Source organism: Pinus tabuliformis, chromosome Q (assembly GCF_031772625.1).
Source record: "Pinus tabuliformis cultivar Carrire ecotype Pingquan chromosome Q, CPIR1, whole genome shotgun sequence".
In the NCBI taxonomy this organism is placed as follows: Eukaryota; Viridiplantae; Streptophyta; class Pinopsida; order Pinales; family Pinaceae; genus Pinus; species Pinus tabuliformis.
Genome location: NC_142296.1, coordinates 1333313135 through 1333601492, shown reverse-complemented (window position 1 = coordinate 1333601492; position 288358 = coordinate 1333313135). Strand labels below are relative to the sequence as shown.

Below are 288358 nucleotides of genomic sequence, written 5' to 3'. Positions count from 1 at the left end.
TTTATCAATTTCCAAAAACAATTAATGTTATTATGAAATCAAGTTCAATATCATTTATTAATACATGTACTGTTATGAAACCAACTCACAAAATAGAGGAAGAGATGGATCAACGACTTCAAAATAAGCCTCTTCAAGGGGGAAACCTCCTTTACATTACATAAATGAACAATTCTTGGATGATACAAATGAAAAGACCTCCTTTATATATATAAGAGTCTAAGGGGTCATAATATAATTAGAGCTGACATAACAATAATAATGTAAGGGCACAACAATAACAATAGTGGGATTCTATGGGGCACAATAATAACAATATGGGGACTACCTGGGCACAACAATACAATAAGGGGATTGTAATAATAACAATAAGGGACTACACTATTAGTATAGGGACCTAACATTCCCCTCTCCTTCAAAAAGTATTTTCCTCAACGCTTGAGTAGTTATGGATGCTTCTGTATAAAATTCTTATCTTCCAGTGTGGAATCTTCAGTGGTTAAGTTCTTCCACTTGATAAGATACTCTAAAATTGATCGATTTCGTAGCTGTCGGGTTCTTATTTCCATGACTGCTTCAATTTCCAATATGATCTTTCCTTCCTCGTCAATTTCTGGCAATGTTGTTTGAATTCGGAGCTTGTCACCTATAACCTTCTTTAAGCATGAAACATGGAAAACTAGGTGCACTCGGGAAAATGTAGGAAGCTCCAATTTGTATGCCATAGTACCAATATTTTGCAACACCTTGTAAGGACCATAGTACTTTGGTGATAATTTATTATCCTTCTTAACTTGCTTCAGGGACATTTGTTTGTATGGTTGTAGCTGTAAAAATACCCAGTCACCTACATCAAAAATTCTTTCGTTATGATGTTGATCTGCCTGTTGTTTCATTTGATTCTATGCCAAAGTGAGGTTATCCTTTAAGAGTTGGAGAACTTATTGTTGATTCTTGATGTGATCTTCCATTTCTTTAACCTTATAATTTTCTCTTAAAGATGATGTGATGGATGGTGTATGATATCCATAAAGTGCCATAAATGGGGTCATTTTTGCTGAAGCATTATACCACCATTCAACCAAAGGTAACCACTTGACCCATTATGTTTGGTTATAAGATACAACGCAATGAATATATCATTCCAACTATTTGTTCAATACCTTCGTTTTTCCATCTATCTTGAGAGTTTGAGGAGTGGTAATTCCTGCCAATGCACTGCAAGATATGGTCGGATTCATTTCTTCTTTCTCTGGGGTTGGTTCCTAGTGTATATCCTCTTCTTTGGACATTTCTTGATCCTTTTCTTCCTCCTATTCACAATCTATGTAAAATATTTTCTTCTCAGCACACCTATGACCTTTAGTGTATTTGTAATCACAACTATAACAAAAACCTTTTTCTCTTTTTTCTTCCAATTGTTGTGGTGTCAACCTTGTAGGTTGTGGAAGTCTAGGAGCAATAAAACTCCCATATTTATAGTTGTGAGTAGCAAGATTCTTTGTTTCCATAATTTTTCTTTCAATTTTTCCTGCCAATCTGAATGCCTTCTCCCATGAATCAGGTTCCCAAAAATGAACTTCATGTTGAATGTTATCCTTTAAAGTCCCTATGAAGACATCAATCTTCTACTTCTCTGTAATATCATTTACCCTTATATTCAATTTTTGGAAGTCCTCAATGTGCTCTGCCATTGAACCCTTTTGTTTGAGATTTATCAATTGGCTAAAGAATGTGTTTCTCTTTGTATCCTCATAATGTGCTATCATTTCCTCCATGAAAATTGACCAGATGACAAGTGGTTTACGAGAACAAAACCCTTTATGCCATACAATCTAATTTAGTTCTAAATATAAATATGCAATACGTACCTTTTGTAACAGTTGCACATCATGTAGATCAAAATATTGCTCCATTTGTACTATCCAAGTTACCAGATCCTTGTCATCAAACATCCTCATATCTTTTTTTCTTGTTTTTAGGAGCTCGATCTTGAAACTAATGTAACTCTATAATTTCAGATCTCCAAGTTCTAAAATTTCATACTGTAGTAGCCATCTGAGTCCTCTTTCCAACCCCATAGGCCTATTCAATATTGGATTCTTCAAGAAAGAGTTATGCCCAATTTCCTACAATGACCTGATTATAAACGGGTTCAGTAGAGAAAAATTGTGCTAAGTGCCACGTATCACTGTTTCGACGTTCGACCCTGAAAACGATACTAAAAAAACTAAGGTTTGTCCTATTTCTATCACATTTTACGAAATTTGAATCTGATACTCAGAGAGAAAGTTATGATGATTTTCCCAAGGTCACCTATTTGAGATGGAATTCGGGAGCCTCCAAAAACCCTAACTTCCTCAGCTCATATCTCTAAAAATATAGCGATAAAATATCTGAAATTTGGATACAAGGTTCAGAAAGATTTACGCTCAAATGAGTTTTAATTTCAGCTTCTGAATATTCGTAGAAAAAAAATTTATAGTGAAAATTCCACAATGGCCCATTTGAAGTAGCGAAACCCTAGAATCCAAAGCTTTGATACCAAATGTTACGAAACCAGCTCACAAAATAGAAGAAGAGATAGATCAACGACTTAAAAATAAGTCTCTTCAAGGGGGGAACCTCCTTTACATTACACAAAAGAATCATTCTTGGGTGATACAAATGAAACTACCTCCTTTCTATATATAGGAATCAAAGGGGTCACAATATAATCAGAGCCGACATAACAATACTAATGTAAGGGCACAATAATAACAATAGTGGGCTTCTATGGGGCACAATAATAACAATATGGGGACTACATGGGCACAACAATACAATAAGGGGATTGCAATAATAATAATAATGGGCTACACTGGTAGTATAGGGACCTAACATGTAGGGAAGCCAGAGTTGCAGGGATCAATGTGTCATTGTGTGGAGCTTCCTTATGCAGAGCTTTCATTGTGTAGAGCTTACAACGAAATTTTTCATTGTGCAAAGGAAGTTTCCTCCACACATCGAAAGATCCACACAATGACACAACGAACATAACAAACTTCTTTATTGTACGAATAAAATTGACAATCTTTGTCCTCATATTGTAACAATGTAAAATTGGCCTGATTGGCCCATCATTATAAAGCCACTTTTCTCGCACTCAGAAACTGGTCAAAATTCCTGTGGGTCCAAATGTAAGCAAGACACTAGTTTTTCTCTTTCAAAACTGACAAACCTTGCCAAGGTCCACACCCAAGTAGAAACTAAAATCCACACATCACATGAAGCCTTGTATCAAACAATGATTAATCATGCTCATTTGCCCAACTATACTGACCAGTTCACAACCCAACCAAATTGGAAAGGTCCACTCTCATAGTCCAGGGTCGGCTAGTCAGGGATATACTGGAGTCAGGGTCTGAGTCCCATGCTCTTACCCATCAATGCATCAATGACCCGACTATGCTTTGTTGACCCACTTAAAATTTACTCTTGACTACTGGAGTTCAGTTGGATTGTACCCAGATGAATTGCAGAAATTCCCTGCATTGCGACCATACCCTCAATTTAGTCAAAGATCAAAAATATTCCAAGTAATATCAATTATGCCTACTTGTATATCAACGCCAAACCTCTATATGTCAGAATCAAATCAGTTTGAACACTAGTACTCTTTTTTGGTTGGAACTAATGGACCACACCTGGAGAATAATGTGCATCAATTCCTTTCTTCAAAGCCAACCTCCAAAATTGGAATCGACTCATCCTTTCAATTTTTTGAATGATGTTGAACCCTCGTCTAGAGGGGCATTCAACCATACTTTTACCAATCAAACCCACTATTTGATACGCCCAGCAAGCTTTAAAACCTCTCCACAAGACTCCTGGATTCTCATCCCTATATGAATCCTCTACGAATCATAACATGTATAACCCATAGGTTCTCATCACAACATTTAGCCCATAGACAATACATTAAACAAAAGAAACACACCCAAAGTCAATAAAATGTAATACAGGGGAACTCACCCATTTGCATAGAACATCAATCTATATATTCAAATAAAGGAATTAAACACAAAGAATCATTTGGAAGCCTCATATTCTATTAAATTCATGAAAGAGTTATTTACAGAGAAATATTATAGACCTCTCTGCACACTATAGAGTTCTTGGCTCCTCCACGAGTGGATTTTCCTTTCGATGCCTCTCTATCCTACTATATATATATATATATATATATATATATATATATATATATAATATATCTTAATATAATAGAGACAATCTTGAAACTTGTTCTAACAACCTAACACTTGGTTGATTTACAAAGGCCCACTTGGCCAAAAAACACCAAATCATCAAAGAAACTAGATTCCTCTAGAGTATAGACACATGGATTTACATAAAAATCCTTCAAAATTCTAATTTATACATACTAAAATGAGGGAAAACAATTTTTTCTTCAAAATTTACACACAGCCCCTTTGGGATTCAAACAAAATGATAAGCCTAGTGTTGATGCTCTTGCATCACACTCCCCATGTGAAAAAAAATTGACATCTTGGTCAAATGTCTTCAATGTACTAAAACCTTCAGGATCCCAAACAAAATGTTGTTGCTATGCATATGCTTGATTGTCTTGTTTTTCCAATTCTAGCTTCAATCCGCCAGGATCCCACACTTGATTCTGTTGTATCTCACTTGCTTTGTTGAGGCAATCTTGCACAGTCAATTGCACCTTACTGCTAGCTATCCTTCTCTTCTAATTGTGCACCATTGTGGACACTTTTTGCATGAACATCCTTATTTCCTCAACTTCCATGTCCACTCTGCCTTCTCGTTGGTACATGTTGTTTCTTCTTTGCTAGCTCAAACTGTTGGCACCAATGTCCCTCAAGAATGTCCTCAAATAATGCATGGCTTCATTCTCTACTTCATTATATTCTTTATTTTAAAAATTTAATAGTCTTTCCCATGGATGTTCTATGGAAAATAGATTTCCATCTTCCATACATTAAATAAATTCATAGCAGAAAGATTTCTTCTTATTTCTGCCCCCAACAAAGTATACCATTACAAACTGTTGGCCATTTTCTTGAACAGGTTCCAATACCATATTCTTTGTTTGAAAATGAAATAATTATTCATGAGACATAATGGTCTCAGGCCTCTTATCCTTTTCTTCAACTGACAATATATGTTGTCTTTCCCCTTTTTTCACAATTATACTCTCAACAACCAATTCACCATGCAAATATTATGATGCCTTGAGCACCTTAGCCTCTACTGACTCCTTAGTTTCCATCTTCAAGTAGTCTTCTTCAACAATGCGATTGTCAAACCAATCCTCTAGAAATCTTAATTCCTTTTCATAATATGACAACAAAATAGTTGTGTGTTGCCCTTCCTCTTCATTGCAGGTACCTTCACAATTTTGTTGCTTGTCTTCACTCCTCTTATGCCTTCTTATTCTCATTTTCCCCTTGGGAAATATTTCCATGTTCTTGACTTTTATGATACAATGGTGCATCATCCCTTTCTTCTATAGAAATTTTCTAGTTCTTTTCTTCACCCACAATTCGTATTACAACTTTAAAGGGTTGCCCATTATCTACAAAGCTTAATGGTGGCTCATATGATCTCCCTTCAATCTGTTTGTCACAGTCCTCAATTTCTTCTCTTATGTTTCCTCTTAAGGAAAATTTTACCGTCTCCTCATCCTTCAACTTCATTTTGGTTGCAAGCACAATTTATTTTGTTTTATGGGAGAACTCCTTCTGATTTCTTTTAAAATACAAGTGTATTTCTTCATGCTCTTGCTTCTGTGAAGCCATCTCGACATCTTCTTCCTTCTTTCAGACAATCTACCCAAGCCCAGTTTCTACCAATGAACCCTTACATTCATTCAACAAAATTTTATCATCTAAAGGTAAATACATTACCTTAGCATCTATATCTTCTTTCATCAAATGTTCACCAGGAATTTCACTCTCCTTCATCATCACAAATTCATTGACCTTCTTTTCATTGGCTAAAAATTTCATTGTCTTTGTCTCTTGGAGCCATTTTCATGAAAAAATTTATTTGTTTCCCACCTTCATTACCCGCAAATCCTGCAGTCACACACAATTTGTCAGTTTAAAAAATCCAAGGCTCTTTAGCCTCCTCCTCCTCTATCAACAAATTATCTTGTTGTTTTGGAATATTTGCATAGCCCTGAGACTTTCAAGCAATCTCCTCTCATAATCATTATCATCATCTTCACCAAGGATTTGGCCTTGTTCTAGTTTATGAAAGTGAATATTCTTACTTTCATAATCGAAATTCCTAATTTTTCTCCTTTTTATCAAAGAACTTAAGTTGTGCTTTACCTCCTTTATAGTAGAGGCCACTTCATCTTCTTCCTCCTCAACATCCAACCACCTCTCTGGTCATATTCCACTTATTGCAACAACTTGCTTATTATACTGAGTCTTTCTTTTAACTTAGTCATTTCCCTATCATACTCCTCTTAGGTCATCTTCCTCACGCCATTCTCTTTTGACAATATTCCTCTCCTTTGTTGTGGCTTATACTTAGACCTCTCTTATGACTAACGATGGTCATTTCCTTCTCCTTCAACATGAGATTCTACATGCCCATCGTGAGCTACAATCTAGAACTATAACAAGTCCTACCTCACTTGTTACTAAAACACCTCACCTCAACTTGGCTATTGGTATTCCTTTGGTTCCCTCCTCTAGAACCTCTTAAGATATCCTTGCTCCTCTTTGGTTGTTTCACCCTCTACTCACCTCCTGAGAATTTCCCTCGTTCTCTTCTCCTCTCTCTTCAAACTCCCTCTGTCATCTTCTTTTTCTAACCTTAGCTGGAAAATTCAAGTGCAACCTTGCTGCTGGAAGGGTCCCTCTACCATAGTTATTTCCTGTAGTATTTTCTCTACAAATCAGCTAGCTCACTGATATCATGTAGAAATTTCACCTGCAGATCAAACTGATATATGCAATGTACTAAAGCATAATACTAGATCTACATCTACCATAAACTTAGCGGAAGCTTAATTGAACATGAGCAACATCAAGCATGAACAAATATAACTGAGAATGAGAATTAATCAACCATAACACAGAAGATATAACCTAGGGAAAGCACCAGCCTAAAACCTCATCTCTGTATTATCAATCAAGTGGAAATCCTCAACAACATACAAAAAGAATCAGCTCAAAAGCTATCATGCTCTCTCTGTACTCTGATGATGTAGCTCATGGACTATCTAGGCCTAAATATATAGGCTCCACAAGTCCTCCAAGCCCCTATTTCCTTGCGCAGTTTTGATTGGGGTCCAATTACATAACATGTGTGAATTGGCCAAATCATACCTGTTATCAGCTCAGGTCCAACTACACAGTACTAGAAGGAATGATATTCCTTCCTCATGCAAGGAATATTCACTAGGAATATCCTAGCAACTGATAGTATATTTTCCCTCATCTGATCTCAACTAGGTCTCTGTCTGAACTGACATGCATCAGTTATCCATGAGTGAATACTCAGTTATCTGAAAATACCATTTGTCACATGCATGCAAGCATCAACAAACTGAATCTCATTAATTTAACAACTTGTTAAATTAATCTAACTGGACTTGACTAAGTTAAACTAAATCAATTGATCCTCTCAGTATAGAGCTCATCCTTAATTCCTCAATCAATGGAGCAAATCAATGACGCATTCCCCAATCAGTGGAGAAATTATTGCATGTTATCACAAAGACTTCAAGTTTGATTTTCCTTAACTAATTAACTCACGGAGAATTAATTAATTAATATTCAAACCGCCGGTAAGACCGAATTCGAATTTTACTTCCTATTTTAGACCAGGGACTGTCTAAAAATAGGAATCCAACTTGAAATGCTAAAAATAGAACTTCTATTTTTAACACTTCCATTTTTCATTCCTTGTTTCCCAATCTAGCACTGATGCCCAAATTGCTACTTTTAGCAGTGCTATTTTTAACACTTCTATTTTTAGCAATTTCTTGTTTCTAATTTTCAACATTTCCTTCCCTTTTGATTCTACCTACACTCATTATATGGTTTGTTAAAATTTAAACAGATTCAATTCCCAATTACCTGCCAGTGTTTCTCCACTTTTGAGATCTCTATACTTCATATCTCTTTATGTTCTTCACTTGTTTGGGATTTCTACCTATCCCTCTAGCTCTGCTTCTTGCTAGAATGTCTCCCTCTGTGCCACTTCCTCTTTTGAGCAGTCCTCTTAATTTCTACTCCTACAATCATTCCCTCTCAGAGTCTTGCACTATGCTCCTTGTCTCTACACTTGTTAGACTCCTCTTGCTTGCTCTAACATCTTTCACTACAACCCTCTAACTCTCTACAGCCCTCTCTCACTCCTCAAATTTTTAAAGCTTTTAGGTTGCTGCTCACTTCTCTATTTCTCCTTTGAGTACTTATGTTGTCCTCTTCTGCTTCAAACATATTAATTCGTTGATAGGTTTCTATCACAAATTCCTTATTCTGAAAGTTCCCTCTAAACTATTGAAATGGTTTTTCCCAATCTTCTCCTCTGTCACCTGAAATCAACTAGTTACTTCACACATTATTTCAAAACATAAAAGACCATTTACCTCACTTGAATAGGTGTTGTTACTTTTTCTGACTCTGGTACTCTTTGTCTGCTTTTGGTCTTCTCCTCTGCTCTAACTTCACGAACAATCTTCTTCAGTCTCCTCTATCTCTACCCTGGATTCTGGTTTACCTTGCGTTATGCTTCACCTCCTACATTAACATCCTATGTCCAATGGTATTTAAAATATCCCTTTTGCTACTCTTCAAACAAATCTTTTTCAGGCTTTGTTCTCCAATGAGTGTACACATGCTTTGATACCAAAAATGATGCAGCGAATATGACAAACTTCTTTGTTGTCGGAATAAAATTGACAATCCTCGTCCTCTTAACATAACAACAAAAAATTGGCTTGATTGGCTCATCATTACAAAGCCAATTTTCTCACGCTCAAAAAATGGTCAGAATGCCTATGGGTCCAAATGAAAGTGAGACATTGGCTTTTCTCTTTTAAAACTGACACACCTTGCCAAGGTCCACACCCTAACAGAAATTGAAATCCACACATAACACAGAGCCTTGTATCGAACAACGATAATTTTGGGGTTGGGATGCTCATTTTCCTGACTACACTGACCATTTCACAGTCTAACCAAACTGGCGGGGTCCACTCTCTGAGCCCAGGGTTGACTAGTCAGGCATATAATGGAGTCAGGGTATTAGTCCCATGCTCCTACCCATTAATGCATCTCCAACTTGACTATGATTTTTGACCCAATTAAAATTTACTCTTGAATCCTCGATAAATGTGGAATTTCCCTCATTCTTTATTGGTGGGTAGTTTATCAAAGGGTCGAACACTGGAGTTTGGTTGGATTGTACCCAAATGAATTTGCAGAAATTCCCTGTGCTAGGACTAGACCATAAATTCAATCTGAGAATGAAATTCTTCAAAGTAATATTAATTATGTCTGCATGTAGATCGACACTAGACCTTTATATTTCATAATCAAATTGATTTGAAAACCAATACTCTCTTTCGATTGGACCTAATGGAACTATTGACATTGCGACATACACCCTCCAAAAATTTTCTTCCACTTGAATTTTGGAGCCTCCTTGTGATCCTACGACTTGTTGTTCCAATTTGATCTTAGTCATTTCATGGTTGGTTGATGTTTTCAAAGATTATAACCATTGAAACCACTTTCTTACACATTCTTAGCTTTTGATGCATTCATAAGCGCAACCTTTTCTAGCAAACCTAACAGTCAATGTGCACCCTAGAAAGTCAAGCAATGTGCAATCCTTGATGATAGTCTTTACATAAATCTTGATAACATTGACTTCGCAGTGCCCAAGGAGAATGATTACATAGTTCCTTGTGGATGATGATTGCGTAGTCCTGAAAGGAAATCCTTACACAGTCTCTAGTGACAGTGATTGCACAGTTTTTAGAGACAGACACTGCACAATACCTATGGACAATCAGTGCGCATCTCTAGTTTACAGTATCTCCCATTGTTAGTTGCAAGTGTACCATATGTTGAGGTATAAAAGGTGTCTTTTTAACTCCTAATTATCTTCACATTATTTTATCAATCCGGGCAAGATTTTCTATTTCAAGAGTGTACACAGTTTGTGGCAGCTATATACTCAAGAGCAATGTTTCTAAATTGCAGTATAGTGCTATCAAATACAAGAGTAAATGGATGCCTTAAATAAAACTCACTTGCAATTAAAGGAAACTCAATGCTCTGAAACTAAATCATTTACTTGACAAAGTAGCAGCAATTATCAGTCAAGGATATAGTAGCAATAACTCATTCCTTGTTTAACTGATGTAAACTAAATCAAGCATAAATAAGATCCTCAATTTGAGATCTTTGACACTAATAGCCAATGTTCTTTATAGTTGTTGATCTCACACACACCACACTAAAGAACGAATTGGAAATGACAATAAATTAAATCAATAATGCTACTTCAACTTATTGAAATGAGATAATGATGCTATCTTGTAAGAATGCTAAAAGGAAAAACTAAATGATTGCAGAAAGTAAATGAGCAACAACGCTTTATAATGGAAATGAACAACAAAACTTATGTAACTGCAATGAACAACAAAGCTAAGTTACTGAAATGAATATCAAAGCTCTATAAGTAAAATTAACAGCACAACAATATACTTGCGAAAAGCAGTGATCTTGTTATGAGGGAATGAACAACAACGCAATTCAATTACAACATATAAAACAGATCAATTCATTAAGTTTGGAAATATGAAACAGTAAAGAAATGCGACTACAATAGATAGAAATGAAACCAAACCATCACACAGCGGAAATCGTAAAGGAATGATACAAGAACAACAAGTGAATCCACCAGACCCGGGCCCTTAGCCGCTAGTGAACACCGCCAGATTACTTCAGTATGAAAGAAGGAACAACAACTGTATTATATATTAATCATATGCAAAATAGTTATAGCCAGTTCGTGCTCTATTTCACCAGCGAGAGTCGATGATCAAAGTAAAAATAAAAAAGTAATTTTTGAATAATCTCCCCCTGTTCTTCACAATCGTTGTCCCTTTTATAATGGCCAGGCAGATAAAATAGGAACAACGGATAGAACAGTAACAGCGATCCCTCAGGATCAAGAGATCCTGATAAATCTGCTCAATCTCCCATCTTCAGTTAACTCTTTGTCTTTTGCGCTGATGCTGTGATCTTCTCTGTCCTTATCCCTAACTGTGCGCTCCATCCTTGGCTTGCTACCTGTACGCTACCTCCTGGTGAAGGAACAACAATTACTCCACTTTGTCTTTTTCCTTCTCTGGGGTAAGGAACATTAGTTTTCCCATTCCATCTTTTTCCTACATGAGAAAAGACAATAATTAGCTAAACTGTAATAATAAATAGTTCCTTAGTTTTTACTATAATCCCTTGATATATGAATATCATTAGAATATAAAGAGAATATAATTAAAGGAAAATATGATGAAACAAATGGCAAATTCATACCTTTTCCATAGCTCAACACACTCCTCTGCTTACCCTTTTTAATGCCCTCATGAAAACCATGTAGTTTGAATGCAAATCAGTCAAAGAATAGGTTGGACGAGGGATGTCATGAGGTGGTATAAAACCATGATTTTTAGCCAAAATTTCAAAGATGGGCCTTGTCTGTCCTTCAGGTAATTCGTATATGGCTTTATACTCTTTTGCAGGATACCAGATAATAGGACAACGAAATCGACAGCATAGCCAATATGGCCCTTCCCTCAAGATAAGGTTGCTATAAGTAACCACGCGATCTACAACTAATTTAAAGTGTTTATAGTTAAATAGTTATCTATCATATACATTACGATTGCAAGTTTTCCATCTGAATTTAGCTGCTGCCAAAGAATTGTCTTTGATAGAGAGAAAATACTCTACCCCTTGCTGGACAATTTCTTTGTGGATGGGTCCCAAGGTTTGGATGACTCCTTCCTTTTTCATTAGACTCTTATGTTTGGTCAGCAGTTGTAATGGGTTTTTTGGTTCACCCCTGACCCAAAGGTCCAACCCATTTTCTTGTCTTTGGAAAGTATTATGGGCTTTGAACCACTTCAACTGGTTAACAGCAAATGAAATGAATGCTTGAAACTATACATCACCCACAAAAGGGTTGGGGTTCTTCTCCATTTCTTCTTCCAATATAAAATTATGCAAATAAAACTCACAGAGTAATCATTGAACTTTTACTCCATGGTGTTTACAGCAGTTTATAAAATCCTCAACAGTTTTTAATTCTATGGGTTTCCCTACCCTAACAACCTTAATTTTTAACTGTAAATACCTTTCTAATAAAAATAAAGCATAATTCTTGGCAGGGGACCTGCATGCTAAAACATCTGTGTAAAGGGAACAGAGAGTATCCATCTGACACATGACTATTTCCAGTCTGTTCTTTATCTTTTCAGTTCTTTCTTCTACCCTCTGACACTTCTCGAAGGCCTCACTTTCTGACGCGTTGATATTCCGCAATTGCCTATATAATTCCTGGTACCTTTGTTGAGGAACAGTCTCTTCCTCAAGCTTCTCTATAGTCAGCTGAGCCTGTGCCAACTTCTCTTGAAGACTTGTTATACCAGGATCACTACTTATTAAAACATCTCTGGCTTGGATGTCTGTCTGGGTGTCCACACTGTTGGAGGGTATTGCCTCCGTTTGAACAGCCGTATTGCAGAAATGTGCAGTCTCTGTTTGGGCAGTCACTTCTGTAACAGTTGCATGTTGTTCCTTATCGTTTTGAATGAGAATGGGCTCAATTTGAGTCTCTGTAGCCCTTGTATCATGGAATTCAGTTTGAATGGCTGCATTCACCATTTTCGGGGTTCTATTTGCAATTTTTCTCCTTTTTAATATTCTTATCTCTTTTCTAAGTCTTTTCACTAAGCTCTGCAACTTTTGTTGTTCCTTTCACAGCCTCTTAATTCCGCTTTTCTTCTTCTTGGGAGGAACAACTATTTCACTACCCGTTTCTGCTCTTACTGAGCTTGGTTGCTCAGTTGGGTTTTGTTCTCCGAGGGCTGTGTCTTTGCCCTGACTAGTTTCCATTTCCTCTGTTTGGTCCTCATCTTCTATGTTTACATCGACCTGACTAGGTTCTTTTGGAGAGGTAACCCTAGTTTGGTTTGCCTTTTCCTGAGTGGTTTCTGCCCCTGCTTCTACTTCACCAACTATTTCTTCTAATATGTTCCTATTATGGGCAGAGTCCCCTTATGATTGTGTTGCTTCCACATTGAGTTTGAGAGGACTTTCGGGCTAAATATATTCACTCATATTGGCCAAAATCTGGGCCAATTCCTCCTCATATAATGGGTCTTGTGTTGGACTTGTGCCGGGAGTTAGGGGAAGTTCTGCTTCATCCCTCTCTTCTTCACTAGTATGCTCTGTTTCTTCCTCAAATTCTGATTCTTGGTTGTCTCTTCCTTCCAATTGTAAGGGTTGCTCATTTTCAGGGCTAGATAATTCTAAGGGTTGGCTGCTGCTACCATGGAGGTTATCATATGTTCCCATGCTTGTTCTTAATCTAGAAGAGTGTCTACGTTTTTGCGGTCTACTTGTTGTGCTGGTGGTTCTTTTTCTTCTTAGGGCAAGTAAGGCTAATCCCCCATCTATAGAAAACACTAATTCTTCCCAACTGGTTTGCTATTGGACAAGATTGTAGCTCACTATCAACTAAATTAGACAATGATGACTTACAACCGTATCTATATGCCGAGATTTCTTTATGCTTTGAGCAGCATCATGCAAAAAAAAATTCAAATATGCAAGCAGGTTTAGAGAACATTTCTGTTTTAAAACTGCTAGTAATTTACGATGGCATGGTCTTACCACATCCTTTCTTCTGTTGCATGTAATGTAGGAACTAGTTTAGCCAGCTCTGTCCATGGTTCTCCAAGAGATGAAGGTTGGACTCCTTTACCTTTGACAATCAGGTTCTATCCCTCGTCCCGAAAGACGACCATGGCGTCTTGAAGTCTCAATTTTTTATGTGTCCATATGGGTCCGACTGCTGGTAGTCCAGATACCTTAGCTATTATTTTATCCATCACTATTATTCATCTTCCTCTTACCATAGAATGATCATCCTGCAAATTCTGCAAAAATTCGATAGCCACAGTTTCATGGGGTTGCTGCAGTCATGTAAAATATGCGACCCATCCAACCCTTACTAAAATTTCTCATGTGGTATTAGAAACTGCTAGTGTCTGTGTCTCGCTGCGTACTGATCGTCCTCCCATTTTGTCTAGGTTCTGCTCACTGTTATTTTTTTACACAGCAATGTACATAGCCAACAATGGAACAACAAATTGTAAATATAGAATAACACCTTTTCTTTAACATAAATACCGTTAAAACTTGCTATTATGGGATATTATCCAGCCTAGTACAACCAAATGAAAGACTGACACATAAGCAAAAGTGTTTTGGAAGTCACCCACGCCCCCCTGAAAAATGATAGGTCGCCTTCGACCAGTTAAATGTAGGCACGACGTATTGACGGCAATCATACAGTAGTAAAAATGGTAAGCTTTACATATTTATGACAAGATCACAAAAAATATCGAGTTGCTGAAATCGATGCATTATAATGGAAATTATGAATAAATATGGAGATGCTCTGGAGTGATGCGAAAAAGGGGAAAGGACAGCTGACGTAGGTAAGATGCTATGCGGTCATTATTCCACTCAAACCATTATGATTGACTTTTTAAACGATATTTCATGCATAAAAGGTTCAAAAGGAATTGGGAACATAATCTCTTTTGAAATAAAGATAAAGAAATAAGAAAAGGGTTTATATTTACTATTGATGTTTGAAATATATGACTCCAATACCATCAGCAGAGCTCTGTTGTCCACAGGTGTTTATAACCTTGACAAAGTTTCTTTTTCACCCTTTGGAACCATAATCCTTTATGTATGCCTAGGAAAGTGCCTTGTGATGTCAGAATGGAAGCCATTGTGCTAGCTTGGTAACCAGATGGATCACAATGCCATTCACTGGGAAGGAGTGAAAGGTGGATAGGTTGGCTCATGATGAGACCTCCTATTCCAAGGACTTCTATTTTTCTGAAGTCTGAACATATCAATAGTAGAAAATATGCCCTTATTCTTATTTACTAATTAATAATCAAAGAGAATTGTGAGAATTAGGGAAGAACCAACATGATAAAAGTAATCAATAAATTTGAGTTCTAGTGAAGATAAGGACAACAAAGTAATATAGATAGTTGTGTCCTTCCCTTTTTCTAATCAATACAAAGAAATCTCATTAAAGATGATAATTTTTCTTCTTTTTTTTTTATTTGCTTATTCTAGCAACCTCTAATTTTGTATCCTTGCATAAATTTGTATTCTTGCTTCCAAAGGATCATGAAGAGTGAAACATTATTCACAAAAAAATGCACTAAAAAAAAAGGGTGATGTTCCTTAAATGGAACGGCTGTTGTTCCTTAAGAGGAACAACAAAAAGACAACTGCACGCAAAACTGTTGTTCCTTAAGAGGAACGACAGAAATATAAAAAATTGCACACGAAACTGATGTTCCTCTTAAGGAACAGTAGTTGTTCCTTAAGAGGAACAGTAAGTAAAACAGACGCAAATAAAAGTGTTGATCCTTCGGTGGAATAGCATAAAAGAAAAACGAAGTGAAACTGTTGTTCCTTAAAAGGAACAACAACAAGCAAAAAAAATGACAAACTGCTATTCCTTAGAATGAACGACAGTTGTTCCTTAGGAGGAACAACAACTGTTCCTTAAATGGAACAACATAAACATGCGGATACCAGACTATTGTTCCTTAGATGGAACGATTGTTGTTCCTTTTAAATGGAATAGCAACTGTTCCTTAAACGGAATAGCATAAACAAATGTAAACGGGACTGATGTTCCTTAAGAGGAACAACAACATACAAAAACGCAGAACTGTTGTTCCTTAAATGGAACGGTAGGAATAGTAGTTGTTCCTTAAGAGGAACAACAAACATTCAAAAATGCAAAATTGTTGTTCCTTAAATGGAACGGCTACTGTTCGTTAAGAGGAACAATAGCTGTTCCTTAAGAGGAACAACAAAATTACAAACACGCAAAACTGTTGTTCCTTAAGAGGAATGGAGCTGTTCCTTTAAGAGGAACACCAAAAATACAAACACGCAAAACTGTTGTTCCTTAATAGGAACAACAAAAATACAAATAGGTGAGATTGTTGTTCCTTAAATGGAATGGCTACTGTCCCTTAAGAGGAACAACAGTTGTCCCTTAAATGGAACAGAAAAAATAGACCACACGCGGCACTGTTGTTCCTTAAATCGAACGGATGTTGTTCCTTAAGAGGAACAACAACTGTTCCTTAAGAGGAACAACATAAATATAAGCACGTGAAAAACTGTTGTTCCTTAAATGGAACAGCTACTGTTCCTTAAGAGGAACATCAAAAAGAAAACACACGCAAAAATTGTTGTTCCTTAATGGAACGGCTGCTATTCCTTAAGAGGAACAACACGAAAATTAAATAAACAGAAAAGTGTTGTTTCTTAAATGGAACGGTTGTTGTTCCTTAAGAGGAACAATAGCTGTTCCTTAAGAGGAACAATAGCTGTTCCTTAAGAGGAACAATAGCTGTTCCTTAAGAGGAACAATAGCTGTTCCTTAAATGGAACAACACTAAAATCTGTACAAAAACAGTTTATACAAGCAAATTTTTAAAAAAAGAAAATTTTATATACAAAATTCAAAAACAAATGAGTTGTTCACTGGATTGATGTTGAGGATGGGTTAACCTCCTCAGCGAGAATTTGCATGGTGGAATCTTCCCGTAACTGTTGGTAAAAGGATTCCCTGGTAAGCGGTTTGTGATAAAGTCACACTCGATGACCATTCGCTTTGAAAGAATATCCAGATCCATCAATGGTTGTCAATGTAATGGTGCCATTATCATGCACTTTTTGTATCTCATAAGGTCCAAGCCATCGGGTCTGGAGTTTTCCGGGGAAATCCTGGAACCTTGAATCGTATAGGAGTGCCCAGTCTCCTTCGTGGAAGATCTTCTTTTTAATAAGGACATCGTGCCATTTCGCCCTCTGCTGTTGAATTAATGCAACGTGTTGAAGAGACGACAGCCTGATTTCATCTAATTCATTGATTTATTGTAATCTATTGGTTTGATCTTCATTTAAATTCAAACCCACCTCCTGTGCTGTTCTTAATGTTTGAATCTCAAATTCGATTGGGAAGATGGGTTCCTTACCAAATGCCAATTGATATGGTGAATATCCCGTGGTGTTTCTCCATGTTGTGCGGTATGCCCACAAGGCTTCTGGCAATCTTGAAGCCCAATCACGTCTATGTAATGCCACTGTTTTTGTAAGTATTGCCTCAATCACCTTATTAGTACTTTCTACTTGGCCATTTTCCTGTGGGTTGTATGGAGTTGTAATTTTGTGCTGAATATGGTAATTTCTCAATGTTGCGGAAATCTTGTTACCTATGAATTGCGGTCCTCCATCTGTAATTATGTCTCTAGGCAGGCCATATCGCACAAATAATTGGAAAAGAAAATGTATTACTGAATCCTCTGTAGCTCTTGGAAGTGCCTCTACTTCAACCCATTTAGTAACATACTCTGTTGCAACCAATATGTATGATTTTTTATTGGATGATGGGTTAATAGGACCAACAAAATCTAGCGCCCACCGCTCAAAAGGTTCGATTACTATTTGCGGGTTCAGAGGCATCTCATCAGATTGTCCAGGGCATCCCGCCCTCTGGCAGCGATCACAAGCTTGAACAAACTTTTTAGCATCTTTAAAGATAGTGGGCTAGTAATAGCCTGTTTGTAATACTTTGTGACTGGTTCTACGGTCTGCAAAATGTCTGCCACACAGCCCATCGTGGCATGATTTTAGAATGTCAAACACTTCATCTTCCCAGATGCATCTTCTGATGTGCATATATGCCCCTGTATGGAATAAGTACCCCCCAATCCAAGAGAATTGGGTACTGCGCTGCACTATTTGTTTCTGTTCATTAGGCGTTAATGTTTGGGTAATTTGCCCACTACCAAGTAATTTGCAACGTCGGCATACCATGGTGTTCTGACAGTAACAGAAAATAATTGTTCATCAAGAAATTGATCCTCAACTGCTGCTGTGTCCACTGGCTTTGGCCTTCGTGAGAGAAAATCAGCTGCAGGGTTTTCTTTTCTAGGTCGATCCTTAATTGTGATGTCAAATTCCTGCAATAGAATCAACCATCTTGTCACTCTTCCATTTGTAACAGGTTTATTTTCTAAATACTTAATGGCAGAGTGATCTGTATATAAAACTACATGATATCTATTTATATAATGTCTAAATTTATTTATAGCATATATTACAGCTAAAAATTCTTTTTTCAGTCACAATATAGTTTAATTCAGTAGGAGATAGATTTTTTCTGATATAATATATTGCATATGGCTTTTTATCTTCTTCTTTTCCAAGAATTGCTCCGATTGTTGTGTCTGAAGCATCAGATGAAATTTGGAATGGCAAATCCCAATTTGGGCCCCTTAGCACTGGGGTCGTTGATACAAGATTTTTCAGATCCTCAAAAGCACGGTCACACTTATCTGTCCAAATAAAATCAATATTTCCTGTTAGTGCGTATGAAGGTGCAGCAATCTGAGAAAAATGCTTTATAAATCTTTTATAATAACCAGAAAATCCCAAAAAATTGTGTACCTCTGTTTGTGTGGTAGGGGTAGGTATTAACAAAATTATCTGAATTTTAGCCGGATCTACCTGTATTCTAGCTACTGAGATATAATGACCTAAGATGAGTCCCTCGGTCATCATCATATGACACTTTTCATGGCTCAAACAGAGCCTGGTGGCAATGCATCTTTGCAGCACTTTTTCTAATGTTTGTAATGCTGGCTCAAAGTCATCCCCATAAGGTGTGAAGTCATCCATATATACTTCGAGCCCTTCATTTATTAAATCTGAAAAAATGCTGAGTACAACCCTCTGAAATGTGGCAGGGGCATTGCATAGCCCAAAGGGTAAGACCCTGTAAGCAAATGTTCCCCAAGGACAGGTAAAGGTAGTTTTATCCTGATCTTCAGGGGCAATCTGGATCTGATTGTATCCACTGAAGCCATCTAGGAAAGAAAATAATTTCTTTCCTGCTAAAGTGTCCAAGACCTGATCAATGAATGGAAGGGGGAAGTGGTCTTTCTGGGTTGCTTTATTTAGTTCTCTATAGTCAACACATATCCGCCACTTTCCATTCTTTTTCGGCACCACTACTAATGGAGAGACCCACTTGTTGTCAGATATTGGGTAGATAAAGTTTACATCTAAAAGTTTTTGCAATTCAGCTTTCACAATATCCTTAAGATGAGGATTTAATCTCCGTTGGGGTTGGTGAATGGGTCTAGCATCCTTTTCTGTATAGATGTGGTGCGTACACAACTGGGGATCAATTCCTTTCATGTCTGGGTAATCCCATGCAAAGGCTTCTTTATATTTTCTTAGGAGTTGAACCAGCTTTTCTTCTTGTTCAGCAGTCAGGTTTTTGTTAATGTTCAAAGTTTTTCTTGGCTCAATTTCTATGGTTTTTCTGTTATAAACAGAGGTGGTTGGTATTGATTGATCATGAGTATCTTTCAAGGGATCTTCTTCTACTTCATTATCGAATGTTGTTTCGATCATGTGACATTTTAGATGGGATTTGGTTTCTGGTTGGTTAATGAAGTTGTTAATGATGTCATCCTCTGTTTGGTCTTTAAATTCGAGGGCATCTTCTATGGTTAGTGGTGATCTAATGTTTTCAGTTAGGTATGACACATGTTGTTTTTTGTTTTGTTTATTGTTAAACTAGGTTGGGCTGGAGGATATAAGGCTAAATGCTTTACATTACTTCCTCTTGCTATAGTCATGCTGCCTTGTCGACAGCCAATGTAAGTGTCAGCAGTTCCTAGCCAAGGTCTACCTAGAATTAAGGGGTGTCCATCCAGTCGGTTTTTAGGATTGATAATCAGAAAGTCTGCAGGGTACTCCCAAGAGTCTCCAAACACCATTACATCATGTAATGTGCCTTCTATTCTGACTACCGATCGGTCAGCCAACTCCAATAAGGTTGTGGTTGGGTCTAATGATGTAATGCCAAGTTTTTGACAAGTGGTGGTTGTAAGAATATTGATTGCAGCTCCTAAATCAACTAAGGCATTGGGGAAGGAGCATCCATTGATTTGCACCGTGACTATAGGATTTCCTGGGTCCTCATATTTTACAGGTGCTTCTCTTCCTGATAGTAGGTCAGATAGGGTACCGACTACATGGACAGTTGGATTAGCTGTTATTTTCCTCTTTGTCTTTTTCATACATAATTCTTTGATAGTTTTTGCATAAATCATGATGTCTTGAATAGCCTGGAGGAGTGGAATTTTTATACACAAATTTTTTAGTTCTCCCAAAATATCAAAATCAGGATGTTCTATTGGGCGAGGTATGAACCGCCGTTCTGGGAATGGTGGAGAAGAGGTGGTTGCTTGTTCATGAGTTTTCTATCTAAGAAAATTCTCTTCTTGTAATGTTTGTTCTATGGGTAATGGATTTTCAGTTTGAACATTTTTATCTCCCTCTGATTCTATTATACGCCCAAATCTTAATTGAAGGTCATTTCACTCCCTTAACTTGGTTTTTGGTTCTGGTCCTTCAATTATTTGCATGGATTGAACCGGTCTGTTGTTGGGGTTCGGGTTGGGTTGGGTTGGGAGCTGTGGTCTTAAGTTGGTCTAGGGGTTTTGTTGCAATGTATAAGGTGCTGGCAGTGTGGGTTGAGGGAGAGGAATCGTTTCAGCTCGTTGATTTATAGGTCTTTTCTAGTTCGACTACCATTTTTTACTCTGCGAGGTGGAGGGTGACCATTGCGTTGAATATGCATTATTTTGCCAAAATGGTGGACAGTAAGGAAAGTTCATCCAATTGGTTTGATTTGTTTGATTTGGCCATGGTGATATGGGGAATGGCTGTTGTGACCAGCTGGAGAAAGGTGGTTGATTCTACCACATTCCATTATATTGTTGAGCATTATATTAAGGAGGCTGAAAAGAAGAGGATGGATCAACGGGCATACCTGTTTGTCGCGACTGCCACTGGCGGCGCTGATTTAGTAGGTAAACCAGTTTTGTTTCTTCTTCTGCTTCTTTGTAGATTGCTTTCAGTCCTGGGAGTGATGGGCAGCTTTCTGTGGCGTGATCTTTCATACAAATAGTGCAGATTTTGACCATATCCAATGGGCACTCTTTGTGGCTATGTTTCTTTCTGCATCTAGGGCATAATATTGCCAAATTTTTTTATGCTTCTTCTTGCTTTTGTTTAGCTTGCATAATGTCCAACTGCGTTGTCAGAGTCCCTAGAATATCAGTTTTGAAATCTTCTAGTATATTTTCGATTTCTGCGTAGGTTATACCTCCACTGGAAATATTCTTATCCCTTGTGATCATGTCACGTTCTGCTGGCTTCAGTCTTGTGCTGCCTCTTGAACTCCTGATACACAAATAAATAATGTCAGCAAAATTTTCTTGATATATGTCACCTTTACCCATCATGTTTAATGTTTCAACCCATTGTTCTTTCATCCCTTTAATTAGTTTAGTTCTTAACACGTTGTCAGGCAAGGGTAAAGATGCATAAGGAGATCTCTGGAGATTGTATTGAAAGCATTCTACATATTCCTCCAGTGTTTCACTTGGTCTTGTTGTCATTTGAAATATTTCATCCTTTAATTCTCTGGATCTACAATACTCCTGATATTTCTTTAGAAAATCAGTTTTCATCTGATCCCAGTCGTTTATAACGCCCCCACCTAACCCTATAAACCATCGTAAAGCTGCTCCTTTTAATGTGGAGGGAAATAATTTTAGTTTTTTGGGATCGGTGGTATAGTCATATCCCCGGCATAATACATGAAACTCAAACATAAATGCATCTAGATCCTCTGATGTTAGGCCATGGAATGTAGGAATATTCTGGAGAGGAATGGCCTTCATAGGTGCATTAACTGCGGTGTCCACGATGGGATACTGCAGTGTGGAGGTTTGAGGTGTTTGTTGGTTCTGGGCCATTTGATCAAATATGTGCCAATACCCTTCTAGGATTTCCAGAGAGTTATTCCTAGGATGACTAGAAGGAATAGGAATGAGCTTAATAGCACTTCCCTGGTCTGGGATGATGAGTGTTCCTTGCTGAACTACTATCTGGGGGGATCTTGGCTCCTCAGGTTCTTCTGCTGTGTTTTGGATAAACTTGACAGCACTCCCCTTATCTGGGCTGCTGAGTGTTTGAACTATTTCGAGAGGGGATCTTGGCTCTTTTGTTTCCCCTGTTTCTCCTCCTCCTTCACAGAGATTACTAGAATTCCCTTCTTGTAAAGAAATTGGGCGAGAATTCTCAATTTCTTGAAAATCTTTCTCATTTTCTTCTGTTTTGTTGTGCACCTCAGCAAAGGCTATAGATGGTGAGTTTGTGGCCCGAAGGGAGCCAGTAGGTTGTCTAGAAGCAACTTTTCTAGGGCCTACTGAGGGCTGAGATTCGACTTTCTTAATGATATCATCTATGAAGGTTGATCGACCAAGGGTCACCGGTCCCTTAGCTTTGTCGGGTTTGGGTAGTGGTTTTGGATTATTTTCAAAGTTTTTCTTCTTAGTCATACACACAACTCAAATATTTATTTCTACCCTCAGTTCTTTAACAATCCTACTGTAAAGCAGGCGGGGGAGCAGGGCTTTTACATGCTCCGTACGTAGGTTCTTACCTTCCATTTTTAATACCCAACTTTTTCCTAACAGGCACCCATAAATTGCATACTACTCCTTAGAGATGGCTACACTCTCCCTGGCAACGGCGCCAAAATGTTGAGGTATAAAAGGTGTCTTTTTAACTTTTAATTATCTTCACATTAGTTTATCAATCCAAGCAAGATTTTCTATTTCAAGAGTGTATACAGTTTGTTGCTGATATTTACTCAAGAGTAATGTTTCTAAATTGTAGTACAGTGCTATCAAATACAAGAGTAAATGGATGCTTTAAATAAAACTCACTTGCAATTAAAGGAAACTCAATGCTCTGAAACTAAATCATTTACTCGACAAAGTAGCAGCAATTATCAGTCAAGGATACAGTAGCAATAACTCATTCCTTGTTTAACTAATGTAAACTAAATCAAGCATAAATAAGATCCTCAATCTAAGATCTTTGACAGTAATAGCCAATGTTCTTTATAGTTGTTGATCTCACACACACCACACTAAATAACCAATTGGAAATGACAATGAATTAAATCAATAATGCTACTGCAACTTATTGAAATGAGATAATGATGCTATCTGTAAGAATGCTAAAAGGCAAAACTAAATGATTGCAGAAAGTAAATGAGCAGCAACGCTTTATAATGGAAATGAATAGCAAAACTTATGTAACTGCAATGAACACCAAAGCTAAGTTACTGAAATGAATAGCAAAGCTCTATAAGTAAAATGAACAGCACAACAATATACTTGCAAAAAGCAGTGATCTTGTTATGAGGGAATGAACAACAATGCAATTCAATTATAGCATATAAAACAGATCAATTCATTAAGTCTGGAAATACGAAATAGTAAAGCAATGCGACTACAATAGATAGAAATGAAACCAAACCATCACACGGCAGAAATCGTAAAGGAATGATACAAGAACAACAAGTGAATCCACCAGGGCCAGGCCCTTAGCCGCTAGTGAACACTGCTAGATTACTTTAGTATGAAAGAAGGAACAGCAACTGTATTATATATTAATCATATGCAAAATAGTTACAACCAGTTCATGCTCTGTTTCAACAACGAGAGTCGATGATCAAAGTAAAAATACAAAAGTAATTTCTGAATAATCTCCCCCTGTTCTTCACAATCGTTGTCCCTTTTATAATGGCCAGGTGGATAAAATAGGAACAGCGGATATAACAGTAACAACGATCCCTCAGGCTCAAGAGATCCTGGGAGATTCGCTCAATCTCCCATCTTCAATTATCTCTTTGTCTTTTGCGCTGATGTTGTGATCTTCTATGTCCTTATCCATAACTGTGTGTTCCATCCTTGTCTTGCTACTTGTATGCTGCCTCCTGGTCTTTGTCTTTTTCCTTCTCTCGAGTAGGGAACGGTAGTTTTCCCATTTCATCTTTTTCCTACATGAGAAAAGACAATAATTAGCTAAACTGTAATAATAAATAGTTCCCTAGTTTTTATTATAATCCCTTGATATATGAATATCTTTAGAATATAAAGGGAATATAATTAAAGGAAAGGATGATGAAACAAATGGAAAATTCATACCTTTTCCATAGCTCAACACCATCATCAAAGTGATTTTTCCCAATTGTCACTTTTTCATGCTTTTGTTTTCATAAGGGTAGTTCTCACTTTCATGATTATCGTTTTTACTTGCTTTTACTTTCACAAGTGTCGCTTGCGCTTCCTATGTGCTTTAGCATGTGTCACTTTTACTTTATTTATATTTTGAAAGTGTCATTTTCACTTTTTATTATTGTCGCAAGTGTCTCATTTAGCTATGTGTACTCCTACATGTGTTGCACCTTGGCACACTACTAGAGGCATCCCTAGCACATTTTCTAGTTGCAATCGACACTTGTGTCATAACTTGTATTCTAAGTGTCGCAAAGCTACTTTTCAATTGTTTCATTTAGAAATGGCTTTTTCTTTGCTATCACTTCAATGTATGTGTTAGGTTCCTATACCAATGGGATTCATAATTTTTGAATGGCTGAGATTAAACCTGTAATATGTACATACCTTTGCTTTCTGCAAATGTTTTCCATATTCAAAAAATTTAAAAATGTAAAGAGGGTATGTCCTAAAAGAAAAATCAAAGGACAAAAAAGAATAAAAAGGTCAAAAAAGATGAAAAATGGACCCCAAGAAAGAAAATACCATGAAAGTGTGCAAGTCAAAATGCCACTACTATTTACTTTTTGTACAAAATAAATGATTGTGTGCAGTTTGTAACCTATGCCACAATCCATGATAGTCAAAATGTTTAAACTTGGCTATTTCATGTTTTCAATTTCATGCTTATAGTTAGAGAATGAAAATCTGACCAAACTGTTTAATCTTGGCAGATAAGTAGATAGGTAGAGTGAATAAAAGGAGCTCAACTTTTTAATCTGAACCCTTGGATGTAATAAGGTTAGACTTAGTTAGATTACTATTGTAAAATAAAAGAAAATGTTTTGATAAGGGTTTGCCAGCTTAAGTGCACCCTAATAAAGAGAAGTTAAAATGGTAGGATGAGTAGGTGGGTAAGTAGAAGAAAGGTTGCAGAATTGTGATGATTGTTAGATAAAAGCATATTGATCACCTTCATCATCAAGATTCTAAGTATGGATGAAAATTGGACATGCATCAAGTCCACAAAGTCAAATTGATTAACTTCCCTCACTGATTACACCTTTCACTTAACTAATTTCCAACAAAAAGTCTTAAGTACCCAAAATCTTAAGTCAAAGGGGCTCAATGCATTTCTCTAACTTTTGGAGGGACCGGACCCTCAGCCCAATGACTTACAGGTCCTAAGTACTAAAAACCCCCTCATAAACATTCACCCCCTTCAATTCACTCATATTCCCAAACAAATCCCTTTTCCTAACAAAAACACCATTTTCCTAAGGAAAAGTCATTTTCCCCTAATAAACCCCTTTTTCTAAGGATAAAATCTTGTTATCCTAGGAAAAGTGATCACCACCATGAAAAAGACCCCTTTTCTCAAAAAACCCAAAAATACTTTTAGCCTAAGTGATAACATATGTGTGCTAAAAGCAAACAAAGGTAATAGATACATTATTCTTAGCGCTTTTTCGTTCTCAACCATTATCATATTAATTTCTAACGTTTATATGTATAATAATTCCCGGGAAAAAAAAAAAACCCCTTCCCTTATAGTTATAAATAAATCATTTTTATTAATACCCCGTCCCCTAAAGTTTGAAACATAAACTTTATTAATACCGCAATCCAACTAATGAGTTAATTAATCGCTCAACGATTAATTAATAATCAAAATCCTCTGCCAATGAAATCACCCCCGATGCCCTAAACCCGCCTTAAACCATCATTTGACTAAAACCCGCCATGCTTAAATATTATTCGGGGCCATCCATTACCCTTCGTACAAACTCCCTGTTATCTCCTAGATTGAACCTTAGGCTGAAGGAGGGCAATGCCAAGGTAACCACAAACCATGCTTAGCCAAGTAACTAGCCCTACTAGGCCGGGAGAGGGCTCTCTCTGTAAGGATCTCAGTCAAGATGAATGGATCAGGTAAAGGATATTAGGCTAGGTATAGTAGCATGAAAGGTTTTGATTGGATTTTGAAGGGGTTTTGTTGGATCAGGAGGAGCTAGACAGTTTAGGTCTAGGGAACTAGGTCAGAATTGCAGGGTGTTCAATGGGGCAAGGTAGGCATAGGCTTTAGCACTTTAGGGCTTGATGGGGTGAGATGTTTTAGACTGGTGAGAAGCTAAGAAGGGCATGTGACAATCATGGATCCTTCCTGGACTGTAGAAAACATGAAATGGTGAATGGTTTCCCAAGGCAGAGCACTGATGCAATGAATTCTGCCTATCAAACTTGAAAACATTCAACTAGAAGCAATGAAATGATTAATGGCATACATAAAAAATATAAACATATAATCACATAAGAAGAAACTGTACTAAAACTCCATACCACAGGGATCCCATAAAAATAGTTGCAATTCTTATTAATCTCCTGCCAAACTACTTACAAAGGTGTACAATCAAGGTCTGAGCATCCAACTGAGTCCAACCCTCAACAAAGAGAAAGAAGAAGAAGATATAGACAAGTATTCAACCTCCTCCCATCCTCAGGGGTCGAATCCCTAAGATGAGGAGCTAATCTAACTAATACTGAACAAGAAACAAGAATATAGGCATCATTAACAACTTGCCTCTAAAAGTGAAAAACTGATTCATTTGAGCTCAAACTAACTCCTAAAGCAATGAATCTACCCTCTATCACTATTTTTCCATCATAATTACATGCCAAGTTAATATTTACAATGTTAAATCATCCACCATGAGAGAGAATCCATGATTACAGTCAAAAACTAGAAAAATAGCAACCCTCAGCAAAATTGCCAAAAGTGTAGCGCCACTGGCCAAAAGCGCAGCGCCATTTTCATGTCCCTTTTGGAGGCCTTCCCGGAATCCAAATTGGGCCCATGATAGCTCATTGGAAAATTCTTCAAGTCTACTTTCCAAAACATTTAGAATTTCTACATTTGAAGCTCATTTGACCCCTCAAAACTTGATTCTAGCAAGACTATTTCTGTGTGTCCAAAAAGTGGCAGAAAGGTCATTTTAGGGTGTTTTTTGACCTTTTGGTGGACCAGTTCTACCCAAAAAACTTTGAAACTTGCTAGGGTGCATGTCCTCATCACTCTGAATCCAAAATGAAAACCATTTGTTCATTGGGTGCCCCTAGGAAAAGCGCAGCGCCGGTGGCGCTGCACTTATAGGCAGTTTTTCTATGTATTAAATTCCAAAATTTGCAAATGACACAATTTGCTCCAAATTTGCCCAAAATTCGTGAGAAGCACCATCATCAAGAGCTCTAATGAGCCAAGGAAGATTCATCCAGCATCCTAAGCCTATCTTCCTCCGTTTTGCCTTTCAAAGCCTACCTTAGCCTAGCTTTCATCTGCTAAGGTGTCACTGCCTGTGTTCTCTTCCTCACAGTCTCGATCCTCTTGGTCCATGTTTGCAAGGTTGAGGTATATGAAGGGAATGAGTGAAAGTGTTTTTAGGAATGAGGGGATGGGAGATGAGCTTTTAACTAGGAAAGGAATGGAGGAGTAGGAAATTAGAGGGAGGGCTTGTTTTCTTGATAATTTGCTCTTAGGGAAGAGGGATAAAGGGAATGGGAGTGATATGGAATAAGGGTAAAGGGAAAAAGGGACAAAGTGATAGGGGAATAGGGATATGTGAATTTAGAGCTGTAGGGATAGGTCATAGGAGAGATTTTAGGGTTTCATATTAAACATGGAAAATTATGGTTATAGATTGGAATTGCAAATCAAAACTAAAGTGAGGGATGGCCACTTACTTGTAATGATGGAAGGAGAGAGAAATTTAGAGTTTCCTTGAAAGTTTGAGGGTTTTTAAGATTTCTTGCCAAAAGCACAGTGCCACTACCAAAAGCGCAGTGCCACTTCAAACCCACTTTTGACTGCCTTCCCGATGTCCAAATTGGGCGTGGGATAACTCATTGGAAATATTCTCAATTTGGAGTTCATTTATCCTGTCAAAATCCCAATCTCTCAAGCCTAGTCAAAATGTGCAAAATGAGGCTGCCAAAATGCAGAGTGATGTTGCAGTCAATGTTTGAAGGTCTTTATAAACTCGAAATTGAGCTCATGATAGCTCATTGGAAAGAAATTTGTGTCTAGTTATGATTTCACTCATCAAGAAAATAATTTGGTAACTCAATCTAGGAGAAATATTGATTTTCCCAAGGTCACTCCAGAAGTGCATCAACTCTCTTGAGGCAGCTGTATTTTTGACATTTCTATAAAACCATGATACCTGTGTAAAAAGTGAAGGAGGTTTTTATTCCTTGTTATATTGTGGAAAAAAACCTCTCTCACTTTTTCCAAATTCATCCCTGTTTGGTCTAAAACATAGTTTGAAGAAAAAACGGCCCTATGTGTGGCAAATGACTTGTCCCTTGGAATGACTTATTGAAAAATGTTGGAAGCATGATGTGTATGAGTTGGAATGGCCTCATATTCACTTAAATGACCTCCATTATGCCTCATATACTTAGATGTCTTTGATTTCGTAGCCAACCCTAGCTCAATGGGTGAGGAAATTAGGGTTTAGTGCTTGTGGAAAATGATGATTTGGACACCCTTGGGAAAAAACAACTCCCTTTGGCATGCACTTAACCCTTTGAAACTTTACCCTTTCACTTGACTATTTCCTTTGAAAAATTGATCTTTTGATGTTCTGGTATCTTTGGAACACTAAGTTAACAACTTGGGATGGTGAAATTATTACATTTGAAAGACATAAAATTACATAATGAAATAAGCATTTCTCTTTACAAATCATCTTCACATGGTGAAGGGATGTTATTTGATCACCCTTTACTTGCTGGCCTTGTCGGCCGGATAAATCGTTCTTGCGGACAAGACCGATCTCCCTAGTATCAACTGATATCTAGCGACGAACAGAACAAGCAAATCTACCTTTCTCTAAATATATTGTGATTTATAAATAAAAACCAAGAGGTGTTTTAGACCCTACCTTAAGTCCAACGCTAGTTTGTGGCAGCCACGCTTCGACCGTCCGAACAAGTTTCCTTTTAAGAACCTTCAAACACAAACAAGTACATATCAAATAACACTTGCATAGCCAATATAATAAATCATATTCATCATGATGATCAAGGAGTTCATGAAATAAACCATAAGAGACAACTTATTGAAAAAAATAAACTTGATTGTATTATCTTTGAAAATAAGAAGAACTTTACAATCTAGGTGCCTTGATGTTGTACAAGCTCCTCCCAGGATCCAGACAAGAATCACCTCTACTTTGACAAGCTTCACTCTCTTCCCAATAGGATCAAAAGGTATGTAATATCTTCTCTCAAGCTCAATTAGGAAGTCTAAATTCCAACAGCATTTACCCTCAAAAATATTCAGCTTTCAACCTCCCCAGCAACCAGCCCAATGCCTTAATTTATAGTGCAATGGAGGGAAGTTACTAGGTCCACCTTCAAAGGGATAAGCTCCTCTCATCAAGGGATTAGCTCCTTTAGTTTTGGGATGCATGAACCACCTAGGAGCGAACCATCCACGTCAAGATTCCTTCTAGAATCATCCAGAATTAGCCCAAAGTGAGTTTTTAAGAATAAACTTGCGCCTTTTTTACTTTCACAGGGGTCCGCACCCACTCCTTTAGAGACAGAGCGGGCAGGTCCGCAGGTAACATGAACAAGGGGTGCGGGACCACAGGTAACAGTAAGAGAAAGTGTGGAACCAGAGCTTTATTGATTTTCAAAGTCTTTCTCATGAAGAGCTGAGGTTTGAGACTTGCTAAGGAGGAAAGTATGAATGATGATAGACCCATACTGACTGCAAATAGTCATGGTGACAATATTTTGTGTAACAGATTGCCCCCTAAAGTGCGAAGTTTGTAGTAGATGAGGATTTCATTTATCATCTAAGAAGAGTGAAGTACTTTATCATTTCGAGGATCATCTTGTGGAGAGCCCAGTTGGAACCTGTAAAAACATTCAATGCAAAATATATATATGAGATCATATCATCACTGAGGTAGGCATTCCCATACTCAGATCAAAACTGACTAGAAAACTAACTACTGCTCTGATATAGGAATGATCTTGTAATACATCACAAGTATAGACACATGTAGACACAGTATGGATGCAGCCATCTGTTTATGAATAGTCCACTGTATAATGAATACAAAATTCCTCGCAGCCTGGATGGTGGAAACTAGATCCAGGGTATTGATTTCTACTTCCCGAAATAGTACGATTATATCCATGTGAATGAATGTGTCGAAGTCGAACATGGTAGAAACCACTTGATTATTAGTCAATGATGTAAACTGTTAACAAGTGTGAGAGAAACCACCATTAATGTCAATGGCTCTCCAAGTACTCAATACAATCCATGAGATGTGAATAGATGTGTTGATGTCGAACATGTCACGGAATCCTTTGATCGAAGGTCAATGATGCAACCTATCGTCGAAGGCGAGAAACCTGCCATTGAGGCAGTACTGACTAGATCATATTTCTAGATAATGAGTTAAAGTTGATAGAAAGCGATCCGTCGTAGGCAAGCCCACAACACGAAATCATAGATCAAGTTTGAAGAAATATAGTTGCAAGGACTGACTCAGGGATGGTCAAGATGGATGACAGATATTTTGTAGATGAATGGTTTATTTGCACTGACCTCTTGAACACATAACGACATAGCAAATGGTTTGGTGACAATTGACCCAAAGTTAATAACCAGAAACCGGCTAAGACTTTCAATATGGTTTGATCAACTGTTAGGCAAAGGATTTCCTAACCCAGGTGAATAAAAAGTGTCGTGTTCAAGAGTGGTTAAACATTTTTCTGAGACACAAAGTATAACAAACAAGTTCATTTTTCTCTCTTTTCCCCCACCATTTCTGGCAAGTACCTCTTTATTTTTTAACAAGCTTGAGGAGGATAACATTTTCTTGATTATAAGCTCATCCTTCGAATGAGTCCAACTTAGTTTAAATTCGAACCCTAAGAAGGAGTGGTTCGTTCCTGTTTGTAATTGAACAGGTCATTTACTGTTAAATTTTAACGAGTCCAGTATAGGAGAAACTCGACATTTTTCAATTTTAGGGAGTCAGAAGAAAAACTTAAGAAAACTCCATGGTTGTCCTTTTTCGTAAATTTGTGTCCCCCAAGCCCGAAAAAGTATAAAATAATACTTGAGAGAACCGCTTGACCATTACAATCAAGGAGTACTTTTCATAATTAGTGTCTCTGATCTGAAAAAGTAAAAAAGTGATCAATGACACGTCGTTTTATAACCAGTATCGAATTTGAAACGACAAAAATCCGGCAATCTTTTCATGTTTATACGGTCAGAAAAGAGTTGTAAGTGGACCATATTTTTAATTCCGTTTTAACGAGCTTAAAAGAAAACTCGGCAATCTTTTCATATTTTAGGAGTCAGAAAAGAGCTTAAATATGACTCTTCCTAGAGGAACGAGTGGTATAAAGGGTAGCAACTGGTTCTAGCAATCGAGGAACTGCTCAAAACATGTAATGGTTAAGAGGCTAGCTAACAAAACCACTCATAACTATGGTCCCTCAGGAAAGGTAAAACAACCAAGTGAAAGCATATGATCAACTAAAGAGATGGAGGCGATGGAATGAAAACAACCAAGGCTCATCTAACAGAATTTAGCAGATAAAAAAAAAGGCAATCACGAGATGTAAAACGGGTATGGGTTCATTTTTACACAAGCTTGAACCATAGAGAACTTTGCTTGGATTCAGTTTCATGTTTACTTAAGCTTGAAACGAAAAACTATGCTTGTTATAAGTTCGCATGCCCCCAGCATAATGACGCAAATCGAGATACATGCCCCCCAAGCTTCATTGCATTCAACTAGGTGGATGGAATGAAGGTTTACTTTCAAGATCTTGAAAAGACTCGAGGGAGTTGTTTCATTTTTTAATGAGGTTGACACAGGAAAAGAACTATCCTCAAAACCCTTGTTTCATTTTTTAAACGAGCTTGACACAAGATAAGGAACTATGCTCATACCTCCTTGTTTCATTTTTTAACGAGCTTGACACAAGACAAGGAACTATGCTCATAAAATCCTTGATTCATTTTTTAACGAGCTTGACACAAGACAAGGAACTATGCTCTAAAACCCTTGATTCATTTTTTAATGAGCTTGACACAAGACAAGGAACTATGCTCAAGTCTACTCTCTACAATCTACCTATATAACCTACTGATTCATCTACCTATAAAACCTACTGATTCATTTTTTAACGAGGTTGACACAGGAAAAGAACTGTCCTCATACCTGATTCATTTTTTAACGAGGTTGACTCAGTAACAGGAACTATCCTCTGACCAACTGATTCATTTTTTAACGAGGTTGACACAGGAAAAGAACTGTCCTCATACCTGATTCATTTTTTAGCGAGGTTGACTCAGTAACAGGAACTATCCTCTGACCAACTGATTCATTTTTTAACAAGGTTGACAAAGTAAAAGGAACTTTCCTCGAAACCCTTGTTTCATTTTTTAACGAGGTCAACACAGTAAAAGGAACTTTCCTCGAACAAACTGATTCATTTTTTAATGAGGTTGACACAGGAAAAGAACTGTCCTCATACCTGATTCATTTTTAACGAGGTTGACTCAGTAACAGGAACTTTCCTCGAACAAACTGATTCATTTTTTAATGAGGTTGACACAGGAAAAGAACTGTCCTCATACCTGATTCATTTTTTAACGAGGTTGACTCAGTAACAGGAACTTTCCTCGAACCAACTGATTCATTTTTTAACGAGGTTGACACAGGAAAAGAACTGTCCTCATACCTGATTCATTTTTTAACGAGGTTGACTCAGTAACAGGAACTTTCCTCGATCTCACTGATCATGGCTTCCAACTAGAAGAAAGACATGTCAATGGACATACCTTGATCATGGCTTCCAAGAGGTCTTCATCCAAAGGAAGAATAGTTCTCTGGAAGGAACACATGTCAAGGGACTCAAAAGGGATAAGAACATCGCGTTCAAGTAATCCCATAGAGTTTTCCATGTCAATTACTGGATCTAAATCAAAGGAAGATGAGCAAACAGTGAGAGGCTCACTTACATTGGTAACTAAAAACATGGGACCAGTTGCCACATAATTAACCCGTGGCGGGGTAGATACCACTTTAGAATCAGGAACATTTAGGGGTGTCATATTATTTGTAGTTGAAACAAGACTAGGGAACAAAAGCTAGTCTACAATCACAATATTTCCATTGTGAGGGAAAGACATCAGGCGAAAGAGTGTCGATACGACAGCTTTCATTGCATAAACATAGTCTCGCCCAAGGAGTAAATTTAAATCCAAGGGACCTCGAACTACCATAAGATCAATACAGACAGTTTTACCTTCCAAGGTAATAGAAAACTTAGGAAGGATCCCTAAAGGTTCACTAATGGTTCTGTTAAAAGCTTTCAGATTCTGCGTAATAGGCGCAAGCTGAGGGGAACCCAAAGCTTTCCAAGCAGTTGAGGATAAAATAATAACAGAAGCACCTTCATCTACCTGTGTGCGATGTATGTCCCTACCACCAGCCTTGACAATGATTTGGAAAGGGATGGAGGAAGGAAGATGAGGTTCTGTCAGTCTATTCCAATCAAAGGAAAAGACCTCATTACTTGGAGGGGGTTCTGTAGAAACAGGTGAAATGCCCCCCGGCGTAGAAGAATCTGATGTAATAAGAAGAACCTGAGCGGTATGAAGTTCACTCTCTAAAGGGAGAGTGGGATCGACCAAATGTGAAATTGAATCGACCACTTGATCAACTAATGGATCATCAACCTGAGCGATATGAGTTTCACTCTCCAATGGAAGAGTGGGATCGATTGTACTTGAAAATAGATCAATCACTCCGTCAGTTGACGGTAGGTTGGGAGAAAGTTTACGGTAACCAGTTGGAAATTCTTGCTATGGAACAGTAAGTTTTTCCAACAATTTTGAGGCTTCATCCATGTGAGGGAAAATGTGAGTTTGATGACTCCCTTTGCATAACTTACAAGGAAACATAACTTTACCCTTTTTCCCAGGAACCTGACTATCACTGGTTGATGGATCAATGGAAAGTTGATGAGATTTTTCTGACCATACTTCCAAGACCTTTGGAATACCAGGACAATTGATAAGGAAGTGGTCACCCTTACAAAGCCTGCAAGGGTATTTTGGTTTACGATGCATGTTGGAAGTTTCCTCAACACAACTAACACTTACAGCCATGGTTGGTTGGTTGAATTCTTTCTTATCTTGCTTCTTCTTCTTCTTCTTCTTCCCTTTCTTCTTCTTCTTAGCCACTTGGTTACTAGCGTCAAGGCTTTTACCAAGCAAAAAGGAAGAAATGGAGGAAAAAATATTAGGCGAAAAAGGTAAAGGGTCAACAGAAGGTTGGTGATGTTGAGATGGTGAACTCTGTTGAGGTGAAGCATTCGGTTGAGGTGGAACAATTGGAGTATTTGGGGCCAAAGAAGTTGAAAATAACCATATTGGTAAACCTATTGTAAATCCAGGTAATGACAAAGTAGCCATATAAGGAGGACCAACATTTCCAAAGCAAGGAAAAGTACTAGGATCCTCGTTAAGAGGGGTTCCTTGGTTGGTAAATTCCAGAACAGTTGCCATTATATTCAACTTCAGTGAATTTTATTAACAATTTAAAACTAAAATTCACAATTCACAATTCACACCTAACAATTAAAATTCACAATTCACACATATGGTCTCTAAAAGTAAAAACAAACAAATTAACACGCGCTATCAAATCTAGAAGTCAAACCACACACAAACAGTAACTTTCCGTATTGAAAACACTAGTTGGTGATGAAATCCAACGTCGCAGAATTCAATACAGAAATGGTGGTTGGAATAGTTACCCCGACAACCTGCTTAATAAAACAAACTGGCATAAGTTTCTTCACAAAACCATCTCGAGTGAAGAGAACCCCCCAGAGAGTCCAAGTGAGTCTAGTCGACGTCCGCTCCAGGTACAGTGGGATCTTCCCTCCACCGTCACCTTAGGAAAGAATCCTATAGATTATGGCCACTAAGGTTACCAATAGAAACAAATATACCTGGGGGAACAGTCTACGATCCGATACACACGCAAGGGCAGAGTAACAAAGCTCAATCCCCTTGAAGGCTCCTTGACACAATCCAAGGTTTACCAACAAGTGACCCCAGGCTCCTCGACAATGGTCAATCCGAGGTTTACCGTTTTTAATACGTGTATATCTGCTATCATTCCCAATGAGGAAGGATTGATTACCCCACTGGTTCATATATGATCTCGTGCTTAACTCCTTTAAGAGGAGCTTCCCAGAGCATAGATGTAACAATTGGAATTTATCCTACCGCAAGATCGACTACTTGTTTGTTTTACTGTCTTGGAGAGTTAACTAAAACCTATTCCAAGACACTAGCCTAAGCTAGATTGGTGGAAAGAGCCCTAAAAATGTAAAAATTACTAAATGAATTTTAATTAAGTGCTGTGTTATTTAGGCTGTTATTACTCAAAAGGGTAAATGGATATGAAACCAATGGTGTTATGACCCGACCCAAAAATGAATGCAATCGAATATGATAATGTAATATTTTCAATTCGATGAATCCTAACTAAAGTAAGGAGAGAGTTTCCATTCACCTCCAACAATGCAAAAAATTGATCACTAAGAGAAAATATAACAAATTCTCTAATGCACTAATTTCATCAAGAAAAACTAATGCAAATCAATTCCAAAATAGTTTTTATTTTTATTTTTGTGTGTTAAAAACAAGAATAAAAATATGTAAATTCAAATCAAAGAAAACTGATCTAAATCTACGAGTGACTTTTCAGAATGTAAACTATGCAATTGTAATCTATGCACAATTCACTTGAAAAGTATAATGTAATCTATGCACATTTTTCATTCATATTCTGAAAATGAGAATTCTAATTATGCAAATGTGATCTATGCAAGAGAATTCTCAAACACAAGATGATTCTAATGTAATCTAAGAACCAATCAAGTGCAAGTCAAGAAAATTGGGTGAGAGTTCCAAAGATCAAAAAATAAAAACACTCAAAGGCGATTAACACTCATACACAATTTAGCCCCCCCCCAGCAAATGAGGGGGAATTTTTTTTGCAGAAACAAAAGCAAAAAGATGCAAAATTGTGAAAAGACTGAGACAAACCTCCAAGTAATGACCAAAGGAAATCAAATTAAGAATTTCTCAAAAAAGAGACTCAAAACACCCAATTAACTTAATGGAGATTGATGAGATGAATAATTCACTAAAAGAAACTCATAAACAAGGATTTTTGACAGAACACATGCAGATCTGGGTAGACTAAAAACCGTAAATAAAACCTAAACCTAACTGGACAAAAACATTTTAAGTTTTTCAAAAATTTGACAGGGTCCGCAGGCCCTCGGTATAACCAGGTGCGGTACCGCATTGTGTAGTAAATAAACAGTGCGGGGATGTCCGCACTGTGTTACAAACAGCACGTGCGGTCCTCTCTCAAAAACGTGAAAAAACAAAAAACAATTCAAAATCTAAAAACCTACCCAATCCCACACACATCAAGCAAAAACAAGAAACAAAGAAACAGTTTCTCAAGTCAAAGTAAAAGTAAAGGCAAAAAACCAAAATTCAAGTCCCCAGAGGAGTCGCCATTTTGTCGGCCGGATAAGTCGTTCTTGCGGACAAGACCGACCTCCCTAGTATCTAATGATATCTAGCAACAAGCAAACCAAACAAATTCTATCTTTCTCTAAATATGCAATTTATAGATAAAGGCAAACAAGTGTTTTAGGCCTACCTTGGGTCCAGTGCAAGTTTGTGGAAGCCACGCTCCGTTGATCCAAATGAGCTCCCTTGTAAAGAATCTGCAAACACAAACAAGCGCACACATTAAATAGCACCTTCAAAGCCAATATAATAAAGCATATTTATCATGATGATCAAGGAATTCATGAAACAAATCACATAAGACAATTTGTTGAGAAAAATGAATCTGATTGTATTAACTTTAATCAAGAAGAACTTTACAACCTTGGTGCCTTGATGTTGTACAAGCTCCTCCCAGGGTCCAACAAGAATCTCCTCTACTTTGACAAGTTTCACTCTCTTCCCAATGAAGCCAAAAGGTATGTAATCTCTCCTCTCAAGCTTAACTAGGAAGTCTAAATTCCAACAGCATTTACCCTCAAAAATATTCAGCTTTCAACCTCCCTAGTAACCAGCCCAATGCCTCATTTTATAGTGCAGTGGAAGGAAGTTACAAGGGCCACCAATGAAGGGATAGAGTCCTCCTCCAAAGGGATAAGCTCCTCACATCAAGGGGTTAGCTCCTTTCATAATGGGATGCATGAACCACCAAGGAGCGAACTTTCCACCGCAATATTCCCTCTAGAAGCTTCCAGAATTTACCCAAAGTGAGTTTTTAAGAATAAACTTCCACCTTTTTGACTTCTACAGGGGTCCGCACCCATTCCTTTAGAGACAGAGCGGGCAGGTCCGCAGGTAACATGACCAGTGGGTGCGGTACCGCAGGCAAGGCTAAGAGAAAGTGCGGGCCCAGAGTTTTAGAGCTTTTTAAGGGCTTTTTCTCATTTTCAAGGCTTGACATGAAGAACTGAGGCTTAAGACTTGCAAAGGAGGTAAGTATGAGTGGTGATAGACTCACACAGATTGCAGAAAGTCATGGTGACAATTTTTTGTGCAACAGGCCTTATGCAATGGAATGGAACCTTGGAAACCCTAATGACCTAATGAAACCTTGAAAAACCCTAAAGACCTAATGAGACCTTGAAGGACTGAGGTTTCAACATGACATAATGACCTCATGACTCATAGAAATGGCATGATAAAGATAACCTGATGGATGATGTACAGTCAATAAGATATGAAACTATGCATGCAAGTAATCACATTTGGGGAAGAATGATGTTTTTGGACTAGGACTACCATCAGTGACTAATTTTTTGCATGACCTAGTGGAATGAAAAAAAAATTATGAATCGAACACTTAAAATGATATGAAAAGAGGATTTTTTATCACTGATGGCAGGAACAAATACTGACAGTAACACTCCCCACCCCGATCACCGTGCAATCACCTCCCCTTTAATCTGATGGTTGTCAAACATATCGGGCGACCTCCAACACCTGAACTTTACCCGCCCAATATCAGTTGTTTTCATTTGGGCGTCGATGCTACATGGTGCCCATTGAGTGGGATCGGGCGGCCTCCCCCCAAAACCATCCAGTCCACAAAAGCGGTGTGAACAAAACGCTTACTGCCTCCCGCTAAATGACAAAGCATCACGTCATCCCGCTAAAAGCCAAAAGTACCACTATTCCCATACGCCCGCCAAATCATTGACTTTGTTAATAAAACCAAAAAACCTCATTATTTTTGTTTTATCATGGAAACAAATGTCCCAGACCTCCATGCATGCGACTGACGATGTCCAACTACCAACCTACGTCCAACCACCAACCTGCAAAAGCTACTGAACTCCCAGTCCACCCTCTAGTTCACGTAGACCTTCTACAATTGTGCTCAGATGCCTGTTGACCCATTCAGAGCCAAAATTCCCAAAAATTCCAGGTATTTATCCAAATTCACCAGAAACCCTGTCTCATTTCAAAACCAGTTACTCTATTGCTTGGAATTGATAAGAAATTAAGTGAAAGAACTCCACTGCGGCCCAAGACTACTATGAATTGGAACCCAGTTGCCCTAATTGGCTTAAAAACCGCATTACCCTCAAGAAACTGTAATTTCTGTCCCTCATTCTTAAATCCACAAGAACTAAGAATGTCTACCCCTATTGCCACGGATATCAGGCCAATTACCACTCCTCACCTAGACCTGGGCCACCTTCCCCTTGCTAATAAAGACTTCCAAATCAAGGACACCTTTATCCCTGAATCCCCTATTAAACTCTACTGCTGGTACAGGGACCAATACCTAAACCAAGCTAATAAAATAGGTCTTTGGGAGTCTAGTTTTCCCAAGTATCAATTCCCTGAGGTGCACATTTTCCCTAAAATCATTCATTATTAACATGCAAACTACATTCCTAGTAAAAGAGCAGTGATGTCCCCTGACCAAACCATAATTTTTACCATCACTATCGAGTCAATCAATGAAATGTTGCAGTTGCAACCAGAGCAGAGCTTAATCCCTATTTTAATTGGAGACTTGCTAGACAAATTCCCCAAGATTACCCCTGCCATACTTGCTAAAATATTCCAGACCTTTATTGTGGAAGAGAAACATATTCCAAATGGTCCTCCCCCATACATGTGGACCATATTTTCTAAACTTGGTCAGGACATTGGGTCAATGATATCTAGTGTCTTAGGCTATACTACTAGTGAGTATATTGATGAAATCATTCTAGCCTTCATGTCCATCTTCACTCCAGGACAACCCCCTACCATCATGTATGATTATGCCAAATTCATAGCAGATAAAATGCATGATCAATTCTTAAGAATGAACAATGAAAGAGTATTCAAGTATTCCTCAGTTTTGTACCACCTTTTCTTATATTATCAAGCTGATAAATTCCCATTTACTCTTTAAAAGCTTGATACCAGAGGCCACCCTAGGTCAGTAGTCTTTTGGACTCCTTTGATCCACAAATATGAATCACCATATCCATACACAGACTTCATAGATCTTTTTGTATATCCTGTAGTGACCATGCTGCTAGGAAGTCCTCCTCCAAGGATCAATTCAAATATCAGGAGGATCCTACAACTTTCAAAACAATACAAAATGGGAGATTGGTACTTGTACCAAAATCACACTAAAATTAGGATCTATGGATGTGAGTTAGCACCATACAAGTTACCCAGATACCTCCCAATGAGGTTATTTTCTCTGGAGTACTACAGGAAAATAATCAATTCAGATGAGGTACATTTTGTTAAAGCCAAAAAGAAGGCTCAACTCAGAATCAAAGATCAACTAGGCCCCTTTGTGTGCAATAGTCGAGAAGCTGGAAGAGAAGCAGAAGAAATCTTTCAAAGGCTCAAACTGAAACAAAGCTTCATATGGAGATATGATCCCTTTGATTTCATCTGCAATAGAAGATAGAAAAACAAAATGTCTCCCTATATCCACCACAGAATCCTTGAGATAGAAAAATATGCAAATCAATTGGAATGGGTGGAGAATACTCTAGTGGACAGAGATAGCACTAAAGTTGTTGTTGAAAATGCATTAATTGATCTAGAGAGGATGCTTGATGAAGGTTCTTTCGTATAGGTACCAGGAGAATCCCAAGCCCAAAGGGAATCATAGGCACACAAAGAACAACAAGCAGAAGAAAGACCCCAGATGCAAGAAGAGTCAGAACAACCAGATTTATCAGAAGAACTGACTCAGAGAAGACTACCAGAGCCCATTATGAGTACCCCCCCTACCTTGCAAACTCCTCTAAATGAGGAGAAGAACCCCAAAAGAGACAAGGAGGAGGCCACTCCTTTAGGCAAAGCCATTTCACAAACATATGTCAAAAGGAAAAGGTTAAATCCTTTCTCCGAGCAAGAATTCACAGAAGAAACAGTTGGAACCACAAGCACAGAAAGAGAAGGGAGAAGGCATGCTACTCCCTCTGGAGGAACACAAGAACCTTCCACAACACCTACTCAGATGTTGGAAAGACAGCAAAGTGTGGAAGTGTCCTCATTAAGGATTCCAGCTAACCAAGACCAGGATATCAGAGAAAAGTACAAGGAAATAAAGGCCAGGAATGAAAGGCTAAAAGCCCAAAGCTATGCACAGTACCTCAAAATGGCTCCCACCAACCAAACAAGGCTTATGTCAACCTTTGATGTGAAAGAAAGCAAAATGCAGATGACTTCCCTAAAACCAACCACTCAGCATCCTAGATCAGTAGCTGACTACCAAAAGACATATTTTGAAGTACTGGCAAAGGACATACATCCTATTGACCAGATTGAATTGCATAAATAGACAGGAGTGATGGTATATTCCACTTTGACAAGCAAATCCATTGCAGCCCACCAATTGCAGAACTCTCTGAATAATATATCAGTACAGTTCCAATTGGAAAAGGCCTCTTCACAGGCAAAAGACACTAGAATCAAGTCCTTGGAGGACTTAATCATTGAGTTGGGACATGATCCCAAAGATGTGAAGACTGCAGAAAGGTAATTAAAAAGAAGAATGATGACATAGCTGCTTTGAAAAAGCAGCGCAAAATTCCACATCTTCATCATCCACAAACAGCAGAAGTCTTAGAGACTCAGAAGGAACAAGAAGAGCTTATGGACTTAGTCCTCAAGCTAAATAACTAGTTGAAAGAAACAGAGAAAGAATTGGACATAATGATTCAGTCCAAACGGAATGAATTTCCCACTACCTCCACAGCTGCCATTCCCACAATAACAACTGCAGTCCCTTCAACATTGGTAGCCTCTTTAGCACCAACAACTCCACCTGCTACATCACTTCCAGTCACAACAGAGTTTACAATTACAGGTACTTCAATAGAGAAAACAACAGAGCTAGTGAAATCCATGGAGGAAATGTCCATCCAAGCAACAGAGCTTAAGAGACTTAAGGAAAAAGTGGCAGACTTAGAAACTGACTGTAAGATTTCCCAAATACAGCATAAAGAAGAAGCACAGAAAGCCCTCGGGATGGGTGATAAGATTAAGGTCCTAGAGAAGGATCTAACATTGCAAAAGCCACTAGGACAAACTAAGGAGATGCTCTGGAACTAGTGAAAGTGGCCACCGAAGCAATACAAAAGGTAAAGGAAGACCTAGGAGACCAGCCTGAGGAAACTAATCAACTCATCCTTTTATTGAATAACAAGAACGGGCATGAACTAGATGAGCTTGGTGTAGAGGACAGAACAGAAGCCATCATTAAAATCAAAAAGGTTCTTTCTAAAAGAAACCTCATGCTTGACCTGGAGAAAAAATGTCATAACATGAACGTTGGCATTGATAGATTCATGGCAAAGCTTCAAATTTTGATCAGTAAAGACCTTCCAAGTCCCATGGTAATCAATGAAAAACTTATGACCCAAGTGGACTATGTTGACAGATTAGAGAAATTGTCCAGAGAATAGGCAAGCACTCCAGGAGTCAAAGCATTGCCAAGAGGGAATGTATTATATGATACTTTAGAAAATTTATTCTTCCTAGAGCATGAAGTGAAGCATCTATTTGTCACCAAGCTAAATTTCGCCAAATACACTGAGGCAAATGAGATATATAGAAGGATTCTCAAGGTAAAGTTACCTAAATATAAATGGTGGGTAAAAATGACAGATTTACTATAAGTTACCGCAGTAAATCTGAAGGCAGGTGAAAGAACAGATAAACAGGGTCAAAGAGTAACAGGTTAAAGAGTATCAGTCAAAGGTTAAAGACAAAGGTGATTCTAACATACAACTATCAGCCAGCTTAAAGAACTTAAATTCTAACTGCAAACAGCCAGCATAATCACAATAAAAGGGACAGCATGATGCAGTTTTCCATCTGTCTCTATCTTCATGCTTGAAAATATTTTGATTTCCTAGATTAATTCTCAAACTGTTATGAGATATTTCGTAAATATTTTTTGTATAAATACTTCACCTTTTGAAGTATTTAGGGTGGATTCAAAGACATTTCTATAGACATTTTCCTCTCAAGTTAAAGTGTTATTGTATCAAGACTCGTGTTATGAAACCAGCTCACAAAAAGATAGAAAAGATAGATCAACGCTTTATAATTCAGCCTCTTCGTGGGGGCAACCTCCTTTACATTACACAAATGAATGATTCTTTTACTATTCAAATGACAAAACCTCCTTTCTATATATAGGAGTCTAAGGAGTCACAATATAACCCAACCGACCTAACAATAATAATATAAAGGCACAAAAATAACAATAGAGGGATTCTATGGGGCACAGTAATAACAATATGGGGACAATAGGGGCACAACAATATTAATAAGGGATACAACTACAATAGTAATGGGGTAATCACTAGTATTATAGGGACCTAACATGCCCCTCTCCTTCAAAAAAGTGTTGTCCTCAACGCTTGAGTAGTTCTAGATGCTTTTGTATAAAATTCTCATCCTCCCATGTGGAATATTCAGCGGATAAGTTCTTCCACTTGATGAGATACTCCGAAATTGATCAATTTCGTAGCTATCGAGTTCTTGTTTCTGTGACTGCTTCTGGTTCCAATATAATTTTTCCTTCCTCGTCAAGTTCTGGCAATATTGTTTGAACTGGGAGCTTGTCCCCTCTAACCTTCTTTAAACATGAAACATGGAAAACTAGGTGCACTAGAGAAGCTGCAGGAAGCTCCAATTTGTATGCCATAGTACCAATCTTTTGCAACACCTTGTACGGACCATAACACTTTGGTGATAATTTATTATCCTTCTTAGCTTGCTTTAGGGACATTTGTTTATATGGTTGTAGCCGTAGGAATACCCAATCACCTACATCAAAACTTCTTTTGCTATGATGTTGATCTGCCTGTTGTTTCATTCTACTCTGTGCCAACACGAGGTTATCCTTTAAGAGTTGGAGGACTTGTTGTTGATGCTCGATGTGATGTTCCACTGCTTGAACCTTAGAATTTTCTCTTAAATATGATGTGATGGATGGTGGCTGATATCCATAAAGTGCCATAAATGGGGTCATTTTTGTTGTTGTATGGAAGGAAGTGTTATACCACCATTCAGCCAGAGGCAACCATTTGACCCATTGTGTCTGTTTATCAGATACAAAGCAACGAAGATATCCTTCCAAACATTTGTTTACTATCTTAGTTTGCCCATCAGATTGAGGATGATAAGATGAGCTATGAGCTAACTGAGTACTGAGACAAGAAAATAATTCTGTCCAAAAATTTCCAGTGAAAATGGGATCTCTGTCACTTACAATAATCTTTGGGTTTCCATGTAGCTTTTGAATTGTTTCCATAAATACAGTAGAAACTGTACTAGCTTTAAATGGATGTGATAATGCACAAAAGTGTGCATACTTGGTAAGTTTGTCAACTACCACCATGATGACACTCTTTCCCTCAGACTTAGGTAAACCTGTGATAAAATCCATTGAAACCTCTTCCCAACGTTGGCTTGGAATGGATAAAGGTTGTAATAGACCCAGGGTCTTAATTGTTTCAACTTTATTTTGTTGGCAAACCAAACATTCCGCCACAAACTTTTGAATATCTGATTTAAGGCCATCCCAAAAAAATTCCTTCTTAACCCTGTGGTAAGTTTTTAAAAATCCTGAGTGCCCTCCTAAGGGAGAAGTGTGCAATTCCATAAGAATCTTTTGTTTGAGTTGGGAATTCTTATAGAGGTATAAGCAATCTTTGTACCATAACGAATCATTTTTCCAGCTAAATGTATCAGATGTACTAGAATCTTGTTGTAACTTTTGAATAAGTGCCCACACTTCTTCATCATTCTTCCATTCCTCCCTTGCTTCGTTTATCCAATCTGGTTGGATAATAGAAATCGCGCACAACAATGCTTCCACATCCTCATCCTTTCTTGAGAGTGCATCTGCCACCACATTTTGCTTCCCTTTTTTGTAGATGATTTCAAAGTCATAACCCAACATCTTTGTGACCCACTTTTGTTGCTCTTCAGAGGATAATCCTTGTTCTAAAAAGTATTTAAGGCTATCATGATCCGTTTTTACCTTGAAGTGTCTTCCCATTAGGTAGGGTCGCCATTTCTTAAGTGCATGTAGTATTGCCAACATTTCCTTCTCATAAATAGCTTTGTGTAAAAACTTTCCCTTGATTGGATGACTTTCAAAAGCAATGGGTCTTTCATCTTGCATTAAAACAGCACCAATTCCATTTCCTGAAGCATCACATTCCACAATAAAGGTTTTTGTGAAGTCCGGTGTAGCTAAGATCGGTGCTTGGCACATTGCCTCTTTAACATGTTCGAAGGCCTTTGTTGCTTCTGGAGTCCATGAAAATGCATCTTTCTTCAATAATGTTGTTAGAGGTGCTGCTATTCTCCCATAATTCTTAACAATCTTGCGATAATACCCTGTCAACCCGAGAAATCCTCGCAGATGCTTTATGGATGTGGGGATTTTCCATTCCTTAATGGCTTTAATTTTGCTAGGGTCTACCTTAACTCCTTCATGAGATACAATATGACCCAGATATTCCACCTCTTGTACTCCAAAGAAACATTTGGATATTTTTGCATATAATTGTTTGTCCTCCAATAGTTGTAGCACCCTGTCAACATGTTCAACATGATCCTTCCAAGACTTGCTGTAGATTAGTATATCATCAAAAAATACTAACACAAATTTTCCAAGGAAGGGTTTGAAAATGGAATTCATCAAACCTTGAAATGTGGAAGGTACATTGGTAAGGCCAAAAGGCATGACCAAAAATTCATAATGACCCTCATGAGTTCTAAATGCTGTTTTCGGAATGTCTTCAATCTTCATTCTGATTTGATGATATCCTGAACGAAGATCCAACTTGGTGAAGTAAATTGATCCATGCAATTCATCCAGTAATTCATCAATGACGGGAATGGGAAACTTATCTTTAATAGTGAGCTTGTTGAGCTCCCTATAATCCGGACACATGCGCCATGATCCATCCTTCTTGTGCACCAATACTACTGGAGCAAAGAAAAAACTTTGACTAGGTTGAATTATACCAGCCTCTAGCATTTCTGCAACCATACATTCAATTTCACTCTTTTGGGCATAGGGATATTTGTACGGCCTGATGTTTGGAGGAACACTTCCTGGAATCAGATGAATAGCATGATCATGATCACAAATAGGTGGGAGACCTTTTCGAGTCTCAAATACCTTGGAATGATTGTCCAAGACTTTTTGGAGATCTGGAGAAATAGATGATTTCGATGTGGAAACATCTAGCGAACATAATTGTGCAATTACACCTCTTTGTTCCTTTTTTAGAAGCTTTGTCATACTGTTAGAGCTGATTATCTTTCCCGGTTTCCCTGCAATACCCCTTAATTCAACTTCCTTTCCTTCCACAGAAAATTTCATGAAAAGTTCTTGAAAATTAAAAGCTATTGTACCCAAGGATTGTAGCCATTGGACTCCTAGTACAACATCAGCACCCCCTATTGGAATGGAAAGCATTGGGCTAGTCAATACATATTCTCCCATGGATAGCTTTATATTATGGCACTTTCCAGAGCAAATTATCGTTCCTCCATTTGCAACCATCACTTGACACTCTGGTGCTGGATATAGGAAGCAATTCAATTCTTTTGCTATCTTACAATGAATAAAATTGTGGGTACTTCCTGAATCAATCAACACTATTACCTTTTTCTTCTTGATTTGTCCTTCTATCTTGATGGTTTGAGGAGTGGTAATTCTAGCCAATGCATTACAAGATATGGCCAGATTCATTTCTTCTTTATCTAGGCTTTGTTCTTGGAGTATATCCTCTTCTTTTGACCTTTCTTGCTCATTTTCTTCTTCTTCTTCACAATCTATGTAGAATAATTTCTTCTCAGCACACTTATGACCTTTAGTGTATTTTCTATCACAACTGTAACAAAGCCCTTTTGCTCTTTTTTCTTTGAATTGTTGTGGTGTCAATCTTATAGGTTGTGGAAGACTAGGGGCAACAACACTTCCATCTTTATAGTTGTGAGTGGTATGCTTCCTGGTTGCCATAATTTTGCTTTCCATTTTTCTTGCTAACCTAAATGCCTTCTCTAATGAATAAGGTTCCCAAAGGTGAACATCATGTTGGATATTATCCTTTAAAGTCCCTATGAACACATCAATCCTATGTTCCTCTGGAATATTTTTTACCCTTATGTTCAATTTTTGGAACTCCTCAATGTGCTCCATTATTGAACCCTTTTGTTTGAGACTTATCAATTGGCTAAAAAAAGTGTTGCTTTTTGTATCCACATAATGTGCTGTCAATTCTTCCGTAAAAATTGCCCAAGTGATAATTTGTTTACGAGATCAAAGCCATTGATACCATACAAACTGATTTGGTTCCAAATATAAATTTGCAATACGTACCTTTTGTGTGTTTTGCACATTATTGAGATCGAAAAATTGCTCCATCTGTAATATCCATGTTGCGGGATCCTTGCCATCAAACTTCCTCATATCGATTTTTGGAATATGGTGGGTCTTCGATCCAACATTAGAGTCTATGAAATCATGATTAACATTTCTTTTGTTCGCATCATGAGTTTCCTTTACTACCCTTTCACCATTAGTCAGTATTTCTTGTAGAAAATTTGTCAAATATGTCTTCAAATCTGCCATGCCTATCTTCAAATCTATCTTCAAATCGTCAATCTTAGCTTCCACGCCCTTTATCTTATATTCCACACCATTTATCTTAACTTCTGTTAGCTTTTGTGAGAGTGACATTTGTTGCACTTGGTCTTGTAATTTTGATATATCATGTAGCATTTCTTCCTCTTCTTCATGAGTCATGCTAGAGATTTCAGGTTGCTTACTAGGTGTTTGAATTTTCTTTCCTCGAGGCATCAGTTACCGATAATAATGCTCTACTATGCCCTTTGAATTCCTTCAAAATAATTTTTCAAACCAAGCTTAAGAAAAAATTTAAAAAAATCTACACACATTTTTTCACTTTGTAGGAGCTCGATATTGACTCGGATGTATCTCTGTAATTTTGGATCATCCAGTTTTGAAATTGTGACCTAGCACTCTGTGTCCTCTTTCCAATGCCACCAATCTGATCCAAATTGGATTCTCCAAGGAAGAGTTATGCCAAATCTCCCACAGTGACCTGATTATAGACTAGTTTAGTAGAGCGAACTTGTATGACGTGCCATGTGTCCCTGTTTCGACCTTTGGCTCTGAAAAATGTATACAAGAAACTAAAATCTATCCTCTTTCTGTACCTTCTTACGAAATTTCAATCCAATTCTCAGAGAGAAAGTTATCATGATTTTCCCCAGGTCACCTGTTTGGAATGTAATTCAAGAGTCTGCAAAAAGACCAACTTCCTCATATCATATCTTCACAAATATAGCACGAAAAGCTCTAAAATTTGGACCCAGGTTTAGTGCAATTTCATCTCAAATGGGTTTTTATTTTCACTTCTGAAACATCGTATAAATAAAGTTATAGCGAAAATTCCACGATGACCTATTTGGAGCAACGAAACCCTAGAATCCAAAGCTCTGATTCCAAATGTTATGAAACCAGCTCACAAAAAGATAGAAAAGATAGATAAACGCCTTAGAATTCAGCCTCTTCGAGGGGGTAACCTACTTTACATTACACAAATGAATGATTCTTTTATTATTCAAATGACAAAACCTCTTTTCGATATATAAGAGTCTAAGGAGTCACAATATAACCCAGCCGACCTAACAATAATAATATAAAGGCACAAAAATAACAATAGAGGGATTCTATGGGGCACAGTAATAACAATATGGGGACAATAGGGGCACAACAATATTAATAAGGGATACAACTACAATAGTAATGGGGTAATCACTAGTATTATAGGGACCTAACAACTAGATTGGCTTGCTGGATCAAGGAATAAAGTAAAGACTTTTCACAGGATTCTTGTGTAAAGCAGAAACCAAATAAGTATTCTCTCTCATGTGTATTATTGTTTCTCTTCATGTTTATTAATAATCATATGTGTTTCTATGAACTCTGAATGGTAAACTAGGAATGATATTTCAGAACTGGCTTTAATGCTCTTTGTCTTGACTGTTTACATTCTTAATGTTTTCTGCTAAACTATCTTAGTTAGGGAATTCTTAACTGCCCTTACTTCCGTAGTTTCCCCCTTAGTCTATAGTAAAGGATTCTTAGTTGCCCTTTGCTCATGATCACCTCCTACTCTTCATCTTGATCCCGGTCTAAGGATTCTTCATTGCCCTTTCACCTTGGTTAGGACTATCTCATCCATTGAACCTAAAGATTTTCCTTTTGCTTTGCTAGCATGCCCTGTGAACACTCCCTTTAGTGATCTAGTCCAGTTAAGCCATCCTTTGATTGACTCCATAGCCCAATGGCTTGAAGGCTTTGTTCCATCCATCTGTTCCTAGAATTCCACCACCCAACCAAATTCAACACCTTATGAACACTAAGAACTAGCCTAAAATCCCACCCAAAACAAAGTTAAATTATAAAGAGAGAGCCCTCTCTAGACTTAGGTTGGCTAGAACCCGAGTCTAAAATATTAGGTTTGTGGTTACCTCGAATTATTCCTTCTTTTGATAACTTCTAGGGAAGACTTCTGAGTGATAACATAGTGGCAACCATACTGGGGATTCAAACCCTCAGTCTTAATAAACCTTTGAGAAATTTCAAATTTTTATTTCAAGCCTCTTGAAGGGTTTATTAGAAGTTATTTATAAAATTTCACAAAAAGAAATAATTAGAAAAAGCTTGAAATCTGGCTTCAAGGAGAACTCACTATACTAGGGCCAACCCTAATCCAAACCCTCCCCCAGTATTTGACAATCCTAATCTGATTTCAAGAATATCCAGAAGACAAGAAAGTTCAGTCAGTCCTACGCCTTCAATTAAAGCAGATTCCTGCTCGGATGAGTGGTTGTTTTTAGAAGACCTCCCCTTTGACGAGTATTTTGACCTTTCCCTATTTAGAACCAGGTCTGAAAGTGCACTTGATGACATAGTTCTAGATCCAGAATTTACAGCAGAACTTGAAGTCCAAAGGGAAAACTTGTCAATTGATCAGTACATTCTAAATTCCCCTCAGTCATCCCTCACTACTGTTAAGATCCCTAAACTTTCTGAAATAGCTTCAACTTCCTTTAGTTCACCATTATTCCCTTCCATCTCTAAAGTTCATTCCTCACCTCCATTTATACCTTCACTTCCCCACCAACCTATCATTACCCATCAAACACCTATCACTCCTAGTTCCTCATCAACCTCTATATTACCCCCTAGTACCCCAACTCCAGTTCTCATTCCTACCCAACTTAGAGCCATGGAAAACAGATATGCCCCTCTTGTGTTACCTGCTCCACGAGGTGCCATGCCACAAGACTACCAGAACAAAATTGTCCTATTTGATGGCACGGGATCCTACACAGCATAGCAACATACAAGAAAGATGACAGATCATTTTGAATTGCATGAAATTGATATTGGAGATGTCCAAATGAGAATTTTTGCCCAGACTCTAGTTGGCGATGTGAGAACATGGTTTAGATATTTACCTAACAATAGTATAGATACTTTAGAAGTATTTTACCATCAATTTTTAAATAGATGGGAAAAGAAAAAGAATCCTCCGCAGATTTCAAAATATGAATACATCAAGAGAGGACCAAATGAAACAGTTCAGGACCATTGTACTAGATTTAACAGTGTATATAATGCAATACCAATTGACCTTAAACCCCCTCCTATCTTAGCTCTAATAAAGTTTCCAAACGGGTTTGACACTGATATGGCATTTCAACTTAGAGAAAGAAATCCACCAACTCTAGAAGATATGCAGAGTGTAGCAGTTAGTGTAGAAGCTAATTTTCTAGCAAAAAGAGCTAGGGTTAGGAACGAAAGGAGAGCACCCTTGAAAGATGAAGCCTCACCCTTTGACCTTAAAATGGATGCCCTAGCCAAAGGAATGGAAAAAATAATGGATAGGATGGAGAACATTGAAAGAAAGCCTCAATGGGATAATCAACAGGCACCTCCAGTGAGAAATCCAAACTTCCGAAAGAATCCAAATCAGAACACTGGAAAAAATGGGCCTGATCAGAATATTAGGCCTCCTTTTCAAGAAAACCATGCCGAAACTTCCCATTCAGAAGACCCTGAACAAGACACTCAAATTAATTTAATGGGATTAGATGATGAGGAAACTGTCTTTTTGACTCAAGATGATCAGGAATTACACATGCTCCAGCAGTTGCAGACCTAATCCGGAGAATCATTCGATTACAAGCAAGGGTATGATTCTGCTATCTTCAAAGTGCATAAACAGTACAATTTGAGGAGCAAAAAGAAAACTGATGCTCTGGACCAAAACAAGAAAGTAGTACCAAATCAGCCTAAGAAAATTAAAGCAGTTCCAGTTACAAAAACTCTCCAAATCCTCTCTAGATCAAATCAGAATCCTTCTGGTCCCACCATTGTGGATGTAACCAATGACCAACCCCTTGATAATCAACCTTCCACCTCAATCCCCTCCAAGGAGACAGCAGAAGAAACTCCAAACATTATATTAGAAAATCCACAGAAAAATACTTCAAACACATAAAAAGAAGAACAAACTATTCCAAACCGTGTTGTTAAAATTCCAAACATTCAAACAGAGAAATCCCCTTTGCCTTTCAATTTGGGGGCAGAGGTAGCCAAATTGAAAATCTCAGTTCCCTTAACAGAACTGATTGAACATGAAAATTACAAATCTCAAATAAGCAAATCCTTGAACTTCGTTGAGAATGAAGACTTTGTTAACCTATTTGATGATCAGCCTGAGCTTATTTTTGGTCCTGATGTTAATGGAAAACCAGTGGAGGGAGGGATACCACCCTTCTACTTTAGCCTTAACATTCACTATAAAATCCTACACAATGCTATGCTAGAATCTAGGCTTCACGCAATCTAATGCCTAAATCTGTTACGGAGAAATTGAACTTGGATATCACTAGGCCTTACAAGGACCTGTTTTTGTTTGATTCAAGTCAAGTGCCTAGGAATAATAAAAGACCTGTGTGTTTCCCTAGTGCAATACCCTGCTAAGACCATTCTTATGGACATAGTTGTTGTTGATATACCACCTAAATATGGCATGTTGTTGTCTAGATCTTGGGGAGCCAAAATCCAAGGATCTTTGCAGCTTGACATGTCATATGCCACAATTTCAGTCTTTGGACATCCTAAAAAACTGTACAGAGAGACCCTGATGAAGTATGTAGTGAGTAGCCAAGAGAGGCCTCAAAACTTTCCTATATATTCCATGCATTCTGATATCGATTCTTTCATTCTTTACAATGTTGAACCGAACCAAGAAGATAGTTCAAACAGAATTACTTCAGAACCAAAAGAAATTGCAATTACAGTAGAAAATCAAATGGTCCGAATTCAAGAGCTTTCAGATTCAAAAGATGATCAAGATACCTTAGTCAAAGAAGATTTTGTTCCCCCGGACAGTAAGAATTATGAACAAGAAATACTATGGCATATTGAATTTGATGGGTCAGTGAATAAACTAGGTGCAGGAGCAGGAGTGTGGATTTACAATTTAGAAAATGATCACTTAGAGGGCCATGATTATAGGTTAAACTTCAAATGCGCTAACAACATGGCTGAGTATGAAGCACTTATTTTAGGTCTCAAATTGGTTAAAAGGTTAGGAGCCATAAGAGTTTCTATTATGGGAGATTCTGAATTGGTCATAAAACAAATCAACGATGTATATATGACTAGAGATCCTAGGTTACGCTTTTATAGAGGAGCAGTTGTAGAAATATTGAATACATTTCTAGAAACTAAGCTTGCAGTCATTCTAAGAAAACACAATATGCATGCTCATAGTTTAGCGATGTTTGCTAGCACTTGTAAGTTACCATTTCAACCTAACCATCAATACACTACTGAGGTTAGGCATAGACCTGCTATCCCAGACAACTTGAAAAACTAGCAAGTATTCACTAATGACCAACAAATAAACAATTTTTTAACTTTAGATGAGGAATTTGTAAATAGCAACATAGACACTGACATAACATTAGATCTTGATTTTGCAAATAAAATAGAAATTAGCAAATTAGAAAATGAAGAGATAGATAGATTCCATCCCACAAAGTTTACAAAATCATATATTCAAAACCTAAAGCAAGTTGAAATTGATGAGATAATTGACGAAGACTCTGAAATCATCAATCTCAAAGACAATTTTTTTCCCAAAGGATTAACTCCTTTGGAATATTTTTTTGATTCAAACAATGTCCCTAGAAAGCCGAAAATGGAACCCTTAAAGTCAGACATAGAGGAGTGTAACATAGGCTCTGAGGAAGATCCTAAATTGACAAAACTTTCAAAGTATTTACCTCCTAATGAAAAGGTGAAATACATAGAACTGCTAGAGGAATTCCAAGATGTTTTTTCTTGGAGTTGTGAGGACCTTAAGTCCTATGACACCAGCATAATACAACATACCATCCCCTTAAAAGAAAACCAGAAACCTTTTAGACAAAATCTTAGAAGGATTAATCCCATTATATTGCCTTCTATCGAAAAGGAAATCAAAAGAATGTACGAAGCCAAGATCATAGCACCAATTAGATTCTCTGATTGGGTTTCTAATTTGGTACCCACAAGAAAGAAAACTGGTGAAATTAAACTGTGTTGACCTTAGGAATCTCAATAAAGTTTCACTCAAGGATAACTACCCTCTTCCCAAAATGGATCACATATTACAGAGGGTAGTAGGTTCAACCAAAATCTCATTGTTAGATGGGTTTTCTGGTTATAACTAGATTTTAGTCCACCCAGATGACCAGGGTAAAACTGCATTCACTACTCCTTGGGGCACTTTCATGTATGTGAAGATGCCTTTTGGGTTAAATAATGCAGGGGCCACCTTTCAAAGAGCTATGGATATAGCTTTTGCTAAGGAAATCCATGACTTCCTTGTAATATACTTAGATGATATCACAGTATTCTCTAAATCTGATGAACAACACCTAGATCATCTAAGGCAAGTCTTTATCAAGTGTAGAAATTATGGAATTTCTTTGAATCCTAAAAAATATTTATTTGGGTTGGAAGAGGGAAACTTGTTAGGCCACATAATCTCTAAAGATGGTATCCGAATAGATCCTGCAAGAATTGAGCCATCTTACAGATACAGCACCCTAGGAGCATCAGAGAACTACAAGCCTTTTTAGGTAAAATAAACTTTCTTAGAAGATTTATTTCTAACTTAGAAGAAATAATTAGATTATTAAATAACATGTTGAAGAAAGATTCGACTATTAAGTGGACAGTTGAGGCTAAAAGGTCTTTTGAAGATATTAAGCTAGCCTTAACACAAACACCAGTTTTGATCAGTCCAAAGTTTGATAGGGATTTCATTATATTTTCTTTTGCCTCAGAACACACAATTGCTGCAGTCTTACTGTAGAAGAATGATGAGGGTTTTGAACAACCTATTGCCTTCTTCAGCAAATCCCTGAGGGATGCCCCTTTAAAGTATAATATAATGGAAAAACAGCTTTTGCTTTAGTCAAAGCTATCAAAGATTTCAGAGTTTACATCCTCTATTCTCATGTAATAGCTTATGTTCCCAATGCTATGGTCAAAGACATCCTAACTCAGGATGGTCCAGATGGAAAGAGAGGGAAGTGGATAGCTACTATATTAGAATATGACCTAGAAATCAAACCTACAAAGTTCATCAAAGGCCAAGGTTTAGCCAAGTTCATGGCTGAATCGAACTGTTAGGCCTTAGACATAAATTTTATTGCAGAAATGGATAATGGAGAGGAGATGGCGACTCCACCGATCAGCCAGGCCTTTATTGAATCACCATGGTATGTTGACATTATATGTGTTTTACAAAATTTACAAGCTCCTCTAGAATTATCTGGGACTAAAAGTAGGTTCTTAAAAATGAAATCTTTAAAGTTTTGCATAATTGATAATGCTCTATTTTGGAGGAATCATGAAGGTATCCTTCTTAACTGTTTATTAAAAGAAGAATCTGACAAGGTGTTACAAGAGTTTCATGCAGGTGACTGTGGGGGACATATTTACTGGAAAACCACTAGTGACAAGATTCTAAGAGCCGGTTTTTATTGGCCCACTATGTTTTCTGATGTAAAGAAATTTGTAACCTCATGTCATAAATGTCAGATTTTTGAAGGAAAGAAAAAACTTTTGCCCTTACCCTTGAAACCAATATCTGCCGAAGCACCATTTTAACAGTGGGGTCTTGACTTCATTGGTGAAATTCATCCACCTTCCTCTGCCCAGCATAAATGGATCCTAACTGCTACAGATTATTTCACAAAGTGGATAGAAGCCATACCCTCAAGACAAGCCACTGACACTGTCATAAAAAACTTCCTTGAGGCCAACATCCTATCCAGATTCGGATGCCCCACCAAAATCATCACTGACAATGCAGCAGTGTTCAAATCCAGAAGAATGATTGATTTCTATAATAAGTATCATGTAACCCTGGGTCACTCCACAACTTATTATCCCCAAGGAAATGGACTAGCAGAGTCCTCCAACAAAAGTTTATTGAATATCATCAAAAAATTGTTGGAAGATAACAAGAAAACCTGGAACAAGAAGCTAATAAATGCCTTGTGGGTAGATAGGCTAACCACAAAGAAATCTATTGGTACCAATCCTTATCAATTAGTTTATGGAATGGAGGTTGTTTTCCCATCTTCCTTGGGAACACCAATGATGAAATTACTCCAAGAGGTGTAGGTTGAGCCAAATGACATTCAAAGGAGAATCAACTAGACAATTCACTTACAGCAGACCAGGGAAGAAGTGTACATCAGATCACAAGTTGTGCAGGAAAGGATCAAAAAAGCTTTTGACAAAAGGACCAAGGCAGAAGATTTCTACCTAGGGGACAAAGTTTTGAAATGGGATTCAAGAAGAGAGGATAAAGGTAAACATGGGAAGTTTGACTTCCTATGGAAAGGCCCTTATATCATTTATGCTTTTAGAGGCAATAATGCTTTTTTCCTCAAAGAATTGGATGGCACAGAAGCAGAAGGAGGACTAGTTAATGGTCGAATGCTTAAACACTACATATATCCTAGTTACTGATTTCACTAATCACTTGTACATATTCTATTTTTCAAAAGTTTAGAGTTGATTGGATGGTAATTTTTGGAGTTGAAGCCCGAAGAAAAGGCCCTAAGCTTCAAAAGTTTTACTATCATAAATAGCAATAAGGCAGAAAAGGGAAAGGAAAAGTTGCAGAGTAACATCACAGCAATTTAGAAGGTCATTAATCTACAAGTTCTTGACATTTCACCAGGAAATGCCATCCCCAAGTGGAGCCATTGTTAGGTTCCTATACCAATAGGATTCATAATTTTTGAATGGTTGAGATTAAACCTGTAATATGTACATATCTTTTCTTTCTGCAAATGTTTTCCATATTCAAAAGATTAAAAAATGTAAAGAGGGTATGTCCTAAAATAAAATCAAAGGACAAAAAAGAATAAAAAGGTAAAAAATGATGAAAAATGAACCCCAAGCAAAAAAAGACTATGAAAGTGTGCAAGTCAAAATGCCACTACCATTTACCTTTTGTACAAAATAAGTTATTGTGTGCAGTTTGTAACCTATGCCACAATCCATGATAGTCAAAATGTTTAAACTTGGCTATTTCATGTTTTCAATTTCATGCTTATAGTTAGAGAATGAAAATCTGACCAAACTGTTTAATCTTGGCAGCTAAGTAGATAGGTAGAGTGAATAAAAGGAGCTCAACTTTTTAATCTAAGCCCTTGGATGTAATAAGGTTAGACTTAGTTATATTACTATTTTAAAAGAAAAGAAAATGTTTTGATAAGGGTTTGCCAGCTTAAGTGCACCCTAATAAAGAGAAGTAAAAATGGTAGGATGAGTAGGTGGGTAAGTAGAAGAAAGGTTGCAAAATTGTGAAGATTGTTAGATAAAAGTATATTGATCACCTTCATCATCAAAGTTCTTAGTATGGATGAAAATTGGACATGCATCAAGTCCACAAAGTCAAATTGATTAACTTCCCTCAATCATTACACCTTTCACTTAACTAATTTCCAATAAAAAGTCTTAAGTACCCAAAATCTTAAGTCAAAGGGGCTCAGAGCATTTCTATAACTTTTGGAGGGACCAGACCCTCAACCCAATGAATTACAAGTCCTAAGTACTAAAAACCCCCTCATAAACATTCACCCCCTTCAATTCACTCATATTCCCAAACAAATCCCTTTTCCTAAGAAAAACACCATTTTCCTAAGGAAAAGTCATTTTACCCTAATAAACCCCTTTTTTCGAAGGATAAAATCTTGTTATCCTAGGAGAAGTGATCACCCCCATGAAAAATACCCCTTTTCTCAAAAAACCCAAAAATACTTTTAGCCTAAGTCATAATATATGTGTGCTAAAAGCAAACAAAGGCAATAGATACATTATACTTAGCACTTTTTCATTCTCAACCATTATCATATTAATTTCTAACGTTTATATGTATAATAATTCCCAAAAAAAAAAAAAACCCTTCCCTTATATTTATAAATAAATCCTTTTTATTAATACCACGTCCCCTAAATTTTGAAACATAAACTTTATTAATAACGCAACCTGACTAATGAGTTAATTAATCGATCAGCGATTAATTAATAATCAAAACCCTCCGCCAATGAAATCGCCCTTGATGCCCTAAACCCGCCTTAAACCATCATTTGACTAAAACCCGCCATGCTTAAATATTAGTCGAGCCCATCCATTACCCTTCGTACAAACTCCCCACCCCGATCACTATGCGATCGCCTCCCCTTTAATTCGACGGTTGTCAAACATATCGGGTGGCCTCCAACACCCGAACTTTACCCGCCTGATATGGGATGTTTTCATTTGGGCCCCAATGCTACGTGGCACCCACTGAGTGGGATCGGGTGACCTCCCCCCAAAACCATTCAATCCACAAAAGCGGTGCAAGCAAAACTACTTACCGCCTCTCGCTAAATGACAAAGCATCACGCCATCCCACTAAAATCCAAAAGTACTACTATTCCCATATGCCCGCAAAATCATTGACCTTCTTAATAAAACCAAAAAACCTCATTATTTTTGTTTTATCATGGAAACAAACGTCCCAGAACTCCATGCACGCGACTGACGACGTCCAACCGCCAACCTGCAAAAGCCACTGAACTCCCAGTCCACCCTCCAGTTCACATAGACCTTCTGCAATCATGCTCAGTCGTCTGTCGACCCATTCAGAGCCAAAATTCCCAAAAATTCTAGGTATTTATCCAAATTCACCAGAAACCCTATCTCATTTCTAAACCAGTTACTCTATTGCTTGGAATTGATAAGAAATTAAGTGAAAGAACTCCACTGCGACCCAAGACTACTCTGAATTGGAACCCAGTTTCCCTAATTGACTGAAAAACCCCATTACCCTCAAGAAACTATAATTTATGTCCCTCATTCTTAAATCCACAAGAACTAAGAATCTTTGCCCCTATTGCCATGGATATCAGGCCAATTACCACTCCTCACCTAGACCTGGACCACCTTCCCCTTGCTGATAAAGACTTCCAAATCAAGGACACCTCTGTCCCTGAATCCCCTATTAAACTGTACTACCGGTACAGGGACCAATACCTAAACCAAGATAATAAAATAGGTATTTGGGAGTCTAGTTTTCCCAAGTATCAATTCCCTGACGTGCACATTTTCCCTGAAATCATTCATTATTGGCATGCAAACTACATTCCCAGTCAAAGAGTAGTGATGTACCCTGACCAAACCATACTTTTTACCATCACTGTCGAGTCAATCAATGAAATGTTGCAGTTGCAACCAGAGCAGAGCTTAACCCCTATTTTAATTGGAGACCTGCTAGACAAATTCCCCAAGATTACCCCTGCCAGACTTGCTGAAATATTCCAGACCTTTATTATGGAAGAGAAACGTATTCCAAATGATCCTCCCCCATACATGTGAACCATATTTTCTAAACTTGGCCAGGACATTGGGTCAATGATATCTAGTGTCTTAGAGTATACTACCAGTGAGTACATTGATGAAATCATTCTAGCCTTCATGTCCATCTTCACTCTAGGAAAGCCCCTACCATCATGTATGATTATGCCAAATTCATAGCAGATAAAATGCATGATCAATTCTTAAGAATGAACAATGAAAGAGTATTCAAGTATTCCTCAGTTTTGTACCACCTTTTCTTATATTATCAAGCTGATAAATTCCCATTTACTCTTCAAAAGCTTGATACCAGAGGCCACCCTAGGTTAGTAGTCTTTTGGACTCCTTTAATCCACAAATATGAATCACCATATCCATACACAGACTTCATAGATCTTTTTGTATATCTTGTAGTGACCATGCTGCTAGGAAGTCCTCCTCCAAGGATCAGTTTAGATATCAGGAGGATCCTACAACTTTCAAAACAACACAAAGTGGGAGATTGGTACTTGTACCAAAATCACACTAAAATTAGGATCTATGGCTATGAGTTAGCACCATACAAGTTACCCAGATACCTCCCAATGAGGTTATTTTCTCTAGACTACTACAGGAAAATAATCAATTCAGATGAGGTACATTTTGTTAAAGCCAAAAAGAAGGCTCAACTCATAATCAAAGATCAACTAGGCCCCTTTATGTGCAATAGTCGAGAAGCTGGAAGAGAAGCAGAAGATATCCTTCAAAGGCTCAAACTGAAACAAAGCTTCATATGGAGATATGACCTCTTTGATTTCATCTGCAATAGAAGATAGAAAAACAAAATGTCTCCCAATATCCACCACAGAATCCCTGAGATAGAAAAATATGCAAATAAATTGGAATGGGTGGTGAATACTCTAGTGGACAGAGATAGCACTGAAGTTGCTATTGAAAATGCATTAATTGATCTAGAGAGGAGGCTTGATGAAGGTTCTTTCATACAGGTACCAGGAGAATCCCAAGCCCAAAGGGAATCACAGGCACATAGTGAACAACAAGCAGAAGAAAGACCCCAGGTGCAAGAAGAGTTAAAACAACCAGATTTATCAGAAGAACTGACTCAGAGAAGACTACCAAAGCCCATTATGAGTACCCCCTTACCTTGAAGACTCCTCTAAATGAGGATAAGAACCCCAAAAGAGACAAGGAGGAGGCCACTCCTTTAGGCAGAGCCATTTAACAAACATATGTCAAAAGGAAAAGATTAAATCCTTTCTCCGAGCAAGAATTCACAGAAGAAACAGTTGGAACCACAAGCACAGAAAGAGAAGGAAGCATGCATGCTACTCCCTCTGGAGGAACACAAGAACCTTCCACAACACCTACTCAGATGTTGGAAAGATAGCAAAGTGTGGAAGTGTCCTCATTAAGGATTCCAGCTAACCAAGACTAGCATATCAGAGAAAAGTACAAGGAAATAAAGGCCAGGAATGAAAGGCTAAAAGCCCAAAGCTATGCACAGTACCTCAAAATGACTCCCACCAACCAAACAAGGCTTATGTCAGCCTTTGATGTGAAAGAAAGCAAAATGCATATGACTTTCCTGAAACCCACCACTCAACGTCCCAGATCAGTAGCTAGCTACCAGAAGACAGGTTTTGAAGTACTGGCAAAGGAAATTCATCCTATTGACCAGCTTGAATTGCATAAATAGACAGGAGAGATGGTATATTCCACTTTGACAATCAAAGCCATTGCAGCCCACCAATTGCAGAACTCTCTGAATAATATAGCAGCTCAGTTCCAATTGGAAAAGGCCTCTTCACAGGCAAAAGACACCAGAATCAAGTCCTTGGAGGACTTAATCATTGAGTTGGGATACGATCCCAAAGATGTGAAGGCTGCAAAAAGGTTAATTAAAAAGAAGAATGATGACATAGCTGCTTTGAAAAAACAGCTCAAAATTCCACATCTTCATCATCCACAAACAACAGAAGTCTTAGAGACTCAGAAGGAAGAAGAAGAGCTTATGGACTTAGTCCTCAAGCTAAATAACCAGTTGAAAGAAACAGAGAAAGAATTGGACATAATGATTCAGTCCAAACAGAGTGAATTTCCCACTACCTCCACAGCTGCCATTCCCACAGTAACAATTGCAGTCCCTTCAACATTGGCATCCTCTTTAGCACCAACAGCTCCACCTGCTACATCACTTCCAATCACAACATAGTTTACAACTAGAGGTACTTCAACAGAGAAAACGACAGAGCTAGTGAAATCCATGGAGGAAATGTACATCCAGGCAACAGAGCTTAAGAGACTTAAGGAAAAAGTGGCAGACTTAGAAACTGGTTGCAAGCTTGCCCAAATATAGCATAAAGAAGAAGCACAGAAAGCCCTCAAGATGGGTGATAAGATTAAGGTCCTAGAGAAGGATCTAACATTGCAAAAGCCACTATGACAAACTAAGGAGATGCTCTGGGCCAATATCATTGACTTTGTCAATGATATTTGGCCATCAATTCAAGTAATATTCGACCAAACAGAACTGGCGAAAGTGGCCATCGAAGCAATACGAAAGGTAAAGGAAGACCTAGGAGACCAGCCCGAGGAAGCTAATCAACTCATCCATTTCTTGAATAGCAAGAATAGGCATGAACTAGATGAGCTTGGTGTAGAGGACAGAATAGAAGCCATCATTAAAATCAAAAAGGTTCTTTCTAAAGGAAACCTCATGCTTGACCTGGAGAAAAAATGCCATAACATGAAGGTTGGCATTAACAAATTCATGGCAAAGCTTCAAATTTTGATCAGTAAAGGCCTTCCAAGTCCCATGGTAATCAACGACAAACTTATGACCCAAGTGGACTATGTTGACAGATTAGAGAAATTGTCCAGAGAACAGGCAAGCACTTCAGGAGTCAAAGCATTGCCAACAGGGAAAGTATTATATGATACTTTAGAAAATTTATTCTTCCTAGAGCATGAAGTGAAGCATCTATTTGTCACCAAGCCAAATTTCACCAAATACACTGGGGCATACGAGATATATAGAAGGATTCTCAAGGTAAAGTTATTTGAAGATAAATGGTGGGTAACAATGATAGATTTACTATAAGTTACCACAGTAAATTTGAAGGCAGGTGAAATGACAGATAAACAGCGTCAAAGAGTAATAGGTTAAAGAGTATTAGTCAAAGGTTAAAGACAAAGGTGATTCCAGTGTACAACTATCAGCCAGCTTAAAGAGCTTAAATTCGAACTGCAAACAACCAGCACAATCACAATAAAAGGGACAGCATGATGCAATTTTCCATCTGTCTCTATCTTCATGCTTGAAGATATTTTTATTTCCTAGATTAATTCTCAAACTGTTATGAGATATTTTTTGTATAAATACTTCACCTTTCGAAGTATTTAGGGTGGATTCAAAGACATTTCTATAGACATTTTCCTCTCAAGTTAAAGTGCTATTGTATCAAGACTAGATTGGTTTGCTAGATGAAGGAATAAAGTAAAGACATTTCGCAGGATTCTTGTGTAAAGCGGAAACCAAATAAGCATTCTCTCTCATGTGTATTATTGTTTCTCTTTATGTTTCTTAATAATCATATGTGTTTCTATGAACTCTGAATGGTAAACTAGGAATGATATTTCAGAACTGGCTTTAATGCTCTCTGTCTTGATTGTTTACATTCTTAATGTTTTTTGCTAAACTATCTTAATTAGGGAATTCTTAACTACTCCCTTACTTGCGTAGTTTCCCCCTCGGTCTATAGTAAAGGATTCTTAGTTTCCCTTTGCTCATGATCACCTCCTGCTCTTCATCTTGATCCCGGTCTAAGGATTCTTCATTGCCCTTTCACCCTGGTTAGGACTATCTCATCCATTGAACCTGAAGATTTGCCTTTTGCTTTGCTAGCCTGCCCTGTGAACACTCCCTTTAGTGATCTGGTCCAGTTAAGCCATCCTTTGATTGACTCCATAGCCCAATGTCTTGAAGGCCTTGCTCCATCCATCTGTTCCTAGAATTCCACCACCCAACCAAATTCAACATCTTATGAACACTAAGAACTAGCCTAAAATCCCACCCAAAACAAAGTTAAATTATAAAGAGAGAACCCTCTCTGGACTTAGGCTAGCTAGAACCCAAGTCTAAATGATTAGGTTTGTGGTTACCTTGGATTATTCCTTCTTTTGATAACTTCTAGGGAAGACTTCTCAGTGATAAAAATATGCATTTTGATTTTGGGTACTGTTCATTCTATTGGCTTGTGTTGATGTTAGACGAGTGTGACATCACTATTCCAAGACTTGTTTACATGTCTTTCTCTCTCTCTTGTCTCATTGATCCCACACTTAGTCATTTTTTGGAGCTTGTTCACTGTTGGTGCAACTTGCCAAAAATATTATCCCTCCTGGAACTATGAACTGCATAGTCTTAAGTCAAAATGAAGCATCTTTGCCTCATAGAACTACACACTGCATAGTCTCTACCTCCAAGAACTATGCATTGTGAAATTCCAATGCTTAGTCCCTGCCTCAAGCATCTGCAATTGCACAATCATTGCTCAGTTAGGCCTGTATTGTGCACTCTACAATCTCAGTCAACAGTCAAGCCCATCTCAAACCTTGACTTTCTCAACTGCCCAATCTCCCAAGCCTCCTCTTCAGCTACTGTGCATTGCATTATTACAATGTGCAACCTTTCCTCCCTTCCTCCCTAACTTTCCCAATTGTGCAATCACTTCATCTAGTGGGTATCCTACTATGCATGGTGTAGTTATAGGAAGTAGTAGGTCACTTCTAGGTCACTGAGCCCCTCAACTACATAATTCACTAATTTTGTCCCTCAATCACTTCACATTGTGCAGTTATATTGGCTAGTCTTTCACACCTGCTAGCTGAAACCCCCCACTCCACAATTCATTGTCCTATCTTGCCTCCTACTACACATTGCGTTGTTCCAGTGGATAGTGGGGTCATCCCTTAGTCCCTATGATGCTCAATTGTACAATTTTAAGCTTCGTGCTCTCAAAACCCTTGCTTGTTGCCTCATCACAATTAACATCTTCCATGAGTAAGAAAAGATAGAATATGTCATTTCCAGACTGATGTTGGCTTGTCATGAGTGGACTTCATCTACAAGTGCTATCATTTCAACATGGAAAGGTGATCATCAAGGGAGGTCATCAAGGAGAGGTTACAAGAGAGAACTTGCGAAGAAGGAGTTGAAGAAAGAACCATCACAGAGGACATGAAAGAATATTGGACCAAGGTAAAGACATGGAAACTCGTGCTGACTTGGAAGGTTCTGACACTCATATAGACCCTTTGGAGGGTGAAGATGCAGAACAAGAAAAGATCCATCATGAAGAAATCAAATTCATAGCAGCAAAGAGAAGAGCTTGGCATTGATGAAATGAAGTCTTATGTGATTGTCGCCAATTCATGGCTTCTCAAAGTGTCATTACAAAATTCATATGAGCCAATATATTTTTCCACATCACATGTGGAATGTAATTATGTAATTTTAAAAAAATGAGAAAATGTAAAATTTGTGGAAGCCCAAGGGTCCCACATGGAATGTGAAAAGTGAGTACAAATTTCTAAAGTCATGTAGAAGCTCAAAGGTCACATAGGAATTTGAAAATTCATAGTAGGAGCTCAAGAGTCATGAGGGAGTTCACGCATCACATGTGAGGTGAAGAGAGAAGATATTTATTTGGAGGAGCAAGTAGTCACTTAATTTTCCACTATTGGGACTATTTTGGTAGTGTTTCAATTATATATCTTCAAACTTTCACTTAATATATGAAACTCTCAGAGCCATCACACTTTCATGCACATGTTGTGAATTATTGTGAGAGAATTATTTCATTGTTTGCAATGTATGTTTATGTTAACACATACTAATGAAAATGAACTATTTCATTGGATTTAGTATGAATCTTGTTGATTGTGCATTGCCACTTTCTTTTATGATCATTGTTATATTGTGAACTACTTTGCAGGTTTATCAATGATTCTCCTTTCATGCTTGTGTGCATCTCGTTTAGGATAGTACTATTACTTTTCTTCTAAAGGCTCAATATTTATTTCCTTCTCATTAAATCACCTTATATGCATTGTGATTGTATGCCTCACAGTGGCAACTTACTTGCTTGATTTAAAGATTGTTTGTATAATCTCTTATGTTTATAATTGTAGCCAAGGAAAATTCCTAAGAATAATGACAATCGACCTTATTTCTCTGTTGGGTCTCCTACTCAAAAGGGTGTAAGGTCTTGAGATTTCATACCAGGAGACCCACTTAGTTGATGGATTTCCAACACCATCAATAATTGGTGCTAAAAGGAGGGCCAAATAACAAGTTGGGTATATTGAGTCTGTTTTTGAATCTCTTATATTGAATGGCTCATCCCCAAATCATCCTCCCTGGATGTTTTCTAATAGATCCATTCTTAAGATTTCAATCCCCATGGAACGTTTTTACAACTTGTCTCAATTAAGGTTTGATGGCGAGGGTGAAATATCCATAGCCGAACATACATCTCATTTTCTCAAGTTTTGTGAATCTCATGAAATCAATTGTGAATATGTTTCTTGTAAATTATTCACCCTCACACTTGAAGGTCGAGTTAAAATATGGTGTCATACCTTACCATCTTCTTCTATTCATTCATTTGAACAAAATTTCAAGGTGCTTCATCAAGCCTTTGACATGTCTAATTACAAATATGTTTATAAAAGGATTAATCAACTTAGAATAAAATATGATGAATAAATAGAGGATTTTTTTAATATATTTCATCACTTTTGTTATGAGTTTCTTGAATAATATATGGATTGGTTTTCTTCAGATAATTGTTTTAGGATTTGGCTCAAATCTCCTTGAAACATTCTGAATCTGAATCCTTGGTTGATTGTGCTCTCCCAACTTTCATCAATCATGAGACACCTATAATTCCAAAGGAGGAAACTACTTCCCTTTTTGTCCCTTGTCCTCCTCCCTTTTCATTATCAAACACGACAGTCTCTAGAGTTATCATTGAACTTGGAAAATTTGAAAATCAAATTGATGATCCATATATTCCATCTACATTTTATCTTCATGATAAACGCTATACATTGGAAAACTTAGAATGTCCTAATCAATACAAGCCACCTAAGGTGAAGATTTGTCCCTTGACTCACCCAGATCACATTGATGTACATAAACAAAATCTTGAATCTAACATCATTAAAAGTGTTTTTTATTTTAGGGACCCCTATCATCCTCTATCATATACATGTCATGACCCTTTGTACCTTTATTTTCTTGATTAATCTGCTCCACCAACTAGTTCTTTAAATACTCTCAATTCTCAATTCGCTGGTCCAAGTGGTGATCAAGTACAAGTTGGTCACATTTCACGGGTAAAGGAGAAGAAAGGGGAAGATACTTTTTATCTCTCTTCTCTCTTTCAAAATACTCCATGTCAATATGATGTTCCTTCATTCTTGGATGATTTAGAAGATGTTTTATCAATCTAAATCCTTGGGCAACTATCATCTAGATAACAATGATCTTGCTACTGTGCATGTTGATGAATTCCCAATTACATTGGGTGATCTCTTGTTTTCACAAGAAGACCTTGATTTGAAAAGCTTTGATCTAGAATCTAATTCAATCATATAATAATTTCTCATAGGAATTTCGTCCTTAGCTCACAAACCCTTATGTGGAGATGTGTGTATTGAATTAGTTGATATATCATGTTCTTCTAATTCACATTCTGATGAATTGAATTTGAAATCCACACAAGGTGATAAGTTTTCCCATGATGAAGAAGATGACGTGGTAATTTTTGAACATATCTCTTACAATTTGGGTAATCTATTTGGTGATGTTAACACATTCAGTGAGACTGATCCCAATAGTTGTCATCTGATTCATAATGTTCCCTCTGAAATAATTGATGATTGTTGTCTTCACACAAATGTTGATTTGACCATGCTTTCAAAATTCAGTCATTCAATATTTGAAAGTTCAAGAACTTGTCAAAGAGTCGAGGCACTTCAACTTCAGTTGATGGTTATGTCAAGATCTCGCAATCTTGATGAGATCTCTGAACTAGGCCACATTAGAATTATCTCATATAATTATTTTCTTAGCATTTTTTAATTGGATGTAAGCTCTTTCTTGAAGGATTTTTATCATTTTCAAGTTAATTCTATGAATCCCCAAGATAGAATCTCTCATCAGATAGAAGATTCTTGTTTGGATAATTATTATTTATGAAAATCCCTTATATCAAATCCAAGATTGGAGCACTTACCTTTCATAGATGTACATAGCTTTCAAATCTACCATCCGGATTATTGTGACAAATATCATCATTCCCCAAAAGATTCATCCCTATCAACTTCTTCCATAAGAAATCAACTCCTCATCCTTCTTGCCTGTGTTTTGGATCTAATCATTTTTCTGGCACAACCAATCCTTTTGAGTATCATTCAATGCTTGAGTCATTTGACAGATCAAAACCCTCATGCTAATATGGATGCTAGATTTGATTTGACACATATTTCTAACCCTTGGTCACCATGTTATTCTAAATTGGTAGCGAGAAAAGAAATCAAAAAGCACAAAAGTTAGAGAAAGAGGGTGATTGTTGGTTCTAGGGAAAGGCATCAAACTGGATGAGGTTATGGACACAGCAGATCATGTTCTAGTAGGGAGGGTTCGTGGGAGAAATTACTCTATGGCGTGACTGAATAAATGGGTCACAGAGGATTGGGGTCAAATTTTGGAAGTACTGTCGACTGTGGTGACAATGAACATGGGATGGTTTTCTCTACATTTCATGAGGGCTGAACATGCATCATGGGTACTGAAGAAATTTTGGCACATTGAAATGGCCCCTATCATGAAGAGATGGTCACCTCTATTTGATCTTGAGAGAGAACAATTGGGGGTGGATTTAATTTGGGTAAGGCTGTCAAGTTTACCCCTTCAATTTTGGACTAAAGGTGTTTTCAGACGTATTGGGGATGATTTGGGGGTTTTATTATATTATGATAAAAAGTTTGTAGAGACAAACAAGATGGATTTTGCTCATATTTTCGTTCATCTGTACACTAGGGAGGGACTAGTGGAAATATTGAGGTGTTGGCTTGTTGGGGCCTGACCCAGGTTCAGAGGTGATTCAGCCAAACAAATCTCGGTACTACTGGCCCTTTCAGCAACAGTCCGTAGAGCGTGGACTGAGGTCTCACCCAAAGTAGTATGGGAGGGTGCTAGAACCAGGTTTCTGCACCCTGGAGATGTCTGATGGTTTCAATTGGTCCGCGGTTTGACCTTGCGTACACGCCGCTATGTGCACTTATTAGTACCTCGCAGCCTGTGATGTTGTCTTCGCACAGCCCTACTCAGGGGCCAAACAGTGTTATTGCCCAAGTCTTTACTAGTAGCCCGATATTAGTTGATTAACTTAGCTTATTTGTACGCTTTCAGTTATACTCAACCATATTCATAAGTCATACAAGTGCACGCAGTAAATAAAAAATATAATTGCAAATGAGATCAAACATGTAATAACTTAGTATAGATGCACAAAATTCAAATAAAACTTATCTTTATTATTCTCTTCCTTTGGTTACAGACCCTATCCTGCCCTGCGCACTCAGTTGCGGACAACTAGGCCTCTGTGCACTCAGCTGCAAAGCCTTTTCCTACTCTACAACCCAAGATACACTTAGACACTTGCTCTGTACTTATATCTCATGCTTCGCTCTAATTTTCTTACTTAACTATCTTTTACACTTAGGGTGAACATTACATTCAAACTTAGGGCAGACAGCCCTATGACTGTAGCATACATTTCACACCCGCAATTCGTGGAGCTATACAATAATATCACTCAAAACTTGGGCTTTGAGCCCCAAAACATGTTGTGGGGGGATTCCATGCCCAACAGGCCCCTGACATAAACATTGTGACTTGCCCTCGAGTCACTCTGTCGGCGCGGTGATCTTGGTGCGGAGTCCCTCCAACTGTTCTCAAATGGTGTTGATGTCTGCAGCACACTGAGTTGCTTCTTGCTGAACCTACTGCATCCTTTTTTCTAAGACCTCCGTGTTTAAATTATTTCCTGACATTTGTACCGGCATCTGTTGGGTATGTTTATAGTCCCGTGCCCTTGTCTGGCTCCTCAGGTCGTGAAGACTGTGCTTCGGCTAGCTAGTCAGATAACCGACCCACCCGTGTAGGGCTTCAACTAGCGGCCATTCACTTTGCCTTGGAAGTTTTCTCCATTTAGTTTGACTAGTTGGACCACACCTCCATCTGTGACCTCCTTAACCATGTATGGTCCCAGCAAATGCATTCTAAATTTTCCCGAAAATTTTTCAAACTTACTGTCATATAACAGCACTAAGTCATTTACCTTGAAGGTGTGCAACTTGATATGGAAGTCATGCCAGGATTTTGCACGCTTCTTTTGTACCTGCTGATGAAATCTAGCCAAAAACCGTTCTTCCTTGAGTTCTTCCAATTGCGCGAGCCTTTCATCCAGAGCTTCGTGGTTCTTCATCCCTGTGAGCGCTGTTATTCACAGACTAGGTACGATATATTCCATCAGCATGACAACTTCCACGCCATAAACTAACCGAAGAGGTGTTTGTCCCATCAGTTTCTTACATGTTGTCCTGTAAGCCCATAGCATGGCAGGTACGCACAGGTCCCAATCATTTCGTTGCACGTTGCACACTTTGGCCAGCGCAGTCTCCATTATTTTGTTGAATGCCTCTATTGTCCCATTCACTTTTGGGTGGTACAGTGTACTTTTATGATGATAAACTCGGAACTCTTTTGTGAGCGCACTGATGGTTTCATTCAGGAAAGTTGTTCCGCGATCACTCATTAAGATTTTTGGACAGCGAAATCGGGTCAACACGTTTTCGAACAAAAACTTCGCAGTCGTAGCAGCTGTGCAGTCTTTGACCAGCTACGCTTCTACCCATCGTGTCAGGTATTCCGTCACAGTGATGATGTAGTGCGCACCTGTCTTTCCCTGAGGTTTGATCAGTCCCACAAAGTTGATTGCCCATTTTTCGAATGGCTGCAGTGTCATTTGTGGATTTAACGGCATCTCGTCCCTCCACAATGGTTTTCCAGTCCTTTGACATATATCGCAGGCCTTATAGTGCGCTTTCAAATCCTAGTGTAGGGTTTGCCACCATAACCTTACGCGAAGAATCTTCTATGCAGTCCCGCGTCTAGCATAGTGTCCTCGTACAACACCCCCATGTGCTTCCGCGAGGATCTAACTTCATTCAAATTCAGGTACGTATCTTCACAATATCTCATCATTTCCAATTTTGTATAGGTGCCCCACGATGACAGAAAACTCTACCGTGCACACCACCAATTCCTTCTTCTGTTGGATGGAGTATTCCTTTGGCGCAGTCCCTGTTGTCAGAAAATGGATTATATCTTCGAAGTGCTTGTCCACGACGTGCACCGCAAAGAGCTATGCATCATGTAGTCCCTACTCCAAATTAGTGGGTTCCTCACCCATCTCAATTTGTGACAAGTGATCTGATCCTGCGTTCTGGCGTCCCGGCTTTACTACGACCTCAAAATCATATTCCTGGAACAATAAGAGCCACCTGCATATGCGCCTCCCCCAACACAGGGTTATTGACCAGGTATTTCAGCACGGAATGGTCGGTATACATCTTGAAATGTCCTCCAAGTAAATAGTGTTGGTATTTTTGGAGTGCGTACACCATTGCCAACCCCTCGCACTCGGTGGTGGAATAGTTCTTCTCTGCTTTGGACAACCTCCAACTTGCAAATGTGATAGGGTGATCCAAGCCTTCCCTGCCCTCCTATGTGAGCACTACTCCCAACGCGATACACAACGCATCAACATGGACATGAAACTCCACATCCCATTTTGGAAAGACCAAGATTGGGGCAGAGGCCAATTTCCCCTTCAGGATGTCCAAACTTTGCATACAATCGTCATTCCAGCAAAATGTAACATCCTTTTTCAATCATTTTTCCATCGGCGCGGTGATTTGGGCATATCTTTTGATAAATTTTCGGTAGTATCCGATGTGTCCCAAGGTAGCACGTAACTGTTTAACACTTTGCAGTGCTTCCAAATTTAGAATTACTGCAATCTTCGAAGGGTCCACCATCAGTCCCTGTTTGCAGACCAAATGTCCCTACAGGTTTCCAAAGGGAATGATCAAAGTGCACTTCTTAAGGTTCATCACAATCTAGTGTTGTCGGCAAGTATCCAGCATCAAGCGTAGGCTTGCTACATGGTGCTTAACTAATCCGAATATAGTCCAATCATCTAGATAGATCTCCAAGAACTTATGGATGTATTCTTTGACTGCAGCAACAATGATGCGCGAAAAGATGGCTGGCGCGTTCTTTAATCCAAACGGCATAACGGTGTATTGGAAGCAGCCCCATTCTGTTGCGAAGGTCTTTTTGCTCCTATCTTCCGGTGCGATCTTGATATGATGGTACCCTGAGAATGCATCCGTGAATGAGTATGCTTCCTGGCTGCCAACATTTTCCAATACTTCATCTGTGAACGGTGTCGGGAATGGGTTGTGTACATAGGCGTCGTTTAGCTTCTTGAGGTCCACGCATATTCTTATTTCGCCCTTCTGCTTCTTCTCCTGCACTACCATAGGACTCACCCAGTCGAATTCTTCCACTGGCTCAATAATTCTAGCTGCGAGCATTTTGTCTAATTCTACACGGACCTTTTCCTTGTATTTCAGATTCAAGTGGTATGGCCTCTGCTTAACTGGCTTCGCATCAGGTTTTAGGGTGATCTTCATCATCCCTAAGTTGCCAATGATCCCTTTTAAATTCGTAATTTTGGTCAGGAATAAGTCTTCGTATTCACGGAGTAACTCAGCGACCTTATCCACCGTGGCATCATCCCAATAGTCTCCAAGCGTTGCATATTTTGGTTCCACCTCCATTCCAATGTTTACCTGCTTTGTTTTTAGCGGCGCGGTGATGTCGGGATCCTCAATCAGTGGTCCTCGAACCTCGCAACAGCCTTCCATTTCTGGAATGTTAATATTTTGTGGGTCCTCATCATCCTCCTCAACATTTACATTGTCACACTCCAGTGCACAGCTCAGCTATGTCACCCATTTCGGCTGAAGCACTTCTATTGGATCCTGGAGTATTTTGAAGATAGCTGCTTTTACTGCTTTTAGCACATCGTCAACAGTATCCCACCAACGATCTTCAAACATGAAAGTTAATAGAAATCCCTCGCGCAAGATATCCCATTTGCTCGTACCATGGTGGAGCTCCGTCTCAGTATACCAATTCATGGGTATGATATCCATGGTATGATAGAACAAATGCACCCATTCAGACTATGGCTCTTCCCCATAGGCCTTGGTCCATTTCGCGAGGTGTGTACGTGGATCATCCCATCTGTCAAACTTGTCTGCTAGCCGCATCTGTGGTTTCCCAAATTGTAGGCACATCATCCTTCTACATCCGTGCCAGTCCTCAAAGCTTCTCTGATGCGTACCCCACCACCTTGTGGGTGTAGCTCGCAGTGCCCATTTAAGAGCATCAAACTGTTGCTATTCTGGCACTACGCTTTCAAATTTTTTCAGGAATTCATCCACCGCTATCAACCCGTCATACATTGGCAGATCCCTTACCTCTGTTGTCACGCAACACAGTGATCTTACCATCATGTTGCAATTGAGCATGGTTACCTCGTGTAACAGATTCGGCCATCATTCTGTTTCTTCATCCGAATCTGATGTGCAGGAGCTTTCGCGTTCCCACGAAAGCCTACCATCGGCTGTAGGATTTACCCAATCCTGTTCCCAAGCGGTTATCTTATAGATACAATCTAGCTCGTCGTCGCGCACTGGCTCTGTGTAGCGCGATCCTTCTGCAAGGTCTAAAGGTACCACTACGCGCAATGACGTTTTCTCAAAGATCATTTTGCGCTTCCTTAGATTTATCACTTCATTCATATCAGTGGCCCAATCTATTCCCAATAGCATGGGATAGGGATTGTTTTCATCGACAATCTCTATCACTTCGAAATCTGCCAGCGCGCTCGCACCTTCGATGTCTACTATTATCCCCTGCAATCTTCCCATTGGTAGGATCTTCTGCTGGATTTCCATTCGTAATTGAATAGGAGAACATTGTAACGTGGGCCTGCCCATGCGTTCCCATGTTTTCTTTAGCAGTACATTCGCGTCTGATCCGAGATCTAGAATTACTTGATCCATTTTATATTCTCCGATTTGCACAGTTAATCTCAATTCCCTTCCTATTCGTAATGCATGCTTCCCAAGTTTCCAGACTACGTGCGGTTCTCCGGACTCAGCGCACCTAGTGATAAGTTCCCACAATCCTTTTACAGCCTTGCTGTCACGCAGCAGTTTCATGCATGTCTCCAAAAAGGTAGTGAGCATTTAAGGATCCATCCCCGGTTCTATTTGATCCTTACTACCTGGAGAGGAGGCCTCCGTGAAGCTCTTCTTAGTTTCCATGAATGTATCCTTCACGCGCTTCAAATCAAATTTAGGTTCCTTTGTAGGAGCCTTGCGAACCCACGCACTTTCTTCTGGCTACTTACCTTTGTCATCTCCTGTCGTGATACCACTTCGAAGCACTATGTTTATATTTGGGTCCTCTTCGAGCGGCTCAAACCTCATCATTTGTAGTTCCTGAGTCGGGGGAGGCTAGAGTACTCCTTTATCGTGCAACCTCGCTATCAATGTAGGGAATTCCTCCGTCTCATGATCAAATTGGGTACAGTATAAACTTGATGCTCTCGTCGGATTTGTACAATCGTGGGCATAGTACCCTGGCCCTCCGCAATTGTAACAAATTAGTTGTCTGTGACCCCTTCCTGGTCCCATTCCACCTCAACCTTGTACGCACCTCTGAAATCCAATGCCCGCCATCCCTGCATTTGGATCGAGGGCTCGTGTTTCGGTCTGTACTCTATAGGCAGGGGTCTAATCCATCATTAGTTCATAGCTTCTGCAGGTGTGCTCATCATGGCCTACCAACTTGTAGAAATTACAAAACAATTGCTGGGACGTCTGCATATACTTCTGTAATAGATGACAATTATATGTAGCATGTTTTCCTCCTATCTGACAAATCGCGCACCATAATGCAGGTGCCGCGCTCGGTCCTTCTTGTGCCTCTGGTCTTAATGGGATTGGCCCTCCTCCCGCCAAGTAGTTCGCGAAGACTGGATAGTGGTCCTTGTCATTCCCCTAGCCTTTGCATTTTATGCACCATACCTCCTCGTGCACCTCTGGCTGAGTTGTCCTGTCCTATTTCAAAATTTGCATTTCCAGACACAAATTTTGCAATTACGCATGGATTTGTTGGACCCCTAGACCAGGATCTTGTATTAGGGTCCTTTTTAGTCTCATTGCAATCTCCAAAGCTTCGGCCTGGGTGGATAGCTTCTGCTATGACAGCGTCATCCTTAAATGCAGTGTTAGTGACACTACAAACCATGTGTGGTGTTGTCCATCTGTCAAGGTCATGTTGGCTTCATGGATCATACTCTTTAGTCTCTGGTCCAGATCCCATGGGGTCTCGCCTGGAAGCATCGGGATTTCCTTAAACCCGATAATCGATTATGTCTCTGATTTTGGCCTGCTAAATTGCCTGTTCAGCGCGGCCTAGATATCTATGATCCCCATGTTCGGATGGTCAGTAGAATGCTTAATGTACCATGTTAGTGTGCAATCCTGTAGTGCGATTACCAGCATTTCCTTCTTTATATTGTCACCCACGACTCCTTGTGCTTCCCATACAACTTTTACCATGAACCACAATTGGTCCGGATCTTCGTTCCCTACTCCTCTGAATACCAACAATTTTATCGTGTTCACCATACTGAACTGTGGTGGTGGCGGAGGTGGTGTGGGCGGAGATGGAGGTGATGATGGTGAAACCGGTGGTGGTGTAGGTGGGGGTGGTATGCATGGAATTCGCTACCTTATCAAACTGATCGTGCTCCTCGGAGAAACTTTCGCGAGCTCTTCCTCACTTTCCCGTCGGGGTGAAATCAAGGGGCTATTTTCTATCTCTACGCTACCTTTGTTTCTATAGATCCTCCTACTTCGCGTAGTCCCAAACATTAATTTATTCGGATAATCCACTTTTCACACAATAGCATCTTAATCCAAGTGTTCAAAGATTTAATGTACTTACCTCGTGGTCCTTTGAGGAAGCGTCGTTCCTTCTCACTATAGCTGACAGTCGTATCTACCGCGAACTTAGCAATAAACCCTCCTATAATTCGATCGAGCCAATGGTGCACAGTGTAAGGGATCTTATCTTCCGATGCTTCTAGTCTGTGCACCAATTCCAGAGTCCACACAATTGGTTTATCAAGCCTACACCTTCCCTGACTGTCTGCTAGCTTCGCGATCCACTCATACAACTCGGAGGGGAAGGATGCAAAGAAAATTTCGTGGATTTCCATATATAAGTAGCACTCTAACCATTGTTCCTTTGATACTCGCAGATTCTTGTTTTCCTGTGCCACGAACTCATGAATCTTTCTGCCCAACCACCCTTCAATTTCTTTCTTCATTGGATTCCAGTGACACGACATCAGACATCCCTTATGCAAATCCTGAGCCCGGCAAGGGAACCATTTGTTGGCTTGTTGGGGCTCAACCTAGGTTCAAAGGTGATTTAGCCAAACAAATCCTGGTACTACTGGCCCTTTTGGCAATAGTCCGCGGAGCGCAGACTGAGGTCTCACCCGGAGTAGTATGGGAGGGTGCTAGAACCAGGTTTCCGTACCCTAGAGATGTCTGATGGTTTCAAGTGGTCCGCGGTTTGACCCTACGCAGACGTCGCTACGCACACTTATCGGTACCTCGCAGCATGTGATATTGTCTTCGCGCAGCCCTACTCGGGGGCCAAATAGTGTTATTACCCAAGTCCTTACTAGTAGCCCGATCTTAGTTGATTAACTTAGCTTATTTGTACACTTTCAGTTATACTCAACCATATTCATAAGTCATACAAGTGTGCGCAGTAAATAAACAATATAATTTCAAATGAGATCAAACATGTAATAACTCAGTACAAATGCACATAATTCAGATAAAACTTCTCTTTATTATTCTCTTCCTTCGGTTATAGACTCTATCCTGCCCTGCGCACTCAGCTGTAGGGGTTTGCGCACTCAACTGTGTACAACTAGGCCTTTGCGCACTTAGCTACAGAGCCTTTTCCTACTCTATGACCCAAGATACACTTAGACACTTGTTGTGTACTTCTATCTCATGCTTCGCTCTAATTTTCTTACTTAACTATCTTTTACACTTAGAGCTTCGCTCTATTTATACAATCCCATGGTCTGTGAACCATGGGTAGGCCGACATTACATTCAAACTTAGGGCAGACAGCCCTATGACTCTAACATACATTTCGCACCCGCAATTCGCGGAGCTATACAATAATATCACTCAAAACTTGGGCTTTGAGCCCCAAAACATGCTGGGGGGCATTCCATGCCCAACATGAGGCTACAATGGAGGGGACTCTTGATAAAGCAGAAGTTGGAATATGAGGGGTTACCGTTTAGATGCAGGAGGTGTCATGAAGTTGGACACCTTTTCAAAGAATGCCCATTGATCGCAAAAGAAAATATAGTAGCGAATCATTTGGATGGGAATGAAGGCACACTTAGGAATGGAGAAGGCCAAAATTCTATGATCCAGACACCTCAAAAAAGTTTGGTTCAACAACAAAAGGGGATGGATAAGAATGATGGGAAACAAGCTTCATCCTCTCGACCAACATCTCCAAGAGTTTCTCGTGCACGATCTTATTAAATAGGCCCCTATCTGGGTACCGATCTCTCTATCCCATCCTTGGAACCTAATAATTCATTTAATCTATCTTTATTCTCTTCTGCATCTTTTCTTGCAAAGAATGTTGGGGTGGTTTTATCTTTATGTGATTTAAGTGTGATTTCTTGTCCCACAGTCTCGGTTCCTGTATGTTGCCCGACTCCTTTCCCTGTCATCCCTGTATTATCCCAGGTATCGATGCCCAAGAGGGCGAATAATTCGTCTGATTCTAATATGAGCCATAGATATAACCTGAGATCTTTGTCCAAACAACCTATAGTTGTTGGGCAAGGTATAGGTATCTCATCTACACCGAAGTTTCCCAAATCCTCTAGAGGCAGGAAATCCTATATATTGAAATCCATACATAAGGCAAGTATGGATGTAGCAGAAGGTAGACAATTATCTCTTAATTAGGTTCTTAGAGCAAAAGGAAACCCGAAAATGGTTTCACGATAAAGTGGTTATCGTTTAACTATAGAGGGTTGGCTAGCTCTGGATGTGATTTTCCTTCAAGAGAAATTAGGGGATAGTTCTCAAATTGCATCACTTTTAGAAGCTATGATATCGAGATGCACTTTACATGCTTTAGACATGAGAGGTAGATATGTGTTGGAAATAATACTGAGAGGGGGGGGGGGGGGGGGGGTGGTGAATCAGTATTAGTCAAGTCAATAATCTTTTACTTTTCTTACTCAATTTCATATACACTACTTCAATGAAGGCAACCCGCGTGTGTACGCAATTGTGTTTAAGCGTATATCCAGCAAACTAATGATTATGTTAATTCATCATATGTTGATCTTTAATCTAAGTATCAATACTTTATTAAACATTAAACAGTTACCATGTGCAGTTAATAACAAAAAGAACCATCACACATAAGCATCACACATGAACACCAAGATGTAAGGTGGAAACCCAATGTGGGTAAAAACCACCTGCTGCTGTCATCTCTGTCTTCTTTTAATAATAAGAAAATCTGTTTACAACAATGTACTGGTGCAGACTCATACTAGTACGCAGGCTTCTACCTGCAGAAGGCTACAACCTTCTTTTGTTCTCCAGATTCTACTGGAAGGGAGATACAACCCCTTAGCTCTTGTACTAGCCGATATATTTACTAGTACATAGGTGCTGACCTACAGAAGGCTATGACCTTCTTTCTTCCTCCAGATACCACGTTTCATAAATTTTCAGACTGGATGCTCTTGGAACACAACACCATAATCTGAAGGCCACTTTTCATCCAATTTTCATAATGGACCCATCAACAACATTGAAGCTCAAAATCAATCACCGTGGTAATACAACTATTGCATTACCCATTCATTGAATACTCAATCATTACTCTCTGAATCACCCAACAACTTAATCACTGAAACCCTGTCATCAAAACACAGTCACCAGAACACAGAGCAAAACCTAGAACTCTGCAACAATATTCAGAGCCAACTGTATCATCAAAAACCATGCATCAGAGTGCATACGCTACTTGGAAGAGCCAAACCAACGTGTATACGCAACTTCACCAAAGCGAACCAGCGTATATGTCATCAAATACTTACTTATAACTTCGCTGCACTTCCCAACTTCAGACATACCCAGATCATTACATACAAAAGGATAATATGTGTGTTAGCAACCAGATCTAGTCCATCAGATCACATAAAGATAAGTCATTATGATCCTGATCCATTATTAGATCTCATCCATCAACACTGAAGCTAATCACAATCAACCAATCTGAATATGCAGAATACTGTCACCAGTAAACAGTCACCAGAACTCAGAACTTTGCATCAACAACCAGAACCACCTATAACTTCAAACATCATAGTTCATATGGTATACGCTACTTAGACATGTCTAACCTGCATGTATACATGCTTTTATCAAAGTCAACCAACGTATACATCTGTAAATATTCATTCATAATTTTGCAGCTATTCCAGACTTCAGTTATCCCCAGATCATAATATTTACAGAACATCACAAGCATCAGTATACAGATCTAGAAAAAGCATGATCAAACCATATAGAGATGATTCATTCCAAGCCATAAGATCCTGATTCATCATTAGATCTTGTCCTCCATCAACCGCTAAGATTCCTCCTTGGCTCAGATCAAGCAAAGCATCATAAACCCATAACCTGCATACTGGATCTCTCACTACATCAGATATTCAAGACTTGCTGAATGCCTTTGCCTAATGATCTTCTCCTCCTTTTATAATCTTAGGCCTTACTCAATACCATGGTCCAAAACCACTTAGAATCAACACCTTGGACCAAATACCTGGGGTCAATTCCTCGAACCAAATACCATGGACCAATACCAAAATACCATGGACCAATACCAAAATACCATGGACCAAATACCACGGACCAAAACTTAGTTTTCCAACATGTATGTGCCTTTCCTTCTGTGAAAGTGTGTGTGTATGATATACGCGCCTTTGTATCTAGTGAACCTGCGTGTATACGCGGCTTGGTATGTAGTGAACCTGCGTATACCTTTCTTTCTTCATTCTTGTTGCTTACCTGCTATACTGTGATCTTTCATCTGAGAGAGTTGCCTTCTGAACTGATTCCTTGAAGTTGCCCTGCGTTTCATCACATCTATAAATACTACTTTCATGCATTTTGTCACATCTGATATCTCTTCTGTAGATTCATCTAGTTACCATGTACAAGTGAGTTGTTCTGCTACAAGTGGGTTGCCATCAAGTACAACACATTTATCATAATTCCAACAATATGGTGGAATTGCAGTAGGCATAAATTACAGATCGTTGAAGTTAGTAATATTTGGGGGAGGGAAGGAGTACTAATGGCAGCTGTTTTTTCTAATTAATTTGGTCTTGACATTAGGATTTTTAATATATATGTACCATGTCACAATAGTATGTAATTCTTGGAAGCTCTTATGGGATCATCAGTTATGCAGGCTGACAATATAATTTTTGTGGTGGGGGGGGATTTAAATTTTTCGGTGGGGCATGCAAACTCCTTGGGAAGCCATGCACATGTAGATTCACTCACATATTTTTTTGAACAACTACTTGAGAATAACAAATTTATTGATATAGAAATAGCACTTATTCAACTTACGTGGAGAAATCAAAGATTTGGGGATGCTATGTTAGCAAGGCACCTTGATAGATTCCTAATTAAGGAACCACTGATGGATAAGATAGAAATGGTTAGGTAATGCCAAGTTGGTTCGGGAGGAATATCAGATCACTCACCTATTTTTTATAAGTAGAAGGTATTTCTCCAAAACCATGGGAACCTTTCAAAATTTAGTTCGACATGGTTAAAGGATGAGGAATTTCAAAGAATTGTTAAACAGGTATGGCAGGATAGATCAGAGATTGAAATAAGGTCATCGACAGAGCACCTGGATGGAAACCTTATTTACCTTAAGCAGAGGATGATAGAATGGGAAAAGGAAAAGAAAAAAAAAAGAGGAGTCCCTCAACAATATCGAATTTGAATTAGCCAGGTTAGAAGACCCTCACAGTGGTGGGTATGATTCTCTTTAATCAAAGCTATATATCACGAACTAGAAGTAGAGAAAATCAAGATATTAAAGGAAAAGGAAGAAACATGGAGACTTAAGATTAGAGCTCTCTAGCTCCAAGAGGGAGATGATATTACCAAAATTTCCCAACAACACACAAGAGTTCGGAAGGCTTTTGACACTATATGGTTCTTAGAGCATGAGGAGGGATCCTCATTGCATACTTTCAGGAGCTTAGCGAATCTAGGCATACAACACTTTGGAAATATGTTCAAAGCACCACAGGAGGTGTCTCTGGCGGAGATTATAAAGGTAGTTATCCTCTTTCCATGATTTGTGAATGAGGAAGTAAAGGAAGATCTAAATATTCCAGTGACTATGGGGGAAGTAGAGGTTGTTCTGAAGTGGTTTAAAAAATACAAGAGTCATGGTCCGAATGGATGGCCTATGGAATTTTACCTTGCTTTCTTTGACCTTATTGGTTAATACCTATTAAGGGTGATCGAGGACTGTAGGAAGAACGGAAGAATGTACAATGCATTCAATGCTACGTTCATAGCCTTAATTCCCAAATTTGATAAGCCTAGAACCTTTAATGATTTTAGGCCTATTTCTCTGTGTAATTGCATCTATGAAATCATTGCGAAGATCATTGCAAACCTAGTTAAGCCTATTTTATCCCAGCATATTTCTAAGGAAAAATTTTCTTTCTTGGAAAATCGTCAGATACATGAAGCAATTGGTATTGCACAAGAAGGCCTACACTACTTAAAAGTTAATAATCTGAAAGGAATGATCCTAAAAATAGACCTCTCCAAATCATATGATAGGACTAGTTGGTTGTACATCTAGATGTTGTTGACTCACTTAGGTTTTCAATATGATTTCATTAACTGGATAATGTGTTGTATTACCTTTGTTTCATACAACATTCTCATCAATGGATCTACAACAAAGTTTTTCCATGCAGAACGTGGACTCAGGCAGAGATGCCCCTTATTACCTTTGTTATTCCTATTGGTCATGGAGGGACTAAGTATATTGATATTTGAAGAAAGGAACCAGGGGAGATTCAAAGGTGTGAAAATTGTTGCAAATGTTATCTTGACTCATATACTCTTTGTAGATGATGTCCTCATATTTATGAATGGGGCTATCAGTGATACCACTATACTCAACTTTAATCTCAAAATATTTTGTAAGGGTACAGGGATGGAGACTAATCAGGAAAAATCCACCTTATCTTCTATGGGGCACACACAATACAAACTAATCTACGCAAAGCATAGATTTCCATATAGGCATTTGGTTTTTGAAGATGGTGTCAAGTATTTGGGATATCAGCTCAAACCGAATAATTATGAAGTTGCGGACTGGATGTGGTTAGTAGGCAAGATTGAGAGCAGAATAAATGTTTGGAATCACTATTGGTTATCTAGGGCAGGTTGACTAGTTCTCATCAAATTTGTGTTGGAGGCCATCCCTGTATACTGGATGTCTTTGTCATGGATCCCAAAGGGAATTATTCACAAAATACAACAAATTTGTTGTAGATTTCTATGGAGAGGGAAAAACGAAGGAATAATTTTTGCTTGGGTAATTTGGGATCTCATCGCCATTCCCAAAAAATGGGGAGGGTGGGGGATGAAGAACCTTACCTGTTTTTCCAAAGCACTTGCGGCCAAAATGGGATGGGAACTGATCAATTCACACAGTTTATGGTCATAGGTCGTAACTAGGAAATATATATTGAGGACTGGATCAAAATGCCCAGATGGAACACGTCGGATGTCTCTACAATTTGGCGATTTGTCTTAAATTCATTTGAATATATCAGAGCAGGATTGGCGTGGAGAGTAGGATCTGGTGAGAGGGTTTGTATTGGTGTAGATGCATGGTCAGGAAGTGGTAATTTGCACGTCCTCGCCCCAGGTCTTATACAATTCCTGGAGGTATCTTGTATAAGGGCTTTAGATCAAACTACAAACCCAAAAAATTCTTTTATATCTGGTCAAAATTGGAAATCTGCACAGGAACTTCAAAAACCGGTTCAATGGCATCAGAATTGGGATATCTACATAAACGCTCTCTCAGAGGCACATGTGAGAATACAAGATCGGGAGGACGAATTAATTTGGGCTTTGTCTCCTCATGGAAGATACACTCCAAAAGAAGGTTACTCCTTCATTTTTGTTGATCATGAACCTGTCAACAATGTCTAGTGGTGGCATTCGCTTTGGAAACTAAAAGGCCTGGCAAAAGCAAATCTTTTTATGTGGTGTTTGTTGCGTAATAAAGCTCCCACAGGAGACAATATTCAACGAAGATATTTTCAGGGACCAACATGGTGTATATTATGCAAGAATAATGTAGAATCAATCAATCATTTGTTCCTACATTGTTCTACAACAATCCAAATTTGGAATCAGGTATATCAATCATTGGAAATCAATATTAGGTGGTAGGAAGAAATTATTCAAGTAGCTTGGGAATCATGGTGGAATAGAGCTCATCCTACAAAGCTTTGAAATCTGCCCCTTTTGGTCTGTTGGGGTATTTGGTTAGGAAGAAACCAAAATATTTTTCAAGATAAGGCCCCAAACTGGACTTTCACTTGTTCCCACATAGTGGCACTATATAACATGATCCTGGAAGATGAAAAAAAACAAAATCACAGGAACATTTCTGCAAAAATCATTGACAAGACTTTTCCTTGGGCATATTTTGATGGATCGGCACAGCAAGATGGTTGTGGTGGAGGAGCATTTTTGTATTTAAATGAAGATCATTATTACAAGATGAATATGGGTTTAGGGAGAGGCACAAATAACTATGCATAACTTAATAGCCTTAGACTACTCCTTATTTTTTCCCTTGAGAAAGGATGTCGACAACTACAGATTTTTGGCAACTCTAAACTTGTCATAAATTGGTTCAATCAATAGTCATAATGTCACATGCACACAATCAGGAATTTTTTGGAAGAAATTATTACTTTAAAATCACATTTTAAATATATAATTGTCATCATATCTACAGGGAAAGGAACCAGATTTCCGACAGTCTATCCAAGGAAGCAACGCAGCAACATTTTGGTACTTGGATGATATAGGAACATATAGGACAAGAGTTCTATTAGTATTTTCACAGGCCATTCATTGATCATTAGCCACAGGTGGCAGCATCTACCTGATTCTACACAGCACATAGACGAACCTCGTGTTTTCTTATTCTCTCTATTATTAGAACTATGGAATTGTATATATTTATTATGTTTATGTTTCCAGTTACAGTTATGCATCAGTCACTTTTTGGACTTTATACAGTAAGTGGTAGTAATGGCCACTATTTTTGATATATGCTCCTATTGCAGCATCTACAACATGTAATTTTCAATATTTTATATAATGAAAGTTATGATTTTTCCCTGGGAAAAAAAATGCTATTCTAATTGGTTTCCTAGATTTACAAGGCCAACAATTGTTTTTAATTCCCCAACCTTTCATATTATTGGTTGGGTATGGAGTAGGTTACAAAAAGAACTAATCAAGAATTTAGAGTCATGTATGCCAACTCATCAATCTGATCATAATACTGGTTCTAACAACTATCACTGGATTAATAATTTTCCCACCAGTATATCTGATGATAGTTGTTTTACATTGATTGATCTTGTTGAATCCATTAATCTTTATGATTTATCATTTCATTGTTCTAATAATTTTCAAATAGTTGAGGCTCTTTAGCCTCTGCTGATGGTTATGTTAGGTCTTCACTATCTTGACAAAGTTTCTAAACGAGATCAAGTTATCTTTTCTTTGCAAGATTCTACCCATGATTCAAATATGCTTCTTGAAAGTTCATTCTCCCAAGAATTTTGGGGTTTTCATTTCAAAAATTCCATGATTGAATCTATGATTGGATGAAAACATCTTACTTAGAAAGCTTTGTCGCTAATAATAATTTTTTATATTTCATGATGTTTTCTAAGGATGAGAATACAATCGAAGGTACATTCATAAGAAGTTTTCGATTTTTGTATCCTTGTTGTTCTGATTAGAAAGAAAAGGTTGCAGATTGGTTAAAATTAGCTATTATGGCACATATTTTTCATAATATGAAAGACCTTCATTTTATTGTGCAAGGTATTCAAGTTGTCATCTTTACTTCGGTGGTTACATTAGAATTTCACTACACTTAACCCTAGACTTCTAGTCAGTTAGATTAGGCATAGGTTTGGTTGCATTTTCATTTTCTTTTGTATTGCATTGACCTTGCATTTAGCTCTGCAACTAGTTTTTGCATTTTCTTTGTCTCTTGTTTCATTGACCTTGCATTTTCTTTGCATCTAGTTTTTGCATTTACTTTGTCTCTTATTTCCCATCTTGCATGTTGATTTTATTTTAAGTCTTACATTTTCTTTATTCTTTTGCATTTTCCTTTCTTGTTTTTCTATGCCTTTTATTTTGGGTTTTGTTTAAGACCATACATGAAAAATACTCTCATTTGGCTCAAAAGACAATGTGGAAAATTTTTGAAAAGACAATTATGATGATGAGCAACTCTTCACTAATCTCTCTTCCTCTTCTTTGTTAGGGCCTATACATCTTTTAAAGTCAAAGATGTCTAAATGGAAAATATGATCCATTCGAATAGAAATCCTTAAGCAGAACCATGATGCCCATATCTATTTTAGGATCTTCATTCCTTGACTTAAAGTGGTAATTAAATGGTGTTTTTCTTTCCAATGCAATCAAGTAGAGAAGGGAAAGGAAAAAATTAAGAGCACACATATTAATTTCAGAAGTATATAATAGTCTCTTAAGGAATAACCACTCTTTCTCTCAATAAGTCAGGATCCCTCTTTTGTGTTGGCGATATAAATACCAATAAAATGCTAATGAGCATATCGAAAATAAAATAATGGGTGAAAGAAGATAAAGGCTTCTTATGCAAAGAGGTAAAGCCAGCAACCTCACCAGTGTACTGTACAGGCTCACTGGCAACGAAGTAATGCTTGTGTTCCTATAGTGACTCTGCCGGGGTACTAAACATGCCTACTGGTAGCAGAGCAACATCGAAGATGGAAATAAAAATATGATCATCTTAAAATTGTGAATATATACTATCTTTCCCCCGGATCGAAACAATTGAGATATGGTAAGCCCTGTAAATGTGTTTAGCCAAGAAAGGGGATAAGAGAGACTATACTTATAACTGAGATAAATGAGGAAGCTAAGGTAGTCCACATGGTGAATCAATACTTCCTGAAAGACTAGACTTTGTGCCTAAAGCTAGACCTAAACAGAGAATTTGGAGCTCTTCTAGTGTGTCGCTGCGACAAACACCCTCCAAAATTTTGCCTCCACTTGAACGTTGGACCCTGCTTGTGATCATATGATCTTTGTTCCAAGTTCAGCTTATTCATTTCATGGTTAGTTGATATTTTATGAGATTCTAACCATTGAAACCACTTTCTTACACATGCTTAGCCTTTCATGCATTCATAAGCACACCCTTATCTAGCAAGACTAGCAGTCAATGTGCACCCTAAAAAGTCAAGCATTGTGTAATCCTTGATGATAGTCATAGCACAAATCCTGATAACAGTGGCTGTGAAGTTTCCAAGGACAATGATTGAGCACTTCCTTGTGGATGATGACCGCGCAATCCTAAAAGATAGTCCTTGCATAGTCTCTAGTGATAGTGATTGTGTAGTTCTTAGAGAGATACACTGCGCAATCCCTATGGACAATCAGTGCACATCTCCAGTTGATAGTCACTCCAACTGTTAGTTGTAAGTGTACCATCATCCCAATGAATTTTCTCAATTATAGCTTTTTTGTGCTTTTTATTTCATAAGGGTTGTTCTCACTTTCGTGACTGTCATTTTTGCTTGCTTTCGCTTTCACAAGTGTCTCTTATGCTTCCTCTACACTTTAGCATGTGTAGATTTTACTTTCTTTAGCTTTTGTAAGTGTCATTTTCAATTTTTCTTACTATCACTAGTGTCACTTTTAATTGCTTGTACTCCTGCATATGTTGCACCTTAGCACACTAATAGAGGTAGCCCTAATGAACTCTTCTACATTAATTGATCATATATATCATAAGAATATGCGCTAGACACTCTCCCACATCTTAGCACACTTTCTGGTTGCAGTCGACACTTGTGTCATAATTTGTATTCTAAGTGTCACAAAGCTATGTTTCAATTGTCACAATTAGAAATAAATGTCACTTTATTGTCACTTCAAGGTATGCATGTTGATTTTGGGTATTGTGCATTCTATTGGCTTTTGTTTATGTTATATTAGAGTGAGATCACTATTCAAGGACTTGTTTGCATATATTGCTTTCTCTTGTCTCACTAATTGCAACTTGCCAACTTTTCTCCCTCGTCAAATTGCGCATTGCATAGTCTTTAAGTCATAGTGAAGCATATTTTCCTCATACAAATGTGCATAACATAGTCTCTACCTCCAAGAACTGTACATTGCACAATTCCAATGCTCAGTCCTTGTCTCCTGCATCTACAAACTGCATAATCACTGATCATTCCATCTTCCACTACACACTACACAATCTTAGTCAATAGTCAAGCCCATCTCAATCCTTGACTTGCTCAACTATGTAATCTCCCAAGCCTCCTCTTCAGCTACTGCGCATTGCGTAGTTACAGTGTGCAACCTTGCGTCCCTGCCTCCCTAACTTGCCCAATTATGCATTCCCTTCATTTGGTGGGCCTCCTACTACACATTGTGCAGTTCTAGTGAGAATTAGGTCACTTCTGGTCACTGAGCCCTTCAACTGCACAATTCATTGTCTGCCCCTCAATCATTGTGCATTGCATGGTTATGGTGGCTAGTCTTTTGACACCTGTTGACTTAAACCCCTCATTGTGCAATACCTTGTCCTATCATACCTCCTATCTTACCTCATCTGTGCAATTTTTAGCCCCCTTCTCTAAAAACCCTTACATGTTGCCTCATCACAATCAACATCTTACATGAGTAAGAAAATATAGAATAGGTGGTTTATGGATTGATTTTGGCTTGTCATGAGTGGACTTCATCTACAGGTGTTATCATTTCAACATGGCAAGGTGATCCTCAAGAGAAGTCATCAAGGAGAGGCTACAAGAGAGCACTTGTGAAGAAGAAGCAGAATAAAGAACCATCATTGAGGACATGAAAGAATCTTGGACCAAGGAAAAGACATGTCAACTCATGTTGAATTGAAACATTCTGACACTGATCTAGACCCTTTAGAGGGTGAAGATGAAGAACAAGTAAATATCCATCATTAAGAAATCAAATTCATAGTATCAAGGAGAAGAGCTTGACATTGATGAAATGAAGTCTTATGTGACCATCACCATGTCATGGCTTCTCAAAGTGTGATTACAAAATTCATATGAGCCAATATATTTTTCCACATCACAATAGATCGCGAAGCTAAGACACCAATGTCCCAAGAACCAGAAGAGATGAAGGAGATGCAAGATAAAGGAAGTTGGAAGACCGTAGAGAAAAAAAGAAAGCTACAGCACCAATCTCGCCAAGAAAGACGAGGAGCCAGACAATTAAAAACTAAGAAAATTATAGGTCCGATAGACCAATTTGGTCTCAGTGGACGTTAACCACTATCATCATCATCATCATCAATTATGTAATTTTCAAAAATGAGAAAATGTAAGATGTATGGAAGCCCAAGGGTCCCACATGGAATATGAAAGGTCACTACAAAGTTATAAAGTCACGTATAAGCTCAAAGGTCAAATAGGAATTCGAAAAGTCATAGTAGGAGCTCAAGAGTCATGAGGGAGGCCAAAAGTCATATGGGAGGTGGAGAGTCACCTCATTTGTTATAAATACACCCTCATAGCTCAAGTAAAGGGACTTTAGAATTTCTCACCTTGGCTTCTGTAGCTTGGCAGAGGAGAGAAGATCTTTCTTTAGAGGAGCAAGTAGTGACTTAATTCCACTATTGGGGATAGTGTGGCAGCATTGTAATTATATATCTTGGGAATTTCACTTAATATATGGAGCTCTCAGAGTTGATGCACTTTCATACATATGTTATGAATGATTGTGAGACTATTCTTTCATTGTTTACGGTGTATGCTTATGTTAACACATACTAATGAAAATGAACTATTTCATTAGATTTAATATGAATCTTGTTGAATGTGTGTTGTCACTTGTTTTTATGATCGGTGTTATCTTATGAACTACTTTGCAGGTTAATTAATGATTCTCTTTTCATGCTCTTGTGCATCTCTTTTAGGATAGTACTATTAATTTTCTTCTAGAGGCTCACTTTTTCCTTCCTTGTTGTGAAAGCACCTTGTATACATTGCAATTGTATGCCTCACAATGTTAACTTATTTGCTTGATTCAAATATTATTTATATAATCTCTTATGTTGATAATTGTAGCCAAGGAAAATTCCTAAGAATAATGGCAACCGACCTTGTTTCCTGGTAAAGGCTCCTACTCCAAGCGGTGTGAGGTCCAATTGGGACTTCGTACCAGGGAAACCCCTTAGTTGATGTGTTTTCAGCACCGTCAACAAGACCACACCCAGAGAATTATTTGCATCAATGCCCTTCTTGAATATGAACCTCCAAACATGGAATCAAGTCATCCCTTCAAGTATTTGAATGGTGTTGAACCCTCGGCTAGAGGAGCATTCAACCATACTTTGACCAATACAACCCACTATTCGATTCACCCAACAAGCTTTAAAAATTTTCCATAAGACTCTCGGATTCTCGTCTCTAATTGAATCCTCTACAAATTATAACATGCATAACCCAAAGGTTGCCATCACAACATTTACCCATAGACAATACATTAAACAAAATAAACACACCCAAATTCAATGAGATTTAATACAGGGGCACTTGCCCATTTGCATAAAGCATCAATCCATATATGTAGACAAAGGCATTAAACACATAAATTGGAAGCCTCATATTATATTAAATTAATGAAGTGGTTATTTATAGAGGAATATTACAAACCTCTATGCCCATTATAGAGTTCTCGACTCCTCTATGAGTTGATTTACCTTTCAAGACCTCTCTCTCCTAATCTAACTATACAAATATGTATGTATTGCCATCAGCTGGAAATATCTTAACATAACAAAGATAGCATTGACACCGATACTAACAACCTAACACTTGGTTGATTTAAAAAGGCCCACTTGGCCCAAAAACATCAGTTCTTTAAATAATCTAGATTCCTCTAGAGCCTGGACACATGGTTTTACATCGAAATCCTCTGAATTTCTAATTTATACATACTAAAATGAAGGAAAACAAAATATCCTTTAGAATTTACATGTGGCCTCTTCGGGCTTCAAACAAAATGATAAGCCTAGAGTTGATGCTCCTGCATCACATAAAGAAAGCTCCACACAATGAAACATTGACTATGACCAAATCAAATATATTTAATAATTAATTTTATCAATTTCTAAAAATAATAGGGATTTATGATACAATAAATTATTTTGTTGAAGTTGAAAGCAGGATCTCATAATAATTAAAATAATAAACATAACAAGAATAATTAAATCATAATCAAAACCAATAGAATAAGGGAATATGTATTAGCCTTAATAAATAACTAAAATAAATATAATTAAAACGATTAGAATAGGGCAATATGTACTAACCTTAATAAATAATTACAACTAATAATTAAAATAAATATAACTAAAATAATAATTCAATAATAATTTTAACCCTTAATATCCTAAAAAAAATTAAAGTAACAAAACATAATAGAATAATTAAATTATAATTAAAACAAATAGAATAAGGAAAAATGGATTAGCCTTAATAAATCATTAAAATAAATATAATTAAAATAATTAATAAATAATTAAAATAAATATAATTATAACCATGGAAATAATTAAAATAAATATAATTAAAATATTTAATAAATAATTGATACATATACCATTAATACAACCATGACCTTAATGAAATAATAATTCTATAATAATTTTAATTTTTAAATATCACAAAAATATAATTAAATCAACAAAACATAATAGAATAACTAAATTATAAGTAAAACAAATAGAATAATTTAATAATAATTTAATAAATCCTACTATCTGTCGACAATGCATCTCATACATCTATATATTAAATTGAAAAATAAGACTGGTCTTTCAATAATCTTTCACATCTTGAAGATGAACCACCGTTGCTGGTTTGAAACGTCAATTAACAAGAAATCTAATGCAATGAATCCAGAGGATAATCTACACAATTTCATAATAAATTAAACTATAGGTTTTATTTTTCAAAGCATTGTGAAAAGCTCCATATTTCATTTTGTGATAGTTAATGTTGAATTAATCTTTGTAATTAATTTAATTATACACATATACCTTTTATTTTCTTATAAACATAATAAAAATTTAAATAACTTGTGCCAGATTGTGTATATACATATTCCCTCTGCGCATATATAAAATGCTATCAAAGTTTTAAATATTTATTTAATAATTAAATATTTAACTTGTCAAAATGCACGTGGAGAATACACATTGTTTTTGTGATCATAAGCTTGTGATGCAAACTTAGAACCATAATTGTAGGAGTCTATTTCATTATGCATAAGAGGCTTTGATTTAATTTGAAAAAGTTCATTATATAGAGCTTACAATGAAATCTTTCATTGTGCGGAGGAAGCAAGGCAAAAATGAAAGCTTTCATTAAAAACTATAAACCTAAAAATCATAAATATAAATTTCATTTATTTAAACTTTTATCATTGGCTAGAAAAAAATAATATTATTATGAAAACAAATTCAGTGTCATTTATGAATGCATGTAGGGAAGCTCGAGTTACAGGGATCAAAGTTTCATTGTGCGGAGCTTTCATTGTGTAGAGGAAGCTTCATTTGCGCAGTGAAAACATCACATAATGAAACATTGACTATGACAAAATCAAATTTATTTAATAATAATTTTATCAATTTCTAAAAATAGTAGGGACTTATGATACAATAAATTATTTTGTTGAAGTTGAAAGTAGGTCTTCATAATACATTAAACTATGGGTTTTATTTTTCAAAGCGTTGTGAAAAAACTCCATATTTCATTTTGCAATAGTCAATGCTAAATTAGTCTTTGTAATTAATTTAGTTATACATGTGTACATTTTCTTTTCTTAAAGAAAATAAGAATTTAAAGAACTTGTGCTAGACTCTGTATATACATATTCCCTCTACACATATATAAAATGTTATCAAAATTTTAAATATTTATTTAATAATTAAATATTTAACTTGTCAAAGTGCACGTGGAGAATACACTTTGTTTTTGTGATCATAAGCTTCCGACGCAAATTGAGAACCATAATTGTAGGAGTCGGTTTCATTTTGTGGAGCTTTCCTTGTGCATACCATACAATAAAAAATTTCATTGTGCGGAGGAAGCTTATCTCTGTTTTAATTTGAAGAAGTTCATTAAGTGAAACTTCCATTGTGTGGAGCTTAAAATAAAAGATTTCATCGTGCCGAGGAAGCTTCCTCAGTGCAATGAAAGCTTTCATTTAAAAAATTATAAACCTAAAAATCATAAATAGTAATATAAATTAAATTTATTTAACTTTACGACAAAAAAATTATTAATAGTAAATTTTATCAATTGCTAAAAACAATTAATATTATTATGAAAGCAAATTTAGTGTCATTTATGAAAGAAATTATTTAATTATTGTAAGTTTTGGATATTTTTTCGGTGTTTAGTTTATAAAATGTATTCAAAAATTTCTAATAATCGGTGAGAATAAAAAAATGTTTTGAAAAATTTGAACAATTTAAATGTTAAAAAATTCTTCATAACATTATAACATTACGAGTTATCGTCTTTAGTGAGACTTTTTGGAATTTTTCCTGGTGGGGTTTTCTGGTTTAATTTCTCTAAAATCCGATAGGAACTTATTGAAATCACAAGTTTGATGAGTAACGCCCACCCTCGTGACCCAACCAGTCCGAAGGTGGCAGGCGCTGACTCCATTAGTCCACCCCTACCACCCCCAGGCCTTCTGGGCTGCGGGGGTGGGCAGGGAGGAAGCCCCTACACAATCCAAGTGCCCTAGAGGTTTTTCAGGGTGCTGAATCCATATATACAGTGAAAAAATCAGTTTAAATAACACAAATCAAGATTTCACCTCAAATTTTTCCACTGGAATCCAACACCGAAAAATCCAAAAAATCACACTAAAAATAACTCCTATAATATTATATTTATTTATACGATTAAAAAAAATACATAATCTAACCAAAAAGATTTAGCCAAATTCCAACCCAAATATCCAAAGCATTGAATAGTTGCAATTCTTAAGGTGATGATAGTAATAAGTGGGACTACATGCCAATCTTGGTGCACATCATATTGCTCTCGACATAATTGAAAGGAGATTTCAATCAGCACTAATACACTGCATTGACGTGATAACTATGCCTTATATGGGGCATATCAATTTTCATAGAGTGGCGCTTCACTTTGATCTGCATTTATAAGTTTCAATAATGAAATACAATCAGCTAGATTTAGGGTATGATATGGCAAAGATTGAGTTACGAATTTTATTTAATGAGCAGTTCTTACTATGGTTGTAATATGTAGTTCAGTGATCACGTCGGATTTTCGTGTCAATGCTTAAGTCTACTTTTTAATGCTTCACTAGCTAGACGAAGTGCAATGTATGGTGTTGTATAATCCATGTAAGTACTTACATGGCTAAAGTGTTGGACTTTTACCTAACCCCAATGTGGTTTAAATAGATTGATGTGGCTAGAAAGTTGTTTAACAATACTTTAGATTAATGAGAAGGTCGCTCTCAATACTAATGTGCATTAGGGGAATTTTGAGGTCTAAAATGGGCCTCTTAAGAAAAATGTACAACCAACATAAACTTTACAATAACCAATAGGATTCAAGATGATGATGTCAACCATGGGAGATGATTCACCATTTTTGGAGTAAAACAGTAAAAAGATTAAAAAATAATAAAATAATAAAACTATCTTTTCAACTTGTATTTTCAACTTATTTACCTAAGATTTTACTCAATTTTCGAGTGGGACTACTCGTTGGATGCAAAATTCAATTCCTGATCCAAGGAGTACCCATGTTGCATACTTTTGATAGACCTTGCTACACGAAAAATGAGAAATACATGAAAAAAACGTGATTGCAATCACGTTTTTCATGTACTTCTCATTCTTTGTGTAGAAGAGTCCATCGAAAGTATGAAGCATGGATACTCCTTGGATGAGGAATCAAATTTTGCATCCAACAAATGTTGCCTCGCGAAATTTGAGTAAACCCATAGGGAGATAAGTTGAAAATATGAGTTGAAAAAATAGTTTTTCTCTTTTTTCCCTCTAAAATTTGATGATGTAATATAACCTTATTTTATTATTTCTAATATTATTTTATAATTTCCTTAGGAGGCCCATTTTAGACCTCAAAACTCCCCTAAAGACACTCCGAAAATTGAGTCAATCCTTGAGCCACTACCTAAGTGGAGGTTCATGGTAGTTCTATTCTATTTAATAACAAATCCTAATTTACAAGCTCTGGATATCGACAAGACTCCGATGGAATTCGGGAAAAAGGTGACCTGAGTTGTGACAACTACCTAGAACTTCTTTGGGACACTATTTCAAGCCTTGTTGACGCTTCAATTTCGTCCAAAAATTAAAAATCATCAGAATCTGGCTATTTTTTAATTAAACAATTTAACAGTAGGAGTGCTTCAATCATGTTTTTTTATGGTGGTAATGAATTTAGCACCATCAAAAACCCATTGGGGCATCCAAAATGTTGAAGCTCAACAACTGTAACCTAGATTTGCAAAAATTTCCGATAGATTTTATCAAAATCTTGCCAAATTTTCCATTATTTTTTAGGCAAACACAAAACCTCCTTAAACTGCGACTACTATTTCATTGCTCAAGATCCATATAAGGCTCGCTTTGTTTTTATTATGGCTAGTATAATCCCCCTTTTCATCGATTTTCCTTATTTAACTTCCATGTATGTGTTGTGAGCTTTACATATCATATAATGGTTATTTATATGCAATTGCCCCATGATTTTTTTTTTTGTAAGCTTGGTAGATCCTTCCATTTTCATTAAATATAAGGAAGTTACATCCACATATGAATAGTTAGGTGGCCTCAACTTGCCCAAAGGGAAATCAAGTCTGTTGGCCATTTGAGAACATGATAAGTCATCCAATAGAAAAAAATAATGTCTTTCTACCCAAGCTATATAAGTTTGTATGTCTTTGCCTTGTCCAAACACTATTTGCCTATGAGCGTAAAACACAACATTCTGGAAATTAAAATCTAACTGCATATGTAATAATAAAAAATGGAAACCATCTAGCATACTACTCTTCTCCCTCGGCAGATGCAAACTCTACTGGAGTCAGATCCCTAAATTGGAACCCGACAGTATTGTCTACAAAAGAAGGCATGGAAGGTGATCCTCGATTCGACGAAGGCACCCATCTTGCTTTTGCAATGGGAACTGAAGTTTCTAGAAATTCTACTTGTAGTTGGGGAAATCATGCACCGTTGCTGCCATACTCACTAAGATCTGCTCCAAGGCCTTTCCTAAAATACTTTTCATGGTCCAGTATAGGTATAAAGTCTTTTTAAACTGGGTAACTCACCCTCGTGTATGCCTGGGATCCAGCACCATTGCCCGCCAATCCTCCATCTCAATATCCATCGATCCCGCTTGGCGGTTCAAATCAACTTCCCACTCCTTAATTAACCGTTTAATTTCCTCACTGGTCCCTTCATGGTATGTTGTGGCCACATCATTTATGATGTTGGCTACAGATTTGTGGCCCCTTGTTTTTCCCCCAGAGGAGCTGGGATGCTTCTCCTGCGCAGTCACCCGAGTTATCCTATCGCGGCCTCTAGCATTTGCAGCCTGCGCCATTGCCACAAGCTCACAGTGCGCAATGAAAATGTGGGTATGGCGAATTGCTTGTACAGGTGGTGGCCCGAACCCAGAAGCTTTTTGCTTCCAGGTGACCCTACCGCCCCGCACACCTTCCATGGGAGAACGAAACAATAATTTCCATGATAAAATTCGATGAACTTCCTCCGGTCTTATCTCATGCACCCCATCCTTGCCATTCGACCCAAACAAAGACTCAGCTTCCATAAGCCAGAACCAATTATCATAGTAATTAGAAGAAGAATTTAAGAGACCGACAAGACTTACAGCGTAAGTGCAATCTCTGTGCCCAGACCGTCATAGACCTTCGTATCTAACCCTGCAAAGACTTCCACAAAGGAAAAAGGCACGGGAATTGGCAAGACAGACAGAGAAAAACTTACGGTTCCGGGGCCAAAAGACATGCAGGGAGCAAAACTTCCACCCATCCCCAGGAATTACAGTAAAACTAAGCCTAGAGACAGAGTTGATGATGACCCATCCCCAAACCCCAGGATTATCAAACCAAACTAGACAAAGAAGGTCCCAAGGGCCGACGATAGAGGCAAAAATCCCATATAACCCCATCCGAGAAAGAAGAATTTATAATTGAACAGACAGAAAGCATACCGGTCAACATGATATACTACATCAAGGATACAAGCACCGACATCTTCCTGAAACCCTGCTTGCTCCCAACCTCAGGCAAGTCGACCCCATACAGACCCAAATCCCATAACCAGACAAGTTGATGCATGGAGGAGGGAGAGAAAAAGCAGGTCACATACTAGTTTACCCTCGCCCAAAGAAGATTAGCCTGGAGTCTTTACGTTCCTCTGCTCTCGGCATCACCCTTCCACAATTCTTTACCTTGGACAAAGAACCGACCTTCAACTCTCGCAGAGCGCTTGACACAATACCAGACCCAATACACAATGTCGTTGCCACCTCCTGCGGGAGTAATAACCTCTTGCATGCAAGGATCCACCGCACCGATTGCCTCGAGCGTGTGGAGGGTGGTGGGTTTGTACCCCAAAATCCTTCGCATCTAACTATCTTGATGGGAGTGTTGTCCGGCTCACACCCCGATCGGGGCCAATTGCCCCACGAATATGAATTCTACATGTGATTTCTTTTCTTTTGAGGCTTAGCTATGATATAATGTTCCCTCATTTCACGAGCAAGTTGGTATACCACCTTCAATTATGCTTTTAAAAACTTGCATACACTCATTCTATTGGCTCGATATTTCTTTCAGTGCAATCACGTGAGGTGTCTTCCCTCACTATTGAGCTCTGCAAAGCTAGATATCCCTTGCATCCAATCTATTATTCGTCTTTCTTGGTCAATGCAATAATCTCTTAAAAAAACCGAGATCCTTTGTCTCTGTTTGGAAGAATTTTTTTCCAAAACTTGGAATTTAATAATAAAACTCGGAAGCCACTCCAACAAAACTTTTTTTTCACAAAGTTTGTCTAGATCGATACTTCAAAACACACCGACTAAATGTATACTAATTTGTGCATTATTTGTTAATTCTATTTTGTTTGACCACCCTTAGAGGCCATAACCCAACCAACTTTGCCTCCCTGTCTTGCTCTCGCCCTCCACTTGGTCAATCATTATCCCAAGGAAAACTTTTGTCTCCCCTTAGGGCTCATGAAAATATTTTAAAATAATTATATTCTCTATTCCACATACTCACCACTTTTCAATTCCCAACGTTATAATAATGCTTCCCCCGCTTCTTGTTTGCCTCAAAATAAAAACCTTGCACTACAAAGCGGGCAAATGTAAATGTGAATTTATTGTTATTGATTTATCATCTTTGGGCAGACCCACTACTTTTGAGAGCATACTTTTTTTATGGCATAAAAATACACATGCAGGCATACATGCACATCTTTGCCGAGTTCTCCCCTGCCATGACAAACAGAATTTGCATGAAAATATACCATGTTACACATTTGTCTATTAATGGCATGTTTGATTTTTAAAGCCCACACTTTTCAACAAGAGAGCGCATTTACTTCAAAAAAAACTGCCATATTGTTTCCATTTTGAGAAATCCATTCATAAATTACGTGCTTCAATATTACGTACTAGCGATGTTGGATCTTTCAACATCGGATTTTTTTTCATGATATAAATCTAATCTACTTTCCTTAACATGCATGAGCTTCCCCGTTCCCCTTTTATAATTCCTCAATGTGTGTTTATTCATTTACCCAGCATCTTAAAAAAACATGGTTCTTGAAACTGACATACTTTGCTAATGCATGCAATTACATAATGAGGATTATTTGTATACAGATTTTGTTGGTTGCTATATAGGCACCATGAGTTTTCCCAGCATGGGATCATATAATAATAGAAGACAAAGTAGGCGTCGAAATGTCACATGGAAACAAGAGCGTAATAAAAGGATTCAGTTTTCCATTCATTTGGATGATGATTCTGAAGAGTTCAATAAACTTACACCAACAGTGCACCTTTACTTGGGAGGAGGCCTGCAACCTCAGCTAACCCCACAACCATCTCAAAATATTCCTCTTCCACATAATTTCAATAATAATTCCTTCATAACTCTCTTTTCCTAAATGTTCATAAAACGTGAAAAAAACAATAAGATAAAAAAAAAACTAACCTCAAAATAGTTAGCCTCCATAATGCTCCTAAAGTCGATAAAAAAGAGGAGACTATGAAGGAGAGGAGGGAAAAGCTTGTGAGGAGATGCATGCACAAATTCTGAAAATTCTCATTATTTTCCTTGTGATTATTTATTTTATGAGTACAAGAAGTTGGCTTATTTGGTGACAGCGGTCTTCTTTAAAGTAGTGACAAGGTGGAAGGCACATTCATCTCATACCCCTGAGGTTTTTCAGGGTATTTTTATTTATTATGTTTTGTTTTTTATACTGATAGAAGGTTTAGCATTTAATATTAGTGTTAATAGCTGAAATTCTTGCACGGAAAACTTGTTGATTTAATCATAACGTTTAGAAAGATTCACAATTGTTGTTTTGTTGGTTTCATTTTATGTAGCATACTACACATATGTACATGCATCATTTTATCACTGAAATAACTTGTAAATATTCATTTATGTTTTCATTCTTTAATCTTGTGCGTATTAGTTTACTTCTTTCTTGGTTGTAAATAAATCTATCAGTAAAATTATTTTTAAAAAATAGTCACTAAACGAAGGGTGTAAAATGTCCGGCTTTGTCCCATTATGTCATATTGTTAGTGAGACTCTATATTCATTTACGTTTCATTCTTTAATCTTGTGCGGTTAGTTTACTTCTTTCCTTGCTGTGAATAAATCTATCAATAAAATTATTTTAAAAAAAATTAGTCACTAAACAAAGGGTGTTAAATGTCAGCTTCGTCCCATTATGTCATATGCTTAGTGAGACTCAAGCATTATGTCATATGCTTAGTGAGATTCAAGCGTTTGATAGAGAAGTTTAAAACCTTTTATTCTCAACAACTATGTTATAACCAAACTACTAGGAAGAAAACAAATTGCATTTATTTTGAGTATATGTTGTTCCATAGTAGTAGCATAAAACAACTTGGAAGTGGGAATGCGAGTGAGACTGTACTAGAGGGAGTTTAGTATCTATAGTAGTCTATCAAGCCACGGGTCTCAAGTAACTCCACAAAGAGTGTCTTTTAATCTATACTTGTATTATATACATTTCATACAAAAGGGAGCAAAGCAATCTCCCATTTTCGCTAGGTTTTCTCTTGTAAGGGTTTCTCAAACCAAATCTTGTGTTTATTTTGGTTGGTGTGTGATTGTATTTCATTATTCTCTATTTCCCGCATATTATTTATTTTATGTATAAACAAAAAACAATAATGAATAAATGTGGAATCCAAAGAAATTAACCCTCATAATATGAATTTTAATCTATTTTTATCATATCAGTTGTGGTGAATTGTTGAATGGAATATCCATAGCAATGTATGGATCATCTCCTTTGTACTTGCATTATTTCCATTTTTGGCAAAAGAGAGTAGAGCAATGTCATATTCCAACAAGGTTTAATCTTGTAAGAGTTTCCTAAGGCATATCTTGTATCCATTGTGGTTGCTTTATGATTGTATTTTAGTGTTCTCTCTTTTCACATTTTATCTTTTTCATTCACAAACAACAAAGCTGAAATGTATAGAAATTTTAGTTTACATTTCAATTATTTTATCAGATCTACTATGACAAATTATACAATAGAATATCTAAGGTAGTTTCCAATAGTGTTGCACATATCACGACAATATCGCCCAACTGCCCCTCGCCAAGATTATCACCATAACTTATCGCTATAATTTAGGTAATTATTACAATAATTTCAAAATTATCACCCTATCTTCATCAATTTCAACTTATTACCATTTTTTTCTTTCAACCCTAATTTTTGAAAAGAGAGTGAGGGGATTAAGTTGTGAGGAAACTTTGCATATTTCCTCCAAGAAAACAAAGGGAAGTCTAGTATTTTCGTTTAATCTCATGAGATACATACCCTAATACTTAATAGTGATAATAAATTCTTAAAGTAAAAGTGACATTTTCTTTTATATTTCATTTTTGTCATTTTAGTTAAAATTTTAACATCATCATTTCATTTTCATCCTTTTACTTAAATTTTTAACATTGCCATTTCATTTTCATTCTTTTACTTAAATTTATAACATTACTATTAAATGACTCATGATGTTTAAGTGTGGTTCCGACCTCGTTGGATTTCACATGGAGAAAGTAGAATTTCAGCATGATTGGAATGTTTCCACTGGATTCTGGATTCTATAATGTACGAGGGTATAAAAGTAACATTTAATCAAGATCATCAAGCCTTGTATGTACCTCGATGTTGGTGGCATTGATTGTTGAGCTCTTCCTTCATGACCTTAGTAAAAATCCACACTTCACTCCAGCAAAATCATTAATTAGAATGTTAAACTTTTTCTATCTTATTTTAATGCTTAGTGGATTATTTTGAAGAGTTGGATCCCCATATAGGCAATGATTTTGACATTATGTAACAATTATTGTAGCATGATTTTCTTTGGACTTTGGAAGCCATTTAGATTCAAAAATGGATTGCACTAAGTGATATTTTGATTATATGCACCCTTGTTATACACATGAGAAATTTTGCATATTTGTGTATAATAATTTGGATTCATATGGATGCACTTGAATTATATGTTATTTTCAAAATTTGAATATTTTATGCAGTTTTTGGTCCTCTAATCTTTTGGTTCAGTTTTAATAACACTATTAAAGATAATGTAACCATTTTCTATTAAGCAAACAAGCAAATCCATTGTTTTTGTTGCCATGATTCATCTCATGAGATACATTTATTTTTGTTTTGATATGATTTTGCATCATGCTATTAGATCTTATGACTTGGGACAAATATCATATTTCAATATTGATCTCTGACGTATTACTTGACATCTTATATATCCTATATATCAATTTATTTTCATATTTATGTAACAATGTGTTTGTTTGATTTTGATGTTGTTTTATAAGTTAATATATATTATTAAGTTTCTTGATAATTTCCAACGCACGGGGGGCAGCTCAATCTGCAATTGTCGTGTTACGAACTTAAACTATGATATTCAAGGTTCAAATCCACCGTGGGTCAAACCAACAAAAAAAACAATCCGGATAATTTCCAATATTTTCTCTAATATTGCCGATAATTTGAATTTTGGACCCCCAAAGATAAATTTCCAATAACAATAAATGTAACATTGATTTTCAAATCAATGGTAAATAAACCTTGAAGAATACCTTAAGCACTTTGCTTGGAAAGTTTATGTGCAGCAAGCTTGTTGAAAGATCAAAAGTGGACTTCTTGAAGCTAGCTTGTCATGGAGCCATTGGTGTAAGATAGCACGGTGGGATGCTTTACCAGAGAGGTCTGTATCGCGCTTAAGATTCACTATTTATAGTGGATGCCTAAGCTAGGGCTCGAAGAATACTAAAAATATCCTAACTTGTGATGGAGCTTAAAGGACTATCTTGTACTAGCTTGTGATACGATGTTGGTATGTTCTTATAATGTCATAGCACGGTGGGATGCTTTACCAGAGAGGTCTGTATCGCGCTTAAGATTCACTATTTATAGTGGATGCCTAAGCTAGGGCTTGAAGAACACTAAAAATATCCTAACTTGTGATGGAGCTTAAAGGACTATCTTGTACTAGCTTGTGATACGATGTTGGTATGTTCTTATAATGTCATTCACATGTATATATAAAACATTGGAGCCATTGGTGTAGCTAGATAGCATGGTGAGATGTTTTACCATAGAGGTATGTATCGTGCTTAAGATTCACTATTTATAATGGATGCCTAAGCTAGGGCTTGAAGAACACTAAAAATATCCTAACTTGTGATGGAGCTCAAAGGACTATCTTGTACTAGCTTGTGATACGATGTTGGTATGTTCTTATAATGTCATTCATATGTATATATAAAACATTGCTGTCTAAACTTGTCTAGGACTCTTTGATATGCTGAATTATCAATTATCATGAACAAGTGATTTTTATGATTAAATGAAAAGCATATAAAATTCAGCAGATTTAAGTAATTTTAAGATATGTTGTATGTTGGGATTTTTTCGTTCTTGAGCTACCTTGCATCTTGCGTATTTAGTTGGGGAGAGATGAATATCATATCGCAATTTATATTTCAGATTCAACCTTAAACCTGAAAGTTTAAGGTAAAAATCTGTGTTGCGAAAATCGCTATTTAATCCCGATTTATTCGCTGAAACGATTAAATCAGAAATCTTGATTTTTGTTATTTTTTTTTATTTTTATTTTTTTTAATTTTGCCCATTTTTACCGATTTTATGCCGGAGTTGTCTTTAAAGAGACTTTTTGGAAGCTTTCCCGGTGGGTTTTTCCAGTCAAAATCTGGCAGCAATTTATTGAAATCGCAAGTTTGATAGCTAATTTCTGCACAGCGAAAGCGTCCCAGGGGTTTTTCAGGGTACTGAATCCAAATATGCAGTTAACAAACCATTTTAAATAATACAAATCAAGATTTAAGCTCAATTTTTCAACCGGGTTCCGTCACTGGAATCTCCAAAAAGTCGCACTAAAGACAACTCCTTTTATGCCGATTTTTATGATTTTTCCCGATTTCAGACCCTCGCCAATTTAATCCCGATTTTCTCTAAAAATATCAAGTTTAAGGTAAAAATATCTAGGAAAGGTCAAAGATCGGAGGAAAATTCTGAATTTGCTTTCAACATTGATTCTTGAAATTCGCCAATTTCAGCCATCTAATCTACTAGTAGTCTAACTGGATTTTGACCCCCAAAGGTCTAAAGCTGATTCGGTTCAGTTTCCTCAACAAACCAAGCCAGACTCGAATTTAAGCTCACTTGGCTTGGTTTCCTCATAAAGCAAGTCATTCAAGTTGATTCTCTCCAATGTGGTAACATTGATTAAGTCGCATGACTGAAGCCCTCTACAAAACGCGCACACCTAAATCAGAAACGACAAGACAAATAGAGGGCTATATTGTTAACCAGCCATTTAAGAGGGAGTATAAATACCTAATCTAACATAGGCACGAGGCACTGGTTCATTCGAACCCCTACTATTATTAAAAATAAGTCTCTCATCAAATTAAAGTGAAAGGGCAGGATATTCATAAAAGGGTCTGTACCAAGCAAAATTGATGAATCAGGAAAAATCTTGTTTCATAGAATTGCAAGTTTATTAAAATAGGAAATGGAGATCTCTGTTCCAATGTCCTATGTAAATATGTAAATATATCAGTTAAAGAAAAACTTTCCAAAGCCCTTGAGGTTTATAAAGGCCAAAAAGAGATCCCAACTCTAGCTTATCTGGTCCACGTAGCAATTAATCTCAAAATATACTTTCTCCATTTCCTGTACAATTAAATAATACTGCTACTCTTTATTCCATCTCTACTCTTTATTCCATCTCTAGTTACCGTAATCGTAGAGAGGGTTTACATACTATCCAGGGACCTTGCATATTGAATTAGCACATATTAATATTATCACTATCATCATTCAATAAAGATTATTTGCAAACATCCTTAATACCAAGCGCAAATACCAAGATTATTAATATCTTGCCGATGATTGGATATTAATTTTACAGACAACATATTTTGATAGCCTAAGATACAAATCATAGCAAGATCATTTGAAAGGTATCTACAAATGAATTATACTTGTATCATCTACAGAAGTCCTTGTGAGTTTACAGCTAGAATTCTCCATCTTGGCAGGCCCGGAATTATTCACAAGCTTAGTTCTACCAGAATTTATTGTAGTATTACCTAAGTTAACTAAAGAGCTTTTTTTCTCCTTTAAGGTTACAAACCTTGTGCAAATCCTTTCCTCCCCCAACTGCTTTTGAGATGCCCCAGAAATATGCTTTTGTGGAGAAATATTTCTGCAGGTTTCACAAGAATCTGAATCAGGGTTCCCATTTTCATCACAACGCTGAGAAAAATGGCTATTTATCTCAGTATGATAGACTCGAGACTTATTATTGGCTGCGATAGTCGTATCTGTACTCGAAACTACTACTTTAGAATCTTCGGAATCAGCTGTAGATCCAGTTTTCTGGCCTTGGCGAAGACCCTTGGAAGATGAAGATATAGAGGTTGCAAAACATGAGTTTCTAGTTCGGTTAGCCTCAATTCTAGTTGAAGAGACAGTCTGTATCCCAAGTGCTTGTGCAAATAGCCTCTGGGCAGCTCTTCCAGGAATGTGTGCATTTGACATCCTTGTCATTGACGAAAGATTTTGAGGATGAACTCTTAGTGCCTTATTGATAGAGGGTTGATCCACCTCAGCCCTTGAATCATTTTCCTCAGGTCTCAAATGAGATGTCAAGGAAGTGCTTCTCTCCTGTATAACTTCACCTGAATCTGAAACATGGCAGGCATTCTTGTTTGAAGGAATACCTACACGAAAACTTTCCACATCCACAACAATGTTGCTTCCACTTTCACGCCTTGCTGTTAACTCTGAAGCACCTTTAGAAGGACAATTTGCAAATGAAAGCCCCAATGCCTGGGCAAACATTCTCTTAGCAGCTGCTGCAGGTTTGTATTCAAAAGTGGCTTTTGCAGGCTGCAAAGACACATTTGTAACTTGTGATGAATCAGTTAAGGCTTTCTCTGTCATCTTCTCATCTATAAAAGGAACCCTCGTGTTTGCATCTTTATCTGTCATTTTATCATCTATACAGGGAACCTCCGATTTCAAGTTCCTGCTCATCGTTCTTTTAACTGCTGTAGAAGGTGACTGCCCCAATCTGACCTTTGCAGTCTGTGATGCTGTGGCAACATCCTGTAATGTCTCACCCAAGTTTTTATGCTCCATTTTCACATCCATATATGGAACTTTTGTATCCAACACCATATCCTCGCTTTTGTGATCTGTGCATAAAGCATCTATGTTCAAGTATTTTTCCATCATTCTTTTAGTAGCCGTAGCAAGTGTCTGTTCACAACTGTCTTTTACAGGCTGTGGTGCTACTCCTTGTATTTGTGATGATGCACAATTCAAGCATTTATCTGTCATATTCTCATCTGCACATTGAAACTCGGTATTTTTAACCACATCAGACTTCTCAGAAGATGAATCTACGAAGATCCTCTTTCCCAAAGCATGAGCAATCATCCTGCGAGCAACTACTGGTACAGTTCTAGGTCTTGGCACTACCTGCTCCTTTGGCTCGCCAATTTCTTCAGATGAACTAGGAGAAAAAATTCGTTCCCGTGCAGCCAGGTAAGCAGCTTCCCTCTCTTGAAATGATATGGAAGGCAATTGGTCAGTTCTCTCCTTATGCTGCAAGTCTGACATACAGCAGATCAATAAAATTATTAACCAAGAAACATCTTAGCATTACCCTAAATATTTATATTCAGTTTAATCATAAAAAATCAGAAGATACTTTTATGTCATAAGCATTCATGACTGTTCTATAAAACATGTGCTTTTTCATGTTATGAATCCCCAATATACCTGGGCTAAGTTACAAGTAAAACAACTATTGCAATTTGCAAACAAGATATCCACTAATTCAAAGGTATTGTAAACAGCTCACTTCAGAAGCATGACCAGTAACTTTTTAAACAAGAAAGGCAATTTGAAATGTTTAGTGTCATTGAATATAAAACCAAGAAGTACTTCAATAATTTTCTTGAAAAAGGTTAGATGTTGGTTGCTAATCCATAAAACTATCGTACTGACTTGATCAATTCAGAAGGGAAAGCTTGAAAAGAAAGGGATACGAGAAGGAATGCAACCAAATGAATCTTCCATTAATAATATTTACCTATGTTGCGTGAGTGTGCACACGCCTCCCCAACCCAAAAAAGTCCTTGTACCCGCTGTTCCAGCATACTGGGGACCTACAAACACCTGGGAAGCATTCCGAATTGGCTGGGGACTTCATCAGGGACATGGGGGCATCACGGCCATACACAATCTGATCCTGGTGATTTTAAGGAAAGTTTAGGGTATGTTCCAGCCACACCTTGAAAATACCCTAAGAAACCGGATTCACTCAAAACCATCGACGAATCCCGAATCGGTCGAATCGGACAAGATTCTATGCCGATTCGTGTCAGGATTGGAGGGCACGTCGTGTCCTATTGTGGCACGTCGTGTCCAGTAACGTACCCCAATTTACAAATCGTGTCTCGATTCCGGAAAGCGAGTCCTGGTTTTTCGATTCGTTTTGAGGGTTCTGCAACGTTAAAAAGGGGCGTCGAGCTGCTCATTCACTCATTCTTTGTTGCTGTTTGGAGCGGACCGCCGAACGACCACAGTCCACCCAACGTCACTGCGTGCAGCGTCAGGCATCGCCGCATCGTCAAACTGCAGGTAAGCAGGCACAGCCGCACAGGCATCGTTATAATCACCGGTAGAAAACCCGAGCAGTGGCAATGCTATGTTGTAAACCCGTGATTTTTTAAACCCGTGTGGTTGTAAACAGTCATGACCATAAATTATAACTTTGGAGATAAACCAACTATAGATGTATAGTGTCCAAACAAATATAAATGAATCCGGATCTGCTGTGGATACGGAAGGCTGAAAACTTTTGTACAAAGGTTTAACAATGTGGCATGCCCATATTCTGTGATCTGAGCCTTCTATAAGATTACACTTTTGTGGAAACGAGCTTAGAAAGATCGTCATCTTTATATAATACGAGCTACAATAAGAATATCATCTCTGTGTAATGAAAGCAGACCACCATATCTATGGAACAAGGCATTCTATCTTAGTGAATGAACAAATTTAAACAGTTTAAATTTCAATACAATAGTGATTCCAAGGTCAAGCCTTGCACAACTCCTAATCATGAAGAAGTATATTCATGACTCATAAGGTGCTGCCGCACTGTTTGAAAAACCATGAACTGAACATATTGAAGTTGTTTACATTAATCATTTAATGGCATGTCTTACAGCTTCAAAAAATTGTAGGTAGTGATGAGTATTATGTCTGCACATTAGGAAAAGATTCAAAGAACGTATTAGTCCATATATAGATAAGTAAATAACCTCTGGGCTGTGGCTGTAGGCTGTCATCAATGAACTAAGCTAAGCATGCCCATAACTCAGTCAAATCCCAGTCCTGAGTCCACTCAAATATAACAAGTTATATATATGTATATAAATTTAGGTAAATAGTTTCGTAATACAGCAGTTTGTTCATTTAAATTTTTACAGCAGTTTGTTCATTTTTTTTACAGGTTGAGGTAACATGGCTCAATCAAAGGCAGGGGCAGCAAGGAAGGGCAAGAATGTCATGGGTAGAGATGCTCTTCCTCCCCCAATATCATCAGAGTCTGCTGCAAGTAATGTTGAGGGCAGAGGACTTAAAGACAATGAAAAATATCCATGTCACAAGAGAGGATGGGCCAAACAACAAGGGAAAGGGAGGAGGCAATGTGCAATGGAAATGCAACTTTTGTAACATTTCTTTCAAAAGCACATATTACCGTGTGAAATCACATTTGTTGGCTATACCTAGTTGTGGGATTGGATCTTGTAAAGTTATTACTTCACAACAGAGAAAAGAATTGGAAAAGGAGGCCAATGTTGGTATGGAACATGTGGCACTGGCTTCAAAATCAAAAGCACCCAAGGGCAAGAATGAAAACCCCCTTCCATTTTTGAGGAAAGCCACCACCAAATTTCCATTTGAGAGTTCTACTTCTACTGGGGGACAAGCATTAAAAAGAAGATCACTTGGTCCAATGGACAGGATTTTCCAAAAAGAGAGACGGGAAGAGCTTGATCTCACCATTGCCTTCTTCTTCTATCAAAACTTCATATCATTTAATGTTGCACGTTCACCTTTATTTGTTGAGATGTGCCGAGCTCTAACTCTAGGGGCTCCAGCAGGGTATGTGCCTCCTGGGTCAGAGAAGCTGAGAACCACATTGTTGACGAAGGCAAAAAAAGAGGTGCAAAAAATGCTCGAGCCTATTAAGTCATCATGGCCAACATCTGGGGTTAGCATTGTTTCTGATGGATGGACAGATCCAGCACGACACCCAATCATCAACTTCATGGTGTCTTCCTTGAATGGTTCAGTTTTCCTGAAAGCAGTGGATACACTTGGCGAATACAAGGATGCACAATTTATGGGTGAGTTATTTATTAGAGTTGTTGAAGAGGTAGGTGTTGATTCTTGTGTGCAAATCATTACAGATAATGCACCTGTTTGCAAGGCGGCTGGCATGATTGTGGAAGCTAAATATCCACAAGTGTTTTGGACACCTTGCATTGTCCATTCATTGAACTTAGCACTGAAATCCATTGCTTCTGATGTGCTTTGGATTGGAAGCATTATTGAGGATGCAAGACATATCCGTAACTTTGTGCAAAATCATACAAATGCCCTCACTATCTACAAGGAGTACAGCAATCTATCATTGTTGAAGATTGTTGATACACGGTTTGCATCTTCATTCATGATGTTGAAGAGGTTGAGGGAGGTCAAGACTGCTCTTGGGTCCATGGTTATTTCTGAGTTTTGGTCTTTTTGGAGAAAGACAGATCAGGCAGCCTCTAAAAGAGTGAAGGACACGGTACTAGATGATGCTTGGTGGGAGAGGGTAGATCTAATTATTCAGATCATGGACCCTATCATCTCTTTGCTTTGAGTTGCAGATACAGACAAACCCATCCTAGGAGAGGTTTATGAGGGATGGGATTCCATGAATGAGTCTGTGAGGAGCATTATTCTACAGAGTGAGTGCCCCCAGTATGAGACATCACCAGAGGCCTTCTGCGATACCATACATGATATTCTTGTCCGCAGATGGGACAAGAATTGTACACCTTTACATTGTTTGGCTCACTCATTGAACCCCAAATACTACAGCCATGAGTGGCTGAATGGTGGACCTTCCCGCAGATTCCCTCCTCACATGGATGGTGAAATCTCACAGGGGAGGAAAGAGGCATTGAAGCGGATTTATCAGGATAGTGCATTGCTTGCTGAGGTGGAGGATGCCTTTGCAGAGTTTTCCACTGGCATTGGTCAATTTGGAGGTTATGATGTGATTAGAGACAGGGGGCTTAAGAAGCCCTACTCTTGGTGGGCAAATCATGGGGCAACAAGCCCTCCTCTTCAGCAGTTAGCCATGAGGCTCCTCTCTCAGGTGACTTCATCCTCTTGTTGCGAGAGGAATTGGAGCACATATGGGAATTTGCATACTGTGAAGAAGAGCAGGCTTGAGCAGTCCAGGGCAGAGACAATGGTGTATGTGCACACCAACCTTCGTCTTATTTACAGGCAGAGGGAAGAGTGGTTGAGGGGAAAGACAAAGATGTGGGATGTCTTTCCTGATGATATGGGTCTGGACACCACTGTTGAGTTGGCATTGGCCAACATGGATCTCGGTGATCCAGTGCTAGACCCTATTAGTTTTGATGACTTAGAGGGGTCAACCTCCATACCAGCAGATGCAGAGGCGACTATGGATACAGGGGAGGAGGAGGATGCAGAGGAGAGCAGTGGGGACCATGATGATGGGGACAGTGATGCTGATTCTGATGCTGATTGATGCCTTGAGGCTTGTATACCTATAGTTGTTTTATATTTTCTATTTCTATTTGCCATTGGCATTGCACCAACACTACCTATGTAACAGATTTTGATTTGATGACTTAATGAGAAAACTACAGTTGTCAGTGTGTTTATCTTACTATCTTGTAAGTTGTAGTTGTAAGTTGTCTTTCAGTTATGAATTATGAATCATGATTTAAATTTTTAATAGATTTATCATTTATGTGACCCCTACCACTGACATTTATTTGAATTTTGTATGTACTATGCATGCTAATAGCTATAGATGAAGATCTATGTTTGAAATCAATAAATTTGTATCATTAATTAAAATTTGTGTAAGAAATATGCTAATAACTAATTTTTAATATATATATATATATATATATATATATATATATATATATTTTAAATTTTTAAATATATATATATATATATATTTTAATAACATATTATATAACATGTCCTAACGCGTCTTGTTCCGGGGGTCAGCGTGTCCCGAATCCGACACCACGAATCCCGAATCCTACGTGTCCCGAATCCCCGTGTCAGGTGACTTAGCTCACCAGTAGGCAGATCTAATCACCTAGACATCAGTAACTAGTTATAACAGTGGCAACAGTGTGGTAGATGGTCCAGATCTTCCCCTAGCTCTTCGTCAGGGCATCATCCTATCTTGAAGTTTCTTCATTTGACCTCGGGTATTAAGAGAGACAGATCTGGTGGGTCATGGACTGATCCCTAGATCCTCTGCATGTCTTCCTCTCATTGCAGCTGCATGGACTTAGATCCGAGGGTTTTCTCATGTTTTCACAAATAGACTTCATGTTTCTACTTCACTTCTTGTTCTTTTTATAAGAGAACATTTTAGTACTCCTGCTTTTATTGACATCATTGTACTCAGCTGTCCCATTGAACTAATTTTGTGGTCATTTGTTGGACATTCATATAATTATCTTATCTTATCTCATGCCAACTATAATCAGATGCATTCTGCACTCTCCTTTTGTCTACTAGCTTCACACCAGGAAAATACATTAGCAAAAAGGAGAAACAGGAAATGAAATGGGAAATAGCAATGGAACAACACAGGCCAGAGGGTTTCCAAGCAACAGACAGAATTGCCCCAGACTACACACAATAGGCACATAAGCAATCAATTAGTGAAACCAAATCATTAAAGATTCAAAACTAAACCAGCACATGTAATGTGTTGATGTTATAAATCAAATGACACTCATAATGTTTCTTTTTGGACAACTTTTGTTTTAAAAAAAATTGCTACTTTTTCCTAGAATGTTGCCTTGGATAGTGAAATGCCAAAATAACATTAATTCTGTTGTGTTTCTATTTGTTGACCATGTGATCAGTTTCTTGTAAGGTAGCTGGAAACACCATACAACATTGAAAGCTTTTCTTGTACAAATTATGATCAAATGTCTGCATAATTATTTCTAAGCTCAAACCTTTCAAATTTAGATTGTTAGGTCCCTTCACATTGTTATAGTACGTCTCATTACATTTACTCCCAATAACAAGTAGACGCCATTTTGACCACAAGTTGGAACTAAAATCTTAAGTTTAAACATTTAAATTACGACTCATCGCCTTTGGAATGATCCTTTCTCATTTATTCCAATGTCCCATCATGCCTATACACCCTCACTTTTACTTTTCAAAGTTAGATGGTTTATAGTCCAAAAAACTTATATGACTTCAAATAATTTATAATTTCTTCTAAAAAGATCAAATAAGAGCCCAAATTTTGTAAAGAAAGGGGTTTCATCAAGACACAATATGGAAAAGTCAGAAAATCTACGTAAATAATGAATACTATGCAAGAAAAAAACAATGGCACTGCAACTAGTAGAAGTGTAAATGATGATTGGTAAGAATTTGAATAATGTAGCTCAAAAATATTTGGTTGAATTTTTTAGAATATAACAAATGGCACTCCCTCATTTAATGGTAACTGGAAATCCAAAAATAAAACAAATGGAAAATAGAGAAAATGAGGAAGGAATGAAGCTACCTAGTGTAATGGTAAATTTTAATTAAAAAAGAACAAAAAGAGAAGGAAGAAAGGAGAAGACGAGGAAAGAAAAAGTGCAGGAAAAGAACCAACAATAATGAAGGAAAGGCATCATCCAAAGACAAGTAAATAGATGATGGAAAAACCAATGAACTGACCAAACAAAAGGAATCCTCTCTTTAAAAATAGTAGCACTGGAAAACAGATGCAGCACTGTACTTCTAACCTCTTCTATAATTACAGGAAGATTCACAAGACAAAGATTTTAGACCACAAAACACATCTTCAATTTAAACTCGCAAAGCTATTTCGTGATCCTATTTATGGACTACTTCCAATTGGATTGTTAAACCATGTGTAAAGCCTTTGATCACTTTAAAAATCTCACGGTTAATACAAGCAATATCTAGACAGTGACCACCTAACTCAGATGAAAAAATGTTATCATGTTGACAAGAGGGGATATAAATTTGCATCTGTGATTCAGGCAACAATAGTAATAAATATATAGGAAATATGAATATCAAGCCAAGACGAATTATGATATCTTTCTGGCGAAAGAAAAACATCTTCTCCAAATATCCTGCAATCCATGGATGTTATAGGAAACATCTGCCAGACAACAACCCAATCAAGTTTAAGAATGTGACTTCGTATCGCAAAGCAGAAATCAACATTTCCAGCTATGCTTCATGGTCAAAGCATCTCAAGAGTGTAACGCATGTTTTGCAGCTAATAAGGATATAATTCATAGTCAGAATAAAAATCAGTTTAAACCAAAATCACAAACTCACCATAAAACTGGTAGAATTTAAAAAATACATAGAATACTTAAATTTTAGTAATATAATATGTATATATGGTCCGTCTTTTCCTAGAGCCATGTATTCACCCTGTGTAATATGAAATGTACTTTTGATTCTTGTATATTGTAAAAAGAAAGAAAATTTATTATTTTTATTTTTGTAGCATGGGTTTCATGCTCAAGGTCTTTTACTTAGAGGTCAAACACCCATTGAGTGCTTCTAGGGTTTGTCCTATTATCAAGAAGTCAATAGAGTCATTGTCAGGCACATTGTAACATGTAAAAAGAATTGTTTTTTGTGTTTAGAAGTGTCAAAATACCCTCCAAGACCAAGTCAGCCTGGCAGCTAAGAAGTCGGCCTAATTAGGGCATGTCATCCTCCTTGGAAGCCTATATAGAGGAGGGAACTCAGCCTCCTATGGACATTCATTCACTATTCATCATCTAAGCAAAGGAGAAGCGGAAGAAAGGCTAGCGAAGAAGGATAGAAGGACAAAGGAAGAATTTTTTGGGTTCTCTCTCTCTCTCTCACGTGCAAAAGGAAGGCTAGGGTTTTGCAGCTGCAAGGTCGAACTTGAGGAAATTGCAGAAAGAAGGTCGAAAGGGGATCTATTAAGTCACCTATAAGCCCTAGAAGGAGGAACCGAAGCAAAGGTTAAAGGAAGCCTTGGAAGCCCTGAAATTGCTCACGCGTCTAGAAGCGGTAACTGTTGTGTTGAGAATTCAATAGGGCAATGTATATGTTAATTCTCTTAACTTGATAACTATTTGTGTTACCTTTTTACTTATTAGCTTTGATCTTCCTTATTCCAATGTGCAATACATCAAACAACTACCAAAACAGTAAGAACAGTGACACAGTATATAGGCTACAAGCTAGGGCCAAAACCCCTCCTCTTGAGGGGAAAACCCAAAAACCTCTTCTTATATTTTAGATCTTTCAATTGATGAATATCGGGACCTAGACTTAGATAGATACACTCCAAGATCAAGTCTTCCTAGGCCTCCTGCTGCAATATTTTCAACCTCCCAGGAGATCCAAAATTTTGCTCCCCAACAATTGTTGTTGCTTCCCTAGGAGACTTTCATCTCACTCTAACAGCATTCCTCTTGACTTCGCTTGCCTTGATTTGAGTCTTAGGGCTAGTAGGATGCCCTAAGAGACCTTCGCTTGCCTTCCCTTCTCTCTTACCTTCAAAATCGAACTTCAGACTATCCCAACGCAAAAACCCTAACTTCGCACTTCCAGAAGAATAGAGAGAGACCCAATCACTTCAACTTCTTCATCCTTCTCTTCTTCGCACTTCTTTCTTCGACTTTCTTCTTCTGCCTTCTTTGCATAAAAGATGAGTGAATGAAAGATCCAAGTGGAGGACGAGTTCCTCTTATACATAGGCTTCCTCAAGGGTGGATGTGGCTCTTCATGTAGGTCGACTTGACAGCTCATTAGGCCGACTTGATCTCGAATGTATTTTGACACTTTCAAGACAAAATATTTTTTTTCTTTACAATATACAATGTGCCCATAGGGTCTTCTATATATGAAAATGACTCTTATACCTAGTACAAACCCTAGAAGCATTCAATGGGTGCTTGACTTATAAAATAAAAGAACTTAAGCATAAAACCCATGCTTCAATAATAATAATAATTTCTTTTTCGTTTTACATTTACAAGAATACATTTCATGCTAATGAAGACCGAACCTAGTTACACATTTTTCAACACTCCCTCTTAACTAGGGAGGTATTCACTAGAGGTATATGGTCATTCTCAATCTGAAGAGATCTCATAAGAAGAGTCAGATTGGTAACCCATCTGTCTAGCATCATAATAACCAGCATTGTCATATAGCAAGGCCTTGACTAACAACTTTATCTCTCCACAAGATCATAGCACAATGCTAGTGAGACCAATGATGTATAGACACCATCATCATTGTCTCTCCAAGGTACATACCCCACCCGGGTGTTCACAGAGTATGACCTCCCATTGGACTATTCTTTTCTTAAGTAGCTAATCCTCAAAGAATATCGGTCCACGACTACTCTTGTCTTGAATGTCGTACCACATTCTCAAAGAGTATCGAATGCCAGATGCTTACTCAATCCTCCATTCTGTCTTCCCAAGTGAAGACAAGAATGTTGTGTCTATCTCTCCCTTTCAATTAGGGAGGACAAATCCACCAAATCAAGCTTGTCCCTTAAGTATACAAGCTTCTTGTTTGGAAGTGATTTCATCAATATGTCAGCTACCTACTCATCAGTGGAGATATTGTTGATTTTTGTGTAGCTTGGGAGGTACTCCAAGCCCTAGTGTTCGAGGGTTGGAGGTCAAAGCGCCACAAGTAGGCTTGTGGGCTTAGAACCCAAGCCTGGGGTTTTGCACCCAATCGTGTTTGGGGCAATTCCGGAAGCACATTTCTACATGTGATGGCATGAGACGATAGAGGGCGGAAAGGAGAATCCAACGCTTCGAGAATCGTCGAATTCCGAGTTGTAGAAGTGGAGAAATGAATTTTTGAAGTTGACAAGTAATTATTGGTTTTCAAGTCATGTAGGCTTGAAGTAAAATTTGGCCAATAGATGTGTCTCTTCACTAATTCGTGGAGCCCTTTCTTTTGTGTATAAAAGAGAGGTGATGGAGTCACTTTAGACTCATCCATGTGTGCAACACTTGCCTCAAAAGAGCTCGGTGGAGAGAGGTATTTTTGTTCTAGGCCGTAGCAAGGACCAGCGTGGGTTAGAGGGTTGTTTTGATGCCATTTCAGGAGCACTGATATGTTGGAGTGAAGGTCGCAATGCCTTGATAGAGGTCACAGGAGGAGGGGTATGTTTGAGGGTTTGTTTGAGGTGGGACAACCCTCAAAATAGGCTACCACAGACTGTTTGAAGGAGTGAAGGACAGTCGTTGTCATAACAAGGAGGACAATCCTTGTTAAGGGCTAGAAACTGCCCATACATTGTAGCGTGGAGGGAGATCCTTTCACTAAAGGACAACCGCAGTCCTTAGGGGCAATTCTGGGTAGGAATAAGGGTTGGAAAAGGGACTTTCATGATGCCCTAGTTTGCAGCGGTGGAGCAACCTTCAAACAGTGGACAAAGGTATGTATTTTAGTGAATGTTTGCAAGTGTTGGATCCTAGTTTGAGGATCAGTCTTGGATCGTTTATAGGGCAGCCTGTGGAAGTCAAAGAGGAGGGGCAGACCTCATGGTTAGATGCCCTAAACCAATGACAATTTCCACAGTGATTGGGCAGCACACTTGGAGCAGAAGTTTGATGTGTGTTGGGTCAAAGAGTTTGACCATTGATTGGATCAATTGATGGGCAGCTTGAGGAGACCTTAGGAGTTTTTTGGAGGAGCCCACGTGGACTGTCGGGAAGCCTACCAGGCAGCGAAGATGACAGTAGGCACATCAGATTGGAAGACAGGAGGACAACAGCAAGGAGAGTTGCAGATGGACTCATGTATGACAGTTGGATAGATGTACTAAGTGAGGACATGATTGGTGCCCAAATTTGTGCAATAGCCCCTTTATTACAGAGCAAAGGGCGGATGTGGAGAAGTTGTGGGCAGCCGTGTGTAAGGGTCTCCTAAGTGTTAGGATGCCCTAACTAGGTGCAGATGCTACAACGTGGACTTGGTCACCCGTGGTCTGTTAGAGGGCAGTGTGTGAGTGAACTAAGTGGGAACGTGGATTGGGCATTTATGGTCTGCTAGAGGGCAGCATGATAATGCCCAAATTGGAGCTCGGTGTGCACCATCTTCATGGACTTAGGTGGTTGCTAGAGTGGAAGAAGTTGAGCTCAAGGTTTGATCAGCCAGAGGAGCAGTTGAGAAGCCCTAGACTTGTGTGTGGAGAAGGACTTCTACAAAAGATGATGGGCATTCCTCCTAGCCCATGTTTATTGTGGGGGATGGACATCTTGCAGTGATAGATGGAAGCCCTTTGTGCCCTATGTTGGTCTTCATGGGAGCGGCATAGAAAGACCATAGTGGGTTGAAGTCCCTGAGTAGCTGAGGAGCAGCAGTGGGCAGTTGTGAGTTCACAAACGGAGTTGTGAACAACTCAACAAGAGTCTCGATGTGTTGATGTGTTGATAGACAAACGATCAACTAGTGAGTAGAGTGGATAGCCGAGGTTCAATGGCCAGATGGATTTGGATCGTTGATAGAGGCAGTGTTGCAAATCGGCGGTCGAAGGAACGAGCAAGTACAGGGTACGACTGAGAGGAGATGAGAGAGCATGCGACAACCTGATGGTCAGAGTATCTTGTTGAGGGTAGATTAGTTGTCGATGGATTGACACCAAGCCCCAGTTTTGTATCTTGTACTAGTGGATGTATGAGCCTATGAGGGCCATTATCCCTGGTACGGGAGCCCTAGATTGTTGTATTATTCAATTTAATTAATGTAACGAAGTTGTGTTATTGTACAAAATTGTAAAAAGTTATTTATATTTTGTGCACTAGTATATTTACTATTGTTTATATTCCACTATGCAAAGTAGTATCACTTGTGATTCTTGGTTTGGTGGCATCGGAGATTCTAAGATTCTATCCTAGACCCAAGATCGTGGAAAAACAACAGATATACCGTAGCTGCACCACACCATTTTGTACTAGATCTCGTATATAGTGATATTTGTTGATGTGCCTTGTCTTCCCATGAAATATTGGGTCCTCAGACAAACGAATACAACTGGTGTTATCACAAAGTATCACTGTAGGGTTCATCGGTCCTTCAAACAAGTCAGATAGCAGCTTCCTTAACCAAACTGCTTCCTTGCTAACTTTGCATGTTGCAACATATTCAGCTTCAGCACTACTCAAAGCAACAGTGTCTTGCTTTCTGCTCATCCATGAGACCATAGAGGATCCTAAACTAAAACATCCTCCCATAGTTCTTCTTCCATCTTGTTCATTGCCTCCCCAGTCGGAATTTGTATAACCAATCAATTGAACATCATTCCTTCTATCATATTTCAGGTAGTAATTGATGGTTCCTCGCAAATATCTCAGAATATGTTTTGTTGTTATTCAATGATCATGCTTCAGCTCCACTTGGAATTGACTGAGTACATTTATAGCAAAACATATATGTCTAGTCGAGTATTCACCAAGTACATCAATGAGCCAATCAGTTGTCTATATCTGGAAGGATCCACAGGACTTGATTCGAAACTCCTTAGTATTTTTAAGTTTGTGATCATCAGAGTGGTCATAGATTTACATTCCATCATGTCAAACTTCTTCAATATCTCGATCACATACTTTCTTTGACCTAAATAGACTTCATTAGATTCCTACCAGACTTCTAGTCCCAAATAGTAATGTATCAGCCCAAGATCCTTCATGTCAAACTTTGCTGCCAATTGTTTCTTACATTCTTCAATTTGACCTTCTACACCTATCAAGAGAAGGTGAAGAATAATTACTAGTTCATTGTTTACAACTATAATATATAGGTTCGAATCAGCAAAATTTTCGTGAAACCTAATCTTTGTATGTATGCATCCATTCTAGCATACCATGCCCTTGGTGCTTGCTTGAGGCCATATACTGCTTTCTTCAATCTATAAACATATGCCTTCCTATATTTGATTTCAAATCCCAAGGGTTGTTCTATGTAGACTTCTTCATCTATAGTGCCATTCAAAAACGCAGTCTTGACATCCATTTGATGGATGTTCCATCCCATCGATGTTGCCAGAGAGACTAGTGATCAAATCGTTGTATATCTTATTGTTGGAGCAAATGTTTCTTCATAGTCGATGCCTTCAAGTTGAGAGAACCCTCTAGCCACAAATCTTGCTTTATACTTATCTATACTTCCATCAGTTGCATGCTTGATCTTATAGATCCATTTGGAAGTAACCACAGATTTGTCTTCAGGCCTAGGTACGATCTCCCAGACTCCATTCTTCATTATAGATTGATATTCTTCATTCATGGCATCCTTCCATTCTCGATGTTCTACAGCCTCTTCAAAGGTGGATGGTTTTGCTTCTATTAATTTTGTCATGTATGCAGCATACCCAGAATATTTCTTGGGTCTTTTACTTTCTCTAAATGATCCTTGAGCTACCCCATGACCTTTTGCATCAAGTAATGTAGACTTCAACCAATTAGGTATTTTCCTTGTTTCTTGAATGACCACGGGTTGAACAGGTTCACTAGGTCCTTCTTCCTCATGGTGAGATCCTTCTTCCTTGTTAACTTCTTCCTCAAATATGGGAAGTTCTTTGTCATTAGAATCTATAGAAAGTTCTTTTGATTTCTTGAATGCTATGCTCTCATCAAATATGACATCACGACTAACTTCAATGTGATGTCCATATTTCATATAGATTCTATAGGCTTTTGATGAGTTACTATACCCAACAAATATGCTCATCACACCGGAAGGATACAGCTTCTTTCTTTTGTCCTTTAGTATATGTATATACACAGGACATCCAAAGATTCGGAGATGATCTACAAATGGCTTCTTCCCAATGAACACTTCTTCCGAAGTCTTGTTGTCTAGAGATCTGAGGACATCGATTTTGTATGTAGACTGTTGTTTTTGTTGCCTCACCCCACAGAAACTTCGGTAGATCTTGATCGTGTAACATTGCTTTTACACTTTCTTCAATGGATCTATTCTGTCTTTCTGCAACTCCATTTTGTTCAGGATTGTATGGAACTATCAGCTCCCTCTTAATCCCAGATTCCTTACAGAATGCTATAATCTTTTTGGATGTATATTCTACTCCATTATCAGATCTTAGTATCTTGATTCTTCTTTCTCTAAGTTTCTCCACTTCAGCTTTGAATTCTTGAAATTTAGTAAATAATTCATCCTCCGTTTTCATTAAGTAAACCCATGTCTTTCTTGAGTGATCATCTATGAATGTGGCATAATAAAGATGTCCTCCAAATGATTTTGGAGTCATAGGGCCACATACATCAGAGTGAATGAGATCCAAGATTTCTTTCGACCGTGAAGCACTGCTTCCAAATGGTCTCTTGGTATTCTTGCCCAATGCACATCCTTTGCAGACACCTTCATGATCCTCCTTCAGATTTGGTATTCCATCTACTATGGAATTTAGAGTCTGAAGTATTTTGAAATGCAGATGACCAAACCTCCAGTGCCAAGATTCAGATGGACTAATCTCAGTGTGAACTAGGGCATGGTTTACGGGAGATATTAATTTGTAGAGCCTTCCTTCTCGGATACCAATCACTTTTTCTTGTTCTATGCTTGAGCCTTTTGCCCATACAACTACTTTACCATCAATGAAGGCTACTCTATCTCCTTTATCTTCTAAGCTTGAAATAGAAAGTAGATTTTTGTGCAAACCTGGAACAAATAGAATGTTGTTGAGGTGGATGTTGCTTCCATCTTCGAGCTTTATGGATGATGATCCAATGCCTTTCACTAGATAGCTTTTGTTGTCTCCAAGTTCCACAGAGTATGTGGATTTTCCTTTTGACAAGGTCTTCAATTGGTGGGAGTGACCAGTCATGTGCCTTGATGCACTGCTATCAATCACCCAAATATCTTCATCTTGGAATGTCCCAGAGAGAGCCGAGAAGAGTCCCTCATCCCTTTCTTTGAGTGATACCTTCTTTGAAGAGAATATGAGACTCCATACTTCTTTGATACCTTTCTTGAGATGGCTTGCAATCTTCTTGATGACTTTCTTTATTGTAGAGGAGATCTTCATGATGCCCTTAGAGAATCAAAGCTCTGATTCCATGTTGAGAATTCAATAGGGCAATGTATATGTTAATTCTCTTAACTTGATAATTGTTTGTGTTACCTTTTTACTTATTAGCTTTGATCTTCCTTATTCCAATGTGCAATACATCAAACAGCTACCAAAACAATAAGAACAATGACACAGTATATAGGATGCAAGCCAAGGCCAAAACCCCTCCTCTTGAGGGGAAAACCCAAAAATCTCTTATCTTTCAAATCTTTCAATTGACGAATACCATGACCTAGACTCAGACAAATACCCTCCAATATCAAGTCTTCCTCGGCCTCCTGCTGCAATATTTTCGACCTCCCAGTAGATCCGAAATTCTGCTCCCCAGCAACTGTTGTTGCTTCTCTAGGAGACTTTGATCTCCCTCTAACAACCTTCCTCTTGTCTTTGCTTGCCTTGACTTGAGCCTTAGGGCTAGTAGGATGCCCTAAGAGACCTTCGCTTGCATTCCCTTCTCTCTTGCCTTCAAAATCGAACTTCAGACTATCCCAACGCATAAACCCTAACTTCACACTTCCAGAAGAATAGAGAGAGACCCAACCACTTCGACTTCTTCGTCCTTCTCTTCTTCACACTTCTTTCTTCGCCTTCTTCCATAAAATATGAGTGAATGAATGATCCAAGTGGAGGACAAGTTCCTCTTATATAAAGGCTTCCTCACAGGGGACGTGGCTCATCATGTAGGCCGACTTGACAGCTCATTAGGCCAACTTGATCTTGGAGGTATTTTGACACTTCCAAGACAAGATAAATTTTTCTTTACAATATACAATGTGCCGATAGGGTCTTCGATATATGGCAATGACTCTTATACCTAGGACAAACCCTAGAAGCACTCAATGGGTGCTTGACCTATAAAATAAAAGAACTTAAGCATGAAACCCATGCTTCAATAATAATAATAATACTTTCTTTTTCATTTTACATTTACAAGAATACATTTCATACTAATGAAAACCGAACCTAGTTACACATTTTTTCAACATGTCACAGCGGCCAAAAATTTCAGACCTGTAGTGGAGGCCGAAAATTTGTAGCTGGGGGGTGAAGTTGTGCAGCTGGAAGAGATTTGATTAGGTTTGACTTGTACATAGAAAGCACATCATCTAGAAGGTCTGACCTGGTATTGGAAGGGTATTGGTCTTGTTTTAGAGGTCTTGGAATTTGTCATTTGAAGAATCTATAAGAAGATTAGAGATTTGTGGGTTTTCCTCTCAAGTGGAGAGGTTTTTGGCCCTGGCTTGCAAACTACATCCTATGTTCTTGTGTATTGTTGATCTTCTTGTTTTGGTAGTTGTTTGATGATAAGAACAAAATAATGATAAGAGAAGAAGCTAATAATCAAGAAAAAAAAAAATACGTCACAAGCAGCTATCAAGTTTAAGAAAAATCAAGTTTAATAGAAAGCAGTTGAAGCCCTTTAGATTTCTCAACATGGAATCAAAGCTAAGGTTGGCTAAGGGCATGAGGAAGATCACTATATCCTTGAATAAACCTTTGAAGCAGTGTTCTATGGTGGCAAGTCATCTCAATAAAGGTATCAAGGCATTTTGGAATCTCCTATTACCCATCAAGAATCATATGACCAAGACTTCCATAAAGGAAAAAGGGTTATTCTCATCACTTACAGGTACGTTTGAAGATGAAAATATTTGGGTAATCGGCAATGGAGCATCAAGACATATTATAGGTGAGCACAAACAACTAAAGACCTTATCAAGAGGAAAATATTCCTACTCTGTTGAACTTGGTGACAAGCAAAGCTACCGTCTAAGAGAAATTGGATCAACTTCGTTGTAGTTGGAGAATGGAGGAAACATTCATCTCAATAACATACTTTCCATCTCATGTCTAGAAGATAAGGGAGATAGGGTCGCTTTTAAAGATGGAAAGGTTGTTGTATGGGATAAAGGCTCTAGCATCTACCATGCAAAAGTCATTGGGATTCCTAAAGGAAGACTCTACAGATTGTCGACTCCTCTCTCTCAAGCTTTGGCTCACATTGAAGTTACTCCATGTGAAATTTGGCATAAAAGGTTTGGACACCTTCGGTACAAAATCTTACCAACTCTAAATTCAACGATGAATGGAATCCCTTAACTTAAGGAAGATCATGAAGGAGTGTGCATGGGATTTGCGTTAGGTAAAAATGTTAAGAAACCATTTGGAAGCAGTGCTTCAAGATCAAAAGAAATCCTGGATCTCATTCACTCTGATGTTTGTGGCCCTATGTCTACAAAGTCTCTTGGAGGTCATCTATATTATGTAGCTTTCATTGATGACCACCCAAGGAAAACTTGGATCTATTTGCTAAAGTCCAAGGATGAAGTATTTGACAAATTTCAAGAATTCAAAGTTGAAGTAGAGAATCTCACAAAAAGGAGGATAAAGGTACTAATATCTGAGAATGGAGGAGAATACACTTCAAAGGAGATCATTGCTTTCTGTAAGGAGGTTGGAATTAAGATGGAGTTGATTGTCCCATATAATCCAAAACAAAATGGAGTAGCAGAACGAAAGAATCGTTGGATTGAGGAAAGTGTTAGAGCCATGTTACATGATCAAGACTTGCCTAAATTTTTGTGGGGTGAAACAAAAAGAATTTTTGTGTATATTCAAAATCAAAGTCCTCACAAATCACTAGACAACATGACTCCTGAGGAAGCATTCACTGGGAAGAAACCAAGTGTAGAACATCTCTGAATATTTGGTTGTCCTGTCTACATTCACATTTCGAAAGATAAGAGAAAGAAGTTGGAACCTACAAGCATGAAGGGAATATTTGTTGGCTATAGTAACACTTCAAAGGCATACTAGATTTACATAAAGGAAGGACATCGAATAGAAGTAAGCCGATATGTGATCTTTGATCAAAGTGTTGCATTCAAGAAATCAAAGGACCTCCCAATTGACTCTGATGATGAAGAACTTCCAATCTTTGAAGTGTTAAATTTGGACAACTAGGTCCAAACTCCATGCTCTGATGCTCAGATTAAGAGGCTAATATTTTTGTTGGATTCCTCTTTCTGAGAGGTGTAAAATCCATATAAAAAGTCTTAATCCGATGAGCAGAACTTATATTTTGAATTTATTATTCTTAATAAATTATATGTGCAAAGGTCAGCCAGTTTTGTAATGTAGGCTCACATGCCCAACAGATGTGTCACACACCCTCATTGATGGATATATATATACAGGAAAAGTTGGAGAGAATTTGATCACAAAAACAACTCACATCTTCCTCTCTCATCCTAAAAAGTACGAGCTACCTGGAGGACGAATTTCAGCCACACGTGGGAAGGACGAAGAAGATTTTTCTGCTGCTAGCTGCTAGGGTTTCGCATAAGTTTGACCAGCATTGACTTTGGTCAACGCTTGGTCCAAACAAGCTGAAAACTTGTGGGAGGTTCGATTTTTGAAGGCCATACTACCTGGCACAAAAATCGAGGTCAAAGGGTTGACCGTTTTGCTGCTGCGTTGACTTTTAGCTTGCTGCCCCTGCGTTGACTTTTCAGGACAGCGTTGACTTTTGTAGAACTGACTTGGGTTGACTCATCTACTGGTTGGAGGGTTGTTGTGACACATGCTGGGCTGGCTGACCAAAGGAGACTTTGCTGGTTGAAGCATCCTGTTGACCGCCGAAACAAACACATACATTTTTCTTGTTTCTGATTTGTCTTCTGTAAGATCTGCTTATATGTTCTATCTGCATTTTGCTTATCTACTTGTATGATTGCTGTGAGAAAAGTGAAATTGCTCTTAGCATAGAACATCTACAAAACTGAACATGGTATCAGAGGTGAGGTGAAGACAAACTCTATCTATAGCAATCATCATCGAAGGAAATGGATTCCTCTAAGCTTGAATTCAGGGAGAATGACAAGCTGACTGGAAGTGATGACTTCCATGCCTGGAAGATGTTATTAGATCTCAAATTAGAAGATCATGATCTCCTAGATCATGTGACAGGGAAGATTCAAGAACCTCCATCAAATGCCTCTGCTGCTGTTAAACACAAGTATAAGAAGGGAGAAATCAGAGCAAAACTGCAGATCAGGGAATCCATAAATAAGAGTCTGGTTGCCTACATATCTGAACTAGGCACATCCAAGGAGATGTATGACAAACTGATACTTATGTTCCGAGTAAACAATGTGAACCAAGTGCTATTCCTCAAGAACAAGTTGAAGAATATGAAGAAGGGCCGAGACGAGTCTATTCAAACTTTCTTTATGAAGTTGACCGAAACCAGGAACAATCTGCTAGCTATTGGGGAGACAATAGCTGATCGTGAGATGGTTCTCACCGCACTTGGAGGACTTCCATATGAATGGCAAGTATTCACAACTACCATTCTCAACAATAATACCATCCCTAACTTTGATGAGCTTCTGTCTAGATGTATGCAAGAAGAAACAAGGATGAAGGAATTTGATAATGAAAGAAATGCTGCCTATGTTGCTCATTCCCGAAAGAAGAACTCTGGTGGTTCCAAGGACAAAGGAAGGACTAAGACTCAAAAGAAGAAGGGTAAATGTTTCACCTGCCATAGGACTGGACACTATGCTAGAGAATGCCCCTTCCAGAAGAATTCTCCCGATAGTGACGACAACAACAACAACCGAAGGAATGGGAATCAAAGAAATGACAAATCCAAAGGAAAGAGGAAGGCTCACTTTGAAGGAAACCATCCACCTTCTAAAAGGACCAGAAATACCAGGTATGAGGAGTCTAATGTTGTTGATAAAAGAAATGAGTATATTCTAATATCTGCTCTCTCAGCTGCATCTCCGCCCGACACTATGGATGTCTGGCTAATCGATAGTGGTGCCTCAAGACACATCACCGGATTCAAGGAAGCACTTTCTTACATGGTTGAAAGGGATACTAATCTAGAAATTACCCTTGGGGATAATGCCACTTATCCTGTGAAAGGGACCGGGACTGTGACCCTCCACTTGTCTCAAGGACAAGTCCTCCATCTACAAGATGTACTCTATGTACCCAAATTGAAGAAGAACCTTGTGTTTGTATCTGCCATGGAAGACAAAGGATTCAATGTAACTTTCTCTGATGGAAAGGTACTCATGTGGAAGAAGAGCTTCAAGGAAGCTATCTCAATTGGTTTTAGAGTTGGTACACTCTACCAGGTTGGAGGGAGTCCGTTGGGAGCTATGACTTGTGATACTATCCGTCAAACCGAACTATGGCACCGAAGATTTGGACACCTTCATTACAAGGCTCTTCCCGAAGCAAGGAAGGTGGTGACAGGGATGCCTGATTTTGGAAATAATCATAAAGGTGTATGTAAGGGCTGTGCTGAAGGAAAACATACAAGGGGACCTTTCCCCTCAAGTGTCACAAAGACATCTGAGATATTGCAACTTGTCCATTCTGATCTTTCCGGTATGTTGCCTGTAACATCCCTGGGGGGATGTTCTTACTATATGACATTTACTGATGACTTCTCTCGCAAAACCTGGATATACTTCTTGAAGAAGAAGGATGAGGTTTTCATGTGGTTCCGTACCTTCAAAGCCTTGGTGGAAAATATGACCGGAAAGAAGATCAAGATTTTGAGGACTAACAATGGCACTGAATATGAGTCAAATGAGTTCAAAGACTTTTGCAGAGAAGCTGGCATTAAGAGGGAGACTACCACTGCATATACTCCTGAGCAGAATGGTGTTGCTGAACGCAAGAATAGGACTATTGTGGAAGCTGCCCGTGCCATGCTATGTGACCAGGGTCTTCCAAAGTTTCTGTGGGGAGAAGCTGCAAATACTGCTGTGTACATTCAAAACCGATGCCCTCATTCCGCTTTGGACTCCAAAACTCCCGAAGAGGTTTTCTCTGGTAAGAAACCTGATGTCTCACATTTTAGAATTTTTGGATGTCCTGTCTATTTTCATGTGCCGAAAGAAAAGAGAAGTAAGCTGGACGCTACTGGGAAGAAAGGAATGTTTGTGGGCTACAGTGAGACTTCTAAGGCATATAGAGTCTATGTACCTGGTCAAAGGGAAGTAGAGATAAGCCATGATGTCACTTTTGACGAAGATGCTTCCCTGAAGAAAGTAGTAGATCTTCCTAGATCTGAAGAAAACCATGAAGAAAGACCTGGAAATCTGGAAGAACCCCAGGATGAGACTATGCCTGATGTTGAAGAGCCAATGGACCCTATTGATCCTTCCCCTTCCCTAGGAAAGAGGCCATCATGGCTCAGGGACACCCTCGAAGATGCTGAGGGTCATGCTGCCCCAAGGGGAACATTCCGAGAAAGCAAGAAGCCGTGTAGATACCAAGGGTATCTAGCTGCCATGAGTACTATTATACAATCTGAACCTGGATCTTTTGAAGAAGCCATCAAGCATCAAGTCTGGAAGGATGCTATGCATGAAGAATATGAGGCTATTATGAAGAATGATGTCTGGGATGTGGTCCCGAGACCGAAGGACAAATCTGTTGTCACCGCTAAATGGCTCTACAAGATTAAACATGGATCTGATGGGAGTGCTGAAAAGTTTAAGGCAAGATTTGTTGCCCGTGGCTTCTCTCAAAAGGAAGGAATTGACTATGACGATATATTTGCACCTGTGGCTCGATATACCACCATTCGATCCATCATAGCCCTTGCTGCTACGCAAGGATGGAGTCTTCATCAGATGGATGTCAAGACTGCTTTTCTGCATGGTGCAATAAAGGAAGAGGTGTATGTAGAACAACCTCTGGGATTTGAAGTTCAAGATCGAGACACTTATGTCTGCAGGTTGAAGAAAGCCCTCTATGGGTTAAAGCAAGCACCCAGAGCTTGGTATGAGAGGATGGATAGTTACTTGATGAAGCTGGGCTTCACTCGAAGCAATGCTGATCCAAACCTTTACTTTAAGGTTGAGGAAGGAAAGCCTCTCATTCTAGTGCTGTATGTGGACAACCTCTTCCTGACAGGTGATGACCCTCTCATTCATCAATGTAAGAGGGAGCTTGCTGCTGGGTTCGAGATGAAAGACCTAGGACTGATGCACTATTTCCTAGGCCTGGAGGTCTGGCAGAGACCTGAAGAGATTTTCCTTTCTCAAGGAAAGTATATTGTGAAGCTTCTGGAAAGATTTGGGATGGTGGACTGTAAGTCCATGTCGACACCAATGGAACTCAACTTTAAGAAGTTGAGTGGCAGCGCTGCAGGGCCTATCTTGGCCAATCCTACTGAGTATCGTCAACTCATAGGAGCTTTGATGTTCTTAGTGAACACCCGTCCGGACATATGTTTTTCAGTGAATACTTTGAGTCAACAGATGGTTGAGCCTCATCATTTTCACTGGGTTGGTGCCAAGAATCTTTTGAGATATCTTCGGGGCACGATAAACCATGGGCTGAGATACACTGCCGGGAGTGTGATACTCCGGGGATATACTGATGCCGATTGGGCTGGCAGTGTGGTGGATCGTAAGAGCACATCTGGATGCTGTTTCAATCTTGGTTCTGCTTCGATCTCATGGATGAGCAGGAAGCAGAAATCGATGGCTTTGAGCACCGCGGAGGCCGAATACATTGCTGCTAGTATGGCCTGTTGTGAAGCAGTTTGGTTGAGGAAGCTCTTTAGTGAGCTATTCCAACATGTGCTAGATACCACTGTAATACTCTGTGATAATCAGAGTGGGATTCGTATGACTGAGAATCCTGTGTTCCACGACCGATCCAAGCATATTGATATCAGGTACCACTTTATCCGGGATATGGTACAGCGAGCGCCGTAAGGCTCGATCATATAGGAACTGATGAGCAGGTCGCGGATATTCTCACTAAGCCCCTGGGGAAGGTCAAGTTCCTAACCTTCCGTGAGAGTCTTGGTGTCGTGGAAAGACCCTATGATGTGGGTCCTGTTGGACAATGAGCTCTGGGAGCTCTGGGGGGCTTTGGGGATAGCTTCTCGGAGCTATAAGCACTCATAATGCTTCTGCCCCACCCTTGTGATTATTGAGCTGGTTCGCCACTCATTTAATCTGTGCCCCGTATGCATCCTACCCATTGAGTTCAGGGCTCATGGGAAGTACCTCTCATTTGGCCAATGAGGTGTGGAAAAGCTAGAGACTATTAGCAAAGACTGATGGACGCATCAGAGATTGCCGTACTCTCTATCTAGGATGGCATGGTCCAACCACTTGATCTGGGATCAAGATTTGTGAGGTCTGGGACCTCTGGACTGATTATGTCAGTCGGGGAATGATGTCTTTGTGACTGACCCACTTCTGTTCTGAAATAAAGAAGCCAGCAAAGCAAGTTTCGGCGGGATGACTCACGATGTTAATTGCACTAATAGATGGAGTTCTCCCTAGTTGAGAGGGAGTGTTAAATTTGGACAACTAGGTCCAAACTCCATGTTCTGATGCTCAGATTAAGAGGCTAATATTTTTGTTGGATTCCTCTTTCTGAGAGGTGTAAAATCCATATAAAAATAGTCTTAATCCGATGAGCAGAACTTATATTTTGAATTTATTATTCTTAATAAATTATATGTGCAAAGGTCAGCCAGTTTTGTAATGTAGGCTCACATGCCCAACAGATGTGTCACACACCCTCATTGATGGATATATATATACAGGAAAAGTTGGAGAGAATTTGATCACAAAAACAACTCACATCTTCCTCTCTCATCCTAAAAAGTACGAGCTACCTGGAGGACGAATTTCAGCCACACGTGGGAAGGACGAAGAAGATTTTTCTGCTGCTAGGGTTTCTGCTGCTAGGGTTTCGCATAAGTTTGACCAGCATTGACTTTGGTCAACGCTTGGTCCAAACAAGCTGAAAACTTGTGGGAGGTTCGATTTTTGAAGGCCATACTACCTGGCACAAAAATCGAGGTCAAAGGGTTGACCGTTTTGCTGCTGCGTTGACTTTTAGCTTGCTGCCCCTGCGTTGACTTTTCAGGACAGCGTTGACTTTTGTAGAACTGACTTGGGTTGACTCATCTACTGGTTGGAGGGTTGTTGTGACACATGCTGGGCTGGCTGACCAAAGGAGACTTTGCTGGTTGAAGCATCCTGTTGACCGCCGAAACAAACACATACATTTTTCTTGTTTCTGATTTGTCTTCTGTAAGATCTGCTTATATGTTCTATCTGCATTTTGCTTATCTACTTGTATGATTGCTGTGAGAAAAGTGAAATTGCTCTTAGCATAGAACATCTACAAAACTAAACAAATGTCCTAGGGAGGAAGAGGATTCAAATCATGAAGAAGAAGGTCATCATCCTCGAAAGTAGAAAGAGACCTAATTGGTTGAAGTCTACTCTTCTAGATGCATAGGGGCATGGCATAGCCAAGGGTACGTTCAGGGAAAGTAAGAAGCCTAAAAGATATTAAGGGTATGCAGCCTATATGAAAAAGTTAATTGAAGCAGAACCATCCACCTTTGAAGAGGTTGTCAAACATCAAGAATGGAAAGATGCCATGAATGAAGAATATCAATCAATAATGAAAAATGGAGTTTGGGAAATCATTCCTAGGCCTGAAGACAAATCTATGGTAACTTCCAAGTGGCTCTACAAGATTAAACATGCAACAGATGGAAGTATTGATAAATATAAGGCAAGATTTGTGGCTAGGGGTTTCTCCCAACAAGAAGGCATCGATTATGAAGAGACATTTGCACCTACAACTAGGTATACAATTATACAATCATCGGTCTTGTTGGAAACATCGATGGAATGGAACATCCACCAAATGGATGTCAAGACAGCATTCCTTAATGGCATTATCGATGAAGAAGTCTATATAGAACAACCCTTGGAATTTGAAGTGAATGATAGAGAATCTCATGTCTGCAAGCTGAAGAAGGCACTTTATGGCCTTCAGCAAGCTCCAAGGGCTTGGTATGCTAGAATGGAAACATATCTGCAAAGATTGGGCTTCTGAAGAGTTATGTTGATTTGAATCTCTATATCAAGGTTGTGAAGGATGAGCCCATAATCAATCTTCTATATGCGGATGATCTTCTCATGACAGGTGTGGAAGGTCGTATTCAAGTATGCAAAAAGCAATTGGCAGTTGAATTCGATACGAAGGATCCAGGACTGATGCACTATTACTTGGGGTTGGAAGTTTGGCAAGGACCTGATGAGATATACCTAGGTTAAGGAAATATGTGATTGAGATGCTAAAAAGGTTTGACATGATGGATTGCGAACCTATGACAACCCCTGTGATCACAAATTTGAAGAGGCTAAGAAGTTTTGATTCAAGCCCTATGGATTTGACAAGGTATAGGCAATTGGTTGGCTCACTGATGTATTTGGTAAATACTCAACTAGACATTTGTTTTGCAGTGAATATTCTCAGTCAATTCTAAGTAGAGCCCATGCATGACCATTGAATAACAAGCAAGCATATACGGAGATATCTGCAAGGAACAATCCACTACTGCCTAAAGTATGATAGAAAGAATGATGTCCACTTGATTGGATATACAGATTCTAACTGGGGAGGCAATGAGATGGATGGGAGAAGCACTATTGGTTATCATGGATAAGTATAAAGCAAGAATCAATTGCTTTGAGTCGTACTGCGGCTAAATATATTGCAGCCAGTGAAGTAAGCAGGGAAGTTGTCTAGTTGAGGAAGTTGTTGTCCAACTTGTTTCAAGGACCGATGGACCATACAATGATACATAGTGATAACACCAGTTGTATAAAGTTGTTTGAAGACCCAGTGTTCCATGGAAAGACAAAGCACATAAATAACAAGTATCATTACATACGAAAGCTGGTGCAAGATGGAGTGTTGCAGCTACAGTATATCTCCACCGATCAGAGAGTAGTTGACATTTTAACAAAATCTCTTCCTAATAAGAAGCTTGTGTATTTGAGAGACATACTAGGATTGGTTGATATATCCTCCCTAGTTGAAAAGGAAAGATAGACACATCATTCTTGTCTTCACCTCGTGAAGAAAGAATGGAGGATTGGGCAAGCATTTGGTTTCCGATACTCTTTGAGGATGAGGTAGGGCATCCAAGAGGTAAGAGTAGTCGAAGAGAAAATTCCTTGAGGATGTGTTATTCCAAGATAGGAATTGTCCTAAAAGGACATACCCTGTGAACACCCAGGTAGGGTCTGTACCTTGAGAGGCAATGATAATGGTGTCTATCAGTGATTGGTCTCACCAGCATTGTGCTCTGATATTGTGAAGAAATAGAGTTGTTAGTCAAGGCCTTTCTATGTGACAATGTTGGATGGTATGATGCAAAGAGATAAGCTAAAATGATAACTTATGAGATGGCTTACCAATCTGACTCTTCTTATGAGATCTCTTCAGTTTGAGAATGTCCATGTACCATTATGAATACCTCAGTAGTTAAGAGGGAGTGGTGAAATGTGTAAGTTTGGTCTTCATAAATATGAAATGTACTTTTGATTCTTGTATATTGTAAAAAGAAAGAAAAATTATTATTGTTACTTTTGTAGCATGGGTTTCATACTCAAGGTCTTTTATTTAGAGGTCAAACACCCATTGAGTGCTTCCAGGGTTTGTCCTAGTGTCAAGAAGTCAATAGAGTCATTGTCATATTAAGAAGACCACATCGGGCATTTTGTAACATGTAAAAAGAATTATTTTTATATTTAAAAGTCGATGCCATCATAGTTTTTGTAGCATCGGAGGTTTTTCTAGAAATTCCATCTAGAAGTGTCTCAATTAGATTATTAGCCTATTTTTTAATATTTCCTAAGTCTAAACTTAGGAAATTTGGTTAATTAATCATAATTAATTGAGATAAGGTGTGAATCATCTAGAAACTCACATGGATCGACTAGGAAATAATTCTTTTAAATACAAAAGTAATTAAATATAGTCGCCATTGAATCGAATTACTTGTTATCAACCGATATTTTAAAGAGCCACCACTATTCTTCCACCGTCGTGTACTGTTTCACTACCTACAAGATTGTTTTTGAACAATGATAATTGACATTCCAACAGAATTGTACACAACATGATTCATATTGGTGTTGATTCAAACTGTACGAATTAGCTCAGTAAGGCACAATTTTAGTGTATAGTCAATTGTACAGCCCTAAGGAAAATTGTGTCATAATATCCATATAGCCACCAACTGATTAAGTGTTGAAGGATAAGCCACTAAATTTTCAAAGGTTGCACACTTACATAAGATCGATTCGTTAAATTAATATACAATCACTCTCTTGGTATTAGCTACCAATTTAAGTTTAAAAGGCGATTGCTTATCAAAAGGGAAGATATTGTTTTAAGTCATAGAAGATCAAGCAAATATTATTAATTAGTGGAATCAATAATTACATTAAGGTTCAAAAAAGTGATATATTATAAAAAAGGGCAATTAAAATTTTTGAAAAAAGTAAAAAATAAAGATAAAAAAAATTAATTAAATTAGTTAATTCTTTGAGTTTTCAAGGAAAGGTATAATACAAGGTGTTCAAGAGATTTAAAAAAAAGCTTTTGAAGTATAAAAAGAAATATAAAATAAATATATTAAAAATGTCAGTTTTGAGTTTTCAAGGAAAGGTATAATACAAGGTGTTCAAGAGATTTTAAAAAAAAAACTTTTGAAGTATAAAAAGAAATATAAAATAAATATATTAAAAATGTCAGTTTCGTTCATGTTAAAATATTGTTTGACGTAAAATTATCAACAAAGCAAAATGGAGTCGAATTCGGAAATGAAGGAAGATTTCATGAAACTTCATATAACTATGCTTTGGTGCTATTGAAAATTAAAGGGAATCTTGCAGAAAAAGATGTTACAATTTCTATCTCGCCCACTGAAGATAAAAATTATATAATATTAGTTTTTGTAGCATCAGAGGTGTTCTAGTCTCGAAACTTTATGGAGAGGCTAAAACGCATGAGCTCTCCATAACCCATAAATCGTTTATGGAAATTCCATCTAGAAGTGTCTCAATTAGATTATTAGTCTATTTTTTAATATTTCCTAAGTCTAAACTTAGGAAATCTGGTTAATTAATCAGAATTAATTGAGATAAGGTATGAATCATCTAGAAACTCACATGGATCGATTGGGAAATAATTTGGGCCCTTGATTAAGTTTAATCTTGGTCGTTGGAGGTCCAACAAAAGATTATAAGAAGAAGTCGATGGGTAGATGGAGAACACGCTAGTGGAGACACAGAGATCGATTTCCTTGGGCAGTTCAATTTTCCAGAGGAAGCAACGAGAAGAATTCGAGCCAAAACGAAGTAGAGACATAGAGGGGCAGGGACATTGAAGTCAGAGGAAGAATTCAAGATCCGGTGAGTGCATTTGCAGAGAGGCTGAAATTTCCACAGGAAGCTGCGCAGAGGCAGCACAAAAGCTTTAGAATTCAGTTCAATTTGTTGAAGCAAGAAGATGGTTTAAGTTTCAAAGATCAGGCTGTAATGTCCCTGGCATAAGCTACCATAAAAACTCTCATAAAATGAGTGTTGTTGAATAATTAAATATTATTAATTCTTATATTGATATTACATGAAGAATATTATTCTAATTCTTAATTACAAGAATTAATTCTTAATTATTTTGTTTAGAATAATTTATATTCTTCTATGTAAATAAGTTATATTTCCAAGTTGGTATATTTTATGAGTTTTAGAAGTAATGAGTCATAGTTTTATAAAAGCTATGGATAAGTGATATGTTGTCCATAAGGCAAAAGAAAATCTACCTTGAAAGAAAAGCATGAGAGATTTATGGATGATTTATTGAGTGGTTTTAGAATTTAGAAAAATATGATTTATGTTGTGATTTTAGAATATAGGAAACCTCTGATTTATGGAGAGATTTATGGGTTATTTATGGAATGCTTTTAGGATTTAGAAAAGCTATTGCATTTTCTTAATTCTGCTTATTGTAAGCCTAAAAGAAAATATGAGAACTAATGGTAAAATACATGTCAAATCAAGCTAAGAGAGAGGGAGTGTTTTTGAATAAGTACAAAGACAAAATTGGTTGAATGAAATTCGGTCCAGTGGGAAAGTCAATGCAGAGTTGTTCCATCTCTGACTTGGCCACTGTTGGCTATAGTAGTGTGGCAGACATAAATGATTCGACATAGAATACCACAACAAGAGTCTCGTTGGGCTGAGAGATTCCAAGCATGCATTAAAAGATAAGTAACTATGTTCTTTGAAAATTATTATGTTTGCATCAATAAGAATCGAATTTATTTGCTTGAAAATTTTCCTAAGATAAAGAGTCAAGATTATTTTCTTGGCAAAACCTACATGGACTTTCGTGCATAAAGGAATAAGTGTTTTGTTCGTTGAATTCTTGAAATATTTCATGTGCATTGAATTCTTAAAAGATTTTCATGGCTAAATAAATGTGTGAATTGCATGATTTATGAAAAATAGAGTCCAAATTTGTCTTCATCTCCCAAACCGTGATAGATGTGTAAAAAATGAAAGAGGTTTTGTAAATGATCTCGTTTTCGCCAAAAGCCTATTTCAGATTTGAAAAATTCATTTTCAACTTCTCTAAAACTGCGCCCAAAGTTGATGACTAAAATAGGAAATTATTTAATATTTAAATCTGGAAAAATGGGTTGCAAAGATTCATTTGAATCTTCCAAACCATGACACCTATGTAAAAAATGGGAGGTTTTTTTAATGAACCCGCTCCCAATAAAAGTCTCTTTTGTTTTTCAAAAATTCGTTTCCATATGTTTGGAAACCGCGCCCAAAGTTGATGACTAAAACAAGAAAAATAGAGTAAAACAAAGTGTTGCCATTTGATTTGTGAGCATGATAAGAATAGTTGTTTATGTACATATAGAAATAACTATTGTGTTAATGTTTTTGAAAAGAAATAAATTAATTGCATGGACGAACAGAAATAAAACAATTATGTTGATATTTCTTGAAAAGAAATAAGTTATTCGCATGCACAAAAATAGAACAATTAGGTTGATATTTCTTGAAAAGGAATTAAGTTATTTCATTTAAAAGATTACCAAGTATGTTCTCGTGATGCATATGCATTAAAGTTTTAAAGAGAAATATTGGACTCTTAAAGAGAATATGTGCTTATGTGCATAGGAATAATATCTAGTATATTTGATTCACAGGAAATGAATAAGTGATTTTACACGTCTGGGAAGCGTGAGTCATGCAAAAAGAGATAAGTAACTTTTTTGAGAAAGAGTTCACATAAAACCTTTGCATAAAAGACAATGTACTATTTGAGAAGGATTTATTATTCATGCTATTTCTTGAGGAAATATTACAAATTTGTTTGATGTGTGAAATGATAGGAAAAGATTTTGTATTGCATGAATAATAGCTAGTGAGTTAGCTAACTTTTGGAAAAAGAATAATTAGTGTGTTAAATTCCTTGGAAAATAAATATATCTATATTTGTATGCAAGGAAGTATTTGTTGTGTTAGAACTCTTCAAAAAGAAGGAAAGAGAAAAACATGTCCTTGTATGCATTATTGAATTAGATTCTTGGAGAGGAAAATAGGTAATCACATGCTTTATTGTGTAAATATTCCTTCGAAAAAATCTTTAGAGAAACATATACACTTGCATGCATGGAAAAGTATAGTTTTGGTATTAAATTTCTGGAAAAGGAAGGGGCAATCCCATTGAGTGTGTTAGCCTTCTTGTGGGAAAAATAATATGCATTTCCACACCTAAAAGGATTAGGTATGGTATTAGTTTTCTTTTGGGAGAAGATTATGCATAGTTAGTGGGCTAGATCTTCTCGCAAGAGGAAAATGTCTTTTTGCATGCATGAAAGAATAAATGCTATGCGTTTGACCCTTTGGAAAAGAAAAGTGTTTATTTTTCCATGCAAGATTTAGTTAGTTTCCTTTGGAAAGAAATATATGTTTCACATGCAAGAAGAACAAGCTATCATGTTCTTTTCTATTGGAGAAGACAACTAGTTGCGTGAAAGAAATTATAATTATTATGTTAACTTTGTATAGTATAGAGCATGCATTTTTATATATAATAGCCATTGTGAATAGCTCTCTTGTGGAAAAGATGTTTTTGGAAAAGAACATGCATTCACATACATAAGTATAAAATCTATTGCATTAATCCTAAGTTGCAGGAAACGTGGGTCCAAGGTCTGTTTCCATGCGAAAACGAAACGGAAACAAAGAAACTATACGGTCTTTCCGGGCTGTACAACGGAGTTTCCCCACGCAGATTGACTTTTTCTTATTTATTTTTTTATAATTTTGTTTTCTATTTTTTAATTGGGTGACTAAAGTGGCTTCTAATTGCTTCTAGATGCCTCTCTCAAGTTATAAAAATGACCTTTGCCTCATTCTCTCATCACACAATTGAGCAAGTCGTTTCTCTTGAAGACTGGCGATTTTAACAAAAGAGAAGAGAGGAAGAGAGCAGTGGTTTCAGCTAGGGTGTTTTCAACAATGAGCAAAGGAGATTTCAGCAGCAAGAGCAAGAAATTTCAACAGCAAATTTGGAGTGTAGAGTTTCCGGCTACGGCATTCTTGGCTTTTTGACTCAGCGACAGCCATATTTCTCGTCTTTTCTGGCATTTTGGGGTAGCTTTAGCTACAGAAAATTAATTTGGGTAAGCAACATTCATTTTCTTAATTTTTTCCTACTATTTTTTCAATTTTTCGAGGGTTTATGCTGCCAAAAATATGAAAAACGTTTTTTATTTATAGATTTGTTTTTTTTTATTTATTTTTGCAGCAATGACTTCCAACCAAAGTGTAGTTGCAAGTTCAAGCCCTAGGGCCAACCCAAGGGCTGAATATTATCCTCTTTGGAGGCATGTTCAAAAGCTTCAAAAATGTGGAGGTGGTGGCTCATGGGAATGGCGATGTAATCTTTGCAATAATTCGTACAAGGGCTCCTACCCAAGAGTGAAGGCACATCTTTTGCATGGAGGAGGACAGGGGGTTGTGGGTTGCACAAAAACAGCAAATCCATTGGCAAGGAGGGCATATCAAAGAGAGCAAGATGAGGCGGATGTTATTAAGAGAAGGCATGATGAGCTTACTCAAGCTACTCCTCAAGCTCCATCTAACATTGAGCCAAGGATTGTAGTTGAAGCAAGAAAGACAAGAGTCAGTGCCACTCAACAACATGAACAACCAGCACCCAAAAATATCAGAGGGGCATCCCCTTCAGTTCAGGATAGCAAAATTGCTAAATTGGTGAATGTGCAAGCGAGAGAAGAAACTGATTCCAGAGTGGCTAGGTGCATTTATGCATGTAGTATCCCATTCAATGTTGTTTGCTCTCCTTACTGGCAAGATATGATAAGGGAAATTAACAAAGATCCTCAAGGGTACAAGGGGCCCAACTATGAGAAAGTCAGAACTCAGCTTCTCAAAAATGAGAAGGAGCTTGTGGAGGATATTTTATCACCAATTCGTTCTTCTTGGAGTAGCTCTGGGGTTACCATAGTCTCAGATGGATGGACAGATACAAGGCGCAGACCATTGATAAATATCATTGCCACTTCCCCCAAAGGAGCAATGTTTATCAAGGCGGTAGACTGCTCAGGAGAGGTAAAAGATGCACAGTTCATTGCTGATGTTATTATAAAAGCTATTGACCAAATAGGGCCTAACAAGGTGGTGCAAGTTATCACGGATAATGCACAAGTTTGCAAAGCTGCAAGTTTGATTATTGAGGGGAGGTATGACCACATCTTTTGGACACCATGCTCCATAATCTGAATCTGATCTTAGAGGAGATCGACAACAAGGTTTCCTGGATAAAGGAAATCTCAGGAGAAGCAAGGGAGATTGTCAAATTCATCACCAACCACCACCAATCTCAAGCCATATTTCGAGACTACTCCAAATTGAAGTTGTTAAAAGTTGCTGAGACAAGATATGCCTCAAAATTCCTGATGTTGCGCCGCCTTGTTGAGGTTAAGCATGCATTAGTTTCTATGGTGGTGAGTCAACTTTGGATTGAGTGGAGACAAGCAGATTCAGAGCGGGGATATACGGTGCGTAGCTTGTGCCTTGATGAGGAGAGGTATATGATGGCATGGATTCCATGGTTGAGAAAACTATGGAAATCATTTCGCAAGAGTCTCCACAACTTTTGTTTGTTGATGATCATTTTGCTGGTGTAGTCAAGAAAATCATTGTTGATAGGTGGAACAATTTCAACACTCCATTGCACACTTTAGCACATGCCTTGAACTCCAAATTTTATGATGAGGAACTTATTGCTCAAAGCAATGGGAAGAGGAAGGCACCCCATAAGGATAGAGAGGTGGCTAATGGGGGGAAAAAACCCTTATAAGAATGTTTCCTTCTCATCTACACATGGAGGTAAAGGAAGAATTTTCCAGCTTGGCTACAGGAATAGATGATTATGCAAATATATCAGCTTTGGAGGAGAGAAGCACCATGAATCCAATTAGATGGTGGATTTGTCATGGAGCAAATGGTATGCATTTGCAAAACCTTGCCATTCGTATTCTTTCACAAGTGGCAAGCTCTTCATCAGCAGAAAGGAATTGGCGCACTTATGGTTTTATTCATTTTGTGAAGCGCAATAGGTTGGGCTCATAGAAGGCAAAGGATCTTGTTTATGTGCACTCCAACCTTCGACTTGCATCTCGTAGGGGTCCAGAATACAACAGTGGTCCTTCTAAAGAATGGGATGTGGATGCAAAAAGTCTTGATTTGGATCTCTCTCTTGTTGCCCTGAATATTGAGGTCTAGCCTAGAAGTGGAATTGGCCCATCATCTTCTTCAGCACCACCATCCACTGTTGAGCATTGTTCTGCTTCTATTTTTGATGAGGATTATGATGATGAGGATTAGTCTTTTGTCTCTACAATTCTTGCAGCCTTAGTCTTTATTGTACTTGCAGCCTCATATATTAATATATAATAAAGGCTGATTTTGAGATTTTGATATATAATAAAGGTTGCATTTGGATATTCCGATATTTTTATTTTTATTATGTGATCATTCATGAGTAAATGTTATGTAAATTTAATCATAGTGTTTAAATGTAATAAATTATAATGTATCATGTATGCTTTATGATTGCACATATCTATATAGATATTTATATATATATATATATATATATATATATATATATATATATATATATATCGTGTTTCCCCGTTTCCAAAATTTGGGGAGGTCGTGTTTCGTACCCATGCCCATTTCGGAAACTCGTACCCGTTTCTCGTTTCGTGCAACTTAGCATTAATCCCTTTCGAAAAGAAAACATAATAGTAGGAATAAAGAAAATTGCTTGTTGGGCTAGTTCTCTTGAAAGTTTGTTATGCATTTGCATGCACAAGAACAATATCTAGTATGTTAGCTTTCCTTTGGAAAGAATATGAAAGTGCATGCAAGATTATGTTAGCGTTTTGTTGGAAAGATGACGCTTGATAGTGATTTGCTTGTTACAAATGCATGTGCAATGATGTTAAAGAAGGCATTTCCTAACATTCTGTTTATGTTTTATGCATGCACACAAATAGATGTTGAAGTGTCACTAATAAAGATTGATTATTGGTTTATTAATATTTTATCTAATCATGATATCAAGTGTGTTGACGACAACAATGGCAAGAAAGGATGGTGACTTGTGCAAAGGATAGTTCATGTTTAACATTGTGGTAGATAAAGATTTGTTGGTCCATGCAGATTGACGAATTCCAACTGCAGGATGATCCATGAATGGAAATAGTCAAACCACAAAGACATAGAGATTGAGGATTTGTGGGTAAATGATATCGTGTTGATTGTAATAGCTTATAGCTAGTTATGTTGCATTTAAGATGATTTTTCTATGTAATATTTTATGACAATGGTTAAGGGATGGACTCCCTTATAACCATTGAGTGAGGGGTGAACATCCTCACAAGCGTTTAATAATAAAATTAAACATTTGTTGGTTTTCACCCTACGGGGTTTCCAGGGTATATCGGTGTCTAATGATGTGATTGTTCGTTGTGCCATTTTTATGATGTTAATTCCTTTCATGATGTGATGTTTATATTATCAAGTATGTGATTTACTAATGGAGTTAAAAGAATCATGGAATTGATGCATAGTTATAGCAGGAAATTTAAGTTAATATGCTACAACAGTGACAGTTAATGATCATGTAACTCACTATGCTTTTACCAAATATTTCTTTATGTAATGATGATGGTTATTCTAATGATCATTGAGGGAATATAGAAGTAATTTTGAAAGTTACACATTGCTAAATGCTGAAAAAAAATTCCTGACTCCATGCATTTTCCTACGAGGTTACCAGGGGATGTTACACAGACATAGGTTTTAGAGGGTCGGAGAAGCCTTTTCCCAGTCAGTAGCAGGTAGGATGGCTTGATTTTCAATTGTTCCAAGCAAAGGAAGTGCAGGCAACGCGAGTGCAAGAAGGACAACTTGATTTTCAATGGCAGAAGTGTCGGGATTGCTCGGAGTGAGGGTAATTTCCCTCAAGATAATTTCACCAGTATTTTCTCTGCAGAATACCAGTTTTCGGCATCCAAATTGTACTCAGATAAATTCATTGTTATTTAATAATATAAAACCCTGTTGCACCGGTTTTCCCAAGTTGGGTTTTTCCGAGGACATTTGTCCAAAAATAACTGTCATATTTTATGTGAAAATTTCGGCGCTACAAAATTATTTTGCAACTCAGAAAATTTCGCTATGAAATTTTATTGCAAGGACTAGAAATTATTCTTCTAACTGTAAATTAATTAACAGTTTGTTCGCCCATACAAACAACAAATAATTCACTACTACAAACTTCACAAATAAACTGTGGAAGAAAATAGCACTGGAAACTGAGAAAATCTAGCACACACACACATAAAAATATGACAGTTATTTTTGGACAAATGTCCCCGAAAAAACCCAACTTTGGAAAATCGGTGCAGTAGTTGAGGATTTTTATTATTATGCAATAGTGAAATTCTAACTACAATCTAAATGCACAAACTGGCAATCCACTACAAAATAAATTGGCCACAAAAATTAGTGAGACAAATTTTCTCTCACCCGACATTGATCCAACTCTGAAACTAGCTCTGAATAAGCTCCACAAAACCCCTGCGTCAGCCTCTGCGTCAAATATGTGCAAACACTAGAACGCTCTGCCTGGAACTGCAACTGATCAAGCTATCTACCCAATCCAACCTCTAAGAATGACTCGTTGGCACCTTCCACAAATCTTCCCAGCCTCTGACAACTGAATCGACCCTCTGCTTGGCCAAATCAAACTTTGTCGTTGAAGCTTCTGCGTAGCCTCACTAAGGAAACTCAACCCTCCTCTAGTTGTCTCTCTGCATCTAGAAAAAACTTCCTCCAAACTCACTGTCCTTGCCCCTCACTGTCTTTGCCTTCCTTCTTTGGCTTTTCGGCAATAGTTGTTGCCCTCTAGAAATCGATCTGCCAACGAAATTGAACTGCTCAAGAGCCCCCAATGTGTATTCTCCAAGTGCCCATCGACTTCTTATAATCCTTTGTTGGAACACCAACAGCCAAGATTAAAACTCAATCAAAGGCCAAGATCATATCAAAGTCGATCCATCTGAGTTTCTAGAGAATTCTCACCTTGACTTAATTAATTCTGATTAATTAACCAGTTTTCCTAAGTTTGGACTTAGGAAACATTAAAAAATAGGTTAATAATCTAATTAAGTCATCTCTAGGTGGAATTTCCAGAAACGATTTCTGGGTTTTGGAGATTTCATGTATTCTAGCCTCTCCACCAAGTTTCGTGGCTAGAACACATTAATGCTACAAAAACTAACACTCCCTGTTAGAGAGCATTGTGTTCTAGTGTTGCACACCCTGCCACAACACCCTGTCTTTGTACCATTCTCTGTACGCAACTAATGTTTGGTTGTTGCTACCCACCAACTACTGCGAAACTCTGATGTTGCATCTGTATTGCTTCTGACACTGCTATACTGCTACCAACTTTGCATTTGCACTGCAACTCCCTCTCATCTGTTGTTGAAAAGCATCCAAAACACTGAATCAATTGTGTTCAGTATGATGCATCTGTCTCTTGAGCATCTGAATGCTACAAGCTACTGCATTGTCCACCAAGGAATCTACACTGCTGCCAACTCTGCACTAAGCCACCTGCTATGTTGTCAACAATGCGTTGCACTCCTATGCACTTGACTGCTACTAGTTTGCAACTGCCACTCCGGAATATGACTGCATCACTGACACTAATCCATCCTGCTACTAAATACTGTGGGCCCCCTAGCAAGGTACTAATCCATGAGGAGAACACCTCAAGGATCTTGCCCAATCTCTGCAATTCTGGACTACAACTCCATGTCGCCCCACCTCACTCATGGAGGTAAGGCTGCCATCATAGTGAAGTCTTCCACCAACCTAGAAGACAACTTGTCTATCTCGAGTGACGTTGCCGCCTGGTCCTGCTTGTCATTCTTTCTGAAAGGACACTGTGTGCTGTAGTGACTAAGCTCACCACATCTGAAGCACTTGACCTTGGACAGGCCCTTCTTCCTCTTCTTCTACTCCCCCTACTCCTGACTGGGACCCTTCGATGCAAGGGCCACATTCTCCTCTTCCTTCTCACTCTTCACCGCGTTGTTGTTGCTACCGCTGATGGTGCTCTTTACTAGAGCTCGCCTCAACTCCTCCTACTGCAGATCGGCCCACATTCTGTCCCAACCACGCAAAGTGTCTCTACCCAATATGCTTTGGACAAACACTTGTCAGTCCTCTGAGACACTGTTTAGTGCCAATCATACAAGCTCTGTAGGTTGAGTCGTCTCCCAAACAATTGCTAGTTGATTTCTGACCTCCTGAATTCGAGTGAGGAAGAGATTTGCAGAGATTTATGCCTTCACCCTTCTGCATCCTGATGGTTCTCAACTTCTCCTGGAGAAACATCTTCCATTGCTCGGAAGAACTCTGATATAGCATGGAGAGAGCTACCCACATTTCCCTGGCAGTATTCTTGCCATAAATATGTGAGACTATATGATCTCGGACTCCATCCAAAATCATTCGCTTTGCCTTCGCCATTTCCTTCCTATACTCCTTCAACTGATCTACATTGTCCACTTAAGCTTTCAGGCCATATTCATCTAGAAGGAAGGACATCCTAGCCTTCCAGATGACATAGTTGGAGGCTCCCTCTAACCTCTATCCTGATCTTTGAGCCCAGATGTGTCATCTCTGACACTGCGGGCTTTGACTCTCAAAAGAAGGGGTGCTAGTAATAGAACTGGAGGGTACACTACTATATGGCTATAAAGAAAGAATGGGATCCTGCCCCAGCCTCCTTTTAGACCCCCCCGCTATTGGGGTCAAAAACTCCTTGTTTCCCTCTGCTTGGTTGTTGCTCTGCTATTTGCACTCCTTGCTAGAGTGAGAAAAACTGTTCACGGCTACTGCCAATTTGCAATTGGAAAATCAAACTTCTAAAACTCGAATTCCCTTGAGAGAAATTTTCCCTCATGTGTGCTTTTCTCTTCCACCCGATGCTGATTTTGCTACTACAAAACCCTCTGCATCCAACCAGAAATATGCTCAGCGAAAATCTGAGTTGTTGTTGCTCCCTTTGACTTCTAGAATCACAAATCTAGGCAAATCGACTTTCCTACCAACATGCAATTGAAAATCGAACTCTTGCCCAAACGATTCGAACTGCCAATGTGGGTACTACGCAACCTCTGATAATTTCGGCCTATTGCTCCCTCTAAACAATGAAATTCTCCCCTTTGCTTATGAGCTTCTCGACTGATCACTCACGCTCTGATACCATGTGAAAATTCTGGCACTACGTAATTATTTTGTAGGTCATAAAATTTCGCTATGAAATTTTATTGCAGTGACTAGAAAATATTCTTCTAACTGTAAATTAGTTAATAGTTTGTTCACCCATACAAACAACAAATAATTCACTACTGCAAACATCACAAATAATCTGCGGAAGAAAATAGCGCTGAAAACTGAGAAAATCTAGCACACACATATAAAAATATGACCGTGATTTTGGAATAAATGTCCCCAATAAAACCCAACTTGGGAAAACCGATGCAGTAGCTAAGGGTTTTTATTATTATGCAGCAGTGAAATTCTTAGTACAATCTAGATGCACAAACTGGCAATCCACTACAAAAGAAACTGACCACAAAAATTAGTGAGACAATTTCTGTCTCTCCTAGCACTGATCCAACTCCAATCTGGCTCTGAATGGGCTCCACGAAATCCCTGTGTTAGTCTCTATGTCAAATTTGTGCAGGCACTGGAACGCTTTGCCTGGAACTGCAACTAATCAAGTTGTCCAATCCAACCTCTGAGAATGACTTGCTGGCATCTTTTTGAAATCTTCCCGGCCTCCAGCAACTGAATCGACCCTTTTTCTGGCCAAATCGAACTCTACCTCTGAAGCTTCTGCACTGCCTCACTAAGGAAACTCAACCCTCCTATAGCTAACTCTTCGGATCTAGAAAAACTTTTCTCAGGACTAACTATCCCTACTCCTCACTATCTCTACTTCCTTCTCTGGCTTTCCGGTAATAGCTACTGCTCTCTAGAAATCGATCTGCCAAGGAAATCGATCTGCTCAAGTGTCTATAATGTGTATTCTCCAAGTGCCCATTGACTTCTTATAATCCTCTGTTGGAGTACCAACGGCCAAGATTAAAATTTCGTTAAGGGCCAAGAAGATATGGGAGTTGATCCATGTGAGTTTCTAGAGAATTCTCACCTTGACTTAATTAATTCTGATTAATTAACTAGTTTTCCTAAGTTTAAACTTAGGAAACATTAAAAAATAGGTTAATAATCTAATTAAGTCATTTCTAGTTATAATTTCCATAAACGAATTATGGGTTTTGGAGATCTCATATATTGCAGCCTCTCCACCAAGTTTCGTGGCTAGAACACATCTGATGCTACAAAAACTAACATTTTATGAGTGTGTGCTAGTATTTCTCAATTTCCAACGCTATTATTTTCCGTAGTTGTATTTGTGAAGATTGCAGTGTGATTTATTCAATATTTTCCATATCAAATAAATTGTTAAATTAATTAACAATTAGGAGATTTTATTCCAATTGCTGCAATAGGATTTTAGACTTGAAATTTTCACATGGTATTAGAGAGTGATTGATCAGACAGGGAAGCTCAGAAGCGAAAGCAAAAATTCACTATTCAGAAGGAGCAGCGGGACGAATTTCCAGACGTTGCGCAGAGCCCAAGCCAGGCATATCGAATCACTGGGCAAATCGATTTTGTTGGAATTTCTAAGTCTAACTGTTAGAAATCCTTCATGTACTTTCTGATTTATTTCTGTCTACTTGTTCTATTTAATTAACAAGTTATTTACCATGTAAATACTGAAAACAAATACAAGTAGATGCTCAACACATTACAGATCATCAACTGAAGGAAAAACAAGCACACAAGTGACACCGTTGTTTTTGGACCAATGTCCCCAGAAAAACCCAATGTTGGAAAACCGGTGTAGCTATCTGAGGGTTTTATTATTAAGCAGTTTCAGAATACAATCTGGGTGCCAAACCGGCTCACCCAACAAAGAATGATCTCGGCAATAGTATCTCTCAGTCGGAGACAGATATTCCAACTAAAACCCCAGATGAACAATCCCACAGCTCTCAACTCCAATCTGCCCCACGAAATCTCCAGTGTCTGCCTCTAGGGACTACGTCAGCCTCTCTAGCCCAGCGTCACCCCAACTCGCCCTGCGTCAGCCTTTAGAGCCTCTGCGTCACCCATGCTGGCTCTCTTTGGCACTGCGCAGCTCCTGGCTACCTCTGCGTGGGCCCTAACTGGCTCTGCATGGCCTCTAGCTGGCTCTGCGTCCCTCTCTCCCGGCTTCTGCGCTGATGCTTCTGGTACCCTCTCTACCTCTCTGCTTCTATATTCACTACCCCTCGGCTGCAACTCTGATCACTCCTTTGATTTCCTCAGCAAGCCCTACCCCAGAAAATCAAATTCTTGACCAACTCGGTGTGTTTTCCAAGTGACCCTCAAGCCTCCTCTTATACTTTTCTCGTTGACAATTCAACAACCGAGATTAAGTCCCTAATCAACGGCTAAGATTAACTCTGGCTTGATCCATGACTTTTGGACCCTTCTAACACAATTTTATATTAATTCACATTAATATTTTATTTTCCCTAAGTTTAGACTTAGTGACTCCATTAAAAATATTAATTATTTTAATATCTCCCAAATTGCTTAGAATCTGCCCAAACCATTTCTGGGTATTGGAGATCTCATGTGCTTTAGCCTCTCCGCCAATTTTCGTGGCTAGAGCATATACGATGCTACCCCAAATCAACAGATTTTTCAATGCAGGTTGGCAGAAAAATTCGGCTTGCCAGATTCAATAATTCGAACAGACAGAGTGAGCAGCAGCTCAGATTTTCGCTGAGCAGATTCCTTGTCTTGGCACAAAGGGTTTTGCAGCAATTTGCTAGAGCAGAATTCATATCGAGTGGAAGAAAAAAGAACACATAGGAAAAATTCTCTCAGGGGACTTCGAGTTTTAGAGGTATGATTTTTCTTGTACCAGATAGGCAGTAATAGTAGGCAGATTTTCTCACTCCAGAAGGGAGTGCGAATAGCAGTGCTAGCAGTCGAGCAAGGAAGAGAGGGAGCTTCCAGGGTTATTTTCTCCAATTTTGAGTTTCTGGATTTTGTAACTCTGCAAGGATGACCATACGAGATTGACAGAGGAGGTCGTGTGAGTTAGCCAAAATGAAGATTTGGGCAGCAGTTCGACTTCCAGTCGCTGGAAACAAGTGTCGAAGGAAGTGCGATTTGTCCAGTGCGAATTGCAAAGAAAAGAAGTATCCCAACCAAGGACTAGGCCCCAAAGGAAATAGTGGGACACCAGATCCAAGTGGAGGAGAAGTATGAGACTCCAGTGTGCCAGATGGGCAGAGTCTAACGTAGTTGCAACTAGGAGATCAGTCAAATTAGTTCTAGATTGTTGCTACAGGACCATCACCCTTGCTACAGGGGCCCACAAATCATAGTAGCAGGTTTAGTGTCAACAAGTGAATCCAGTCATTCAGATGACGGTTGCATAGCTGCGTGCAATCAGTACACATGAGACAGTTGCAGAGCTAGATGCAATGACACATGCAGTGTGAATTACCCAGTTGCAGTATGCAAGTGCAGTTCAGCCAAGAGATTCCTAGTGCAGAACTTCGCAGTCCAATTTCCAGTATAGGAGGACAATGAGAGTTGTCGGGAGGGAGCAGAGAGATTTCCCATTGGGAGATCAAGACTCAGAGGGAGTCTAGCTTCAAAGGGAGCAGCCCTACGGAAGCAAGTGCTTCAGGATCTGGGAAGATCAGACTCAACAGTGCAGAAGCATCAGCAGAGCAGTAGCAGCAGTAGTATGAGTAGATCATATTTTTCCATGTTTGCAGCTATGCCTCCAGAAGAGAGGTGAGGCGATATGGAGTTGTAGTCTCAGAGTTGCAGAGATTGGGCAGGTCCATTGAGGAGTCCTCCTCATGGACCATTACCTGGCAATGGGGGCCCACAGTATTCAGCAACAGAATAGATCAGTGTCATTGATGCAATCAGATTCCCGAGTGACAGTTGCAAACTAGTAGCAGTCAAGTGCTAAGAAGCGCAGTGCAATGTTGACAACAGAGCAAGCGGCTGAGTAGCAGAGTCAGCGGCAGCACAAATTCTTCAGTGGACAGTGCAGTAGCTAGTAACAGTCAGGACTCAAGAGACAGATGCAATAGACACAAATGATTCAGTATTTAGGATGCTTCTCAGTTGCAACAGCAACAGATGAGAGGGAGTTGTAGTGCAATGCAGAGTTGGAAGCAGTATCGCAGTGTCAGCAACAACACATATGCAGCATTAGAGTTGTGTAGTGGTTGGTGGGCAGTGGCCAGACACCTGCAGCGTGACAGAGGGGTGACACAGAGACAAGGTGTTGTAGCAGCGGTGGTGTAGCACTACAACACCTTCCTCGCTAAGAGGGAGTTTATTTTTTGTAGCATATAAGGTGTTCAAGTCTCAAAACTTTGTGGAGAGGCTAAAACACATGAGCTCTCCATAACCCAGAAATCGTTTATGGAAATTCCACCTAGAAGTGTCTCAATTAGATTATTAGCCTATTTTTTAATATTTCCTAAGTTTAAACTTAGGAAATCTGGTTAATTAATCAAAATTAATTGAGATAAGGTGTGAATCATCTAGAAACTCACACGAATCGATTGGGAAATAATTTGGGCCCTTGATTAAGTTTTAATCTTGGTCGTTGGAGGTCCAACAGAAGATTATAAGAAGTCGTCGATGGGTAGATAGAGAACACACTAGTGGAGACACAGAGATCAATTTCCTTGGGCAGTTCGATTTTCCAGAGGAAGCAGCAGGAAGAGTTCGGTCTAGAAGTGTTAAATTTGGACAACTAGGTCCAAACTCCATGTTCTGATGCTCAGATTAAGAGGCTAATATTTTTGTTGGATTCCTCTTTCTGAGAGGTGTAAAATCCATATAAAAATAGTCTTAATCCGATGAGCAGAACTTATATTTTGAATTTATTATTCTTAATAAATTATATGTGCAAAGGTCAGCCAGTTTTGTAATGTAGGCTCACATGCCCAACAGATGTGTCACACACCCTCATAGATGGATATATATATATATATACAGGAAAAGTTGGAGAGAATTTGATCACAACACAACTCACATCTTCCTCTCTCATCCTTAAAAGTACGAGCTACCTGGAGGACGAATTTCAGCCACACGTGGGAAGGACGAAGAGGACATTTCTGCTGCTAGGGTTTCTGCTGCTAGGGTTTCGCAGAAGTTTGACCAGCGTTGACTTTGGTCAACGCTTGGTCCAAACAAGCTGAAAACTTGTGGGAGGTTCGATTTTTGAAGGCCATACTACCTGGCACAAAAATCGAGGTCAAAGGGTTGACCGTTTTGCTGCTGCGTTGACTTTTAGCTTGCTGCCCCTGCGTTGACTTTTCAGGACAGCGTTGACTTTTGTAGAACTGACTTGGGTTGACTCATCTACTGGTTGGAGGGTTGTTGTGACACATGCTGGGTTGGCTGACCAAAGGAGACTTTGCTGGTTGAAGCATCCTGTTGACCGCCGAAACAAACACATACATTTTTCTTGTTTCTGATTTGTCTTCTGTAAGATCTGCTTATATGTTCTATCTGCATTTTGCTTATCTACTTGTATGATTGTTGTGAGAAAAGTGAAATTGCTCTTAGCATAGAACATCTACAAAACTTTACATGGTATCAGAGCTGAGGTGAAGACAAACTCTATCTATAGCAATCCTCATCGAAGGAATGGATTCCTCTAAGCTTGAATTCAGGGAGAATGACACGCTGACTGGAAGTGATGACTTCCATGCCTGGAAGATGTTATTAGATCTCAAATTAGAAGATCATGATCTCCTAGATCATGTGACAGGGAAGATTCAAGAACCTCCATCAAATGCCTCTGCTGCTGTTAAACACAAATATAAGAAGGGAGAAATCAAAGCAAAACTGCTGATCAGGGAATCCATAAATAAGAGTCTGGTTGCCTACATATCTGAACTAGGCACATCCAAGGAGATGTATGACAAACTGATACTTATGTTCCGAGTAAACAATGTGAACCAAGTGCTATTCCTCAAGAACAAGTTGAAGAATATGAAGAAGGGCCGAGACGAGTCTATTCAAACCTTCTTTATGAAGTTGACCGAAACCAGGAACAATCTGCTAGCTATTGGGGAGACAATAGCTGATCGTGAGATGGTTCTCACCGCACTTGGAGGACTTCCATATGAATGGCAAGTATTCACAACTACCATTCTGAACAATAATACCATCCCTAACTTTGATGAGCTTATGTCTAGATGTATGCAAGAAGAAACAAGGATGAAGGAATTTGATAATGAAAGAAATGCTGCCTATGTTGCTCATTCCCGAAAGAAGAACTCTGGTGGTTCCAAGGACAAAGGAAGGACTAAGACTCAAAAGAAGAAGGGAAAATGTTTCACCTGCCATAGGACTGGACACTATGCTAGAGAATGCCCCTTCCAGAAGAATTCTCCCGATAGTGACGACAACAACAACAACCGAAGGAATGGGAATCAAAGAAATGACAAATCCAAAGGAAAGAGGAAGGCTCACTTTGAAGGAAACCATCCACCTTCTAAAAGGACCAGAAATACCAGGTATGAGGAGTCTAATGTTGTTGATAAAAGAAATGAGTATATTCTAATATCTGCTCTCTCAGCTGCATCTCCGCCCGACACTATGGATGTCTGGCTAATCGATAGTGGTGCCTCAAGACACATCATCGGATTCAAGCAAGCACTTTCTGACATGGTTGAAAGGGATACTAATCTAGAAATTACCCTTGGGGATAATGCCACTTATCCTGTGAAAGGGACCGGGACTGTGACCCTCCACTTGTCTCAAGGACAAGTCCTCCATCTACAAGATGTACTATATGTACCCAAATTGAAGAAGAACCTTGTGTCTGTATCTACCATGGAAGACAAAGGATTCAATGTAACTTTCTCTGATGGAAAGGTACTCATGTGGAAGAAGAGCTTCAAGGAAGCTATCTCAATTGGTTTTAGAGTTGGTACACTCTACCAGGTTGGAGGGAGTCCGTTGGGAGCTATGACTTGTGATACTATCCGTCAAACCGAACTATGGCACCGAAGATTTGGACACCTTCATTACAAGGCTCTTCCCGAAGCAAGGAAGGTGGTGACAAGGATGCCTGATTTTGGAAATAATCATAAAGGTGTATGTAAGGGCTATGCTGAAGGAAAACATACAAGGGGACCTTTCCCCTCAAGTGTCACAAAGACATCTGAGATATTGCAACTGGTCCATTCTGATCTTTCCGGTATGTTGCCTGTAACATCCCTGGGGGGATGTTCTTACTATATGACATTTACTGATGACTTCTCTCGCAAAACCTGGATATACTTCTTGAAGAAGAAGGATGAGGCTTTCATGTGGTTCCGTACCTTCAAAGCCTTGGTGGAAAATATGACCGGAAAGAAGATCAAGATTTTGAGGACTGACAATGGCACTGAATATGAGTCAAATGAGTTCAAAGACTTTTGCAGAGAAGCTGGCATTAAGAGGGAGACTACCACTGCATATACTCCTGAGCAGAATGGTGTTGCTGAACGCAAGAATAGGACTATTGTGGAAGCTGCCCGTGCCATGCTATGTGACCAGGGTCTTCCAAAGTTTCTGTGGGGAGAAGCTGCAAATACTGTTGTGTACATTCAAAACCGATGCCCTCATTCCGCTTTGGACTCCAAAACTCCCGAAGAGGTTTTCTCTGGTAAGAAACCTGATGTCTCACATTTTAGAATTTTTGGATGTCCTGTCTATTTTCATGTGCCGAAAGAAAAGAGAAGTAAGCTGGATGCTACTGGGAAGAAAGGAATGTTTGTGGGCTACAGTGAGACTTCTAAGGCATATAGAGTCTATGTACCTGGTCAAAGGGAAGTAGAGATAAGCCATGATGTCACTTTTGACGAAGATGCTTCCCTGAAGAAAGTAGTAGATCTTCCTAGATCTGAAGAAAACCATGAAGAAAGACCTGGAAATCTGGAAGAACCCCAGGATGAGACTATGCCTGATGTTGAAGAGCCAATGGACCCTATTGATCCTTCCCCTTCTCTAGGAAAAAGGCCATCATGGCTCAGGGACACCCTCGAAGATGCTGAGGGTCATGCTGCCCCAAGGGGAACATTCCGAGAAAGCAAGAAGCCGTGTAGATACCAAGGGTATCTAGCTGCCATGAGTACTATCATACAATCTGAACCTGGATCTTTTGAAGAAGCCATCAAGCATCAAGTCTGGAAGGATGCTATGCATGAAGAATATGAGGCTATTATGAAGAATGATGTCTGGGATGTGGTCCCGAGACCGAAGGACAAATCTGTTGTCACCGCTAAATGGCTCTACAAGATTAAACATGGATCTGATGGGAGTGCTGAAAAGTTTAAGGCAAGATTTGTTGCCCGTGGCTTCTCTCAAAAGGAAGGAATTGACTATGACGATATATTTGCACCTGTGGCTCGATATACCACCATCCGATCCATCATAGCCCTTGCTGCTACGCAAGGATGGAGTCTTCATCAGATGGATGTCAAGACTGCTTTTCTGCATGGTGCAATAAAGGAAGAGGTGTATGTAGAACAACCTTTGGGATTTGAAGTTCAAGATCGAGACACTTATGTCTGCAGGTTGAAGAAAGCCCTCTATGGGTTAAAGCAAGCACCCAGAGCTTGGTATGAGAGGATGGACAGTTACTTGATGAAGCTGGGCTTCACTCGAAGCAATGCTGATCCAAACCTTTACTTTAAGGTTGAGGAAGGAAAGCCTCTCATTCTAGTGCTGTATGTGGACGACCTCTTCCTGACAGGTGATGACCCTCTCATTCATCAATGTAAGAGGGAGCTTGCTGCTGAGTTCGAGATGAAAGACCTAGGACTGATGCACTATTTCCTAGGCCTGGAGGTCTGGCAGAGACCTGGAGAGATTTTCCTTTCTCAAGGAAAGTATATTGTGAAGCTTCTGGAAAGATTTGGGATGGTGGACTGTAAGTCCGTGTCGACACCAATGGAACTCAACTTTAAGAAGTTGAGTGGCAGCGCTGCAGGGCCTATCTTGGCCAATCCTACTGAGTATCGTCAACTCATAGGAGCTTTGATGTTCTTAGTGAACACCCGTCCGGACATATGTTTTGCAATGAATACTTTGAGTCAACAGATGGTTGAGCCTCATCATTTTCACTGGGTTGGTGCCAAGAATCTTTTGAGATATCTTCGGGGCACGATAAACCATGGGCTGAGATACACTGCCGGGAGTGTGATACTCCAGGGATATACTGATGCCGATTGGGCTGGCAGTGTGGTGGATCGTAAGAGCACATCTGGATGCTGTTTCAATCTTGGTTCTGCTTCGATCTCATGGATGAGCAGGAAGCAGAAGTCGGTGGCTTTGAGCACTGCGGAGGCCGAATACATTGCTGCTAGTATGGCCTGTTGTGAAGCAGTTTGGTTGAGGAAGCTCTTTAGTGAGCTGTTCCAACATGTGCTAGATACCACTGTAATACTCTGTGATAATCAGAGTGGGATTCGTATGACTGAGAATCCTGTGTTCCACGACCGATCCAAGCATATTGATATCAGGTACCACTTTATCCGGGATATGGTACAGCGAGGCGTCGTAAGGCTCGATCATATAGGAACTGATGAGCAGGTCGCGGATATTCTCACTAAGCCCCTTCCTAACCTTCCGTGAGAGTCTTGGTGTCGTGGAAAGACCCTATGATGTGGGTCCTGTTGGACGATGAGCTCTGGGAGCTCTGGGGGGCTTTGGGGATAGCTTCTCGGAGCTATAAGCACTCATAATGCTTCTGCCCCACCCTTGTGATTATTGAGCTGGTTCGCCACTCATTTAATCTGTGCCCCGTATGCATCCTACCCATTGAGTTCAGGGCTCATGGGAAGTACCTCTCATTTGGCCAATGAGGTGTGGAAAAGCTAGAGACTATTAGCAAAGACTGATGGACGCATCAGAGATTGCCGTACTCTCTATCTAGGATGGCATGGTCCAACCACTTGATCTGGGATCAAGATTTGTGAGGTCTGGGACCTCTGGACTGATTATGTCAGTCGGGGAATGATGTCTTTGTGACTGACCCACTTCTGTTCTGAAATAAAGAAGCCAGCAAAGCAAGTTTCGGCGGGATGACTCACGATGTTAATTGCACTAATAGATGGAGTTCTCCCTAGTTGAGAGGGAGTGTTAAATTTGGACAACTAGGTCCAAACTCCATGTTCTGATGCTCAGATTAAGAGGCTAATATTTTTGTTGGATTCCTCTTTCTGAGAGGTGTAAAATCCATATAAAAATAGTCTTAATCCGATGAGCAGAACTTATATTTTGAATTTATTATTCTTAATAAATTATATGTGCAAAGGTCAGCCAGTTTTGTAATGTAGGCTCACATGCCCAACAGATGTGTCACACACCCTCATAGATGGATATATATATATACAGGAAAAGTTGGAGAGAATTTGATCACAACACAACTCACATCTTCCTCTCTCATCCTTAAAAGTGCGAGCTACCTGGAGGACGAATTTCAGCCACACGTGGGAAGGACGAAGAGGACATTTCTGCTGCTAGGGTTTCTGCTGCTAGGGTTTCGCAGAAGTTTGACCAGCGTTGACTTTGGTCAACGCTTGGTCCAAACAAGCTGAAAACTTGTGGGAGGTTCGATTTTTGAAGGCCATACTACCTGGCACAAAAATCGAGGTCAAAGGGTTGACCGTTTTGCTGCTGCGTTGACTTTTAGCTTGCTGCCCCTGCGTTGACTTTTCAGGACAGCGTTGACTTCTGTAGAACTGACTTGGGTTGACTCATCTACTGGTTGGAGGGTTGTTGTGACACATGCTGGGCTGGCTGACCAAAGGAGACTTTGCTGGTTGAAGCATCCTGTTGACCGCCGAAACAAACACATACATTTTTCTTGTTTCTGATTTGTCTTCTGTAAGATCTGCTTGTATGTTCTATCTGCATTTTGCTTATCTACTTGTATGATTGCTGTGAGAAAAGTGAAATTGCTCTTAGCATAGAACATCTACAAAACTTTACAAGAAGGAAGCAGAGATAGAGAGGGGCAGGGACAACGAAGTCAGAGGAAGATTTCCAGATCAGGTGAGTGCATTTCCAGAGAGGCCAAAATTTCTCCAAAAAGCTGCAAAGAGGCATCGCAAAAGCTTCTGAGGGTAGTTTGATTTGTTGAAGGAGGAAGACAGTTTTAGTTCCAGAGGGCCGAAGAAGCATTTTCCCAGTCAATAGCAGGCAGGACAGCTTGATTTTCAGTTGTTTCGAGCAGAGCGAGTGCAAGCAGCGCGAGTGTGGGCAGCGTGCGTATAGGCAACGGGAGTGCGGCAATGTGAGTGCAAGCAGCGTGAGTGTAGGTCGGACGGCTTGATTTTCAGTGGTAGTCAAGTGTCAGAATTGCTCAAAGTGAGGGTAATTAACCTCAAGATATTTTCGCTAGTATTTTCTTTGCAGGATAGCTAGTATTCGACATCCAGATTGTACTCGGATAAATTCGTTGCTGTGTAATAATATAAAACGCTCAGCTACTGCACCGATTTTCCAAGTTGGGTTTTTCCGAGGACATTTGTCCAAAAATAATTGCGTAACATTTTATGGGTGTGCTAGCATTTCTCAATTTCCAGCGCTATTATTTTCGAAAATTTTAATTGTGAAGGTTGCAGTGTGATTTATTCGATATTTTCCATAGCAAATAAATTGTTACATTGATTAACAATTAGAAGAATTTATTCCAGTTGTTGCAATAGGATTTCAGACTTGAAATTTTCACATATAAACCCCCTAAAAACGCTAATCAATTGGTGATTCCAGAGTCAAATCTAATCGAAAAATTAGACCTCTAGAACACAAAAAAAAAAATATGACATAACTAATTTACAATTAAACATTGGCGACTATACATTTATATCACATTCATTGTTCAATCCTTATGGAACAATCGAGGTGACATAATTCTGGGTTCACCCTGGGTGGAATCACTAGGGTCGTTCATTTTAAATACGAAAAAAACATTTCTAACATTTTCCTACAAAAAGGAAAAAAATAACACTACAAGATGTTACATTGAACCCAGATTTAGTGACACCAGAAGATGTAAAACAGATCTTAAAAGTAATTCTTCAAGAAAACCATAAGGCAATGCAAAATATGCAGAAGGAAGTTGAAAAGATTATCGCAGACAAAAACTAAGAGGTTACTCACCTCAAGGACCACAAAGAGAAATTACTAACATAAATTAAGAAACTTAAAATGATAAGAAATCATTGAAAAACAAACTAGAAGAACTTATTATGAAAGAAGCATTGAAGTCTTCAGACATGATAGTCCAAGTTGAAGAAAAATGAATGAATATTGATCCATTCAATACTATAACTCAAGATGATGACAAACCAATTGAAGTAAAAACATATTTAGATGTTGTATCTCAAACGACAAAGATTTCAAGTGAAGATCTAGGGATTTACCAAGTGACTTTCGTACCTAAAGGGAATCAGATACTTCAAATAACTCAAGAAATTGACACAAACAAGTTAAAGGGAAATCAAATCACAATAACTTCTTATATACACCTAAATCACAAGAGTAGACATCTCAATCAATTTGCGTACTTGTATCACTCAGAACAGAAACAACAAACTTTTGTTCCGAAGAATAATGATATCAATTTCTCAGCACAATCCAATCTACTTGAATGGTTCATGAGGCACAATACTTGCTAAGGTTTTGCAAATGGTGTAGCAAGCTAAGTGGGCTTGATTGTGGGGAAAAACTCCACAGTTAAGTGCGCTTGAACCAGAGGCGATCTGGGATGGGTGACCTCCCGGGAAGTCCTGGTTACCAGGTGCAAGCCCCGGAAGTGATGATTGATGCTATGTGATTCATTTCACTAGTTTCAATCCCACTTCTTCACCCCTATGAGCATCACCCGATGCAATGAGTGCTAAGTGGACTATTCAAAAATCATGAGAAATTAGACAGTTACGACTACCTCTCAAGGAAATGGTCATAGTTGAATGACTTTCTTAACGCAATTAAAAATGATATCTAATATAATGCACTGCGAAAGACCCTCAATTCTTAATACATAAGAGTGAAGGGAGCTCTACTTGAATGGTTCATGAGGCACAATACTTGCTACGGTTTTGCAAATGGGGTAGCAAGCTAAGTGGGCTTGATTGTGGGGAAAAACTCCATAGTTAAGCGCGCTTGAGCCAGAGGTGATCTGGGATGGGTGACCTCCCGGGAAGTCCTGGTTACCGGGTGCAAACCCCAAAAGTGATGATTGACGCTATGTGATTCATTTCACTAGTTTCAATCCCACTTCTTCACCCCTGTGAGCATCACCCGATGCAATGAGTGCTAAGTGGACTATTCAAAAATCATAAGAAATTAGACAGTTACGACTACTCTCATGGAAATGGTCATAGTTGAATGACTTTCTTAACGCAGTTGAATCCCAAAATAATATCTAATATAATGCACTGCGAAAGACCCTCAATACAATCCAATCTGACGATAATAATTTATCCCAGCTATCAAGTAATTGCAAAGTTCCACAGAAGATTGATTTAGGATGCTGAGATCCCTTCTTAGTTCAACAACTGTATTTATCACTCAAAGGATCCTGTCATCTTGTATCAATGAAGATGACAACTCCAAGAATTCGTAAAAGATGCGAACATATTCCAAAGACAAGAAATAGATGAGATGTCTTTTGTCAACAATAAGCTTTGAGGACAAAGATTTTTGAAGAGGAAAGCAATGTTATAAATATAATGTATATAAAAATAATATAAATAATAATCATAATAATAGTTAATTAAATAATAGTTAGTTAATAAAGAGGCATGTTTCTAAGGACATGACCATTCATGAAGGGGCGTAACAATCATATCACATATCAATTCTCTTATACATTATTCAATATAAATATTCTTATCCTTAGTGTATGTCTTTATTTTCCAATTATTTTGGATTTCTTAACCAGTGAACGAATTCTATTCGTTACAGTGGTATCCGAGAGAAATTTGTTATCCTCCCAACCTGGGTTCAATTCCCGCATGTGCCATGTTGAACTAATAATGAATATATCCTTGTATTGGCTTTCAAGGCTTTGAGCCTTGTTGTATGAGAGTCTCTCGAGGACCAAAACATGTATATCCCTCATATGGAATATAAAGATATTTCTTCAAGGAGAAAAAAATATCAATGCACATAAAATAAATAAATACATGAACTAGATAGTGCAATATGGCTTACTATATTATTAAAACAAAACCAGCATTTGGCCATGATAGTTGTTAACTAAGTCAAAAGATTGACTACATTCTACAGTTAAAATGATTCTCAGTGCTTTTTAAATCTAGATGTTAAAGAATTAAAACTCGTAACCAGATCCATCTGGGCATGTCTGGGATCTGTGCTTCTGTGCATCCAATACAGATCCGTTTCAAGATTAAAATGTCCGATTGTCAACTCAGGGTCACCAACAGATCATCCTCCAGAAACCTCAATTTATAGAAATAGATTAAAAAACACATAAAAACACAAGTATGGGGCCCTAATACCCTAGCAGCTTTTTTGTCTACAATTCAAACCCCACACCCAATTCGAAAACACACCAATTTGAGTTTCCCATAGCTGTCTGCAAATTCTGACTTTGAGGCTGATTCCTGATGAGATGCTAAGCTAATTTTATATCTGTGCAATGTTTACATAATATGTATCATACCTGGACTCTTATCGCTACTATTAATGGAAACCCTCATTCTGGTTGTAATTTCAAAGTTATGAATGGTTTTGATTCTTGATATCCAGTTTTCATGAAATCAGGCAGATCCATATTCAGATCCAGGTAACTTTGTTTAAATTAACCTTTCATAATATAAGTAAAAAAATTAGACAAAAACTAATTTAGATTTCAAAATACATATCATACATTTGATAATTGAAAAAAAAACACACATAACTTGGAACACGTACTGAACAAATTCCTATTTAATGATCTAGATTAGTTGTCGGTCAGCAATATATAAAGATAGAAAATAAAGTCCAATAGCTCACAATGGGAATCTAAGTACCACGTTCCAATGTTCTAACTTCTAAAAGTTAGAAAACAATAATACCTTGTAATGTCATCTTCCGCTTCAGTAACTGACAAGTAGCTTGTGGACTTTCAGTTTCTCCATATTGCCACTTCAAGATATCACTCACCAAGATGGGAGGTCTGTCAATATATTAAAAAGAATTATTTTGCTATCCGATTGAACAAAGACCCACCAACAAAATAATGGAAATATTTCAGTTCACATAAACAACACATTAAATCAAAGGTGTTTCACGAGATCCTGTGAAGATGTTTTTGATGATACTTATTTGAATGTGCATCCAAATACTTTAGATAAAGTAAACGTAATGGAAAAAAATTTAAGCTCTACAAACATATGCTACAGTAGTTGATTACAATCAAGCATTACCGCGTAACTTCATCGCTCATCGTGTAACAAAATCGATTTTCTCATGCATCGACCTAATCGAAGCTCATCGTGTAACTTCATCAAAGCCCATCTGAGTCAAACTGAGTAGCCCACCCAGCCTACCTATCTAGCCAGCCAGAAGAGGTTCTTAGTCTCCACCAGTTTCAATAGCACCCCCATGTCTACCATGTTTGTTTGGTTGGGACAGATTTCAAAATCTTTCTCATTTGGCTTTGTCACAACCTCATTCTTTTTATGGGTTCGGGGTACGTGATATTGTCGTGACGTGTGAAATCTCAATCCAACCTTGATAGATAATATGAAGAAGCAGGGAGGGCCGCAGGTCGACTACTTGTGGGTGGGACCATGAGTCTAGTTTGCTGCACGGCGCTCCAGGGAAGGGAGGGAAACCCATCCATGAGGCAGGCAGAAGGGTACGGCCCCATAAAAGCCATAGGGGTTGGGTGCACGGGAAAGGCAGGCGGAGGTTCTTTTTTTGGGGTCGTCCCCTTTTTCTGCCTTTGCCTCAAGGAGGTTCTTTTCCTCCCCTTTTTCTGCCTTTTCCTCAACAGGGGCTTGGTTGGTTGGTAAAGCTAGGGTGTTGTTATTCTCCCCCCAAGAGACATGTGCACCCCTCCTGGGAAAGCACAGAAGCAGGCTTTGTGCAAGTGCTGGGTGACTTTGGCAGAATAGACAACTGCCAATTGCAGACACTTTAGCTGAAGAACAGCTGCCTTGAGTTGTGAGATATATCAGCTTCAATATTATTCTATATAGTACGGTGCTGCTTGCACAAGTTGACCCCAAGCATTCATTATATATATATATATATATATATATATATATATATATACATGCAAATATGAGCATTACAGTCCATTCAAAATAAGTATTTAGATCTCTTTAAGCCAGCACACTTTCCAGGCCAACAGAAAAAAGTGCGAGATAAAACTACAAGCAGATGTAAGATCTTTATCAGATGTACCACAATTCCAAAGAAATTCATGACAGGTATTAATTCTAGTTAACCTCATATGGAGAAAGACGGGTCAATCTAATTGAATATGCTTCAGTGATATAGTGCACAGAAAGAAATTCTAGCTTTTATGTTATGAAATGATGAAACTTAGATTATCTTTGATGTAAAGTATCCATGGTGCCTTCAAAGTTCAACAAGGTGGTGAAATTGAAGGCATGATATCGGTTATTCTGAATTATTTAAGGACAAAGAAAAAGAGATCTGAATCCTTTCCCATCAATCAGCAATAAATAATAAATATCAATGCTACAAGCCATGAAAAGAAGGTCGATAAGCTCAAACTAAGACGACTGTGCTGGGAAAGAAGGTCAAGAAAGAAAAGGGAATAAGGTATCATTTATACCAATAACAAACAGGGAAAGTCGTTTATACAGAGACCTGTGACAATACAACATACAAGTACGAAATTTTAAAAGCGTAATTCAGAGAGATATCACTTTTGTCAATCCTGTTCAGCACAAATTAACAGTGGCAAAGGACTGAAGAAAAATGGTGGACTGAGAAAGACTAATATGTTCCAGTGAGCAAATAAGATATGAAGGTCTGCTCATGCTTTTTGGACTATCAAAGCTTGAGATTCTTGGTTATCAGAACTGGCAATTATTGGCTATCTGAATTTGAGATGAGCATTTTACATGATTATCAAGTAGAACCTGTGTTCCACAATTTCCAAGTGGGATTTTTCCAGTATTTCTAATCCTATTAATGTATGTCACTGATCCTCTATCTCCCCTGTATTGTGAAACTAACACTATATTTTTTCCCTCTTACCCCAGTAAAGGATGGTTCACGGTAATCTCATGAGCCAATGACTTAGAAGCAGAGCAACTAACAATGATTGTAATCCCCAAAAATAGTTCAGCCTGTTCCAATCTCAAACATGATCCATGGGCAAGATTTGCCATGATTTAGGGTTTTCAAAGGAAGAACTTTCATGAACTATGATAAACATCATTTCTGTGCATTATTAATCATTCAATTATGGCATATTTTAGATCTATATTTTCTAATTATACTGCAGAAAAATGCTTGTAGTAAGGCACATGGTTGTTAGGCAGTACATGAAAATCTAGGGTGAGTTTAGTCAAGATTTATTCTCTAGATATGGTTGTAGCTTTTAACCAATTGAAAACAACCATATCAGAGGTTTATTCCCTATCCTGTTAATTTATTATTCAGCCCTAGATCTTTTCATGAGGTGGGACAAGAATCATTGAAAAACAATTGGGATTCAAACTTATCATACCTATTAACTTTTATATTTTGTGTATTGATTGTTAGATTATTTGGGGGGATAACCACAGATTAGGTAACATCATGCATTGGGAGAGGACATTTTCAACTTCGACCTCTCAAGAATTCTTCAGAATGTATGTTTTGACATTTCATTCTATTAATTGTTTGTGGCCATTGTAAGTATGGTTATGACTGACTTGATCATATTACTTGCAATTTCTTAGCAAGCCAACCGTTCCTCTTATTTGAGCCACCATGCATATCCTTGTGCCTTATTCACTTTCTACTCATCCACGTAGGAGCTCCTCCAACAGTAAAGATGTTCTTCCTTAAATATGTTGAAATTAAAATCATTACCTTTCCATAATGTAATGTTCCTAAACAGGAATGTAAGTGATAGCAAACAATCCAGGAATCAGAAAAACGAAATATACACTAAGCACCCATGGAAACACTGGAAATAGAGAACTGTTGGGCCATTTTATTACTTCTTCAGGGGCAAATACAATAGTAAAATAGAATGGTGCACTTGGGCTTGTCTCAATGAACAAACATCACAAAACCCTGGTGAGAAAATGCTGAACTGAAGGCTGCTACAACTGCTGCACCAAACTGAATTGCGTTGCCCCAAAAAACTACTCTGTCAGGGTTGGAATCACTGCTTCCCGTGCTCAGAAAATTATGAGATTTCAGCTCCTTGCTCCTTGGCCTAAACCCAGAAAAACCCACGAAGGAATTGGCCAAATGTTGAACTCGGAATTTTGGCCCAAATTCCCCTTAGCTCCTCTAGTTGCTGGCTCAGTTGGGACCCTGTTTGACCCCTTAGATCTGCCAAGAAAATTCTATAAATTTAGGAGTGTGATCCTTGCCCAAAACCCATAAAAACCCAGAAAGGGTTTCCCTTGGTTCCAACCTTCAAAAATTGACCCTTCACAGCTTGGCCCTCCTCCAATTTCGAATTATGTTGTTGTGACTGATCCTGTCAATCTCTGCTCTCCCAACTCCAGCAATCCTCTTCAAATGACCCTCCAAGTGATCTCCTACTTCTCCCGGCCAACTCCAGCTCTACAATTCCTTCCTCCAACTCCCACATGACCCTAGTGATGGCTCTCTGCACAAGCCCATGTAATTGTCAACCGGACTACTAGGATGTTGGCTCTGCTGGCTCCAAACTCGCAAGAAAGGTTGGCCCTTTGCTTCTCTCCCAATCCTCTAACTCTCCCAGCAAATGCTTGATCACTGATAGCTCCAAACTCCCCTTGCGTATTCTCTAGCTAGCCAGAAATACGCACTCCCTGTTGTGGCTGAATGGTAGTGTTGTAACACACTCCCGGAACTCCTGAAATACTTATGGAACTGCCTCTCTAGGGTGGGCATGGATGGTCCCCTGAAGTAGAGGTTGAATCTCTCGCTTGAGAGATTCGTGGCTAAACAGCCGGTTGACTCAGCTAAACAGCAGAGCGAACAATCAAGTAATTTTGATTGCAAGGTGTAAGAATGAATCCAAAATGAGAGTTTCTCCCTCCTTATAACTCCTTGGGCCTCCCTAGCCTCATGTGGGCCCCTCCATCCACCTATTCGACTTTCCCTCCAAGCTATTCGAATGGGCCAATTCGAACTCCCATGTGGGTGGCCCCCACATTCCACTAGCAACCAAATAAAGTCGAATTGCCTCCTAAGTCCCTAAGTCGAAAATTATGGGTTCTCTTCCTTAGCCAAAATTGTGCAAAATTGTGTAGCAGCACCCTATTACAAATGTGTTTGAGAAGGGACATGACAATCCTCCCCTCCCAAATGTTGCTTGCCCTCAAGCAACCTCATAGCTGGGTGCTCCAAAATGTGCTCACCCTCCCAGGTGGCATCCTCATCCAGCAAGCTCTTCCAATGCACCAAAAATCGCTTGTCCTCAAGCAATGCCTAAGCAAGCAACCTCTCTAACTATTGCTCCCCACTGTCACTGCAAAATGTGCCAAGGTCCCAAATGTGCCACTGGATCGTGCTTGACCTCTGCACTATCCTGATATGGAAGAATCCTTCAATACTAGGATCACAGGCAATCCTGTCCAACATGAAGCTCCCCTCGCTCCAATCACTATCCTGCCCAGTGAAAGTACCAGAAGTCCTCTGCTCCATCAGTGAATTGCTAAAGCCCAATGGAAGATCTGTATGATCTCCCCCTGCAGTAGTTGGTGCAACCCTAAAGGTTATTGAGCTATGAAGAGTTGTGATGGCCCAGTTCCCTGCTAGTCCCAGAGTGGTGCCACCATGCAGACGTTGTACTACTATGACTATGTCATACTCCCCATTGTGCGCAGTCAGTATCCTCCTCTCCTAGAACTCGATGGTCGAATACTGAAAGAGGTAATACACATCCTACCTGGCATCTTCATGGCACCTAAGCCTACCCATCCAAATCTAACTCTGAACCTATGCAGCAACAAAGAATGTTTGCCTCCCCATATGACGAAACCCTCTATGAACCCCCATGTGTCATCCCAAGAGCGAACTATATCACTCTCTGCCATGACTCCACTCATCACGAGTGATCTATCGACCAACTAAATCCTTGCATCCCATAGCCAAACTTATTGCGGCATAGCCCTATCAACCGATGGAATCCCTCTGGCCCTCGTCTCTAGTCCCTGCATGTGATCTCTATATAGGCTCCATATATCGTGGGCTAATTTGATGCGTGTTAATCTGTCCTATGTCGGCCACTGTGCAGTACCGATGATCATTGGAAGCCATGTGTGCCAAAGAGCTACCCCCTGAATGCAACCAAAAGATGGGTATCCGATACTCGTAATCGACTCAGGGTATGTGGATCCCTCCTGTCCCTACCAACCATCTCCCCTGGGTCTGCCATCTGCCCATCTCCCCTGGGTCTGCCATCTGCCCTCTCAATAATGTGCCAATATAAGGTCTTGCGCCTGGACACATATTGGGAAACTACCTTAGTTGTAACCGCTATCCTCTGCTCATGTTCGGTCCCGACATGCCCTGAGAAAAAAGTGACACATGTCTCCCTCAGGACTAGATTCCCTAGATATAGGCTCGGTGATGAACGATATGCTACCCCTGCAGATGATCACCTCATCCCCCAACCTATGGTTGTCAACTAATGCACGAACCCAACGCTACTGCAGAAAAGTCTCCCCCATAGTGCGCTGAGTCTCACCCAAATATCTTGGGTGAACTCCTCGTCCCCCGTGGCTCATGCCGAGAGTACAGAAAGTTGACAGCAAAATCGACTACGCCCGTGAGGGATGTAGAAGAGGGTCAGGCGTGTGAGTCCCCGCGGATACCATCAAGTATCGCTCATTTGTGTCCCCGTTGATCCTGGGTGAACTACGCCCAAAGGTATGCCCGGTGTTTTCGTCCAAGGGTCTCCCTAGAGGCAACACTCCATGACCTCGTTGTGCAACACTATACACCCCTGCATGCCATCGATCATCCTAGTACTCCTAGACATGCCACTGTACACCATGGCCTACCCTTATACACCGCTGGATACCCTTGGCTACGGTTATGCCATCCTGTACTGGCCTGGGTCCTGCATGTGTCATTGTACCTGTCACTCCCCGCATGTACTCAATGCGATGTGAGGCACTCCCACTCCACAGCGCAGTCCAACATACTATGACACACCAGCTTGCATCTCCATGCTCCTCTGTAGGCCCCTGCTCCTCACTCCATAGCCCTGCACACCACTGGATGTTATGGCCTAACGTTGGGTCTGTATGCATCACACTGCATCCCTTTACATAACATTGGACGTTATGACATAACTCTGTGTAGTCCTGTGTACCACTGCCCACTATCATACCACCCTGTAACATACAATATCCTGCATGGGCCAAAGTATCGACCTCTCTGCTAGTACACCTTCCATGATGTGGGCTACATCCCCCCATCTGCTCTAAAAGACCTGAGCGGCCCAACTCCCCACATGCTAACGAAAATGGCACTACTGTGCCTATCCTCAATAGTCCCATATGCTAGTAAGAGAGCACTCTCTCCATACAATGCCCTATCTGATAGCCTGTCGATGCCACCTCCTCCTACCAGCTCCTGCCAGATTAAGCTAGTCACCCTTTGACTCCACGCACTGTCAATATGCCAAGACAACTCATGAAATCTGTCTGCTCGCCTATAAAACCATCCTGTCATTGGTGCTAACTGGGGCTCTGATGGAGATCTGAAAATGTGGGTGCGCTCAAGCGTCAAACTCATTCCGTAGCTACTACCATCACCTACCATCTCTATAACATGATGGAAAATCCCACCTAGATCCCAAAAATAGTCCTGCCCTCGAGTCCCTCTGGTAATCCATGGCCTTTGCTGTCATGTGGCCATGGATGTATCCAACCGCCTCACCTACTCCATCGAGTACCAGCTCAGCACCTCTTGCCATCCAATCCCAAAGGAGAGATCGAATGTGTAATCCTTTGTGGAAGGAACAAGCCCTCCAAGCTGATGTGGTATCATGCTCAGCTCAGTCCTGCTAACCTGTCCACCCCCTCGGGTACGTCTAGACAACTCAACCTCCCTCAATCCAACGCATAAGGGTGGGTTGATAACGCTATAGACCCTGCCAGTGGGCCTCTGAAGTGAACTATGTTGAAAACCCAATGCGTGACCTCTATGTTGCCCCTCATCAATGGCTAGCCCAAGGGATGGTTGCACATCCTCCTCCATCACGGGCTCGACATGAGCCTTCGACCGCTCCTCCATAGACAGCCAATATGCACGATATGCACCAATCAGCTGTAGGTGACTGTCATCTGGCAACTCCGTCATATATTTGGAGGCCTCTGTACCTATCCGCTCCTCAACAACAGTGGAGTTGTCTTCCAGCACCTCACCAACCTGTGGTGCATTGTTATCACCTGAGAACTCAATCACAACCCCGAATACCTCATCAATAAGTGTATGCTCAACTATATCTTTGCCAATGATGGCCCCTTCAACTACTCTTTCATCTTTTTTCTTAATACTTCTCATCATCCCTGCAAAATCCCACTGAATCTCCATTGGTTTGTGCATACCCCTTAGTTCACAAAATTCCCAAAAAGAGAGGGACGTCTAAATGCCATGACCCAATGATTGGTATGCCCTCCAGTTTTCCCCCAATAACTCCACATCAGTTGCAATCATGTCCGGCTTCCCAACTGAGGAATGAATCAACTTCTTCCCCACAATGATGATCATTTGTTGTATCCTCACCACCTCATTCCAAGTGACCGCCATGTTGTTTGATTCTAATCTTTCCCACAAGCTAAGCCAAGATTATGGCTTTGATACCACTATAATGTTCCTAAACAGGAATGTAAGTGATAGCAAACAATCCAACAATCAAAAAAACGAAATATACACTAATCATCCAGGGAAACACTGGAAATAGAGAACTGCTGAGCCATTTTATTATACTTTCAGGAGCAAATACAATAGTAAAATAGAATGTTGCGCCTGGGCTTGTCTCAATGGACGAGCATGATAAAACCCAGGTGAGAAAATGTTGAACTAAAGGCTGCTACAACTGCTGCACCAAACTAAACTGCGCTGCCCAGAAAACTGCTCTGTCTGCTGACTTTGAAAAGTTGGAATCACTGCTTCTCGTGCTCAGAAAATTATGAGATTTCAACTCCTTGCTCCTTGGCCTAAACCCAGAAAAATCCAGGTGAGAAAATGTTGAACTAAAGGCTGCTACAACTGCTGCACCAAACTGAACTGCGCTGCCCCAGAAAACTGCTCTGTCTGCTGACTTTGAAAAGTTGGAATCACTGCTTCTCGTGCTCAGAAAATTATGAGATTTCAACTCCTTGCTCCTTGGCCTAAACCCAGAAAAATCCATGAAGGAATTGGCCAAATGTTGACCTCGGAATTTTGTCCCAAATTCCCCTTAACTCCTCTAGTTACTGGCTGAGTTGGGACCCTTGTTTGAACCCTTAGATCTACTCAGAAAATTCTATAAATTTAGGAGTGTGATCCTTGTCAAAAACCCACAAAGGGTTTCCCTTGGTTCCAACCTTTAGAAATTGACCCTCCACAGCTTGGCCCTCCAATTTCGAATTCTGTTGCTATCACTGATCCTGTCAATCTCTGCTCTCCTCAAATGGCCCTCCAAGTGATCTCCTACTCCTCCCGGCCAACTCCAGCTTTACAATTCCTTCCTCCAACTCCCACATGAGCCTAGTGATGGCTCTTTACGCAGGACCAAATAACTGTAAACCGAACTGCTGGGATGCTAGCTCTACTGGCTCCAAACTCGCAAGAAAGTTTGGCCCTTTGCTTCTCTCCCAATCCTCGAACTCTCCCGACAAATGTTTGATCACTGGTAGCTCCAAACTCCCCTTGTGTATTCTCTAGCTAGCCAGAAATACACACTCCCTGTTGTGGTTGAATGGTAGTGTTGTAACACACTCCCGGAACTCCTGAAATACTTATGGAACTGCCTCTCTAGGGCGGGCACGGATGGTCCCTCGAAGTAGGGGTTTAATCTCACGCTTGAGAGATTCGTGGCTAAACATCGGATTGACTCAGCTAAATAGCAGAGCGAACAGTCAAGTAATTTTGATTGCAAGGTGTAAGAATGAATCCAAAATGAGAGCTACTCCCTCCTTATAACTCCTTGGGCCTCCCTAGCCTCATGTGGGCCCCTCCATCCACCTATTTGACTTTCCCTCCAAACTATTCAAATGGGCCAATTCAAACTCCCATGTGGGTGGCCCCCACATTCCACTAGCAACCAATTAAAGTCGAATTGCCTCCTAAGTCCCTAAGTCGAAAATTATGGGTTCTCTTCCTTACCCAAAATTGTGCAAAATTGTGTAGCAGCACCCTGCTACAAATGTGTTTGAGAAGGGATATGACACATAGTCTTAGTTTCCTGCTTCAAGAGCATAGGCTTCTATCCAATGAACTTTTATGTCCAAAAAAAATCAATTGGACTCAAAACCTACAAATAAGAATACCAAAATAAAGACTACCTCACACATCCCTTAAATAATAATAATAATAATAGTAATAAAGATAATAATGTGATGAATATATATATATATATACAACACCCCCCCCCCCCCCGCCAGGGAGCTCACTTGGAAAGCCTATGAAAATGTAAAGTAAATGTGAATACAAGGTCCCATGTTCAAGTCCCTGGTTGCTTATCTGTGGCTACCTATGTTACCAGATCTGTCAGGCCCAGTAGCTGGATCCGCGGAATCTGTGTAATGTCAAGGGTGCACACTAGTGTCTACTTCCAGCTGCTTTTAAAAGTTAAGGAATGATTGCTCCTCTATTTTAAAAGGGCTCTAGGAATTGCAAGCTCTAAGTCAATATATTTGTCTTTGGTTGGTAATAAAGTCGCCAAGTCTTTGGCATCATTTGCTGAATGTTCTCAAAATGATAGACGTTCTCAAAACGATAGATCTGGAGCGAGGGGTAAAAATGGAAAACTAGGAACGGGCAGCACTCAACTGATGTCCTAGAGCGTTCTCTTTGCACAACATCTCACATGCTTATTGCTTGGGCTTCCAACCCGAAGAAGCAAGCTCTAATAAGATGTCCACTATTCCTAATTGTAAGACCCACTAATTTTGACCTGGTTGTTACATGGTTATCCCAATTGGAAACAAACAAAAAATGTGTCACTCTACACTGGGCAAGCACCCGTACAAGATGGTGTTAATGTAGGGTCTCCTAGAGAGTATCATTAATTTCATATATATATATATATATATATATATATGCAAGTATCAAACAAGGTTATTACTTAATTTATGTAAGCTATATTATAATTATTATATTATTAATTAAGTTACATAAACTTAATTTTATTAGTAAATATTTATATAAAGTTATTTACTTAAAAATTTGTATAATTTTTTTATTATCACATAATTTTTACTTTCAAAAATTATAAAATTATATTTATACTATTTGTACTTGTCGTTTCTCTAGGTATCTGGATCATGACTTTTTAAAAAACTAGCAAATCTGGATCCTAGTAACTTAGGTGGTTGCGTGCTTGGGGACAGTGTGGTTCACCTAAGGGTTATAGTGGTAGCAGTCGGAACTGACCCCATGTCACACGAGTACGAAACTGGCCCAGTTGCCAATTCCTCTATACATACATACATACACACATAAACACAAACAGATATAGTGAAGAGGCACATCCTAATGAAAGAACACATCTCAATTAAAGGACATGGCTTTCAATGAAAGGGCACCCTGCCTAGGGATTTATACAGGGCCCCATTGTACTATCATATCATATCACATTTACTTATACATTTATATATCCTAACGGATCTCTTTATTTTCCAAATACTTTGGACATTTAATTTGTGAGCAAGGTTTGGTTCCCACATTTGGTATCAGAACCTCATTTTCCTATCTTGATTTTTACCTAGTAAATATTTAAAGGTTCTTTGATTTCTTCAGGTCTTTGATCATAAATGATAAGAGGCCTTTGTCCATCCACACTTCAGAATTCAAATGAAAAAAATAATGTTGCTGTAATATTTCACTATCGTACAGTGCTTCCTGTTAGGAGACATACAACCACAAATTACAAGACCATACATTTACAGCCTACAGGACCGTACAATTGAAGAATTAAATTGATTGCACTGTCATATAATTACAGTGTTGTACAATTGAATAATTATATTAGTTGCAGGGATACAATCATATTTTCCGTGATTTATTAGTATTTACTTAAACCATTGTACCAGCCACCTACTCTGTACATTATTGTTTTAGTTACTTCTGTCCAGCAGCTGCCCAGTCGTTGTCCGTACCACCACAGTGCACCACTGGTCACATTACCAAAGCCACTTGTTGAATTTTGTAACTATGATCAGTCTTCATAATTAAAAATAAAAATAAAAATTATATATTTATTTATTTTATTATTTAAGCATGTTCTTCATCCTTGGGTGAATTATTAAAGCATGTTCTTCATGCTCGAGTCAAAAGGAAAATTTTGTATTTTCAAAGAGAAGAAAAACTGATTTTTTGAAGAGTACTTTTGGCTCCTTTGAAACCAGGTCGGCCTCCTCCCAATCAAGTCGGCTCAGCCCTTTAAGGTGCCCATTTGGCACAGCAAAAGACTATAAATACAAGTCATTTGACCTCCCTCAAGCAATTCGTCCTTCATCTGTGAAGGGCAAATTCGGCCCTGTCTGAGGCAAATATGATGCAAACTATGTGGATAATTCGGGTCTGTCTGAGGCTACAAAGATATGAATCTGAGGTCATCAAAGAGAGTGAACCTGAGGCAAACAAAGAATAATCTGAAGCATGAAAGGGACAGAAATCTGAGGCTATGCGTGAAGCATATCTGAGCAGGACTGAGGCACTGTTATGGAGAAAGACTTGACTAGGAGGATGGACCAGGTTTGCTTTTGTGTTTGACTTTGATGTCTCTCCTGTTGACTAGATTCTATAAGGAAAGGATTGCTGGGTTTTTCCCCTTGGACTGGGGTTTTCCCAGAGTAAATTCTTGTGTGGGCGTCTCTTCATGTTTTGTTATTGTAGATCTCTGAATAATTATGTCATGATCTATAATAATAAATGTAAGAATGGATGAAAAGAATAATCATGTGAAAACAATTAAGAGAACTACCCTTAAAATTTAACATGGTATCAGAGCTAGGGCATGAAAGAGCAGCCCTGGAAATTGATCTCATTGAGCCCTAGTTGCCCTAGATCAAATTTGAGAATATCAGCCTCTGTTTTAGCCATGTAATCTGCCCAGGACAAAGGGAAGGAACAGAAGGTCATTAAAAAACCTAAAACCCTACCTGTAGGCCGAATTCCTCAGCCTCTGTTCACACATCTTAAAGGGCCAGAAATTTTCAGAGTTTAAGAGGCCGAAATTATCTCTGCTCCAGCCTCAGACCTCATTTGAAAAGACCTCAGGGAGTCCGAACTTTATAGACAGGATGTCTCAAAATTAATCCTAGGCTGAAGATCTTAAAAGATTTATTGATTCATTTACAGGAGGGCCTCTCTAGGGTTTGATCTGTCATTACCTCAGTTCAAGAAGAAGCCGAATGTCTGTATGAAACCCTAGTCCAAAAATCAAAAAGTCTCTGTATTTATGTGTGGATCGGATTCCAGTCCAATGGTTACCTAAGCAATGTGGAATAACTATGAAGAAATTCAGCCCTTTTCAGAAGTCAAATCTAGTATAGAACCAAGCTGATTAGAAGAAGTCCTAAGTATCTTTCATGGGATTGATTTGATGATGATCAAAGGTATATGTCAACGAAGTGCAAGAAAAGATGCAAATTCATTGTAACCTTTGCAGAAGGTCTCCAGTCATGTCTCTGTTTCAGGATCAAAAGCCTCAGACTTCTAAATCAGTAATCCAAGGAGCCTCAGACCATTAAAAGTCCGGAAACCTGAGGAGTGAAACGAATAATCTCTGTCAAAAAGAATTCAAGGCCGAAATATCTCGGAAAGCATACAAGATGAAGTCATAAAACAATTATTTGGAAACAGTCATTAAGGGAGCTCAAAATTGTCTCTGTTCTCAACATTGTCCATAATGAACCAAGAAGTTGAAGATATATCTGTCTTCTAGCATAAGCTAAACTTTGCATATTCAAATTGCTCAAAACAAATATGAAGTCTGGGAAGCCAGAATTACAATAAAGACTGATCAAGATGAAAAATAAAGGTCTGTGATGAGATGAGATTCACAATCAACAGTATAATCACATCTATGAATGTGTGATATATAAGCTATCTTGATTTGGGCAACATGTGTAAGTGCAATAAAATGATGGCCAGATTGTCACTCCGTATACTTCAGTATTATGTATTGCACTTCTCTACTGATTGACACCTGGAAGATGTGCCCTGATGAAGGATGTGCTCTAGATATGACTAGCTCACTGTCCCTAATCAAAGATATAATTGACTAAAAGTTGTTTCTATAAGATTTGATGTCACACACAATGCTGTGAAATATCTTGGGCACTGAGATCAGATCTTCATGCCAGATTGATGGAGCTAAAATGTTTTTCTAAACATGCCTTGTATATATAAAGGAAGAGTTTGAGTTGATGTCTCAGTCGGACTGAAGTAATCCCTCACAGTTTTGTAATGACTTCTGAATCTGATGCTACGGTTGAAGTGATGAAGAAACAGTCACATCTTACAAGAAGTCCAGTGAGAGGATTCTGTAACAGTGATTCAGGAGCATGACTATTGTTTCAAGGTTGAAAATCCAATGATTTTGCAGAACTCGATGTATGGGCAACTTGGATTTGAAAATCATTATGTTGCTGAATTACTAAGTATGCTTGGTCACAGGAATATTAAAGGGAAAGATTTAACATTGCAATGGATCTGCAAAAGTCTAGAATCTGGAAGAAATTCTTGATCAAATCTGTCGTTGTTAAAGACCTCAGCTTCTAAAATGGTTTTTGGACATTTGGATATCTAGGGTTTGTAAGCCCTAGCAAGTAAGAAGGGCTTGGATAAGAGAGCCCTAGGTTTTATGGAAAAACCCCTAGGATCGATTGTTTCCAGTGAAAGATGAAATCCTAGTCCATGCAAGGAAGGTATGACATCATGCTGATATTGAAGACAAGGATGATGAAGTTGCAATATGAATGCAAGAAGGCTAAGATTAAGAAGGAGCTGACATTCTCCTATAGTTCTCAAAAGATAAGTATTCTATATCTCTCCTCTCTGATTATTATTATTGTTATTGTCTTTATGATTCAATTACTCTTATCCTTTGCTTGGTTGTAATCCTTCTTCCATGACCTCCTAGTGAGGATTGCAGGTCAATGACAAGGACTGCCCAGATTTTGGTAGCAAATGGAACAAGTGGAAGAACAAAGCAAAGAAAGAGAATTTTCCAGAATTTCTACTTTAATGGTATTGTACCAAATAAAACCCAGGTTCAGAGGGAGCGGGCTGTTTGAAGTATGCCAAAGAACCCAAGTTCAGAGGGAGCGGGTTGTTTGAAGTATGCCAAAGATTAGTCAAGATCTAGCATGCAACAGTTGGCAGAATGGAAGCAAGATTCGCAAAGATTCTCCCAGAAAGAGGGACTGGATCATGTCAAGACGTTTTCCTCAGTTGTAAGAGTTGTCTCGGGTTTTTGAAGGGCATGAAAAGAAGCCTCATGATTAAAGAAGACTTTGTGCTTGGTTGAATGGATCAAGGATGATCCTATATGATTTATTCTTGACAAAAGTTGAAGGACTCATGTGTCAGAGGGAGCAGCTATTGCCTCCAGTGGGAACAGTCAGAAAGCCATGTTATGACCTCAGAGAAAGTTGACCTCAGAATCCTGAATGATGGAGTGTTAGTATGAGAGGGAGCACCCAGTTAGGGTGACCTAAAAGCATTTTTGATGATGCATCATGTGAAGCTGCAAAGAGTTCATCAAGATATTGCAACCGTTATAATTTCTTGGATAGGCATGAAGCAGAATGGCAGAAGCAATGTATATTGCAGCTGAATTGGCAAGTTGAGAAGTAGTATAGCTTCAGAGGATGCTTGCAGGTTTTGATAAAATGTAGGTGACGACCATGATGATAGACATGGTGCAGAAAGGAGCGGTGAAGCTTGAATATATTTCCTTTTGATGCGCAGAGAGTTGATATGCTAACAATTCCAAAACAAGCTTGGGCTTGTGGAGAATGCCTCTCTAATTGAGAGGGAGTAACGATTGCATCATGGATATGGTTTCTCCTTGTGTCATGTACTTTAACCAGAATTAGGGATGTTATCCTTGTGTCAAGTACATTGACCAGAATTAGGGAGCATAGTTTGACAGATTGGATAGCATCATGGCCTCACATTCTTCCTTTGTCATGTACTCTGATCGAAATTAGGGATATCATCCCTGTATCAAATACATTGACCTGAATTAGGGAGAATTGTCCTAGAGGTTTTAGCCTCCCAGCATCATGCTCTACTCTCTTTAAAAATTTCAAACCCCACTCCGTTATCAGTTTTCTTTATCACTCCATGCATTTAGTTTTAAATCCAAGCATAATAAAAATTCTAAAATCTGGAAATGACAATATTTTTTTTGAAAACACAAATTTAGAGACCTCACAACTGCTGAAATTGTAGAAGTAAAACACAGCAAAATTATGACAGCGACACACAAAAAATAACACAGTGATTTTTTGTCAATGTGACCCTAAAAAAACCCCTACAACTCTTGGGGAAAATCAGTTTGAGAGCTCTTCTTTATTTATGAAAATGTTTTTACAGAGAAACTGAAATACACAGTAAAAATTTCAGCAACCACAAATTACAACTTATCTCGATTTTCATGCTTGAACTCCGCCTCGAAAATCATGACAATCATCAAACAGTGAAAACAAATTTTTCCAGCGATAAAACAGCATTAAATGTTGTACATATGCCTTGAAAAATGTGCCCAGAACTTGTACATATTGTACAGACTGTACAGATTTCAGCAATACAACTGCCTCGAAATTCATGCCCAAATCTGCCTCTAAATCCGTTCCCTCCTTGTTGTACCTCTTCCTCGATTTATGTGCTATCTCTCTTCCTCGATTTCTGTGCCTTTCTCCTAGTGTACGCTTTTGCCTTGTGATGCGTGTCAATAAATGTTACTGCCCAAATTTGCTGAAATGTCTTCTTGTTGCTCTCCTTCACTTCCTCACTGCTCAGAAATTTTCTCCTTGCTCTCTCTTCTCTTTCTCTCAAATGCTCATGAAAGAATGAATGATCTTTTCTTCTTCTCTTCTCCTTTTACTCTCTAAATGACCTTTTAGGTAACCCTGAGATCTAATGGCTGAGATTCATTTAGATCTAGGGATGAGAATAAATGTGCATTTAATTCTCACTTTCTATTTTTTAACTCACCCACTTAAATAGAGACCCACTTAGCCTTTTATTTCCAAAGTCACTTTTTCATTTTCTAATTCTTCATTGACTTTAATAAAGTCACCTTTAAATTAGAATGTAACTTTACCACTTATAAAGTCACTTTTAAATTAAATTGACTTTACCACTTATAAGGTCACTTTAGGAGAAAAGTACAAATAAATTTGGACACTTTTCCCTACACCAAAGATCAAAGCCTTAGGGAACCACTTGTCCTCTAGTACCCAAATTTTAACACTCTTTCTAAAGTGAGCTTGTTTTGGTATCATGCTATGATCTCTTTCTAGAATGACCTTGTTTATTGAGGTCTCTTGGTGGATACCAAATGATGCATATGTGCCATATATCAAGAGTACTCACTGGCTTATGGCAGTATGGCTGATGTTGGTGATTATAATATTGATGAGAATGCATATCTTAATCTTGATGATCTTTATAGAATCTTTCAACTTGAGAACATCATGATAATTCATTATGAATACCTCCCTAGTTAAGAGGGAGTGTTGAATTTTGTAACTATGGTTGGTCTTCATAATATATATATAAGCATGTTCTTCATGCTCGAGTCAAAAGAAAATTTTGCATTTTCAAAGAGAAGAAACACTGATTTTTTGAAGAGTATTTTTGGTTCCTTTGAAGCCAAGTCGGCCTCCTCTTAGTCAAGTTGGCTCAGCACTTTAAGGCACCCATTTGGCCCAGCAAAAGACTATAAATAGTAAATACAAGTCATTTGACCTCCCTAAAGCAAGCAATTCACCCTTCATCTATGAAAGACAAATGTCGTTGTTTTTTAGGCAAGTCAGAGGCTCTTAAGTGGACGGATCTGTTTGTCTGAGGCAACAAATATGTGAATCTGAGGTCATCAAATAGAGTGAACCTGAGGCAAATGAAGAATAATCTTAAGCATGAAAAGGACAGAAATTTGAGGCTACGTTGTTAGAAAATGTAAATATGTTCAGTCTTCAATAATGTAATTGAGTCATTATGTAATGTACTTGTCAAAAGACTAAAGAAAAGAATTTTTATTATTGTAACAATGACTTATTAAAGCATGGGTTTCATGCTTGGGTCATCAGCATATTAGTCAAAGCCCCCATTGTGGACTCCTAGGATTAATATTGAGTTCATAGAGTCATTGTATATTCGAAGAGACCCTTTTTGGGCTTTCGGATCATGTAAAAAGGTTTTGTATCAAGTCAAAAATGAATTATGTGTCCTCCACATCATGTCAGCCTAAGGAAGATCAAGTCGACCTAAGGACCCCCATTCGACCCACTAGAAGCCTATATATTGAAGGAGGTTGAAGTCATTTGAATCACTCACTCTCAAGCAAGTTCGATATCTCAAGAAGACACTGGAGAAGTGTGAAGTATGTTGCCAGGAGGACGAAAGGAGTGTGAGTTTGGGGAAGTCTCTAAAGAAGAAGAAAATCGAACTTCTGGTGCCTCTCTCTCTTTGTTTCGTGGTCTGGGTTGGTAGATTGAAATCTCCTAAGATTTCGATGTTGTCGTAAGCTACATGTTGTCGGAAGCTGCTGCCTAGTCGAAGTTGCTGGAAGGGGTCGAAGATCTTGGAGGCTGACATGGTGTGGAGGGAAAGTCTGGTCTTGGTCTAGGGTAAAGAGTCTCAAAGAATACTAGTGAAGGGAAGAATTATCTTGATTGGGTTTACCCCTCGAGGGGGTTTTTCCCTGGCATGTGCCTATATCTTGTGTCTCTAGTTTTGTGATCTTCATATATGTATAATTGCTTTATGAAAGATAAGATAATAAATAAGTAAAAGAAGCCAACACTCACAAGTAATTATCAAGAAAGGAGAATCAAACCCTAATATAATATCCTTGATTTTCCAGCATATGCTTGAAGCATATATGAGCAGGATTGAGGCATTGTTATGGAGCGAGACCTGGCTAGGAGGATGGTCCAGGTTTGTCTTTGTGTCTGACTTTGATGTCTCTCATGTTGACTAGATTCTATAAGGAAAGGATAGTTGGATTTTTCCCCTTGGAGTGGGGTTTTTCTAGGGTAAATTCTTGTGTGGCTCTCTTCATGTTTTATTTTTGTAGATCTTTGAATAATTATGTCATGATGTATAATAATAAATGTAAGAATGGAAGAAAAGAATAATCATGTGAAAACAATTAAAGGAACTACCCTAAAAATTTAACACCATTGTGCCATTTTCAACCTCCACCATCACCAGTTTTACAGCAGTTACCAATCTAAGTAACATGACATATCCTCCCCCCCTACGTGTCATGTATTTCACATGTCGGACATGACACATGTGTGAGATGTGTTTGACACGTGTTTGATTGGTGTTAGACACAAGCCCTACTAGTGTCCCGAAATTTGTACACGTGACTAGTGGAGAAGTATCTTAAAATTGATTTATTGCCTCATTCTCATGCAATTTAGTCACAAATTTGGATCTCTCAAAAGTTTTGGAGTGCATCTAAGAGCAATTAAGCAATGTTAGAAGGGATTCCAAGCGTTGAGAAGTGGATTTGTCCAGGGCCTACTAATGTTATGCTATTAATGGTAATGTTCAATTCATAAAGTGAAAAGATACTTACATTTTTAACATTATCATTAATTGACTCAAGATGTTGGAGAGTGGTTCCAGCCTCATTGGATTTCATATGGAGAAAGTAGAATTTTAGATCCCACTTAAAATCCAGCAAACTTAACAGTTTTTAGGATTTCAAGGTTTGACGGGTTGCAACGTTTCCATTGGAATCTGTCATGTATGAGGGTATCGAACTAGCATTTAAATAAGAGGACCACGCCCTCTATGTAACTAGATGTTGGTGCCATTGATTGTTGAACTCCTCTATCATGACCCTAGTAAAAATGTACCCATCACTCAAACAAAGCTCAATATGACATGTTAAGCTTTTTCTATCTTATTTTAATTTTTAGAGGGTGATATTGATGATGAGTATCCCAATATAGGCAATCACTTCGATGATATGTAGTACTAGTTATTTGTGTAGCATGACTTTTGTGGACTATACATGCCATTTAGGGCCTCTCTATTGATATATTTTTGGTTTAGAGATGGATTGCACTTAGTGCTATTTAAGTTATGTGCATTAATTGGATGATTGAATTCATATCATCATCATGCAAATGTTTTATATATTTCATATGTTATGTGTAATTCACTAATTTTTTTGTTATGTTATATATATATATATAGAATGTGTCCTTCGTGCCTATGTTCTATCACCATGTCATGTGTCAAATGCTTGTATTATTGTGTACTTCGTGTCCCCTGTCCTTGTGTCATGTGACTTAGCTGCCAATCTATCTCTAGAACTACTACTAAAATCCACAAATGCTTCTAATTTGATACAAGGCCACAAGGTTTTCAAAGGTCAAAGGACGCACTCTTGTTGGTTGTATTTACCATAGGGGAGAATTAAAATTTCAAAGCTATGCTGCACGAAACTTCTAGGAACTCAGCGTTTCGAGTCGTACCCATAACCAAAACTCAACCATCATGTATCTATGAGTTAATATAGACTTGGTTTTCCTTCTAAATTGTCATCTATAGGTCTTATTCCCCTTTTTCTTGCAAGATATTGTGTTATATATATATGATGTTTCCATTTTTGGGAGGTGACATTTCTAAACATACCCGTTTCGGAAATCTGAAACATTTTGATGCCTTGTGCAACTTAGTTTCAAAGCCACAACAGAAGGCAAGAACACAAGAAAGAGATACAACGAATGAAAATTTATTATAATTGAAGTAACACATTCTCCACCATGTAAAGTCAAAGAGATTTGAAAAGGTGATTTACCAAAAGGTTTACTATACATTATATGGTGTTAATGATTATATATGTCAAAGTGGTCCAAAAAAACAATTAAAATTCTTTTCAATTAAGTACAATTGCAAGTATAAATAAAAAGGGGCATCATCTCATTCCATTTCAAAATTATAAAAAATAAATTAATAAAAAAACATAAGTATTTAAATCTCATTAAATAAAAAAATATTATAAAAGCAAGCAATCATAAATCCCAATTCAAGATATAAATTGTGCAATTTGAAAATAAAGGAAGATTATGTTATAAAAGTTGCTTAATCGCATGTTGCAGATTATTTACATTAAAATGGAATATCCGAGGAAAAGAGATTAACATCGTTATTATCATCACCTAGATAGAAAATTATATTAATATTGATTTAGCAAAACAATTATCAATTCCAAAGCCAAATACAATTGAAAAGGGAGATGTTTTTTGCAAAAGGCAACATGAAATTAAGGGCTTACAAGGGACAATTGATGATTATGAGTGTATATACCAATTCAATGTTGCAACCATGTTTAAAGAAGACATCAACATAATTCTCAGTTGACCTTGGTTTGGAATGTTGGGTACCTTTATCTTAAAGACAGAGAAAAAGTTATTTACGTTTCCATATAAGAAAAAGATGACACTTCAAAATATTACAATGAAGTCAAATTCAGTGGTACCTAAAGACCTGAAAGATATCTCAAAGGTAATCCTTCAAAATAATCAAAAGTCAGCGCAAAAGATGCAAAAGGAAATTGACCAAATCATCATAGGTAAAAGTACACTGTGTACCTTTATCTTAAACACAAAGAAAGTTTTTAATTTTTCTATATAAGAAGAAAAAGATGGCACTTTAAGACATTACAATGAAGTCAAATTCCATAGTACCTTCATCAAAAGACTTGAAAGATATATCAACAGGGAATCCTTCAAAATAATCAAAATTTAGCGCAAAATATGCAAAAGGATATTAACAAAATCATTGTAGGTAAAAAAGAGAAACAAGAAGTTTCTCGCAATCTATGAAACCGGATTCATCCCCCTGGCCCACCGTGTCCTGAATCGGGCGAATTGGACACGATTCGGTCGGATTCATGTCCTTTCGAACGTGTCCAATCGTGTCCGATCGGGACACGATCGTGTCCAAATTGTGTCCTGATCGGACACACACGTGTCCCGATTCTGGGACATGAATCCCGAATTTGGGCATTCCGCGCAACGTTAAAAGGCAGTTTTGCCCATTCTTTTTTCACATTCACTTCTTTTGTTTGTTGTGGGTTTGTTATGGGTGTTTGGGAGCAAAGAGCAAAGGGTGTGGGAGCATTTTCAAGGAGATTCAAGCAACAGATAAGTGCATTTTCTCCCTTTTTTTTTTGCATTTTTATTACAGTTGTTTGCATGTGCATTTCTTTTACAAATTTGTGTTTTTTTTGTTTTTTTTTACAACATTCATGGCTCAATCAAGGGCAGCGGGGAAGGGGCAAAGGAAGGCGAAGAATGTCGCAATTGGAGATGCCCCTCCTCTCCCAATTTCATCAGGGTTTGCTGCAAGTGTTCCCTCTATTGCAAGTGGGGTTGCAACAACAGCTTCAAATGTTGAGGGAAGACATCCTCCTCAAGATAACAAATATCCCTTGTGGAAATATGTCACAAGAGAGCAAGGGCCAAGTAGCAAGGTGAAGGGAGGAGGCAATGTGAGTTGGAAATGCAACTATTGCAACACTACTTTCACAAGCACATATTTCCGTGTGAAAGCTCATTTGTTGGCTTTACCAAGTTGTGGAATTGCAGCTTGTACAAAGGTGTCTTTACCAAAGAGGAAAGAAATGGAAAGAGAGTCCAATGTTGGTATGGAAAATGTGGCTGCAAAATCTAAAAAAACCAAGAATGATGACCCCCTTCCATTCTTGAGGAAAAGTAGCAACAAATTCCCATTTGAGAGTTCTAGTGGGGACAAGCAGCAAAAAGAAAGGCAATTTCACTTGGTCCAATGGACAAGATTTTTCAGAAAGAGAAACAAGAAGAGCTTGATCTCAACATTGCATTTTTTTAATCAAAACTTCATATCCTTTAATGTTGCATGCTCACCTCTATTTATTGAGATGTGTCGAGCTCTAACTCAAGGGGCTCCATCAAGGTATGTGCCTCCTGGGTCAGAGAAGCTTAGAACCACATTGTTGACAAAGGCAAAAAAAGAGGTGGAAATCATCATGGCCAACATTTGGGGTTAGCATTGTTTCTGATGGATGGACAGATCCAGCACGACACCCACTCATCAACTTCATGGTGTCTTCCTTGAATGATCCAGTTTTCTTGAAATCAATGGATGAACTTGGACAATACAAGGATGCACAATATATGGGTGAGTTGTTTATTAAAGTTATTGAAGATGTAGGTGTTGATTCTTGTGTGCAAATCATTACAAATAATACACATGTTTGCAAGGTCATTGGCATGATTGTGGAAACTAAATATCCACAAGTGTTTTGGACACCTTGCATTGTCCATTCATTGAACTTAGAACTTAAATCTATTGCTATTGAGGATGCATGGCATATCTCCAACTTCGTACAAAATCATACAAATGCCCTCGCTATCTACAAGTACACCAATCTATCATTGTTGAAGATTGCGAATACACGGTTTGCCTCTTCATTCATCATGTTGAAGAGGTTAAGGGAGGTCAAGATCACTCTTGGGGCCATGGTTATTTCAGAGTTTTGGTCTTTTTGGAGAAAGACAGATCAAGTAGCCTCTAAAAGAGTGAAGGACACAGTGTTAGATGATGCTTGGTGGGAGAGGGTAGATCTACTTATTCAGATCATGGACCCTATCATTTCTTTGCTTCGATTTGCAGATACAGACCAACCCATCCTAGGAGAGGTTTATGAGGGATGGGATTCCATGATTGAGTCTGTGAGGAGCATTATTTTACAGAGTGAGTGCCCCGAGTATGAGACATCATCAGAGGCCTTCTTCACCACCATACAGGATATTCTTGTCAACAAATGGGACAAGAATTGCACACCTTTACATTGTTTGGCTCACTCATTGAACCCAAAATACTATAGCCATGAGTGGTTGAATGGTGGACCTTCCTGCAAATTCCCTCCTCACATGGATGGTGAAATCTCAAAGGGGAGGAAATATGCATTCAAGCGGGTTTTTCAAGATAGAGCATCCCTTGATGAGGTGGAGGATGCCTTTGCAGAGTTTTCCACTGGCACTGGTCAATTTGCAGGATATGATCTGATTAGAGACAGGGGGGCTAAGAAGCCCTATTCTTGGTGGGAAAATCATGGGGCAACAAGCCCTCCTCTACAGCAGTTAGCCATGAGGCTCCTCTCTTAGGTGACTTCATCCTTTTGTTGCGAGATGAATTGGAGCACATATGGGAATTTGTATAGTGTCAAGAAGAGCAAGCTTGAGCAGTCTAGAGCAGAGACAATGGTGTATGTGCACACCAACCTTCGTCTTATTTACAGGCAGAGGGATGAGTGGTTGAAGGGAAAGATAAAGATGTGGGATGTCTTTCCTAATGATATGGGTCTCGACAACAGTGTTGAGTTGGCATTGGCCAAATTGGATCTCAATGATCCAGTGTTAAAGCCAGTCACATTTGATGACGGTGATATTGTAGAGGGGTCATCCCCCACACCAGCAGATGCAGAGATGATTTTGGATACAGGGGAGGAGAATGCAGCGGAGGAGAGCAGTGGTGACCATGATGATAAGTACAGTGATGCTGATTTTGATAATGAGGATTGATGACTCGTGAGCTACCTACTGCCTTGAGGCTTGTATACTTCTAGTGTTTTGTATTTGCTATTTCTATTTGCCATTGGCATTGGATTACCTACGTAACACATTTTGATTTTGATGACTTGATGAGAAAACTACAGTATCTTTATCTGTCTTTCTCCTATTGGATCATTGATGAATTGAATATGTATTATGATTCATCACTTATGTCACAATTGTGTTTGTATGCATAATGTTATTTGTGTCTTGAATGAGAATTTGTGTAAGAAATATCTAGTTTTTAATATATATATATATATATAGAAAACGTATGCAAACGTGTCTTGTTCCAAGGGGTCAACATGTCTGTATTTGACACTCAAATCCTCGTGTCCGTCGTGTCCCGTGTCCCCATGTTAGGGGACTTAGCTTGCAACAAGAATCATAGTCAAAACTTGAACACATAGTTATTAAGAAGTTAAAAGGTAAAAAAAGTCGCTATAAAATAAGTTAGAACAGAGTATCTATAACGAAGCATCAAGGCCCTCACATAAAAATATCCAAGTTGAGAGGGGAACAAATACAGATCCGATTAATATCATGACTCAAGAATATGCCAATCCAATTAAAGTAAATACATTTTTGGATGTTGAAATACAAACAATGGAGATTCGAAGTGAAGATCCAGCGACCAACCAAGCAACATTAGTGCGTGAAGGAAATCATATTTCGAAACTAAACCAAGAAAACGCTACAAGCATTACAACATCTCCTTATTGACATCCAAATCATAAGAGCAAATATCTTAACCATTCCGTGTATCAAAACCACTCGAGACAAAAACAATTGATTTACCTTCCAAAACATGTTGATACCAACACAATTAAGTCTCGGACATGACACATGTGTGAGATGTGTTTGACACGTGTTTGATTGGTGTTAGACACAAGCCCTACTAGTGTCCCGAAATTTGTACACGTGACTAGTGGAGAAGTATCTTAAAATTGATTTATTGCCTCATTCTCATGCAATTTAGTCACAAATTTGGATCTCTCAAAAGTTTTGGAGTGCATCTAAGAGCAATTAAGCAATGTTAGAAGGGATTCCAAGCGTTGAGAAGTGGATTTGTCCAGGGCCTACTAATGTTATGCTATTAATGGTAATGTTCAATTCATAAAGTGAAAAGATACTTACATTTTTAACATTATCATTAATTGACTCAAGATGTTGGAGAGTGGTTCCAGCCTCATTGGATTTCATATGGAGAAAGTAGAATTTTAGATCCCACTTAAAATCCAGCAAACTTAACAGTTTTTAGGATTTCAGGGTTTGACGGGTTGCAACGTTTCCATTGGAATCTGTCATGTATGAGGGTATCGAACTAGCATTTAAATAAGAGGACCACGCCCTCTATGTAACTAGATGTTGGTGCCATTGATTGTTGAACTCCTCTATCATGACCCTAGTAAAAATGTACCCATCACTCAAACAAAGCTCAATATGACATGTTAAGCTTTTTCTATCTTATTTTAATTTTTAGAGGGTGATATTGATGATGAGTATCCCAATATAGGCAATCACTTCGATGATATGTAGTACTAGTTATTTGTGTAGCATGACTTTTGTGGACTATACATGCCATTTAGGGCCTCTCTATTGATATATTTTTGGTTTAGAGATGGATTGCACTTAGTGCTATTTAAGTTATGTGCATTAATTGGATGATTGAATTCATATCATCATCATGCAAATGTTTTATATATTTCATATGTTATGTGTAATTCACTAATTTTTTTGTTATGTTATATATATATATATATAGAATGTGTCCTTCGTGCCTATGTTCTATCACCATGTCATGTGTCAAATGCTTGTATTATTGTGTACTTCGTGTCCCCTGTCCTTGTGTCATGTGACTTAGCTGCCAATCTATCTCTAGAACTACTACTAAAATCCACAAATGCTTCTAATTTGATACAAGGCCACAAGGTTTTCAAAGGTCAAAGGACGCACTCTTGTTGGTTGTATTTACCATAGGGGAGAATTAAAATTTCAAAGCTATGCTGCACGAAACTTCTAGGAACTCAGCGTTTCGAGTCGTACCCATAACCAAAACTCAACCATCATGTATCTATGAGTTAATATAGACTTGGTTTTCCTTCTAAATTGTCATCTATAGGTCTTATTCCCCTTTTTCTTGCAAGATATTGTGTTATATATATATGATGTTTCCATTTTTGGGAGGTGACATTTCTAAACATACCCGTTTCGGAAATCTGAAACATTTTGATGCCTTGTGCAACTTAGTTTCAAAGCCACAACAGAAGGCAAGAACACAAGAAAGAGATACAACGAATGAAAATTTATTATAATTGAAGTAACACATTCTCCACCATGTAAAGTCAAAGAGATTTGAAAAGGTGATTTACCAAAAGGTTTACTATACATTATATGGTGTTAATGATTATATATGTCAAAGTGGTCCAAAAAAACAATTAAAATTCTTTTCAATTAAGTACAATTGCAAGTATAAATAAAAAGGGGCATCATCTCATTCCATTTCAAAATTATAAAAAATAAATTAATAAAAAAACATAAGTATTTAAATCTCATTAAATAAAAAAATATTATAAAAGCAAGCAATCATAAATCCCAATTCAAGATATAAATTGTGCAATTTGAAAATAAAGGAAGATTATGTTATAAAAGTTGCTTAATCGCATGTTGCAGATTATTTACATTAAAATGGAATATCCGAGGAAAAGAGATTAACATCGTTATTATCATCACCTAGATAGAAAATTATATTAATATTGATTTAGCAAAACAATTATCAATTCCAAAGCCAAATACAATTGAAAAGGGAGATGTTTTTTGCAAAAGGCAACATGAAATTAAGGGCTTACAAGGGACAATTGATGATTATGAGTGTATATACCAATTCAATGTTGCAACCATGTTTAAAGAAGACATCAACATAATTCTCAGTTGACCTTGGTTTGGAATGTTGGGTACCTTTATCTTAAAGACAGAGAAAAAGTTATTTACGTTTCCATATAAGAAAAAGATGACACTTCAAAATATTACAATGAATTCAAATTCAGTGGTACCTAAAGACCTGAAAGATATCTCAAAGGTAATCCTTCAAAATAATCAAAAGTCAGTGCAAAAGATGCAAAAGGAAATTGACCAAATCATCATAGGTAAAAGTACACTGTGTACCTTTATCTTAAACACAAAGAAAGTTTTTAATTTTTCTATATAAGAAGAAAAAGATGGCACTTTAAGACATTACAATGAAGTCAAATTCCATAGTACCTTCATCAAAAGACTTGAAAGATATATCAACAGGGAATCCTTCAAAATAATCAAAATTTAGCGCAAAATATGCAAAAGGATATTAACAAAATCATTGTAGGTAAAAAAGAGAAACAAGAAGTTTCTCGCAATCTATGAAACCGGATTCATCCCCCTGGCCCACCGTGTCCTGAATCGGGCGAATTGGACACGATTCGGTCGGATTCATGTCCTTTCGAACGTGTCCAATCGTGTCCGATCGGGACACGATCGTGTCCAAATTGTGTCCTGATCGGACACACACGTGTCCCGATTCTGGGACATGAATCCCGAATTTGGGCATTCCGCGCAACGTTAAAAGGCAGTTTTGCCCATTCTTTTTTCACATTCACTTCTTTTGTTTGTTGTGGGTTTGTTATGGGTGTTTGGGAGCAAAGAGCAAAGGGTGTGGGAGCATTTTCAAGGAGATTCAAGCAACAGGTAAGTGCATTTTCTCTCTTTTTTTTTTGCATTTTTATTACAGTAGTTTGCATGTGCATTTCTTTTACAAATTTGTGTTTTTTTTGTTTTTTTTTACAACATTCATGGCTCAATCAAGGGCAGCGGGGAAGGGGCAAAGGAAGGGGAAGAATGTCCCCATTGGAGATGCCCCTCCTCTCCCAATTTCATCAGGGTTTGCTGCAAGTGTTCCCTCTATTGCAAGTGGGGTTGCAACAACAGCTTCAAATGTTGAGGGAAGACATCCTCCTCAAGATAACAAATATCCCTTGTGGAAATATGTCACAAGAGAGCAAGGGCCAAGTAGCAAGGTGAAGGGAGGAGGCAATGTGAGTTGGAAATGCAACTATTGCAACACTACTTTCACAAGCACATATTTCCGTGTGAAAGCTCATTTGTTGGCTTTACCAAGTTGTGGAATTGCAGCTTGTACAAAGGTGTCTTTACCAAAGAGAAAGAAATGGAAAGAGAGTCCAATGTTGGTATGGAAAATGTGGCTGCAAAATCTAAAAAAACCAAGAATGATGACCCCCTTCCATTCTTGAGGAAAAGTAGCAACAAATTCCCATTTGAGAGTTCTAGTGGGGACAAGCAGCGAAAAGAAAGGCAATTTCACTTGGTCCAATGGACAAGATTTTTCAGAAAGAGAAACAAGAAGAGCTTGATCTCAACATTGCATTTTTTTAATCAAAACTTCATATCCTTTAATGTTGCATGCTCACCTCTATTTATTGAGATGTGTCGTGCTCTAACTCAAGGGGCTCCATCAAGGTATGTGCCTCCTGGGTCAGAGACGCTTAGAACCAAATTGTTGACAAAGGCAAAAAAAGAGGTGGAAATCATCATGGCCAACATTTGGGGTTAGCATTGTTTCTGATGGATGGACAGATCCAGCACGACACCCACTCATCAACTTCATGGTGTCTTCCTTGAATGATCCAGTTTTCTTGAAATCAATGGATGAACTTGGACAATACAAGGATGCACAATATATGGGTGAGTTGTTTATTAAAGTTATTGAAGATGTAGGTGTTGATTCTTGTGTGCAAATCATTACAAATAATACACATGTTTGCAAGGTCATTGGCATGATTGTGGAAACTAAATATCCACAAGTGTTTTGGACACCTTGCATTGTCCATTCATTGAACTTAGAACTTAAATCTATTGCTATTGAGGATGCATGGCATATCTCCAACTTCGTACAAAATCATACAAATGCCCTCGCTATCTACAAGTACACCAATCTATCATTGTTGAAGATTGCGAATACACGGTTTGCCTCTTCATTCATCATGTTGAAGAGGTTAAGGGAGGTCAAGATCACTCTTGGGGCCATGGTTATTTCAGAGTTTTGGTCTTTTTGGAGAAAGACAGATCAAGTAGCCTCTAAAAGAGTGAAGGACACAGTGTTAGATGATGCTTGGTGGGAGAGGGTAGATCTACTTATTCAGATCATGGACCCTATCATTTCTTTGCTTCGATTTGCAGATACAGACCAACCCATCCTAGGAGAGGTTTATGAGGGATGGGATTCCATGATTGAGTCTGTGAGGAGCATTATTTTACAGAGTGAGTGCCCCGAGTATGAGACATCATCAGAGGCCTTCTTCACCACCATACAGGATATTCTTGTCAACAGATGGGACAAGAATTGCACACCTTTACATTGTTTGGCTCACTCATTGAACCCAAAATAATATAGCCATGAGTGGTTGAATGGTGGACCTTCCTGCAAATTCCTTCCTCACATGGATGGTGAAATCTCAAAGGGGAGGAAATATGCATTCAAGCGGGTTTTTCTAGATAGAGCATCCCTTGATGAGGTGGAGGATGCCTTTGCAGAGTTTTCCACTGGCACTGGTCAATTTGCAGGATATGATCTGATTAGAGACAGGGGGGCTAAGAAGCCCTATTCTTGGTGGGAAAATCATGGGGCAACAAGCCCTCCTCTACAGCAGTTAGCCATGAGGCTCCTCTCTTAGGTGACTTCATCCTCTTGTTGCGAGAGGAATTGGAGCACATATGGGAATTTGTATAGTGTCAAGAAGAGCAAGCTTGAGCAGTCTAGGGCAGAGACAATGGTGTATGTGCACACCAACCTTCGTCTTATTTACAGGCAGAGGGATGAGTGGTTGAAGGGAAAGATAAAGATGTGGGATGTCTTTCCTAATGATATGGGTCTGGACAACAGTGTTGAGTTGGCATTGGCCAACTTGGATCTCAATGATCCAGTGTTAAAGCCAGTCACATTTGATGACGGTGATATTGTAGAGGGGTCATCCCCCACACCAGCAGATGCAGAGATGATTTTGGATACAGGGGAGGAGAATGCAGCGGAGGAGAGCAGTGGTGACCATGATGATAAGTACAGTGATGCTGATTTTGATAATGAGGATTGATGACTCGTGAGCTACCTACTGCCTTGAGGCTTGTATACTTCTAGTGTTTTGTATTTGCTATTTCTATTTGCCATTGGCATTGGATTACCTACGTAACACATTTTGATTTTGATGACTTGATGAGAAAACTACAGTATCTTTATCTGTCTTTCTCCTATTGGATCATTGATGAATTGAATATGTATTATGATTCATCACTTATGTCACAATTGTGTTTGTATGCATAATGTTATTTGTGTCTTGAATGAGAATTTGTGTAAGAAATATCTAGTTTTTAATATATATATATATATATAGAAAACGTATGCAAACGTGTCTTGTTCCAAGGGGTCAACATGTCTGTATTTGACACTCAAATCCTCGTGTCCGTCGTGTCCCGTGTCCCCATGTTAGGGGACTTAGCTTGCAACAAGAATCATAGTCAAAACTTGAACACATAGTTATTAAGAAGTTAAAAGGTAAAAAAAGTCGCTATAAAATAAGTTAGAACAGAGTATCTATAACGAAGCATCAAGGCCCTCACATAAAAATATCCAAGTTGAGAGGGGAACAAATACAGATCCGATTAATATCATGACTCAAGAATATGCCAATCCAATTAAAGTAAATACATTTTTGGATGTTGAAATACAAACAATGGAGATTCGAAGTGAAGATCCAGCGACCAACCAAGCAACATTAGTGCGTGAAGGAAATCATATTTCGAAACTAAACCAAGAAAACGCTACAAGCATTACAACATCTCCTTATTGACATCCAAATCATAAGAGCAAATATCTTAACCATTCCGTGTATCAAAACCACTCGAGACAAAAACAATTGATTTACCTTCCAAAACATGTTGATACCAACACAATTAAGTCTCATGATAAAAATTCATTATGGAAGTGCAACATTCCGCAACGAAATGAATTAGGATGGTTAGATCCTTTTATGGTTCAACAATTTTGCTCGACAATCGAAGGTTCATATTGTTTAATATCATCAACGATGACAACTCCAAGAACAAAGAATGATGTGAAGACATCACGAGCCAGGGAAATGACATCGAGCCCTTCTTTAAATATGCTTTCAGGACAAAGCATTTCTAAAGGAGAAGGTAATGTAATGAATATAAATATATATAAATACAAATAATAACACTAATAATAATTATTATTAATTATTAAAGAGGCACACCTAATTAAATGAAACATTTTGATTAAAGAACATGACTTTTATATTCGTGCAGAGGTGTAAAAACAATGGGAAATGCTAAACATTCCATTGCATGCCTTAGCATATGTTCTGACATCTAAATACTATCAATCATCATGGCTTTCAACACCAACACCTAGTGGGGAGACTAAGAGAAAAGCATACCAAGATCTAGAGGTTCAATCTAGTTATATGAAAGCATGGATAAATTAGTCCTTGATGAGGAGTGTGGCATGCTACGAAAACAATTGAGCAACTATAGCCTTGGTACTGGTGCATTTGGAACCAATCATGCAATTACAGATCGAGGGAATTTGTCTTCTCTTGAGTGGTGGAAGATGCATGGAGGTGCTACTCCACTTCTACAATATTTGGCAATATGAGTGCCATCACGAGTGGTAAACACTTCTCTTGCAAAGAGATGTTGGAGCACCTATAGTTTCATCCAAAATGTTAAAAGGAACAAGTTAAATGTAGATTGGACAGAAAGCTTGGTTTATGTTCATTACAACTTGCGATTGTTGTCCCATTACTGTGACGAGGCAAAAAATAATAAAGGCTTTAAGCTTTGGGACGAAAATCCAATCCCATGGTCGCCAGGTTCCATTCTTCAACACCAGTGGCATGGGCTTCATCTTTAGCAGTTCCACGACTTCCACAGCCATTGCCACCACGTGGAGGCTCACGTAGTGTTCGTGGTGTAAGGAGGAGATATTAGTAGATGTATTCACAGTTCACTACTTTTGTCATAGATTAGACTCTAGAATATTAGACTATAGTGTTTTAAATTTGAATTTGAATTTTTTTGCCATACTCTTCCTAGTTCAGTGTGTAGTTGGTGGTTGTCAAGTGGCCTATTTTGTAAACATTATTATTTGAATTTTGGTCATGACTCATGTTAACAGTTGCTCACTTGCTAGATAAGTTATTTGAATGTTTTAAGATTTTATCTTCTAAATGTCAACTTTCTATTATATGCTTAAAATTTTGGTACTTTCTACCTTCTATTATCTGTGATATGCTTAAAAATTTGATGTGTGTTTGTAATTGCTAGAGTTTAGATGATTGATGTTCGAATAATTAATCATTAATGTACAATGGATGCCATATATATCTTCATTTATGTACAAATATACATGTTTTCATATCTTCTACAACTAATTTGGTATTTTGGATATTTTTTAATATAAATGCAAATATATATATATATATATATATATTATCCAATTTTAAGGTCACGGCCAAGCCAAACACCAAATTGGTGTATGAGACCCCCTTGTTTGTGGGACAAGGGACCGACCTCCGCACAGCGATTTGATTGCTAAGTCTACGAAGGCATACATACTCTACCCCCCTCTAGTTTTGAACCTATGACCTCTTAATAGGAAGCACATGCTCATATATATATATATATTAGACGCTTTGCTTCTGACAATTTTTGGAAAATGACGCTTCTGATACTTCGCTTTTGTTAAACACTCACAAATAGTTGACAAGATTTAGATAATCGTGAGATGCATTTTATTCACAATGATAACATATTTATACATTGTCTTATGACCCTTGGTTTTCATATTCCAAGTGGTCTCTTGGAGTCTATTGATTGTTCACATTCCACACCGTAACCCTTAGCGAATTAGGTGTCCAACACTCTCCCCCCTTATTGCATGGCAACAATTGGTTATCTATGCTCTTTGAAATGATGATATAAGGAGTGAGAACTGGAGGTCTCAACCAGTGGTGGCTTAAGGCTGACCACCAACACGGGAATGCTTAGTGCAGTTCCTGGAACAGTTCCAAATATGGCTAGAAGCTAAAGTCTTCTACTAGAAGAAGTGCTCCCAAAATTCTTGTAAAAGGAAGACCATTGAGGTCTCAACCTAGAACACTTAATGCAGTTCCTAGAACAGTTCCAAAGCTAGCTAGAAGTTCAAATCTTTTGCTAGAGGAAGTGCTCTGAAAAGGGAGACCATTGAGGTCTCAACTTCTAGTGGTTTATGGAAGGCCACCACCCAAAGGCATGCTCATGGGGCATTACTCTGTCTCTAACTACAACTCTAAATATGGGTATGGTTGACTCTGGCTTTAAGCTTAGGCAACAAGCTCAAGTTGTGGCTCAAACTCGCTTGATGTATCATTGAAGCTTGTAGATGACCATCAATTCCCCCCCATGTCAAATACAAGGTGAGAAGATGAAGAAATTTCAACTGCGAGACGTGTCAATACTCGAGAACAAATTATGTGGTATGAGCGAAATATCTTCTTGGTCGTTGAAGCCCATGGCCAAGAAGCGATCCATCCAAGGTGAATCATTGTTATTGCAGGAGTCTTGTTTTTGAAGCATCTGTTTTAATGATGAGTATTTTTATGACAATGCTAGCATGGGTGAAGATTAAAACAGTGCTCTTTCACATGGCCAACTCGATTACAGTGTTGGCATTTGACAATTTGTGGTTGTTGTGGAAGAGGAGAATTAGGTGAAATGGAGCTCCCTTGAAGAAACCCAACACTTTAAAATTGAATGGGCTTTGAGTAATTTGGAATATGAAAGGACACATCCTTGTCATATCCAAGACCGATTTTGTGCTTGTTGCTAACAAGCTCTTCCCAAGGTCTGGTGATGGGTTTTGGAAGTGTAGCCTAAACTTCTGCATCTTTATGCAAAGTTGCTCCTAAAATGGGCACTTGATCTGAATCAACCTCAACCTCACTGATTTGATTAGTTTCTGCCTACTGATGGGAGTCAACTTCAGACTCAAAAAGGAGATTGTTTTGAACAAAAACCAGCTTAGAATAACAACTCTTCTGTTCAAGCTCATGTCACAGGAATTGAGATTCTAGTTGCAAAAAATCAATCTTGTCGTATGCATTTTGCAGACAGATTCTAATGTTGAAAAGAGTGTCTTTTTTGACGTTTACCATCCCATCAACAATGGAGAGTATCAAAGTATGTAGCAGCTTTAATACTTCATCAACTTTGGCCATTTTCTCCAGTTAAAGTAAATGAAGGGTGGTTAATGTAGAAGTAAAGCAGGCAAGATGCGCGCGTCCAAGCAAGAAGCTAATAAAAATGTGATTCTTAGAGCAAGAGAACAAAATGTCTTTTCACAATATCTGGGCAATAAAAGGATATGCAACTACAAGTGGAAGAAAAGCAAGGTAGTTTGCTTGAGTCAAAGGATGAACACAACCCTTGAAAATTTTGTTCCAAGTTCATATGCTCAAATCTGTAGTTGGATTTGATCAAGAAGCAGCAACAACAATGAATAGCAAAGCAATGCAACAGGAGAGGGACCTCAGCGAATTCAATAAAATGCACTTCTTGCACCCACAAATAACTTTCTACCCTCCAGAAAATAATCACAATCCGAGCACTCTACTCTGTCTAGAATTTTCAATTTTTTTATCTTCAATTTGAGAGATAATATTTTGCAGACATTCGTTAAATACAATACTCCCTATGGAGGAGGCTAAGAATTATTTGACATGTCCACTGCAATATAGTTGCCATAGCAATTATTCAGTTTCCTCAACTATGTTTATGCATCAATGAAGGTTACCAACAAGCCACAGACCAATACAGATCCAAGCATAAATTCTTTCGGCACTGCAAGGATGAGAACGAGTTCAAATGCCAGTGTATGTTGGAGGACCACCAGCGCCAAATGTATGTTGGAGGACCACCAGCGCCAAATGTACGTTCCACTGTCGAACACCATGTTGTCTATTCTATGTAACTAGAGCTTGCTCTCTCCATTCTTGGTTGACTTCGAAATCAAAAATTATTTGTTCATGGATATTTCTTGCATAAGGGACTGACACCCAGATTTACACGAGCAGTAGCAAATGCTTCAATAGAGCAGAGGAGTGGCAATGGTAACTGGAATTGTCGGCGTGGTTGACTTCTGTGTGTTGCAACAACCAAGAGCTATGGAACAGTCAACGGAATGTGAGCACTGACAGTGGGAAGTGTTTTTGTGTCAGACGCACTAAATTAAGGACTTGAATGATTATGCAGAGCATGTTCCAAATCTAACAGCCAGGTTGATGAATAATTGAATCGACACTAAATAAATGAACGTTGCTCAACAGACGGGTAACGCATGCAGGAAGACAGGTATGGGCGGGTTAATACACGTTGAACGAAGCATGAAAAAATTGAATGTATTTTTGCAGAGGAACAACTATAACTATTATAGAGTAATGGAAGACCTGAGAGATGGTAGGACTGAGTGTATGGCAGTGATGGCAGAATTGGGTGTGGCAGTGAATCTTCGTTAGAGCTTTTGGATGCTTTAGTTATTCAAGCTACAAAACGTTACTGCCTTAGGGAGCAAAGTATCTGACAAGCGCAAAGGACAACAGAGTACCCATGAAGATCACCCAAGATGATCAAAGTCAGGTTATATAGGTAACTAAAGAATGGTAGAGCGCTCAGACCAAGGAACTCCACAAAACTAGTGGTCAGGAAGAAAGGCCACACACCGTGGCTCACAAACTAATTAGATTTGTTAGGAGACCATGCACTCTGATACCATGTTAAACACTCATAAACAATAGACAAGAATTAGATAATCATGAGATGCATTTTATTCACAAAGATATACATATTTATACATTATCTTGTGACCCTTGGCTTTCATATTCCAAGTGGTCTCTGGGACTCCAATGACTGTTCATATTCAACACCATAACCCTTAGCGGATTAGGTGTCCAACAACTTCCAAAAATCATCCCCGTTTTGGGCAACCTTGGACCGAAGACCTCTCCCTTGGTCTTCAAGAAGTAGATCCATGTCTTCCTGGAAAAATCATCTATGAATGTCACAAAGTACAAGGACCTTGTAACTGACTCCATAGATATAGGACCACAATTGTCTGAGAGCACCAAGTCTAGCGCGCCCTTAGACCTGGTCTCACTATGAGGAAACACGGCCTCAGCCTAATTGCCAAGCACACAACCTTTACACACTCCATCTTGCTCCACCCTTACCTCCGAAAAACCTATAACCATTCTTCATAACATATGACAAGCCCTATAGTGTAGGTATCCCATCCTCCTATGCCAAATCTCACTCTGGTTGTCACTCTCAATGATAGCCTTCACCAGTTGTCCTCTCAACAGATAGAGATTCTTCTCAATTCTCCCAATTACTCACTTCTTGTTGGGATCAATTCCTTTCAGCCCAACAACCACTTCTCCTCCTATGAAGTTGACTTCTATTCCATTGTCTTTTGTGTCCAAAACTTAAAGGAGATTCTTCTCCAAACCCAGTACAAACAACACTTCATTGCCCTCCATGATACCACCTAAGTCCATCTGAAACTCAATGTTGCCAATGCCTTCTACTGCATACTTGACATTATCACCAAGCTCTGCATGTATATCCCTCGGCTCCCTGGTCATGCTAGTGAAAATGTCTCTATATCTTATCATGTGACGAGGTGCTCCACTGTCCACAAACCACACACCTCTCGTGACAGTTCCAAAAAGGCATGACACCAAGGCAAAGTTCTTCTCGAACCTTTCAACCATCTCATCCATATGTGTAATGATTGTCATGGTTGTCTTTCCCTTGTCCTTATTCCTGTTCGGTCACTAATTGGCAAAATGCCCAAACTTGTGACATGCAAAGCACTTGCCTTTGCTCATGTCCTTCTCCTTTTTACTTTGTGAAGGTCCTCCTCTCCAATTATGCATAGCCCTCCCTTTGCCCTTTTTCGCTTATGTAGCAAGAGTTAGCTCATATTTCTCCCAATTACCCTTTCGTTGTCCTTCATTCAATGATTTCTCCCAAATCTCCTTCTGGATGAAGTCATCCCACAATCGGCCCCAATTACGAAGTTGTTGCCTAGCAAGGATCCCATCCACAAAGGTGGTCTAATGCTTAATGCAACCTTTCAGAGTAACCTTCATCGGCTCCAAATCAATCACACTTTCCCCAACAGGCAACAGCTGCAAGCTCATCACGAGCCTGTCGGATGCTCGTGAGGTAGGATGTTATGATCTCTAATCTATTCATCCTGATGTTGTTTAATTTCACCCACAACACATTTCCCTGTTTTCATTTGTGCTGTAATAAAGACCAATTACAGCGTCCCACATTTGATGTCTTGTGCCCTTCCCTGATATGTGAGGAATTATATGATCCTGCACATCATCTAAAATCATACACCTTGCTTTCATATCCTTGAGATTATGCTTTGCTGCAAGGTTTGGATCTAAAGGAACCATAGTGTTTCTATTATCAAGATCCCACAAACCATTCATTTTTAGAATCATAGTAATCCACTCCTTCCAGGGACTGAAGTTAGCGGCCCATCCAACATGTCTTCATATCGCAAACTACTTAGTGATTCCATCTTCACAAATCGACCTTGGCCACAAAACCCCAGCTGCAAAATTTAAAAATAATTCTATTGCCATAAAACAAAGAAACTTGTTGTTGCAAACTCTAGTGATCTCAAAGCTCTCTCTCAAAGTTATCTAGAAACCTTTGATACCATGTTAAATCTCCTAATACTAGCCTATATTTATTTTCTCGCGACAATTATTTATTCCTAGCAATTTATTTAATTAACCAAATAAATTCTGAATTATCAAAAAAAAATCACTAGTATTTTAACCTCTAGAAATATATGCAGTGGAAATAAAAATTCAGAGAGATCAATCACACATTACAACAAATAAATTCACCCAGAACAGATCTCCATCATTTATTCATTTAGAAAATCAGGGTTTTCGACCCACAGAAAATTACAAGAAAAAATTACAATAACTAGAACTTGTAACTCAACCCCCACTAGATGAATTCAACCCAAGGAATTTGGCCTAGAGAAATTCAGCATAATCAATGTGCTAGCAAATTGACCCTACGCCTTCCCTAAAAGATGCCATTGTGCCTCAAGAAATCCGGCTTCTCCAATTAAATTGCCCTCTCTTTCTCTTGAACAACTCAGTTGCAATCTCCACAATTCGGCCTCTTGGACACACCCTCAAATCTTCCTATACTTCTTTGTGCTTTAGTATATTGAGCCACTTGCACTAGAGAAAATTGCTTTCTCTTGTTGTGTCTCCTCTCTTGTGTCTTCACCTCTTCCTTAGGCTTCTTTTTATAATCTTTATTAAGCCCAAATCCCTAACCCTAACCTCCTTTCTAGAGGATCTTGGAGATCAATGGTTGAGATCATTTCTAAGTCACTTAAATAATTAAATTATTTACAATTAGAAAATGACTTAATAATCTACAATAATTAATTCACTTTAATTATAGTACTTTTCCTAAGTTACACGTAGGAAAGAAGACATAAATCACTTACTCCACCAAGCAAGCACCTAAGGAGGCAATAAATCACCTTCCGCATGCTAAGACACCAAGCCTATGCAGAAGACCTTTCGAAGCTACTATAAAACTCAACATCATTGTCACACTTCAATCATAACTTCTATTCATTACTTATATCTCTCTTGTCCACATGATGGAGGACTAGTAGAGCGAATTTCTTAGGTGGATCTTGTGAAGTGAAGTGATCTCTTTTCATGGATGCTTATGGTGGATCTTGGATATTTGTAATGTCCTAGGGCTCTACTTGCCAAGCGACTCAACTTATGAAAATAACAACAGTACACATTCATTTACCAAATATAATAGCAAAGATTCTCAATGATATATAGGATGTATCAACAACCATAAATTCTTCCACAAATTACTATAAATTAGGGTCATCTTTCCAATGAACAACAAACCACACAACCAGAATAATGCCAAATGTAATAGTGTTATCCATTAGTATTGAAACCAAATCACAAATATCGATCCATAAGCAATCTTTAATTAACTACAAAATAATTGTTCTATTTAAACAATGATATTCAGTCTTGTTACCACCAAAAGTGTGTACCCCTAGGAGTGCATTTCTCCTAATCATCTTCTTCCAGCCAGCAACCAACAGCCCCTGACAACCACTTTGTAGCCGATGTTATGTGCCACTTTATCTTTGTCGCTTGCATTGGTCATATGTTTCCTCGCCCATCTGTCAAGAGTACATGTCAGAAAGTGGGCAATCTAACCCAAAAGATATGCTTTTCATTGTGCAATTAGGTGCTTATGCTTGTTTTTCATTTGGGCATTTTGGGTATGGATTATTGGGTGAATTGGAAGAAGGAAGGGCTTTGACTCTGGTTTTGTTCCCTCACCTTAAATGGGGGGTTAATCCTCGATCCTAGTCTCATGGGATCTAACTTATCAGCCTATGGCTTTAGGAAGGGCACTACTTGGGAAACCCCCATTTTGGTAGTGTGGTCATGTTTTCCCAAACCATATTTATTACTTCCCTCCGCATTTTACGAGCCCTATTCACTATTTCCCTTCTCCAGGTCCACATGACCATTAGGTCCACACAGCACTAGTACACCCTCTCCCCTTGTCCACATATCCAGGTCGAGCCTGGAAATGTTTCCCTAAAGGTCGATGCAGCTAAAAGAAAGTTAAAACCATATCATGGCCATTAGCAAGAAACAAAAGAAAAAGAAAGTAATAAAATCCAAAAGAAAATCGGGACATTTAATAATATCATGTGGGCAAAAGCCAAGCATGAGCTCTATCGCTTATAATTATGGCCATCACCTTGGTTCCTAGAGCCATTGATTACCCCATCACATCATAAAAGGAACCCATGCAGGTCCCAACCTCTTATGGGCAATGAACTGCCCCACCGTTAAGGGGGTAATAACTGTTATACATCATTCACAACATGCTCTCTTGTCCTAGAGCTTCGAGTAGTAATACAAAGCAAAAAATCAAGAAAAGGGAAAAGGAAATTAAGGAGGGGTGGAAAAACGAGGTTGGGGTAACTCATGCATCCACAATTGCTCCCTCCTCACGTATGTACACCCAATATGTGGACTTCCTCATCATTGATATCCTTGTAACCATAGCAATTGGCCTTGAGATCCCAGCATCCCCATCCGTTTCATTATCATTCACATGCCGCCAATTGATTGATGGATGTACCAGGGACATGTTTTTCCCTTAGGGGCTAGGAACACCTAATGGGATCGTTTATTAGCCACTCCTACCTAGGGAGGTAACACTATTACATGATTAAAGCCCCAAATTCGGAAAAGAAATCCCATATGACAGTCTCAATTTTTCCCTTGATTAACAAGCTTGGTTCACTTAGATGCACTGATGATTAATGGTACCTAATGGTCAAGATGAAAAATTGGACATTGTGTATTATCTACAAGTGGTTTTTGTCATTCGTTGGGTGACTTAATTGGGGCCTAAGTCCACTAGAGGAGCATATGACACCCTACAGGTGAAGCATTGAGAGCCATGGGACTCCTATCACTTGCAGAGCATCATTCCATTCCATGGGCACCTACAGCACCCCAGCAATCTGCACTTTGCCCCACATTATTCATGAGATGATGCACTTGGACCGGCATGCCCTAGCCAGCTTAGCAATGTACACATGGTTTGGAAGTTGATCTGAGGCCTAGATGAGGTTTGTCTCACTCCTTGAGACATGGGAGGGCTAGCACCATCCTTTGAGACCTCAACATTGGAGCAAAACTAGCTTGTTCTATCACCAGGAAACCCGTGAGACCCATTTTGTGCCCCAAACACAAAACTGGGGCCCACACAATGATTTGCATGGAGATCTAGGGGCCAATCCCTAGAGGATAATTTTTGGAGCCCTCTTCACTCAACTTGGCACTAGAGGAACCCAACTCATGCCTCCGATAGGCCCGCGCATGCATGGCGTTAGCATTTTGACCCTCTTGTGGGTGATTTCTTATGTTTTCACATTCGCTATGAAGTTAGCTTGTAACCTCAATTAGTTTTGCCCACCATTTTACAACTAAGATGGGCTTTCAAGGTAAATTAGAGCTCATTAGACGTATAAATAAGAGAGAGATCATTTGATCCTCTCCTCATCATCACTTGGAGAATTCAGACCTCATAAAGAATTTCTCTCTTATTTTCTTCTTGGCTATTGGAGTATCTTGGATACATTTCGATGTGTGGAAGTTATTTTGGATTGTCTTTGGAGCTATTTCTTTGATGAATGGATGGATATACATGTTATGTTGTAAGTGCCTATTGTTGAAGAATTTCATTTTGAAATTGTCTAATGTATCGAATTGTTGCTTCTAGATTATGTTAATTTGTGCCCTAATTTGTTGAAAATTAATTTTAACAGTTGTCTAGTTGAGAATTCCATATGTTACTTATTGTATATAACATGTAATGAATGTTCCTAGTGGAAGAATTCTTATAACTCTCCATCAAACTTCATGTATCATTGAGTGGGCAAATGCTAGAATTTTGGTACCTAGGGCATCAAATTTCGGCCTCCTTAGCAGCAAATTTGGCTTATCTAGAGCATCCTTGGCTCCATATGCCCATAGGACACGACACTAGTCCAAGCCTTTGGTGATAAGCCTTAAACTTTCTCCATATGTTTCTCCTCATAAAATTGGTCCTTTTAAGGCTAGAGAGAAAAACTAGGGCTTGGATCTAAATTTTAGGGAGGAGGCCTTTTGGTGGTTTGAGAGACTAAACATCAAGAGATAGGTCTAGGCTACCTAACCTATTAATTTGGTGGGCATCCACTCAAATTTCATCCACAAAATCTCTTGCCCTATGTGTTGCTTTAAGAGGGAAACCCTAGTTTCTTCTTCTTCAACTTAAGGACTTTCTTGAGGGTTTCATAAGCCTTGAATTAGTTGAATATCATTGTAAGAAACCCTTTCCCTTGGGCCTTGACCTTGCTAATAACTATTACCATCGAAAAACCTCAGAACCCTAGGTCTTGTGCCTTATTTTATAAGGCTTTTTCAGATATGTACTCCTTGTTCTCTCAGAAATTACAAACACTATTCTTAAAGAGGAAAGTTGCATATACCTAGATGCCATGAGATATTATACAAGCATAACGTAAAACATTCCATTTCCCAATTAATCGTCAAATCACTGTAAGATGTTGTAATGTTGCAAATAAGATGCATTCTACCAATCTTGGAATAGATATTTTAACTTCCTTGATGAACACATTTTGCATTTTACAACATTTTTTGCTTGTTTTACCTGTGATGCCCCTCTCCTGCACGCACCCGACTGAGGAGGTTAACAGCGAGCATTTTACGGTGGTCATTTACCCTTCAGACAGAGACAGCAAGAATGGTCAACTCCCCGGATTGTGTCGACCTAGAGCATCAGAGGATATTCTTTCCGTTTGGAGCTTACTCAGCAAAACCTAGCAAAGGTGATTCGTCCAAGTAGATCTTCAGCCATGAAACTCAGAGGCACAGTGAATGATTGGAGCCCGAAAGGCAGTTTAGGGTTTCTGGAAGTTAGTTTGCCTTGTGCTTCAAAGGCAGGGGGATGGGGGCCTGACAAGGTATTCCAAGACAGTTAGGGGACAGCGACAGTTTCGGCGAGTCACAATGTAGAAGAGTCAACGAAGAACCGGTTAAGTATAAAAAAACCCTTGTTATTTCCCTATATCTGGTCTGTTCTCAGGGTGGTTTGGAAGACATTGTTATTAGCAGTGGCATCAGGGGAAATGAGGGTTTAAAATCGTGTTTGGTCTCGGTTCTGGGACAATCTGAAGCTGGTGGAGGGAAAAGATTAAACAGAACCATTGCATGCAAGAGCCCTTTGAATCAAAATGTCAGTGAGGTGTTTAACATCTGTGACAATTTCAAACCGAAAGAGCATGGAGAGGTCTCGCTCCAAGGTTTCCGGGCACACCAGGAAGAGAGCAGAAGTTTTAGTTGAATTCAAGGGGCAAAATAGGGTGGGTAGTCCATTACCTGGATCACTAGTACTTGAAGAAGAAGGGCTCCAATGTTTAGCTTTCCAGGACGTGGGGGAGCATACCCATTATTCAGGCCCAGGTGAAGCGGGGCAGCTCTTAGCCTCAGGGGCTATTACCAGCTGGAAACGGGTTGTGAAGGCGCGGTCAGGGCCACTCTCCAAGGAAGGGATCGATGAGAGGGAGGGGCAGCCATTGTTAGGGGAGGCAGGGAGGGACCAAAACACAAGAGCGAAGAGGAAGAAAGGGAAGTTAATAAAGAGGAAGGCAATATGCCAGAATTTGGTCCTGGGAGTAGACATCCAGATTGATAAGGTCATGGAAGCCTCCGAAGTAACACTGGTAGGAAGAGCTAAAGGGAAAAAATTCTCAACAAACTACATCTCAGAATGGATTTCTAAAGCATGGAGGGAGGCTCTGAATCAACGGGTCGAAGTGACCACATTGGCTAAGGGTTGGTTTATGATTAAATTCAGCAAAGGAGAGACATTATAATGGGTAATGAGGCGAAACTGGTGCTTCGAGAGTGCGCCAATCTTGTTTAAAAGATGGAATCCTCTCTTCGATGATCAGAGAGAAAAGGTTCCAAAGATCCCAGTATGAGTTCGTCTTTTGGGCCTCCCTCCGCACCTTTGGACAAAGGATGTTTTCAGAGCGATAGGAAATACACTGGGATCCTTTCTGGAGGCAGACATGTCATTTGTGGAAACAAGGGACAAGAGCCTGGCTCGTATTTTGGTAAGGCTAGATCCAAGGGAGGGTTTGGCAAGAGGAAATTCACCTACAACTTCAAGAATATTCCTACACACAGATCATTGATTATGGGCAGCTTCCCTTCCACTGTCATAGATGCCACAAATATGGACATTTAGCACAGGACTGTCCCATGGGGTTCAAAAGGAGAAGAAGACACAGAGGAGACCCAGGGTTTGAGGATCAGCCTCAGGTTGAAGAGGAAATGGCACAGGCAGAGGACTAGGGGAATCATCAGGAGGGTGAACAAGTGTCGATGGAAATTCAAGAAGACCAGAGTATGCAGAAGGAGGTTGTGGCCGAGCAGGAGCAGGACCAACCTCAGGAGATAATTCGGGAATATCGGGAGGAGATGGGAGCTCCACAAGCACCTCACCTAGCGAGTACTGTCTCTCTTCCCCTTTCCTCAATAAATGAATCTTTTCAATCAATGCTCAATTCACTTCCGAGGCCTGGTCCTTCCAAGCCTGACACTTTGGTTGATTTGCCTATTGGATCTGTGTCTGCTACCCTGGATAGTATTATAACATCTATTCTGGCTATTAACTTGGACCCTCCCCTATCTGAAGGCCTTGTGACGTTTTCCTCCATTGTGGACACTGTTGTGAAATCCTCCTATAATCTTCGTCCCCGAGAAAAGAGGGATAACCCACTGGGAGCTGTTGGTGGGTTGGGAGACTTACAAGCCCCCTCTTTGCATTTAAAGACTCGAGGAAGAAAGTCTCTTATCAAAGACTCAGCAAAGAGCTGAAATTGACATTATTGATGGGAAACAATTATCATTAAAAAGGGTGCTTAGAGCAACGCAGGGCCTTGTCAAGGTGTCAAAATGATTGTGTTGTCCTTCAATTGTCGTGGTTTGCTAGTGCCAACAAAAGCCTAGCACTAAAAAATTTGTTTCTCAATTACTGCCCTGATGTGCTTCAAGAAACTCTTGGAGCTGGTGATGACGTAAAACGTGCTCTTTGTAAAATGCTACCGGGTTGGTCATTTATGACAGTTGATGCTAAAGGAAGATCTGGGGGTCTCGCTTTGGGAGTCAAAGACTGTAGTGTGAAGTTATTAAACTCTTGGGGATCGGAACTGGTGTTGGGGGCTGAGGTCTATTCACAGGAACTCTGCTCAGAATTGTTACTCTTAAATATCTATGGGTCGTGTCAGGATAGGATTCTATTCTGGAATAACCTCTTCTCCAAATCCTTTATGAAAAATCCTAATTTGGTTGTTGGGGGGGGAGTTAAATTTCTCCTTGGGGTTGTCTGAGACCTGGGGTCCAGTAGCCCAAGCCGACCCATTGGATGACTTCTTTATGAACAAAATTCGATCTGGAAAGCTTATAGACGTAAATCTATTGAAGTCCAGACCTACTTAGAGGAATATGTGTGTGGGGGAGGTGAGGGTAGTAAAGAGATTGGACAGTTTCCTTCTAAAGGAGGAAATGGCTACTAGAATCCCTTTCTTCAGACATTGGGTTGGATCTGGAGGAGACTCAGATCACTTTCCTATTCTGTTGGAAATCAAAAGGCCTAATCAAAAGCCAGGGTCACCCTTCAAATTCAACCCAGCTTGGCTCAAAGAGACCTCTTACAACAACCTAGTAAATGCTACCTGGAGGCCATTGGCTAGTGATCAGGGGTCCTCTTTAGCCAAATCTTTTATGGAGAAGCTAAAAATAATGAATAAGGAAACGATAGCGTGGGCAAAAGCCAAAAAGATTAGGGATGAAGATGAATTAATTAGGATAGGGGAGGAATTGGGCTTAATGGAGAGCCCAGAAGTGGATGGATACAAGACTGAAGAGAAGAGGGAAAAGATCAAACAACTGGAGATAGAAAGAAGTAAAATTCTAAATGAAATGGAAGAACAATGAAGACTCAAAAGCAGAGCCATCTAGCTCGCAGCAGGGGATGAAAATTCAAAAAAAATTCAAAATTATGCTAAAGGAAGGAAAAATACAAACACGATCTGGGGGTTAAAAAGGGAAGATGGTGGCATAGCAAAATCCTTCGAAAACCTAGCCACCATGGGAAGGGACCACTTTAAAAACTTATTCAAAGCTCCTGAAACAATTTCAATTACAGAGGTGATTTGGGTGGCCCAGTTCTTCCTCCAATACGTGGAGGAGGAGGAAATGAGATGCTTATGGCTCCAGTGTCAAAAGGGGAAGTAGAAGGTGTTTTAAAAGCGATGTAGAGAGATAAGAGTCCAGGGCCTGATGGCTGGACAATGGAATTTTCCAACACTTTTTTGAGCTTATTGGGGATGAACTTACTAAGGTGGTGGAGGAATCTCGGGATAAAGGCTCTGTATATGAACCTTTCAATACTACCTTCCTGGCCTTAATTCCTAAAACTGATGACCCTTCATCCTTTGAGGAGTTTAGGCCTATTTCTCTTTGTAAGTGCATCTATAAAATTATAGCCAAAGTTATTGTTGTATATTTGAAACCAATTCTTTCAAGTTCAAAGGAACAATTTGGGTTTCTTGATGGTAGGCAAATTCATGAAGCAATCGAGGTTGCTCAGGAGACATTGCATAGTATCAAACGAAGCAGGAAAAAAGGGTAAGGGTTGATAGTTAAAATTGATCTATCTAAAGCATATGACAAAATTAGCTAGCTCTATATTCGTATGTTGTTGACGCATCTAGGGTTCAGTTTTGATTTTATAAATTGGGTAATGGGATGTATATCAAATGTAAGTTTTGTTGTTTTGATTAACAATGCAGCATCCCCCTTTTTTCATAGCCAAAAAGGTCTTCGATAGGGATGTCCACTGTCCCCTGTCCTTTTCTTACTAGCGGCAGAAGGCCTTAGTCCACTGATTTTGGCCGCGAAGAGAAGAGGTGAGATAAAAGGTATAGAAGTAGCTATAAATTTGTATATCACTCACTTGTTGTCTGTGGATGACATCCTGTTATTTAGTGATGGAAGTAGAAGTGACATTCAACACTTAAAAGCCTCTCTCGATATGTTTTTAGTATCAATGAGGATGTGTATAAATTCACAAAAATCATCACTAATTCATGAAGGTTTCTAAGGGAATGAAGTTATCAAGATTACCTTGGTCCTCCCCTTTGAAGCAAAGGCTATGAAGGACAGCTTCAAGTATTTGGGTTTTCACCTTATGTCGGACACTTACAGGAAACAAGACTGGCTCCGTCTTCTGGCAAATATTGAAAATCGCATAAAACATTGGAGTTATAAATGGCTTTCGAGAGTTGGGAGACTGGTTCTGATAAAAATGGTCCTTCTTTCCATTCCTGTCTACTAGATCACTCTAACATGGGTCCCAAAAGGCATACTTTACGGGATCAGGAAGGTGTGTAGCCATTTTCTTTGGGCCGGAACAAAGGAGGATATTGTGTTGCCATGGGTAGCCTAGGACAAAGTTGCTAGGCCAAAGGAATGGGGAGGATGCGGCATAAAAGATCTCTCATTTTTTGCATCCTCATTAGCAGCAAAATCAGGGTGGAGGTTAATATCAATAGAGAATCTGTGGACGGTTGTTGTCAAAAGGAAATATATTGACCCTACTCACATTGATGAATGGCTGCAAAGACCTGACAAAAAGATCCCCAACGTTTCAGTAGTATGGAAGGTGATGTTAGACTCTTTCAGCATAATAGAAGATGGTCTAGCTTGGCACATTGGAAATGGGGAGAACCTCAGAATAGGCATCGACCCGTGGGTGGGATGCAATGAAGGTTTTTCTCTCTCAAGGGAGGTTATGGTTTGTTTACATACCCAAGGGCTTCACTTTCTGAATCAGATTGCAAGGGAAGATTTATCTACTATATGGCATCAGGGATGGAAATCAGCGAAGGACCTGCAGCTTGAACCCCAATGGGAAGAGGAATGGCAAAATTACCTTAGAGAACTTTAACGTACAAATGTTCGATTAAGGGAACGACCTAATGTGCTCAGATGGGTACATGCTCCTACAAGCAAATATTCTCCAAAGTTTGGTTGCAGGTACCTTATGGCTAGAAGGGCATGGGGGGTTCAGGAATGGTGGTGTAAACCACTATGGAAATTAAAAAGCCCGGCAAAATCAAGACTCTTCTTTTGGTGTATCCTAAAAGCAACATTCCTACCTGGGATAATCTCCAGAAGCGGAACAAACAGGGACCCAGCTAGTGTACTCTCTGCAAAATCTTGGAAGAAACAATCCAACACCTCTTCGTGTTTTGTCCATTCATCAATAAGATTTGGGAAGAAACTTTGAGACTTTTGGGGATATCTCAAATATGGAATGGGGCAAATTTAAAGGGTGTCTGGCAAATATGGTGGAATGTCGCCCCGAATGAAAACATGAGAAACCTCCCTTTGATCATCTCTTGGAGTATTTGGCTGGCTCGAAACAGGAGCATCTTCCAGGATATGTCCCCTTCACATTCCCCAATTGTTGTTGAATGTGCCTCTATTTATGCACTAATACCCCCGCCAAACCTAAGCAAGACATCTATGATCATTAGAGAAGAACAGATCAGGGCTGACATTCCTTGAGCTTTCTTTGATGGTGCATCCGACTCTCAGAACAAATGTGGCTCGGGGCTAGTTATTCATGTCAACAACAACAAAAAATTTGAAAGCATCAATGGGCCTTGGCTCAAGGTCAAATAACTATGCAAAACTTCAATCATTGAAATTATTATTGTGTTCGCTTATTCGTATGAGGATGGGATCGGTTCAAATCTTCAGTGACTCACTGAATGTTATAAAATGGTTTAACAGAGACAGAGATGTCAAAATTATATTTTGATTCCAATATTAGAAGAAATTTTGCATTTAAAACAGAATTTTGATCTCATAACTGTCTGTCACATTTACAGGGAGCGGAATACACAAGAAAACCTCCTTTCTAAGGAGGGCCTGCAACAAGATATGGGCACTTGGCACATAATTGAAATAGAAGAGGACAGGATCTGTGTGTCGGATCAGCAGCCTTACAATCTTTGATCATAATGGACACTCAGCAAAACTTTTATTATCAACTCTGTCATATATTTTTTAATGTTGTTGTCATAACAGTTTTCATAAACCTGTAGTGATGGATTCTGGTATCCAAATTTTGGTTTTTCTGTTAAAACAATTATGTATTTATGGGTCGTTTTCCTCATTAATGGGGAGGCCCAGGATCTGGATATGGTTATTTTTGGCTTTTGGGTTTGAGTAGTATTTATTGCTGCGATCAACCCAGAGATGGATTACTATATGTTTCTTGTGGACATATAGTATTTTGAATGCTTAAATGCATCTACAAATGTAGCTTTTTATTGCCTTAAAAGAAAGTTCAATTTTTTCCTTGGAAAAAAAAAAAAAGATGAATACATTTTGCAGGTGGTGCTCGCTATTCTTTGTATCTGGATTTCTTTAACCCACTCTTTCAAGACATTCTAGGGGTTGCTTTCCCCCAAGATACAATTGCTCAACATTGACATTCACAAGATTCTTCTTTGCTTTCATGAGAAACTCCCCCTAAAGACATAATGGCTTCATTTTGTCATTGAAGTCATAGGTTGCTCCTTTTTCTTCCTCTTCCATACTTTAGTGGGTTGCCTTCTTTTGTGTGCATTCCCTTCATTGTTTGGTTTGCTTGGAGTTGCTTCCATCTCCTGTCTAGAACTCTTTGGGGTATATGGAAGCTTGCAATCTTTGGATTTATGGCTAAGGTTACTACATAAATAGCACCTTATAGGACCAAGAAATGTTGGAAATGGTTTGTATCTTCTTGAGTCATTTTTATTGTTCTTTGCATACATTTTGCATTCAATAGCTTTATGTCCAAATTCAATGCACAAATAACTGTAACCATAGAAGTGATTTATGTACCTGGTGGATGATTGTCTTCTCTTTTTGCTTGCTTGAGGGAGTCTTCTTATTTGCTGCACCTTTTGCCAATTAATCTTGCTTTTATTGCTCTTACATTCTACTACTACATGTCTAGGGTCATGGTAAGAAAAACACTTGATATGTTTCAAAGGAGCAAAGAATCTTCTTTGAGACCTCTTGCACCTATTTTGTCACAAGTCCAATGAAGCTGTTGTGCGAATTTTTTCAAAGATCAAGATCATCAACCAGCCAATTATCATGTCATTGTAAACCCAATTTTTGCAAATATAATGTAAATGATGATAGTACAACCTTTTAATTATGTAACAACCTAAGTAAGCCTATGATTTTGGCGACGAATTCCATCCTAGGAGGTTTTTTGTCTCGTCGCATTATGTGTGTTTCTGAATATGGATAATCGACAGAGTTTTTCTCTCCAACTTAAACCCCAAAGATAGGTAGAATTTATTAACAAAGCCTTAAGCGAGTCCTAGTGTTCTTAGTCGAGTCTATCGTAAAAGTGATTTGGCAATAATTTAAGCTATTTGGCTAGATTATTTTATCACAAATCACTTGGTCTACTAGATCATATTGTGTCGCGGAATTGGGTAAAATTTATGAGGGTCTATAACAAACAAGTATTCCCCCTTTGAGGGTTGAATTTGTAATTATCTGATGTAAAAAATATTTTAGTGCATGATCCCTCGCAATCAGACACCATGGCTAAAGTATTTGAGGGTGGAAAAATAATTAATCCCCTTGTCAATTAATTAATTTTTCTAGCAAAAATAAAATTAAATTGTAAGCCAAAAATTAATTAATTTAGAGTCAAAAAATTAAAATTATAGATATTAGTATCTCCAAGTGGAAAATGACCAAAAAATTCGTGGGTCAAAAAGAAGCTAATTTTTGGAGGTCACCCAGCAAGGCAAAAATGGATTTTTTAAGAAAAATTAAGCCCTTGGACCTTGATGGTTAAGTCAAAGTCAAATTTTTGAGGATATTAGTCCATAATATTTATTTTTGGATTAATAAAAAATGGTTTTTTATGAGAAATTCAAAAATTCCTTAAAAAAAAATGTTTTCGACAGCAAAGATTAAAATATGATCAAATATTTATAAATGGTCGAGACTATTTTGGACAGGAATCAAGCCAAATAGTTGTTATTTTCCACTTGGAGGGATTTCTCTATAAATAGAAGTCATTTTGCTTCTATTTGATCATCTTTTGGCTAATGTAATTTTGTAAACTCTAGTGTGAAGCCACTATTATGTTGGGAGCATTCGAAATTCATAATAAAAGACTTTGGGGTTCAGTTCATGGCGTCTTTGTCTCATTGATCTGTGGTATGTGTTGGGTATGTGCTTTCCTATATTGTGCTTAAAAATTTATAAACTTGTTTATTCATTAGATGGTAATAAGAACATTATATTAGTAGATTTTGGGTCTATCTTAGGTGATCTAATTCACCATATGTCTAACAAGTTTTCTTAAAGAAAATATACAGAGTTTGTAGGTTCCCCGACCCTTGGACTCCAAGTTCATGGACTGTGGGCACAGGCTGACCTTGTTTGGGCTTCGGGAAATTTATGTAATTTTCTTACTTTGCTAAGACTATAATTAATATCCATCTTTCAAAATACATCAAACCATTGTCATTGTTATAAAAATTATTCTTCCTAAAATCTTTCAAGCATTACGTATTTGTATATATCATGTAAATTATTTTTTGTAAAATAATTTTTTTAACCCTTGTTTTGCAGCTATTTGGGATTTGGGGTTTATTTTGAATTTTTGTATATATTGGGGTTTTGGGTATTTTTATTTTCTTTTGTGCAGGTGAGATCCAATATATTTCAAGAAGATTTATTGGGGTTTGAGCTAAATCTAGGCCCTTAAGGATAAGATCTAGTCTCCAAATTTTTTGCAGAGCTAGCATCAAGCAATTTTGCAGTGATTTGGGTGATTGTTGAAGATTTGAAGCAAATAATAAATTTTTATGAGGGTTTCAAAAAATTTTAGGGCATCAGGGCCCAACGTCCACCTTCAACCCTAGCCGTCTAGCCTTTCCTTGCTCTTCCTAGCTCCTCATTTCCTTGGTTGCAGTCCCTCAAAGGCTAGTCATGGCCTCCAAAGGCCTACGGCTCCCTTCTAGGGCAATCCTCTAGCCCTTAGAGGCCTCCCTCCTTTACCTTGCCGCAAGCCTATTGTGGCCTCCTTCCCTCCTCGACCCCCTCTTTTTCCCCTTCACTTGCCCTCCTCCTCCTTCTCTTCCTTCTCTTGCCCTCATCCTACCTAATCCCCTCTCTGTCCTCCTTTTCTCTACTTCAGCTAGCCTTTTTGGCCCTCGTCGTGGGCTTTCAAACCTTCTCCTACCCTTTGTCCTTAGGCCGCAGCCCTTTGAGGCTTACAACAGGCCTTTTTTCCCCTAGTCATGAGGCCTCTTTGGCCACTTTGGCCGCTAGGCCTTAACCGCAAGCCTATCTAGGATTTTAGCCCTAGCCGCATGCCTAATAAGCCTTGTTGCCCCATCTTCCAGCCCTCTTCCTTACCTTTGTTGCCATCTTCAATCACTGTGGGTGATGTTGTCGCACAAAGTGCTTAGGCACCGTGACAACGCTCAGAGTAAGGGATGTCACTCTAATCCTCGCTCCGTTTAGACTCTCTCCTAGACAAGTCAAGGGGGTTGGTCCCTAAGGTGAATGAATGAAAAAACCCCGTGGAACACAGGCTCTAGGAGACTTAAAGATGAGCAACTTGATGAATGTAAATGAATCTTGATTAACTCAGATGAATAGATTAAACGCTAATGTAACCAAGACACAACCACAAGATAGAAATGATTATAGACCAGTGCCTTTATATTCAATTCACCGTAGATTAAGTAAAAACAAGTTATCCAGAACAATTTTCCAATATGTGACGAATAGTGACAATCATCAATGATCAATATAAACGCCCAGAACTGTATCATGCAAGAGATTCCAGAAAAATGATTTTTGTTAGGAATTCAGATCTAGAACAATTAACTTTCTCTGGTATGATTTAAAACATTTATTGCACCTTAACCATAAAAAAATCATGAAATTGCATTTAATCACCAAATAACCCCAAGGAACTTTAAATTAGCATTTTTATTATTCCTTAGGCAATTAGTCGAAAGAAGAAATCGAAATGTGACAGAATTAAATGAATCAAAGGGTTAAAATATTAAATTTGAAAGCGCAAATCCCTTTTTTAATTTAATTCTTTTATTCTCGATCCCAAAGTCACAAAAATAAATAAATTTTTTTTAGATTTTAGAATTTTTTAATGTTTTGGACTTTTTTTTAAATTAGATTTTTAGTTTTTAGGGATTTTTTGAGTTTTAGAGTTTTTATATGTTTAAAATTAAATTTTTTTAATTTTTAGGTTTTTTTAGATTTTAGAAATTTTTATATTTTTTTTTGAATCACAATCAAAATCATAAATTAAAAAAAAAATGAAATCAAATCAAATCAGAATATTAAAAAAATAAAAACCAAGACAAAATCAAATCTCAAATAAAAAATGAAAAAATATTCTAACATTAACCCTAATGCATATACAAATAACATAAAAGTCGAATGAACAGAAAAATAAAAAGAAAGTACCTAAACTAAAATAATAAAAGAATAAGAATCAAACCCAAATCTCAAATGAAGAAAATAAAAACTACACTAACCCTAAACGAATAAATGGAATAAAAAAATAAAATAAAATCGAATGCTTTTGTTTTATGTTTGCAAGTGAAAGCTTGGAAGACGGCGGCAAGGATGTCGACGGAATGGAATGGACAGCGACAAAGGAGAACGTAGGTTGCAAGGAGGATGTTTTGCACGTCCGACGAACTGGGAAAAGAGCAACTCGACGGCAAATGGCAGCGAGTTGCGGGCTTATTTGTTGTGCAGGTCGATGGCGAGGAGCTAAACGCATATTTGAGGGCTGAGGAAGGTATGCGTGGAGGAAATCGCATAGAGAGGGGCGGAGGTTGAGGGTACCAGCACAAAAGAATGGCAGCAGGGGAGAATAAGGCAGCAGCGAAGTGAAGGAAATAGATAAGGCAGTTGCACGAAGGGAGGAAGGGAAGGAGAAGGCGAAAGGGTTTGAAGGCCGAGGGAAAACGCAGGGTGTAGACTACGTGAGGAGAAAGGGACACAGACAAGGTTTGCAGCGATGGAGAAGGGGAAAGGATGCAAGAGGAGGACACAGGTTTAGCAGTGCGGATCTGATATATGGCAGCAAGGGTTAATGAGGGAACAAATGCAGCGATGAGTAAAGGGAAAAGAGCAGTCGAGGTTTTGATGGTGGCTGGAGGGCATCAAGGCAAAATATGCAGATGAAAAACGCAAACAATAGAGGGAAGAAAAGAGAGAGTTTTTTCTTAAAAAAAATCAAATTTTGCAGCAAACCCAAAAACCCAAGCAGCAAATCAAAAAAACCTAGACAAATGGTAGCCAAAAAACCCCTTAAGATATTTCCAGAAATTCTTGATTAAATGTTGAATCCACTTGCTTCAGATCTAACCCTGAAACCCTCAAAAAAATTCCAGATCTAAGAATTTCGGAATCCTTTTAAAATTTTCCAGATTTAAAACTCTTTAAACCCTCAGACTGCAAAATTAATTTGAAAAATATTTTTTGCAAAATTACGTTGATGAACCCCAGAGATCCAGGTCTTTACCCTCCAAGGCCTAGATCTAGACTCTACACAGATTTCTTCCTCAGATTTGTAGCTGCAAGGCAACAAAAAACACCCAAACGATATATACAATGATCAAACTAAAACCCAAGTCAAAAAAACAAAAATAATTACAGATCTATGTACAGGAATGGAAGATCTATCAAATCTGAGGAGTGTGAGTCCAACTCCGCTCCCAGATTTGATAATTTGAGGCTCTCAACAGCCACATTTATCAATTTCGCACATAAAAAATTAAATTTATAAATTTTAAAAGAGGTGCTTAGCTCAAAACCTTTCATGCATCACTACTAAAAATCTTATGATAAGCCCGGGATTAAATGAAGCTGGGCTCTTCAGAAAACATGGATCGGGAATTGGTTGGTCCAACTGAAAACTTCCCCGAATGCCCGATGATCTAAAAATCAAAACTTTTCTGCAAAACTCAATTCAACAATCAAAATAGAGCAAGAAAATAATAATAAAATTCAGATAAATAGAAATACCTGCTATTACATTCAAAATTTAGATTATCATTTAAACCCCAGCAACTGAGCAAGATACTTATACTCAAATCACTCTTCAGAAGCTATCATCAATGGCTAAAAAAAATTACACATGAAAACGACACATTTTACAGTATTTCCATGAAGAGTAACACCGACAAAAATTAACCCCAAAGCGTTTCTTTATTATTCAGAAAAAGATTACACAAGAGATTTTCGCTTAGCACACGACTCAAAGTTCGGATCTATTGACTGACAAATGACTTCCTATTTAAAGATAAATCCTCCAACGGCTAGTTCAAGTGATCCTCGTCGAAGCAATCTCAACCGTTGATGAGGATTAAAATTTCTTTTAATCTCATCTGTCAAAATATTTAAATATCTGGGGAAATTCGAAATTTTCAATTAAATGCATTTTAATTAATTCAAAAATTAAATTTTTGAATTAATTTCCCAAAATTTTGACTTAGACTTAACCCGAGGGATCAAAGGCTTAAAATTTATCAAAATAATTAATTTACCTTAGTCCCTAGATCTCTTAAAATTTATTTTTTAAGGACCGACGAATTTTGCCTTTGGAGAATTTAAATTCACCTAGGACCTAGAATTAATTAAATTTCTGACTTAGAATTTTAATTAATTTTTTGCCAGAAAATTTAATTAATTAACCTATGAGGAGATAAATTATTTTTTCAACCCTCAAGACACTTTACATCATGATTTTCACATTTTTTACATCTCAAAGGGGAAAACCCATTTGTAAAAGACCCTCACAGACTACCCATTTCTGTGACACAAATATAATCCAATAGACCAAGCAATTTGTAATAAAATAACCTAACCAAATAGTTAGGATTATTCCCAAATCACTTTTACATAGACTCAATCTAGAACACTAAGACTCCTCTAATATCCCAGTGACAAAATCCATTCCAGCTTTGGGGTAACGCTGAATGAAAACTCTGCCGACCATCCGAGAATGGATCGGTGAGACAAAAGACCTCCCGAAATGTAGATCGTCACTAAAAAAGTAAGTTTACCTAGGTAATTACATACATGACACGGATCTGCTGAGATTATTTACATTATACACATGCAGAAAGGGTTTACATAACATGCGCTATCCCTTTTGCAAAAAAAGGGGTGCACTACTATGGGTCGTTGACATGTAGTGGTCAACAGGTGATTATTTGATTTTCCGATCTAATCCTTGGTGGTTTTGCAGAGAATTTGGGTCACATATTTGTTATTTCAGGTGGTTTCTCCATTGGATAAAATTTGGCAAGATCATCAAGGCCATAAGGCCTAAGGGTTTGACCTCTAAACCCTCATTTTTGCTCACTGTTTTGTTACAGCAGTCTTCTCTCTTCCTAGCAGTGACATTTAACTCATCTAATTGACATAAAATTAACTCACATATTGTATAATGCATTGATAGATCAATTGGATAAGTTGGGCACTCATAACTTAAATTGTTTTATGATTTATGGTTGACTGTCATAAGCATCTTGGAGCCTGAAATTATAGCAGTGGCATAGGCATCTTTTCATGGTTTGCATCTTCATTTAAGTGCTCTAAAGAAATCAAATAATTTAGGAGTGTTTAGTGCATTTGGCATAAGAATAATTCATTGTTAGCTCACTGCTGTCATAAAATAGCTTACTGCTGTCCTAATTGTTCATTGAATGTTACTTGATATAATTGGAACATAAGAGGTTTCTTGTTCATGCTCTATCGGTAGCAATTGCACCTTGTGAAAAGGATAGCTAGATTTGGGGTGAATTTATTGTTGGGCTAATTGTCACATTGTTTCTATTGTTTCAAAGGCACTAACATATTGATTGTCTTGTGAAAGTTCCAGAATCCATAATCATAATTGTGCACATAAGCTCACTCTCTCTAAAAGGATTTGGCATTAATATCCTGTTACATGGTTGAATATCTTGTGTTACATCAATTGTCTTTTTGAAAATATAATTGTCTCTATCAAATTGATTGGCATTGAAGTAACTTGTTCTAATTGTGTTTGAAAGAACCTTAAGTCATCTAAAATCTAAGTGTTCTTAACTTGAGGATTTGTGGAATATCTCTTGAACAATTGGCATTAAGGAATCTAATTTGAAAAGCTTCTAATTGTACAAGAACATTGATAATTTTGGCATCTTTGTATTGTCTCATTGCCTTATCGTTCTAAGTGGATAAGTGCTCTAGTTTATTTACTTGTTATCATTGACATCATTTCTTGATTATATCTTTGTGGATGATAACTTTATCTTGAGCAATTGTATCGTGGATATTTCTTGTATCTTGTGGGCACTTGTTAATTTGGCACATACTCTTGTGGTTGAGATTGTCTCTTTTTCCATTGCTAAGTACTTATTGTCACAATTTAAGATAAATCATAACTGAAGTATTTATCACATTAACAATCTCACCTTAAGAAGACACTCAATAATCTTTGCATTAGCATCCTAAGAGTTTGCATTAATAATTTAGAGAATAGGACCACATTTCTCATCTAGCTTGAGGAGTGTAACACCTCTTTAGTGGTTAACATGGTGACCTTGCAATTGTCAGAGCCACAGTCTCTGCAACGCCAGAGGCACCAAGTGGCTAGTACCTAAGGGGAGGTATCGTTAATCAAGCCTCTGCTTGCTTCCCCTTGGCCTTTTTCTCACAACCTACTCTAGAGACTAGCTTCAAAATAGTTAAGAGGAATGATACACCTAGAATAGGCATCTAATTAAAAGCAATCAAGATTCTTGCATCACACCTAAGTCATAGGATTTTCATAGCATGTAGGATAGTTAAGCATTTAAGCAGCGATTGTTCATCCAGTCACCTGGTCCATAACTGATATAAAGCAAGTTGACTCCATAAGGCATTGGTTTCATAAGTAATTTAATCTAATCTCTAAAAACTTGTTAAATCAACCAAGTTGTTAGGCCATTCAATCGTGTCTCCCAGACTTGTTGGTTGCCAACTTGTCTTTCATTTCCATCTTCCATAGGGACTGCCCTCCATAGTCTGTTGTTGGGAGACAGCGAGAACGGAGAGGTCGGGGCTCAAAGTGACAGCCCCCGACCTAAGTCGTCGTCGCACCGTGCCTATCAGTCTGAGCGGCAACAAGACCTTCCAAACTTGCTCAACTCATTTCCAGGAGCAAAGGACCCTTTCTTCACCTCATTCTTTGGCTTTTGATACTATTGCTTGTTTTTGTTTGTTTCCTTGCTAATCACGTTGCTTGTCCCTTCTCCTACATGTCCTTTCAATGTCGCTTCATTATTCTCTATGATTTCCTTTAATCTACTGCATTTTTCTGCGTTCTTCATGAAAACAACCTCCTCTTCTAGCTTTTTACATAGTCTATTCTTTTCTTCTAGTTCATTTCTTGTTGAACTAATCTCAACTTCTAATCTTTCACACTGTAGGTGTTTCTCCTTCAGTCGACTGCTCATCTCCTCTTTTATTCTCATTGCTTCTTCAAGTTGTGTCCTTAGGCTAATAATTTCTTCTTTGAACTCATGTTCTCTCTCATCACATATCTTCACCAGTTTCTTCAGATCTTTGTTTTCATTCTTCAATCTTTCTATTTTATCCAAGGTTGACTTAAGTCTGATTTGTTCTTCAGCTAACTTTTCTTCAGGTTCATTCACACATGCAGAGGTCTCTTTCGACTGAACAATTTCCTTTTGGCAAGGCTTTTTGTTCTTCCTCTTTCTCTTCTCTTTTTTTGTACTATTGCTACTAGTATCTCCTTCATGCATGAGCTACAATCTATCCCAAATTTCTTTTGCAGATTTAAGTCTATAACTATCTCAAGATCCTTATTATGAAGATTGTTATACATTGCACATTTTTCCTGAGCATTCCACTATTGTTCTTGTATAGAGGGGATATCATCTTTATCGTATCCATCACATACAAGCTTCCATACACCAGGTCCATAAGTTACCAGTTTTGATTTTACCTTATCTCTCCATTCATGAAACTTTGTTGCACTTAGCATAGATAGGTACACTATGATAATCCATATTCAACCAAGTCTACCTTCTGGTTGTTACGTTATCACAGAAGGAACCGGCTCTAATACCAATTGATGGAAACTTGACTAAACTGAGAAGGGGGTTGAATTAGTTTAGTGCATTCATGAACATAATTTTTTTTTAATTAATTAATTAAACTATTAAACGAGCAGTTTAACACATTATGAATAGCAAGTAATATGTAAACCAAAGCATCACATCAACACATAAGGACACCAAATATAAGTGGAAACCCATAAAGGGAGAAAACCACAACTTTGTTATTGTTGTGATGCAAAGGAAAGCTCCTACTCCCTTATTAAATCTGATTTTCTATAGGCTCCAACCTACAGGAGGTTGCTACCTCAACTCTTCTGCAAGTTTCGGCTTGCAAAGAAGCTCAAACTCCCTCAAACTTTTTGTAGGCTACAACCCACAAGAGGCTCCTACCTCAACAAGCTCCAACATGTTCTGTTATCATGTTGCAACTTGAAAAAACATTGCAATCCCCTCGTACATAAAAAAACAATGTGTTGGTTTGTAGGAATTTACAGGGTAAGTTCCTCAGAAAGAATACCAAAAGGACACCGCTCACAACCAGATCACAGATCAATACACCAGTATTTTGACGTGGTTAAAACCCTCAAAGAGGGAAACAGTCCACGGCCTGTCCCAACGTGGGTACTACAGGCAATTTATTAATCAAAGAATGAAAATTTACATAAGCTTCTCTCATGCACGGATTACCCGAACAATGACCCTCCATGCGCTTTAAATAGAACTCATGGACCAATCGGGTGTCAAGCCACGGATCAAGTGTCGGTAATACCGAGGTGAGAGTGAACCGTCGGATCACTACATATCGTGACCGTCGGATTGTAAGTTACAAAATGTACAACGGTAAAGAAACACACTTTACCTAACTCTATACTAGACCAAGTTGAACTTAACTATTTCCTATGTGTCGGAATATCCTAACATGGTTTACCTGGTCTATAACTTTGCATACCTCCATCTCTAACTCCACTTCTTCTTCTTCTTAAATCTGCATCACATCTGCTCTATATGTGTCAGGTAACTAATGCATAACAACTTAATTAGCTCTTCACATTCTCTAACTCTCTAACCATACAGCCTTGCAACCTCACACATATTTATAAACAAGCTTTGATGGTTGTTTGTATTCCAAACATGAATATGAAGTGAAAAGACTTATCTCTTTGCATTCCACTCATTCGTTTCACACCTTTTGAGATTTTGAATATTAAAATAAAATAAATGCTTCACCAAATATTATTTTCAGCCACATGTAATGATTAAATCAACAAGCATAGCAACCATAGCCTTTGCAACATACATTAGCAATACATCAACAACTATAACATCACAACATCAAAAGCATAACAACATTCTTCATGCTTTTGCCTTTGTCTTTGACTTATATCTTTGCCTCTGCCTTGCATCACGTCTTTGCCTTGCATCACAACAATCTCTGCAACATTATGTCATCAGTAACCAACAAGGAACTCCAAGACAACCATGCCATCAATGACACTCTTTGCCATCTTACTTTGCTGCTCCTTTGCCATAACAATATATGCAACATCATCAACATGCAATCAGCTCAACATGCAATAACAACATATGAAAGCAAGCTCTAACAAGTTGTTCTCCTTCACCTCCAAAGCATAACAATACCTGCATCAACACAAGCATGGCATCAACAATACCTGTTCAATTGGGCATGCATTAATTGTTATGCTCCTTTACCCTTGAAACATGACATATCAAGCATACCTTGCTGCTCATACCTCCTCACATACTTCTGCCAGTCATCATAAACATGGCAAGCATCAAGCAACATACCTTGCCATCAAACATAACAGTGATCAACAATATAAAACATGACAACAACAAGCATACCCAAGCCATCAAACATAACAAGCCAATCATCATTGCTCAACAACACCTCCAATGCCATAACTCTTGCTGCTCCTTTGCCATCAATGACAACAATGCCAACACAGTGAGCTAGGATGCTTGCAATCTCTCTCTGCTTAAGTTCTCTACACTATTAAGATAGCCTCTAATCCTATGTTTGAATCTCTTAAAAGCTACCGTATCATTGCATCTTCTTGATCAGAGAGAATATAAACTCGAGAACTAGATCGATATTAACTTTGGCAGACTGAAAAACTGCAACAAAACTTACCTATCAATTAATTTTATAATGTTTTGTCCATGGACAAAGGACCAAACACGCCAGTTTTTAAGGATTTATGTGATTCATGGACAAAATAGTATTAAATTTCACCTGATAATTAGATGCTATAACCGTCAATCAAAGGACATCGAGTTGGTTTTATGTAATCAACTTTTCAATATTAATATATGAACTCAATTAAACAAAATAAAATAAATGCATCTTGAATGCTCATCTTTCACGATTTGGCATTTCAAAAGAAAAAATAATGGCAATGCATCATAGAAAAAAGAAAGGGTAAACAAGATAACTTGATATCAATAGATAGCTTAGTTTCTAGATTCATGTTCCTGTTTTGTCAAAGTTCAAGTCAAACAAAGGAAAAAAAATATCCCATTAAAGGACCATGATAGCTGTAACTGAAAACCAACTGATAATGATAAATATTAAACTTTACTAAAACAATGGCTAAACAATCAATTAAGCCTTCAGTCACTGAATTTATAGAGTTGTGTCTACAAAATGGATAAGCAAATTTATCAATATATAATTAGAGAAACCATAGATTAATGTTCCACTGGATTTTAACACAAGGTCAAAGAAAAATTGTGATCGAGAATATCACTTTACTATAAAGTAAGAATTTATGTGCGTAGTTGTCCAAAAAATCATCATAATTATTTGTCATCTCTAACACTGCGCTTACTCTCACATACATAGATGAATCCTGACATCGTTCTAAAATGAGATGACGATCATCCCCTTCTCCAACAGATTCATGCATTAAACTGCCAAACCACAAGCAAGAATGCACATTCACAAATAAGGAATCTGAAAAAATAAAAATAACATTATAAGATGAATAAATAAATAAATTACAAAGCCCAACGAAAATAATTAACTCGAATCAGATCATTTAGACACTTTTACTGGAAAAATTAAGCATAAGACATAAACAATCTTGATGGTAAATGCAGACAACAAACAATCTCTACCATGAAACACAGAACAAATCAGAATTTTATGGCACAAGGAGTCCATAGGTCATTTCAGTTCCGCCATTTGTGAAAGTTGCTAGCAAGAAAGTACATACCCAAAAATATCAGCAAGCCGGTGGAGGAGCATGCGATGGTAGGACACCATAGGTGCAAGCTCCAAAATATCCTCTGAACTGCAATGCCAACACACAAGTTCAGGTCAGGGGAAAATGAATACATACATGAACATATAAAAGTATTTGCTAATGGTCATGTACTTCAAGTTAAATACTTTATAATATAATGTTATAAAGTTGTGTTAAGTCAATATAGTGACTTAATGTCAAATTAGTCACAAGTTAGTTTAATAGTTGTGTATGTCTTTTTCTAACTCACATCTTCTCTCTTATCTGATGTTTTCTACAATATAGTCTCTTCTCTCTCCATACTTCAGCATATTATGTGTTGGAAAAACGAAAGACACACAGGAAAAAAAATAGGAAGAAAGATTTTATTGCACTTGCAGTCCTTTCATACATTATGAGAGTTCTGCTTTTATTTATATTTTTGGGTAGTTGATCTACCAAACTTTCCACAAACATGTACTAATTTTGAAAATGGCAACACCTGGAAATGTGAACCCCCCACCCCCCAAAAAAAAATGGGTATGTCGGGAGAAACACAGTATCTCTCTCTCTATATATATGTGTGTGTGTAGCTAAGTTACCATAATTTGATACAGATCTGCTAATGTTCTGAAAATCCAGGATGTGGATCCACTAGTAACCGACAAGTACAAAATTTTATATTAAATAAAAGAAAAAATATATTTTTTCTAAATATACAAGTTATATATAAAATATCTACAATACCTACAAAAATAACTAGCATATAAAATTAGTCATATTATAATTAATATATTTAATATTAATTATTTCATACAAATTAAACATTCTTTATTAATTACTACATTACATTAGTTAAGTGGCCATAAACTTTACAGTAATTTTAAGTTTTAACATGTATGATGTAGGGTTTATAAAATTTACTTTTAATTGAAATAGTAAAAGATAAATTATCGTGGCTTATAAACTATACCTATGCCCATGTCTTAAACTTTATAATAGTCAACAACTTTAAAAACCCCTCGCTGGTCGAGTAATCTATTTTTATCACGTAACCCAAGGTTACCAATCAGTGGTGATCAGAAGTAATGTGTTTCAAAGGTATGAAATGTTTGAAAAACAACCAAACCCGGCTCCCGAACGAATCACTGGGAACCAAGAACTACTGTGAATAAATTCCCTGGCTGGCGTGAACAATGAACTAATGAGACCGGACCAATTACTAAGAGATTAAAATCATAGTGACCACTGAATATGGATTACACAACGATGGTGTTTTGAATTACAATGAGTTGACATTGACGGTTTGGATTACACAACACTGGCATTGTCAGGGATGAATCCTAGGCAGATATCAGTGGATCTGGATCCAAATCTGGATCGGATTTGGGGATCCATGGATCCAACCTTCAGGATTCATGGATCCGGTATTGTATATATGTATGTATGTATATTTTAGACAACACATTATCTTGCAATAAAAAAAGAATGATAGGTTAATTTGTAGGCAGGTTTAGAAACAAATTATAGGTTTCCAAATTAGAAACAATCTAGAAGTTTCCAAGACATTTCTGAGTTTATTACGATATTTTCATGTTAGTATTCACAGCTCGCCTTCACATGAAAATCAGATCTTAAACACCTCTGAATACAAAACATCAAAGCATCCACAAAGAAGGATTTCAAATAACAATTACAGAATTTTAGCTCAAACTGAAGACCACAAATGGGTCCCCTTCCATCCACTAAGGCACTTGGGTGGCTAGCTGCAATGCTCATTGATTCTCTAGGTAGTTAACCTCAGTACAGGAATTGTCTTCAGCAAACTATATGTTGCTCTCCTCCATGGAATCTAGAACTAAGTCATTGGTGCTTCATTGGCTTGTCGTCACCTTCATTTTTATGCGTACAAAACATCTAGACAACCATCCATATTCCACAACCCATAAAAGTCCCACCCTATTTGAAGGCTATGCCTAAGAGATCATCCCTTTTTTAAACAACCAAAACAAACAAACATCCCATGTTTCACCACCACCATCACTCCCTTCTTCCTCCTCAATATTCCGGGTATCATGGATGACACAATACGATTATCTGCTATTATGGGCAACCATGTTGGCATTATGGCTAAGGTGATTGTCCTTGATGGCAACCCATTCAGGTGATAGATCACAGTACTTCAAGTCAGCAGCAGAGATTGATGATCAACTATCAAATATTGAAGAAAATAAGGGGTACGCAGGTACACCTTACATAAGGTGCGTACACGCAGGTCAGTGTTACATAAAGTGCGTACATACCCGCAGTTATCCCGTTCAGGAGGTGCGTACCCCCAGTGCACACATTTCAAGGCAAAGAAATTCACATGTGGGGTTTTCTTATGTTTTACTCTTGGTATTTAGCCGACGGTATTGGGTTATTATGGTGTCGGCTCATGGTATTAAAACATTGTTTTAAGGAAGAGCTTTCCTATATAAAGCAAAGGAGATCATTTGGCTTGAGTATGTTTTTGGTTGAATATCTTATGAGGGCTAGATTTGGTCTAGATCTAAAGAAGGCGAATCTACTGATGGACCGAGATCTCTTCGGCGCATGTTCAGATCTGTAGATCTGACTGTCTGGGTTATTTCTGAAGTCTTGAAATCATCTATGCCTGAAGGTACGCAGGTACAGTGAGCGAAAAGTGCGTACATACGCAGGAACGAAGCGTTTCAGGTGCGCCGATACGCAGGCACAGAAGGGTTTCAGGTGCGCCGGTACGCAGGCACAGAAGGGTTGCAGGTGCGGAGGTCCGCAGGCAGTTCAATGGACTCAGAGCGAGGTACGCAGGCTAGCAGTTGAGCAGGGTGCGTACATAAGCAGGCTAGCAGTTGAGCAGGGTGCGTACTGTAAGCAGGCAAGCAGTTGAGCAGGGTGAGTACTGTAAGCAGGCCAACAGTTGAGCAGGGTGCTTACGTAAGCAGGCGAGCAGTTGAGCAGGGTGCTTACTTCTCTTAAAATCTTTGTTTATCATTGTTGTGTTCTGGGTTTGGTCCTATTATTGTTGATCTAGTTACTACAGTTGACTGGGTGATTCTCTTATACTTGATGATTATTTGATGCTTATGGATCCAGTTTGAAATTTATGAAAAGTGGTCCTTGTAAGAAAAGAAGTAGGGGGTTGTAGCTCCCTTCCAGGAGAGACTGGAAAACGAGAGAGAGAGTTGTAGCTCTCTGCAGGTTGCAGCCTACGTACTGGTAAAGGACTGCACCAGTACAAAACCATTGTAAAAGGAGTTTCTAATTTGAAAGAAGATAGAGACATATTGCAGCAGGTGGTTTTCACCCACATTGGGTTTCCACCTTACATCTTGTGTTCTTTGGTGTGACTATCTGTTTTCTTTTGTTCATGCTCATTATTTTATGGTACTGACATGCAAAAACAATTCAAAGAACAAATAAAAAAGATTTATTAAAAGAATTAGATAATACTGATTCACCCCCCCCCCCTCTCAGTATTATTTCCAACAATTGGTATCAGAGCAGGTCCTTCAAAGAAGCTTGATCGCTTGAAGGTAGATCGTTCATCATGAGCAACTACGAGAGAGAAGCATCAATCAGGCCACCGGTTTTTGATGGGACAAACTTCAATTATTGGAAGGTAAGGGTTACTGCCTATCTTCAATCTCTTGGTACAGAAGTTTGGGACATCGTAGAGACAGGCTACGCTTTTCCTTCAGCTACTCCTACAGATGCAGCCGAGAAAAAGAAGTATGAAACAAATGCGAAAGCAGTCAGTACTCTATTAGGATGTATATCTCAATCAGAATTCATGAAGGTAATGCACTATAAATCCGCAAAAGAGATATGGGACAAAATTGTCACGAGCTATGAAGGAGATGAACAGGTAAAGCGTGCTAAACTTCAAACTCTCAGAATTCAGTATGAGACTCTCAAAATGTATAATGATGAAAGTGTGGCTAACTATTTTCTTCGGGTAGATGAAGTTGTTAACTGTATGAAAAATTTGGGTGAAGAAATAAAAGAGGCTATTGTGGTTGAAAAAGTTCTGAGATCATTGTCCCCCAAGTTTGAATCTAAAGTATCTGCAATAGAAGAAAAGGAAAATCTACGAATTCTTACTATGTCTCAGCTACATGGAATTCTAACTGCTTATGAAATGAGAAAGGGAGGTCCATCAGACAGAAGAGAAGCTGCTTTCAAGGCATCAGGTAAAGGAGATTATTATGAAGCGAGCCACGTCCTAGAAGAAGAGGAAGAAGAATCAAATTTTGTCAGAAATCTTCAAAGGGGTTCTGGAAGGTTCAGAGGTAAGTTACCTTTTAAATGCTTTGCTTGTGGAAGAGTAGGTCATTATGCTGCAAAATGTTCTTATAAGGATAAAGGAAAGGAACCTGCTAGATGGAACAAGAAACAGAATGCAAATAAGAAAAGCTACTACACTCATGAAGATAGTGATGGTCTATCAAACAGTGATGAAGATGAACAAGGTAATGAATATAAGTTGTTAATGGCATTTGAAGATGATGATTATATGGATGATATAGATGTGGATAACCTTTATGATGAAATTACTAGACTCAAGAGATGTATAGAAGAAAAGAACATGATCATTGATACTCTACAATTTCAAATTGATGAAAAGGAAAAACATCTTGAAAAATTAGAAGGTGAAATTGTTGGTCTTAGAAAAGAGATTGAGAAAACAAAAGCTATTAATCTCAAGTTTGTCAAAGGATCTGAAACTTTGGATGAGATTATCAATGTGCAGCGGTCTCCACTAAACAAGACAAGTCTGGGCTATAATGGAGAAACTTCTCAAGCATCCACCTCAAAAAGTTATCTTGATGCAGCAAGAAGAAATGAGCAAAAGTACAATGAAGATCATCAGGTAAAGCAGGGACGAATTACAAACAGAAACTATCAGGGGCAATCCATCTTAAGGGTGAACAAAAGCTACAACCAGCCACAGGTAAAATCTTCTCAATTTGGTTCAAGAATAGATGACAATAGAAATTACAATCAATTGGCTGGTAGATTCGATAACCGCAGAAGTTTCTTCAATGGACAATGCTTTTCTTGCCATAACTTTGGTCACAAAGCAGCTCAATGTGTTGCATATAAAACGATCATGACTAGGGAAGCTCAAAAACAAAGAAGTGTGACGGGGATTACAAAAAGGACCTATAACAACTTTTCGGTTCTTGAAAATGAAGTTGAATGTTCTATTTGCAATAACTTTGGTCATGAAGACTCTGAATGCAGGAGCAGGTTTCAGCAGAAAAAGGAACAAGCCTCAAGCACCAAAACATGGAGAATAAAGGAACCTCAAACAGAAAGATGTGGGATAGCATTTTATGCAGAGGGACAGGAAAATCTATGGTACATTGACAGTGGATGTTCGAAGCATATGACAGGTGATAAAGAAAAACTTGAGTCTTATTCTACTCTAGAAAAGGGAAAGAAAGTCTCTTTTGGAAATGATACTCCTGCAACTATAAAAGGAAAAGGCATTGCTCAGTTAAAAGAAAAGGTCAAGGCTGGAAATGTTTTGTATGTTGATGGATTGAAGCATAATCTTCTAAGTGTCAGCCAGATGTGTGATCAAAGAACCGAGGTTATATTCAGATCAAATGGATGTCTTGTTCGTGATCTTGATACAGGTAAAACAGTGATCAAAGGCAAAAGAACTCCAAATAATCTGTACATATTTGAAGAAGGACAACAACAATGCTATCTGAGCAAGGATGATGAGCACTGGTTATGGCATCGGAGGTTGGGACATCTAAGTTTTCACAAATAAGGAAAGCATGCAAATATCAGGCAGTTCGCGATCTTCCAAATATCAAAATTCCTGACAACACCATATGCAAATCATGTCAGTTTGGAAAACAAACCAGAACTAACTTTCCAGAGAAAGAAGGATCAGCTAGCATGCCTCTTGAGCTAGTACATACAGATACATGCGGTCCTTTCAGGAAAAGAACACCTCGAGGAGAAGAATACTTGATATTATTCATTGACGATTTCTCCAGGTTTGTCTGGTTGGGACTTATGAAGCACAAAGATGAAGCATTCGAAAAATTCAAATCCTTCAAAGCCTTGGTTGAAAATGAATCAGGTCACAAAATTAAGTGCCTCAGATCCGACAGAGGTGGGGAATTTACTTCAAATGAATTTTTCGATTTCTGTGAAGAACATGGGATAAGAAGAGAATTCTCTACAGCAAGAACTCCTCAGCAAAATGGAGTTGTGGAAAGAATGAACAGAACAGTCCAACAAATGGCTCGTGCTATGCTTGATGAGTCAGGAACTCCCGCAACTTTCTGGGGTGAAGCTGCACATGTTGCAGTTGTTATTCTCAACAAAACAAATGTCCGGGTGAACAGCACTCAAACTCCTCATGAGCTCTGGAGTGGTAGGACTCCTTCAGTAAAGCACTTCAAAATCTTTGGGAGCAAATGCTATATCAAGAATACTGATGAGCAGCTTGGCAAACTTGAATCTAGAGCAGATGAAGGCATTCTTCTTGGTTACTCTCCACATAGCAAAGCATACAAATGCTACAATAAAAGACTTGGCAGAATTGTTGACAGCATTGATGTAGTGGTTGATGAGAAGGGATACATTCCTAGGCAAGTACATCATGAAGACATCGAAGAAGATGAAGGCTACCCCCAACGACAGAATGATGAAGAAGAAGAACCTCAAGAAGAACCAGAGGAGCAAACAAGAATAGAAGAAAAGACTCCATCCAGATATGTTCAGAAGAGCCATCCAGAATCTCAGATTATGGGGCAGAAAGAAGCAGGTGTACAAACAAGAAGAACAGTTGCAGAAGCTTCAAGCTATTTGGCATTACTCTCCTCTACTGAACCACAAAATGTGAAAGAGGCATGCAAAGATGAATGTTGGGTGAAAGAAATGGATGAAGAACTTGAGCAGATCGAAAAGAACAACACTTGGGAGCTGGTTCCTAGACCAAAAGATAAGAATGTTATCGGGACAAAATGGGTCTTCAAAAACAAATTGAATGAAAATGGAGAAGTAATTAGAAACAAAGCCAGACTTGTTTGTAAAGGGTATGCGCAGCAAGAAGGAATAGACTTTGAAGAAACCTTTGCTCCTGTTGCAAGACTTGAGGCCATCCAAATGTTCCTTGCTCTCTCAAGTTTTCAAAACTTCAAAGTATTTCAAATGGACGTGAAATCAGCCTTTCTGAATGGAGCCTTGGAAGAAGAAGTGTACATTGAACAGCCAGATGGGTTCATTCTTGGAAATGATCCAAATCTTGTATGCAGATTGAAAAAGGCTCTCTATGGTCTCAAACAAGCTCCAAGGGCTTGGTACTACCGTTTGGACAAATATCTTCATCAACAAGGTTTTTCAAAAGGATCGGCAGATAGCAATCTTTATATAAAAGTTGAAAATGACAAATTGCTAATACTTGTTGTGTATGTAGATGACATTATTTTTGGGAGCAATGAAGAAGCTATGAGTCAAACTTTGCCTTGGTCATGCAGAAAGAATTTGAAATGTCCTTGCTAGGAGAACTGACATATTTCCTTGGTTTGCAAATCCAACAAAAAGAAGGAGGAATCTTTTTATCTCAAACCAAGTATCTCAAACGAATTTTGAAGAAATATGGTATGGAAGATGCAAAACCAGTATGTACACCCATGGTCACAGGATGTAGCCTCAGTGCAAATGATGAATCTGCAGCAGTACATCAACCAACCTACAGATCTATGATTGGAAGTTTACTTTATTTGACAGGTACCCGCCCAGACATCATGCATGCAGTTGGAATAGTTGGAAGATTTCAGGCAAATCCGAAGGAGACTCATCTTCAGGCAATGAAGAGAATTTTCAAATATCTTCAAGGGACTCAAAATTATGGCTTATGGTATCCTAAAGATACAGATCTTACACTTCATGCTTATACAGATGCAGATTGGGCCGGAAGCGTGGATGACAGGAAAAGCACAAGTGGTGGTGCGTTCTTTATGGGTTCCAGACTGGTATCTTGGTTCAGCAAGAAACAGAGTTCGATTGCCTTGTCTACAGCTGAAGCGGAATATGTTGCTGCTGCATCTTGTTGCACCCAACTCCTTTGGATGATGCAAACTTTGCAGGATTTTCAAATCACTTGTACACCACCAATCCCCATCTTATGTGATAACACAAGTGCAATCAGCATCTCAAAGAATCCTGTTATGCATTCAAAAACCAAGCACATACCAATCAAGTATCATTTTCTCCGGGAACAAGTGCTTGAACAGAAGGTCAAGTTGGAGTATGTTCCTTCTAAGGAACAAGTTGCTGATATTCTCACCAAACCATTGCCCAGGGACACTTTTGAATACCTCAGGCAAAAGCTGGGGGTTGTTGATGCATCATCTTATTGCTGAACCTCTTCCGATTGATGGTACAGGTTCAGGGGGAGCATATAATGCATTGTTGGCATTATGGAGGATGTGCAGAAGGAGATCTTGGAAGTAGCTGCAATATGTCTCTATCTCTTTCATGGTGGATTATGGTTCTTCGTTGCAGATCTGGGTCATATTCAGGGGAAGCATGTTCTTAGGGGGAGCATAACCCTTTGCCCTTGATGTCAAAGGGGGAGAATGAAGCTAAAGTTTTGAGGTTGCCATCAAGTCCAAAGGGGGAGATTGTTGGCATTATGGCTAAAGTGATTGTCCTTGATGGCAACCCATTCAGGTGATAGATCACAGTACTTCAAGTCAGCAGCAGAGATTGATGATCAACTATCAAATATTGAAGAAAATAAGGGGTACGCAGGTACACCTTACATAAGGTGCGTACACGCAGGTCAGTGTTACATAAAGTGCGTACATACCCGCAGTTATCCCGTTCAGGAGGTGCGTACCCCCAGTGCACACATTTCAAGGCAAAGAAATTCACGTGGGGTTTTCTTATGTTTTACTCTTGGTATTTAGCCGACGGTATTGGGTTATTATGGTGTCGGCTCGTGGTATTGATCCATGTTTTAAGGAAGAGCTTTCCTATATAAAGCAAAGGAGATCATTTGGCTTGAGTATGTTTTTGGTTGAATATCTTATGAGGGCTAGATTTGGTCTAGATCTAAAGAAGGCGAATCTACTGATGGACCGAGATCTCTTCGGCGCATGTTCAGATCTGTAGATCTGACTGTCTGGGTTATTTCTGAAGTCTTGAAATCATCTATGCCTGAAGGTACGCAGGTACAGTGAGCGAAAAGTGCGTACATACGCAGGAACGAAGCGTTTCAGGTGCGCCGGTACGCAGGCACAGAAGGGTTTCAGGTGCGCCGGTACGCAGGCACAGAAGGGTTTCAGGTGCGCCGGTACGCAGGCACAGAAGGGTTGCAGGTGCACCGGTACGCAGGCACAGAAGGGTTGCAGGTGCGGAGGTCCGCAGGCAGTTCAATGGACTCAGAGCGAGGTACGCAGGCTAGCAGTTGAGCAGGGTGCGTACATAAGCAGGCTAGCAGTTGAGCAGGGTGCGTAGTGTAAGCAGGCAAACAGTTGAGCAGGGTGAGTACTGTAAGCAGGCCAGCAGTTGAGCAGGGTGCTTACGTAAGCAGGCGAGCAGTTGAGCAGGGTGCTTACTTCTCTTAAAATCTTTGTTTATCATTGTTGTGTTCTGGGTTTGGTCCTATTATTGTTGATCTGGTTACTACAGTTGACTGGGTGATTCTCTTATACTTGATGATTATTTGATGCTTATGGATCCAGTTTGAAATTTATGAAAAGTGGTCCTTGTAAGAAAAGAAGTAGGGGGTTGTAGCTCCCTTCCAAGAGAGACTGGAAAACGAGAGAGAGAGTTGTAGCTCTCTGCAGGTTGCAGCCTGCGTACTGGTAAAGGACTGCACCAGTACAAAACCATTGTAAAAGGAGTTTCTAATTTGAAAGAAGATAGAGACATATTGCAGCAGGTGGTTTTCACCCACATTGGGTTTCCACCTTACATCTTGTGTTCTTTGGTGTGACTATCTGTTTTCTTTTGTTCATGCTCATTATTTTATGGTACTGACATGCAAAAACAATTCAAAGAACAAATAAAGAAGATTTATTAAAAGAATTAGATAACACTGATTCACCCCCCCCTCTCAGTATTATTTCCAACAAACCATTCCTACCCTTTCCATATTCATGGGAGGCAAAAACAACAATCCAGTCAATTATAGGACATAAATGATCAGCATGATTTTTGTTGTGCTGATTGGAGGTGTTATGGAAAGAAAATCAGCAAACGGTGAAAAGAAAACAAAAGACAAGCCAAGAGCCAAGCAAGCATTAGACTAAAGCACTCCACCAATGATCACTACCCCATTCTAAGAAACATGATAAAGAAAACATCGTACAACAAAGACAGAGTTACTGTCCCATTTTGTAAATTCCAAGAGGCTTTTGAAACAATCCCAAGGGAGAAACTATCAGAGAGGCTCTTAGAGTTAGATGAATGGAGGGCAGTAATACATAGATTATATGAGCAGGCCAGCTTCAGATTCAGAACAGATGAGAATATCAGAAACTTTTAGCAGTGGTGTTGGGGTGAAGTGAGGATGCCCCATCTCCCCATATTATTTGGCTTATATATTGACAAACTTAAGGAATGGGTTGATGATAAAGGACAGGTACATATAGCAGTTGGAATAATTAGAATCCTGCACTCCACAGATCATGTTATACTAGAAGCATGAAAACTATATTGCCTACAAGAGCACCTAGTGGCATTGGAAACCATCTGTAGACAAATGGGCAATGAAGTAAACATCGATTACAAAATGGTCTATTCACACTCAGAAAGAAGACCAGACAGCCTCACTAAATTAAAAAATTGTCCTAGAGATCATACAAAACTAAAAATACCTGGTGCTAAAACCTAATGAAATATTGAATTGGGAGCAGTGCACAAGAAAACTAATTCACGGAGGATAAAAATCAACATTTTTTCTACAAAATGATGTAGAACTGCGGAAAATTCGAACTGGAGAATAATCAGCACCCTATTCCGAACACTCAACACATGAGATATCGGGCCCAAGCATATCTAAAATCAGTTGGAGTCAGTTAGGTACAAAAGCACATAACAAGGATAACTGAAAGTCCCGTTGGCAGAAAAAGGTGCATATCCAATTGCACTAGAAGCATCAAGGAGGCCGATTTTATACCAATAACATGTGTTTGAAATGGACAGAAAGAAAATTCCTGGCCAAATCAGCAAAGAAACTATACAGAGAAGGAAGAACAGAATGTGCTTAATTTATCATGGTATTAGAGCTACAGCAGAGGTCAACATCCAAAATTTGTTTAAGAGTTGCTTCAATGCGAATAAGTCAGGATTGCAGCCAAAGATTTGTTTGGCATAGAAAATGCTTTATGCCATATTCAACATATTGTATTGATCTCAAGATGTGATTTTATAGTACATCAAGTGGACCATTCTAGATCTAGATCTCACTGACAACTCATCAGTGGATCATGATTCATGACAACAACTCATCAAAGATAAAGTTTACAACTCACAGCTATGTGGTCTCAAACTTTGAGATTGTCCGGGGACTCAGAGTCTAAAATTTCCCACCTTAATCACAGAAGTCTGAATAATTATACCAATAACTTTTGTCATCTTCAATCTGAAACTGTTGAACTGAGCTTCGATGAAGATATGCCTAAAAAACTGCCAATATCTGGAATTGAACAGCTGTTATGTCTGAACATTCCCATTCTTCCTAATTATCACTGATTTTGATTGATTTGAGGAGACTAGTTGCTATGCTGGAATTCCCAAATGTTGATTGAATTTTGATTGGCTTCGAATCTCGAAGCATGATCTCTGATACTCCCCCTTGTCAAGTGCAAGAAGAGAAGTTTTTCAATATTTCGTTGCTGAAAGGATCCAAGCTGGAGCATTGGATTCTTTATATGGTTGTTGTAGGTTGACCACTAACGATCTTCACTACATTTGGTCTGCCCACTTCTGCCTTCCTCTGCTGCTATAATGAAGACAAGTCAAGAGCTTGGAGGCTGCCCACTCACACTGTAGAAGTCCATCTCTACACAGTGAACTAGGGCTGAATGCTAAGCCATCTTGGCCGCTTCAATTGTCACTTCAAAGACCAGCCCTGAGATTCAACAATTCTGCCGCTCCTAGCAGACTCATGCTCCTTTATAAGTACTGCCCTTAGGGCACAACAGGGCACCTTCTAACAGCCCACCAATCTGTACATAAGCTGCCCAACAACGCTGCCTCCTTACAGTTCATGTTTCCTTCCATGCCACTGTACTTGAGGTCCTTTAGTTCTGCCTATCAATCTGCCCAACCACAGTCAATTTTTTGACTGATCCAGAGTCCACAAAACTGCCCTCATCTAAGGCTCTTCAGATCTGCCCACTTCTTGTCTCTTGGCTGCTCCAAGATTCACCAATCTAGGGTCTACTTCATCTGCCCTCTTCTCACTAAAATACCTCCTACATGTCCAGATCTAGGGCTTACAGGTCTGCCCATACACAGTCCACACTTGACTGATGTAGACCTTCATACATACTGCCATCATACTTGTCATTTGATCCAAAATCACACAGATCTAGGGCACCAAACTTCTGCTGCTCATGACCTATGAGCAGACCTATCTACTATCACCTCTGGTCCATTTGTTACAGCCCTCTTTCCTGCCCAAACCCTCGCACTTCAAGTCCTGCAACCTGAGGGTATTTTGGTCTAAATACCACTGAGATAACTAGCAGATCTTGAGACCCTGCGGGCCTTAGCTAACCAGCAATCTGAACCCTTCATAGGTCTCCTCTAGCATCCTGTTACCTCTGCCCTCCTTGCACAGATCCTGAATGAGTTTCACAAGCCTTTTGGTACAGGTTTCTTGGACTGAAAACACTTGAACAGTGCCCTAACTAGGGCTCACAAAACTGTCTTAAATGCTTTAGGACGACTCCTCCAACCACCAATTCTCCTCCATGGTCATCTAGATTCTTGTAGCCTTTCCACAGGCCTTAACACATCCTCGACCGCTCCTTAATATCACCGCTGCTACAGCAAAATACTTTTGGCCTGTATTCGAGGGTCGGTGGCTATGTATAAACTAGCCCTGTACGAACCCTTATCTCACTTTTAAGAACCCTCCTTCACCTGCGCTAAGATCTGAGGTAGTTCAGGCTTAGGATCTGCAAATATATAGGCCTTACGACCTCCTTCCCTTCTTAGTTAGGGGTTCAGCCCTACTTTAGAGGTCTGTCGCCTCTTACCTCTTCATAGACTGGGACCTCGGCCCTTCTTTTCTGAGATACTTGGCTGCAAAAGTCAGATCAGCCTTCCTCCTTGAGCGAGCAATCCCTCACTGCTTGTGGCTCCTTGAATAAGGATGAATCTGCTGCTAGATGCCTTATTGAGGAGACGTTGCCCTTATGGAGTAGATCTGGCCTTACCATGCAGCCCTACTCGACCTCCTAGCTTGGCCTTCTTTGGGGCTACATCTCAACCTCCCTCCTTGATCAAATGAGCTCTTCACTTGATGTCTTCTAGCATAGTCTTAGGCCTCTTTAAATAGCCTTCCATAAGCCTCTTAGGAACCCTCTAAAAATTGGGGGTTTTGATCCTCTTGAGAAATTAATTTTCTTTTAGAATTTTAAACCCCATCTGGATCCAAAACCCCTTCACTTGGGTTCTATGCCCACAAACCCTTTTTGTGACCACACTCCTCAAACCCATCTCTCTAGGATTGCAGAGTACCTCCCAAGCTACATAATACAACATATACAATGATTAAATAATGAGAATGACTTGACTTTTGACTTCCTTATTCAATTTCAAGGAGGTCTTGATGATAGCTTTCACACTTAACTTTGAAAGGGTTTGGGACCTTACTATTTGTACATTTGAATGATTTGTTCTTCAATTTTCACAGTGCACTGATCAATTTTATTTTAACACCTTGTTACCCCTTGTGCCATGTGACAAATTGCAATAAAGTGCCAAAATTAGACACGATATAGAGAATCACACATCCAATTCATCATACACAAAGACAAATGTTCTTAGACCCCCTTATTCAATTTCAGGGTGGACCAGGACAAAAGGCAAAGAAAACAAAATTTTATTTAGTATTTTTCTCTTTCAATCACAATGATATTCAAATAGAGAGCTTCAAGATAGTCTCTTTTATAATTCTTTGACAAGTCTTCAAATACTTTCACCTCAAATTGTAAATTTTCACTTTATACCTCCCACTTTTTCAAAGGTAAACACTTTTACACCAAGGAATATAAGATAAGATGTCTTGTTACTTTTATATGGAGAGTCATAATTCAAGAATCATACCATAGTGATTTGAAAAAGATAGTCCACATTCAAAATTCGAGATTGTTCAAAGTGAATTGGTGCTTCAAATTCTACAAAAAATTAAAATATAGCTCAACTTTGAGATTTGATCATATTTGAGATCCAAAATCCTTGCCAAAGAATAAGTATTTTATCACTTTTCCTATCAAGGGGTTACAACGTGTTCACTTGCTTGTTTATTTTAAGACTTTGTGGGATTTTGTGCTTCCTTCGCTAATTGGTTGGTTAATTGTATCCCACTAGAGGTCATTTGGCTCTCAAATAAACTATTAGAATAGATGGATAAGTGGGCCTTTGACACAATGGTAGGGCAAGGGGCAAACATGTTGATTCCTTAATAGAGGTTGAACTATATCTCAAGCTACTTAGATCGGAAGAGATTACACCAAATCACAGAAGTAATGAGTCTAGCACAATAGCAAATGAGAAATATTTCCCCCAATGATCTCTTGAAGATGCGACGACAAAGAATGGTCAATCTAGATTTAATGCTTAGTCCTCCTTCAAACAAGGTGATTGGTCTTTTGGTTTCAAACAGCTAACCTTCACTAGTTGCTATTCAATCCACACAACTCTCACCCCAGTAGTGTGAAAACCCTGTAAAGTTGCGGGTAAAAGATAAGGGGGGGATGCACGCATACTGAATCTAAAGATATTATGATTACTTGGATCAAAAAAAATGCCAAGACAATGTCTGAAAGTACCAATGAAAGCAACAAATTTCCAAGAAAGGAATTTGAAGATGATTGGATACTTGATACAGGAGCTATTAAACATTTGTGCTATAGAAAAAATTAATTTTGGAAATATCAAGATATGAAACTAAACACAATTTATTTGGCAGGTGACACAACCCATACACCTCAAGGAAAAGGATCAAAGTGCTTTTCTCTTCCAAGAATTGGAAAAAAATTACTTTCAAATGTACAATGTGTTCCACAATTTAAGAAAAATTTGTTGTCCTTTGTACTTGTTGTCGCTCAAATTGTACAGGCACTGCGACAACGACTCGGGTTGGGAGTTGTCACCCTAATCCCAACCTCTCCGTTCTAGTTGTCTCCCAACAGCATGATATGGGGGGTAGACCCTATGGAAATGAGACGATGAAGGACAAGTTGGGAACCAACTAGTCTGGGAGACACAGTTGAGTGGCCTACCTACCTAGTTAAATTCAGCAAGATTTTAAGGATTAGATTAAATTTATATTTGAGACTAGTGCCTTATGGAGTCAAAACTTTTGCTTGTTATAAAATTAAGACCAAGTAAGTGGATGGACAACTGTTGCTTGGATGCTCCACTAACTTATATGAAATGCAAATCCTAAGACCTTGGTGGGATGCAAAGATCTTGGTTATTTTTAGTTAAATGCATAATCTAAGTATGACCTTCCCTTAATTGTTTTGAAGCTAGGCTCCAAGGTAGGTTGTGGGAAGGAGGCCAACAAGAAGCAAGCAAGGGCTTGATTAACAATACCTTCTGTTAAGCTCCTATCACCCGATGCCTCTGACGCTACAGAGACTGTGGCTCTAACGACTACAAGGTCACCGTGTAAACCACCGAAGAATTTCTAAGCCCCTCAAGCTAGATAAGAAGGGTGGCCCTAGAAGTCTATCAACCAAGCTTATGCTTGGAGTTAAGTTATTAATGCAGTTGAACTTAGGATGCAATGCAAAGGACGTTGAGTGAGTCTTAGGTTAGGAGTTGCTTAATGTTTAAGTACTTAAGCTATAATTAACTCTTGAGTTAAGGAAACAAGTACTCGAAATGATATTCAAAAGACAATCTTAACCATAAGACAAGTGCCAATACGATATCAAGATGTGCCCAACAAAATAAATGATTTATCAATATACTCAAGATAACAACAATAAATAAACCCAAGTAACGATTACAGCATTTATCTATTTAGAACACTTAGCCAATGACTAATGCTCTTTATTTGAATTAGGAAAGATCATTCAACCTAATAGATGTTCAAATTGGAGCAAGAAGACTTGAGGATCTTAAGATCTTAAAGCGCCAATGTAAAGCTATCATTCAATGAAAGATGTTAGCAACTAAAACAAAGATGATGGTTATACCAAGGCTCTCATATCAACTAGAATGATGGAGAACATTAGACTTCGAAAGACAATAAATGTGAAACAAGACGTTCAATATGAAACAATACTATCAATGGCTTGCCAAGATAATTCCAAAGTTGCAATTAGACCTTTCAATGCCCACAATTATTTAAGATATATATGATTAGATCAGCAATCTCCTCAAGATCTTTTATGCCAACATGTGGCCAATATCTTAGCTTAATTGAGCAATCACTTAACAAAGTTATAAGATTATGCAGTTTAGTTGTCAAGAGTGATCTTAGCTTAGGCAAAGCAAAATGTGTCCGTGCTCTTAAAATAGAAACCAATAGGAATCTTCTTCAAGTTTTAATGTTACCAATGCTAGTTATGTTCAATACATTAGGCAGTTCCAAAAGCTATCTTGTGACAGGAGTGAGTTAACAAATGCAAGAAGACAAACCCAGAATTCTTAGTTTAGATGACAGTCAGCCAATAGAGAAAAGATGCTTATATGAAAGGAGCCAAGAAAATGATGCCACTGTTTTTAAATCAGACCTTAGTATTGCAGCCCCTAAAACTATGACAGTGATAAAACAAGCTTATAATGCATGCCAAATTTATATGAATGATTTATAAATGTGCTAGATAGTTTTTTATGCCAATTTCATTAAAGTTTTGCCACTGATGTTTAATTTTCAGATGCTGCAAACATGAGACAGTAAGGGTTTTGAAGTCATAAAGAAGAAATAAGTTCGATACAAATAAATTATGGTAAAGTAATAAACCACATGGAAATCGGTTTTCAGAGCAAGTTGTCAGCTACAGAAGAAAAACATGATGAGGCAGTAAAGATCATGAAAATTAATCACTCCGATCAGATAGCCACCATAGAGGAAAAGTGTGCTCAAGAGATGGAGGCTATGAGGTCCAATATGCAGAACCATTTGATTGCCATAAACGCAGATAATGACAAAGTAATAAATTATATGGAAGCTGGTCAGATATGTCTTCAGAGTAAGTTGTTGACCATGGAAGAAAGTCATGCCAAGGAAATCAGTACTATGAAGATTGAACACTCTAACCAGATGGATGCCATCTGAATTCAAAAGACCACTCTTTAGGATAAGCTGCAAATAAGGGAAAAGATACAGGTTCAGGAATTTTTGCATGGATCAAAGGATGAAAGAAACAAGGAACCTTTGACAGATCACAAGCCTCCTAGTCCACCAGAGCAGTTCTCATCTCATTGCGAGAAGGTCATTTGTCCCATTCAAGACAAGTCAGCTGGAAGTAACCTGGTTGAAAAGGAAAATTGGAAAGATCACGCCTATGTATCTCCATTGACAGAATATATCCAGGATAAAATAGGGCATACCTCAGATTTTTCATCCGAGCAATTTTGCCATCAAGAAAGAAAATCTAAGTTGGTCCCATTACTGACATCACCGAGAAGAAAAGAAAAAAGCAGAAAAGAAGAAGGAAGAGATTCGATGCGTCTGATGGTCAATAGCAGCTCGATATTCGGATGAGACAAAGTCCTAGCATTTTCATAATTCAGCATGGCACATCCGAGAAATAGCCCACAGACTTGCCGAAGAGTCGGTAGATGCTCAGTATGCACTATGTTGAAGACATCTGATTCCATAGGGCATCCTCTGTATTCTATTTCTAAACCTACTCCTTGTTTTTGATGTTAAAGTAGTTTTCATTTCAACATTTTGTTTCATAGATCAAATTTCATTTCTATTTCATGTTAGTAGAATTGTCACTGGTTACACAGCTTCTATTTCATGTACTTAATGTTATATGATGATTTTTGGATTATATTTGGATGGACGCTACTTATATGAACTTGTGTGTTGCTTGGGTGCATATTCTGGATTCTCACATTCTTTCAATGAAGCAACGTGTCCCCAAGTAGAGCCAAATGTTGACCACTCTATGTCAACTACCCTATAGCAGTTCACAATTTTTGCAAAAGGATTCTGAATCCATCATGTTCGAGCAGTCAAATATCCCAGATGCATCATCATCAGTGGTCACTTTATCATAATTGTAAACCCATTCTACAAAATATTAATGTAAATGATGCTAGTAAGACCATATATATGTATGTAACAACCTAGGTAAGCCTATTATTTTGGCAATGAATTTCATCCTAGGAGGTTTTTCGTCTCACTGATTCATTTGTGTTTCTAAACACGGATGATCGATAGAGTTTTTTCCCTCCAGCCTCACCCCAAAGCTAGGGTGGAATTTATCATCAAGGTCTTAGGTGAGTCCTAATGTTTAGTCGAGTATTTTGTAAAAGTGATTTGGGAATAATTTAAGCTAATTAGCTAAATTATTTTATTACAAATCACTTTGTCTACTAGATCATATTGAGTTGCAGAATTGGGTAATAAATTGAGGGTCTATAATGAACGAATGTTACCCCTTTCAAGGTTGAAATATAATTATCTTACGTAAAATTTATTTTAGTGCATGGTCCCTCATACTTAGACACCATGGCTAAAATGTTAGAGGGTGGAAAAAATATTTATTCTCCTCAAGAGTCAATTAATTAAATTTTTTGGCAAAAAATAAATTAAAATCCTAAGCCAGAAATTTAATTAATTAGAGTCAAAATTAAAGTCTTAGAGAAATTAAATTCTCCAAGTGGAAAAATTCGTGAGTATCAAAGAAATTAATTTTTGGAGGCCCCCCACCAAAAGAAAATTGGAAATTTCAAGAAAAATTAAACCCTTGGGCCTTGGTGGTTAAAGTCAATTTTTTGAGGAAATTAACTCAAAATACTAATAAAAAATGGGTTAAATGAGAAATTCAAAAATTCCTCAAAAAAAAGATTTGTGACGATGGAGATTAAAAGATGATCAAACATCTATCAATGGTCGAGATTATTTTAACGGGGATCAAGCCAACTAATCGTTATTTTCCACTTTGAGAATTTATCTATAAATTAAAAGTCATTTGCTTCTCAAGAGGACAGAAAATTTTGTAAAAAGCTCTAAGTCGAGCTTTGCTGGTTGTAATAGTTTTTTATCAATAAAGCAAAAGACTTTGGGGTTTATTCATGGTGGTGTTCCTTTTCTGCTTCTTGTGGTAAATTTTGGATCATGTTCTTAATGCTCTATTGAATAATATTTTATAAGTTATTATTTCATTAGCAAATGATTAGATTAACTATTTGGACAGGTATCTTACTTTAGTTATTGGATTTAGAAAAGCATTTTAACTTGATTGATCTACGAGTATCTCTAAATCTTGAAGGTTATGGTGTCTATCTAACCCCTATTGATCTAATAACTTGATTTTAAGTGTGTAGAAACTTCAGGGATTCAGATCTAGGGCGTAAGGGGAAGTCTTTGGTTGGACCAGCCGACTCCCAGGACAAGAAAGCTTGAAAGCCCACTTTGTTAAATTTCAAGCCTTATTTAATGATTGGTTTTGCAGAGATCTTGGTCAACGCTCACCTATTTAAATTATTTCACTCATCCATTTTTATCTATTGTGCGTTTAACGAATAGATTTGCTTATAAGAGCCATAAAGCATTGTGTATATTATAAAATAAAATTTTGTAGATAATTTTATTTTCTAACCCTTGTGTGCAACTGGGGTTTTGGGTTTTGGGGGTTTATTTTAATTTTTCGTATATATTGGGGTTTTGGGTTCTTGAAAGTTTATTTGTGCAAGTGAACTTCAAGCTACATCTAAATATTTTTTGAGGGTTTCAAGGGTTTCACGCCTTGGAAATTTTTGAGAGGGTTTCTAGAGGTGGATCTAGGCCTAGGAAGGCAAGATCCACCATCTTTTCCCTCTCCAAGCTCAACGATCAAGCCCAAGGAAAAAATGTCAACCTTCAAGGGAGTTTTTGTGATCGTTTGGGGATAAATTTTAAGATCTGAAGTATTTTTTTGAGTTCTAGGAGGGTTTCAACAAGTTTTAGGGCCCCTTGCACAGTGTGGCCCCTTTTCTTCCCTGCAACAGCCCTTTTCCCCTCCTCCAAGCTTGTCGCAGCTCGGTCGTGAGCCTTTATGGGCCTCAAACCCTAATCGTAGGCTGTTCTGGACCTCCTTTGTCGTCAATCCTCTTCAAGCCTAGCCGCAGGCCTTATAGGCTCCCTCCCTGCCTGTCGTGGCCTCCTAGCCACCCATCATACCTCCGCTCAACCCTTCTTCCTTGCCGCTACCTTCATTCTCCCTTGGCTCCTCCTATTTTCCCCTCGGCCATCACTATTGTAGCCTTGAAGGCCTTCCTCCTCTCAACGCAGCCCTATTTTGACCCTTTTCCATTGATGTGTTGGCCTCATTGAACCTTAACTTCCTCTCTTTCTTCCTCATTGTGATAATCATTCGATTTTCTGAGTTAATCATTGTCATTTGCAGAGAATTTGGGGTAAAATTTGTGTTTGTAGGTGGACCATCTTTGGGAAAATTTTGTTGACAAGTTTGGCAAGTGTCTCCAAGCCCAACGAGCTCTCTGGTTTGCCTCTCAAAACCCTCACTGATTCATGTTTGCAGCATATAAACATTACATAACAGTGAAAAAAAAATCATAAGGGTAATCTAAAATCATATTAGCAAATTAACAATTCATCACATCAGTTGGTTTGTTGTTCTTTGGTTCATGTCATTTCTTGTTGCTAACTGTTATAAGTGTTGAAGATAATGAAGAATATCCTAGAATAGGTAGAGTTGGTTCATGTAGCCTCAGGATAGGAATTAGTTTCTATTTCTTAAGAAGTTGTTCTAACTTCCCTAAAACCATGTATTCTATTTAATGTGTAATGTTGATGAACAATGTAGGGCATTCTACAGAGCCAGACTCTCCTGGTTCAGACTCTCTTTTGTAGAGCTGACCAGTGGGTTTTATTTAATACAAACATTGCCATTTTTATCATGGTATCAAAGCGTCAAGGCTGAGGAACCTGTACACTGGCTGGTGGGTGGTTCACTGAACTGAGATCATCGCAGTTGTAAGGCGGATAACTGCGACGATTCCGAAATCGTCGTTGGAAAGGCGTGTACCTCTGCGACAAGGAAACTGTAGCACTTCGCGTGAATTTTTCGTCGCAGGAAAGACGTGTACCTCTGTGACAACATCGCAGAACAGACAGGGACTTCTGCGACGATAAAGGAAAGCCAATAACAAGGCTGTGGTTGCGTGAGGAAGCCAAGAACAAGGTTGTAAGCTGTCAGAGAAGCTGCGTGGGGAAGCCAATAACAAGGCTGAAGCTGACAACAAGAGGTTGTCTGGAGGCTGAGAAGGAAGCCATGAAGATCTGCGCGTGTGCTGCGAGATCGAACAACAGTGATCTGTCTCTGTCATAGATCTGGGGTAAATTTAACATCTTTTACCTGTCGAATTTTTTTTTTCTAAACCGCCAAGATGAATAACAATATATTTGAAGCATGCATGAACAAGCATAATAAGCTCTATGGTTCCAATTATGCAAATTGGAAGTTTAAGATGCAGACTCTGCTAGAAGTGCAGAGTGCTTAGACGATTGTGAATGGGCATGAGCCGAGGCCCGCAGCTGGATCTGCATCGGTCCCAAATTGGGAGAAACGAGAAAGCAAAGCAAGGACAATGTTAAAGATGTCAATGAAAGACTGCATTATACTGCACATCAAAGAAGGTAAGTCAGCTAACGAGATCTGGGGAATTCTGAAGGAATTGTACGAGATCAGAAATTCAAATCGTCTTTTGTTCCTCAAGAGTAAGATCCTATCTATGAAGATGGAGGAGAATGAAACAATCGCTTCATTTGTAGCAAGGATCAAGGATCTGAAAACCAAATTATCAGATATTGGTCATACAATGGACGATACAGATCTTGTGACCATTACAATGAATGGTGTCACTGATGATTATCAGATGTTCATCACTAGGATAAATGCCAGAGAAAAGATCCCGCATTTTGAGGAGCTGACACGTATATTGATGGAGGAAGAAGAGAGGAGATCGACTCTGAAGCCCCAGAGTGCCGATCTTGCATTGGTGGCGAGGAAAAACTTCTACAAAGGGAAAGGAGGTCCACAACAGCAAAACGGAGCAAGTTCACAGAAACGGCCAAATCTAACTCAAGGTATGCACCCGAATAAAAACTACTCTGAAACTAAATGTTTTTATTGCGGAAAATTGGGTCATATTGCCAAGGAATGTAGGAAAAAGAAATATCATGAAGAACAGCAGAAGCCAAAGAGACATGCAGGTCATCTCGCAAATGGTGATCAAGTGCAGAATTTAAGATTGTTCATGGCAGATCGTGATGAAAATGTTGATGCAGACATTTGGTATGTAGATTCAGGAGCGTCAACACACATGACAGGGAACAAGCACTGGCTGGAGGATTTTAAAGAGATCAACGAAGGCGCACAGATTTACCTAGGAGATGACAGAAGTCATCAAATCAAAGGATGTGGGAAAATTTCTGTTATTCTACTTGATGGTAATATCAAAAAAAATTATAATGTGATGTATGTGCCTAGCATAACAAAGAACTTGATTTCTGTATCTATGATTACAGATCAAGATTTGAAAGTTGAATTTTTAAAATCTAACTATTACATTAAAGATCTGCTAGATGGCATGAAGACAATTGCTACAGGAATCTGAATAGGAGGTCTGTACAAGTTGGATGTGAGACCTGCACCGATTCGAGCATTGACAGCAGCGAACCTAACTACAGAAGAGCTTTGGCATCAGAGATTCGGCGAAATCAATTACAATGATTTGTTGTTACTACAGAGGAAGGAAATGGTAAGAGATCTTCCTATGCTAAAACAAGTACATAATGATTGCGATGCTTGTACTTTAGAAAAAATGCATAGAGAAGAATTCCCTGTTAAATTCGAAAAGAAACAGAGGGATATACTAGAGTTAGTGTACACAGACCTTTGTGGTCCCATGCAGACAAAATCATTAGGAGGTGCACTATATTTCCTACTGTTTATTGATGACTGTACGAAGTTTTCTTGGGTGTATTTCTTAAGTAAGAAGAGTCATACATTCGAATACTTTAAGCAGTTTAAAAATATGATTGAAAGACAAACAAGGAAACAAATAAAATTTCTCTGTTCTGATCAAGGGGGAGAATATAGTAAAGATGAGCTTATCAGATATTGTAAAGATCATGGAATTGTGCAGCAGTTCACAGTACCCCATACTCCACAACAAAATGGAGTAACAGAAAGGAAAAACCGAACTCTGGTGGAATGTGCTAGAAGTAAGCTTAAAGGTAAGAATCTTTCAAATGGTTTTTGGGCTGAAGCAGTGAATACTGCAATTTATTTAAAAAATAGGAGTCCTACAAGAAGTCTTGAGTTTAAAACTCCTTTTGAAGTTTTATATGGATATAAGCCTGCAGTAAAACACTTAAGAATATTTGGATGCAAAGCATTTGCCCATATACCAAAGGAAGATAGAAAGAAATTAGACTCAAAAGCCATCAGATGTACTTTTATAGGGTATTGTTCGTCATATAAAGCATACAAATTATTTAACCCCTCTACTCACAAGATCTTTGTTAGTAGAGATGTTAAATTCCATGAGCAAGATAATGAAGAACCTGATGAGCATTATGATGGATAGGACATTCCGTACTTTGAGGAAGAAGAAGCAAAAAACAATCAGGGTCAGCAGCAAACAAACGCAGAGGATGAGCAACAGCAGCAGGAAGAAATAAGGTTTGAAACCACCACTCCACCACTCAGGAGATCAGGTAGGAAAGCTCAAATGCCTGCAAGATATAGGGAAAATGCATTTATAATTAGTATGATGAATGTTGTTGTTGTTGTTGTTGTTGTTGTCACTGTTGTTGCTGCTCTGCTTCAGAAATTCGATCTTCTGATCTCTCTTCGATGTGTTCTCCAAGTGCCCATCGATGTCCTCCTTATAATCCTCCGGTTGAGAACCAACGACCCAGATTAGATCCTAATCAATGGCCCAGATCATTTGGACTCGATCTTCGTCTTCTTCTAGAAGTTTCACCCACAGTTTAGATCAATACCCTTTAATTACTTTAATTCTCTAAGTTTAGACTTAGGCCTCCATTAAAAATAATTAATTATTTTAATAAAACTATCTCTGGGTGGAATTTCCCCAAAACGATTTTTGGGTATTGGAGAATGCATGTGTCCAAGCCTCCCTGCAAATTTTGAGGCTTAGAGCACATCCGATGCTACCAAAAATCAACATTTATGGATGGCTCTATTTGAAGCTCATTTTTTAGCACTGAAACAAGTCACAATATGCAGCATGCCCCGACTGGAGTATGACTTTGTCTTGCTGGTAGCAAAATTCCAAGAATACTCGTAAAACTTCCACCAGTAACATATCTCGGCGCTTGATCGTAACATGGAATGACACTGGTGATTATGTGTTATTTCCACTCATTCCCAAATAGACGTTTGTCTTAGAGATGACACTTGTCTCTTTCAGGTCATTGTCGAAATTTCTCATTTCCCACCCCGGTTTTCAGTTTCACCTTATTTCTCCAAGATAGTTAAATGCCCTTTCCCATATCCATACATTCAACAACTGAGAAATAAATTTTGTTGAAAACACAAATTCTGGAAATTTTACAGAATGCTGGAAAATGCAGAAATAAAAAAATCAGCACATATAAACAGCCATTCAACACATTTAAACATAGTAATTTTTGGTCAAGGTGACCCTGGAAAAACCCCCTACAACTCTTGGGGAAAACCAGTTCGAGAGCTCTTTCTTATTTCTGGAAAATGTTTTTTACAGTGAGAAATATTCAGCAAAAAATCAGCAAGCAAACTTTTACAACTTATCTCGTTTTTCGTGCCTCAGCCAACTGAGAAAACTTGCAAACAGCAAAACAAAACAGCAATAAATGTTGTACGGCCTCCTCGAAAAATAGCAGTACAGCTGTACGGATTTCTGCCCTCGACTTACTGAAACTCAGTTGTACGGACTTGCTGAAACTCCGACTTGTTGAAACTCCGCCTTGCTGAAACTCCGCTGTAGGGACTTGCTGAAACTCCGACTTGCTGAAACTCCGCCTTGCTGAAACTCCGTTGTATGGACTTGCTGAAACTCCGCCTTGCTGAAACTCCGTTGTATGGACTTGCTGAAACTCCGACTTGCTGAAACTCCACTTTGCTGAAACTCCACCTTGCTGAAACTCCCCTGTACGGACTTGCTGAAACTACTCCTCCTCACTATCCAGAAATCTCCCTTGCTCTCTTGCTCTCCTTCTCTCAATCTGCTCATGAAAGAATGAATGACCTTTTCCTCATTTTCCTCCCTTAATCTAACCCTAAGTGACTTTTGGGTAATCCCTAAATCCAATGGCTGAAATAGATTGAGATCTAGGGCTGAGATTAAATGTTCATTTAAATCTCACTTTCTATTTTTTAATTCACCCCACTTTAATAAAGACCCACTTAGTCATTTATTTCCAAAGTCACTTTTCCTTTCTAATTTTACATTGACTTTATTAAAGTCATTTTAAAATTAGACTTTAGTAACTTTATCACTTAAAGTCACTTTTAAATTAGATTTGACTTTATAAAAATTATAAAGTCACTTTAGGAGAAAAATTAAGTTCTTTTTGGACACTTTTCCCTAGGCCAAAGATCAAAGCCTTAGGGAACCACCTGTCCTTCGGTACCAAATTTCAACACTCCCTCTTACCGAGGAAGGTGTTCCTCACCACACCCATCTTGTCTCTGAAGTAGTCATGCTTGCCCCGTGGTAAGGCTTTGGTAAGAATATCTGCAACCTACTCATCAGTGGGAATATACTCAAACTTCACGGCTCCCTTCTGAACACAGTCTCTGATGAAATGATATTTGATCCCGATATGCTTTGACCTGTCATGAAATACTAGATACTCCGTGAGTTTAATGCAACTCTTATTATCACAGTAAATCACTGAAAGTCTCAACGGCTGACCAAATAAGCCAAACAACATCTTGCGAAGCCAGATGGCCTCACAACTAGCTAGACTAGCTGCCATATACTCTGCTTCCGCTGAACTCAATGCTACTGACTGTTGCTTCCAGCTGAACCATGACACTACTGCCGAACCCAACCCAAAACAGCACCCTTAAGTGCTCTTCCTATCAAAAGCACAACCTGCCCAATCAGAATCAGTATAACCTGCCAATCTCACTCCATCCCCCTACCTGTAGTCCAAACCATAATCCACTGTCCCCTGCAAGTACCCCAAAATATGTTTTGCAGCGTGTTGACTGCAAAACAAATATCTAGTCCTGTGTTGACCAAATACATCAAGGAACCAATCAGCTGCCTATACAATGTGGGATCCACCAACTCGGAATCCGAAGCATGAAGCTTCTTCCAATTGGTGATCATCGGTGTCGACATGGGTCTACAATCCTCCATGTGGAATCTGCTAAGGATGTCCACAATATACTTCCCCTGCCCCAGGAAGAAATGCCCATCCTCCTGCCACACCTCCAAACCCAAAAAGTAATGCATCAAGCCGATGTCCTTCATCTCAAACTCCACCGCAAGATCTCTCTTGCAGTGCTCTATGAGTCTTTCTGCACCTGTAATGACCAAGTCATCCACATACAGCACCAGAATGAGAGGCTCCTCACCTATCACAACAAAGTAAAGGTTCGGATCTGCCTCGCTCTTTGTGAAACCCATCCCCTGCAAGTACGTATCTATCCTGGAGTACCAAGCTCTGGGAGCTTGCTTCAGGCCATAAAGGGCCTTCTTCAATCTATACACATGGGTCTCTTTCCCATGCACCTCAAAGCCCTGTGGCTGCTCAATGTACACCTCCTCCTGTATGAAGCCATTGAGAAATGCAGTCTTCACATCCATCTAGTGGATCTTCCAACCCATCTCTGCTGCTACCGATATAATGGAGCGGATCGAAGTATATCGAGCCACGGGAGCGAAGGTCTCCTCATAATCAACTCCCTCTACCTGGGAGAACCCTCTAGCCAAACCTTGTAAAGCCATCTGGAAGTAACCACGGATTTGCCCTCAGGCCTCCGCACGACCTCCCAAACATCATTCTTCATGATAGAAGAATACTCCTCCTGCATGGCCTCTCTCCAGACCTGCCGGCTAGCTGCCTCCTCATCGCTAGAAGGCTCGGAGTCAAGGATGCTAGTAACCATTGCCATATAGCTACAAAACCTCTCAAGTGGTCTACTCTCTCTGACCGGTCTCTTAGGCTCAGCAACAAATGTGGCATCTCTCAAGGTGCCCTGAAGCCACTTGGGCTTCCTCTTCCCTGAGCGCACTTCTCCCATAGGAGAATGAAACTCCTCCTCATCATCATCAGGAGCCTGAACTCCTGATTGTCTATCTGCTGTCCTCCTGCCTGCACCTGAACCTGTAGAAGCTGAGGTACCGTGTGAACTATCCATCAGTGGACTCCCTAGTGAACTGCTCTGTGAACTGCTCTGCATGTTGCCCAGAGCACCACCCCTCTGGCTCGGCGAGCCACTGCTCACTGACGGACCTGACATCCTCATAGATGTACCTCCGGATCCTCCTGATCCCTGCCCACTAGATGCCTGCGACTGACTCAACTGCTGCTGAGGGTCTGGCTGATCCAGATACTCTAACTCCCGTGACCTCCTAAAGGCCCTGTCCTCCTCGAACTTCACATCCCGTCTGACAACAACTTTCCTCTGTGCAGAAATGTAAATCCGAAAGGCCTTTGAGGTGTCACTGTAGCCCACAAAGATACCCTTCTCTATGGTGGGCTATAGTTTGGTCCTCTACTCCTTGGGTATGTAGGAGTATGTGATGCACCCAAAGATACGAAGATGACAAATATCAGGCTTCTTCCCAGAAAAAGCCTCCTCCGGAGTCATGTGCCCCAAGGCACGATGCGGACTCCTGTTCTGCAAATAAACAGCGGTGTTGCAGGCCTCTGCCCACAAGAACAATGGCAACCCCTGATCATGTAACATGGCTTTGGCAGCCCCTACAATGGATCTGTTCTTCCTCTCCGCAACCCCGTTCTGCTGGGGGTTGTAAGGAACAGTGAACTCCCTCCTAATGCTTGCCTCCGCACAATAGTCAACAAACTCTCCAAGGGTGTACTCTCCCCCATTATCCGACCTCAGGGACTTGATCTTCCGACCTGTCTGTGTCTCCACAAGAGCTCTAAACCCCTGAAACCGCTTGAAGACCTCACCCTTGGTCTTCAAGAAATAAATCCAGGTCCTCCTGGAGTGATCATCAATGAATAAAACATAGTACTCATATCCACTCAAGGAAACATGAGACATCCGACCGCTCACATTGGAATGAATCAAATCAAGTATCCCAGTCGCTCTGTTGTAACTGCTGGGAAAAGGGGATTTGGCAAACTTGCCCATCGCACATCCTCTGCAAGTATCAAAGTGATCAGTACTGAAATCTGGCACACCTGTAGTGATCTCCTGCAATGTCCTCAAGGCTCCATGATACATATGCCCCATCCTGCGGTGCCAAATCTCACACAGCTCAGAACTGCTAGCTCTGCTGTTAGTACTACTGCTCAATGCCAAAAGGGGCTGGAATGCAAACTTGTACACCTTTGCATGGCGTACACCTATCACTCTAGCTGAATCAGTTGGAGTGCCCCTGGGATACATCAACACCTGTCCTCCCCTGAACAGTACCTCATATCCCCTGTCCTCCAAAGTTGAGAAGGATATGAGGTTCTTCCTCATCCCTGGCACATAAAGAACATCTGTCACCTTCAAGGGAGGTTTGGACTCCCTCTGAAATGTCAATGTCCCCACCCCGACTGCTCTAACAACTCTGTCATCACCGAGTACTAACTCTATATCAGTGCCACTCTCTGAAAGCTCTGAGAAGTACTCACGGACTCCTGTCATGTGACGTGAAGCCCCACTGTCCACATACCAGATACCCGAAGATGCTCCGCTAATCAAGGGAAAAGCATGCTCCCTCTGAACCTGTGTGGCAGGTGATCCTGCACTAGAGGACTTACACGCCGTGAACGCAAAGTCCTCAACCTCTGTTGAAGCTGCCACGCTCTGGTTCTTCCCCTTCTTCTTCTTCTTCTCCAGACACACAACTGCATAGTGTCCCATCTTTTGACAATTCCAACACTTCACCTTGGAATAGTCCTTCTGTGTGTTATCCTGTTTACCTTTACCTTTGCCTTTGCCCCCACCATTGCTTGTGGAAGCCTGCTTCTTCCCTTTTCCTTTCTTGCCTCCTGCCACCAGTGCTACATCTTCATCCTACGCAACCGGCTTGGCTGCCCCAAGCTAACCTTTCCTGATCTCTGTCTGAATGCAATCATCTCAAAACCTCTCCCATGTGGGAAGGGTCTCACGTGCACAAACCCCATCAGCAAAGTTCATCCATGAACGGGGGAGGTCATTCACTACAATCCGCACCAACTCAGTGGGTGGAATGACCTCTCCAACTGCTGCCAACTCATCTCTCACATTAGTGATCTTTGTGAGATATCCAGCTGCACTATCATTACCCATCTTAATAGTCTTCAGCTTCTCCTTCAGGACCATTTTCCGGTTCTCATTGGTACTCTAGTAGAGATTGGACAATGTTGTCCACATCTCATGGGCATTTCTCTTTCCTCTCACATGAAGAATGCAATGGTCTTTGACTCTGTCTAGAATCAGTTTCTTACCCTTGTTGTTCTTTTTATTATACTCAGACAACTGAGTAGCATCAATAAGCACAACAACAGAGTTTTGTGTGGTATGCACCAAGATGTCTCAGACTTCTTCCTCTTCAAAGATACTCTGCATTCTCTCCTTCCAAACACTGTAATTGCTATGTCCATCCAACCTATCCTCCACCCTCAATCCCATTGACATCCTGTTGTCCTAAAATTGAATAATAGCACTGTTGTAGTAAATATAAAACTGTTGTTTGTGAAAAATCAGCTTGCTGGAATTTTCTGAGTGAAAAATCAGCAGGCTGTAATTTTCCTCCTTGCTGTCCCAAACTGCACTTCAGCACTCAAGCTCCGATACCATGTAGAAATTTCTCATTTCCCACCCCAGTTTTCAGTTTCACTTTATTTCTCCAAAATAGTTAAATGCCATTTCCCATATCCATACATTCAACAATTGAGAAATAAATTTTGTTGAAAACACAAATTCTGGAAATTTTACAGAATGCTAGAAAATACAGAAATAAAAAAATCAGCACATATAAACAGCCATTCAACACATTTAAACATAATGATTTTTTGTCAAGTTGACCCTGGAAAAACCCCCTACAACTCTTGGGGAAACCAGTTCGAGAGCTCTTTCTTATTTCTGGAAAATGCTTTTTATAGTGAGAAATATTCAGCAAAAAATCAACAAGCAAACTTTTACAACTTATCTCGTTTTCTGTGCCTCAGCCAACTGGGAAAACTTGCAAACAGCAAAATAGAACAGCAATAAATGTTGTACGGCCTCCTCGAAAAATAGCAGTACAGTTGTACGGATTTCTGCCCTCGACTTGCTGAAACTCAGTTGTACGGACTTGCTGAAACTCCGCTGTACGGACTTGCTGAAACTCCGCCTTGCTGAAACTCCGTTGTACAGACTTGCTGAAACTCCGTTGTACAGACTTGCTGAAACTCCTTCTCCTCACTATCCAGAAATCTCCCTTGCTCTCTTGCTCTCCTTCTCTCAATCTGCTCATGAAAGAATGAATGACATTTTCCTCCTTTTCCTCCCTTAATCTAACCCTAAGTGACTTTTGGGTAATCCCTAAATCCAATGGCTGAAATAGATTGAGATCTAGGGCTGAGATTAAATGCTCATTTAAATCTCACTTTCTACTTTTTAATTCACCCCACTTTAATAAAGACCCATTTAGTCATTTATTTCCAAAGTCACTTTCCTTTCTAATTTTACATTGACTTTATTAAAGTCACTTTAAAATTAGACTTTAGTAACTTTATCACTTAAAGTCACTTTTAAATTAGATTTGACTCTATAAAAATTATAAAGTCACTTTAGGAGAAAAATTAAATTCTTTTTGGACACTTTTCCCTAGGCCAAAGATCAAAGCCTTAGAGAACCACCTGTCCTCCGGTACTAAATTTCAACAGTCATGATCTCTTTTAACTAGTACATTGTCCCATCACCGCAGTTTTCATGAAATACAACTTCCTCTAACACAAAAAAAGTACATAGGGGAGTTACCCCCCCTTTAGAATACATGCACCGTAAGCAACCAACAAGGAAGTCAGACACCAACAGAGAGCTAGACAAAGACACCAACAAGGAAGTCAAACACCAACAGAGAGCTAGACAAAGACACCAACAAGGAAGTCAGACACCAGAAGTCAGGCCCCAGCAGCCCGCACGCAGAACCGCCTTTCGACTCAGCACTCGTATGGCTCGCCCAGAATTTGTGTTCTCCAAGACCAATTGTTGAGAACAATGAATTATTATTATCATTAATAGTTTAACCAACCGGGTAACCATATGCTCTTACCTGCATCGAATGCTGGACCCATGAATATCCTTTTGGACAACACACCCAAGCATATCTAATAAAACTAGCTAAATCTTAGATGATGTCAAAATAGGGAAGGTTATCAAGGGTACAAGCAATGTCTTAAAACTCAGATATGTGCCTATTTGTGTTTCTGATATGTATTGCACTCATTGCCCTTTTGAGATATTCACCCTTAAATGGTATATACATGAGCAGATATTCAATAATTGTCTCTAGTGGTTTGGAATCATGGTTTGGGATTTTTAAAATAATTTTTTCATTAAAATCCAACTCCATATAGGCCTCCACCCCAAGTTCCATCCCACTTGACTTCTAGAGAATACCATCTAAATTCTAACCAAACGCACCACAAACCTCCAAGCCTCCCAAATACTTCAGCGAATGATAAAACCAAAGATCCTATAATATTAAGGTGACAAAATGATATCACACATCACAAAGGGGCCCCGGATCAGAAGCAGATGTTGAGCTGACTAAAACTGATGTCAATGGAATTTGTAATGAGGCAGACCCCTCGAAGCACCTAATGATCCATTTTGCGGCCAAAATACAACCCTAAGTAATAATATTGATAAGACCAAGTGCAGCCTCCCCTTTAGGAATAATCCAGACATCCCATAGGACCATAGCTATGTTGCACAAATCGCCTTCCCGAGCAGCATACCAGTACCAAAAACATACTGAAATGTCGATACTTGGTCAAAACTTCACCGAAATGTCGTCGGCCATACTGTACAGCGTTTCACGATTTTGAAGCGTTCTATGGTACAGCTAATGATGTTTCAGGGCCATTTCGGCAAGTTAAGATCTTGTTTCGAGCATGCTCAAGCAGTCAAGAAGGGTGTGGGTCCCTTCTATGGCCCAAAAATTAAATATTTTTCATAAAGTTGATTTCACTCCTAAGCTAATTTCATTAAAAAAATCACACTTAGAGCTCTCTCCTACTGCGCTTGATATTATTTGTGATTCAAGTGGCACTGAAGGTACTAGTAGAATTGCCTCTTTTGTTGAACAAGCACCTTGTTATATTTTTGTTGATGAGGATGAGGATTGTTATGATTACTAATATGTAGTCAATATTTGTCTTTAGTTCATGTTTGTTTCAGTTAGCCTGTATAAAGGTTGATTTTGGAACATTCAATGTAAAACCTCATCTATAAAGGCTAATTTTGGATTTTTGCATCATGTAATCATCTATGAATTAATATAGACTTAGTTTTCCTTCTAAAATGTCATTTATGTGTCTCATTCTTTCTTTTCTTACAGGATAATGTGTTATTAACTTATTTGTAATATATATATATATATGACATTTCGCCCAACGTTTTGAGCAACATTTCCATTTTTCCAGGGATGATGTTTCCAGCCATAGCCATTTCAGAAACTTCTAAAAGTTTTAGCGTTTCGTGCAACTTAGGACCATAGGAATCCCCTCTCACCGCCATACTTAAGACCAAAAAAAGGACCTAAGAATCTGCTCCAATTTGTTGTGGTGGCCCCCAACTAGGGAGCTAGCAAGAGATGTAAATAATTAAGAAGCTTGAAAAATACGCAAAACCACTATAAGCCTCTCAACAAAAGGTAAATTCTTATACTGCCACACTAAAAGCTTGGACTGCAATCTCTCCAAGCATCAATTCCACACATCAACGACCAAAAGGCAAACCCCAAAGGGGATCCCAAGATAGCAAACAATCTCACCACATCTGATCTGGTGCCACACATTTAGAACCCAACCCAGAGGATAATCACATCTAATGATTCAATAATTAGTTTTTCTATTATTGACCACAAGACAAACTGACAACAAAATGGTTGTTGATTATTTTCGAACAATCTGGGAGAGCGATAACATACAAGTAGCATACAAGTAGGGAGCTAGAGGGCATCCATGCCTTATCGAACAATGAAGGGGGATACAATCTATCAAAATATTGTTAGAAGATACAAAAATTGAGGCATTAGAGAAGAGACTTGAATCATGCCAACACATATTGAACCAAAACTGAGTCACTGGAGCATATGTGTGATAAAAGACTAATGAACTCTACCATAGGCTTTATCAAAATCAATCTTAAGAAACAAGAACTCTTGCCCTTTTTCCTAAGCTCAATCCATGGCTTCCATGATGAAATAACAATGTTAAGAAAGAATCTACCCTGCATAAAACCACTCTACGCCTCCCAAACAATGTGTGAGGCAACTCTACATCTAAAGTGCAAGAGCCTTATCCATGAAGTTGTAAGGGGCACTAAGAAGAAATGGGCCTCCAGCCACACATGGAGTCACAAGAAGCATTTTTGGGAATCAACTTAATAATCCCTTGATCAAGAGAGGTTGTCAAATGCCTTGAAGGGAAGGCCTCATTCGCCATGCAATAGATATTATTTCCAATCAAATCCCACATATCCTTGACAAATTCCCAAGGTAATTGATCAAAATCAAGATATTTCTCATTCTTCATGGCTACTAAGAGATCCTCTTTGATGAGTGGAGAATCCAATCAATCTTGATCAACCATATTGAACTTCCTATAGACTACTTGATAATGGTGTTGTTTCACTACAACAACTTTAAAGTCTAATAGTGGATAGGGAGTAAGAGGTGCTAAAAATGAGTACCAAAAATCTACCTAATCTTGGAGGTATCATCTTCCAAAGACACATCCTCCCATCACACACCCAAAATCTAGTTAGCAAAAACTTTACATTTCAATAAATCAAAGTGAAATTTGGAACCAACATTGCTTTCATCAATCCACTCTAACCTAACTATAACTTTGGTTCAAGTAATATAATCCTCCCCTCTTTGAACTATGGTCTCCCATTTATGTCCATCTTCCTAAAACATAATGTTATGCAAATCCTCCTCCAAAAATAAACAAACTTCCTCTTGCTACCTATGAGCATTCTTCAACTCCCTCCTCTTATGACCAATCAAAAGACCCCATCCATGCATGAATTTAACCATCTTACAAAAGTAGCATCCCACCAAGTCATCCACTTGCATCCCCTTGAAGCCGAGAGGAGAGGTTCCAAATTGGATGAACTAGTGTTTTGAAATCCATAGACTAAAGATAGAAGACATTCAACTTGAAGAGAAAAGGGGCTAAATCATCTTGGCGCACAAAAGAAATGGTCGCTTGAATAGGTAGGTGATCAAAACTAGTTATGTCCATCAATAGGGAAAAACTTACCAAAGAAAGCCAAACCATCCCAGGGTCCATAAAACCAATCTAACCATGCCTACACCACATGAGCCATCTTCCATTATTTGAATACTTTTAATTCCAATTAGGTTCAATCAACTAAAGATAGCCTTACACCAAGTCCAAGACTACTCCATACCAAATATAACATTGTCAAAGCCTCCATCCCTATCCATGGCAATTTGACCATATTAAAATACCCTCCTTTAACCCATTTTACAACAAGGAAGGTACCATCCAATCCCAACGAGAACACCTGTCTGAAATAACATTCGAAGCATAAACCAAGCAAGAGCCAACAGGCCTACCTTGAAAAAGACTAGTAGCCCACATGCATATATGCAAAGGGTCAATGCCTTGTGCAACCATGTAACTCTACAAGAACAAGGAAAGAGCTAAAACAACCCCACCACTCCCTTTAGAATGAGCCAAAGGCCAATAAGGGCCTGGAAATCTTTTCCAGTAGCAACTCATCCAACATTGCAATTAAAATCCAACAAAATTCACTTATGGAAAGAAAACCACGACAAATTTGGCTTTATGCAACATAGACTTCTCTCTAACATTCCGATAAACAAGAGGCACTTCAATTGAGGATTAACCCCATTCTCAAGCTACTAACAATCACGAAACTACAATGGCCATCTTTCAAGCAAGGCCTTGGGTGTGCCTACTTGTAGGATTTTGGTTGTGACTTTGGCTCTAAATCTTTAGGTGATTTCTCTGCCTAAGAAGGAGATATGGGCTCTTTCCTCTTATGCATGATCCATCCTACATCAATATCCATAGACTTAGGCACAAAGGGATGAGATTGGGCTACAACAAAGGAATGGGATGAGGGTATAGAATGGCTTGAGGTCACAATGTTGAATGTTGGGGTTCTTTGACAAAGGGGCACAAATAGAAAAGGGGGTCAAGCCTGGATACCGAAGACTCCCTACGTTGCTCAAGTCTAGTTTTATGATGAGGGAAATCATAAATTGGATGGTCTTGGGCTTGACAAGAAAAATAAGCATTACAGAGGTCCTGATAACGGGTTTTTTGCTGGTGGACTCCATCTATAATAAAAATTAAGATAAATGGTGGCATCTTGCATTATGGTCCACTTTGACATAAACCCAAGGGTTAGGGTCTAAAGGACCTATTACCGTAAAATCTAGCTACCTAGTGCAACGACTCACTAGGAAAACTAGGTCTTATAGCAGCAAAGAGATCAACCACTACTATCACCATTAACTGCCAAAGAATAGCCTATAAAAGATGATCTCAACCAAGTCTTGAGGCTACTTGAAGAGGTAAATGAGGGATAGGTCAACAAGATGGCTTAAAATGCATAAAACAACAGCAAATACCTATACGTCAGCCCTATTTTTAGGGGCAAAATATGCAATAAATGATAGACTTTGCCTTTTAGACACTGACGAATGCAATTCCTACCTAAACGACAATAAAATATAGGTGCAAAATTGCTATTAAATGCAAATTTAGACCAAAACATAACCCTCGCTACCATTAAATGGAGAAAAGAGGAAAATTAGAGTGATCTAAACAAGACTAGTGCCTTCATTTAACTGGGCAATGCAGTCAATTAGGGAGGTCATAATAGGAGGATATTGGATGAAAAAGGGTAGAAAACAATTCACTTCACTTGGAAACCCTGTTGACTTTCATTTAATGGAGATTTTAGGTCAAAGGATGCATGAAACAAGTTCCTCTAATGGGTTCTTGAATAAAAAATTGCATAAGATACAAGAGTTTATAAAAGATGTTGCAATTTTTAATATGGCACAAGATAAACCCTAATTTCAGAAATTATAAGCAATATGGAAGAAAATAGCATTAAACTTACACTATTCAAGCAAGAATCACTTCATCAATCCATACGAACGCCTCTCCAGGCAATAAATATCCTCCCCAAGACAACTCACACACTACTTAGCCATTGCATCCAAGAGAAAGAGAAGAACAACTAGTGCACACTCATTCAAGAGAATAATCAGTGTGGAAAAAGTCAGGAAAAAATCGGGATTAAATCCCCAAAATGCAATTTTTTTGTTGGCCGATTAAATCGGCCAATTTTTTGCCGATTTTTTCCCAGTTGAAAAAGTCGGGATTAAATCGAAAAAGTCGGGATTAAATCGAAAAAGTCGGAATTAAATCGGGACTTTTTCCAAAAAATCGTGAATGAGGTAATTTCTTTAACAATTTTTTTTTTATTTTTTTGAAAAAGTCGGGATTTTTTAAAAAATGAATATTTTTGTATTTTTTAAATTTTGCCAACTTTTTGCCGACTTTTTCAAAAAACTCCCAACTTTAACGACTTTTTCAACTTCTGGACCCTTGCCGATTTAATCCCGACTTCGACTTTTTCCACATTGGAATAATGACAAATCTGTGTGATGACGATCCAAGGAAAATGACTCCCCTCTATTTATATGAGGGCAACCAAGTCATTTTTCCTTAATTAAGAATGAAAAAACCAGTGTGGAAAAAGTCGGGAAAAAATCGGGATTAAATCCCCAAAACGCGATTTTTTTGGCTGGCCGATTATATCGGCCGATTTTTTGCCGATTTTTTCCCAGTCGAAAAAATCGGGATTAAATCGAAAAAGTCGGGATTAAATCGGGACTTTTTCCAAAAAATCGTGGTAGTTTCTTTAATGATTTTTTTTTCTTTGAAAAAATCGGGATTTTATTGAAAAAGTCGGGATTTTATTGAAAAAGTCCGGATTTTTTAAAAATGAATATTTTTGTATTTTTTTTAATTTTGCCGACTTTTTGCCGACTTTTTCGAAAAACTCCCGACTTTGCCGAGTTTTTCAACTTTTGGACCCTTGCCGAATTAATCCCGACTTCGACTTTTTCCACATTGGAAAAAACCCTAAAAGATTGCTTAAAGAGTTCAACAAGACTAATAGGTCACAAACCGACCTAAAGATAGCTTTACAAATGACATGAATCCTCCACATGTGCAGGAGAAGTAGCTCTCCATCCTGACGTCATCCACCATAAATGATCATCTCTGTGAAAATTCCAAACTGGAACCCTATTGCAGCAACTGGAATTAATTCTCCTAGTTGTTAATTAATTTAACAGTTTATTTGCTACGGCAAATACTGAATTAATAACACTGCAATCTTCACAAATAAAAGTGCGGAAAAATAAAACGTTGGAAGCTAAGAAATGCTAGCACACACACATAAAATTAACACAATTATTTTTGGACAAAAGTCCCATAAAAACCGAATGCGGGAAAACTGGTGCAGCAACTGAGGGTTTTATTATTACACAGCAAGAGAAATTTTCAGTACAACTAGATGCCAAAATCTAGCAATCCTATAGAGAAAAATACTAACAAAAATCTACTTAGGAACTTCCTCACCCCATAGGCAATCCCCGGCACAATTGCCTTCAAAAAATCGGCCCTCTGACCCATTAAGTCAGCCTCTACGCTGCTCTACGCAGCCTCCTTGACGTCAAGCCTGACTGGTCACTAATGAAGTTGTTCTGCCTTCTGTTGGCTGGAAAGATGCTTCTCTAACACTCTGGGATTCCTTCCCAGCCTCTAGAACTGAAGACATCTCTCCCTCTCAACAAATCGAACTTGCCTCTAGAAGCTACTATGAAACCCCTGCGTCAGCTTCTCTGTGGCTCTTTTGCCTCTCTACAAATGCACTCGTTGGATCTGGAATACTTCCTCCGGCCTCACTGTCTCTGCCCCTCACACACTGCTTCGATCTCTAACTCTCCCAGTAACTAATTGTTGTTACTCTGGAAATTGATTTGCCAAGAAATCGAACTGCTCAAGTGTCTCAAGTGTTTTCCCCATCACCACATCGACCTCCTCTTATAATCCTCTATTGGAGCACCAACGGCCAAGATTAAAACATAATCGGTAGCTAAGATCATCTTTGGATCAATCCGTGTGAGTTTCTAGATGATTCTCGCCTTATCTCAATTACTAATGATTAATTAACCATATTCCCTAAATTTAGACTTAGGAAATATTTAAAAAATGGTTAATAATCTAATTGAGACACTTCTAGGCAGAATTTCCAGAAACAATTTCTGGGTCTTGGAGATCTCATGTATTTTAGCCTCTCCACCAAATTTTGTGGCTAGAACACATCCGATGCTACAAAAACTAACACTCCCTCTTAGCGAGGAATGTGTTCTATTGCTGCACACCCTGCCACAACACTCTATCTCTGGATCATCTCTCTCACGCTACTGATGTCTGGCCATACTGCCCACCAACCACTAGGCAACTCTGATATACGTTGCATCTGTGTTGTTGTTGACGCTGCCATATTGCTGCCAACACTGTATTTGCACTGCAACTCCCTCTCATTTGTTGTTGTTGCAACTGCAACTGAAAAGCATCCAAAATACTGAATCAACTGTGATTAGTATGATGCATCTGTCTCCCGAGTCTCTGACTTACTAGCATCTGCACTATCACTGAAGAATCTGCGTTGTTGCTGACTCTACACTGTGCCAATTGCACTTCGCTTCTAGCATCTGACTGCTACTAGTCTCTGCAACTGTCACTCGATCTCTGACCGCATCAATTACCATTGATCCATCCTGCTATTGAATATTGTGGACCCCTGTAGCAAGGTACTGATCCATGAGATGGATTCCTCAAGGATCCTGCCCATTTGTAGCGCTATGGGGATATAACACCAAGTCACCCCACCTCACTCCTGGAGGTATATCGGCGAACATAGTGAAGTCTTCCTCCAGCTTGGAGTACAACCAGTTGATCTCGGCAGAAGTTGGCTATTGGTCCTGATTCTCCTTGTTGTCCTTCTTTCTAAGAGGACACTGGATCCTATAGTGATCGAGCTCACCACACCTGAGGCACTTGACATTTGTTAGGACCTTCTTCTTCTTTCTATGCTCCCCCTGTCACTGACTGGGACCCTTTGATGCGAGGGCCACATTCTCCTCCTCCTTCGCCGTCTTCGATCTGTTGTTGCTGCCACTGATGGAGCTCTTTAGCAGAGCTCATCTCAACTCCTCCTGCTGCAAATCGACCCACATTTTATCCCAGTTTGGCAGCGTGTCTCTACCCAATATACTTTGGACAAAGACCTGACAATCTTTTGAGACATTATTGAGTGCCAATCGCACTAGCTCCATGGGTTGAGGCACTACCCCAATAGCTGACCACTGATCTTGGACCTCCTGAATTCTGGTAAGGAAGGGGTCTATGCCTTCCCCTTTCTGCATTCAGATGAGTCTCAGCTTCTCCTCTAGGTACATCTTTCGCTGCTCGGAAGTACCCTGATATAACATGGAGAGAACATCCCACATCTGTTTGGCAATATATTTGCCAGCTATATGTGAGACAACATGATCCCTGACTCCATCTAGGATCAACCGCTTCATTCGCGCCATCTCCTTCTTGTATTCTTTCTGTTGATCTGCATCCTAGGGAACTGCCACTACTGCATCAATATAGGCTTTTAGGCCATATTCATCTAGAAGGAAGGACATCCTTGCCTTCTAGATGACATAGTTGGAAGCTCCATCCAACCTGTCTTGATCACGAAAGCCAATAGTGGCCATCTCAACTAACTGTCGAAAACTTCCTCTTTCCTTCTGCTCGATTGCTGCTCTGCTATTCGCACTCCCTTCTGGAGTGAGAAGATCTGCTCACAACTATTATCGATCTGCAAGGAAAAATCGAACTTCTTGAGACTAGAAGTTCCCTAAGGAAAAATTTCCCTCTGTGTGTACTCTTCTCTCTTCCACCCCGATGTTGGCTCTGCTCTAGCAAACTATTGCAAAACCCTCTGCGTCCAACTAGAGATCTACCCAACGAAAAATTTGAGTTGCTCCCTCTGCCTCTAGAATCACTTGATCTGGAAGGATCGAATTCTTTTGCCCCTCTCAAAAAAATCGGTCTTCCTCAAGCAACCCGGCCTCTCTGGAAAAATACTACACTACCCTTGGGAAATTCGACTTGCTACCCACACTGAGCAGCGAAATTCCTTCTTTTCGCCTCTAAGCTTTCCGACTGATCAACTGCGCTCTGATACCATGTGAAAATTCCAAACTGGAACCCTATTGCAACAACTGGAATTAATTCTCCTAATTGTTCACTAATTTAACAATTTATTTGCTACGGCAATACAGAATTAATCACACTGCAATCTTCACAAATAAAACGCTGGAAGTTGAGAAATGCTAGCACACACACATAAAATTAACACAAGTATTTTCGAACAAAAGTCCCTAGAAAAACCCAATGCGGGAAAACAGGTGCAGCAATTGAGGGTTTTATTATTATGCAGCAGTGAGAAATTTAGAGTACAACTGGATGCTGAAATCTTGCAATCCTACAGAGAAAAATACTGGCAAAAATTTAGTGAGGAATTTCCTCACCCCACAGGCAATCCCCAACACAACTTGCCTTCAGAAACTCGGCCCTTTGACCCTCTGCGTTAGCCTCTGCACAGCCTGCTTGACGTCAAGCCTTTGACTGGTCACTGATGAAGTCATTTTGCCTTCTGCTAGTTGGAAAGATGCTTCTCCGGCATGTTGGGACTCCTTCCCGACGTCTGGAACTGAAGACGTCTCTCCCTCTCAACAAATCGAACTTGCCTCTAGAAGCTGTTGCGCAGCCCCTGTGTCAACTTCTCTGTGGCTCTTCTGCCTCTCTGCAAATGCACTTGCTGGATCTGGAACACTTCCTCCAACCAATGTTTTTAAAACCGGAACCGGTGACCGGACCAGTCCACCTAATGAACCGGTTTACCGACCGGAACCGGTCTAACCGGCACTGGTTTAGTCTAAACGAACCGGTTTTAAAAAAATACATTAAATAATTAATTTTTAATGAAACAAAACTATTTTTAAGATGTAAAACCATGATTCCAAGCCAATAGAGACAAAATATGCAAAGTTTGCTCAATTATATACCATGTAAAGGTGAATACATCAAAATGGCACCGAGTGCAATACATATCATCAACAAAATAGCAAAATACATAACAAATGAGGCTCTAAATGGCCTATAAAGTCCAAAAACATTGCTGCAAGCTATGAGGCCATTGGCCTACTACAAGTCTACAGTATACACATGATCAATCATCAAGTTCATTACCACTACTAGTAGTAGACACAAGATCATCATCAGGAGCTACATAGACATCATCTGGTTCAAAGTCTGAGGATGCCTCAGCCTGATCTGCAACCTCAGTATCAATGCCACCAATGACAATAGAAGTGGACCTAATGGAAGCACGAGTTTTTCGACCTGCATGACTAGTGCCTTCCATTGGTTCCTTGCCTTTCATTGATGCCGCTATTGATCCTGGTTATGATGCCACCACATAATCTGCTTCATCCCCCGCCAAAGCCATGTCGATATCAAAATCAGCCTCAAACACAGGTTCTTCAGTCTCCTCCACCCATTCTGATGTTGGATCAATATCGTCCAACACAATGGGATCTAGATTAGGAGTTTTTCTTATCATTTGGAGCTCTAATTGCATTTATTGTTTACCCCCAAACCATGAAATCCTGAAAACCATTAAGTCTGCTGAATTTTGAGTGAAATCTAAAATTCTAGTTTCTCCATATGAAATCCAATGAGGTCGAAACCACTCTCAAACATCCTGAGCCATTTCATGGTAATGTTAAAAATTTAAGTAAAAGGATGAAAATGAAAATTAAAGGAAATGTCACTTTTACTTTAAGAATTTAACATTACCATTAATTGCCAACATTGTTAGGGTTGAAACACCCTTAGTCCCCCCCCAAAACCCCTCAAACACAGTCAAAAACATGTTTTTTTAACTTTATGGTGGTTGTGCCTAAAACCGGCCGGTTTGTAACAAACCGGCCAGTTTTGTCCTAAACCAGCCGGTTTTCACCGGTTAGGGCCAAAAATCGGGCAAATGAAGGGTCTGACCAGGTTTTTAGGCCGGTTCAGACCGGCCAGCTAGCTAACCGGCCGGTTTGACCGGTTACCGGTTTTTCTGAGCGGTTTTTAAAACTATGCCTCCAACCCTCACTGTGTCTGCCCCTCACACACTGCTTCGATCTCTAGCTCTCTCCGGCAACTGACTGCTGCTACTCTGGAAATCGATCTGCCAAGAAATCGAACTGCACAAGTGTCTCAAGTGTTTTACCTATCACCACATCAACCTCTTCTTATAATCCTCTGTTGGAGCACCAACGACCAAGATTAAAACATAACATATGGCTAGGATCATCTCTGGATCGATCCGTGTGAGTTTCTAAATGATTCTCGCCTTATCTCAATTAATACTAACTAATTAACCATATTCCCTAAGTTTAGACTTAGGAAATATTTAAAAAACGGTTAATAATCTAATTGAGACACTTCTAGGCGGAATTTCCAGAAACAATTTATGGGTTTTGGAGATCTCATGTATTCTAGCCTCTCCACCAAATTTCGTGGCTATAACACATCCGATTGTACAAAAACTAACAATCTCCATTAAGGAAAGTGACAAAGTGGATCCAAGAGTGCTCCTCGCTCCAAGGGACATCATCAAAGTGAATGGGCACATCTCCAAGTAACATCTCCTCAACCAAGACATCATCATCAAGAAAGCTTACATCACATTCCTAGGGCATGCATAGATGACCTGGCAATCCTAAAACCAAGCGTCAGCCTCAAAGGGAGTGTGCTCGCCCTCCTAAAGTATCTCAAGTCATCTCCATCTTCATCTAGGCTCTGGAACAAGGTAATGCCCATCAAGTAGGTATAAGGCCACCTAAGTGATGTCCTGGGTCCTTTGGGCACATCAACAATCAAGCTAACGTCTTGGCTTCTTGGCTTAGGTGTTTCAACATCTATAGGCGCAGAAGGGGCCATACATCCATGTGGAAACTCCTCAAGGTCCAAAGCTCATCTCTAGAGGGATGGCGTCAGGGCTACAATGTCATATGACAACTGAGCTAGACGTCCTCTTCACTATGTTGGAAAGGTGCCAAGCCCTCCTCAAGGCACATCCAATATACATGTGATGGACCACCCGAAACATATCATCAAGATTAAGTGAGATCAACATCATTAGGTAAAGAAACTAGTTAAGTATTCATAGTGGACCATATTCAATGCTAGGGGCACAAAAATACTTCACAGAAACCTTTCCTTCAAATGTCTTTATAATTGATGATTAGTAAGGAAGTTACCACACTTCTATTAGGGATGATTATGAAATTAACCCTATTAGGTGTTTCCAACCACCCAAGGGGAGAGAGTTCCTAGGCAGGCCCATCAATCTATAGGAGCATGTGATAACTGTGGTCATGAAGTGGGAAAGACTTCAAGGAAAATGGCCATAGTCATGGTACTAGCTAAAGAAGATCCAATATCTTAAGCATAATGATGATGAGAAGGATCCATCATGGAGTGGAGGCCTAAGTTACACCTTTCCTCAACCCACTTTTTCCACCCCTCTAGTGCACCTTTTACTTCAATGATATTATTTTCTTACATAGCATGGCTGACCAACTAGTTGTATGCTTTTCAAATACCCCTTAAAGATGTGGCAGTTTATTGCTCATCACGGTTGGGTCATTATAAGTTCCTTTGATTTAGATAGAGCTTGAGATGCTTAGGAACTAGGTGATGGATAATGAGGGGGGTAGAGCTCAAGATTGGCTTTTTCCCACGCGCTTATTATTGCTCCTGGCCATCTTTTGCATTTTCATTTTCATTTAGTTGTGTCCATATATGATTTTATCTTTCTTTCTACTACATAAACCTCTCAAGGCAAAGTTTCCAAGCCCTAACTCAAAGATGTGGATATAGGGTGCTAGTGCCAATGATAGATGACAATCAACCCAAAGCATGGAAATGAATATCAGGGTTAGATGGAAAATGGCAAGTATTGATTACCTTGGGCACACTATATCAATCAGTGTCTCCTACTCGGGGCTTTCCTAAATAATAGAAAGAAAGGCCTCAGGGGAGGTCAAACTAGACTAGGGGCAAAGGATAACCTCCCAGGTGAAGTATGGGAACAAGGGTACAATCAAGAGCAGTCAATCATGCAGCTTAACCTGTGATCCATATTAGCATGCCCCGGCAATAAATGAAAGCACGTGATTACAAAAATGGTTAGGTGTACCTTTTGATAGATGACCCACCTTCCTTCATGAAGTATGCTAGATGGGAGAGAACACTAATCAAAGCAATGGGTGGAGTGCTCTGAAATAAAGCTATCTATGGATTGTCATAGGGTTGTTGGTTGGATTTCTGTCACATAGGAGAAAAATTCTCCTAGAGGTTACCCACTTTTGGTGGGTAACAAGACCTACGACAACCGTCAAGGATCTAAACTTTATCAAACTCTTGAGCAAACAAGTACACAAAACTCTTAGATTTGTGGGGACTTCTACAATCTCAAATGATGCCAAAGGTGGTTGAATGTGAGCAAGCACATTCACACCTTTACCATTTTAGTAACCAATAAGAATACAAAACCATGTTTTGTACAATTCCAATTCACATCAAGTATGTGCCTCAACATTGTCTACAAACATTGGATTCACTATGAACCTAAAAAATTAAACGTGGTTTATTTTAGTAGTTCAATTGGTGGGGGATGAGCTGTCATGCGCATATTCAAGAGATAAATAGAAATTAGCACAATTGGAATTTTTTGGGGAAGTTGTCTAAAAAATACGCCTCTTCGAGGTTGGGATCTGCATTGCATGACACACACTTCCTTCGTCTAAGATCCAGGTTTGAGGAGATGCCAACACTGAGGTATCTATTTTTCCACAATTACTTGGGATTTGCACACAGCCTCATCTCTTTTTCACATGCCATTCAGTGGAGCAGACGACAGCAAGAATGGAACCCTAGTGAACAACTTAACACTTTGTTGACCTCACTAGTGAACCAAGGCCCAAGCATAGCAAATTTGGACTTTAGAAATAACTGAATTAATTGTGGAATAGATGTCAAAGTTACACAAGGCTACATTATAGGCTCAATAACTTAGCTGTAATGATTTTGATTTAGGGCTATGTTTAGAAAGATGACTGCAGGGAAGACATCGTTAGGCATTTTATACTCATGTTTTGCATACATCTCACTTCTTGTTTGTCATTGTCACATTATTTCAGTGCACTTTGTTATTACTAGATTGCTGGTTAGTCTCTATTCCTCAAGGTGGGTGATTTCACACTGTTATTATAGAATGCTAGTTAATCTCTAATTTTCAAGGTGCATAACTAAAAGTTCAAATTGTATGCTCTGCTGATCATCATGTTTATTATAATAAAAGGATCTGCTGATCATCATGTTTATTATAATAAAAGGATTACATTGGCTGTCACCAAAGAATGAAATAAAATTTGGAATATCATTCACAAATAAGAAACACCAAGGCAATTAATTTTTCATGTGTATGTAACAATCCTGCCTGATTATTGAGAAAAAACAATTGCATTGGCTCTTACAAGAGAATGAATATAAATATCTAACAAATAAATAATACAAGTATCTACTGCCACAAATGAAGCAAAGCATCCCTTGGGTTTCCCCACAAGGTTTTCCATATAGTAAAAATAAAAAATAATTCCAGTATCATCCTTTCATATTTAACTATCTTGATTCTTGATTAATAACTACATGAGAAAGTTAAAGCCCACTAGTTCAAATACAACATTACCCTTTAAATTTGTAACTTAAGACCAAATGACCAATTAGGATCATATCATACAGTAAGAGGAATCTGCCAAATGTGACTATACTGCACCAACAAAATAACTCGAGCAAAAAGTAAATTCAAAATTATGAGATAAGCATGAAAGCAAACAGACAGATGTACATTCACTATGTCAAATGCAAAGCAAACAGTTATTGCATGTTCCTGGAAGACCCAAATTATGTGCTTGGACCCTTACCAGAATGATGTTTCAAGGAAATTGATAAATGTCTCTTCTGCTGACAGAATAAGATGTTTACAAGGTAAGTTATCCTTAATAAGCCAAGCTAACTCGCCAGCCTGAAAAATTACCCAACATAACTAGATAAGATGAAACGCTTGAATATTAGAGGCTAGAAAGAGAACTTCTAAAAGATCTCAAAATACAACAGTAAATTCATATGTATAGAGCTCTGAAGTTCTGAAAAGAAATAGCAAAAGGAAAAATCTCAAAACGTGTATTTTGCATCGATCTCAAGAATAAGACATAAATGCTGGACAGCTGAAGTCCCAAGGGTATGACAGACCTAGGAACTACATAGTCATTCACTGAAAATCAAAATATTAGAAGGTGAAAATCTCAGAGCTGCATGCTCTAGTGGTACCCACCCTCTGTCAATGCTGCCTGATGCTTGAATGCAGAATGGCATTTAGGACTACACGGTCTTATGCTTTGGGCTATATATCAAAATAAAACAATACAATGGTGCTAGAATTCAGTGTCCAAAAGCAGGATAGAACATAAGATACAACTTAAATAAGAAAATATGAAGAGGAAAAAAATGCTTAATCAAAATAAGCATCGGAAAGATGAGCATAATGATCTTTTGATAGCACACTGCAGAGGCTAGACACCTCCTATTTAAGAGCATTCCTGAATCATATATACAGGAGGACCTGAAAAGTAAAACACAGAACCAGGCCAGGCAATATTTCCCAAAAGGATACAACTAGTACAGACCCATCTCCAAGCAGGTCTGATATGCACCCCAGGTTCTAAAGTTCAAGATTCCAATATTTAATATGTCAGCATTTGTGTGAATTCGAGATATGCATCCCCTAGTCTCATAACCTCAAGGAGAATATCAGACCCGAGTTTAGATGGGTATGTGATAATTTCCATATTCAATGGGTCTGTAGTAGTGTCCATGTCCAATGACCGAACGTATAGACTCTAGATTCAATACATTGATAGACACGCATGAAGTGTTGATGGCTGAGTCGCACAAAACTTGGAAACAGGACAGGTTTCAGAAACGCGAATGCTCTGGAAAACGGGACCCTCCCAAACAGGTACATCAAGGAAAACATGGTATATAAAAAATACACAATCTGTGTGTGTGAATAGATTTTTTTAATAACATATTACCTTGCAAAGAATAAAGAATGATACACATTAGATATTAATTAGGAGTTTAGGACCTTTTAGTTCTTTTAAGGCTTCCTACAGGTCTCACAGTCCACATAAGGGTTAGGAATAGTCAACAAAAGTGTCTAAATAACCAACTAGTGATTATCAACTAAACACCTAGCTAATAAAGCTAGCAATGCTAATAAGAAAAGCATAAGAAGTAAAGTACAGATACATAAAAAGATGTGAAGACACTAGAGTACTGAAAAGAAGAGGGCACTCAAGGACCAAAATAGAGTTTATTAAGAGGCAACAATATCAAGAAGTGTTGGTGTCAACTGTCAATTACAAGTGTGGAGATCAAGCCTCACCCTCCAAGTCATAAATGAATGTGAAATTGTCGATGCACCAACATATGCTATCCTTCGATTTGTGTCCATGGTTGAGTGCACCTAGCAATATGATCCCGGGGGGAGTGCAGGAATGAGGGGACTCTGCTCTCCTAGCATATTAAGGTTGTGAAGAAGAAAGTCTCCCAGTTATACTAGACGGGGGTTCACCGTATCTCATGGTTGTCTAAAAATGCAATTAGGTTGTGTACTGGACCGTCTAGTATTGTGGTGGTGTGCAGTGACATGTGTCCTGAAGCAACAACTCCATGAGAATCTTACGAAGACTTGTTGGCCCCCAAGAGGATTGCTAACTAGAGAGTCAATGCCTCATTGATCTGGAGTATGAAGGGTCATGTGGGGATCTATCCAAAGCTACCCGGGTGCATGCTTGCCACTTATTGTCCTACCCTAATGGGGCAACCTAGAAGTAAAGAGTGAAATTCCTAAAATTCTCCAATAAGGACAAGGTATGAAAACCCTTAGCTCAGTGTCCAAGTACTACTCCCATGTAGAGAGTAAGCCACCTCTTATAAGATTAGAGGAAGAAAGGGGCACGAGATCCCCTTTGAGTCTTAAAATTTCAAATAAGTAGTGAAATCTCCCTCATGTGAATGAAATGCTCTTCTGTCTCCTGTTCTTATAGTTGGCATAGCTAACAGACCCTATCCAATCATGGAATGTAGTGTTCGGTTTCAATCCAAAGTCCATGCGAACTCAACACTCGAAGGGGGCACAAAGGGCATGCATCTAGTGTTTGCATGCATATTGAGGTTGAAAGATCAAACCCTCTCTCATCTCAAGGAGGCTCTCAGACTAGAAAGCCATCTTCGAGCTAAGGCCCTCTAGTGGTGCTATCCAAGTGAACTAAATGTAGAGTGTGGATTTCCTCTTTGACTCTAGGCTTTGGTGCTACTTGTACAATAGGAGTTGGCCTAACGCATATAGGGAAAACCTAAAAGGGGAAGATTGAATGTAGAGATGGCAACTAACTAGAGAAATTAGAAGTACCCAAAACCAACACGAAACCTCACCAGGGGGCTAGCGAAGGCAATGCTCTTGGATAAACAAAAAAAATATTAGATAAGGATACCAATCTCTCTGAAAGTGAAGTCCTTGAACATATGAACTATGGGAAGATACATGACTAGCCAAAATATGGCTTCCAGTAGTAAAGCTTAGGTCCCAAACTCTACCTAAATAATGGGGTGGGGAACTATCCATTTGTATTGGAAGATGCATTGAAGAAAGAAGCTTTAGAGTTTCTCAGTCCTAGCCCACACAGCCTCAGACGTCTAAAGCCATAAAGCACTAGAACCCTAATGATCATCTCCATAAAGTGCATCCTCAATGAGGTGTTCTAAAAATGATTATGAAAATACTGCTACTCAACAAGGTCAAGAGAACCACAACCATTAACGAGCCAAGGTTGGATGGCCTATCGCATGGTGATCTCAACCTCGCCCCACCCCCCACCCCCCCAAAAAAAAGATAATCAAAGAGTGCTTGCTTTGATGCATTCAAGATCATGACCTTGGTTTTACCCAAGTTATCTATCAACTATGGAAGGTCGCAAAATCTAGAAAGTGCATCTAACAGTGTTTTAAGTCCCTTCAGCAAAGGCCAAAGAATCTCATCATTACCAAAGAAAAGCAACGAGATGACTACATGGTGTAGGAGACACCCATCCCCTTTTGGAATGTGCTCATAAATTCATTAAATATATAAATAACCTCCAACTAGTCAATTCATATCCCAAAAAGGGTGGGTGGGAGTTAGCACCCCTACTTAACCTAATAATGTTCCATATAAAACTTGAAAGGCCATGAGTTGTGCAAAGACAACCTAGAACCAACTCATATAGGCTTATAGCCTCATGATGGCAGTCAAAGGATCTCTAAATATCCCAAAGTGTCTAGAATAGGGTCGCTCTTAAGATCGTGTTGAATGCTTTCAAAAAGTCTTTGAAACAATAGATAGTTTTCAATGAGCAATGGTAAGCCTCCTGAATATTGGCCCCAGGAGTGAAGGTATGATTGATAGTATGGCGATTTGGGTGAAATCCTGCCTAACCTCTAGCCCTAATATGACTCATCCCCATCTCAAATAAGAGTTGCAAGTGAAGAGCTATAGCATAGATTTTCGAGAAAGTATGACAAATCATGGTGGCCCAGATTTTTATTGGGATCTGAGTTAGTCCCTAGTTTGGAAATCAGGTGAATAGTCCCTAGTTTGGAAATCAGGTGAATGATGTGTGGGGACCAAGTCTAGGGAAACCAGAGCAAAGGACATGATTAAATAGATCAATAATGTGGTCATTGAGGGAGTAAAGACCACACTTGAGGAACTTGGCTTGGAGTATTGTAGAATAGGGCAGCTCAGTCATAAAATAAGATGATATTATAAATGTCGAACCAATGCCCACAATAAGGAGGTCAATAGAACTCAAAAATTACATCGAGTTATATACATGGTGGGGCTTGACAGTGCAAAAGCAACACCTATTGCTAATCTATCAAAAGCATAGAGAGATTTACGTAATCTATCTAAAAAGACATATAAATGTACAAAAAGTTGTCAAAAACAAAGCTATGATGCCTACAAAGAGAAGATGTCAAGGCATGCTGGAAAAAGGTACAAAAGTACATAAAATGTTTCGAAACCAAACCTATGACAAGTAGAAAGAGAAGATGTCAAAGTGATGCGAGAGACAAAGAGGCTCTGGAGAGTACTCAGGGATGAGAGAGCATAGCAGGGCTGGCTGTCTGATCCGATTTGGGGATGAACACTAGAGTGTGGAGGTCCACCACTCCTAACATCTAAAGTCAAGGGAAAGAAGAAGCTTTGGATGCTAATGATAACAAGGGAACATAAACAAACATAATGAAGAATGGCAATACTTCACACCGACCGCGTGTACAAAGACTCACGCACTACAACTGTGGAGACAGTGCGATAAGTGCATCCCTGTGCTTAAGAATTTTGTTGAGTCAAGAAAAGAAATAAGTTTTCTTAGGTGTCAATTCTGAGGCATATCTATTCTGACAAGTTCGTCGGAGACTTGCAGCCAGCCTCATCCCTTTTTGGCATGTCATTCAGGTGGACAAGACCTGGTGAACGGCTTAATACAATATCAACCCAACCAATGAATCAAAATCCTGTTGGAGGTACTGTGTGAATTCGAATTTGCAAGAGAAGTAAATGACAAATTTGGATTAGAATGTACTATTGAAAAAGTGCAAATATTATTTGCTCACAAACTAGCAAGCACGAGCCAATTAACTCAGAAAGCAACGTCCATAGGCAACATTAGAACAGCGAATTAGAGCTCCGTTAACATTCAGGTTATAAGACGCCTTATTGCAGAGACCAGTTTGACTTAATAATCTAAATAACACTAGGATGGATTTCATAAATGCAGGACATGGGAGTTGATCTTATATCCTCGCTGCAACGTTAAACGGAACCCGATAGATAAAGTTGTATAATCCTCAAAATTGAAGAAACAGCCTTACATATATTCGGGTTTAATTTGAAGGATAACATAATGTCCACTAGGGTTTTATTTGAAAAATTAATGCAAATAAAACTTGTTAAATTTAATGGAAGTTATTGTCTCCGGGCATACAAATCCAAAAATTTACAGCAAATTCTTCGACTGAGAAGTCAAAATTCAAAAGAACTGTGACGAATACATACCATCGATAACGGATCCATGGCGTGTAAAGAGTGTAAATACTTTGAACTGTTGCGGATTTCCGTTGTCTGGGTGCAATTCAGGCTTTGAAGAAGGAACGCAAGGCCGTCATATTAAGGATTGTTCAATCAGCCCGTATTAGAAGATCAAAGGCTTCGGAGATTATTAATAACTCCACCGGCTGTGGCTTCCGTGATTTGCCTTCCCTGAAACCCTCTCTCATCAAACAACGAATAGAAGCACTAAAGCTCTTACACATGGATGACACATGGACACTGATCCTTAAGCAAAAGGCCTAGGCAAGGTACCCACCATAGCATGGAAACTGAACCTTGACCAAAAGGGTTAGGCAAGGTACTCATTACCATTTATACCGATCACCATGATAATTTATATTAGTATAGATCTATTCAATCTATTTTAAATAAATAAGGATCGAATAGATTGTTGAATTGAGGCTTCTGTGATCCATAACAATTATAAGAATAGTTTAGGCGTAAATCATATATATGTAGATAAAGGTTTTTTACATGTGATTTATGCCGAAACTCTTTCTATAAGAATTGAATAGATTTATTTTAAATTAAGATTGAAGGATCTAATCTTTTAGATGTAAATTTTTTATAAATTAATATTATTTAAATTTTTTGTATAGCTAATTAATATTTTTTTTTAATTTTTTTACTTGGGTCTATATGGGTAAAATTTTTATAAACTAATATTATTTAAATATTTTGTATAGTTAATATTTTTTTAATTTTTTATTTGGGCCCACATGAGCAAAATTTCAACTTTGATGACCAGATCATAGTGGGTTGTAGAATGAGTCTCCCGACTCAATAATGGAGTCAACGTGTCTTACTTTTCAATTCTTATAGAGCTTTTTTTAATATCAACATTTTTCAATTTTCAATTTTTAGTATATTATAATTTATATGTATAGTTTAGTGGTAAATAGGGGTCTTAATTTTTTTACATTTTACCAAAAAAAAATTGCTTTTAGGTAGCAATGAGGACTTGTGTTAATGTAGAGATCTACTTTCAAAACACCTTAAATGTGTAAACAATAAGTTAAAGAAGTTTTAAATAAGTTTCATGACATAGTAATGACAAAAAAGAGTTGTAAGTTATGAAATTGTGTCTTGAGTTTGTTATCGCATATCATTTTGTGTGTGCTTAATGTTTAATTTTTAATGCTAAACATGTCGTTCATATGGGGATTACAAAATAGATATGCATGTTTGGGTGTCCATTAAGGTAATGACCAAGTAGTGGTTACATATGATTTATTAGTTACATGTTGAATATGCATGTTTGGTTGCCTTCCCCTATCCTCCGTGTTTGTGTGTCCATAGAAATAGTGGCTCTCATACTAACCTAAGAGTTGATGCATCACAAAATGATGTGCATGTCTCCTTGCCCCCTTGTTTTCTATGTGTGATGTGTTGTCTAGATGCATGTCTATGAATAATGTCGAATAATAAATAAGATGATAAAAATAGTCATATATGCCATGCTTGACTTCATAAAATAATTTCAACATCTTTAAAATCTCCTCTCCTCTCCTCTCTCTCACCAAGACAAAACTTTGTTAAATTTTGTTGATGCCTTAAACATGTATGGTTGTTGCTTGACAGTGTGTGCAATAGAGATTCAATTATTGTTCATTGTCAAGTCTCTTGTCAACTCTCTTGCTCCCTATGCCCACTCTAAACAATTGCAATGATATGATGGGACGTTGAGACTTAAAATTGGTTTTTTTGTTTGTGAAGAGTAATAGCACTCTCATAGTCACCCCTTTGACCCTTCGTTGTAACCTCAGAAATAAGTTGTTAATGCTTACCCTTGTTTTTAACAAGAAGTTGATTAATCATGCTAAGAAAATTAATTATTGTTGAGATCTCAATGTCTCATGTATTGAGCTAGATAATGAGGGCTTGGGGCCCAATCCTAATGGCAAAGATGACCCCCCTCTAGATACAAGTTTCATCCCAACAACAACTTAAGTGAATTTTATAAGTATGTGTGAACTCTAGTTGTGTATGTAAGTTTTATCCCAACTACAACTTAAATGAATTTCATGGATATGTGTAAACTTTGGTTTTGTGCCAAAATATTATTCATGAATTGTTATTATTTATTGTATCTTCATATGGCAATTTTATATAGTATCTATTAATTTGATTTAAAGGGACAAATCAAAATACAACTTAAACAAGTTGGATTGATTGAATTATGCACCTTGAAACATGAACAAAAATGGATGAAAATGTATAAATAAGATGTGCACTAAGTAATGTCAATTGGGGTTATCTCGGGTGGTTGGGAGGAAGGAATTGAATCCTCCCCACCCAGGTTCAATCCTCGCAAGTGACATGATAGATGTTAACAATATTGATAGTAAACATATATTCCTTGTATGGAATATATAGTGTTGTACCTGTGAAAAAAAAATGCACTAAGTAAATTAGAACATAATAATATTTATATTATTATGTGAGTTTTTGTATAATGTTATGTGAAAGATAGTGTGAAACGAAAAAAGGAATGGTGGTTATTATATGCACTCTACACTATATTCACTTCATAATATACATTATACACAATATTATATAGGAATACCTTTTACATACAAGAATGTATATTAAGTTCTTAAAGGTTGTTTGGTTCCTCACTATGAATGGGGGTGTTGTTCACATTCTTGGTTATAGGTACATTCGGTTGTTGTTGGTACATCAATTGATATTTCATAATGGTTGCAAGCATGTATGAGACACAAAAGTGTGTATGTTAAACTGAGAAGCATGAATGTGAACCACAAAGCATGTGTATGCACCACTAAACATGAGGTTGTGGACTAAATATCCATGGATGCATTCATATTAGTGTTCATAATATTTTAGATTTTTTAAACCTAATTTCACTATCTTGTGGTGGCTACCACACATCATTTTTTTATAATACCCAAAATGTACATAATTGATCATTAAACGAAACCTTGTAAAAATTCTCTTATTTATTTGTAATTAATGTTCTTACCCTTAGGATATTATCATAGTGTTAATGTGGCCACTATCTCAAGCAACGCAAGAGGGTACAAGTGCTATCTAATGTAGGATACAACGTGATAACTTTTAGTGTCATACAATGTTCTTGCATGCATCATGCATGTGTTTAAACTTAGGGTTCATGACAAAAACTAGTCTCATATTCAATCCTAATGGAATTCATAAAATTTTCAACATCTAATATTAAGGCATGGTTAGTATCTAATGGCCTAAACCTTGTTATGGTGGCTCGATGTGTCAAAATTGGTGGACTCAATTAAGGTCTAACTCTTATACTCTTCCTTTATAAGGCCCTCCACACACACTCCCATGTTATTGACACTTGTAATGGTTCCCACAACCATCATTACATCCATGGGTGCAATTACAAAAGTAATGTGGAGAACTTAGGAGGCAACATATGGCAGAGCTCAAAAGAAACATAAATATGAGTCTTGGACTCAAGAGATTTTTTTATGTCACCTTCATGGTAAATTATCATGACCCAAACTTGTGAGTTCATTCTCTCTTGCAACCTACCATTGTACCACTTACTCACTCACTTGTATTCTCCATTTGAACTATAAAATTTCAAGAGATGATGTCATGTCATTCTAATTTATTTGTTTTTTACATTTAACTTCTCAATCCACCCTCCAACACATAAGTGAGAGTGAGATATTACTTAAGGATCAAGAACAACCTTGATCAATAATTAGCTCATGAAGAGCAAACATGTCACAAGTGGGATTTGAACCTAGGTGAGAAGGATAATAATTTATCTTCTTAAACACCTGAGCTAGACCCAATTGACATGTTACATCATTTTAATGTGTTGCCTTTATTCGTCATTCTTTATTAACAAAATTTTCACACTAAAATCAATATAGAGGTTTACATAGCTAAAAGACTATTTAAAAGTCTATTTTCAAGTAAGTACATCCCAATTTTACTAGCTTATGGTGGCTACCACACATCAATTTTTTATAATACCCAAAATGTACATAATCGATCATTAAACAAATCCTTGTAAAAATTCTCTTATTTTATTTGCAATTAATGTTTTTACACTTCTTTATGATATTATCACAGTGTCATTGTGGGTATCATCTCAAACAATGCAAGAGGGTACGAGTGTTATCTAATGTAGGATGCAACATGATAACTTTTAGTGTCATACAATGCTCTAGCCCGCATCATGCATGTGCTTAGGTTTGACTTAGGGTTCATGACAAAAACCACTTCAATATTCAATCCTAATGGAATTCATGAGTACTTCAACATCTAATATTAAGGCACCCCTAGTGTCTAAATGGCCTCAACCTTGTTATGGTGGCATGATGTATCACAATTGGTGGACTCAATTAAGGTGAAACTCCTATACTCTTCCTTTATAAGGCCCTCGACACATGCTCCCATGTTATCAACACTTGTAATGGTTCCTACAACCATCATTACATCCATTGGTGAAATCACAAAAGCAATGTGGAGAACTTAGGAGGCAACGTATGGTGGAGCTCAAAAGCTCAAAAGAAACACAAATATGAGTCTACGAATTTGGAGATTTTTTTTGTGTTGCCTTCATGGTAAATAATCATCACCCAAACTAGTGATTTCATTCTCTCCTACAACCTACCATTACACCACTCACTCACTCACTTGTGTTCTCCACTTGAACTATAAACTCTCAAGAGGTGATGTTATGTCATTCTAATATATTTGTTTTTTACATGTAACTTCTCATCCCACCCTCAAACACATAAGTGAGAGTCAGATATTCCTTAAGGATCAAGAATAACCTCAATCACTAGTTAGCTCATGAAGATCAAAGATGTCACAAGTGGGATTTGAACCTAGGTGGGAAGGATAACAATTTCTCTTCTTAAAAACCTGAGCTAGACCCAATTGACATGTTACACCATTATAATTTGTTGCATTTATTCATCATTTTTTATTGAATACAAATTTTACATTAAAACCAAGATAGAGGTTTTAATAGCTAACCAACTATTTAAAAGTCAAGTTTCAAACAAGCACATCCTCTTGCATCAAACTAAGATAAAATCTATGATTGTCATTCAAATTGATGTTTGTATTTATATCAAGTATAACTTACATGCAACACATTATGCATTTGAAGAGCATTGGCTAGAAAATATATATGGGTGAAATTTTCTCACTAAAGTTAATCTAAATAGGTTACAACTTAATAGAGCTCAACGTGTATTTATAAATCTAATTTCAAACAAGGGAATCCTCTTGTTTGAAAAATTAAGAGAAAAGCCATGTGTCAATAAAATTGATGTTGGTGACGATGTTAGGTATAATTTTCACATAACACATTATGTATTTGAACAATACTAGCTAGAAATAATACAAGAGTGGTTGGTACTCAATCCATATGTGGTTGTGCTTTGTTTATCCTTTTTTCGAGGCATGCAAACACTTTTAATGATATGTGACTCGTTATGAATGTCATCTATTTGTTAATGTGGTACAAAGTTACATTCACACAACATTTATTCTATTAGATTTTAAGAGAGTTATCAACAATAGAAACATGAGATTTACTAGTTCACCCAACCCATTTTGGTTAAATTTTGTTAGCCTTTAATGAGAACATGGGAGTGAGCTTTAGTCCACATATGTGTGCATGAGCGAGTACTATGCATGCCTAACATTTTCAATCACTACCTCTGGATGTCGCCATGGCTTCCTTGAGGCACTAGATAAATATATTATTTGGTAAACCTTTAGCACAATATGGGTGTGGGGTTTGTTCCACTTGTGTATGCATGTAGACAATATTATGCATGCCTCACACATTTAACTAATACCTTCAAGTGTCCCCACGGTTGCCTTAAAATGCAAAATAAGACCCTAGTGAGAATTGAGGAGGTTATTGAACAAAATAATGGATAGGTTCCAACTAGCTTGATGAACCTTATATGTTTGATGACAAGATGAAGGAATTGGAAGTGTAATTTGCAATCCTACCATTGTAATGAGTAATAAGGTGTATGTTTTGCAATGTAAATAAATGAATATTATATGGGGATAATTGTGCATTAAAGTATTTAATAGTCATTTCTTGTATCACTAATGTAGTGGATGGATATTGCACTTGCATACAACTACCCACCTAGAGGTACTATGGTGTGACCTACTTTTGTTCTTTCATTGTGCATGGCTCACCCACTAATTAATACCTCCCATTCTTCATATGAAGGCTCTTTTGTGTTGGACCACTCTCCCTTAATTCATCCTACCTTAACCTATAAGTGCAACCTCATTGGGATTTCTAGCTCTTAAGAAGGGCTCCATATCACCAACTCTCTTTTCTATGGCCTCTGGTTAGTATTTTGAATCTACTAATTTATATCACTCTCCTATTACTTGGGATTTGTCTTAGGCTATCTACCCTTGATATAACCCACTATAAGTTGAAGTGCTTTATTTCAAGTCCTTAATGACCTAAATCTAGTTGAGCAAGCTCATTAAAGGGTCCACTACAAAAAACCTTCCTTGCCCCTTTCTTAATTTCTTGGTGCCAAGTCAACCAAAACTTGCATAGGGCATACCACAATTATAACTCATAACTCATGGAACAAAGTGATGTTTTGAAGGAATTACCTGCATTATAGTGCTTGAACTAGTAATTCATAGTGCAAAATTGTGGTGCACTCTCAATGAATGGCATACTTCACCCAATGGCTAATTTAGGGTTCACTTATTCCTCAAGGTTGTTTCCTAACCTATTTATAGCATGCTCCTCCTCTTTGTAAGGTTGTCTTGAACTCTTTGATTCTAGGATCTCTCTCTTGTTATCTCATAATGACACTTTTGAATTTTCAATGAATCTAGAATGAGTGCCTTTACTTCTTATAAATGCTCTTGGGCTACTTTTTCCTATTATTTCAAATACCTCCACAAGTATCTTTTCTTCTAGTTTGATTTCTTCCTCGAAGGACCAGTATCTTGTCCTATCGTGACTTTATAGGCTTTTCCCCTCATGCACAAATTTGAATCTTGTACTTCAAAGGAGGTTCCAACATGACTAGGGCAAGGAAGGTATCACCATTTTTAAGGTACATTAGGTTGTCATCTAATGCTTCATTGTTTTAAATGGTGGACGTAGTGTGTTACATCCAATTTCAATGGAGACAGAGATAATATATTTTGTAGGGTGTGCATGTCCATTTGGGTGGAACAAGACTCTCTTGTATGTTTGCCACATCACACATATTAAATCTAAGTAGCTCTAGCACCTACAATAACATTTTTAGGTCTACTCCTTCACTTCCCCCTATTTTTCATCTTTAGGATTTAGGTTAATTGTAATAGCCCTCATTAAAAAATTCATGTAAAAAGATATAAGACCAAGGTCATGGGGCACGTATTCCAAGTTGAATGGTGGGAAAAACATCTTAGCAAGTGTTCATTTGGTTTATTATGGATAATGGAAATTGGCAAAGGCTTTGGAAAGGCAAGAGGCATTAATTGGAATTTTATTTATGAAAATAATGGAAATTAAGAGAAAAGGAAAGTGAAAGGTCACAGGTTGCATGTGAGGAGGAAAATGAAGGGAAATAATAGAAATTGAAGAAAATATAGGCCTCAATGATAAAAAAGTCTTCTGAGGATCAGTTCATGGCTTTTGTCAGTTTAGTTTTGGAGCTCTCATTTTCTACTCTCTCTCATACACTTGGACACTTATAGTTTTCTTGGAGCACTCTTGGAGGAGAGTGGCATACTTGGGATTTGGACCAAGAAGGTAAAGGAAGAGTAGGAAACTATAAGAGGACATCGAGATCAACAACTACAATGGGTTTTGTTTGCAGGTACCAAGTTGCATGTATGATTTCCTTGCTAGTTTTGGAGTGCATGTGGTTTCTTGGTTATGATCTTTCATTGGCATGGAGGAATCCCTGGATTAACGGCGGATTTGCCTAGCCTTGTTGTTTCTTGGATATCCATGGTGTTTTGGGTTTCTTTACTTTTGTTTTCTGGTTGGTTCTCAAGTTCCTTTGGTTGTGGGTTGAGTTACTAGTTCCTGGAAGCCTTGGTTGGACAAACGCTCTGGAAGCCCTGTAACAGCTTGGGTTGAGTTACTAGTCCTAGAAGCCTTGGTTGGACAAACGCTTTGGAAGCCATTGGTGGGTTGAGTTACTAGTCCTGGAAGCCATGGTTGGAATAAACGCTCTAAATGTTGAAAATGACAACAAGAAATGCTAAAAATAGATTGCTATAAATAGCAATTCGGGTACCAGTTTTGGACATAGCAATAAGGAATGAAAAATGGAAGTGCTAAAAATAGCATTGCTATAAATAGCATTTCAGGATGGATTCCAATTTTAGTTATTCCCTGAACTAAAATTGAGAAGTAAAATTCGAATTTGAGCAGCTCTTTGTAAAATATTTAATTAATTCATCTTGAGTTAATTAGTTGGAGAAAATCAAACAGGAAGTCTATGTGGGGACATGCAATAGTTATTCCATTGATTGAGGAATTTATCCATCAGTTAAAGAGATAAGGATGAGTTGTAATTAGTTAGCTTAGTTAACTGAGTTAAGTCCAGTTAGATTAGTTCCAACAGTTTGTTGAATTAATTGTGAGTTCAGTTAGTTAATGAATGCATGCATGTAACTGTTGCACTTCAGATAACTGAATATTCTCTCATAAATAACTCATGCATGTCAGTTCAATCAGAGACCCAGTTGAGATCAGAGGAAGGGACAGTGTACTATTAGTTGGAGGATTTTTCCTATAAAGGAAACTCATCCATGTAGAAGGAATTATCTCCTTCAGGTTTGTACAATTATTTTAGAGGTCAGAGCAGTGTGTGAGGGATTATTACACACAAGTGGCAGCTTGAGGACCGAGGAGAAACTGTACAAGGAAATAGGAGGCTTGGAGGGCAGAGGAGAAGGTTGTGAGAGCCTTTGACTGTCTATGAACAGTATTGGTTGATTGCAGAGAGAGCAGGATAGCTTGAGAGTTGATTATTTTTGTAACATGAACAAAATTTCCACTTGTATGATAATACAGAGATTGGGGTTTTAGGCTGAGGCTTTCCCCGGGTTATTTCTTTTGTGTTATGTGTGATTTATTTCTCATTCTCAGTTATATGTGTTCTCTTGATCTTGCTCAATTTGATTAAGCTTCCACAAAGTTTGTTGTAGAAGTAGATCTTGTATTTTGCTTTAGTATATTGCATAATCTGTTGATCTACAGTGGGAATTTCTACACTGAAGCCCTGAACAACTTGGGTAGAGACCAATCTAGTGATGGTTAGTGATGTATGACCGTGTGGTGGAATCATTGGTTGAGGTTTGAGCTGGTTTGGCCTCTGGAAGCCCTGGTTTGGTTTTGTTGGATTTGTTCCATGAGATCCCACATTCATGCTTGGAATATGGCATGGGGGTGACTGGTTGAAAGAGAGATTTAGTTCATCCTAGTCTATGGTTGGGTGGTACGTGGAAGTACCAGACCTGGTTACATTTTGCATATATTAATAAGAGCTTCTTTCCTCTTGTATTTGATGGGTAAATATACTTGTTCATATGTGGGTTTTATGGCTGTTATATCCTTGTTATTTCTGTTGGTTATATGTTGGTTATGAGTATATTTTATGACATACTTGATGTATGGATCCCATCATGTTTTTATTTTCAAATGCATGAACAATGACTATATGACGTAATATATGATAATTCAACTATTTTGATAAGGCATCAGTGCTTCCTTATGATTCTTAGATAAGTATGAGACCCCTATGCTCAGATATTTTGTTTTGACCTGTAGAATGCATATTTGTAACATGTTTGACAAAACGTTTGTCATGGAAAGTAGGGGTCCAACCAATTCATTGATCAAATGTTTGCATTAGTACTCTTGTTTTGATGTTATTTATCATTTATGGAATTCTCATGAAGTTATGGGAAGTGGCATGAAACCTAGCCCTAAAAAGTGGCACAGAATTTGGGGTTGCAGGCTCAAAACTCGCTGAAAATGTCCCCAGTTATTGGCATGCCCTTGTTGTGGGAGCGACTAGAGGGTTCCAGTTGCATGCATGCCCATTTCATGGGAGTGATTGAGGCTCTAGGTCAGTAAAATGTCAAGTTACCTCAGGGGTTGGTCACCTGGAAGGGTTGGTTGGCTCCTGAAGGTTCTGTAACATGTGTAGAAGGTCAGATTAGTTGTGTTTTTTCTATTCCACTTCCTTAACTATACATGGGGGGTTGAATCAAATCATGGTAGCCTCTCATCACATGTTTACCCCAGAGGACCGGTTAACTTGGGTAAATGTGGTAAGAGGGGTGTTACATTAATTATCTTACTAAAGGAAATATGTAAATTGCCTTAGATAGTTCATTGTCATTTGTTAATTTGTTGTTACTCCCTATTTACTAGAAAAAACCCTAATTAAATTATCTTAATTGTTTGAAATCCTATATATTCTAAGAAACTTTAAAACACTACTTAATATAATGGCATTTTTGTTAGAAATATTGAGAGGAGGGAGGTGAATCAGTATTTCATGCTTGATCAAATTTTACTTATTTAATGCTTTCATTTTCAAAGTTAGCTAAACCATTATTTCATTAGCAACACATTATGTTGTAGATCAAGGCATATTATGTAAACCATGAACGTCATTAAACACAAGAGGATATAAACCATAAGAATGCAACACGTCAACATATAGGGACACCAGATGTTTAGGTGGAAAACTCAAATGGGAAAAACCATCGTTGTTGTTGTCTACTTCATCTTCTAATATTATTAAAAATCTTTGCATCTTGCACTGGTATGGAATTTTTCTAGTGCGCAAGCTCCTACCAGCTAGAGGTTGCTACCTCTAATATATTTTTCAGTTGCTACTAGAAGGAATCCACTACTCCCTCAGCTCTCTTGTGATCCATGTTTCACAATCTTTCAGACTAGGACCGCCTTTAACAATCACTGATATGGCAGACAACTTTTCAAAATGTTTCAAACTGGACCCACATACATTTAAATGATAATAGACCAAAAGATTCTTTGCACTCAAACTCTAATCAATTAATTTTTTTTTACAAGACCTTCAAGTATACTCATCAAATAACTTTCGTCAATGACAAAAACCCTTATCTGTTGCGACCACAATCTCTGAACAAAATCCATCGTGAAATCATCACAATGTTATTCTTAAATTGAATCAACAAGACATGTATCAATAAACTCCTCAACATACAACATCTTTGTCAAACATCTAGTGACTCTGACCCATAAATGATTGTTACTCATTAAAGATACAATGCATTCAAAACAAAGTCCTAAACTCTGAATTCTCTTCACAATCTGTAACAATACACCAGCAAGCTTAAAAAACAATCAATGACCAAACCTATAAGTTTTTCAAGCAAGACAACAACAACATGTTAACACATCAACATCTAGTCTATCACCATGAATAATAGCTTGAAGCAATATTAGGCTTAGTCTCTTCTTTAGACCCTGCATACAACTTCTAAAATGACAAACACAGGGTTTGAGATTTGATTCATTATCCTTTCATAACTTGTTATGAGTTTGTTGGGACCTAAGTTTGTAGGTTGATTAATTTGCCAAGCATAATGGAATCAATATGATTTGATTACCAAAATCCTATACAATTCGGAAGTTTTTGTTGTGCCTTTCTAGCCAGTCCACGAATCAAGTGAAAGATATCACATCAATGTAATGTAATGAGTAAATAAGCATTCATATGAGGTGGTCCTTTGGCAATGAGAATATATTATCCCGCATTTGTCTCATGAATGAATTTTTGGTGGTTATAAGGTGATATGCGCACTTGAGAAGTGCAAAAGAGCAAAAAATAGGAAATCATAATCAAATTGTTTTCCTATAAATGCTTGGTTTAATGAGGAATGCAAAATGGCAAGGAGAAACTTGAAAAAGGTAGGCAAGGAGAAGATGAATGTAAAGTTACATAAGCAAATACTAAAAAGGAAAAAAGATGAGTTCATGCAAACAAGGAGAGAAGAGTTATTATAACTAAGCTAGAATAACGCAAAGCTTTTCTAGCAGGAACTTCAACCAAGGAAGAAGCAAATCAAAAATAATATTATAGTCAATCAATGGTTTGAATATGCAAAACGTCTCTATGAGAAAGAATCAGAGGTGGATCCTCCCTCGAGGATCAACACAACTACACAACTTTTCACGTTAGAAGAGGTGGAGATTGGAATTAAGAAGCTGAAAATAGGAAAGGCAAAGGACTTGGTTGAACTTCAAGCATATTATTTAAAATGGGGAATAAACATTCTTGCACCGCACATCGTGGAAATATTCAACAACATCTTTTAGAAAGGATTCCCAAGGGACTGGACAACTAGCCTAACAATACCCCTTTTTAAAAGTGCAGACATTAATAATCCTTCCAACTATAGAACCATTATCATCAATCCTTTGTTTGCAAATCTTTTTGGTGGCATGGTAGAAAATATAATTAGTATGGGAAAAAATAAAATAAAAGAGGGCAAGAGGACAAGCGGGTTTTAGGCTGAAGCATTCTACAGTGGATCATGGTATCACGTTGAGACATGTTGTCGAAAAGGTTTGGGAGGACAAAGAAGAAGTATTCTACTTTTTTGTTGACTTCAAAAAGGCATTTGACACAATCCCTAGAGATAAGTTGTGGCATAGAATGGAAGAACTTGAAATTCCTTTGCATTATAGAGCTGCTATCCATAGAATTTATGAAGAGGTGAAAATCAAAATTAGAACCTTAGCAGGTATTTCAGAAAGATTTAGAAGTGACATCGGAGTCAAGCAAGGTTTCCCTCTATCCCCTACTCTTTTTGGTTTACATATTGATAAAATAGAAGAGTGGTTAAATCTGCAAGGTGGAGATGGTGTTCAGCTGGGGGAGTTTGTGATAAAGCTTCTTTTATATGCTGATGATCTAGTATTGATTTCTAAATCAGCCCATGGATTGCAAGTGCACCTATATGCCCTTGAGATTTTTTGTAGAGCAGTGGGGATGCAAGCCAATACTAGCAAGACCAAAATAATGATTTTCTCTAATAAAAGGAAGCAGAGCTAGCATATGTTCTTCTTTGAAGGCAACATTCTTGAAGAAGTAAATGAGTACAAGTACCTTAGGATTGACTTCAACAACAAACTTTATTAGGAGGACTGTAGAAAGAAGAGAATTTTAGGAGGGTGGAAAGCATTTAATGCACTTCAAAACAGATGCCGAGAGGCAGAGTTATGGGATTGGAAAACGACTAAAGCACTTTTTGGACTCCCAGTTTGTCTAGTGATGCTATATGGGTGTGAATTGTGGGCTAACCGCACCCCCGTCTCAAAATGGAAACAAATTGAGAAAATCCAAAAACGCCTGATCATGAGAAAGTTCAAAATAAAAAATTTGGTACCTTATGAGATAATGTTGAGTGGAACATGAGAAACTCCCATCGAAGCAATTGCTATGGTGTGGCTCATAATATATCTAAAAAGAATTGAGCAAATGGGAGTAGGTAGATGACCTAATGCTATCTTCAATGAAGACATGAGTGAAAGAGAGAAAACATGGATGAAACATAACTACACATGGATGAAAAAATGGAATATCTACCTCAATGCTTGTCCCACAAATAGCAAGGAGCTAAAGAATTTTGTTATGGAGAAGTTTTGTAAATGGGTATGGGAAAAGAGTTGGGTAGAAAGAAGAAGTACTACATTGAGGAATTCAACCCTATGTGTGATCTACAACCAAAAGAGTTCATTGCAGCTGACATTCCCTGGAGGGAAAAGGTTCTTATTTCTTAATTAAAAACCAACTCACATCAACTTCGGCATGAAACAGGACAATGGAAAAGGCATAAAGAAGCTTGGGAAGAACGGGTGTGTACATTTTTCATGTTTGGGGCAGTGGAATCTAAAAAACATTTCATTTTGGAATGTGATGGATTCAAAGACATCAGAGAAAGTTATGGGAATATGTTAGCATCAGTTTCTTGGCATTGTCTTTTCAACGAGGGGATTGTTGGAAGGTTGGGCTAGCTCATCATCAATTTGAATAAGAAAAGGATTCAATTGCAAAAGACGAAATGCAGGGAACTAATAGTCTCATAGATTATTTTAGTCTCCTGGATGTTAAAATATCATTTCATTTCATTACGTTTGAATATTGTATTGAAATGGGGTGGAAAACCTCTAGTCATGTGGTTGCATTGTTGTGGAGTTGCGTGGCAGGGTTTATGGTAAGCAATATTTTGAGTTAAATATGAAATTTTGTTTCTTTTATTATTGTATTGGTGGGCATTATCCCACATTTTTTGCGTGAATAGAATGAAAAGGATTTATATATGTGATAAGTTTTAATATGTTTTGAGAAATAAGGAGAGGGCATGGTCTACTGGTCCATGGTTATATGGTGTCATGTTGGATTGTAGTTGAGTGTAGATATTATGCCTTGGAGCTTGGTTTAAGTGTTTCAAGCTAGTGGTTTAAAATTCATATATATAGTTGAGTGTATATT

General features: G+C 38.6%; 1 protein-coding gene across 2 annotated transcripts; it reads right to left on the bottom strand.

Moving 5' to 3' along the window:
* Positions 1-103692: 103692 nt before the first annotated feature.
* LOC149224767 (uncharacterized) lies at positions 103693-274131 on the bottom strand. Of its 2 annotated transcripts, XM_089386249.1 has the most exons (6): positions 273783-274131; positions 268543-268643; positions 221524-221601; positions 221147-221218; positions 159121-159221; positions 103693-105531 (listed from the first exon to the last, which is right to left on the bottom strand). In XM_089386249.1, exons 1-6 carry the CDS (start codon positions 273798-273800, stop codon positions 103877-103879), a joined length of 2025 nt encoding a protein of 674 aa, XP_089242375.1. In that variant the 5' UTR covers positions 273801-274131; the 3' UTR covers positions 103693-103876. The 2 variants fall into 2 exon arrangements, with proteins under 2 accessions (XP_089242375.1, XP_089242376.1); XM_089386250.1 differs by lacking the exons at positions 221147-221218; positions 221524-221601; positions 268543-268643; positions 273783-274131 and adding an exon at positions 172057-172158.
* Positions 274132-288358: the final 14227 nt, after the last annotated feature.

What these genes read in the sequence shown, in the direction of transcription:
- LOC149224767 (XM_089386249.1), bottom strand. An exon ending in CGGCTTGCTGATATTTTTGG is followed by an intron (nt 221,219 to 221,523) that starts GTATGTACTTTC and finishes GTGGTTTGGCAG; the next exon opens with TTTAATGCATGAATCTGTTG. An exon ending in CGATGTCAGGATTCATCTAT is followed by an intron (nt 159,222 to 221,146) that starts GTATGTGAGAGT and finishes ATATATTGACAG; the next exon opens with ACCTCCCATCTTGGTGAGTG.